At 29.7% G+C, this 257,534-nt stretch overlaps 31 protein-coding genes, 4 long non-coding RNA genes and 1 other non-coding gene across 70 annotated transcripts; 20 read left to right on the top strand and 16 right to left on the bottom strand.

The window, feature by feature from the left end:
- Positions 1–2,074: 2,074 nt before the first annotated feature.
- LOC130678659 (uncharacterized) lies at positions 2,075–6,353 on the top strand. 2 transcript variants are annotated; one of them, XM_057486011.1, is made up of 3 exons: positions 2,075–2,403; positions 3,448–4,014; positions 4,132–6,353. In XM_057486011.1, the coding sequence occupies exons 2-3, from the start codon at positions 3,504–3,506 to the stop codon at positions 4,314–4,316; spliced, it is 696 nt and encodes a 231-aa protein (XP_057341994.1). In that variant the 5' UTR covers positions 2,075–2,403; positions 3,448–3,503; the 3' UTR covers positions 4,317–6,353. The 2 variants fall into 2 exon arrangements, with proteins under 2 accessions (XP_057341994.1, XP_057341993.1); XM_057486010.1 differs by having other exon boundaries at positions 2,084–2,403; positions 4,129–6,353.
- On the bottom strand, positions 5,589–8,286 carry LOC130678658 (probable enoyl-CoA hydratase, mitochondrial). Its single transcript, XM_057486008.1, has 7 exons — positions 8,165–8,286; positions 7,966–8,084; positions 7,682–7,891; positions 6,442–6,566; positions 6,149–6,353; positions 5,856–6,043; positions 5,589–5,767 (listed from the first exon to the last, which is right to left on the bottom strand). Exons 2-7 carry the CDS (start codon positions 8,060–8,062, stop codon positions 5,702–5,704), a joined length of 891 nt encoding a protein of 296 aa, XP_057341991.1. The 5' UTR covers positions 8,063–8,084; positions 8,165–8,286; the 3' UTR covers positions 5,589–5,701.
- Positions 8,287–10,154: 1,868 nt separating this feature from the next.
- Positions 10,155–12,672, top strand: LOC130678657 (inositol 2-dehydrogenase-like). The gene is made up of 4 exons (XM_057486007.1): positions 10,155–10,317; positions 10,992–11,237; positions 11,453–11,834; positions 12,045–12,672. The coding sequence occupies exons 1-4, from the start codon at positions 10,235–10,237 to the stop codon at positions 12,495–12,497; spliced, it is 1,164 nt and encodes a 387-aa protein (XP_057341990.1). The 5' UTR covers positions 10,155–10,234; the 3' UTR covers positions 12,498–12,672.
- On the bottom strand, positions 12,534–15,761 carry LOC130678655 (protein DDI1 homolog 2). The gene is made up of 7 exons (XM_057486005.1): positions 15,399–15,761; positions 15,051–15,316; positions 14,750–14,974; positions 14,413–14,667; positions 13,537–13,842; positions 13,338–13,457; positions 12,534–13,180 (listed from the first exon to the last, which is right to left on the bottom strand). Exons 2-7 carry the CDS (start codon positions 15,313–15,315, stop codon positions 12,972–12,974), a joined length of 1,380 nt encoding a protein of 459 aa, XP_057341988.1. The 5' UTR covers position 15,316; positions 15,399–15,761; the 3' UTR covers positions 12,534–12,971.
- Positions 15,762–17,076: 1,315 nt separating this feature from the next.
- On the top strand, positions 17,077–20,435 carry LOC130678654 (N-acetylglucosamine-1-phosphotransferase subunits alpha/beta). The gene is made up of 3 exons (XM_057486004.1): positions 17,077–17,478; positions 17,553–18,186; positions 18,669–20,435. Exons 1-3 carry the CDS (start codon positions 17,326–17,328, stop codon positions 20,291–20,293), a joined length of 2,412 nt encoding a protein of 803 aa, XP_057341987.1. The 5' UTR covers positions 17,077–17,325; the 3' UTR covers positions 20,294–20,435.
- Positions 20,419–23,142, bottom strand: LOC130678656 (uncharacterized). The gene is made up of 4 exons (XM_057486006.1): positions 22,702–23,142; positions 22,039–22,297; positions 21,361–21,887; positions 20,419–20,683 (listed from the first exon to the last, which is right to left on the bottom strand). The coding sequence occupies exons 1-4, from the start codon at positions 22,958–22,960 to the stop codon at positions 20,526–20,528; spliced, it is 1,203 nt and encodes a 400-aa protein (XP_057341989.1). The 5' UTR covers positions 22,961–23,142; the 3' UTR covers positions 20,419–20,525.
- A 2,106-nt stretch (positions 23,143–25,248) lies between these two features.
- On the top strand, positions 25,249–29,232 carry LOC130678646 (chromatin-remodeling complex ATPase chain Iswi). Of its 2 annotated transcripts, none has more exons than XM_057485986.1 (2): positions 25,249–25,397; positions 25,499–29,232. In XM_057485986.1, the coding sequence occupies exon 2, from the start codon at positions 25,540–25,542 to the stop codon at positions 28,765–28,767; it is 3,228 nt and encodes a 1,075-aa protein (XP_057341969.1). In that variant the 5' UTR covers positions 25,249–25,397; positions 25,499–25,539; the 3' UTR covers positions 28,768–29,232. The 2 variants fall into 2 exon arrangements, with proteins under 2 accessions (XP_057341969.1, XP_057341970.1); XM_057485987.1 differs by having other exon boundaries at positions 25,281–25,397; positions 25,472–29,232.
- Positions 29,233–30,181: 949 nt separating this feature from the next.
- LOC130678650 (CUE domain-containing protein 2) lies at positions 30,182–36,827 on the bottom strand. Its single transcript, XM_057486000.1, has 5 exons — positions 36,688–36,827; positions 36,094–36,188; positions 35,686–36,028; positions 34,952–35,131; positions 30,182–34,308 (listed from the first exon to the last, which is right to left on the bottom strand). The coding sequence occupies exons 2-5, from the start codon at positions 36,168–36,170 to the stop codon at positions 34,045–34,047; spliced, it is 864 nt and encodes a 287-aa protein (XP_057341983.1). The 5' UTR covers positions 36,171–36,188; positions 36,688–36,827; the 3' UTR covers positions 30,182–34,044.
- On the top strand, positions 36,754–40,293 carry LOC130678649 (uncharacterized). 2 transcript variants are annotated; one of them, XM_057485999.1, is made up of 3 exons: positions 36,754–36,894; positions 38,696–39,919; positions 40,002–40,293. In XM_057485999.1, the coding sequence occupies exons 2-3, from the start codon at positions 38,739–38,741 to the stop codon at positions 40,036–40,038; spliced, it is 1,218 nt and encodes a 405-aa protein (XP_057341982.1). In that variant the 5' UTR covers positions 36,754–36,894; positions 38,696–38,738; the 3' UTR covers positions 40,039–40,293. The 2 variants fall into 2 exon arrangements, with proteins under 2 accessions (XP_057341982.1, XP_057341981.1); XM_057485998.1 differs by having other exon boundaries at positions 38,696–40,292.
- On the top strand, positions 36,942–44,626 carry LOC130678651 (protein takeout-like). Of its 2 annotated transcripts, none has more exons than XM_057486001.1 (6): positions 36,942–37,221; positions 40,921–41,138; positions 42,045–42,131; positions 42,903–43,053; positions 43,133–43,266; positions 44,245–44,626. In XM_057486001.1, exons 2-6 carry the CDS (start codon positions 41,075–41,077, stop codon positions 44,544–44,546), a joined length of 738 nt encoding a protein of 245 aa, XP_057341984.1. In that variant the 5' UTR covers positions 36,942–37,221; positions 40,921–41,074; the 3' UTR covers positions 44,547–44,626. The 2 variants fall into 2 exon arrangements, with proteins under 2 accessions (XP_057341984.1, XP_057341985.1); XM_057486002.1 differs by lacking the exon at positions 36,942–37,221 and adding an exon at positions 41,837–41,968 and having other exon boundaries at positions 40,639–41,138.
- Positions 44,627–48,962: 4,336 nt separating this feature from the next.
- LOC130678647 (protein Fe65 homolog) lies at positions 48,963–93,788 on the bottom strand. Of its 9 annotated transcripts, XM_057485989.1 has the most exons (16): positions 93,372–93,787; positions 93,258–93,312; positions 77,170–77,555; positions 63,127–63,445; positions 55,094–55,234; positions 53,403–53,632; positions 53,059–53,177; positions 52,844–52,956; positions 52,569–52,767; positions 51,414–51,541; positions 51,302–51,307; positions 50,979–51,232; positions 50,689–50,891; positions 50,321–50,497; positions 50,052–50,222; positions 48,963–49,203 (listed from the first exon to the last, which is right to left on the bottom strand). In XM_057485989.1, the coding sequence occupies exons 3-15, from the start codon at positions 77,492–77,494 to the stop codon at positions 50,073–50,075; spliced, it is 2,364 nt and encodes a 787-aa protein (XP_057341972.1). In that variant the 5' UTR covers positions 77,495–77,555; positions 93,258–93,312; positions 93,372–93,787; the 3' UTR covers positions 48,963–49,203; positions 50,052–50,072. The 9 variants fall into 9 exon arrangements, with proteins under 9 accessions (XP_057341972.1, XP_057341974.1, XP_057341971.1 ...); XM_057485991.1 differs by having other exon boundaries at positions 48,963–49,166; positions 93,258–93,788; XM_057485988.1 differs by having other exon boundaries at positions 93,258–93,787.
- On the top strand, positions 56,332–57,863 carry LOC130678653 (uncharacterized). The gene is made up of 3 exons (XR_008991855.1): positions 56,332–56,541; positions 56,799–57,493; positions 57,570–57,863. It is a non-coding gene; the product is annotated as an uncharacterized LOC130678653 (long non-coding RNA).
- LOC130664163 (uncharacterized) lies at positions 83,706–88,098 on the top strand. Its single transcript, XM_057463972.1, has 2 exons — positions 83,706–85,404; positions 86,389–88,098. The coding sequence occupies exons 1-2, from the start codon at positions 83,860–83,862 to the stop codon at positions 87,946–87,948; spliced, it is 3,105 nt and encodes a 1,034-aa protein (XP_057319955.1). The 5' UTR covers positions 83,706–83,859; the 3' UTR covers positions 87,949–88,098.
- Positions 93,789–95,688: 1,900 nt separating the features above from the next.
- On the top strand, positions 95,689–97,395 carry LOC130678652 (uncharacterized). The gene is made up of 3 exons (XR_008991854.1): positions 95,689–96,351; positions 96,423–96,499; positions 96,619–97,395. It is a non-coding gene; the product is annotated as an uncharacterized LOC130678652 (long non-coding RNA).
- A 2,233-nt stretch (positions 97,396–99,628) lies between these two features.
- LOC130678698 (OTU domain-containing protein 7B-like) lies at positions 99,629–110,293 on the bottom strand. Of its 5 annotated transcripts, XM_057486107.1 has the most exons (9): positions 110,279–110,293; positions 110,059–110,110; positions 104,602–104,645; positions 104,206–104,502; positions 103,721–104,145; positions 103,247–103,636; positions 102,838–103,166; positions 102,559–102,714; positions 99,629–101,389 (listed from the first exon to the last, which is right to left on the bottom strand). In XM_057486107.1, the coding sequence occupies exons 4-9, from the start codon at positions 104,486–104,488 to the stop codon at positions 101,224–101,226; spliced, it is 1,749 nt and encodes a 582-aa protein (XP_057342090.1). In that variant the 5' UTR covers positions 104,489–104,502; positions 104,602–104,645; positions 110,059–110,110; positions 110,279–110,293; the 3' UTR covers positions 99,629–101,223. The 5 variants fall into 5 exon arrangements, with proteins under 5 accessions (XP_057342090.1, XP_057342087.1, XP_057342091.1 ...); XM_057486104.1 differs by lacking the exons at positions 110,059–110,110; positions 110,279–110,293 and adding an exon at positions 109,545–109,852; XM_057486108.1 differs by lacking the exons at positions 110,059–110,110; positions 110,279–110,293 and adding an exon at positions 107,316–107,399.
- Positions 110,294–110,693: 400 nt separating this feature from the next.
- Positions 110,694–113,958, top strand: LOC130678699 (DNA-directed RNA polymerase III subunit RPC3). The gene is made up of 8 exons (XM_057486110.1): positions 110,694–111,327; positions 111,705–111,826; positions 111,908–112,032; positions 112,102–112,354; positions 112,516–112,724; positions 113,094–113,247; positions 113,316–113,676; positions 113,747–113,958. Exons 1-8 carry the CDS (start codon positions 111,181–111,183, stop codon positions 113,879–113,881), a joined length of 1,506 nt encoding a protein of 501 aa, XP_057342093.1. The 5' UTR covers positions 110,694–111,180; the 3' UTR covers positions 113,882–113,958.
- A 1,104-nt stretch (positions 113,959–115,062) lies between these two features.
- Positions 115,063–119,611, top strand: LOC130678624 (protein shuttle craft). The gene is made up of 4 exons (XM_057485955.1): positions 115,063–115,188; positions 115,351–118,899; positions 118,983–119,089; positions 119,435–119,611. The coding sequence occupies exons 2-4, from the start codon at positions 115,429–115,431 to the stop codon at positions 119,565–119,567; spliced, it is 3,711 nt and encodes a 1,236-aa protein (XP_057341938.1). The 5' UTR covers positions 115,063–115,188; positions 115,351–115,428; the 3' UTR covers positions 119,568–119,611.
- A 1,584-nt stretch (positions 119,612–121,195) lies between these two features.
- LOC130678625 (uncharacterized) lies at positions 121,196–127,893 on the bottom strand. Its single transcript, XM_057485956.1, has 9 exons — positions 127,307–127,893; positions 126,854–127,055; positions 126,666–126,774; positions 126,437–126,538; positions 126,099–126,363; positions 124,517–125,242; positions 124,011–124,435; positions 123,736–123,943; positions 121,196–123,653 (listed from the first exon to the last, which is right to left on the bottom strand). Exons 1-9 carry the CDS (start codon positions 127,332–127,334, stop codon positions 123,427–123,429), a joined length of 2,292 nt encoding a protein of 763 aa, XP_057341939.1. The 5' UTR covers positions 127,335–127,893; the 3' UTR covers positions 121,196–123,426.
- A 752-nt stretch (positions 127,894–128,645) lies between these two features.
- LOC130678632 (transmembrane protein 203) lies at positions 128,646–129,357 on the bottom strand. Its single transcript, XM_057485972.1, has one exon. The coding sequence runs from the start codon at positions 129,355–129,357 to the stop codon at positions 128,944–128,946; it is 414 nt and encodes a 137-aa protein (XP_057341955.1). The 3' UTR covers positions 128,646–128,943.
- An 82-nt stretch (positions 129,358–129,439) lies between these two features.
- Positions 129,440–130,865, bottom strand: LOC130678631 (ribonuclease P protein subunit p20). The gene is made up of 3 exons (XM_057485970.1): positions 130,556–130,865; positions 130,323–130,491; positions 129,440–129,579 (listed from the first exon to the last, which is right to left on the bottom strand). Exons 1-3 carry the CDS (start codon positions 130,706–130,708, stop codon positions 129,461–129,463), a joined length of 441 nt encoding a protein of 146 aa, XP_057341953.1. The 5' UTR covers positions 130,709–130,865; the 3' UTR covers positions 129,440–129,460.
- Positions 130,866–130,911: 46 nt separating this feature from the next.
- On the top strand, positions 130,912–133,560 carry LOC130678627 (cleavage stimulation factor subunit 1). The gene is made up of 4 exons (XM_057485963.1): positions 130,912–131,156; positions 131,225–132,122; positions 132,190–132,283; positions 133,085–133,560. Exons 1-4 carry the CDS (start codon positions 131,065–131,067, stop codon positions 133,327–133,329), a joined length of 1,329 nt encoding a protein of 442 aa, XP_057341946.1. The 5' UTR covers positions 130,912–131,064; the 3' UTR covers positions 133,330–133,560.
- A 1,042-nt stretch (positions 133,561–134,602) lies between these two features.
- On the top strand, positions 134,603–138,190 carry LOC130678630 (clumping factor B). The gene is made up of 4 exons (XM_057485969.1): positions 134,603–134,743; positions 135,556–135,660; positions 135,830–136,478; positions 136,568–138,190. The coding sequence occupies exons 1-3, from the start codon at positions 134,687–134,689 to the stop codon at positions 136,439–136,441; spliced, it is 774 nt and encodes a 257-aa protein (XP_057341952.1). The 5' UTR covers positions 134,603–134,686; the 3' UTR covers positions 136,442–136,478; positions 136,568–138,190.
- A 463-nt stretch (positions 138,191–138,653) lies between these two features.
- LOC130678633 (DNA-directed RNA polymerase II subunit RPB9) lies at positions 138,654–140,063 on the bottom strand. Its single transcript, XM_057485973.1, has 3 exons — positions 139,711–140,063; positions 139,027–139,100; positions 138,654–138,952 (listed from the first exon to the last, which is right to left on the bottom strand). Exons 1-3 carry the CDS (start codon positions 139,837–139,839, stop codon positions 138,763–138,765), a joined length of 393 nt encoding a protein of 130 aa, XP_057341956.1. The 5' UTR covers positions 139,840–140,063; the 3' UTR covers positions 138,654–138,762.
- A 282-nt stretch (positions 140,064–140,345) lies between these two features.
- LOC130678628 (protein bric-a-brac 1-like) lies at positions 140,346–149,863 on the top strand. Of its 5 annotated transcripts, XM_057485968.1 has the most exons (5): positions 140,897–141,058; positions 142,494–142,910; positions 143,240–143,771; positions 144,127–144,312; positions 149,524–149,863. In XM_057485968.1, the coding sequence occupies exons 2-5, from the start codon at positions 142,536–142,538 to the stop codon at positions 149,544–149,546; spliced, it is 1,116 nt and encodes a 371-aa protein (XP_057341951.1). In that variant the 5' UTR covers positions 140,897–141,058; positions 142,494–142,535; the 3' UTR covers positions 149,547–149,863. The 5 variants fall into 5 exon arrangements, with proteins under 5 accessions (XP_057341950.1, XP_057341949.1, XP_057341948.1 ...); XM_057485967.1 differs by lacking the exons at positions 140,897–141,058; positions 149,524–149,863 and adding an exon at positions 140,346–140,621 and having other exon boundaries at positions 144,127–145,553; XM_057485966.1 differs by lacking the exons at positions 140,897–141,058; positions 149,524–149,863 and adding an exon at positions 140,346–140,625 and having other exon boundaries at positions 144,127–145,553.
- On the bottom strand, positions 149,691–152,143 carry LOC130678634 (uncharacterized). The gene is made up of 3 exons (XR_008991851.1): positions 152,015–152,143; positions 151,659–151,871; positions 149,691–149,830 (listed from the first exon to the last, which is right to left on the bottom strand). It is a non-coding gene; the product is annotated as an uncharacterized LOC130678634 (long non-coding RNA).
- Positions 150,964–154,624, top strand: LOC130678626 (ankyrin repeat domain-containing protein 65-like). 5 transcript variants are annotated; one of them, XM_057485958.1, is made up of 6 exons: positions 150,999–151,108; positions 152,002–152,040; positions 152,707–153,050; positions 153,131–153,371; positions 153,447–153,690; positions 153,765–154,624. In XM_057485958.1, the coding sequence occupies exons 1-6, from the start codon at positions 151,082–151,084 to the stop codon at positions 154,316–154,318; spliced, it is 1,449 nt and encodes a 482-aa protein (XP_057341941.1). In that variant the 5' UTR covers positions 150,999–151,081; the 3' UTR covers positions 154,319–154,624. The 5 variants fall into 5 exon arrangements, with proteins under 5 accessions (XP_057341943.1, XP_057341941.1, XP_057341945.1 ...); XM_057485962.1 differs by having other exon boundaries at positions 151,042–151,108; positions 152,002–152,063; positions 153,765–154,623; XM_057485960.1 differs by lacking the exon at positions 152,002–152,040 and having other exon boundaries at positions 150,964–151,108; positions 153,765–154,623.
- A 1,847-nt stretch (positions 154,625–156,471) lies between these two features.
- On the top strand, positions 156,472–159,746 carry LOC130678623 (NADH-ubiquinone oxidoreductase 49 kDa subunit). The gene is made up of 4 exons (XM_057485954.1): positions 156,472–156,633; positions 156,776–157,200; positions 158,646–159,117; positions 159,211–159,746. Exons 1-4 carry the CDS (start codon positions 156,533–156,535, stop codon positions 159,614–159,616), a joined length of 1,404 nt encoding a protein of 467 aa, XP_057341937.1. The 5' UTR covers positions 156,472–156,532; the 3' UTR covers positions 159,617–159,746.
- A 7,777-nt stretch (positions 159,747–167,523) lies between these two features.
- Positions 167,524–186,515, top strand: LOC130678621 (scavenger receptor class B member 1). 2 transcript variants are annotated; one of them, XM_057485952.1, is made up of 6 exons: positions 167,524–168,335; positions 177,000–177,337; positions 181,707–182,204; positions 182,287–182,485; positions 183,495–183,703; positions 183,779–186,515. In XM_057485952.1, exons 1-6 carry the CDS (start codon positions 168,278–168,280, stop codon positions 184,022–184,024), a joined length of 1,548 nt encoding a protein of 515 aa, XP_057341935.1. In that variant the 5' UTR covers positions 167,524–168,277; the 3' UTR covers positions 184,025–186,515. The 2 variants fall into 2 exon arrangements, with proteins under 2 accessions (XP_057341935.1, XP_057341936.1); XM_057485953.1 differs by lacking the exon at positions 167,524–168,335 and adding an exon at positions 176,787–176,939.
- Trnak-uuu (transfer RNA lysine (anticodon UUU)) lies at positions 180,849–180,921 on the bottom strand. The gene has a single exon. It is a non-coding gene; the product is annotated as a tRNA-Lys (tRNA).
- A 448-nt stretch (positions 186,516–186,963) lies between the features above and the next one.
- LOC130678620 (scavenger receptor class B member 1-like) lies at positions 186,964–189,039 on the bottom strand. Its single transcript, XM_057485951.1, has 4 exons — positions 188,237–189,039; positions 187,878–188,152; positions 187,526–187,781; positions 186,964–187,448 (listed from the first exon to the last, which is right to left on the bottom strand). The coding sequence occupies exons 1-4, from the start codon at positions 188,906–188,908 to the stop codon at positions 187,074–187,076; spliced, it is 1,578 nt and encodes a 525-aa protein (XP_057341934.1). The 5' UTR covers positions 188,909–189,039; the 3' UTR covers positions 186,964–187,073.
- Positions 189,040–191,574: 2,535 nt separating this feature from the next.
- Positions 191,575–195,655, top strand: LOC130663526 (uncharacterized). The gene is made up of 5 exons (XM_057462790.1): positions 191,575–191,732; positions 191,812–191,914; positions 192,080–194,021; positions 194,498–194,702; positions 194,775–195,655. The coding sequence occupies exons 3-5, from the start codon at positions 192,147–192,149 to the stop codon at positions 195,050–195,052; spliced, it is 2,358 nt and encodes a 785-aa protein (XP_057318773.1). The 5' UTR covers positions 191,575–191,732; positions 191,812–191,914; positions 192,080–192,146; the 3' UTR covers positions 195,053–195,655.
- Positions 195,656–197,191: 1,536 nt separating this feature from the next.
- LOC130663143 (DNA-binding protein Ets97D) lies at positions 197,192–200,138 on the top strand. Of its 3 annotated transcripts, none has more exons than XM_057462243.1 (6): positions 197,192–197,348; positions 197,454–197,751; positions 198,612–198,762; positions 198,836–198,906; positions 198,986–199,220; positions 199,301–200,137. In XM_057462243.1, the coding sequence occupies exons 1-6, from the start codon at positions 197,311–197,313 to the stop codon at positions 199,813–199,815; spliced, it is 1,308 nt and encodes a 435-aa protein (XP_057318226.1). In that variant the 5' UTR covers positions 197,192–197,310; the 3' UTR covers positions 199,816–200,137. The 3 variants fall into 3 exon arrangements, with proteins under 3 accessions (XP_057318226.1, XP_057318228.1, XP_057318227.1); XM_057462245.1 differs by having other exon boundaries at positions 197,210–197,348; positions 197,435–197,751; positions 199,301–200,136; XM_057462244.1 differs by having other exon boundaries at positions 197,253–197,378; positions 199,301–200,138.
- A 2,558-nt stretch (positions 200,139–202,696) lies between these two features.
- LOC130663144 (uncharacterized) lies at positions 202,697–229,326 on the bottom strand. The gene is made up of 3 exons (XR_008989160.1): positions 228,621–229,326; positions 227,213–228,545; positions 202,697–203,449 (listed from the first exon to the last, which is right to left on the bottom strand). It is a non-coding gene; the product is annotated as an uncharacterized LOC130663144 (long non-coding RNA).
- A 1,261-nt stretch (positions 229,327–230,587) lies between these two features.
- Positions 230,588–245,055, bottom strand: LOC130663969 (putative uncharacterized protein DDB_G0277255). Of its 7 annotated transcripts, none has more exons than XM_057463566.1 (7): positions 244,776–245,055; positions 239,701–240,009; positions 235,670–237,611; positions 233,677–233,775; positions 233,231–233,583; positions 232,834–233,159; positions 230,588–232,257 (listed from the first exon to the last, which is right to left on the bottom strand). In XM_057463566.1, exons 2-7 carry the CDS (start codon positions 239,955–239,957, stop codon positions 231,881–231,883), a joined length of 3,354 nt encoding a protein of 1,117 aa, XP_057319549.1. In that variant the 5' UTR covers positions 239,958–240,009; positions 244,776–245,055; the 3' UTR covers positions 230,588–231,880. The 7 variants fall into 7 exon arrangements, with proteins under 7 accessions (XP_057319549.1, XP_057319551.1, XP_057319553.1 ...); XM_057463568.1 differs by having other exon boundaries at positions 244,646–244,785; XM_057463570.1 differs by lacking the exon at positions 244,776–245,055 and adding an exon at positions 244,185–244,310.
- Positions 245,056–245,174: 119 nt separating this feature from the next.
- LOC130663968 (protein RRP5 homolog) lies at positions 245,175–250,306 on the bottom strand. Of its 2 annotated transcripts, none has more exons than XM_057463564.1 (6): positions 250,149–250,306; positions 249,915–250,070; positions 249,071–249,638; positions 245,749–249,006; positions 245,500–245,665; positions 245,175–245,423 (listed from the first exon to the last, which is right to left on the bottom strand). In XM_057463564.1, exons 2-6 carry the CDS (start codon positions 249,975–249,977, stop codon positions 245,261–245,263), a joined length of 4,218 nt encoding a protein of 1,405 aa, XP_057319547.1. In that variant the 5' UTR covers positions 249,978–250,070; positions 250,149–250,306; the 3' UTR covers positions 245,175–245,260. The 2 variants fall into 2 exon arrangements, with proteins under 2 accessions (XP_057319547.1, XP_057319548.1); XM_057463565.1 differs by having other exon boundaries at positions 249,915–249,977; positions 250,149–250,304.
- A 1,658-nt stretch (positions 250,307–251,964) lies between these two features.
- Positions 251,965–255,114, top strand: LOC130663488 (putative uncharacterized protein DDB_G0286901). Its single transcript, XM_057462738.1, has 3 exons — positions 251,965–252,114; positions 252,207–254,049; positions 254,118–255,114. The coding sequence occupies exons 2-3, from the start codon at positions 252,297–252,299 to the stop codon at positions 254,912–254,914; spliced, it is 2,550 nt and encodes an 849-aa protein (XP_057318721.1). The 5' UTR covers positions 251,965–252,114; positions 252,207–252,296; the 3' UTR covers positions 254,915–255,114.
- Positions 255,115–257,534: the final 2,420 nt, after the last annotated feature.

Genomic DNA, 257,534 nt, shown 5'->3' with positions numbered 1-257,534 from the left:
TTTTATTATATATATATATATTTAAATGATTATCATTAAAGCTTATTTAATCGTTTGTATTATAATAATAATATAAAAATATTAATGTAATTTAATAAAAACTAAAAACTTTATAACAAAAAATAAAAATTTATTTATTATTTACAATTTTCATTTATTAGGGGAGAGGGGGGCAAAGTGGGTCCCTTAAGGAAAATAATTATAGTATCATTAATTTTTTTTACGCGTTTACTTCTTAGACCCTTGATACTTATTTCCACTTCATTATGCTGCGTCCATTAAAATTGAAAAAAGAAAATTAGGGGCAAAGTGGATCCTTCAAAAAATTTGGATTTGATATTAAAACGACGGAGAAGACAACAATCAAAGGAAAGGTAAATGGAGCTTGTATTTTTTGTGGCAAATTATACTCAGAATCTTTAGAGCCATGAATTCAATGTGGCCAATGTAAAAATTAGGCCCATGATTCATGTTCCGGTGTTCACAACAAACCCAGACAGCATTCAAGTCGGAATGACTGCTTTAAGACGTCTTTTTAAAGGCGTCCTCAAGAAGTCTTATAATGACTTCTTAAAGGTGTCATTTTTAAGAACTCTTAATCAAGAGTTCTTGAAGACTCCATAAATAAGACGTCAGTTTTGTGATGTCTAAATGTATTCTTTTTTTCAACTTCTTTGAAGTCAAAATTAAGAGCTCCTTAAGACGTCTTGGTAAGTTCATATTGAAGTCTTATTTGCGAAGTCAGAAAAAATAACTCTTTGAGAACTCTTTTTAAAGACGTCTTACTGAGTTCGCTAAGTGGCTCATTCGACATCTTGAGAACTTCTTAAAGACTTCTTTAAGATGTTGATAATACGTCCAAATCATAAATAGGAACTCATTCAGAACTCATCAAGACGACATTTTGCTATCTGGGAAGTTGTGCGAAGCTACACGTGTAATATTTGCAAATAACTCTAAAACATTTGTATTTTAATAATATAAAAAATCGTTTTAATATTGTGCTGCGACATAACTGTAAAACGTAATTTTATTATCTTTAACTTTCTTAATAAATTAAATTTATTATATTATAGTTTTGGTGGTCTATTTTACCCCTCATTATATAAGAAATTTCGATAAGCTTATCCGTCTGAATTTATTGACGTATAGAAAACTTTGAGGGGCCTACTTTGCCCCTGTATTTTTTGAAGTTTTGAGAATTTTAAGGAACCCACTTTGCCCCCTCCTTCCCTACTTATATACAATATGAACAGTTAAAGATGGGTTATGGGGGTGATCCGATGAATGGATCTCGATAGTAATTTTTCTCTACTCTTTTTGCACAGATTCAAAGATTTTGTGAAAATTTCAGCGGGGTCAAGGCATCAGAAGTTATATTTCAAATATTTTCTGTATGATACGAATAGACAAGGATAAGTAAAGAGTTTGTATGGAAGTTTTCCGGTAGATTATCCCTAGATTTTCAATGAATTTTCTTAGACGGCGATTTGGTCAAAACTACATCCCGATGGTTGAAAGAATTCCAGCAAATTAATGTACAGTGAAAGAAAAATTTTTTTTCCAGTGAATCCTGACTTTCTATACGTAGATTTTCTACGTATTTCCTAAGGATTTTCAAAAGGAAATCAGGATTCACTGGCTTGTGGAAAAAAATTTTTTTTTGACCAAGATCGCTGTCTAAGAAAATCAGTAGAAAATTCATGTATCAGAAATTTTAAACTACCATCAACATAAAAATATACATAATAAATTCATTTTTTTATGACGACATAAAATTATCCTCACTCCTTTTTTACGTCACTAGTATTACTGCGTCATAAACGATCCAACATTATGACGTTAAACTTATGCATGATATCATTCATCTGTATTATTATCTTACAATAAAAAAAATTTTTTTCTCTACCCTTGTTAAATCTCCATACGGTTTTATAATCGATTTAAACTATTTATATAACGTTAAAAATTCAATAGCGCGTGTAATTTAATAAACAAAGAGTAAACTTTATGATTAGCATTTAAGGAAGTTGCGTGTGCTGGAAAAATCGTTTAAAGGGGTGAATCTTATAGTTCATGCCATTTATTAACGACTGCTCTCTGACACTTTAGCCATTTATCGTTAAACGCTTCTACCGGGAGCATCACACGGCATATCATTTTTCTTCAACCATTTTTACCTGTAGTATTCTTCATTAACGGATTCAATTCGTGTGTTTTACCATACAGTTCATTCCAACTGATACAAGTGTAATTATACAATCAATCAGGAAATATTCCATTTCATTTTATTGTTTAAATTCATTAGTGAGTGTGTATTTTATCAGCAAAACTGAGTTAATTACAGCAACAAAAGTACGTTTTTATATAAAAAAACGCAACTTTATCGCTTTCGTTTTTACAGTAAGTTTTAAATTATTACAATTATTCATGACTATATTTCATTATACATCTTAAGTATTTTTTTTTTAACATTTTTTCACGTGTTGCAATTATCAATAACCATATGATCATATAAAGTCAATAAATTGAACTAACGGTGCAAGAAATTTTTTCGTAGTTCTAAGAAAATTTTTGTCATAGGGGAGGGTGGGGCAGAGCGGCCTCCCTAAGCCAGTTATTACTTTTTGTGGCTTTCAACCATAAGATCACTTCACTTTTGTCCTATTTCGAACAAATTTATGGACATTTTGCCAAAATTCTGAAAAAAAAAATTTTTTGTGGGGCACAGAGGCCCCCCTCCAAAAAATGATAAAAATTTTTTTTTTTTCGTTTTTTTTTTTTTTTTAAATTGTTTTCATCATTAAGAAAGTATTTCTTTCTCTTGACAACTATTTTTGGTTTTATATTACTCGAAAAAAATTTTTTAAGGTGTAATAAATCGTTTACTCTCGATTACCTTAATTACTAATTGTTATTTAATAAAAAAAAAAAAAAACCATTCTATAGTTTTACTTTATTTCAAAAATTTATCAACTAAAAAAAAAAATTTAATTTTTATAAATTTTTAGTGACCAAATTTGCCTCTTACATAGAGAAACGGCCGAAAAATATGAAAAAATAATTTTTTCGGAAGTTTCGGCTGGTCCATTTTGCCTCAGGTGTTATGCGTAGGGCTAGAAATGTGAAATTATAATAATTTTTTTTTAATTTGACGATAAAAATATGAAAAAATCACTTTTTCAAAATTTTGGGCTTGTCCATTTTGCCCTAAATGTCATGCGTAGGGGTAAAAATGCGCAAACATATCGGATTTATAGTAATTAGTCGAAAAAAAAAAAAAATTTTTTTTGATCAAAATTTCAGGGGGCCGCTCTGCCCCACCCTCCCCTAATTCCAAAATGCAGAATTTTTCTTGCGCCAAAAAATTCTTTTTCTTTTGTGTAAGTTTTTGACACGGCTTATTGTCATATATATTATATATATGTATATATTTTGAATTTTCAGATTAACAATAAAACTAGCAAAACTGGAAGTATCAATCAATCATCCGTCAACAAAAAATGCCGAATCAATTAATGTCGGATCAAAACATTCCACACCTGAAGGACATCTTTGGTTTCGGCAACAACAACAGCAACAAGTCCCAGGTGGCAGAACATGGGAAACAGGAAGAGAATGTAGTGGCAGTAAACTACGACAGTGCGATATTGATGATGAAATCAATTTCCAACGAGGGGGAGAGTATGAAAACAACCAGCAACCACAGCAACAAAAAAACCAATTTGCGACACCGGAACAACAGCAGAATTCTAACAGAGAAAGACGTAAAGCAGTTAGAGCAACACCTATCGATGAAGAAGACTATCCGTAAGAAAATAATGCGTGACTTGCAGCAAGCGTTAGTTGAGGATCCAAACGAATTTAGATTGGATGATGATGTACCTCTAGAACAGCTCAAAGCTCAAATAAATATTCAAAGTTTTAGCTTTGGTGTTCAATTAGAAAAACACGGACGTTCTCAAAGAGACACCGACAATACTTTTCTGGGGATGCTTCGTAATAATGCAAGAGGTATTGTCTATACTTATACATGACTTTTATAATTTTTTTCACTTCCCGTTGAAAAATTCCTTTACTTATTAAATATTAATGAATCATAAACAAATTATTTGTTTAATATTTCAGCAGTTGACAATCATTTTTCTCATGATGAGGATGATGATGATTGTGACTCTGACCATAGTAAATCCAAAAAAAGAGATCAGCTGCTGGACACGATCGTTATGCGTCATTGCAATACACCTTCTTCAAGAGAAAATAATGTTAAATTTTGGCGGCGCTTTACATCAGTCAACAATTCCGACAAACGATAAACATTACCGCTGTCATATTTTATTTTTATTGCTCAAAATTAATTAATTAATTGTCGACTTATTATGGTTCTGTAACAATTAAACCGAAGACAGTTTAACTGCGACAGTTCAACCTAGCGACATTTCAACTGAAAATAACCTGGACCCCCTTATTTAAGTGCTCTCTTATCAGGGATTTTTTGTTGGTTGAAATGTCGCTATGTTGAACTGTCGTTCGGTTGAAGTGTCCGCGGTTGAAATGTCGTACGGTTGAAGTGTCGCCGGTTGAACTGTTTTCGGTTCAATAGTCGCGGCATCACTTATTATATAGACTTGTACGATAAATTTTGTTAAGGAAAATTTATAACTGTGATATCCGTATACTTAAGATTGTACACCACCTACGCACGTACGCGCATATCGCGTTTTATTCCAAAAGGACTTGCATTTTTATATGCCCTTTTGGTTCTAGGAAGCTCTCTAAATCCAAAATCCTGATTAAAAACTCCGATTGTCCGATTCGCAAATTCATATCGGTTTTAATTACAAATTTCCGATTGACTTTCAATCAGTTTTAATCGGATATAATCGAATAGTTTCAAATAGATCTGATTGAATTGGATACTTAAAAAGCTTCCGAGAAATTTTGATCAAATGTTTGTTTCTGATTGAATCTGGTTGAGTTTCGATCAGATTTAATTAGATTTAATCAGAGTTTTTAATCATGTAAAGGCTTATAAAACGCTACACAGTAAAACATTGATCGTCAAAATGTAAAAAAAATGCGTGTGTTAAAATTCAGTGTTGAATTTTCAACACTTTTGTGTGTCAATTTAACACACAGTAATTATCTTGTTTGAACTGCCTCAATCTAATGATTTTTTAACTCATAAAAATGACATTTTATACGAAAGTAACACTTTTTATATGTTATGGTCAAATCAACACACAAAATATCTGAAAATAATCTCGACCATTACAAAAGAATTTTCGGAAAATTCGTTACTTTTAACATATACGCGTGTAACTTTTCCAACACTTGCGACATGTTAAAATAACATATGAGTAAGTGTAAAACGTTCGTTTTACACACGATATGTGTTAATTTTGACGAATCCTTTCTTACTGTGTATATATATGCATATGATATATATAAAATTTTAGTGTATTTACTAAAATTTTATTACAATATTAATTCTATTTATTGACAATTACCACGCTAATTAATTAAAATCATATTATTAAAATTACATTAAGAACTTTAATATCAATAGTCATAAAAATATACCTAAATCGATTGATTGATACGTTTATTTTAACTAAAAATATAAAAAGTTGATAAAAATTCTTAATCTATCCAACAATGTTTGTATAAAAAATTTATATTTTATAATAATTATAAAATTTTAATTGTTTGTAAATTTCGGCGGACGTTTTTCTACAAATGCTGCCATGCCTTCTTTTTGATCATTCTAAAAAAAAAAGTTATTACTTTAATATCACATTAATAACATAAATTTTATTATTACTCTGTGAAGGTTAAAATTAATAAAATATTACCAATGCAAAAGTTGACTGAAACATTCTTCTTTCAAAATGCAATCCTTCTTGCAGTGATAATTCATACGATTTATTAACACATTCTTTAGCAATAGCTACCGCTAATTGTGAATGGGCGGCTATTTTTTCACCGAGTTTAACTGCTTCCGAAATTAACTGGTCCGCTGGAAAAACTTTGCTAACTAGACCTGAAAATAAAAAAAAAACAATAATAACAACATCAGTAATAATTTAATAATTTGCTAATTAGAATGTCGATATATGTCAAAATAAATACAAATAAATATAATTACCAAACTTTTCAGCTTCATGAGCTGTTATTTGATTACCAGTAAGAACCATTTCCATAGCTCTACTTTTTCCAATAGCTTTTGTAAGTCTCTGGGTACCACCAGCTCCCGGGATCGTGCCAATCATAACTTCTGGCTGACCAAATTTAGCCTTATCACCAGCATAAATTATATCACACGTCATTGCAATTTCACAGCCACCTCCTAACTTTATTATTATTATCATAAATAATATTATTATTAATTATAATATTTATATTACATCAATTAACAAATATAATCAAGAATGGACATACAGCAAAACCATTCACAGCAGCAATAATTGGCTTTCTTATTTTAGATATATCACTCCAATTTTGTAAAAATGATCCCTTTAAATTTCCAGCAAATGTATTATTTGACATTTCCTTAATATCTGCGCCTATAAATATATAAAAGTATGTTTATTATTATTATTGCTTTTATTTAGACCCAACAGCAAAATTTACCAATAACAGGGTCACTACATAGTTGTACATGAAAAAAGATACAAAGATGACTAAACTAAGAATGGTATACAATAACCGATAGCTAAAGAATATAATCAACTAAATATGAATCGTTTATTTGAGAAACCCCATAAGTCATGTTTTTTAGGTAATTGGGTTTTTGCATTTTTGGGTTCTTTGGATGTCCCTCCATAGACATCAATAAAAATATGCATCAAATCAGCGTTTAAAAAAAAATTAACCTGGTGACAGCAATTTCATTTAATTGAGAAACTCCATAAGTCAATGACTCAAATGAACATATGCAGTTTTAGTTTTACAGAAATAATTTTTTTTTATTTTTTATTTAAAATTCGCGCTTTTTTGGGAAATTAATTTCAAATGTTGTTTTATTGTTGACTGTTATATGACTAATTAAAATATTTAGATTAATTATAATTTTTTGTAATTTCTGAGTTTCAGAGTTCAAATACATATTTAATACTTCATTTTATCAGTGTAATAAATGATTTGAGTGGAAACATTTAAAAAAACAATGATTTTATAACTTTTTTTTCCGTTTGGTTGAGAAATCCCATGAGTCAATCAACTTTAAATAATTTTTTTCCGTAGTTTCCGTTAAAAAATTAAATTTTTCTTGTTGGAATCTTTTTCAGAGACGCTAAAATTATTGTATTCAATTATTTATTTATTATTTTAATGTCAAGTTTTTCCAAAAAAATGTTTTTTGTGTTTCCTGAAAAATTTTGTTTTCTTGACTTATGGGGTTTCTCAAATAAACGATTCATATATAAAAGTAAATTTAATTTATAAATCATTAAGATTGATTAAATAACTAAGTTTGAGTGATATTGAGTGTAATTATTTATTTATTTAAAGTAATGAGATCAAGATGGATGCAATTGTGCTGGCTGATAGAGGCTGGTTATAGCCTAGTAAATCAAATAAACAATCAGAATTTCTCAAAATGAAATTGCATATGGGTGTTAGTTATACATATATATATAAATAAATATAAAAAATTAAAGAACACTAAATAGTTTTTTACCTGCAGCAAAAGCTTTTTCACTTCCTGTTAAAACAAGAGCTCCCACCGATTCATCTGAATCAAATTTTTCCATAGCATCATTTAATTCATTAATTAACTGTTGGCATAATGCATTCAGAGCTTTAGGCCTGTTAAGTGTAATCACACCAACGTTTTTTTTTTCCCCAGCTTTCTCAGTTTTAATAAATTCATATTTGCTCGATATTTCCGCTGAAAAAAACCAACGATAATTGTATTAATTTACAATTAGAAAAAAAAAAAACATAATTTTAGATATTACTTACTGGAGTAAAGTTTACTTGAGGTTGAAAATTTCCAAGTGCTGCGTGGAACTTTTGATAGACGATTTATTAAATTACGAGAAATTATTGAAGTTGCCATGATGATGTGTCTGAACCCGTTGCTGGTTAATATTTGAATTAAATCTCAATATGTGAATTAATATTCATGATAATAATAATTATTATTATTATCTGTACTCACCACACCGGTCTCTGCACACAACTTTGCTACGATAACGTCCCGACATCATATCATAATATACACATAAGAGTTTCTCATATATTATACTATCGCATATGGTATTTACGCTTCAACGAACCCGTTCGTTTATTAAAAGTAGATTAATATAGAAATATATATATATGAATACTATGTTATACTTAACACATACATATATATATAAATTATTTGCTACACATAAGATAAGACATTAATACTTAAATTACATTTAAATAAAAAATATGTTTTTTTGAATATTTTTTCAAATTTATGAAATTTTTTTTTTTTTAATATAAACAAAATAATGAATTTTATTTTATGATTCTAAAGTTAGCAGACAATTAACAATTCTCGATTTTTTTTTCAACAATTAAATATGAGTATGAATGTAGCAGACATCAGATAAATTTAAAATTATTAATGAATCGAGTAAATAATTAATAAAATATAATTTTAAAAAAATGCACATTTAAAAAATTTTCAAATTAATAAGTGCATTTTTGATAAATATTGTTTTTTAAATTATTTACTCTATTTATTTATAATTTTAAATTTGTCTGATGTCTGCTACATTCACACTCATAATTCAATTTAAAAAAAAAGACTAAAAATATGCGCGTGTAGAAAATCGAAAAAATGTGCGATTTTCTAATTTTCTTTTTTTTGAATTTATCGTTTTTAAAAAACTATTAGACCTCAGCAAATATCAGTATCATTTTATTGTAAATAAAATTTATAAAATTACATATGAAATCATAATGAGTGTGAATGTAGCAGACATCAGACAAATTTAAAATTACTAATAAATAGAGTAAATAATTAATAAAATAAAATTTAAAAATAATGCGCATTTCAAAAATTCTCAAATTAATAAGTGCATTTTTTATAAATGTTATTTTTTAAATTATTTACTCTATTTATTAGTAATTTTGAATTTGTCTGTCTGCTACATTCACACTCACTATGATCTCATATGTAATTTTATAAATGTTATTTAAAATAAAATGATACTGATAATAGCTGATCGAAATCTAATAGTTTTGTAAAAACGATGAATTTAAAAAAAAGAAAACTAGAAAATTGCACATTTTTTAAATTTTTTACACGTGCATATTTTTAGTCTTTTTTTTTTTTTAATTTAATTATGAGTGTGAATGTAGCAGACATCAGACAAATTTAAAATTATGAATAAATAGAGTAAATAATTAATAAAATAAAATTTAAAAATGATGCGCATTTAAAAAGTTTAAAAATTAATAAGTGAATTTTTTATAAATATTATTTTTTAAATTATTTACTCTATTTATTTATAGTTTTAAATTTGTCTGATGTCTGCTACATTCACACTCATAATTAAGTTTAAAAAAAAAAATTAAAAATATGCGCGTGTAGAAAATTACAAAAATGTGCGATTTTCTAAAGTTGTTTTTTTTTTTTAAATTTATCGGTTTGAAAAAACTATTAGACCAGCTAATATCAGTATCATTTTATTTTAAATAAAATTTATAAAATTACATTCAAATCACTATGAGATCATAAGATTATCAGAAGATGGAAGAAACGATTAGATATAAAACATGTATTTTTTTTTTTTGTCTCTAATTGGTATAAAATCGAATTATTTATGTTTTGAATCATCGAGTCTAATTTTTATCGAACACAGCAGCAGATATCATACAACATTTTTAAAAAATGTAATGATCTTTACCACAAGCAATGGTACGATGGAAATTTACTTAAAATTCAATGCCAAGCTAATCTCTTAATATGTAATAATGTAAATGGTGTATGCAATGCAATTATATTTCTATCATTATAGTCCGTAATCTTCAAAAGGAAAAAAAGAAAAAATGATCAATCGGACATTGAAGATAATTTATCGTAATGCAATGCATGTTGAGTTGTTTTTTTAAATTCATAAATAATACGTTCGCACTGGCTATGAGACAAGACTATAAATAAAAGCACAAATTTATTTTATTTTATTATCATAATATATCCATAAGTACTCGAGTTAACGTATTTTGAAATTAAAAAGGGAAAAATAAATAAATGGCGACCATCAAATTTAAAGAACCATCGCCTTATTTGAAAGCTCGTCCAAACCCACCTGCTGAAGATTATTTGTATAAAGTGTAAATTTATTTAAATTATATTTAATATTAATTATATGCAATTTATATGACAATAAAGTTAGCAGACATTTAACAACATTTTGATTTTTTTTAACAAAAAAATAAATATTTGAAAAAATATTATAAACAAATTGCACGTATAGTTTATTAGATTTTCTACATGTGAATTTTTTTATAAATATATTTTTTAAATTATTTATCTATTTAAAGAAATTTATTTTAATTTCAAATGTCTGCTAACTTTGCTATCATATTTATATGTAATTATATATTGGGGCATTTTTTATGATACTGAAATTAGCTGACGTCAAATAATTTTTGGATTTTTTTTAGTCAATAAATTATGAAAAAAAAATATTTAAAAAAATTGCACTCGTAGTCTTTTAAATTTTCTACATGTGCATATTTAAAATTTTTTTTTTATTCAAATTTAATTGTTCAAAAAAAAATCAAAAAATTTTTAATTGTCCGCTTACTTCAGGATCATCATTTTTTACATATAATTTTTTCTACCCGGGACTTTAAAAAATTATATTTATTGTAAATAATATTAATTTTAATTGGCACTTATATTATTTATTTTTATATAAAATTTTTCATGAAAACTATAAATATTGAATATTTTAGTTTGTCAGTAATAATTGTTATTAATTATTATTTAAATATTTTCAAAGGTTTGAAAGTGATTTGAGTTTAAAATGCGATTCAAGTGATGATCTGATAGTGAAAGCTGCAATTTTTGGAGTAGGTCGTGCTGGTACAATTCATTTATCAAACATCGTACATAATCCTCGAATGAAACTTTTATATGTTGTTGATGATATTGAAGCTAAATGGCCAAAAATAAAGAAACATTATCGTTTAAATGACGTTATTTTTCTCAACAGTAAACAAGCAGATAAAGTTTTTAATGATCCCGAGTAAGTAAAACAAAAACAAAAAAATTATAAAATTACAGCTGTGTGTGCTTGTGTTTGAAATATTTTCCTAAAGATTTCTGGTCAATGATAATAATCAACATTAAATAGTAAGAAGAAATTTAATCAAAGAAACTGTGATTCGTTTGTTGTAATAAATTATCACGGATGAGACGAAAAAATTTAAATAATAATAAATATATTTGTCTGCACTTTAGGGTTGATGTAGTAATAGTAACATCGCCAACTCATACTCATGAATTAATAGTAACAAAATCGTTGGAAAAACGTAAAGCTGTTTTTTGTGAAAAACCAGTGGCTGAAAATCGTGAGCGTACTGAAAAATGTTTCGAGGCCGCAAGAATGGTTGGGAAACCTCTTTTTACGGCATTTAATCGACGATTTGATCCAAGCTACAATGAAGTGAGAAATCGAATTAGAAATGGACAAGTTGGACATGTTCATACAATTAAAATTGTGTCACGTGATTCGCCTATGCCTTCAATTGAATATCTTAGAGAATCGGGGGGTATTTTTCATGATTGTATGGTACACGATATTGATCTAATGACATGGATACTGGGAGAATTTCCTATAAAGGTAAGAAATAGTATATTGTGTGACAAGGGATGAAACAAAACGATTTCAGACCAGGGTGATATCACCCGCAGTCTGAAATCGTATTTCATTCTGAGTTACACACTAGATTTTTCATGATTATCTGCATTGGAACTTAAAGTTTCGATGCTATTATCATGAAAATAAAATAAGATTATTACGTACTATTCACTTACTGACTGTAAATAAAAGGTTTCAGTTCAAGCAACTGCTAATGTACCGGAAATAGCGGCAATAAATGATTACGATACTGTTGTTGCAACATTAAAATTTCCATCCGGCACTCTAGGAGTAATTGATCTCTCTCGTAATGCTCCATACGGTTATGACATGAGACTTGAGGCATTTGGACCCAAAGGAATGGTCCGTGCCGAAAATGAACAACCTATTCATTCCGTTGAAACAATGTACAACTACAATGGCCCTAATAGACCTCCTATTTGGTATTCATTCCCTAGTCGTTTTCGATTGGCATATCTTCGAGAACTTGATCATTTTATAGATATCGTACTGGGTAAATGTGAAATGAGTGTAAAACCAAAAGAAAATTTAGCTGTTTGTAAAATTGCTACAGCTATCGAAGAATCCGCGCGTACTGAAAAAATGATTGAAATTAAATGGTATCACGATGAACTTCCAAACTAAATTTTATTATAGTTTGGATTTAATTATTATTTTTAAAATAAAATTAATCTATCAACAATAATCATTTTTTAAAATTTATATTTTATGATATACTTATATTGTATATACTTATACATTTAGTTATTTAAATTTTCAATTCTTTGAAAAAATAACATTAAGCAAGAAAAAAAAATGAATATTCCATCGTTACTATATATTATTATTATTATTATTATTATTATTATTATTATTATTATTATTATCACATCAAACTTGTGATATCAGTCAATTATATTTATTTGAGCGATTGCGCATTTAAATATCAAAATTCAAAATGAAATTATAATTATTGTTAAATACATACCCGACCATTTTTATGTAATTTTGAATATAAATAAAACAAAAAATATAATATGTACTTAAATGAAAAAGCTCAATAATATATATTGTGACTTTTTTTTTTTTTTTTTGTAAAGATAATTTGAATTATTTGGTTTAAAATTTCAACGATTTAGCATAAAGTGCTGCTGTGGCTTGCATTCCATCACCATTAAATCTACGAAGTTCTGCTATCACTTGAGCTCGAGGAAATCCAAGATTTTCCAGAGCTTTGACATTGGCCTCTGTAAATGGGTCACTGACTGTAACCGTTGTTTCGAAATTATTCGTTGTCGATGTACTGGTGGATGAATTACTGCTGCCTTCTGCGACCAAAGTTAAAGCAAAAAATTTATAAATTTAATAAACACTATTAATATAGAAAGAAATTGAATTATTTATACTACAGATTCAGTCATAATATTGGTAATGATACCAAAAAAAATATCAGTTAAGGGAGAGCCTGGACGAATGATCACTTACCCTGTTGTTGTCTTATTTTTTTAGCTTCTTTCGCACTATCCTCTAATACTTTTTGATATTCTTGGTCATCCATTCCCATATCATTATTACCACTAAGTCGTGCGCATTCTGGCAAGTCACCTATTTAATATTCATAAATATGTAGTTATTTACCAATTATACTTTATCTTTATTTTAATAATTTTGACAGTAATCCCACCTTCGGCTAAAAATTGAGTTTCTGTTCCGGTAGTCCCAATTCTTAAAATATTTTTTTTAAGATCTATACAACATTGATGCCGCTTGAGCATATCTAAACCAAGCAGCATATCCATTGGCTGTTCTTCGAGAACGCTGAAAGATGTAGTCAAATGATCGTTGCCTATTTGGATCTGCACCATATGAATACGTCCAATAATACGCTGAACACCTACACCTTTGGCAACACCTGCCCACCTGGTATCAACTAATCGCATTATATGACATCTTTCAGCGCATGCTGCTGACATTATTGTAGTTTGCGCACCTATTTTTAAAATGGAAAGAAAAAAAAATATTATAAGTTTTTAAAATTTTTTAATAATAATAATTCGTTAACTTTATGATGGACCCGAATGAAATATCAAATAAAATCTATCTACTATAATAATATATCCTCCTCGATCCTGACGCCCCGTATAGGGAGAAAATTTGGCAGGGTCGGCAACCAGCAGCTGTTTGCTGAACCATAAAAATAATTATTGCTACAGCTTTAAAATAGATGACTGTAAAAACTATGAATCAGAAAAATATAAAATGTTTTTTTTCTTCTTAAAAGGTCTATAAGTATAATTATGAAAAATTATTTAAATAGCAAACGAAATTATGCCTCGGGACTGAGGAGGATATAAAGATGAGAGAATAGATTGCATTGTATAAAATTAGAATGTACGCGTTATTACTATTTTTATTTCCTCATTTTTTCTTGTTTTTTTAGAATCGTATCAGTGTCGAGAAATGAGCATTGGACGAGTTTTAAATTTAAAAATAGCTCACAAAAATGTTTTTAATATAAGTTACGGACAAAAGAAAAAAAAGTTAATATTTAAATTTAAACCTGAGTCAATGAAGGCTTTCACAGGAAATCCATTAACTTTACAGTTGATATAAAGCATTACAACTGTTCCAAATGTTTCGGGATTATATTCCATGGCTGCCTCCATATTAGCTTCAATATTTTTTTGTTTTATTTCTTCAGCAATAAGTCTTTGAGATTCAGTATCAAATGGATCTGCATTCATCATTCTCAGTCGTTGTGCCTGACGTTCTTCGCGAATTTTTATTTGCTCCTTTAGTACCGTAGAAAATTTATCTGAAATCAACATTTTAATTTTATTGCAAGAAAAAAAATTATATATGTATGAATATAAATATATATACTATTATTATTTTACCAATATTTCCTGAAAGTAAAGCATTAGCTAATCTAGGATTATTCTGTTTGAGTAGAGCCAGTTGATCAGGATTAGCGAGGAACATGTCTCTAAGAATAGCTGGATCATTTTCATTCCGCGGATTTTGTAATCTTGAAGAACCAGTTGATGAATTAGGGCTGCTACCAGACGGTGCGCCAATAACTCCGGGTACTCGAATGGAACTAAAGTCTAACAGTGGTACGGCTACAAAATAACATCATGAATTAATAAATTATGTTGCCATGATTATCATTTACAATGAAAACAAAAAAAAAATTACCTCCATTGGTAGACTGGGATTGATTTAAATCAACTCCACTCTGATGCATGTGTTGTAATATAACAGCATCACCATCTGTGACTCCATGCTCTTTTAGAGACTTTTTATCATCCATAAGAGGCCGGCCATTAAATGCAATAACAATTTCGAGGGCTGGAACTCCACATTCAACCTCGCAAAAAGCTTTGAAATTTTCCAGCTCCAAATCTTCACTGACATCCAGGACAAATATATCGTCACCAAGAGTCATTACTGTTACTTTCATCCTAAATAAAATTTACATTTTTATTGTTATTTTTAAATTAGTAAATAATAATTATTTATATTTTTAATTGTTCAATGACTTACTTGTTTTTGTAAACTATATATAAATTGTAATAAATGAAATTTATATATACTGCACACTTAAATATTTGTAATAGTGATTACAAAGGCCAAAAGTCCAAATATTTCGTCGTTCGTTGTTCAAAGTATTTTTTATACTTTATTTATATTATTTTGGTTGTTTTATTTTGAATTTTATTAAAATATCAAGTTTATTATTTACTAAAAATAATATTTAAAAAAATAATTTAAAAAATATATTCAACTTGAATTGAATGATAATGAGATTTTGGTTCAATTGATCGTTACTTATAAGCATGTAAACAATAACCTCAAAAAAAACAGCTCAGCATAAATTTTGTGGACAAAAGCGCAGCGACGAACAACGACCATTTCTACAACTAAAGAACACAGAACACATTTTATTATTATTATTATTATTATTACTATTATGATTATGAAACTGAAGTTAGCCACGTTCAATGTTTTTCGGAGTTTTTTTTAAAAACGATAAATTATAAAAATAAAGTATTTTAAAAAATTGCACCTGTAGTTTTTTAAATTTTCTGCGGGTGCATATTTTTTTTTATTAATCTTAATAGCCACTTTAGCTTGAAATTGACATTAATTTGACTATCAAAATTACCGGAAACTAAAAATCTGCACGTGTACAAAATTTAAAAAAGTGTAAGTGCAATTTTTTTTTTATAATTTAACGTTTTGAAAAAATTCCAAAAATTATTAGACGTCGGCTAGCTTTAGAATGTTTTTTTTTAGTGTGAAAGTAACAGACATCAGACAAATTTAAAGTGATTAATAAATAAAGTAAATAATTAATAAAACAAAATTTTTAAAAAACGCGCATTCAAAATGTTTAAAAATTAATATGTGCATTTTTTATAAATATCATTTTTTTAATTATTAACTTTATTTATTTATAATTTTAAATTTGCCTGATGTCTGCTACACTCACACTCGTAATTTGCCGCCCGAATTTGCCAACAATTTTCCAGTAAAAGTTAAAAAGAAAAATTTGCGGTCAATTTTTCCTCAATTTAGAGGTAACTTTTGTATGATACTGAACTTAGCCAACGTCTAATAATTTTTGAATTTTTTTTAGGCGGTAAATTTACAAAAAAAAAAAAAATTTGAAAAAATTGCATCTGTAGTTTTTTAAATTTTCTACAGGTGCATATTTTTCGTATTTTTTTCTTCAAATTCAATTGTTAAAAAAAATACCCAAAAATTTTTAATTGTCTGCTAATTTCAGGATCGTACTTTTGTTACTAGAAAAAAAACCCTAATAAAAGTTTTTCCTTGAATTTTCCATCAAATGTCCGTCAACTTCGGGCTTTTCCATCTTTGACTTTTGACGACAATCTGTATACAAATTTTGAATTTGCATTCTAATTCGAGTAGTAAATTTACATCAAATTGTGTACAAATTGTCATCAAAAACGAAAAAGCCCAGAGTTGACGGACATTTGACAAAAAATTCAAGGAAAGAAAAACTTTTGCTAAGCAAACTGTGCAGTAGGGTAAGGATTATTACCACTACTACTATTATTATTATTAAATATCAATGAAAGAGGAGAGAATATATATATATATATATATATATATATATATATATATATATATATATATATATATATATATATATATATATATATATATCTTTTTTTCCCGAGTTCTCACACGATTGACGCGCCAATATATATACCTATATATGTATACAGTATCATATATGCATTTCATTAAAAAAATTAAAACACACAAGTGTACAAGTACCTAAATACTTATATGATGTATTTAAAAAATAAATGGTAGTACTTAGTATTGTTGCCGGGTACCAATGTTGTTATTGTTTTTGTTATTGTTTCACATAAAACACTTATTCGATGGAGCTTAACAACAATAATAATAAAAACAATATAAATTATTATTTGCGATGATAATCGCAACAAAATTAATAATCAGTATAATGAGTACATGGAAATTAATACAGCGACGCTGTTACGATCTCCTTTCACATAAATCATCATTACTTATTATTCTAATTGCATTTACATGCATCTTTGTTGGTACTGTTCACTTTGGAGAGGTTGGTATAAAATATTATCATATTAATATTAATTATTACTGTTTTAAATGAAATAACAACAATAATTTTGACAGGTATGGCTCGCCTGGAGTAAGGAAAAATATCAAGCGGTTTTCCACTCCTTCAATGACAATATAATCGGCACTTCATTTCAAAATAAATTGTGCCAACATGTGCCTATTGATGTAGTTTATACGTGGGTGAATGGTAGTGATCCAAAATTTATTGAAGACTTACATAAATATGTACCAGTTAGTGATATAAATGCTGCTGTATCGAGATTTAATGACAAAGATGAGTTGAGATATTCATTGAGATCTTTAGAAATGTATGCGCCATGGGTAAGACATGTTTATATTATTACCAATGGACAAATACCCAATTGGCTCGATATGGATAATGAAAGAATGACTCTTATTAGTCATGATGATATATTTCCAAATAAAAATAATTTACCGACATTTTCAAGCCCGGCTATTGAGAGTCATATTCATAGGATACCAGGAATTTCAGATAAATTTTTGTATTTCAATGATGATGTTTTTCTGGGTACAGAAGTTTGGCCTGAAGATTTTATAACACAAACTGGGGGACAAAAGGTATATTTAGCCTGGTGGATACCTGATTGTTCAGACATTTGCCCTTGGGCATGGGTCGGAGATGGTTCGTGTGACCCTGCTTGTAATACAACAGTTTGCGAGTTTGATGGTAATTTTTTTTTTTTATGATTAATAGAAAATTTTAATGATCCTGAAGTTAACAGACAATTAAGAATTTTTGGATTTTTTTTTTAACAAATCAATTACAAAAAAAATATAAAATAAAAATATGCATGTATAGAAAATTTAAAAAACTAGAGCTGCAATTTTTTCAAATATTTTTTTTTATTATTTATCGTTAAAAAAAAAATCCATAAATTATGCACTTGAAAATCGGAACGTTTTTCGTGGAACGAAAATAAAAAAACGAAATGAAAAGTGAAAATCTACGGGATCTGGATTTCTGAAATGTTTCGCACGTCAGCCGATAATTGCAGGCCGCCCCCAACTACCCCTTGAGTCACCTTTAGATTTAAATTACATAAATTATTTCCATTTTCGTTGCGTGAAAAACGTTCCGATCTTCAGGTACATCATAAATTATTAGACGTCGGCTGACTTCAGTATCATAAATTTAAATTAATTTTTTAGGTGGAGATTGTAATGCAACACCAATACCAACAAATAGTGAAATGATGGAAGAAGATGGTGATTACCCATATAAACTTCTTCAAATGAATCATGATAAAGAATCAGCAAAATTTTTTGATACATTCAAACAAAAAAATCAAAATCCTATAAATAATATACTTAATAATTCTTCATCAAATATATATTCTTCCACTATTCCTTCTTTTTCATCTTCATCTTTGTCTTCTTCTTCTCCGTCATATTTTTCAACTTCAAATACCGGGAAGAATGGTGAAAATTCAATTGATGATATTATTAAATTACTTAAAGATAAACATAATCATATAAATAATACTCAAGATAACGAATTAATTCTTTCAAAAAATAATTTTAAAATAAACAAAACCGTTCAACTAAATGGAGATAAGAAAAAGTTATCAACATCCACTGAAATAGTAGGATTTAAATATGAATTTGCCCATCCAATGAATCGCCGCAAGCAGCAAAATCGCAATGATGATATTATTAATCTTGTACATATAAGTGACACAGATAAATCAGAAAATAATAACAATAATAACAACGATAATAACAATAATAATGATAATATTTATTATAACAATAATAATAATAAAAATAATAACAATAAATATCCGAATCATTTGAAACGTAAAATACGTCGACTGGATACTTATGCAGAGTCACTGTTGTATGTCAATAGAATATATAATGCAGCTTATGGATTTGAACGTCGTCGTGTACCCGCCCATATGCCGCATCTACTTGATAAAGAAATAATAATAGACATGCACGATAAATTTAAATTTGAATTTGACAAAACGTCATCACATCGGGTTAGAAATTCTCAAGATATGCAGTTTGCATTTTCATATTTTTATTATCTTATAAGTGAAAAAAAACAGTCAACAGCTGGTGAAATATTTGATAAATTTGATACTGATAAATCAGGGACATGGTCGGATCGTGAAATAAGAACTCTGTTGTCACGAATAAATCCACTACCTTTGGATTACAGTCTTGTTGTAGATTTTGAAAATTCAATAACAAATTGTTCGCGTCGTATTAAATTAAATAATTATGAAAAAATAGAGCCGCCTTCTGGTGAACGTTATCTTGACTCAATATTACCTACGGTAACAAGAGAATTGATAATTAAATGTGACGCTATAGCTAATAAAATAAAACATCATTTTGGAATTAAAAATCGTTATCAGCATGAAATTTTAAAAGCTGGTAAAAATGAAATATTCGAAATGTTAACGAGTAATGTATCACAGACTGTTCAATTACTCGATGAAATACGACGAGAACCGAAAAAATTTATTTGTCTCAATGATGATATGGATCCATCACGAAAATCCGAAAATGAAATAATCCGAGCATTACTAAATGATTTTTATCGCTCACTATATCCACTTAGAAGTAATTTTGAATTACCAGCTCAGTATAGAAATAGATTTTCACATCGGGATGAATTATATGAGTGGCGAGCTAGTCGTGCAAAAGCTAGAAATATTTTACTTTTACTCATATCATTGCTAATGTTTATTACTATTTATCATTTATTTTACAATCAAATCAGACGATTTCTACGCAACAGATCTCTCCCGGCACTTCTTGTTTAATTTTTTTTTTTTTTTATTCATTATTCAAGTAATTTAAAATTTTTTTATACTGGGTATATTCTAGTCAATTATTTATCATAGATTTTATTTTTATTTTTATATATTTTTATCAAATTGTTAATAACAATTTACCAACTTGTAATTATTTTATTATTATTTATTAAGGATTCTACAATAAACTATATAATAAATTGTGAATAATGTGTGTAATTATCATTTTTCTTTTATATCATTAAGATAATGAAGATGATGTCTTTTGACGATCTAATGGAGGACATTGAAAATGTCGTAAATTTCTTGGGCCAACCATTCCTCCTTGGACTTTCGAGCACTCAGTCATCCAGTTGGCAACTTTAGCTACTTCATTTGATGTCAATTGTGCACCAATCCCTTAAATAGAAAATTTTATTTACGCAAGCGCACGTTTTGTAATTGAGTTTAAGGGTTCACTTGGTACTCAATTTTTTTTGTTACATTTACCATAATGTTTGTATGATTCCGCGACTTTTGATCCCCGCCCTGGTGGAAATTTTTGGGAATTTTCTCTGAAAAACTCAGTTCCATAGTTCTAAAGACTTTTTCAAAGTTCTGAAGACTTTTTCAGAGAAAATTCCCAAAAATTTCCACCAGGGCGGACAAAATATCCCTCCGACTAAATATTTCCGATTGAATCTTTTATCGCTATAAATAATCATTTTCAGAAGAATAGTATGAAATAAAGATGTGCCGTTTTTTCACACGTTTTATGTGTATGCAATGACGATAAAGTATATTAATAATTTAACAGATACAGCCGTATTAATATTTTAAACCAATTAATTTAATATTTACTAATATTAAACATAAATAAATTCGAAGGGAATAATCATATACTTTTTTATCCTTTTCTACGATTATAAGGATATTTTGTCTTGAAGATATTTTGTCAGGAATATTTTGTCCGGGGATCAAAACGCGCGTTACCGTTTGTATGAGACCAAAAAAAATATCGACTTTATTTGGCACAGTCTAATATATATATAAAAAATTCATTTACTCTTTTGGATTAAAAGAATGAAGTTACGCACCTGGAATCATTGGATAGTGTGATATCCAATTTGAATTTATTTTAAACTTTTTTTTTATCCCACTCAATTTATTTTTATTGTTATTGTCTATGTTGTCATCACTTGTAATTGTTTTACTATCTGAATCATCACCAGATATTTTAACAGATCTAGTATTTAAATTACTTCCATTACTGTGTAACATTAAACCATCCGAATTATCCATCGATTTTTTTTGTTTTGACTGTAATTTATCATCATCATTTTCAAGTACATTAACGTCTTCTATTTTTCTTATACCAGTATCACTCTCATTCTGTACAAGTTTGTTTAAATTCTTCGAAAGTGAATTCTTAATGACTGATTGATCTCGTACTTTAATTTCTGAGACATTAAATTCATAATCCTGTTTAAAATTTATAATATTTTCTTCAGAAGTTGGCTCAGAAGTACATTGAGTTTCTGATGATTCAAAAGTTATTAATTCAGATGGATCCAAGTCATTGGATTCCCTTTCTTCACCATCGCAACGCAACCCAGCTAAATATCTATTAATTATAACTTTATATTAATAAATATAATCTAAATTACAGTAGGACCTCGTTATGACTTTCGCGATACCTGGTTTATAAAAAAGACAGAATGATAGTCTTATAACAAAGTCCGACTGTAATAATAATAATAGTAATGACTTCTTACTCATATATTTCCATAAATAAACTGACTGGAATCATCGCTGATCCACCATCGGGTTCCATGGTGAATAACTCACAGATCATCAGCATTGTGTCGAAAAGACTGGAGCCTAATAGACCAGTTGCTATCGCCAAAAATTTTTTTATTTGACATTTTCGTTTAAATTTACCAACAATCATTATTAAATTAAAATCTATCAAGTCCAAGCATAAGTCGTTCCATCGTTTTAAAATTAATTCAGTTGATATCGTTTTATTATAATCTATAACGAAAAAATAAAATATTTTTTAAACAATTAACATCAACAATAATAATAATATTTATTAAACAATTTTTAATCTCAGGAATTTGGACGAGGTTGAATACAAGAATTAAATCATTAATTATTTGAACGTTTCGTCAATCATATTTTGACTTCCTCTTATTAAGAAAAATGATATACTCCATGCTAAGTAGGTATCTATATATTAGTCGATTCAAATTATTTTAAATAATTTCAAATTGTTTTGAATCTTTTCAAATCATTTTTTTTAATCAGGGTCAACAGCAAGGTTCAAATAATTAATGATTTAATTCTTTTATTCAACCTCGTCCAAATTCTTGAAATTAAAAATTATTTAGTATATATCACGGACACGATTCAACAACAATATTATTTATAATTACCACCAAATTGCCGTAAAAGTACTTTTAGTAATCCGAATGTAAGAACAGATGCATTAGGAGCAGAAGTAGAACAAGGATATTCAAGTCTTGTTTTAGCGGGTGGCTCTGAGCCTTCCGCAAGTGCATTAAAATAAGCAGTTGACCATTTCAAAAGATCATACGGCTGTGTTCTGATAGCTGCCTTACAAAATTGTTTTAAAATCACCGGTAATTTTGGTGGAATGTTGATTGAATTCAGTCCTCCTTCTTCATCTATCATTTCTTGGACTGTTTATGAACGTTTTTATTTTTTTGTAGAGAGAATTAAAATTTAATTCCCTGTCGGCGAATAAAAATTTATGATAATAATAATAATAACAATAATAATAATAATAATCAATTGTCAAGAGAATTTGTATTATATCTATTAAGAAAAAAAAAACTATTGAAGTAAAACTTGTCGATAATATTTTTTGTTATGATAGCTGGTTGTTGTCTTGACAACCATACGATAATAATAATAATAACACTTATAACAGCCGACCCGCCATTTGAAAGATTGAATATTTTCGCGCGTCTTCTGCCTGCGCGCGCAGTAAGTGGAGTTTGCATTTAATTTTATGATCCTGAAGTTAGCAGACAATTAAGCAAAAAAAAAAAAAGTAAAAATGTACACATGTAGAAAATTAAAAAAACTATAGGTGCAATTTTTTTTTTTAAATTTATTGTGTTTAAAAAAGTAAAAAAATAATTGGACGTCGGCTAATTTCAGTTTCATTAAATTTTTTATATCAACAAGTGATTATTATTCGGGTTTTAGTTTTTAGTTTTTAATTTTGAGATTCAATTTTGAAATTTTGCGCCAAGTTAGCACTGCTGCGCGTCGCTGTAATCGACGTTCAAATTTTTGCTAGAGTGGGGGGCGAGAGAATCGCAAAATCGATTGCTTTATATCAACTGATGGTTCGATAGCGGCAGTCAGTATCATCGACAATGGCAGTAGTAGTCCAGATCCTTCTTTGTTCTTTATGTTTGAATTGGAACACAGTATTGCAGTGGCGTCGTGTAAAATTGTGCAGTGATTGTAAAATTTATCTTTTATTAAAATTAATTGTGCAAAGTATCTGGGGTGTAGTTAAGTGTTGAGTGTTCAGTGCTAGTGTAAAGTGTTGAGTGTTTAGTGGTAGTGTGAAGTGTTGCTGATGTCTGATGCTGATGTCTTCCTAGTTCCTGAGCAAAATCATCTGGCATCGTCTGGTGGAGAAATAGCAGTTAAGTGACGTTTTTTAGCTGCAATACACTTGGAGCAATTTAATTCAAATCTCCAAGTGTATTAGGACACCCTTCTGCATATTATTTCTCCGCCAAGGTTTGTTCAAACACTTGCGTGTTTTTTTTTTAATATTTAAAATTTTTTTCTAACATATTCTGCTACCATTTTATTTTGACATACGATTTTTAATTTATCTCCAATTTCTAATAATTTATTTTTCGAATATTTAAATTTACCACGCAAGTAATGAGAATAATTAACAAATTATTAATGAAAAATAAAAAATTTAGAGCATATTTTTTAGTCAAATTAATATAATTATTGACACAAATAAATTTTAATAAAATTATTCAATTTCAATTTTGAAATTTCGCGCCAAGATGGCGCTACTGCGCGTCTGTATTCAACGTTCAAATTTTTGCTAAAGTGAGGGCGGTCGAATAAATCGCAAAATCGATTGCTTTGTTTCAACTGGCGGTTTGATAGCGGCAGCCAGTATCATCGACAATTGGCAGTAGTAGTCCAGATCCTTCTTTACATTTTGAACTGATACACAATATTGTAGTTAAGTTGTGTAAAATTGTGCAGTGATTGTAAAATTTCTTTTGTTTATTTAAATTGTGCAAAGTGTCTGTGGTGCAGTTAAGTGTTAAGTGTTCAGTGGTAGTGTAAAGTGTTGCTGATGGCTGATGCTGATACCTTCCTAGTTCCTGAGCAAAATCATCTGGCATCGTCTGGTGGAGAAATAGCAGTTAAGTGACGTTTTTTAGCTGCAATACACTTGGAGCAATTTGAATTAAATCTCCAAGTGTATTAGGACACCCTTCTGCATATTATTTCCCCACCAAGGTTTGTTCAAACACTCAAGTGTATTTTTCTTCCTACGACTGCGATTTTCAGCATCATATAAATTTTATTTTCATTCAAATTTGAAAATTAGTGATCTATAGTATAGTAAAGTTTATGAGTATGATGTGGCTGACAATTGTCAAAATTTTTCAAATTTTTGAATAAATACAAAAAATGTAAGGAGAATAAAAATTAAAAAATGCGTAATTAGATAATTCAAAAATCAGTACGCGCATTTTTTTAAATTTCATTATTTAAATTTATTTATTTATTTATTCAAAACTTTTAAATTGTCTCATATCTACTACACTATACTCATAAATTCGTATATTAGGCCGGGTATAATTGTGTGCTTACCAACCAATTACATTAGAATGTTGGTAGTTGTGTAGCTACATACTATAGAACATAGATGACGTCTCGGTATCAAAAAAGAGAAAATAATTTTTACATGCGCGGGTACGTTTATAAACGAGTTATTGTCGTTGTCGGACGATTCGGTGTTTGGCGAAGGTAATCGGGGTGATTTGGAGTTGGAGGGATTTCATTCAAACATGGCGTCACTTATTGTTGTAACTTGTGTCCATCAATGAATGTGAGTATACGTATCCGGCATTTTTATCGCTAAATATTTAATGTTAAATTCACAAAGTTATTTAATATAAATAGAACTTAAAAAATAATTAATAACAACAGCAAACAGTGTGGAAGAGAAAAAAACAATAAATATATAAAATATGTCGAAGTCGGAGGAAACAGCAGCAATTAATGCTAACCCTGGAACTGATACAACACCAGCAGCAGCAGGAACAACAACTGCAAATTCAAATACCACAACTCCAGCAACATCAGCAGCAGCAGCTGAAGGTGCAGGTGATAATAACGAAAATGATTCAAATGATTCGTCTGGTGAAACATCATCCTCTCGAGGTGGTGATTTTGAGACAAAATTGGAGACAGACCGCAGTAAGAGATTTGATTATTTACTTCGTCAAACAGAAATATTTTCTCACTTTATGACAAATAATCAAAAAGACAAAGGGACAAGTCCATTGAAGGTTAAACCGGGTAGACCAAGAAAACAACCGCAGCCAAATGAAAAATTACTATCATCAGGATCAGCAGCAGCAGATAATAATAGTACGTCAGCAGCAGCATCTGCAAATGCTGCTGGTGGCGGAGGAACAGACGCATCTGGTGATCACAGGCATCGTAAAACAGAGCAAGAGGAAGACGAAGAATTACTAGCTGAATCAAATAGTAATATTGCCCAAATTACACGTTTTGAATCCTCACCTCATTATATTAAAAACGGTGAATTACGTGATTATCAAATACGCGGGTTAAATTGGATGATATCATTGTACGAGAATGGTATAAATGGTATACTAGCTGATGAAATGGGTTTAGGTAAAACATTACAAACAATATCATTGCTTGGTTACATGAAACATTTCCGTAACATACCTGGTCCTCATATTGTTATCGTACCGAAATCAACATTAGCTAATTGGATGAACGAGTTTAAAAAATGGTGTCCAACATTGCGAGCTGTATGTCTAATTGGTGATGCTGAAACACGTAACACATTTATACGGGACACAATGATGCCTGGTGAATGGGACGTTTGTGTGACATCATACGAAATGGTAATCAAGGAAAAATCAGTATTCAAAAAATTTAATTGGCGCTACATGGTAATTGACGAAGCGCACAGAATTAAAAATGAAAAATCAAAATTATCTGAAATATTACGTGAATTTAAAACAGCCAACAGATTACTACTTACTGGTACACCTTTACAAAATAATTTACACGAGTTATGGTCGTTATTAAACTTTTTATTGCCAGATGTATTTAACAGCTCTGATGATTTTGATTCGTGGTTCAATACAAATAGTTTTCTAGGTGATAATTCACTTGTTGAACGTTTGCATGCAGTCTTACGTCCATTTTTATTACGTCGTTTAAAATCCGAAGTCGAAAAAGGTTTAAAACCAAAAAAAGAAATAAAAGTATATATTGGTCTGAGTAAAATGCAACGTGAATGGTACACTAAAGTATTAATGAAAGACATTGATATTGTAAATGGTGCTGGTAAAATTGAAAAAATGCGTCTGCAAAATATATTGATGCAGTTGCGTAAATGTTGTAATCATCCGTATTTATTCGATGGAGCTGAACCAGGACCGCCGTACACAACAGACGAGCATTTAGTATATAATTGTGGTAAAATGGTCATACTTGACAAATTATTACCCAAATTACAACAGCAAAGTTCACGTGTACTGATATTCAGTCAAATGACCCGAATGTTGGACATATTAGAGGACTATTGTCATTGGCGGCAATTCAAATATTGTCGTTTGGACGGTAATACTGCCCATGAAGATCGTCAACGTCAAATAAACGAGTACAATGAAAAAGACAGTGATAAATTTATATTCATGTTATCAACTCGTGCTGGTGGTCTTGGTATCAATTTAGCAACAGCTGATGTTGTTATTATATTTGACTCCGATTGGAATCCGCAAATGGACTTACAGGCGATGGATCGTGCTCATCGTATTGGACAGCAAAAGCAAGTACGTGTATTTAGATTCATAACTGAAAATACTGTTGAAGAAAAAATAGTCGAACGCGCTGAAGTTAAGTTACGTCTTGACAAATTAGTCATACAACAGGGACGTTTAGTTGACGCTAAACAAACAGCATTAAATAAAGATGAAATGCTTAATATAATTCGTCATGGTGCTAATCAAGTATTTGCATCAAAGGACAGCGCGATAACAGATGAAGATATTGATACTATTTTACTTAAAGGTGAAACTAAAACTGAAGAAATGAAACAAAAACTTTCAACGCTTGGTGAATCGTCATTGAGAAATTTCACTGTTGATGCACCAACAGATTCAGTATATCAATTTGAAGGTGAAGATTATCGTGAGAAACAAAAAATATTAGGTATTGGTAATTGGATTGAACCGCCTAAGCGTGAACGTAAAGCCAATTATGCTGTTGATGCATATTTTCGTGAAGCATTGAGAGTATCTGAACCAAAAGCACCCAAAGCACCGCGTCCACCAAAACAACCAATAGTACAAGACTTTCAATTTTTCCCACCACGTCTTTTCGAACTGCTTGACCAAGAAATATATTACTTCCGTCAAAGTGTTGGGTATAAAGTACCGAAAAATCCAGAGCTTGGTTCTGATGCAACACGCATACAAAAAGAAGAGCAAAGAAAAATCGATGATGCGCAACAATTAACAGACGACGAAATAAGCGAAAAAGAAAAATTGTTGACACAAGGATTCACAAATTGGACTAAGAGAGATTTCAATCAATTCATTAAAGCCAATGAAAAATACGGACGTGATGATATTGAAAATATTGCTAAAGAAGTTGAAGGCAAAACACCTGAAGAAGTCATGGAGTATTCAGCCGTTTTTTGGGAACGTTGTCACGAGTTACAAGACATTGATCGTGTCATGGCGCAAATAGAACGTGGGGAAGCTAAAATACAACGACGTGCTGGAATTAAAAAAGCACTGGACGCTAAAATGGCTAGATATCGCGCACCGTTTCATCAACTGAGAATAGCCTATGGAACGAATAAGGGTAAAAATTATACTGAAGAAGAAGACAGATTTTTGGTCTGTATGCTGCATAAACTTGGATTTGATAAAGAAAATGTTTATGAAGAATTACGTGCTACTGTGCGTTCAGCTCCACAGTTTAGATTTGACTGGTTCGTTAAATCGAGGACAGCATTAGAACTACAAAGAAGATGTAATACTCTTATTACTTTAATTGAACGTGAAAATCAAGAGTTGGAGGAACGTGAAAGACAGGAACGTCGTAAAAAAGGTACTGGTGGTAATGTTGGAACAAAACCTACTGGTAAAAGGAAGCAGGAAAATTTGCCAGCTCCTCAAGACAAACCAAGAAAGAAGAAGAAGTAAATTATTTATCATCATTTTCCGTATCACTGAAATTTCTTGTATCCTTTCTTTTTTTTTTTATTTTTTAATTATTAATTAGTAGATTGTAACAAGTGTTTGTCATAATTAATTATAAGTATTCATTTAAAGTTTTTTATATTCATATTATTATTATCATTATTATTGTTGGATTTATTTATCAAAACTATCGTTTTAATTTAGTATTATTTAACTGATGTAATAATGATAATAATAATCGTAGAGATGTTTTGAATGATATCACCAACTTTTGACAAACGATATTTCGATATTTTTCATCACTCAAGACGTCTTTTCTCACGAATTTATTTAAATTTTTAATGCTCAGCTGAAAAAAAAACTAATTATAATTTTTTTTAAGCCGTAAATTATATTTTGAGTGAAATTATAATAATAATGACAGATTTATTTCTTAAATTAATTTGTAATATTTTTAAACTGAAAAATAATTAAATAAACATAACAAGAAAAAAAAAATGTACGAATTATAATTTTTTTAACTACATTTATTAATTATTTCCTTGTAATTATTCACAGCTCTTATTAAAATAATTAAATAATAATATAAACCATAATTAATGATACTTAATTACTAATTTTTTTTTATATCATAGTGAATATTTTATAAAAAATCAAAAATTTAATTAACGTTTAAATTTATTATTTTTATCTGCTGTACAATGGATAATTTTTAATTGTGTGTTTACTATAATCATTGGCTAAAATAATTTAAAGGTAAGTTGAAAATATTTTTTCATTTTTTCAAGATACTTAAGTTACCCGACGTTTAATAATTTTTGGATTTTTTTCAAAACGATAAATTATAAAAAAAAAATATTTAAAAAAATTGCACTTATAGTTTTTAAAATTTTCTACTTGTGCATATTTTTTGTTTTCTTTTTTTTATGATTGATTTCTTGAAAAAAAAAATCTGAAAATTGTTAATTGTCTTTTGAACTATGATCCTGCAGTTAGCAGACTATTAGCAATTTTCAGATTTTTTTTTTCAACAAATCAACTACAAAAAAACAATAAATAAAAAAATGCACATGTAGAAAATTTTAAAAACTACAGGTGCAATTTTTCCAATTATTTTTTTTTTTATAATTTACTGTTTAAAAAAAAAACAAAAAATTATTAGACGTTGGTTAACTTATGATCCTGAAGTCAGCAGTCAATTAAATATTTTAGGATTTTATTTTGAACAATTAAATTTGAAGAAAAAAAGAAACTGAAAAAATGCACGTGTAAAAAATTAAAAAGACTATAAGTGCAATTTAAAAATTTTTTTTTTTTTTATAATTTATCGTCTTTTAAAAAATCCAAAAACTATTAGACGTCGGCTAACTTCAGTATCACGTTAATTTCAGTATCATTTTAAACTTTAGGATCATAGTTTTTCACGTTTTTTTTTTTTTAATCGCTTTAAACTATTGAACATTATCCATTGATTGCGAATTTTAATAATCTAATTAGTCATTGTCGATTTTTCGTCGTGTTTATTTTTTACTTCCTGCTTAATATTAAATAATAATTGATATTCTAAAAAATAATAATTATGACGACTTATTAAAATCTACTGATCATTAAAGTCTATACATTAATAATATATAGATAGGGCAGAGGTACCATTTGTGGCCACTGCTCCATTTTTGGACATTTAATCCTTTATTTTAATTAATGAAAAAGAGTAACAAAAATTACCGTTTTAAGAGGGGGACAAAAGTATTTCTAAATACATTAAAAAAATTAATTATCTTGTTGTGTCTTTTACGAATTAATTTATTTAAATTTTTCACGTGTCCAAAACTGGCCCTAAAGTGACCAAAAACGGTACCTCTACCCTATACCAGCAATAATAATTTAAACCCGGTTTGAAAAAATGGCGCTAAAGGTTCATGGCCTAAACTTATTTCAAATTTTAAAAATAAATAAATCTTTTTCATACTTTTTATTTTTTTATTCTTATATTAAAGAATAATAATAATAAGTGAAATTCGAACACTTGAACTGTATGTTTGCGCGTTACTTTTATCTTTTAATTGTTATAACAACAATTATTTAATTTGTCTAAATGGTGTGAGCATTTTCATCTTTTTAATAATCAATAATAATAGTATGATGAAAACTTTAAATAAAGGACTGGCCCATTATTTGATATCCATTTAGTATAATAATTATTACTATTATTATTTCACTAATAATGATTATATTAGACAATAAATACTCGGCAACTGCCACTTTATTTTTGTTCAAATTTATTATTTATTAATATAATATATTTTATTAAATTTATTTAATGTTTTAAATTAAAATTTATATATTTTTATGTAATACTGGACTCATAGACGAAAAATATCCATACGCTTAAAACGTAATTATTATAAATTAAAAAAAGTTATTAATATATTAGTTAGTTATAAAAATCAGTTAAGTTATAAATTAACAAAATTTCATAAATTTATATTATTATAATAATATTATTTATATTATAATGTTTGAAAAAATTCTGTGATATGATTTTTATAATAATTACCACAGACTTTTCAAAAAATTTTAATAGTAATGATAACAAATATTTCAAATTTTTTTTTAAATTATAAAAAATTAAAATTTTTATTACAACTAGTATCTAGTGTAATTTAATATTATATTCGTGTTTGACTTATTATTTATGTCTACTTGCTTTCAGACAAAATTTTTTCATTACTCATAATAACAATAATGATAATAATAATAATAATAATAATTATAATTATTATTGATAATAGTACAAAGTATACAGTCTACATTTTTATTAAACAATAATAGTAATAATAATAATACTGCTATAAATTATGGCGTGAGAAATTACAAGTGATTATCTCGCCAAAATAATTAAATCACATACATACTGTGTTAAAAACGGTTCTATGACAACTGATCACCGACAAGTAATCACACGATAATGGATCCCACACGATAATGGATCCCACAGACAACTGATCCCACTGACAAATTCATAAAATAATCAATTATTAATAGGGACAAGATTTTTGCCTTAATTTTGAAATGAATGGTTCAAATGTTTGATATTCCGACGAAAATATCGGTCTTATCAAAAAAGTTTTTAAACAAAAATTGTAGAAAATTTAATTTTCTAAAAAAATGTTTCTTATGACTTTCACATACGACCAATATTTTCACCGTAATTCCAAAATTAAGATTCATAATGAATGATTCAAATTTTTGTCAATTAAGAAAATCTTAATTTTTAAATTACGGCTTCCTTATTAATCTTAAGGAAAAATTATAAGAGACATTGTTTTTAGAAAATTTAATTTTAAACAACTTTTACTTAAAAAATTTTTCTATACGACCAATATTTTTCCCATAATATCAAAAATTTGACATCATTAATTATTAATTGTCATATTTTCAATTAAGGAAAAAATCCTGGCCTTAATTATTAATTAATTACTATGATATGAATAACTTAAATTCACTGTTGTAATAAAAAGTTAAATTATGTAATTAGTTGTTGATAAAAATCAAATGACGATCAATTGTTGATGGGATCAGATGTCGGTGGGATCAATTTATAGGGATCACTTGTGGTATAAAATTGTTGAGATCAGTTGTGACGGCACACCGTTAAAAACGTGTAAGGTAAGACCCAGTACCCGATCAGGAAACTAGTACCCGATCACTCATGCATTTTTATATCTATATTTACTAAATATATCTATACAAATACATGATCGAGTACTAGTTCCCTGATCGGGTACTAGGTCTTTTACTTTTCTTGTTACAAATTCAAAAATTTTTACGCAACACATTGAATTAAATTAAAAAAAAAACGCTCATTATTTAATACCTAAATAATTCATTCATTCTTACTAACTTGTGAATATATTCAATAATTTTCAACTACTTTTTTTACTCGTATCAATACATTAATACATTTTGATTGTTCAAAAGTGCGAAACGACCACACGAAGTCGTAAATAGATAATATATATCTAAAAGCGGTACATGAAAAAGAAAAAAAACATATGTATATATTTATACGTATACATAATTAATTTTACATAAAAATAATTTTAAAGATTGAGATAATTAACTTGAAATTTAAACTACATATTAGTTTAATATAATAAAAATTAATGTGAAGTAGAGTAAAAAATAATATTCGACATAAAAAAAAACTTTCATCTTAAATGCAAACTCAGTTATAAATTATTTACGTTTTTTTTTTTCCTTTAATTGTCTACTATTATCGAGTAGTTATTTATATTATACGTTAATTAACATTACTTTTTTGAATTACATACATATAATATCATTTTATTCTATAACTTTATAGAATTCTTAATTAGTAAAGCAGACTAAGTTTTAAATGATAGTAAAGAACGAAAAATAATCTATCTAGATATTTATCCATAGATTTTTCCCCCTTAAAAAAAAATACAACTAGAAAACATCGATATAAATTCAGTCAAAAATTAAAAAAAATAACTTAAAGACAAAGATAACTTAAAAAAAAGGTAAAGTCTGGTCATAAAAGGTTCCATAACTAGAGTATTTGAGAATATTTAAATATTGGGCAATTCAGTGTGTATAGAACTTTTTTTTGACTATTTTTTTTTCTTTTTTTCATTTTTTTTGTAGTCTTGATTAGAAAAAAATATGAGTGTGAATGTAGCAGATATCAGACAAATTTAAAATTATAAATAAATAGAGTAAATAATTAATAAAATTAAATTTTTAAAAAATGCGCATTTAAAAATTTTTGAAATGAATAAGTGCATTTTTTATAAAAATTTTTAAAAAAATTATTTACTCTATTTATTGTTAACTTTAAATTTGTCTGATGCCTGCTACATTCACACTCATAAAAAAATGCATTATCACTTAAAAAATAAAATGCCATCACTTGGTAGGATATTTTGACTTTTTATTTAATTATTTATTTTTCTTTTTTCACGGAAAAAAAAAAAATAAATAACAAATAATTAAATTTCCAACCTGAATAAATTTAAATATAAAAAGAAATTATAAAAAAGATTTAAATTTTTCTGACTCAGCTAATGTGACTTGAGTGACAATTGATAGTGATTGTCCGCTTATTAAATAATAATTTAAAAAACATATTATTTACATAGTAATAGTAATAATAATAATAATACGGATTTAAATAAAGTAAGATAGAATAACAGTAAATGAGAATGAGATATGCCTCCAAGGGGGTGGATCAGGGGGTGGAGGCATGGTTACTGGTTACGGACGGCAGTGGCCTCGCTTTCGTGCTCCTTCATTACCATCGTCATCTTCACCACCCCGACGTATCTCTGTATATCTCTCCCCTTTAACACTTACTATTTTATTGTCTAAATAACGTACCAGTTTTTTTGGCTCACGTTTAGGAGTTACAGGACGATGTTCACGTGAATCGTCGTCTCGATCAACGTAACTGTAGCGTGCTATTATTCGGGACTTTAACTCTTCGTCATTTACACTAGCCTTTGAGCGTCGATTAGGTTGCTAATAATACATACATTAAATAAATCAAATACTTTTTACTATAAGGTCAAAGACCCGTAAAAGTACCCGATCAATCATGTATTTTTATACCTATGTTTTACTAAATATAGATTTACAAATACATGAAGTGATTGGGTACTAGTTCCCTGATCGGGTACTAGGTCTTTTGGTAGCACGACTTGTAGTTCGCAGATAAAATATCCCCGACAAAATATCCGAATACAAATTATCCGATAGACAAAATATCCCCGGACTAAATATTCAAGAGACAAAATATTCTGTCGATAAATCTTATTCAGAAAAATATATTTTAAGTGAAAAATAATTAATGGTTTTCGATAAACGGGTATCGTACAATTCCAAGCACATGTGTTGACCTATTTCCAAAATAATACCCACAATCTGTGAAAAAAGGGCATAGTACAATTTCAAGCATATCACACACTCAAATTTTATGTGCAAATATATTAAACTTTTCTGATAAAAAGATACCGTACTATTTATATTAAAAGTATTTATATTATAAGATATTTAGTCTGGGGATATTTTGTCTATCGGATAAAATGTATTCGGATATTTTGTCTTCGGATAAGTGACGGTACCGGTCTTTTACCTTAATATTAAAAAATAAATGTTAGATTACCGTAAGATAAGTGAGATTACTCGTGATACTTTGACCAGCTTCTTGTCTATGTAGAGCTATTTGAGCAGCTTTAGCAGCATCTCCACCAGCTATTGTGAGACAGTGTCGAATCTCAGCTGGACTTGCTGCTGGAAACATTTCCTGAAGTAGTGTTACTTGATGCCAGGAAGTTTCATTTTGCTAAAATAATTTGAATAATCATGAAATTTAAATTTCAATTAACTCCAATCCCATGTCGCTGTTTTCAACACCCGTAAACCTTGAACATGGGTCATTAGCGGTCGCCGCCCATTTAATTATGATACTGAAAGTAGCCGACATTAAAAAAATCTATTTCTCTTAAATAAACAATTAAAATACTTATAGAAAAAACTTTTTAAAATTGCACATCAAAAACTAAAAAATATTCTTGTCCATGTTCTGAAAATTGTGTTTTACTTTACAAGAAATTTGTTTATAAAAATTACAAAATTTCCTGATGTCTGCTACTTTCAGTGTCATATTTAATTATGTTATTCTGTAAGGAAAAATCTTAAAAAATTCGTAGATCTTCTTTGGACTCCTAACTAAGCGATAGAGTTGTTGCCAGCCCGAAAATCCCTTTTTCAATGAACATTTTCTTTAAAATTCGGAGGCATGTGGTCTGTTTACAATAGAACATTTGAAAATTCATGGATACAAACCCATGTTCAAGAGATTAGAGTTAAAATGAAATAATTATATTATTTTATTACTTCTGTAAAATATTCGCCACTGGAATCACTCCCAGCATCACTCGTCTCTGATAAATGATGAACCCTTATCCTCTGGGAGTCTGGTGGCAACAGAGCAGTCAAACTCAGCTGGCTAAATGATTCATGAGGCTGAAAATTATCAGCTTCTTCTTCTTTATTTTCTTCTCTGAGTTTACTCTCAACATCAAGCAGCCACTTTGTCACAGCTTCTTTTTCAATCGTTGAAAATTCTGGCAGACATGCCGAGACCATTTCACACAACCCTTCGACATCCAGTTCTTCTTCTAAAGCGCTCTCCTCTACCATGCTCACCACATAGCTCAATACAATGTCATCTATCAAGCTAAATAAATAATTATTATTATTGTTAACTTTTTTGTCATAACAATGATAACAATATCAGTTTACCTGAGCTGTGCAGTAGGTACTTGTTTTCTAACAAAATTGAATAATGATTTTTTAACCAACTCTTCTTTTTCATCCATCTTTCAAACAAAACTCTTCTGTAACACCATAAAATATTATTATATTATATACTAACTAGAGGTTATATTAAGACTAAAAACACTCAATTTTATATTATCATTATCACACACAAATAATCAATAACACAATTATTTTGCAATTATCCCAACAGTTGAATACTGAACATATAAATATATATTTAAAATTAATGTCACTTTTTATTTTACTTAAATATATAATATAAAAAAATTAATAAGAAAATTTAAGTAATCAAATATATATGTATGTATATACATGTATATATATGTTATATGTATCTATATATACATATAGATATATGTATATATATAGAAATTATTGATGAAAGAATAAAAGAAAAAAAAAAGAAAAAATTAGTGATGGAGTTTTTAAAGCACCGGTGATATTATATCATGTACGCGATTAAACTGACGTTAAATCTTAATATATAACTAAAAATAAATTTTAGTATAATTATTTTCAAGTGTTTAAAATGTATGTATATATGTGTATATAAACCTTTTAGTTAAATTTAAAGTTATGATTTAAATATTAAATAAATAAAAAACTCAAATAACGATTAATGTTATATATTTTCGTTTACAAACAAGCCTACAGAGAATAATTTGACAGCTCAACCTGGAAAAGGAAAGGGTGGTGTATACCTATATTATATGTCGTCTATATATTGAATATATATATTGAAAATTACTCGAGCGACATCTGGTATGTCGATCTGACATTCGCATACTTTTTTTTTATTTGTTCCTTTGTGATTTTTTTATATTTTGGCTTTATTTATTTTTTATATTCTTATTTACACCTTACACCCCCACATCCGTCACATGCTCTGACGTCGCTAAGTTCTGACTGACGGACTGACGAATTCATTGCGAGTACGGCGACTATCATATTTTTTATATACTGAAATTGCTGATTACTGATACTTTTGCGCGTATAAATAACTACAATAACTTGTTTTTATTTATCATTTTAACAAATTTTTATAAATAATAGTTAGTGTAGTGTTAAACTCATCTTTCGTTAATTGAGGTAGTATTTATTTTCTTATAATCTGTTTTTCTGATGCCATTTACTTGTTCAGTCATACTACATAAGTTAAGGGTCAGTTTTTCAAACCGATTTTATATGTATTTAATCCGGGTTTAAATTATTATTGCTGGTATATCTATATATTATCAATGTCAAATCCATTATTGTACACGCAGATAATTTTTGAGTAAAAATCACCCATAAATTTATGATACTGAAGTTAGCCGACGTCCAATAATTTTTGGGTTCTTTTTTAAACAATAAATTATGAAAAAAAAATATATTTGAAAAAATTGCACCTGTAGTTTTTAAAATTTTCTACATGTGCATATTTATTACTTTTTTTCTTTGTTATTAATTTGTTAAAAAAAAATCTAAAAATTGCCAATTGCCTGTTAACTTCAGGATCATCATAAAGTTTGATGAGTCTGAATGCAGCAGACATCAGACAAATTTATAATTATTAATAAATCGAGTAAATAATTAATAAAATAAAATTTTTGAAAAATGCGTAGTTCAAAAATTTTGAAATTAATAAGCGCATTTTTTAAAAATATTCTTTTTTTAATTACTGACCCTATTTATTCGTCAAGTTTGATACTGTAAGGATATTGAGTCAGTAACTGAATTTTTACTGTGTTGTTAATAGAAATTGCACTTAATTTACATGCTATCGAGTAGTATATTTTACAATGTGCATGGGAAAAATTCGGATATTTACCACATGTCCTCACAGTATGAAACTCTTTGGGTAATTTTCACTAAAAATTTATCTGCGAGTATACAATAATATTTTTTGTAGTTTTAAAAATTTCTATTTATTTGCTGGTAAATCAAAAATTCTAAAGAGGTACAATTACGTCTGTGCTTACAACCAGTACATTGTATATAACAGTTATACATAAATTACTCAAATTATACTTACATATTAATAATACACAGTACCCTGATTTAAAACTCCGATTGAAATAAATGAATTTCGATTGAAAGTCTATTGGATTTCAATCCGAACCAATCGGAATTCAGCGGTTTCAATCGGAGTTTTTAATCAGGGTAACGTACATTAAGTTAAGTTGCCAAAAACAGTACTACAAACTTAGCTTATCTTTACTTATAGATTATAATTATTAGTTCTTATCCAATCAGTACACTTCTCTCTTAAAATGAATCAGTGAAAAAACCTACAAATCAGTGAATATTCACTGCGAAGCAGTCTCAAGTATATCACTGATTCAATTAGTGATATACTTGGAACTATTTGTGCAGTGAATATTCACTGATTTGCAGGTTTTTTCACTGATTCATTTTAAGAGAGTTCTCATTTAATATTTTCTTAGCACACATTAAAGTTTTCATGTTGTTAGGTAGTTGATTATAAATTTTTAATGCTTAATAATATGAATTTTGATAGAATACCTACAACATTAATAAAAAATGATGTTGATTATTAATTATTATTAATTTTTAAATTCAGGTCGTTTTAGTTCAGGTCTCACAATAAATAATAAAAAGACGAAATGACTGTTGGTGGAAAAATATTGATAACATCAAAACGTGCAGCATGTGAATTTAATATTTTGAGAAAACCAATTAAAGGATGTTATTGCGTTAATAGTAATCGCAGTCAATTAAAATTAAAATCGATTAACACAACTGTCGATAACCATCTTTGGCCATGTGATTATTGCAAGAGTAATTTTAATGTAAAATTAAGTGATTTTTCGATTATTAATGACAGAAAAATTAATCCACCATCACCAACAGAATCAACATTTACCTCTGATATATTTAAAAAAGTTTATGAAAAATCAAATTATACTCCAAGATCGGAATTTCTTCGCAATGTTAAAAATAAATTGTTGCCTAAAAATTATAAGTACACTGAGAAATCAAAGTCCCAAATGTCTTTATCAACTGATAGACAAAAATCTTCTAAAAAATCACACACTGAAGATGATTATTTGACTGATGAGTCCGGAAATTCTCAAATATTTGACTCAAAAACTACTAAATCAGCGGAAAATAATAGTTCTACTCCAAAAATAAAAACTATCTTTACATCTACAATACCATCATACAGAAAATCATCAATTGATAAACTGAAATCGAAAAAAACACTTCGTTCGTTATCAAAATTAAATTCTAGACAACAAGATGAACAATTGATCACTAAACCGACTTTATTAGATAGCAATAATAAAACACCTAGAATTATTGTACAAAATAATTGCGATTATGACAGTTGTTTCATAAATGAAAGAGGTAGAAATTTGAATAGCCGTAAACAAACATGTTCTAAATGCGGTGGAAAACAATCATCACTGCTGTTTATTAATAACAAAAATGATCTAGAGGAAAAGGAGACGTTTAAACTGGATAAGTTTCGTAAAATAAACTATTTTGATACTCATGGTTCTAGTCATACTCTGCTGTCAATCGACTCACCAGTAGAATTAGTTGATCAGTATAAACTCAATGATCGACTTTTTCTTGAACCAGTTGATAAAATAAATCCTCATGATCTAGTGGTGTCATTGCCAATTATTAAGAAAAAAAATTTCCAACAAATAGCTCACTATTTTCCTCGGAATATTATTGTAGATCAATATTGTAAAGACAATATTGATACTATCAATAAAGAAAAACAATATACCCACAAAAAGAGCCCACTCACTGACGCAAATTCTCATCTCATTGAGTTAAATAATTTAATTTCTGTTAATAAAAAGCAATCACTATCTCTTATTACTAATAATAATAGTCTTGCATTGAAATTTCAGAAAAAAAAAATTTTATAGTATAGACATATGTTTATGAGTGATTCAATAATCGTGTTCTTGACATTGAACAACATATATGTACATGTAATTAAATTTTATAATACCCGTTTGACCATGTAAAACTCGTTTTCATCTTAAATATATATATATATTTTTAAGGTATTGACCTCATTTTAAGTGTAACGTAAATTTTCAGTTATTGTTATTATTATTATTAGATATAGAATTCAACACAATTAAATCAAAGTCATACTTTTCTTCGTACTAAATAATAGCCAGTGTATTTATATAATTTTATTATGGCAAAATAATAAAAAATTAAATGGATTATTTACTCGAAATATGATAAATATAATAATGATACTAAAGTTAGCTGACGTTTAATAATTATTGAAATTTATTCAAAACAATGAATTATAAAAATAAAATATTTAAAAAAATTGCACTTGTAGTTTTTCAAATTTTCTACATGTGTATTTTTTTTTATTTTTTTTCTTTGGATTTTATTCGTTGAAAAAAAAAATCAAAAAATTTTAAATTGTCTGCTAACTTTAGGATCATAATATAATTTCAATATTAGTTATTAATAACATGCGTAAAATTTCCATTATCTTTGTAAACTTAAATAGTAAATGGTTTTTATTAAAATAATTTAAAAAAAAAAATTCAATAAGATGATGGTAATTTTTATTAAGACCTTATAAAAACATTTCACTATATGACCGTGAAATCTTTGTAAAAGGGACTAAAGTAAAATATCAACATAATAGTATTATGTATCAAGATGTTTCAAAATATATATCCATTAAAATATAATCATTATTTATTTATTTATTTTGATAATTTTAAAAATGACAGTAGATCTTATATTTTACTCTCGGAATGAATGATAATTATTAATTTTCGTCCTCCACTCTAGGATTTCTTAAAGGAAATTGTTTGGTTGCAACAACTATAGAGTGGGGTAATACTCAGTTAAATATAAATACGAATGATTGACCAAATGGACACAGTCTTAACGTGCAAGTGATCAAGAAAAGTTTAATAAATTAATTGCATTTGAATTTACAATTATGATATTAAAATCAGCATTTATATTAATTTTCGTGGCAATATTATCAGAAGCGTTAGATATACGTAAGTATATATTCAATATATTTATTAATTATATCATGCCTGAAATAATTTATTGTAAGACAATTTTTTAATATATATAAATCATATAATATGTATGGTGAATAATAAAAAAAAAATCAAACTATCATTTTGAAATGAGTGATAAGATTAAGGCCATTCTCAGACAGTGCCCGCCACTTTTTAAAAATTTTCATAGATTTTCAACTGCCATAAGCGTATCAAATTTTTATCAATTAATTAAAAAAAAATTAAAGCATTTATTGAAAAAAGGACAACGTACTCGTAATTTCGTCGATATATAGATTTGAAAAAACATTTTTACACTTGATATCAATTAGGAGTTAAACAAAATTCGTTAAATAAATTTTCGTAAAATCTTCATGTCAATTTTATAATTAGAATTTTTAAATTTTGTTGGCCAAAATTTATTCAACAAATTTCGTTTAACTCCCAATTGATATCAATTGTAAGTAATTTTTTTTAAATTCTTTATCTCAACGAAATTACGACTACGTTGTCCTTTTTTCAATTAAGGTTTTAATTTTTTTTTAATTAATTAATAAAATTTTAATACGGTTACGATAGTTGAAAGTCATTGCATATTTTGAAAAAGTGAGGGGGGGGGGTCTGAGAATGCCCTTAATTTAAATTGTAGTATGGTTATCAAAAGTAAAGAAAAATATTAATATGAGTATTAGCTTTGAAGTATTTTCAGATTATTAGTTAGACTATTTAAGTACAGCAGGATTTTAACTGTAACATTATTCTCTTATCTAATGTATCCTATTGCTGCTGCTGCTACTACTTCTGCTACTACACTGCAAGTCTCAGTAATAAATAAAACGACGTAATTGCAACACTTGCTTAACAGATTATTTAATAATAATATGTATAATTATGTTACAGCCTTCAACATTTGTAAACAAAATGACCCAAATCTTTCTCAATGTGTCAATGAAGCTGCAGCACAAGCTATAGTTTCAATGGCAAATGGTAAATTTAAATATTTAATTTACGAGCGAAACTTTTTTATTTTTTTTCTTTCGTTTTCACATCGCATACATTTATGAATATATATATATTATTAGACTACTTTCGATAATATAATTGACCGATTGATGTTATGATACCATAAACTTAATGTCGAATTCATTCATATGAAACATATTTTATGTGATTTGATGTGTGTCACAACTTAAAACTTTTTATTATTCCATTTACTTTTTTAACTTCCGTATACTTAACGTGCTCTATCTATATTTATTTGCTAAACTAGTTACTTATTTAACTGCTTTCTTTTTATGAATTAAAACATGTTTAATTAGAAAATAAAAATGTCATTCGGTATTTTAAATGCAAGTAGATTTCTTGTTATTTCTTCGTTTTAAAGTTTAGAGATAAAATTTAATTATAAATTCATTTCTTCTGACATTTTTAATAAATTTAAAGCTCGAAAACCGCCAAAAAATAATGATATTGAAGTTAGCTGACGTTCAATAATTTTTGAATTTTTTTTTAAAACATTAAATTATAAAAAAAAAATATTTGAAAAAATTGCACCTACAGTTTTTTAGATTTTCTACCTGTGTATATTTTTAGTTTTGTTTTTTATTCAAATTGAATTGTTGAAAAAAAAATCCGAAAATTTTTAATTGTCGGTTAACTTCAGGATCATAAAAAATAAAATAATAATACTAATTTATAAAATTAAATTAGAAAAAAAAAAGAGAAAATTATTATTTATATATTTTTTATATTTTAAAGGAGTTCCGAGTCTTAATGTTTTGCCTTTAGAGCCTCTGGGAATAGATAATATGTCTATAGGTGAATCTGGATCAATCGCTTCCTTTAAACAAAATTATCGTAACATAAAAGTTTACGGTTTGACCAAGGGATTAAACGTCTCCAATTATGAGTAATTATATGATAATGGTATAAAATAATATCAATAATAATTAACCGATAATTAATATATCATATAATTTATTTTCAAGGATTGACTTTGATAATTTAATCTTCAAATCAGATTCATTTAATCCACAAATTGATTTTGTAGCAAATTGTAAGGTCGATGGAAGATTGTTGTTGTTTCGCATTCACGGTCAAGGGCCCTGCAATATAACAATGTGTAATAATTTTATTACTATTTATTTGCTCTATAGTAGTTGAGACATACGTTGGTACATCGTTTGTTTTTTTACGTACAATTTAAAGAGGAAGTAGTGCAACCTTAACTACTATAGTGTACATAATTTAAATAACGTCCCCTTTCTGGGTAAACTTCATAAGTTTTTTTTTTTCATAATTAAAATTATGAGTGAAAAACATTCTTTAGTGCTGCTATTGCGTAAAAAAAGCTTCAAATTTTAATGATTATAGCAGAATGTTCGAGAAACTTTTGAATTTTGATATTTCTATTAACCCTATCCGAAAATTTCCATAGAATTCACTCAACTGCGACAAAAACCGCATAGAAACCAATACAGTCTACAGGATTCTATGGGAGTTGAGTGAATTCTATGGGAATTTTTACGATCCTGAAGTCAGCAGATAATTAAAAATTTTTGGGATTTTTTTTTGAACAATTAAATTTGAAGAAAAAAAAAACTAAAAATATGCACATGTAGAAAATTTAAAAGCCTACAAGTGCAATTTTTTTAAATATTTTTTTTTTCATAATTTATCGTTTTTTAAAAAATCCAAAAATTATTAGACGCCGGCTAATTATGATCCTGAAGTTAGCCGACATCTAATAATTTTTGAATTTTTTTTTTTAAATAGGAAATCATAAAAAAAAAATATTTGAAAAAGTTGCACCTACAGTTTTTTAAAATTTCTACATGTGCATATTTTTATTTTTTTTTATTGTTGTAATTCATTTGGTGAAAAAAAAATCCAAAAATATTTAATTGTCTGTTAACTTCTGGATCGTGGCTAATTTCAGTATCATGAATTTTTGGATAGGAATGTACGTGTAACAGAATAGATGTTTTTTTTTACCGATTTCTGAAAAAATTATAATTGTGCAGTTACGAGATTTACTCAGAAAGGGGACAATAAGTTATCTAAAATAATGAATTAATAATTATAATTATATTTATTTCAGTAAATTTAAAAACTAAAAATACGTATTATGGGGAAAAATTTGAAAAGGACAATAACATTTATATGAAACTCAAGAGATACGATGTGAAATTTAAGCCCGATAAAGTTATTCTCAACTTTGAAAGGCTTTTCAGTCAAGACAGTTTTTTAGGCAACCAAATAAACTCAATACTAAACAGTAATTCTGATGTTCTCTTCCGCGAATTACAATCCTCTTACGAAGACACATTTTCGAAAGTATTTATGAAAATTGGTAATGATATATTTTCTCGAATACCATTTAATAACTTATTTCCAGCTTAGAAATCATTATTTTCAAGTTACTATTAATTAAATATGTACATACTTTAATAAACTGTAATAATTAATTTAAAAAATAAAAATCTTATTCAGGATCAATACTAGTATATATTTTTATTTTTTAATAATAAGTATTATATTTTATAAAGGAACAAATAGGCATTTATTCACAAGAGGCGGATATAGCTATTACATTTAATTATTTCATTCAGTTGCTTTATAATTATATATATTACTTATAGCTATATTTTTTTATTAATTTTTCTTTCTCATTTTTTCTTATCATTATATATTTATAATTTGTTCATTTTTTACAGCTACACTTTAATAGCTGCGTAATCCACTTTTTATTAATTAATTGTCTTACGTACATATGACACAAATAATACAACTCGAAATGAGTGTGAATGTAACTGACTGGTTTCAATTTTTCAACTTTTTAAATAAATAAAGTGTAAGCAGAATTAGAATGCAAATTTCAAAATGCGTATTTAGATAAATGAAAAATCAGTACGCGCATTTTTTTTCCATGTCACTATTATAGTTAATTAATTTAATAGTAAATTACACACCTAGGGAGGAAAGTAGGACATTCCGATTCGTGTGTGTAATTGCCTACCCAACCCGAAAGCGATTGTGGCAAACACGCAGATTGGGACCTCCCTTTCTCAGTGGTGTGTCTACAATTTTTCACCGGATCTGTACCTGAAAGTTTAAATTTTTTTACCATACCTGCGCCGAAAGTTTGAAATCTTGCCCTGTTTGGACGGAAGAAAATCGTTCTTCTCTTTGATAAGAAAAAAAATGATAAAAATTAGCGCATGCGCCATTCTTCACATCACAGAGACAAAAATTCAAATCTTCAGGTGTAGATCCGGTAAAAAATTGTATGCAAACCACAAAGGAAGATAGAACTCGACTTCGGCTCAGGTAGACAATTTTACACCTGGGTTGGGATGTCCTACTTTCCTCTCTTGGGGTATAATATACTATTGCTCTGTTTATGGGATAGCGCATGCGCTAATTTTTATTCTCTTTCTCATAAGAAGAAATAACGACTTTCTTCCCTCTAAACAGGGCAGGAACATAAACTTAAGGCGCAGGTCTGCTGAAAAATTTGTTGTTTCACATCTGCTACATTCACACTCACAACTCGAATATCATCTTATATAGAAAAGACGACGCGATTCTGTATTATTTTTTTTTATTAATAAAATAATAATCGATCTCTCTGTCAATAGAAAAATTAAAAAGATACATATCTTATTTGTTGCTGATATATTTATTATTACTATTTAATAAATGACTAATTTAAAATGGTAGATATTAATTAATATGCAGTAAATTAAATATTAATCTCCATTATCATGATTATTACGGTCCGCAAATTTACTATTATTCCAACACGTTAATTATTATTTGCCCATGATCTTGGTCTTTTAAATAATTACATTTTTTTATTCGTACGACCCGAAAATGGAAGGAACGAAAGTAAGGCATCATATATAATAAGAATAACAGATATAAGTACATATATAAGGTATACACAGTCATATATTTTAGATCATGTAACATGTAATATACACATATATAAAATTTATATATTGACACTACTAATTGGTAATAAATTTTGTCGGTATTTCATCAAAAGTATCAAATTAAGTAATTTTTTGAAATTATTTTATTGTTGAAAAAAAAAATAAATTGAATATTTGACTAAAGAAAGGGCTCTGAGGATATTTACTACAAGACAAAACCACAAGTCTGCAAAATTGATATTTCATTTACATTATTTATGTTATTTAATTGGTTTTAAAAAAAAATAAAAAGAGTAAAAGAAACTTAATATTTATTGCAACACTTAGTTTCTACTTTTTCCAGAAATTAAAAAATACTTTATGAGAAATATATATAAGTACAAGTAGCATATCATACACACACATGTATATATAGATATATATGTATATGTGTGTGTATGGGATTACAATATAAATATAATCATGGCAATTAGCAATACATTGATAGGCAATATATGGCGTGTAACCATACCTGTTCTGCATCTTCTCGTTTTTATGACATTACATAACATTACATAATAACATAGCCCCTACACCTCAACTATAATAATACGGCTTTGAAAACATAAATAAATTTCTAACATAGATTTCAATCTTTTACAATATCTTTCTAATCTTTCATTATATTTATTGATAGTTAAAGGCGGGCTGTATTTAGCATCATATTGAATTTACAATTAATGATTAACCATCTTTCGACTTAACATCACATTTTCAAGTGTTACATATTACATATATCACGATTCTTAAATTCGCTCAGCGTTCAAAGTATTGCAGTTATTAGCGTATAATTTAAATTGTGTCACTCTTAAATCAACTATGCATGTATGTTACTTACAACGAAATTTAAATATAAGCTGTCTTTGTTTTTTCTTTATGATATATTTATTTTTACTTTTCATCAACATTTTATCTTTTATTTTTATATCCGTCAGATATTTTTCAATGTAAATTGTAAAAAAGTTTCTATAGAGCAACTCCCACAAACTTGTGTTGCTAAAATTATAGTTAATTAATAAAAGCTGCAACACTTAAAATATTTTTAACAAAATGCTTCACATAAAATTCTTCCGAGTCATTCCGCGTATTAATATGCATGTATGTATGTGTGTTGTATCCAGTTAGATATTAACCTTTCCAATGGGAAAACAGAAAAGGGGAGACAGCAAAACCGCCTGAAATTTTTTACTAAAATTATAGAGTGAAATTGGCTCTGTAGACACTATTGACTTTTTTTTCCTAAATTCGTTCTGCCCCTCCCCCGACATATTTTTTTACTATTCCGTTGATTCATATCCATTTTAATAATAATTATAAATTCAAATCACAGTTACAAGGATCTATTAGTTGTTATTAATTAATGTTTATTCTGATCATTATACAACGTTTCGTTGGTTTCCCAACATTTTCAAGTACTCAATCAATAAAATATTAACTGTCAAGTAAATAATTAACAATTGAGACAATATGGTAACAGTTTTCCTTTTTCACAATAGTCGTTTTTAAAATAAATAAATAGCTTATATGCACTATGTTTTGTTTTTTAGTTAAAAAATAAATAATTATTGTGAAAAAGGAAAACTGTTACTATATTGTCTCAATTTATAATTATTTACTTGACAGTTAATGTTTTATTGATTGAGTACTTGTAAAAGTTGGGAAACCAACGAAATTTTGTGTAATGATCAGAATAAACATTAATTAATAACAACTAATATATCCTTGTAACTGTGATTTGAATTTATAAATATTTTTTTACACTACAGATGGTAGTAATTTTATCTTTCAACGCTTAATTCAATACGCTCTTATAATAAATAATTATAAACAATGCAACAAAAACAACTTAAAATATTCAATAATTGTTAGTGTAAAAATGTAAATCTCATCTTCTATACGTGATTTCATACTATCATTTTTTTTTTACAACAGTACACAATAGCTTTTTTTTTCTTTTATATTTAAATTTTTAATATACGTTACGACTCAAGTAGCCGTGCTAATATTTGTCATATCACTTCTTATGCAAGCTCACCTATTATTTGGCATAAAAAATAAGTTTCTTATAATATAGATTTATCTATACATGGTTTACATATATGTTTTTTTTTTTTACTTTTCTTCTTATTATTATCGTCGTAACTATTATTATTTACTTGTAAGGAGTGTAATGTACGTGTGTTAAAAACCATGTAAGGTATATGTTTGTTTATATTAAGTGGCAGCGTGTTTATTTTTTATTAATTTTTTTTTTAATTAATAATTTTACAGAAGTTCATTACAAGTATCAGTGTTGTGTCAATCCGTGTACAATTTTAATTAATTAATTAATTAATTACTTATTCTATATATAATTTTTATTAGCTTATAGACAATTTTTCATGTCTGTACACATTATAGAATACGTATATTGCAAGATATATACATAACTATGTATACCTCATATGTACAGAGGTACAGACATTATTTCACATAGTTAAATATTTTTTTTTTTTATTTATTAAGCAACGACATCGTCCAATGTTTTTTTTTTCTTTTTATTTCTTTTAAATATAAGAAAACAATATGAGTTTTATATATTTTATCCCGAACAAGCAATAACACTTAATAATTGGACGTCGTTATAAATTCGAAGACATAACACAGAAATATCATATATTATATCATTAATATTAAAGTCAATTAAGCATCATATTATCTCAAGTGAATGGTATCATTATATTCATTTTTCGAACGCCATATATAAAATAATTTTAGCGTAATATATAAATTAATAATCACGAGAAGCGCGATATTTTATTTACTAGTCTTATTTCCCTCGATTTATTTATCAATTACTAGGATTATTATTATTATTGATTATATTATATTAGGGACAACTTTCCCACGGAGCGAGCTGATTAATACTTCTCATGTCCAAGGAAGGTGAAAGAAGGGACTTAAGAGAGGCACTCGGTGGTGAACTCCCAAAGTACTTAAGTGTCAATGGAGACTGGAGATGCCTGTGTCGAATCACCTCTCGCTCAGCAGGAAGTGGCCATAGTTCCTGGCGAATCGATCGGCTTGGTTGATTTGACTATCCGCTCCATATTATCAATTTTAATGAGTTATAGTGATTATTTTTTTTTATTTTATTAATTTTACGAGGTACGTATGCAAAATTTTAATATTCTTTTTCGATATCGAAGGTAAGTAATTTTTTTTTTTTAATGATTGATATCGAATTTTTTTTGGGAAGTCTACGGTTTTCGTTGCGCCACCAAATGATCGCGAATTCTTGTAGAACTCGACGAAATAAGACTTTTTTTCAAATAGCTAAAACTCCTTCGAAAATGGACTAATTCAGACGTTTTTTTTTTTAAACTTTCCTCTTTATATGCACTTTCCGGGAAAAAATACAAAAAAATTAAAGATATTAAAATCTATGAAATATTTCACTTTTTTGAAAAAATCGCATTTTTCTCAAAAACTAAGCGAGATATCGGAAAATTTTATTCTATGAGAAAGTCTTATTTTGTCGAGTTTTACAAGAATTCACGGTCATTTAGCGGCGCTACGGAAGCCGTAGAATCTCCTTTTTTTTTAAACAAAAATTTTCTAATTGTTTGAAATTTGTACCCATGTACCGAATTCCATTAACTCGGACAATTAGTCTACGGAGGAGCGGAAATTTCTTTGAATTTCTCAGTTAACGGATGCCCTTCCTCCCTTAAAGAGTAAACTATGACGCATGCGCTCTTACATCTACATGAATGATGCAGAAATAAATATACACAGGCTCGTAGTGGGGGTCAAGATTGAAGGGAAGTCCGAGATAATGATCCGAGTTAATGGAGTTCGACTGTACATTGATAAATATTTGATATTTAATTTAAATAAATTTAAAATGTAATAAACAAATGGATGATAATAAACTACTGATACTACTTACCTGGAGCGAGAGAGCCTCATCTCAGGATTCACCCTGTTTATTTTTTCTGCCTGTAAGAGATCCCACTAATGACTTAATAGTCGCCCCTATTCCGCGGCCATTCGGGGTAGTTAAATTATTAGCGTTTCTAAAACCCTGCGGATGAGCGTCAAGACATTTTTGGTACCTCAGCTTTAAAAGAAAAAGTGAATAAATAAACCATCAAGATTAATAAAACTTTTTTTTATTCTTTTAGTAATAAATTGACGGAAAAAAAGTTATACATTTACCTTGCACGCGGCTTCAATTGTTTTGCAAAGAGCGCCACTGCTAGGCTCACAGTTAAATATATGAGCTATAAAAAGATCCTGAGCAGTGTGCATAATAAATGCACATTGTTTAACATTTGTTCCAATGCCCAGAAATGATAGATAACGGACTCGACACTCTGTTATCAATTTTTCATCCTACATCAAATAATATTTATGTTTATATTTATGTAGAGAAAAAAACAATAATAAGAACATAAATAAAAGTAATGATAAATGATTAGTATCATGTTCGTTATTAAAGAGTTTTAATTTGAAATAGGTCAGATGGTCATTGTAATTAGTGTGTAAAATAAATTATTATTGTTATTATTATGTGAGTAACTCACGTTGGGTGTAAGTATAGAGATCATGCTCGGTGCAACAGCTACGTTAACATTTCGCCACTGATTTATAGGAGTGTTTGTCACCATGTGGTCTATTGCGTCATTTAAAACATCCATTCCTGTAGCCGCTGTCACTTGCATCGAGCCAAGATATTGCGCTCGCAGAACTTTCTTTGGTTCTTCCATCGGGGTAGGGAATGATTGTGCTAGAATTTTTTTAATAATCATGATAATAATATTAAATAATTTTAGTAGATTTTTAATATCAACGTAAAAAAAAATGAGCACTTTACCGACTAGTGTCTGATCATTATTTCTGTGAAAGCGCCGATGTTCAGTTGGTAAATTAGTAGGTCTTGTTGCTAAACAAGTTCTGCCATTAATATCTACTGGTTTTGCAAGATTCTGGTGTAACGATCGTTCAATCATTATTTTCTTACAAATATCACGTAATGTATTTGCAATTGTACGAGCTGGTATGTCACACCTAAACACGTGACACATGAATTTCCTAGTTGATCTATCTCTTGCTACATATGCAAAATCTCTAAAGAATAAAAAATTATTGGTAATTTGTTTAGATGGAAAAATTTAAATACTGGAATTTTTTTTCTACCTTTCACTAGAGAATCCGTTAGAAAGCAATAATTAAAAATATTGTTATTCTTAAAAAGGTTATCAGCATAAAATTAATAATAAATTAATAATAATTGATATTTAATAGGTACCGTCCGTGATCTCTGCCGACGCCCCATACTCGGAGAGTATGAATCGGTTGAGTATTGAGTACTGTTAAATTTTCAGGGTCGATTAATTTTAGTGCTCCTTCATCTAGATCCATGAAAAGATCTTTACCCTGTTAAAAATTATAAAATTTTAGTGATAAATCATTTTATATGAATTTTTATAACAGATTTTACTTACAAGTTTATTATTAAATAATAAAAAATGAAAATAAACGAAACGAAAATATTTATTTTTATATTTCGAAGAGTGAATGTTAGAAAAACTATTTATCAAGGGCTTTATTTTAGAGACTTTCCTTTGAGTGGATACGTGATAATTTTGAACAGTAAATAAAATTTAAAAAAATAATTTTACGTCACAGAAAAAAAAAATCTCGAGTGAAAGTAAATATTATTGACTCCATAAATTTTTTTGGAAAACCTCAATTTCCTCTTGGCTCAAGAAAATTTTTAGTTGCTTCTCGAAACTGTTTGTTTTGTAAAATATTTTCTTGACTCCCCGAGTCAAAATTTAAATCGTAGATTGAACGTACAAGACGTTGAAGACGTAAATTCAACCTTTCAAGACGCAACTAGTCGTAAAACGTATTTTAGACGTAGTTGACGTAAAAAAACGTAAATAAGACTTGCGTAATCGTAAATCGTAGATACAACCTTTCAAAACTTGCAATAAAACAATTAAACTATGTCGGAAACATTTCATTGCCAAAAGACATGTCTAGCAGCTAGAAGATAAGAAATAAAAATTCTTAACAGCTGTAGAAAAATATTTTGGGCCTTGCAGGAGATGACTCTACTGATGCCCAGTTTCTTGAGTCTTTTGGGTCTTACAGACTACCTAGAAGCTTGTAGACAAAAATCTTTCCGATATAGTTTAATTGTTTTATTGTCATATTTGAAAGGTTTTATTTACAATTTATGATTACGCAAGTCTTATTTACGTTTTCGTACGTCAACTACGTCTAAAACGTTTTACGACTATTTACGTCTTCAAAGGTTGAATTTACGTTTTTAACGTCTTGTAAGTTCAATGTACGATTTAAATTTCGACTCGGGTCAAGATAACTTTTTTTTCTGTGTGTACGATGATATAGTCCAATATATATTAGTAAATATTGGATATTACTTATAACTTACATCACCCCACCGACCGACAACATCTAAAAGATCGTTTCTTCCGAGTGATAAGTCAACAATACATTTGTTAACAGCTTTGCTACTTCTTTCTGGCGTCAAATCTTCCTCTGCGATTTCCGTCCAACCAAGAGACCGAACTGCAAATCTGATAGGTTTGTCCCTTCCTTCGGAGTCTGCCCGGGCTGGATAACTTCTTCTCCTAATTATTACATAACAAATTATCATTATTGTTAATATTATAATTACAAGTGAGTAAATAATAATAAAATATTTACTTCAATGCCAATTCCTCCTTTCGTTTATTTTCCAATTCTTGATCTAATGCAGAACTTGTGTTACTACGTGTCACTGTATTGATTATAGTACCCAATGAATGAAAGTTATTTATCTAATATATAATAAATAAATACACGTAAATTTCAAATATATACTTATTATTTATCTTCAATTATATGGAGTAAATATTAATATGATATACAAAAAAACTCACACTATCGTTGTCTTTGACTAGACTTTTATGATTTTCATTTTTTGAATTAAGTGTGGCTTCTGGTGTTTCTCTTTGTATAGTACCACTTTTTATGTGCCAGTAGTAGGGACCATCTTTGTCTAAAATTTGAAAAGAGAAACGAAATTAGTCTTGTAGTCCGTCATCTGCAGTTGCGCTTAAAGTCGAAAAATTATTTTTATTCCCATACGAAAAAACACATCCGGATATGTCCGAGCAAATCTGCATATATGAGACCTATATTTTTATATGTGTCGTATGTATGCAGATTTGCCTGAATATATATTTTTTACGCATGGGTTTTTATTAAAAAATATATAATTTACCCTCATGTTTTTCCCAACCAGCTGGTAAATTTTCATCTTTGTCCTCAGAGTGTGGACTCTGCGACTCATCGGCTTTTTCTTTTGAATTATTTTCTAATTGGTTTGTTATATTTTGATCTTTTGGTTGTCTGCGTTTCACTGAAATAGGGTAAAGATCTCTGTTGAGGCCGTCCTCTACGTGCGGTATACCTCCCATCTCCGTTAAGTCGTTATCAGCGTTCTCACAGTAACTGTTAGTTTGATAACAACAAAAATACATTTTTTAAATATATAATTTTGTATCGCTGAATTAAAAACAAATTTTACTCTTTAATATTTTATCAATAGGGTAGTAATAGTAATATGTAATAACATCGTGTACTACACACTATATATTATTATTTTTTGTATATTGCGGGCCTTAGGGAGCTTTGGCTACAGAGCCCGAATAAATTTATTGAAATTTCCGGTGTAACAATTTCCATCAGAAATTGTTGTTTGATGAGATATTTATTATGTTATATTATATATAATAGAACTATAGAGCATCAGTTTCGGGTCAATTCTGTAAAAGTGTCTTGCGGTAAGATGAAAACCCATAAGTGTTTCCGTATTTATATATGAATATATGCCTATAAATCTGCCAAAATTGTATGACACATGGCTCGTTGATAAAATCACTGTCTTTTTTAACTTCCCGCTAAAAAAATTTAAATTTTAAAAAAGAAGGAAAGTTATTGGTTTCGGTCCGACTTTCGAAAACCGAGTTTTCAACAGACCCCGGCGTTTTGAGTTTCTAGGAAACTATTCTAACTAATTTCGCGATCATGTCCGGTTGTATAATGTATGTAAATATTCTATAAGCTTCGTTGAATACCTCCCCAACCATAAAAATCGAATAATTTGTTCAAGAGATATCGTAAAAAAATTTTTGGTGTGAAAATGGTCCCCGAAGACCTTACACGTTCTGCTCGGTGTGAAATATTAAGCGGTGTACTTTTAACCCGGTATCAGCTTTTTCTTTCACACCATTGGTGGAGTGAACGTTCCAATTCACACGGCCAAAAATTTAACATCGAATTATTCTCACCACTCGGACTCAAAATTTTTTACAGTGCATACAAAATCAGTTTTTGAGCTAATTTGGCACAAGCCATACGTTGGTACACGGAGAGGAATGTCAAGTAAATATGCCTATGCTGCATAGTAATAATTAAATTACTCTATAGTTCATGTGACTGCTTATACAAACTATAGAGTAATGTAATTATTACTATGCTGCATAGGCATATTTACTTGAAATTTCTCTCCGTGTAGTTCTATCAACAAGCCATGCATGCATTAACTTGTGCAATTTTTAAAGATTCAACATAAAGCATTTTATCAGCGTCAAGATTTACAGTTATATCATCCAAAGAAGTAGACAACTATAATACTAGTGACCAAGCTTAAACAAGATATCAATAAGATTGTCATAGGAAACATACACGATAAAAACTTTATTAATAATGATAATAATTTGCTTGAAAAGTTGACCTGATCGACAATGAAATTTGCAAAATTTTTTAATAGCAATACCATCAACAATTAAAACAATGACTGTTACATATGTACAGCGACTAGATATAAAATACAAATAATCATAAATAAATTCGAGAAGCGTAAAAAAAAAGTGATGGTTATTAGTACGACTGTGAATTACGAGTACGTACTTTCTGACATTGTGGTCGGAACCACCGGCATCGAGGGTCGCGGATGGATTTGACAGGGCCTTGGATGATGGTCGAGGATTCCCGTTGAGATTATCATCAACCAGCGCCGACTCGATCACCTCCGCACCCTCGCTGCCATACCTGAATCACGTATATATCTTGGTATAATAATCTAATACAAACTTATTATTATTTATAAATTTTTTATTTTATAATTAATTATACTAATTGTTTTTTTTATATTATAGAGTACATCAACGTGGCACTCTCATCTTTCAACTTATAATAAATAATATGTAAACGTGTTTACTTGGGATCAACTGCTTCCAGATAAATGTAATAATTTAATTAGCGACAGTAAAATTGAGTCGACATCAACTCAAATTAGTACACACTTGCTAACAAATGCGCTCAAAAGATTAACATCAGCCAATTTTTTCCACTAATGTTGCCAACATATTATACTACACTCATTGCTAATTACTTTTTTATATTTTTTTTTCTCCAGGCAATTTTAAAACTATTTTTTCGATTTATATATCGATGTATATTAGACATTTATAAAAAAATTAAATATATACTCAAGACCTTCAACTGTCGCCTGTCAATTTGTCCTTGAACTTTATTTACTGTAACCTTTCATGCAATAATTTTAATATAATATAAAATATTATATATTTATTTTACTGATGACATATTTACATATATATCAGGTAAAACTTAATAATTTTTATCATTTTTTACATATTGACAAAACAATTAGCAATAGTTATTTATTTACAAAAAAAACGTAAAGGAATTTCTGACGTGCTGAGCACATCAGCATAGTACTTGGTAACAAAATATATATATATATATATATATTATTTTATCAGATAATGTCGGAAGCAGCCAAAAGTAATTTTATTAATTATTCAAAATGCACTATTACAAGTATGAAACATCATATATATATAAATATATTTCATATTTATTATAAGCGTGGGCGTCAGTAACGGCCTCCGATGAGCGTGCCGGTGTATTGGCGTAGCCGAGACGACTTTCGTTCGATCAATACATACAGCAGCGGCGCAACCCCTCTCTTATAATTTTAAGCCCCTCTACGAGTTTTGGAATTGCCCTGCGGCCCCTGCGACACAGTCTTACTGATCTCGCTGTTACTCATATGTATATACATATATACATATATACATATAGTAGAAGCCTTGTATTGCGTCATTACTCATACTAGAGTTTACACATTTTGTATATCGCGCTTCACCTCTAACTCACTCACTCACTCAGTCGCTCTTTTACAAACTCTTGTACTACTACTACTATTATCAGTATCTTGTGCTTGGTAAGGGATGAAACTTGGATGATATTCTGTCAGAGTGATAAACAAGGAAACATAGCCCTGACTTGACTGACTGACTACTCGTTTTTCACAGCGCGCTTACAGCCATAGGGTAATTAAGTTTATGCTGATTTGCCACCCTTCGATCCAACCAACTTCCGACACTCATCAAAGTCCCTGAGACATATATATATGTCTTTAGGGGCTTTGATATATAATCGCACCGAATTTCGAATCGAGAATAAAAAAAAATGTCTATTTTATTTAAATTACTTTTTCGGAGTATACACAATTTGAATGTTTTAATACGTGGTAGTGATAGCAGTAATAATTGGTATTCTTGAGATTAAAATACTGTGTATCTTATAGAGTATCAAGAAATAAAATTGTAAAAAACATAAAATGAGATGGAAAAGTCAGATGCATAATAGTGAAGTAAAAAAACAAAAAAAAAGGAAAAAACGTGGAGAGAAAAGGGAATTCCATTTGGAAGATTTATGGTGACGGCAGCGAATGTGCTTCCCAGTAGTATATTACGCACGTAACTTCATGATGCATACAGGATAGTGTCACGGGAAACCTGCTGTTGACCTGTTATTGCTGCCATCAATATATATATACATACATATATATATAAAAACACTTTAAGCAGTAATAACAGGAGCAACGACCAGCAATGACGTTACATATATATGTTACCAGACAGCCATTTTATTTATATTCCTGTCTATTATTTATTTATTTATCTTCATTTAATTGGAAGATTATTTCTACTTCAGTTATTGGATTTTCATCATGAAGGAAATTATTGTAATACATGAATTATATTTTACATCAGTTTTAAATAAACAACTTACAGTGAAACAAATTGATATGTAGAAGTTAGTGATGCGAAATAAATATATTAAATTATTACAATAAGCCATTGTGATATTTATTATATTTTTTAAATAACTCCAAAGCTCAATAGAATATTTAATTAAATTAAATTGGAGTTAACATTACAAACGAATTGACTGAAATAATGTTTATTAATTAAAGCTTCAGTTAAGCAAAAGGCCAAGGTAAGATTAATTTTTTTTGAAGTACAAATTAGAACGTTTTTTTTTTAGATAATATTTATAAATGAAATATAAATAGCAGTAGTATCTACGAATAAGAAGATAGTAATTTCAAGTGGAACAGACATCAGCCACCAGCGATTATCGATATATCAGAACAGTCGGCGTCGTGATGTTGAACAAAATAAGAAATTAATCAAATAAAATCGAAAAGTCGTCAGCAAAAAAATAAAATGAATTGGATAATTTACTGGAAAAATAATTTACTTATTCTAAACGTGCTCGAAGATGAAACATAATCAAATTGCAATACGTTAAATAATAAAAGAAATGAAGAAACGATTTATAATTTATAATGGAAGAATAAAATGCACCGGCCAAAATATAATTAGAAACGTTCATCTTTAAATCTTGATCGATTATATAGATTTAATTAATGAAATTTTTCAAATGTTATACATGTATATATATAATATATTGTAAATTATTATTAATGTATTTTTACAAGAATAATAAACATTAATAAAGAGTTAAATTGTTTAATTTTTAATAAAACTCACAGTCAGCTACCGGCACTTGAAATATTGGCAACCATCGGAATTCGCGGAATTAATTCAACTTGTACTAAGCTTTGATTATTATTCATTTTATATAATAGAATGTTGTTTATTTATTCTGTTAACTGACAGTTTATTCTATAATGACTTTCAAATAATCGATTATTTTTATAAAATTAAATATATAGGTATAATATGTACTACGGAATTTTAAAAAAGAAAAAATACATGGTATCTTTAGTAACGCCCGATTACTCGACAACGACAGTCGGAGAAAGACTAAAGTATTTTATGGAAAATATCGAGCTTTCGGTAAAACTCGGCTGTGTTCGGTTTAATTCGTGTTACTTCATGACGTCATAATGCCGTACCATCGCGGATTTTTACTACTGAAAATTATTAAGTATCTGTAGTTAATCTATCATTTTGAACTACATTCTTAACTTAATTTAATTTTCTTATCATTAAATGATGGTAATTTATAACAAATCTGACCGCTGGAAATTTTTTTTTATTTTATTGCCCTACCCTCATTACTATTTCACAATGTTTTTCAATATGATATATCTTTTTTAAATGTCACGATGACAAACTCTTTATTTATGTCCAATTGACTATAAATTAATCACTTTAAATAGTAGACATAAAAAAATGATTTCTCGGCGCAAAAAATTTTTACTCGCCTCAAGAAAATTTTTACTTTTCCCAAGAAATTTTTTGCATTATTAATTGAAAACAAAAGTTTTCTTGGTGCGATAAAAAAATTCTTTTCGCAAAAAATTTTTTCTAGTCCTAAAAAAAATTTCATCTTCAATTCATAATGCAAAATATTTCTTGTGCCAAAAAATACTTTTTTTCTGTGTACATTCACATTACCTATGAATTTATATGTACGTTTATTTTCTCTGCCTACTGTTATCATAAAAGATTAAAAAAAAAAAATTCACTCGCTTTAAAAAACTATGACATTTTTTTGCTACTAATGCGTATTGTAAAAAATAAGAAAAAGTATTGCTCTTGGACTCGATAATGAAAACAAAAAAACAACAATAATACTACAGTATGGAGGTAGATCGATAGTTTATTTATTCAGCCGGCAATTTCAGAGAATCACTAGTTTAGCCGAGGTGAAATGTATGAAATAGAATACTCTTATACACTGTAAGTCACAGTAGCAGCAGTAGCATAGTAATCAAAAGCTGTCAATACATGTATTTAAACAATATGTGTATTTTATATGTATACGTGTTTAATAAGTGTAGGCGAGGACAGAGAAAATGAGCGATAGAACAAGAGAAAGAGTATTTGTTGACAGTGACACATATATACCTTACACGAGTATAAGGTTTGTTCGCTACTTTTATTATATATGTACTACATGCTAGTATACTTTTATACTAGCCAGTTCAATAGCAGTAATGTCGACCTACAATGTTGAGAGATTACCAACGGGTTTTCCCGTTGATACTGTGGTGAACGTCCCAACGCCCAATCAATAATCCACAGTAATTCTCATTCTCATTTCTTGTTTTTTTTTCTTTTATCCACACACACACCCACACCCACACGATATTTCGCAATTGCCATTGTTGTTGCATTTAGTCACTGACGATATATATTATAAGATATTATGTATTAGATATGCAATTATTTAAAGTATAAAAATAAATACATGCGAATTTTTTCTTTTACGCCCTTATGGATTCTGGTTCAAGTCCAAAAACCATAAGGGGATAAAAAAAATTTTTTAAATTTATTATAAAAAATCTGAAAACCGTCTGACCCTGCGGGCCAGCTCCAAAACTTCCCTTTGTTTTCGAGCTCAGGGAGCTCGGAAACATTATTACCTCTTCGAGCTCAAAAATTTGTTGGGCCGGTAAAACATACCTTCACTGAAAAATTATAATTTTTGTCCGACGATATCTTTGGATGGAATGAACTGATTTGAACTTTTTTGATGGGAGTCGAAAGGGCTCAACAAGACTTAAAACTGATTACATTTTAAGGCGAATCGGGCAAATGGTTTATAAGTTATACGCAAAAAACAAAAAACATTTTTAATTTTTATTCTTCGTATAACTCGTAAACTACATGACCGATCTACCCCAAAATCTAATCAATTCTAAGTTTTAGTGAGCCCTTTCGATTGCCACCAAGTACGTTCAAATTGGTTGATTCGTTCCAAAGATATCGTCGGACAAAAAAAGTTTACACACACACACACACACTTACACATACACGCGGACGTTCATCCGGGAATTGTCAGAATAGCTTCCTAGGACCTCAAAACATCGATATCTGATGAAAACTCGATTTTCGAAAATCGTACCAAAACCAATAACTTCCATTTTTTTGGAAATTTGCAATTTTCTTAGCAGGAAGTTAAAAATTAAATATATTATATATTTTAAAAGTATTTTACCAAATAAAAAAAGTACTGAGCATGTAGTGACTATCATTTGCATTAATATGCAATGAGTTATTGAATGATGAAAAAAAAAATATTACTTCCAGTACACCGATATAAAATATTTCTCTTAAAAAAAAATCCATTTATCTTATACATAGCGACACAGATTTTAGTAAAAATAATTTTACCAGAGCTATATTTTGAAAATCAATAATATATTTAAGTCAAAAGAGCTAAATTATTTATCGTTTAAGCCTTTCAACGCGAAAATAATTTTTTTAGTCATATCACGTAAAAAGCAACTTTTTGGATCCTACTTTATTTCAGCCTCTGACGAAAATCTTGACAAAGATGTAATCCACAGAGCATTGAAAACAACGAGGGTCTAACATTTATATACACCGGGGGATACATGTAGCTTTTCTCGTGTGTAGTACCGTTGTCAGAGTGCTTCAATTTTCCCCAAGTCTATATGACTTCCATATATATATATACTCGAAACAGAAAGAGCTTACGGGTTAGAGGACAATGAAGCCACACGTGTTCCTACACTCCTGTGCTGCAACACACCTACGGGCCCAATTTCGTTGGAATATAAATGTAAATTTAAGTTTTTACTTATGTTTTTTTTTTTTTTGCAATTTATAATCTGAGTTAATTTATCGTTTATGCAAATATTGAAAATTTTTTTTTTATTCAAAGAGTTAACTGATTATTTCAGTATAGAAAATTTTTGAATTGTTGGATAAAAGTGCAACGATCATATATAATATATATTTATTATATTCAGTATACGGAAATGAATTTATAGTACCAATTACAATATATTATGGGATGGGTTCCCATAATGCATGGTAACCGATTTTTTTGAAATGTTGATTATAGAAACGGCACCCATACACTGTAAAAAATCACCGAGGTAAGTCCAAGCGGTGTAGGTGTTAAAATTATCGGTGTTAAATTTACCCCCGAAAGCGGTGTGAAAATAACGCCGCCACTGGTGTAAATATTCTGTACCGGTGTTAAAATAACGCCGCCACCAGTGTAAATATTCTAGACCGGTGTTAAAATATTTTATTTTGTCAATATTTTTACTTACTCGATCACTATACTAGTTGATAAATGTTATTTAAGAACTGAAATTTTTTGTGTTTTATAATCTTTAAAGTTAATGCTCCAAGCGGACGCAGTTTACCCCGCCTTTACACCGGCATTACTCCGCTTTTACTCCGGTTACCCCGCTTTAACACCGGTATTTTTAACACCGGTGTATTACTCCTCCTACACCGGTGTAATTTCATTTTTACACCGGGCGGAGTTAAAACGAGTCCATTTTTAACACCGCTCTTTTTACAGTGTATATATTATATTTATCATTACCATAATATTATGGTAATCATTACTATAATTCTTTCACATGCGATATGGGAACGGTTACCATAATGATGGGAATTTTCCTCAGAAAGTATGGGCCTATATCCCATAATTCCAAGTAATCATTACCATAACGGTATGGGATGATACTTCATAAACGTACTAAGAAAGGTTACCATAAATTTCTTTCCGTGTATAGTTAAAAAAGATTACAAAATAGTAGTATTTTTATCTATGAAACGATTAACAGACAATAGTGAATGTAAAAGCTACATAATAAATGCATATAAACCCAGGTCATTTACCCTGATAGCACCGACACGTTGGAAAATTCTAATAAACGCGCTACCACGAGGTAATCTATATAATCCCAGAGATCGGTGTCTCTGTTGTTAAAGGTGTATCAACCTCGTAGATAGTGAAAATATTTATGTCCAGCCATATAATACAATAATAAAACAGGATGCCAAAGACAGGATAGTTGACCAATTATTGGTCACTTTCTGGTCACAGTATGTGTAATAAAATTTCTAAGTACACAACCAACAGACGGCTTTTATTTTATTTTTTTTTTTTACTTGTTTTCAAATAGTTAATTTGTAATTTGGAAAAACGCAAATAATTAATTGTAAACTAAACAAAAAATCCTTGGAAAAATAGAATGGAATTTTTTAAAATTTTACCAGCCATTATACTGCATCTTTACATGAGTTCGTAAAATAAAAATTTAAATTACTTAATTAAAAAAAAAGGGTTTGAGGTGGGCAAATGTTTGACTTTTAAAACTTTTCCTTTTTCATTTAATATTTTTTAAAATTATTTTTCCTACTAGATACGACTAGCTGGAATGATAAACCGACAAGCATTTCCTTAATTGGATTTTTATGCTCGGATTCTTGCCATTCGTCACTTTACGATAATGTGATATCGTCGAGCGGAATGTGCCTTCATGATATCACAAGTAATTTATACCTCGCAGGCATGTGCTTGTAAAATTACTAGTGAGGATACAGATATAGTGACATGACATCTAAAAAGTTTATTCAAATTAATCTTATCGACTACAAATAATAATAATTACGATTAAATAAAAATTTGGTTCGTGTGCTAAATACGTTTAATTTTACAAGTTCTAAAAGACAGTTGTCAAAATTTTTTGGTTTAATACCGTACAATTAATTATAAACGGGAAAATAATAGGGGTCTATTAAATGCTTTTAAAAATGACAAAAAATTAGACTAGTGTAAAAAATAATTACTGTGTGGATTCAAACGTGAGTTGAATTAAAACTTACCCAAGATTGTGGTTGGCAGTATTGTCTGGTGTTTCTGCAGTGACTGAATTCTGAGTCAGAGGACCCTGAGTGACATCGACACCCATGCTGCCAAGATCTAGTGTGGCGTATGTTCTACGTGCATGCCTCGTACTATTACCAACTCCACCTCCGTTTACGATACCTGTAACCATCTCGTCTCTTCTGGCACCACTGACTACTAGATCTTGATATAATTCATCAAACAGAGAATTTCCCGAGCCATTACTATTGAGTGCGTCATCAAAACGCGCTGATTCTAGATGATAGTTTGGATTTTCAAATGACAAAAGTCCGTTTTCTGTAAAATATCAAAGTTAAATCATCTACATTAATTATTATTCTATATTCCATTTCCGGATTATTAAAATTTATTTAAGGTAATCCACAATAATATCATTTTTTTAATACTTTCATTTTGAAAATATGAAAAAAATCTACCCGGCGAACAAAAATCTTTTTCGATTATCACGTTTTGCCCAGCTCTGTTATACACGTAGAAGTTTTTCTAGCTTAGAATGATAATGGTGTTATAACCTTGATTAAAAACTTCGATTGAAACCAATGAATTCCGATTGAAAGTCTATCGGATTTCAATCGGAAACAATCGGATTCAATCGGAGTTCAGCGGTTTCAATCAGAATTTTTAATTGGGGAAAAAATTGGACTAAGTTCAAAATATTATATCCTGTCATATATCTTGTGTTAACGAAAAAAATAAAATAAAATGACGACAATGACGACAGATTTGTATAGTAAATTTCCAGCATCTCAAATTATACAGAATAAAATATCTTTATGAAGAATCCAGAATAAAAATTCAGCTATTTCACCTGTTCAGGGGAGACCGGGGATCATTATTTCACGAGTTGGTTGCCACATCATGGTTGGTCATATCAGACAACTTATCGAACGAAATACGAACATTGATCAGCATCGAAAGGGAGGTGATGCCTTCGCGATTTTTCGATGCCGATCGATGAACCGATCGCCATAAATGACCTCTGTGGCCACCATACCCGGCCTCCCCTACTCGCTTCTCCAAGCTATTAATTTGTTACTAAATTCAATAGAACACATTGTCAATTATATTCGTATATAGTCTGAGTAATTATACCCAGGATTACGTAATTACCAGCGGTTTATGACCTAATGAATTTCGAATATATATTTTACAAGGCCAGTGAATAAAATAATATAATTTGACAACCGTCTTCTGGCCTCCTTCGGCCATGACTCTAGACGCCATCTTGAAATAGTTTGAGAACCTCACTAACCTTAGTACAGTAGTAAAGTAATCGATATGGATAACTGAACAAAATAAAAATTATTTCACGCTTGATTGGATAAGCAATGGGTCGAAACTTTACTCGTGTAATACCAACGGCAATATTAGTTGATCAAAATACTCTTTATATTTTATGCTCAAATCTAATAAATCACACGTAGTTATTAACTACTGATTGTCCTAAACATTTAACTGATTAATTTTTTTTTAACTTCGCGTCGTTATTTTTTTTATCGATCTTATTAAAAAAATGGCTAGATTTACAAATAGAAAAAAAGGAATCCTATTAATGTTCTATATTTATTAAAAGTCGAGACGTTATATATATTTGTTTATGTATGCATAAGTGATATATTTTTTATGTAATTTATGCTCAAAAAACACGCCATTAAATGGCTTTAATCAGCCTCATTAAATTCTTTCTGATTAGTCAAAAGTGTGACTTAATATATTTTATTGTATTTTCATAAAACAATACATTGATTACGATCATATTTTTTTCTCTATTAATTACTACGAAATCAATTGATCATATTTATTATTAAACATACCATCAAGTATAATGGCAGTGAATAAAATCAAGCGTTAAAAAAATATTATTTTCTGTATATACAGTAAAGTTCGTATTCCCAAGTGGTTTTGATCGATAACAGGACAAACAAAGAGGTAGTAGCAAAGTTTGACACACTATATATATGTGCACTAGTACAAGAACTAGAAAGGGAAAGAGGTAAATCTTAAAATTTTCCCTTCTCATCTCAAAGTTTAAGTTTACGAGCACTTTATAAGCGAGAAAACTAACAACTTGTCTGGACTCTCGATTAGAACCATCATCCCCTTGAGAACTTTTAAGCTGTGGGGGTAAATTTCATCGCAATCGATTTAATCCTTTATAACATAATTGATATAGTACAATATTGATGCTAATTTTAACTTTATCGGACATTATTATTTCAAATCTCTCCGTCATCTAGAAATACTTTTAGATATTTGTTAAAAAAAAAAAAATTGAATCGGAAAATTCCAGAAATTTTACTTCAATTATAGTAAAATAATCGTGTACAACAAGATAATATTGATAGCAACTTAACCGGTGAGCTTGATTCATTTTTTTGAATATCAATTTTGGAACAATAAAAGAGAATTTTGTATAAAAGTTTGCTGTAGTTATTTGAAGTTAATTTGAATGCATGTAAATTTCGTCTCTAAGGGTGCTAATTATTGATTTTATTTATTTTGAATAAAAAAATTGTTGAAGATTGCGCCTAATGAATATATATTGCCGGAAGAATCGATGTTATAAATATACGCACTATGAGTGCCAAAGAGCAAAAACGTGTTTTCGCGTTATATGGAGCTTGATGCGGAGCTTGAGGGATGAAATGGAGGGAATGATAGAGATTAAGTTTAAAGAAAATAAACGAGATAATGTTACAGATAACAAGGTTTTTATTAAAACAAAAAACTCTATTTGTAGTTTTAATACATGGAAAAAATTTTTTGGTAAAATGTACCCTACAATTTAGACTAAACCTGGGCCAAAAACAAAATAAATACGGAAATAATAAAAACTGATTCCTTTTATTTTATTTTTTATTGAAAAATTACTCAAAATTGGGTTTTTTACCCCATAATTGAATACTATCTAAAAACGGTAGAGTAATTATTCATTCAAACCCAGTTTTACTCACAATTAACGGGTAAAATTTATTAGATAATTCTCCCCGTGTATATACTCCGCGGAAAAAAAGGATTTTTTGGCGCAAAAAATATCTTGCAGTACACTGCAAAAAGAGCGGTGTTAAAAATGGACTCGTTTTAACTCCGCCCGGTGTAAAAATGAAATTACACCGGTGTAGGAGGAGTAGTACACCAGTGTTAAAAATACCGGTGTAAAAGCGGAGTAAAACCGGTGTAAAAGCGGGGTAACAGGTGTAAAAGTCGATTAATGCCGGTGTAAAAGCGGGGTAAATTGCGTCCGCTTGGAGTATTAACTTTAAAGATTATAAAACACAAAAAATGTTAGTTCTTTATGAAAATTAATAAAAAATATCATTTATCAACTAGTATAGTGACCGAGTAAGTAAAAATATTCACAAAATAAAATATTTTAACACCGGTAAAGAATATCTTCACCAGCGGCGGCGTTATTTTAACACCGGTACAGAATATTTACACCAGTGGCGGCGTTATTTTCACACCGCTTTCGGGGGTAAATTTAACACCGATAATTTTAACACCTACACCGCTCGGACTTACCCCGGTGATTTTTTACAGTGTATAAGTTGAAGACAAAAATTTTCTTAGGACTGGGGAAAATTTCTTGGGGCAAGAAATCCTTTATTTCTGTGTAGAAATTTGATATGTAAGATCGTCCTTGTAATTCAGATCGTTCAGAACTAATTCCCTAGTGGATTTTATTGCCCTCCAGTGGTCCTTGGAGAGGTCGCGGTTAACGCTATAGCAGCTGTAAGTTGATAGGAGAGGAGTGTGTTGTGGTTCACCAGAGGGCTGTGCATCGTACCGCGCCGCGCCGCACCAGCGGGTCATAAGAGGTTCGAGTTTGACACCACATAAACGCATATAACTACTTTGTACTTAATAATTTCTCCATTATAAACTAACCGACCTATATGTCAAATTTATTCTTTGAATATTTAAAAAAACAAAGTCACATGCGAGTATAAATATTGACAGATTGCTTTTTTCTTGAACAAATTTTGATTAATTTGATCACCACTCAACTGAGCTATGAAAATATAACAAAAGTAAATGAAATTTAATAGTAAAATATAATTTTTATGTATCAGACTTGCCAATACGATTTAAAAAACATTAAGTTTAATATTATAGAGACAATGTAAGACTGATATCAGGTGTGAGTCATTTGGATACGTGACGTACATGAGTAAAATCTGTACTGGTATGACATGCTAAGGTATAGTAAAATAAAAATAGAGGCGTCATGTGTGATACTCTATAGATATATAGTTACATATATGTCAAACATAAATTTATTACTATACAATTTTTCTATTGAATCTCAAGGTATAAAGTTTTCTCACGTAAAAATCCACATCGCTCTTTATTTTCGTTAACATCAGTTTGCAAAAGTAATTTATCACACGTTAGATTCCAGTTAAATAACATTATTTCGTGTAGTACAGAGCTTTAAGACGTCCCTTTGTGAGTATTAATAAACTGAGTTGTGTTAAACAACCCTGATTAAAAGAAACGATTCAAAACGATTTGCAATGTTAAATGCCCATAAGAAGGGTGATTCAAAAGTATTCAAAAGCATTGAAAAGTATTTAAAATTTTGTTTTTCTAATCTTTTCAAATCGTTTATTTTACTCTCTAAATATGAATAAAGGAAATCAGTGAATATTCACTAATTTTGAGTGCCAACCGAACCACTTTTTGAAATTACTGATTCGGTTTGCACTTGAAATTAGTGAATATTCACTTATTTTCACTTATTTATGTTTAGAGAGTAATAAGGGAACTCAACGTGGTAGATTTTAACAAATATTCACTTATACACTGTAAAAAATCACCGGGGTAAGTCCAAGCGGTTTAGGTATCAAAATTATCGGTGTTAAATTTACCCCTGAAAGTGGTGTGAAAACAACGCTGCCACCAGTGTAAATATTTTGTACCGGTGTTAAAATAACGCCGCCACCGGTGTAAATATTCTAAACCGGTGTTGAAATAACGCCGCCGCCAGTGTAGATATTATTTACCGGTATTAAAATATTTTACTTTGTGAATATTTTTACTTACTCGATCACTATAGTAGTTAATAAATGATATTTTTTATTAATTTTCATAAAGAACTGACATTTTTTGTGTTTTATAATCTTTAAAGTTAATACTTCAAGCCGACGTAATTTACCCCGCTTTTACACCGGCATTACTCCACTTTTACACCTATTACCTGGCTTTTAAACCGGTATTACTCCGCTGTTACACCGGTTACCCCTCTTTTACACCGATTTTACTCCGCTTTTACACCGGTTATCCCGCTTTAACACCGGTATTTTTAACACTGGTGTATTACTCCCCCAACACCGGTGTAATTTCATTTTTACACCAGGCGGTGTTAAAACGAGTCTATTTTCAACACCGCTCTTTTTACAGTGTACGTGTATTTATAATTAATCAACTAAACGAGCATTGCTTTTAATCATGAAATTGAGAACACAAGATTGTTAAATAAGTATAAATATTTATAAAAAAAAAAAAAAAAAATGAAAAATAGTATAATGTAAAACAAGTACAGTATCGGAGATCGATATTATATATAGTGTTGTTAAACACGCGAGTTATTCCTAGAAAAAAAAATATATAGATAAATATATATGGCCTATGATTATATTATATACCAGTCGGATTAGCTAAATCGATACTTGTCTTATTGTTATTAGTTTATATTGTTTCTATTGTTGCAATTCTGTTACTGTCTTCTTAATCAATGATAGAAATATAAGTAGAAATCATAGTAGATAAAAAGGTGCAATGACAAGTCTTATTGTACAAACTGTCAGTGAATCTATTTTGTTTATATAAATATATATATGGAATCTAATGATTTTCAGTCTTATATAATTTACAGACTAGTCAATGCATAGATTTGCGCGGGAGGTTCATTTTTGCCACAAAATATATGAAATAAGAGGAGATAAAATAGTATAATAATTATTTGAATGGGTGGAAATAATCATAATATATATAATTTAATTTAGATAACTTTTATCAGGTAAAACAAATAAATGCAATTAAAAATATCAAGGTAATTAACATTAGTTGAATATTTCGGAAATCAAGATATTGTAAGAACCCGTTGTTACATGTTTAGAAACTTCTAGGGGGAAAAAACATGTACAATAAGGGAAAAAAAGTTGTCACGCGATATTTTTTTTTATTTTCAAGTTTGTATATTGGTGAGTCTGGTCAGGGCCGCGTGGCAGCTCCCTTACAGAAAATAAGCCGAATAAATAACTCTAAATACGTAAGAAATTTATGGAATTTCGAGTATTTTAAGTATCTTAAATTTTTCACTCTTTCTTTTATTAAAAAAAAATTTTTTTTCTATTTTCCTGACGTTTAAATGATAAAAAGTGGTCATAAAGATCAAATTATATAATAATAGATGAATAAACATATACAGTCAATAAGTAAATAAAAAGGAAAACACTTACGGCTTGCTCTGTGTAGTACCATCGTGGAATTTTTAATTTTTATTTCAATGTTTTATCAAAAAGAAAAAAAAAAAAGTTAACACACGTTTGTTCACAAACGCAGTTTTTAAAAAGTTTACAGCTTGCTTTGTTCAGTTCATTTATAATTTCATAATGTTACGTTTATTTAATCACAACAATTATCATATGTTCATTTAAAAAATATCACCTGTATACTATTGTAAATTAAAACAAATATTTCAACACAAATATATATATATATATATATAAATATTTATATAAAAATATATATGTATATATATATATATATATGTATAAATATAATAACTACATATTATCTTCACACATTAAATATTAATGACATGATTAATAATTCACAATAAAATTGTTAAGACACATGGCCAGCCGTATTGCATTAATTCGCCTAATAAAATCCAAAAATATATATAATAATAATAATAGTAATAAAAAAATGTGGTATTGAGTGTTGGTACAAGAAAATGAAGGAATAAAGCTCTAAAGAAGTCGGGGCGTCGCGTACGTTGCAGTGACTGATGAAAAGCTACATTGGCGCCCTCTCTTTTTACCCCAACTCTTAGCCCTCCGCGTCAGTTACTCGCGCGCGCATTCACTACCCTCAAGCCCCTCGACCTATACCACCTATACTATACATGCTTCATCGCTCACTATCCTCACTATTTTAACTTTTCTCTCTGTTAGTCTGGTTGCCTCGGTGGTTCCTTCCCTTACCTGTACTTTGATGTCTACTACTCCCACCACTGTGTGACTATGTCACCTCTACTACTACTAGTGCCACATACTGCTTGTACTATCACCCATCTACATCCCTCTTACTTGAAATTAAATTCATCCCCCATTCATGTCATCCTTTTCTTTCTTTTTCTTTTTCTTTTTCTTCTTCTTTATCCATTTTTTTTTTCTATTACTATAATTTATATTCATTCTTTCTCACTCAAGCTTTTCGCGCTACTTCACCTGATGGGTTAGCAAGCACACGGGTCACATGATTTTATCGTCAACCAATCAGCATCGTGATACGTCATCCAGAGGTTCTCATTTAATAATAAGCTCGAGAGAGACAGACAAGAAGGGTTGGAAGTGAGATAGAAATAGAATATAATATTAATATGGCAAAACTTATATGAGTGTGTGTGTCTTACGAGAAAGATAAGTTAAAGGGTAATATATAAATACAATAATTATAAGTAACGTGGAATGATGAGGGTAAAAACAATAATAATCAACTAACAAACCAACACTTTTTTACATATATGTACACGGAAAAAAATGAACTATATAAATTGAGAATGACAAGTAATATAATGATAAAGTGGTCAGTAAATACCATCATTCTAAATAGTAATTTTTTTGTTTATGATTCAAACGCACAGAAAAAACAGATATCTTGAGTCAAGAAAATATTTTTGAAGACAAACGTTTTTGGGAACCAAGTCAAGATTTTTTTGAGCCAAGAGAATTCGTCTTGGTTGGAGAAGATTTCTACTTTATCTGAGAAAATTTAGGTCTCCAAAAAAATTTTCTTGAATCAAAAATATTTACCTTCAATCGAGAATTTTTTTTTTGTGTGCGTGAATAATTACAGGATAAGTATGAAAATTTATTGTCTATGTAAGAAAAATTACTATTTGAACTTTAAAAATCGTAACTGATACTTAAAAAATAGACGACACGTATTATAAAATTTACTATTTGAATGTTAAAATTTCCCATATTGACAACCGGGTTCCGGATTATAATTTCAAATAGTAATTTTTAAAGTTTTTTTTTTTTCCGTGTATTATCCAATGAGTTTTTAAGATCTTTTACTGTGACACGTACATTCTATTATGACGATGAAAATAATAATGTCAGCTAGTACAGTGATATGTAAAAAAAAATAATTAATTAATTAAAGCTGATCGCGAATCACATCGTAGAACAAACAAGCTCATGAGATATATAATTCTAAAGGGATTATTGGATGATTTGATATCTGTTGGGACAGTAGCTATTACATGCACCGAGAAAACCGAAGGGAAATATACATATATGGATATGTAATAGTCATGGCATATCAACGTCACAAACTCGGGTGTTGTGTTGGATGATGCCGGGTGTAAACGAACGAATGGAATAAACTAAAGCGTAATGATCCCTATGAATCATTCATATAATGGAGCGCATGCCAATACAAGTACATCTGATACATGGCATCGCTGCATGTTTTCAGTCATCTGTCTATTGTTTACGGATATATATCTTGTACCCAATAGTTTTTGTCATTCGCTTACACTGCGATTCGGAGTAAATTCGGATTTAAATGAAATCCAGATCACTTCGCATTTACTCCCGATTTTTACAGTGTAATAGTATGGGAAATATGAGATTTATCGCCTGGTTTCACGGAAAAAACGAATTTCTTCTTGATAACAAAAGACGGGATAACGAAAGATTTTGTTATAATGACAAACATGATTAGCTTACGGTAACAAATCAATTTTTTATAGTAACAAATGAATTTGTGTCGTAATTAAGAAGTCGATTTGTTATGAGAACACATGATGTTTGTTATAATAATATCGTCGTGTTTTAAAGCCGGTATTTGCTACCGTAAATAATCTTAACTTATGATTACAAAAATTTTTGTTAATGCTACAAATCCATTCTGTTACTTTAACAAATCAGTTTTTTTATTGGAACACAACAGTTTTGTTACAGTTACAAGCCATTGCTTGGCCCAGCGAAGAATTTGCTAGCATTACAACAACATTGTAATTCCAACGAATGCCTTAAATTACCGTAACTTATCTTATCTTGTGGTCACAAAAAATTTTTTTCCGTGAATTTATTTATAAGATATAAGTTTAGGTTTTGTTTAAAGCTTAAATTTCTATGGACCGATGCGATTGTAGATTGTATTGGATTTGCTGAAAGCTATTTCGTTTAAAGTATAATACAGAAGCAAGAACAGTAGTATAGGTACAGTGCCATAGAACTATATGTAAAAACTACCGAGACTGGGTAAAGAGAAAAGAGAAAAAAGGGACAGAGTATGTCGTGCAATGACGTTTTATTTCTACTCAGTACAAAGTAAACTGAAAGAGAGAAGCAGACAAAAGCTATAGTTTTATAGAACTGAAGCAGAAGCAAAAGCAAAAACTCATGTAGAGAGCTTATGTGTTATATTAAAATTTTCATATGCCAGACCAAAAAAAGTATAATGCATGCAATAAAAACGATTATTTGATTTACGATATGCAATAACTGTGATGAACTTAGTTGATATGTTGTTGAAAATATGCATAAGTAGAAAAAAAGTATTTCTCGGTGCAAAAAAAATTATTGCGCCATGAAATTTTTTCTACTCCTAAGAAAGTTTTGTCTTCAATTCATAATGCAAAATATTTCTTGCGGCTAAGAAATCCTTATTTTCGGAGCAATTTCGTCAATAAAATCCGTACACGGAAATAATTTTTTGATAAAAATTACTCTGTAATTTCGAGTAATCCTGGGCCGTTGCAAAAAATTGGTATTTTTTGTTTTAAATTTAATATTTTTTGTTTAAATATTAACGTTGCTAGACCATGTTTTACTCTCCTACTGAGTAATTTTTTAAAAGTCTTATATTTAATCGATTATTGTGAATATCTCATCTTAATCTATTAATTTTTACACCATGCGATTAATTTTTACTCCCCAATATACCATTCTTTTAAACCCATTGACTTTTTGATGAACATAGGCTTGAAAAAAAAGACGATCTTTGTATCTCTCTATAACTTAATATTTATTTTAAAATTAAAAAAAAATTTGTATTTTTTCTTTTTCAACACAATAAGAGTAATTTTTTTTTTATTATCTTTCAAAATATTTATTTTAAGTCATTTTCTTAAGCTATTAGATGACTTTTAGATTTTTTATGAAAATATCAGCCTTTTAATTGTAATTTTTATTGTAATTCAATATAAATTTTATAAATTGAATCATCAACTTTTTATCATAACCTACGAGTAAAAATTGAATTAGAGAGAATTTATTTAGACAGCCGCTAGGTGTAATTTTTACTCGTAATTGTGAGTAAAAATTAATCTGATTGATTTTTACTCGCTAATTGAGTAAAATTTCGTAATTCGGAAGTAAAAAGTCGTAATGGCCCAAGATTACTTGATTTAGAGTAATTTTTAGAATAAATAACATAGCAATATTCATACGAAAATTCTTTCCGTGTAGTTATTGATAAATAATTTGTAATTAAATTAATATTTATATTTAATTTTCAAATACACGGAGAGAAATTTCAAGTAAATGTGCCTATGCAGCATAGTAATAATTACATTACTCTATAGTTCGTATAAGCAGTCACATAAACTAAAGAGTAATTTAATTATTACTATGCAGCATAGACATATTTACTTGAAATTTCTCTCCGTGTATACTCATTTAAGTGAAAATTTTTATTAAATAAAATAATTTAAACTGAGTATTTAATTATCTTCAATAATAATAACAACAGTTAACATAAATAAAAAATCAAATTTATTTGTAATAAATAATAAAAAATATCTATAGATAAGAGGACTACGCCCACCCGATCGACAGAGTATACATATTATGAGAACGACGAAATACCCTTTGGCAATTTCCGTCCTTGAATTGAAATGTTATTGCGTTAGCAACACACTTCTTCCTGTTTCTGTTCTTCACTTCCTTTCTCTCTTGATTATTTCGACATTTTCGACCGTGTATGACCAAGCTATGAGAGTATATACAGAATAAAAACGTAAAATAAAAATGACTATAAAACATAAAAAAATTAAGTAATACCCTAATAGGATTTCTGTGTGGAATAAAAAAAAGCGTAATAAACTACAGACAAGTTGTGATTTAAATTGTAAGAACAAAATCTGATGAAATTTTAGCTATTATTTGATTTTAAAAATGTCCTATTTATTTATTACATAAATCAATTGTTTATTTTAATAAAACGTTAACTAGATAATAAACTGTTTTTATTATTTAGCTAGAATGAGAGTAAAATAATAATTGTGTTGTAAAAATAAAAGAGAAGAAAAGAAAACAAAGAAACCACGAGACTTTTATTGGTCCCAAGCGCGCTAATCTAAAGTAGCCATAAATTCATCGCTCGGGAATTGCTTCTTAACCTCGGGCCTAAAATATATATATATATATATATATATCAAAGGATTGAACAACCTGTCAGGAGTCTTAGGGTACGGACGTGATCCCTTCGTAGTGAATGTATAGGGTATGAAATGTATATATTTTTTTTTTCAACCTATAAACGTATATAAGATCCAAGTCTTTATCAATACAGTAACAATGGTTCTCCTGAATAGGGTTAAGTGAACCGGGAACCGAGAACAACAAAGATTAATTCAGTTCCAATACTATATCAATAAATAATTTTTCACATGCATCCATAAAGCATTTCATAAAAAAATATATGTATACATATAGTAGTTACCATTTTTGTATTTAATTAAATTGATTAATCGGATTATGAAAAAATATAAATATATATCACCGATAAATAATAATTTTATCAATAGCTGGTGCCAGTAAATTTATCGATTAAGATGATCCAATTATCATAGATTAATTGAGAAAGTTCGTGAACATGATAAATATTAATTGAATTCAGTTCTTGATTCATTTCCTTTATCCTTTATTATACCCAAAAATCGTATTCTCTCTCTATATATATATATATATATATATATATACATCTCAGTGATAACGAATACTGGTAGAGAAATAGGGCGGAAATAACTATAGTAGACCTTATTGTGTGGTTTATCCTGACAAATACATATATATACTATACGCGTACGTTTATATAAAATGATTTGATATAAAATTATTTGTTTTTATTGAGATAAAATTTATTTTTATTTTAGGTACTAATTTGTTGTAAAAACAAAAAAAAAGGCGTAGCAAAATAAGTGCAACTTGGTCTAGTTTTTAAACTCGAGTAGCAGAGGTGAAGCAGAAGACGGGGGTTTGTTGGGTCGCTACCGTCAAAAGCGAGCGTTAAGCCTAAATGAATATGGTGGCAAAACCTAGCATAGAAACACAGAGGTCCATTTAATTTAACCAACTTTGTACTTAGCTCGAACAAGTGCTTGCACGTTCGACTTTCAACTACTTCACCAATTGTGCCAAGTACGGAGCTGAGAATTCGTCGCTCGCTTTATTCCACGGATAGTTTTAAATTTTCCATGGTCCATTAATTTTTTTTTGTCGAATATATTGCCAACTTCTTATATATAAATAAAATACTTTAATTAAGTTTACTTATGTATATATATATGACTATTGAAAGAATAATTCAGACCGATTTGAAAAGTAACAGAAAAACGATAAACTTTCTAACTATTTTTTGTACACCCGCAAGACGCAATGACAGTTTTTAACTGAATTTTATGACGATAACACGTGTTACTGATTGCGTGTTGGATAAACTTTTTCATATTTTTCTTCAACATCCATTCTGTTCAAATCCACAACATCTAGCACATCTGTGCAATTCCATTAAATCAAAATAAAAACATATATATAATATTAAATGTTTCTGTGAAAGATCTAGGACTCACAAAATTTTTCTTTCCTAATATCCAATAATAAGAAAGATATGGAATGTATGTGAATTCTCTTTTCTATACAATCGGCTAAAGACAGTATGAAAATATCAAAAATTTACAATACAATATACATTTAATTGAAATAAATTTATGAAAAGCAACATGTGAGCGAAACGTGTACACTAGTGTATAATTTAAAATTCATTTAACGATAATCGGTCCGCAAAAAAAAATTAGTATCAGACTCTTACATGTCCAATTTTTTGTTGTGAGATTCTGTAACTCATTTTGAGCATTGTGAAAATTTTTACAATCAGCTTATTGAATATACTTGATTTATTCTAAAATAAATAAGGAATGAAATATACACTGTAAAAAGACCGGTGTTAAAAATGGACTCATTTTAACTCCGCGTGGTGTTAAAATGGAATTACACCGGCGTAGGAGGCGTAAACTGCGTTCGCTCAGAGTATTAACTTTGGGAAGCTTATAAAACATGAAAAATATCTTGACACGCACTCACATATATGCACGCACACGTACACACTCACACACACGCACACAGATATGCATACATTCTCCAAATAAAATATTTTAACACCGGTAAAGAATATTTACACCGGTGGCGGCGTTATTTTTACACCGCTTTCGGTGTTGAAATTTAATACCGCCAATTTTAACACCTACATCGCTTGGATACCCCGGTGATTTTTGACAGTGTATGTGAAACTTGTTTTCGAATACCTGATTGGCTGAATACTTAAGACAGTATAAAAATATCATACACAATTTACACGACAATTTGTATATTATATATTTAATATATATTCGAATATAAAAAGTGACACCATTGCGCTTGCCCGCGAAACACTACTTCTAGTCATATTATAAAATGAAAACAAATAAAACTTACCGAGAAAAACACTGTCCTCGTTGTCAAGATCGAGGTCAAGATCAATATCAAGATCGTTATTAGCTGAAGATTGATCGTTTGTATTTGAATGCTGGGTCTGCCTTACAACATCCATATTTTTACAAAAATAATTATTATAATATTGCTCTTCAAGACACCTAGCAGCCAACAATTCCGTCAACAGCGGGAGATATGATGAGGTAATAAGTCGCGGATTTGTCGCTCGTACGCAGCCGGGTATCCAGAGCCCAATAAGACTGTAGGGTACCGCAGGAACTGCTCCCGCACTCACGAAGCCACCGTTAAACAATTCTCCGCACAACATAGGTAGAACAGAGACTGCCAACTATCCGTCGTTATCCTCTTAACTCCAGGGAGATGATTATCTAAATATTCAACAATTATTCATTATTTATCATCATTAAAAAACAAGCAGTAGATAATTTACTATCGGCGACAATAAACACTAACAATTTATTTATTTCATTATTATTATTTATACTAGTGGGATTTATGATGTCAAATTTTTATATTACGAACGCGTGCTAAAAAGCAGCTTAATAATTGATGATAAATAGAGTTGCATGATATGTCATCGACAGGGCACACTTAACTACTACTATTGCTGTTATTATTTCTGCTGTTGCTACTTCTGCTTTTGCTGCTGCTGCTAATCCAAGTATTATTCTATAGCGTGGGTGCACCAGGTCCGATCATGCCAAGCATTACAGGGCCGTAACTATATGGATATTTGAATCAATTGAAATTAATCAAAATCGTTATAGTGTCAACCCAATTGAAGAAAGTATGCTTGCAATTTTATGTAGTATAGACACATATGTGGTATTACCACAACATATCATACAACTACAAACTAAATTAAGTGATATGACCCACTGCTAAAAAGACAATACACCAATACGCTGCTATTATACAGGCTGCCTTAGATTTTAAATTATACTATATATTACATATATATAATAGCTTAAAAAATCAGCTATGGATAAACCTATTACCGGTTATCAGGTATATTTCACTATATATATAGATTACAATGCGATTTTAAGAGTATAGTATAAATCGAAGAAGACCAACCAGGGCCGTCATAGATCAATGAGCGCCAGAGCTAAGACCTTGCTGCCTTTCTTTTATTATTATTATTTTTACTATTATTCTTTTTCGATATTTGTGTTAGTGTATGTAGGGCATACTAAAGTGGATAAACGATGTACCTGAAGGGTCGAACAGTGCGATGAAAAAAATATTTTTCTCAAAAATAACAAAAAATTCGTACACTCCGCTGGATTTTTTCCGAGGGTCATATCAGCCTCGCAAACGACTTCAAAAAAATTTATTCAAATACAATTACCGGAATAACCTCTACGGCCAACCCTTGACTTTGAAAAATAAAAAAAAAAATAGTGTTTTTGAAAATATCCCGCTGAGTTTTTTATAGGAGCGCGTTTAACAAAACAAAGTCGATGACGACGCAATATTTCCATTATTTATTTGTTACTACGAGCCCATTGGTCCCCTTAACTGGTTTATTTATTTACTCATTTTTTTTTATTTTCATTTTTGGTGTTCTTTGGTCTATAACATAAACCTGGGAAGGTTCGACTACATATGAACTTTCTTTCTTTGAGGTGGAGCCTCTCGCTTAGTTTTTCTATTTTCTCAACTTTTTTCCGTTTTCATCCTCATTTCGGATCTCGTCTGGGCAAACATTCAAGTCAAGTCCTTACCAACCTACTTCATTTCAACCACCGATTCTATATAATATATATTTTATATATATATAGGTTATATTAGTGGTTAAAAAATTGAAAGGAGTAGTCTTATACGATATTTAGTTTATTTAAGTGAAAACGTAATTAAAAATTAAAAATAAATCATTGTCATTGTTGGCATGATTCAGGTAATAATTTTCCGTAATAAGCGATTGCGAAAGAACATTTGAGCTCTTAAAAAGAACTAATAATCAAGTATTATCTACTAGCAAGTTGAAAGAGTAAGTAGTGAACTACAGTACATAGAATGGCTGGGTCAATAGCTTGAAACGCTGCTGCCGCAGGTTGATTGATCGCGATTGAGGCTCCAGTCAACCTGGCGCCAGTCCAGCGGCTCTCAGACCTAATACACATAAAAAAATCAGTTTTATATGGATATATACGCTTTTTAACACAACCTGGTGATGCAGCCACGCAACGGCCAAAGCACACTTTTGTATTTTTTATATATAAACGTAAACTTGTGGGTTGTAAATGTACTATTATATAAGTGATATACTTATTGGCGCCGTGCTACTAAGTTAAAACAAAAAAATGAATAATAAACCTCTTCGACAGCCAAGTCAACATAGGAGTAGCAGACTGCCTATCGACCACTTTGTGTCGGCAATTACGATGCAATTATGATAAGACTTAACTAACCGACTTTGTATCATATTTTTCCTTTTTATTATTATTACTTTTTTTACATCAGTAGCGTGGGAAAAATCGATATAATTTATTGTAAGTAATGACAATGAGAAAAGAAATATAGGGGTAGGGGGGGCAAAAGGGGGTAAGGTAGGCAAAACGGGGTACCCCCAAAATTTAATAAAAAAAAATTTTATATTTTAAATGGTTTTTAAACATTCCAAAATCACTTCTGTAAATATAATTAAGCGTTACTTTGAATTTTTTTTGGTAAACTTTTTCAAAAATCAATTGTCAGTTGAAAAATATTAATGACGTTTGTTTTATGATAAAAACTATTAAAAATTTTTTTTCGTCTTTTGTCTCCAATAAACATGTAAAATATAATTTTTCTTCTTGTAAATTACTTACAAAAAACTTCAACTTAATCAAATTCATTTAAAATCCAGAAATTTTTTTTTTTCACCTTTTTTAGGGGGTACCCCGCTTTGCCCGCAGAAGCGAAAATTTTTTTTTTTCAACGGTAACTGAAAATTTCTTCTATTTACTTTGAATATCATTAAAAAATAAAAGATTTAGCGTATTTGAGTCCTCAAAAACTTGGTATTTCCTTAAGTACCCCCTTTTGCCCCTCCCTCCCCTATCGTATTTTATTTTAAGGCAGTAAATACTCCGTACACTGAAAGAACATTGCGGAGTGAACCCGAATTAAATCTGGAGCGGGTGACCGTTTATTTATTTGATACCTTCGGAGTAAAATTCACTCCGAAGGGGACTTTATTTTAATACCGAACCTCCGGTTCAAAGTGAAATTTACTCCGAAAGGGAGTTTATTTCAATATTAAAGCTCCAAATCGGATTTCACTAAAATTCAGATCACCCGCTGAAAAAAAAACTCCCTATTTACTCCATGTGCGGAGTAATTTTTTCTAAAACTCCGGAACTCCGAGTGACGGAGAGAATTCGGATTTTGATAAAATCTGTAACTACTCTGAATTTTTTAGTGTGAAAAATTTGTGGAGTGAACACGGATTAAATTTCAAGTAAATAACGAACGGATGACTATTTTTTATTAAATTCCTTTGGAGTGAAATTCACTCTGAGGGGATTTTAATTCTAATATTGAAACTGCGAATCAGACTAAATAAATAAATAAATAATTCCTCCCATCAGTTTCCCACACAAAATACATCACTTTGAATTTATAATTAATTAATGATAATTTATTTAATGTTATTTTAATATGTCAAAGAAAATTCTAACATAAATTTTAAACAACTTGAAGTGAAACACTAGACTCAATGATACTCATTACATCAATAGTGGAAGTAATTAAAGTAACTTGTGAAAGAACTCGTGTAGACTGCTTGTCTATAAAGAGCATAAAAATAAACATTTGTTTAAGTATCTTGGGCGCGAATTCATCATACCAAAAGGAAAAGACACTCAGGAGGTTCCACAAAAAAGAGATGGTTAAGTTAATGCACATTTGAGAGAGTAAAAAAAATATTACGAGTGTATGAAAAGCGAAAAAAAAAATATCCAACTGGGTTTGAGTGTTATTAGTACAAAAAAAATCAGAGACAAAAAAAAGTTGGTCACGCTTGCTAGCAGTCGGACTAGTAGATCCAGTAGGAGCAGTTGCCGAGTCATAAAATACTTGGTCTATTTTCACGAGTGGTAGAATTTTCAACATGCATCTTCCAGAACACTACTGTTATTTAACCTCTGTTACTTCACTTGTGTGTGCATTGTATCCAACAAAAGAAAGGAAAAAAAACAAATTGTGGATGATGATACTCTTTAGTATAGTACTGTAATGTATAAAAGTACAAAAAACGTTATTGAAACGGAAAACCCGTTGACTCTGCTAACTAAATCAAAAAATTTTCGTTGTTCTCTCGAGCTTTTAGAATTCAAAGCCATATTCATACGACCGATGACTTTCCGAGCTCAAAAATGCTCGTTGCGAAATTAATATTAACGATTTTTTATAACACTAAAAAAATTGCGGAGTGAACCCGGATTCGAAACTGAATTTATTTAAACATTAAAAGTCCGAATCGGAGTGAACGTGGGTTAAAAAAAAATCCATATCCTGGTGTTTAAAAAAAATAATTAAGGGCTGATATGTTACTGCAATTTCAGAGTCAAAATTAAAAAAAAAAAGCTTGTATATAAATATACTTTTTTAGAGACGATTAGTGTGACCCAAGAGTAAATGAAAAATGTATGACAATAGATATATGACAGCGGACAACAATAAAAACAACAACAACAACGACTACGGTATAATATAGTGAGGTTGCATTTATTCGCCTTTCTCATTTCTACCTCGAGCCTGCTACACTGCCAGTCTCAATCTTTTTTATTTCAAAGCTGAGGGAGCATTCAGGTCGGCTGAAAGCTAGACCAGACTATTTTTTATTATTATTATTATCGTTACGTTTATTTTTCTTTTTTTATGCTTTTCCTTGGGTGCATCTTGCAGCAGCCCGCAAATGAATTGAAGTCGGCGATTCCAACATTTTTTATTGTGCATCCAAGTGACGTCTTAATCTTCCTTTATTGCAAACCTCAATTTTATAGAGCACATAAAAGATATAGACATTATTTGAAATTTTCCAATCTTTAATATCACCGTAGAGATTTAATATTTAATAAATAAAATTTTAAAAAAATCTGAAAATTAATTTATTCCCACCTTCGACTTGTGTGACCTCGGAGTAATAACGGATACGACCGAATTCAATCTGAATTCTCGTCCTATTTCCATAGAAAAGAGTCAAGGGAAGTGGAAGTGGAAGTCAAAGCGTAAAAAAAGCTTGGCACCATTCCTAACCAACGATATGACTTAAATAACGCTTTTTTAACCAGCGTAGTCTATTTATTCACCGGCATATCGATCCTCAAATTTAAAAAAAATTTATATATATCACATGATACAAGACGAATTGATAATCGATTATTCTGGTGGGTGTTTGCAGTTGGTTGATTGAACGTGCGCGTTGGACAATAATTAATAATGGCCTACTGTATACAGTAAAAATAAATTGACAATTTAAGCAACGTATCTAATATATGCATCTAATCTCAATTTTGTATTACACTCATCATAATAAATGAATCGTTTATTTGAGAAACTACTTAAAAAAATTATTTAAAGTTGACTGACTTATGGGGTTTCTTAACCAAACGGAAAAAAAAGTTATAAAATCATTGTTTTTTTAAATGTTTCCACTCAAATCATTTATTACACTGATAAAATGAAGTATTAAATATGCATTTGAACTCTGAAACTCAGAAATTACAAAAAATTATAATTAATTTAAACATTTTAATTATTCATATAACAGTCAACAATAAAACAACATTTGAAATTAATTTCCCAAAAAAGCGCGAATTTTAAATAAAGAATAAAAAAAAATTATTTCTGTAAAACTAAAACTGCATATATTCATTTGAGTCATTAACTTATAGGGTTTCTCAATGAAATAAAATTGCTGTCACCCGGTTAATTTTTTTTTAAATGCTGATTTGATGCATATTTTTATTGATTTCTATGGAGGGGCATCCAAAGAACCCAAAAATGTAAAAAACCCAATTTCGAAAAAAACATGACTTATGGGGTTTCTCAAATAAACAATTCAAATATAATTAAAATATACAAAATAAAAAATAACATCATTAGCAAAAATTATAATGATTTTGAAATTAGTAGACGATTAAAAATTTTTAGATTTTTTTTTTCAAAAATATGCATCTGTAGAAAATTAAGAAAGCTGTAAGTGCAAAAAATTTTTTTTAATAATTCATCATTTTTAATAAAATCCAAAAATTATAAGATGTCGGCTACATTCAGCATCATAACCAATGTATAATCAATGTATAATTTGAAAATAAAAAATATTGTTTATACTTAAATAATTAATTTTTTTATCATTATCTACGAGATTATGTCTTGTCAGCAAATAAGCGTAATAACTACGCAATATATTACAGGTCACATAATCATACACAATATGATGACAAGAATACAAATAATACTCTCCTTCCTACGTGCATGATATGCATTATTACAGTATCCAACGACTCAATTGACATAATATGATATCAGACGCAGTAGTATGCTACCGTCATCAGACGAGTTTAAAAGAATAATACAGAATTTAATCTTTGTTACGAATATTATTGCATAATAAAATAACCAAGTGATAATTATTGAATAATAATAAAAATTTTGAATTTTATATTATAAACAGTGTCAAAAATGGATAATAATAATTCATATACAATTGTTTTGACAATCATCGTTATTCTAATATTCATAATTTATTATTATTTGACGGAAAAACAAAAGTATTGGGAAAAACGTGGAGTACCAGTTATCAAAAGTAGTGTACCATTTATTGGAAATATTTGGCCAGTTTTGATTATGCGTAAAAGTGTTGCTCAATTATATGAAGAATGTTATAAATCAGCATCTCAATGTAGTATGGTTGGACTTTATAATGTTGGTGAGCCAGAATTATTGATAAGAGATCCAGAATTAATAAAAATAATATTTCAAACAAGTTTTACAAGTTTTGAAAAAAATGGAATTGAAATAAATCCCGAATTGGATCCATTAGCAAGCCGTAATCCATTTTTTTTGCAAGGTGAAAGATGGAAACAAGAACGATCAGTTCTATCAAATAATATGTCAAGTGGAAAATTAAAAAATATGTCACTTTCAGTACGTGATGTTTGTATTGAATTTAAAAATTATATAAATAAAGAAATAAAATCAAGTGGTGATGGTAAGTCAATTGAAGTTGAAGCACAAGAATTATTTGCACGTTTTACATCTGCATTTATTGCAAAAGCTGGTTTTGGAATTGATGGTAATTGTTTCTCAAATCAATCAGATAATTTTTTTGAAATAGCTAAAATGATGTTCAGTCCATCGTCATTTGATGTATTCAAAACTATGATTGTATCAATTTTTCCATCATTGAATAATATTATTAAAACGCATTTTATATCACCAAAAATAGATCATTATTTTCGCGGGGTTGTTAATGATATTTTAGAATCACGAAAAAAAAATAATACTCGGGGTAATGATTTTGTACAACATTTGAGTGATACATATAAATATAATGAATCTAACAACAATGATGATGGAAAAAGAGATATGTTACTTTCAATAGCTTCACACGCATCATCATTTCTTATTGATGGTTATTTGACTTCAGGTTTAACTTTAATGTTTGTAACTTATCATATAGCTGATAATCCTGATGTCCAAAATAAACTTCGAAAAGAAATAAAAGAAACATTGAATAAATATAACAATGAAATTACTTATGACGCTATTCAAGATCTCAAATACATGGATTTAGTTATTAAAGAATCGATGAGAATGTTACCAGTAACAGCTATTTTACAAAAAGTTTGCACCCAAGAATTTAAATTTGTCGGATTTGACAATGTCGAATGTACTGTAAAACCAGGTACTAAAATTATAATACCACTACAAGAAGTACAGAAAGATGAAGAGTACTGGCAAGATTCAGATAAATTTGATCCAGAAAGATTCAATGATGAAAATAAATCTAATCAACATAAATTTGTTTATCTGCCTTTTGGAGCAGGCCCCAGAGTATGTGTTGGACAGAGAATGGCATTGCTACAAATGAAAGGTGCTCTTACTGTTTTACTTGACAACTTTTCACTTGAAATTTCACAAAAAACAAAGCAGCCTCTTGTTTGGTCTCGTAGTTCTATGTTCAATTTACCCGAAGATGGAATTTGGATAAACATCAAGCCTTTATAATATTTACATTTATACATCTGTCCAAACAACTGCGATTAAAAAAAATTACAGCTACTTCACGATTAGATTAGTCGTGTATTATCTTTCTTTTGCTTCTTAAAAATTTATGTATATGATTTCACAAAGCTGATGACTTTTTTTTTTGCACGCCTCGGACGCTATAGCAGGAGATTTCAATAGCGTTTCAAGATTACAGAATTAATTTGGTAAATTTAACTTATATTTTGAAGTAAAGGTCGCTACTCAGATAACAAAATGACGTCTTGATAAGTTCTGAATGAGTTCCTATTTATGATTTGGACGTCTTATCAACATCTTAAAGAAGTCTAAAAAGTTCTCAAGATGTCGAATGAGCCACCTAGCGAACTCAGTAAGACGTCTTTAAAAAGAGTTCTTTTTTCTGACTTCGCAAATAAGACTTCAGTATGAATTTACCATGACGTCTTAAGGAGCTCCTAATTTTGACTTCATTAAGAAGTTAAAAAAAGAATAGATTTAGCCGTCACAAAACTGACGTCTTATTTATAGAGTCTTCAAGAACTCTTAAAAATGATACCTTTAAGAAGTCATTATAAGACTTCTTGAGGACGTCTTCAAAAAGACATCGTAAAGCAGTCATTCCGACTTGAATGCTGTCTGGGTATATTTTTTTCTCCGTGCGATTTTATTTATCATTATCTATAAGATTATTTCATATCAGCACATAAGCGTAATAACAACACAATATATTTCAGTTAACTTAATCATATATAATATGACGTCAAGGACACAAATAATATTCTCCTTCCTACGTGCATTATTAGAGTATGCGACGACTCAATTTACATAAAATGATATCAGACGCAGTAGTGTGCTACCGTCATCAGACGAGTATAAAAGAATAATACAGAATTTAATCTTTGTTACGAATATTATTGCATAATAAAATAACCAAGTGATAATTATTGAATAATAATAAAAATTTTGAATTTTATATTATAAACAGTGTCAAAAATGGATAGTAATTTTTCATATACAATTGTTTTGACAATCATCGTTAGTTTAATATTCATAATTTATTATTATTTGATGGAAAAACAAAAGCATTGGGAAAAACGTGGAGTACCAGTTATCAAAAGTAGTGTACCATATATTGGAAATGTTTGGCCAGTTTTTTCTATGCGTAAAGGTATGGGCCAATTATATAAAGAATTTTACAAATCAACATCTCAATATAGTATGGTTGGTCTATATAATATTGGTGAGCCAGAATTATTGATAAGAGATCCAGAATTAATAAAAATAGTATTACAAACAAATTTTTCAAGCTTTGATAAAAATGTCGCAGAAATAGATCCTAAATTGGATCCATTACTAAGCCGTAATCCATTTTTTTTGCAAGGTGAAAAATGGAAACAAGAACGTTCAATTCTAACAAATAATATGTCAAGTGGAAAATTAAAAAATATGTCTCTGTCAGTACGTGATGTTTGTATTGAATTTAAAAATTATATAAATAAAGAAATAAAATCAAGTGGTGATGGTAAGTCAATTGAAGTTGACGCACAAGAATTATTTGCACGTTTTACATCTGCATTTATTGCAAAGGCTGGTTTTGGAATTGATGGTAATTGTTTCTCCAATCAATCAGATAGTTTTTTTGTAATAGCTAAAACAATGTTCAATCCAACATCACTTGATGCATTCAAAATTATGATTGTATCAATTTTTCCATCATTGAATAATATTATTAAAACGCATTTTTTACCACCAAAAATAGATGATTACTTTTGTGGCATTGTTAACGATATTTTAGAATCACGAAAAAAAAATTATACTTGGGGTAATGATTTTGTACAACATTTAAGTGATACATATAAATATAATGAATCTAACAACAATGATGATGAAAAAAAAGATATATTAATTTCAATAGCTGGGCACGCATTATCATTTCTTATTGATGGTTATTTCACTTCAAGTTTGACATTAACGTATATAACTTATTATATTGCTAAATATCCTGATGTTCAGAATAAAGTTCGTAAAGAAATAAAAGAAACATTGAATAAATATAATAATGAAATAACTTACGACGGTATTCAAGAACTCAAATACATGGATTTGGTTATTAAAGAATCGATGAGAATGTTACCAGTAACATCTATTTTACAAAAAAAGTGTACTAAAGATTTTAAATTTGTTGGATTTGACAATGTCGAGTGTACTGTCAAACCAGGTACTAAAATTACAATACCACTGGAAGAAATGCAGAAGGATGAAAAGTACTGGCAAGATCCAGATGAATTTGACCCAGAAAGATTCAATGATGAAAATAAATCTAATCAACATAAATTTGTTTATCTGCCTTTTGGAGGGGGCCCCAGAATATGTGTTGGACAGAGAATGGCATTGCTACAAATAAAAGGTGCTCTCACTGTTTTACTTGACAACTTTTCACTTGAAATTTCACAAAAAACAAAACAACCTCTTGTTTGGACTCATAATTCTGTACTCAATATACCTGAAGGTGGAGTTTGGATAAACATCAAGCCTTTATAATATCTAGATTTATACATCTGTCCAAACAACTGCGATTAAAAAAAATTACAGCTACTTCACGATTAGATTAGTCGTGTATTATCTTTCTTTTGCTACTAAAAGATTATGTATAATATCACAACGTTGATAACTTTTTTTTTTGTATAAATACTTTTTTTTGTCTTGTAGATTAAAAATATTTTTATACATTTTACATTAAATTTACTTATTTTTAATCTTAAATTTCAGTATTAATTAATTAATTACACATGAAACCAGTTCATATCTACTAGCACATAAGTACGCGTATACGGTTAATTAATATTCAACGATTATGATTATTGAGCCATCTGGTTCCCTACTCAGTGGTTTCCCAAAATGGTTAATTAAAAACTCATTTCATATTACGATATATAATAAGTAAAATTATTTTAATAGAATATTAACTTTTTTTTTGGTTTTACGCAGCATAAAATAAAAAATAATTTATGGAATAACAGATAACAGTACAGAAATTAGGCATGAATAGAAAAAAGAAAGAAGCAAGGAGTGCATGTATTATAAAAATTATGTTATCGATATGGTGTAGTATATAGGAAAATAGGAAAATCTATGTCGGGTGAAACATCGTATACATCTTTGTTTAATTTCCCCCGGGAAGAAGGCTATAGTCGTTTTGCACGGCATGTTTACTAAACAAAAAGGTTTTATTTTAAACCTCATACACTAATATATAACCCAGCCCTAGCAATTGATGCTAATGAGATACCACAAAATTTATTTTTTAACTTTTTACTATAAAAAGTCATATACTTTTTTTACCATGACAAATTTTTTTTTTTATTATAATTAGTATTTATATAGAGTACATATATATTAATTACAAAGTTATACATTAAGTTTATTCTCTTTGTTTCTTATGTAATGACTCCGATAAATACAATGATGGGATGGGCGAGAGTGAAATGGGAATAAGAAATTGTTTATGGACAAGAACATCAATAGCTTTATATGACAGTGAAGGCATTGAAAGTAGAAATAGGGCAAAACCATTAAAGAATGTATGTAGAAACAGTATCCCCTCTAATCACGTTTACTGACAATAATAAAATACACTTACAGATGTTACCACCCATATCCGTCAAATCATACCTCCACTTAATATATCTATTAAATATATACTCTATATCTACTCGCACCAGCATCACAATGACAATTTTGCTATTGAATAATTCCCTTCAATCTCTCCCCTCTCTTCCTCTTTTACTCTCACCATCTCTCACTCTAAATCTCATTTGAAAAAAGTTCACATTTCATATCTTTAATTACTACAATTACTTTTATGAAAAATATTATAATAAATACGGAAAATTAAGCTCCAATGACAAATGTATGAGTGTATTTTATTAAAAAAATTATTTTACAGCATAAAAACTCAGTCAACAAGCAAAAAAAAAAAATAATAATAATGAACATATGAAATACTAACAAAAGTTACAGAAACAAAGTTGGATTATATATATTTTATTTTTATTTTACCGGTTCATGTTTTGGGTGTTGAAGAATTTTGTTTCAATTTTATTAAATTAAATGTGAGTAGTGAATAGGCGACATACATGTATGTACTTATACAGTATACAAAATATGAATATAACTACAGGCGTTTGTCATCCGAGCGAATAAACGGCGACTCGACCAACCGACCTATATACCGACCACTTCTATAAACTCACTACTGCAAACTACTGTTTTTTTTTTTTTTGTTTTTATATATGTTATAATTGAAAAAAATGAATATGATTAAGGGGTAACGTCAACCGAGTTTCAAGTCAATTTAATTCACGGACAAATACTGCACTGTAAAAAGAGCGGTGTTAAAGTGGGGTAACCGGTGTAAAAGCGGAGTAAAACCGGTGTAAAAGCGGGGTAAACTGCGTCCGCTTGGAGTATTAACTTTAACGATTATAAAACACAAAAAATGTCAGTTCTTTATGAAAATTAATAAAAAATATCATTTATTAACAAGTATAGTGATCGAGTAAGTAAAAATATTCACAAAGTTAAATATTTTAACACCGGTAATGAGTATCTACACCGGTGGCGACGTTATTTTAACACCGGTCCAGAATATTTACATCGGCGGCGGCGTTATTTTCACACCGCTTTTGGGGGTAAATTTAACACCGCTAATTTTAACACCTACACCGCTTGGACTTACCCGGGTGATTTTTTACAGTGTGGAAACCTAAAAGAGAGAAACCTAAAGTCTTTAGTGTTTTTTAAAACCCTAACAGAGGGTTAAAAATTTCGTATTTTCAAAAACTCTAATTTGACTCCGAGAAAAATCTTTTTAAAATTCTCTTTACTCTACGAGTACAGCAAAGATAGTCGCGTTTATTTTTCTGATAATTGATATTACATGACATGAAACATTTGCATATTTTAAAAATTTTCTGAACTGCTCATAAAAGTCAACTGTCAGAAAAATAAAATATCTTTTGGTTGATATTTTGTTCCGTTTTATTTAGTTTCACCTTTGCGTTAGATTTTCTCTGGTTGGGATTTTGGGTGACCGACCACTATGCTACTATATCTTCCTTCCTGCTTCCTTCCTGTTTCCTTCCTGAAAGTAGTAATTCCCTGTTCCCAGTATCCAGTACCCATCAGTTCCAAGCAAGCGCAAATTATCATCCAACATTTTAAGAAAAAAATACGAGACGCGAATGTTGAAGAAAATCATATATATCTCAAGTATATAAAGAAGGTAAGCTAATAATAAAAAACTGGGTTAAAACGCGGGCTAAAACAGACAAACACTCTCAACGTTCTTGACGTTCTCGTCGAAAGAAGACACGTTCACAGTATAATAATGTCATGTGCAGGGTGTTAATATAACATTTTAGCGCTCCTCCAGCTAAAATATAATACGTTTCTGGTGAAATTCTCCTTTCTTTGTACCATTGCTCTTTAAACTCAATAATTTTTTATTCTATTTCTATCAAATCATCTTGGCTTTAGTTCCGCACCTTCACCAACCAACGCATTAGAGCTCAACCCACGTCAGCTATTCGTAGTAGGGCTCTAAATTTAAGGAAATTCCAGAACCGAGCTAGAACTTGAGCCTGATACTGCTACGAGCCATAAATCCTACTCCTTTAGACGTACATATCTCACTTTAATGCGCAACTACCAACTACCGAAGATCTTTTATTTCCGTCTCTCTCTCTCTCACTATTTATATTCGCATTCGCAATAAATTAACCAACACTAAGTTTAAATATTTATTTTAATTGACCCTAATCGGTCTTGGAGCGAGAATAATACATAGTTACACAGCTTAATTGATCCTGCACATTCTGCGTAATAATTTATCTCTATTTACAACGGCAATAAACATAATACTTGATAATAATAATGATACAACAGAGATAAAATAAATTTAAAAAAAGGTCTTTCTTTCTTCACTATTTTTTAAATTAAAATTATTAATTATCAAAACTGTAGTTAAATTTATTTTGTTAATTTACACGGTAAAAAATAGTGGAGTGAGTAAGGAGCAGATGAATGTTTATTTATTTAACTCCTTCGGAGTGGAATTCACTCCAAAAAGATGTTCATTTTAATATTCAAACTCTGAATTGGAGTGAATGTAAATTGAAATAAAATCCGAATCACTCCGCTGAAAAAAAACTCCATATTTACTCCGTATGTAGAGAATTTTTTTTAAACTCCGGGACTCCGAGTGACGGAGTGAATTCGGATTTTATTTAAATCCGAATTCACTCCCAATTTTTTACAGTGTAATCTAACAAAAATTACGATAGAGTTATAAGTGAAAAATAAATTAAAAAAAAAAGTAATTTAAATTGGAAAATCTGTGGAAAACGATCGTTTTTATTCCAATTTCATTTCACGAGTCGTCGCACACCAACTCATTTCCGGTTCCTCTTGGTTATTTTTTCATCTTCAACTTTTAAACGCTTAACGTTCATTTCCACAGTCCACAAATCACTATTGCTATGTCTAATAAAATTTATAATTGTCATTTTTAATTTCTTCAACGGTAATATAAATTTTTATACAAATATCGTATGCACATATACGTATACACACGTGTATATTTGTATTGAAAAAAAAGAATAATAAAATAAGGACAATAACAAAAAGAGTATTACGTATACGAAGTAAACTAGGCTGTGTTGAATTTTCTCAGGTTAAGGTCAAAAGTTTTTTCTTCTCCGCCTTGAAAATAGACAATTTATATTTGTTTTTAACATTTTTTTAGTCGACTTAAAACCAATGAGTCAGGAATTTAAAAAAACATAAAAAAGATGCGTACAGAAGGATGTCGTACACAGTATTGACGTCAGTTGGCTTTAAAATATTGTATCCAAGTCACGTTCCCGAACCCAGAGCCCAGAACCACCCGTGTATCCACCCTCTTCTTTCCTCATTTCGTCCTTTGCCCACTTCACCTCTCTCTTACCTACTTCTTCACCTTCACCTCCACCTTTTAGTATCCAACACCCACCACCCGATGATAGTGTATCTGAACGTCGCATAACTACCGCAAGGTTTCTAAGGAGACCAAACAAGAAAATCTAGGAAGAGACGACCTGACGTTCATCTTCACAGAAAATAAGAAAATAAGTAAAGTGACATGAAATAAATTTTTTTTTAAAAACTTTATCTTAGTCATGTTCTCTCTGTAAATAAGGTGGCCTAACACATACGAAAAAAGGTGTTTCAACTTTTTTTTTATTTTTCGAAATCAATAAGAATTACAGTCGAAAAAGTAGATATCAGTTAAAAATAAAAATTCGAATAAGTTAAGATAGAAGACGTGGAAGAGATACAATTTCGGTTATTCGGTTGATACAAAATTAGCACCAATATTTTAAAGACCAAGGTGTTACCAACAGAAGTATCAAATCCATATTACCATGGCCCAATTGTCATTTTACGTTCAACAAAATCCTGTATATATAGATATTTTTTATTTTGTTAAGCTTTATAATTCACGATTAAAAAGTAAAATTTTGAAATATCTAATAAAATAAAACATGTCAAAATTGAATCAACTGACAGCTGCTTTGAAATCTAATTGAAAATTCACATACAATAAAATAAAACGTAATTTTAATATAAATTTTATTTAAAACACCTGAAAAGTATAAAGAAACATGCACACACATATGATCTAAACATAACTATTATTACTTAAGTGAAATATAAATTCATGAAAAGTGACAATCTCTTAAAATTTGAATAAAACGTCAGAAAATGAAGGCTAGAAAAAAAGGCAATGAGGATAAAAAAATAAAATTTACCATGAATAGTCCTGTATTGTTGTCTCTAATAAATAATTTTTCTCGTACGTCGAATCTGAATAGTTAAATAAATGAATTTTGACAAAAATAACTTAAAAAATTTATAAAATTTACCGCACAATTTATACTGTTACTCGCACAACACACCAACGTCTGTACTCGACTCTGCGTGCGTTTGACGTGAAACGTAACACGAGGGTAGTTTTTTTTTTTTTTATATTTCTCGTTTTTTTCACCCTCACCTCTCTTTTTTCGGTTCTTTTCTCTCACACACTCTCTCGCATGGCCTTGACGCGTGACGCGCAAGCGAGCTAAACGTTGTATGACAGCCACGTCAAATAATCAGTAGTAAACTATTTAAAAAAAAAAAAAAACAAACAAAAAAACCAAAAGAAAATTTAATTTTTAAAGTTGTTGTAGCAATAATACGAAAATCGGATTGAAAATTATCAGTTGGCAAGCTACAATAGTGTACCAAAGTACGAAGACGCGAAAACGTGTCACTTTAAATGAAGCACGCAACCTCGGATGTAAGGGTGAAAAGAGAAAGAGAAAGAAAGTGAGAAAGAGAGAGAGAGAGAGAAAGATAAAGAGAGAGAGCAAGTTGTTCGCCTGCGCGTATGCTTTACAAGGAGGGTGTTATGGCGCCACTCTAGGGGTGAAAGAGAGACTTTTAAGGCTACCAACAGCCTTTTCCCCTTCTACAATACTAACCCCAGCGACCGCGCGACCGTGCGCAACCCCTCTTTTCCAAACCACTCATTTATCTCAGGGGTGGATTTTATTTTCTTGGCACCCTTTATATTTATTTTTACTAAAAATGACATTATTAAACTTTACATATTTTCAAATTTTCAAAATTCATCTACTTTATTATTGTTATTATTATTTTTTATTAATTGGTTCAAATAATTTTATTTCAGTAGGTGATAATTATTTGATAAGAAAAATTTAATAACAGCTGGTAAAAAAATGAAGGAAAATAATTAATCGTAGACTCAGCAATTACGAATGCAAAATGTAAGAAAATTAAATTCAGGACGTGAAATTTATCTGAATAATCGAGGAAAAAGTTAATGAAATTGTCAATTGAATTTTTGGAAAAAAAAAAAAATAATAAAAAATAAAAAATTCGCTCCGGATAACAGTGACTGATAATTTTTCTATACTACCGACTATATTAGGCAGATAGAAGATATATCTGTATTAGAAAATAGAATATAAAATAATTAATTATCTACCATGATAAGTATCAAAATATATATACTACGTGTATCTATCTGATGTATCTCACCATCTATGATAACAATAATGATAAGTTTGGCTATTTAATACAAATAAATTAGCTCGGATGAAGGCATTAGGTGATTGTAATTTCACACATGAGGTAACTTCTCACCCCATGACTTAAATTATTCGTTTTTCCCTGCCAGATCCTACAGTCTATCCAGTGCACCCACAACAAACTCACTTGTATGCAATGTGTATAGTATATAACTCACTCATATTCGAATTTGGTATTCGCCGCCTTGTTCGCTACATATATGTATATATTTGTACATATATATATTAACTCGGTGCTGTGCGTTGATCCTATTCCGACTCCTACTGCTATACCGACACTCTCTCACTAATCCAATTAATTTTCTCTCTTCGTCTGCAACGACATGTTTCACTGTTCGCTAGCTATACTACTCTATATAATGTTTTGTTGATTTAATTACAGTCAAGGTATTATAACAAGGGAATCAAGAAATAAATTATTCAACTGAATTTTCGCGTCGTTGTCAGATTAATAAAAAATAATGATTTAATATTTAATATGTTGTTGTTTTTTTTTAGCGTTCATATCAAAATAAATATTCTTATTGCGCTCGATATTCTGTACATATGTATATAAATATACATGAATAAAATACCTCGAGGAAAACGGAATACCCCAAGGGTGTATCTATTTCTCGTCGAGTTTATAACATATACATATGCCAGTAGTATAGAAATTTAATCGTACACTAAAGCAACCATATATCCGAATAATCCACATCTACACTCTTATTTTCATGCACAATAGATGTATATATATATATATATATAGAGAGAGATGATAGGTAGATATTACACCAAACCTTAGCGGATAATTCAACGTAGCCTTTTTACTTCTCTATACTGAAAAAAGTATCATATATATATAAATACTGGCGTGTTGTCTGGGATATTACATAACGGAATTTCTAGTCAGTGGAATAAAAAGTTAACAAAAATAAAAGTACTGAAGCTCTTTTCAGAACATTGATGAAAAAAAAAAACAGACACTAGTCTTATAAGAAATTAAAATTTAATTTGTTCGGTCTTAATATACTTTCATATTTTGTGATATGCACGCAGCAATACGCCGCGTTTCTCTCGATAATTAATTCTGTCACATTTTCATTCCTATTTATCATTATAAAAAAAAAAAAAATACTTTTAAAAATTAAAAAAAAAACCATTGAATAAACCCTAATATTAATATTGGGATTAAAGCCTCATTTAAATATCGAACATATTATTTAAATAAACGTATAGTTGGCTATAATGAATATTTTTTAAAAGTTAAAAAACGTTTTTGTAAAATATATATGCTGTTAAATAGAAAACGAGGATTGGCAGAAAAGTCAGGGCTTAGTCTTTAAAGTTAATTTATTGTCATACTTTTTTTTACACATGCAATTCACGTATGCTTTTATCATCACGACCTACTCGATATATGTGTGTGTATATAGGTATTATTTTTTTTTTAGTAGGTGACCTGACATGACTCTGTTGGAATAGAAATCATTATTTCCACGCCAACAATTGTCAGACGCCGGTCTATTGGCATCGATCCAATATTATCGATTCTCCAAAGTCACACAACCAATAATCGGTTTCAAAGACCATTGGGTATAGCTAATAGTCCCGGATAATACGAGATAATCTATAGCTGAATAGACTCCCAAAAATCATTTTAAAAATTCGATAATCGGCTAACTCTGACGAGCAAAATAATTTTAAAAAATATTATGGATAAAAAAATTCTATCTTGAAAATAAATAATAGTATTTACAAGTTTGAGGTAAGAGATTTTGTTTTCCGCAAGTCCATCCAAAAAACTTAATAACCTACCCCTGAGATCACGTTCCTCAGGTAAAAATTAATCTTTACGTGACAAGAGAAAGGATCAACCATCAAACTGTATGACTATTCACCTGCTGCCGTCATTGGTAAGATACTTAAGTTATCCTGCTGTATAAAAATCTTAAAAATAAATAATCTCATAGAATAATTGGAAAATTTGTAATTACGTAAAGTTGTTAAAATCTTATATATTTTACTTTAACAGAAAAAAAGAATGCCGAGGATAAGTACCAGTAATATAAGAATAAAAATATGAATGAAGGTAAAAAAGGGTTCCGCATCATCATCCCCATAGCTTTGCTGACGCTACGTTGAAACACATATATGTATACCCTCGGTTATACGATGCAGATATGTAGGATAGGATCCCACTCCAAAAGCTGTCGCAAACAGATTATAAACGACGGGCGCGGTATGAAAAAGCCGCAAATTACAGCCAGCACCCGTCAAGTGATATGTACATATATATGCACTAACGCACTAACGGCGGCAGCGTCGACATTGGCGATGGCGTTGGCGTTAGCATTGGCGTCGTCGTCATTGGTCTCTTTCTACTTTCTTTACTCGTTTAATCATCGGTCTTTCTCATGTTGCCTTGCTGGTAACTATAAGACCAGAAGTATGCTATATTGTGACCGGATGAAGTACCTATTTCCATTTTATTCGTTTAACTTATATACATATATATATACATCATTACACCTCCTGACCCTCCTGACGCTTCTACATCACGCAATCACCAGCCTACGATATCTACCGATCTGCCCATATTATCATCATCATCATCACCACCCCGTACATATTAATATATATATATTAATTTGATCGACTTAACGACTATTGATCAATACGCACGTATTAAATATAATACTGTATTATTTATCTATAAAAAAAAATGTAATACAGTAAATAAATGATGAATATACTTTTGTCATCAATAATGAAACTGGAATGATAATTTTTTAAATAAAAATATTTTTTAGAGGAGACTAACTACGAAGCGTTATTTAATGAGGCGATATAGTTGTGCCGGTACGAAAATTCATTACGAATTACGATAAAGTTATTGTGGGTACGATAGGAAAAAATATGTTTAGTTACTACGATATAATATAATACTACAGCTGCATATCTCAAGACTCGAGAATGCGTCGGCGGTTAGATGTCAGAAGTCAAGGAGTCGGCCCATGCGGTTATCTCCAGAGAAATAGGTAGAATGGAGCGAGGAATACTAACCGTCACACCATCAAACATCCCATTCCGTACCTCGAGTATTCGTGTACGTAATACGTGCTACGTACACTCGTACTCGGCTTTCCAGACAAATTTTCGAACAGTAAATGCTGGAGAAATTACAATCATTTGCTACTTTCAGAGCTAAGTCTTTATTGGAATGGGTCATGGAGTTGGTTCCGACAAATCGGCATAAGATCAATAAATGAATCAAAAATGAATAAATATTAACATTGGGGTGTTTCAGGAAAAAAATTATTTTTTTTGGTATTCAAAAATTGAAAGTATACCGGAAAATAAAAATTTTGATGCCAATCCGAGCTCTTAATAATGATATTAAGGTTCACCTCAATCCATTTTTCTATTTTCCATTTAAATAACACAGGAAAAAAAATTGTTTTTCTTTAGAATTTTCTAGCTTACAAACCAATCAACGGATTTTTATGCACAATAAACATTTTTGTAGGAAATTGAATGCTCTATAAAAAAAGTCTCTTATCATTTTTTGATAAATTCCACCGTTCAAAAATTATTTAAGTTTCAAGTCAAATTTATAGTAAATTTTGAGATCTTTTCACTTTTCCAGCGAAACTATCAGTCCTATCACAAAATGTCATTGAATTTATTTTGTAGGTAATTTCATTCCTTACAAATTCTAACGAATAAAATTTTTCAAAATTCCGCATTGTTATCAAGTTATTTTCATTTCAATGTCAAGCTCTGAAAAAAATAGATTTCTGATTGATTTTGAGCAGTTGTACTTTCAATTTTTGAATTCAACAAAAAAAACAAAACTTGTTTTTTTTTTAAACACTCTAATTAATATTAATGAAAGTATTTTCCGTCATTTTTTCAAATTTTTCAAGAAGGTTTGATTGGCCATATCCGATGAATATATAAGTCCATACAGGGGTTGTTATAGGGGCGGTTCCGACAAATTGAGCTAGGACGAATAAATTCTAAGTAAAAAAAGTCAAATTTTTAATCATTTTTTTAAATTTTTCAGACAGGGTATAATAGACTAAATACTACTATTTGTATAGGGGTTGTTTCAAGGGGTGGAGCTGTTATACTATTACTTTTATTCGCAATCGTGAAATCTCTCGAATATTCCGTGTTAATAATTTTAGTGTAATCGTTTGGCAGTAACTGTGTTATTTGTTAATAAATCAAAGTTAAATGTCTTTTAACTGGGGGTCAATGGTGTAATCATCTTTTATTTTTAAAAATCATGTTGAAATAATAAATTTATATGATTAAATCTACTAGATAGTAGAGTACCTGGAAAAACAAGACACTGTGAGCATCGTCCCGGGAATCGCGTTGTTATTTTTCTTCCAATTTATTGTGTACGACCACAAAATTGGATGGCATAGAACTCGTACTATGTACTGTTTGTGTCTCAGGAGACCAAGTCCCAAGAAGATGCGCTTTACACATACGTACTCTACCGAAAAATAAGAACAAAAAACTATCTTATATATGATAGACTATAATAATAACAAGATAGACGGTATGATAATTCAGTATTCCAACAAATCATTATGAAAAATTTAGTAGACAAGCCCAGATCGAACGCAGTCTAATTGACTTTAACTGAACCATTAATAATAAAAAAAAAAGCTATTTTAATCCTTCTTTCTTCACATCTTTATTTCTTTTTTGTTATTTTCCTTTCCAACTACAGCTTTCTTCATTGCACCAGCAAGGCTTGATATATGTAGCATTTATTTTTACGGCAGTTATACCCAAGAGGAAAGTTGTGCGATACCGATGCTTCTGCTTCTGCTATTGCTGCTACTACTACTACTACTGCCGTCAGAAATAAATTATTTTATCCACACGCATACATACACAAATAAATATTTAAGAACTTTGTTATTTTTTAATATTCACTCTACTATCCCCTATAATTTAAGCAAGGATAAAAAATTATTTATGAAAGTGTCTTATTATTCGAAGTTAATATACTATTAGTACAATTATTTACAAAAATATCTTTATTTTCATTATTTTACGCACTGGTGTGATTACATGATTATATAATTATAATGATATTAATAATTTCAGATACACTGTTAATGCCATTCAGTGTACAATCGATAGTTTATTGAACACTTTACCCTGGCAGATTCGAATTACGGCAAATTACCGTAATTTACGGCGCTTGGAAGAATCACGCTAAATTACGGTATTTTGCGGCGAACGCGCGGTTAAATTACGGGTGTTTTTACTGTAAATTTTCAATGTCTCCGGTAGTTTTCCGTAAAACCGCGGCAACTCTGCGGTAATTTACCGCAAAGTAAAGTATTGTTTTAAAAACTGTGAAAATAAAAAAACATACGGCGCTTACGGTAAAAGTGTTACAAGTTACAGTAAATCGCCGTAAGCTACCGCAAAATGCGGGAAATTTTCCGTAAAAATACCGGATTTTACGGTAATCCCGGCAATTTACCGTAACATTGCGGCAACCCTGCGGTATTTCACCGCAAAGTAAAGTATTGCTGTAAAAGCTGTAAAAACATAAAAGCATACGGTGCTTACGGTAACAACGCTGCAAGTTACGGTAAGTCACCGTAAGCTACCGCAAATTGCGGGAAATTTGCCGTAAAAATACCGCATTTTACGGTAAATTGCGATAATTTACCGTAATTCGGATCCACTAGAGTATTATTATTTTTTCGATGAGTTTACTTAGACAATTTATAAAATAATACCTTATTTTTAATAATAATAATAACAATATAAGTCATCTGTTAATACATAAAATTTGAATTTAATCCAAACAATATATAGTATAAAGTATAATGAAAAAAATTAATTGACATCAAGTGAAGGAAGAATTTATTTAAATAAATAAGTAATTGTTTATGTAAATCAACACGCACTACTAAATTATCCGAATGGACGTTTGGTCGGATGTATATATTTATATATATGTATTTGTATGATATAGGGAGTATTATTAGTATCATCATTTCAAGAATTACCGAGGCAAGGCACATATCAATGTGTATTATCTCATATTATGTATGTGGATATATATATATTTTTTTCATCGCAACTGAAATTTAAAATTTCATAATATTTAACTCACGAATGATAAAAAAAATATATTTATATATATAGTATCATCTCTGAGTTATTCAATATGTCAGTGGGTTATGTCCGTATTAATATACATGCGCTGAGCTTATTTAATTTTTAAAAATAAATTTAGCATACTATACAACATTAATAAATATATATTATTGTTCATATATGCTAACTGTTGATTAAATTTAACATATCTTCAAGCTCAAACGCAACACACAACTTTATTCGTTGCTATTATGTATCATTAATTGATATGATAATCTTATCATAATGATATGACGACTATAATTATTAAATTTACAAGCTAGTCTAATTATTTTCGTGAGAATATCATACTTCATTCTTATAGTTGTTATTCGTTATAGTAATTGATAATCATAAGCGATATGAATATAAATAAAAGATGAATAAAAAGAAAAAATAAAAATACTTTGGTTATTGTCATGAGGAGTATAGAATTATTTTAATTTTAAAAGGCCAATCATCGTTGACTGTTGTTATTTGCCCAACATTTTGAACAGTAGTACTCGTTCTCAGGTGATCCAAAAAACGAACAATCTTCTGTAAGACATTCTCTGACAGTACCACTTTTAAATTCACTGTATTCTCTACTCTCTGGTGCCGTTATATTATTGTAGAATGTTGATCTATAATTACATCAATAATAATATTAATTTTATTGTTAATAGTTTGAAAATATGTTTGTTGAAACATATGCATTAGGGTGGTCGCTAAAAGTTAAATTTTCGCAGGCGCCCGATAAAAAGCATCTTTTTAGTGAAAAAATACGTGGGGAATTTGGTTTTTTCTTTTTAAGCAAAAAGAACACGTGTCGCAGGACGATCAAAGTTCGTTTTTCGATACAATCGCGGTTTTTTTAAATATCTCATGAAATATGCAGATTAAAGGAAAAAATCATAGGAACAATTTTGTAGGAAATTAAATTCTTGACAAAAAAGGTTATATTCATTTTTTTTATAAAATGTGTATTTATAAAGATATTTTAAGAAAACTTTTTTAGATCTTATCAATTGAGCATTTTAAGGATTACAAATGTTGAAAATAATATTTTTATAAGTACATAGAAACTATAACAAGCATTAATGATTGATATGTTACGAGCTACGAAGTTGTCTATATTTAAGTAAAAACGTTATTTTTAACATTCGTTATCCTTAAAATGCTCAATTGATAAGATCTAAAAAAGTTTTCTAAAATATCTTCGTAAATACACATTTTATAAAAAAAATGAACATGACCTTTTTTGTCAAGAATTTAATTTCCTACAAAATTGTTCCTATGATTTTTTCCATTAATCTGCATATTTCATGAGATATTTGAAAAAAACCGCGATTGTATCGAGAAATGAACTTTGATCGTCCTGCGGCACGTGTTCTTTTTACTTAAAAAGAAAAAACCAAATTCCCCAGGTATTTTTTCACTAAAGAAAAGCTTTTTATGGGGCGTCTGAAAAAATTTAATTTTTAACGACCCCCCTAATATGCATCTATTTGTTTTGATCGGTACGCATGTCATAATTTGGGTATAATTGAAGACACGTCCGATCCTTATCAGTAATTAATTTATCGGTGACATTTCGCTGGTCCCATGCACTAGAATCTTCAAACAAATTCTACAATAGTTAAGATAAAACTTAAAAATGAAATGCCTTCATTTAGTCAATAAGTAAACCAGCAAAATGTCACCAATAAATCAATTGCTGATAAGGATTGAATGTGTATTTAATTATATTATACCCAAGTTATCATTAGATAGTAGTAATAAAAAATATTTAAAGAAAATACTTATAATTTACCTTGATAAATACAGAGTGCGATCTTTATTCGTATTTTTTGGTTGTAGCTTACTGACGCTTGCATGGCTGTTGCTGTCACTTGCGGCATAAAATTTTGATTTCCCAGCCCCATAATTTATTTCAGTCCCTGAGGCTTCTTTCTGGATCTCTAAGTATCTATAAAAAAAATAAAAATATTATATTCCCACTATCGTAATATTTTGGGTGTGACTTGATCGTCCTAATATTCATTCTCAAAATAAATGCCAGCTTTTAAACTTGTTTTAATAATTAATATACCTCGAATGTGCACACTGCAGATAATTTTGTAGCATTTGATCAACATACTGATGCCGTCGACTTTTGAGTTTAACACAAAGAACACCCTCGCAAGTTAATCCATTCAAAGCCGAAATCGGTGGACTTTTTGATCTCTTTGCCATTGATGACCAAAGTTTTTTGCTCATTGATTTTCCAATCGAGCCGAATTGTTTCGCAACACCGAGTAGTTGTTTAGCGGCTTTACTTTTACCAGTCAACGATCCATCTGAATCTGACAGTCTATCTAAGTCTTCAGTAGTAAGAGTTTGATATTCACAGTCCAAATAATCTCTAATAAGGATTTCCATCTGAATAAATACAAAAAAAATATAATGATCGAGTCACTTGACTGAGTCATTTATTATTAAATTAATAAAAATAAACCAACAGTATCCTGTTGACAGAGTAGCAGATCTTGAGACGCACTCCAATCCCAATCGGGTCCAGGATCAACAGCGAATAAAACAGGAAGTAATTGTCCAGTATCAGGATCAACAAGTGGTATACTAACGCCCGTGGCTGTGTCATTACTCGATCCTTCTCCTCTTACGACAAAATCATTTCCACAGTCGACAGTTACCAATGGAGAGAAATGAGCCGAGTGATAAGCCAATAGCAGGGGTGTCCGATGACACTTTGATGGCGAAACTTCTAGTGGAAGATACACTCCACCGAAAGGAATTGGGGCCAAGGCCACACCTTCACAATCACGAAGCATCGTTTCCGCAATTACTATTATTGGTCTGCGCAAAACATGCGCCAATGCAAGAACATGGACCTAATAATAATAATAATAATAAATTTTTATTATACCAAAGTAATTATTTTATATATATATATATATATATATATATATTTATACCTCTTCAAGACTCTGATAAGAGGTTGCAGTCTGTGATCGTGGATTCGCAGATGCCATTTCTACGATACTTTGCCATTCAGTCAACCATTCAGTTTCTGTGTAGGCCAACCCAGCAGCGGCATTTAAACCCATTTGCCTCCATTTCCATCGTCTATATAATGGATCTTTGTATTCACCTTTCGACAGGGTATTGTGCAAAGCATCCCGTAAAGTCAACAGACGATCATGAAATCCCCACATTCCCAATGAGGCTGCATGTAGCAAACAATTTCCATCTCCTGTTGTTGCTAATGGCCAGAGTACTCTTACACTGTTGCTGTTTCGACCACCACCACCACACCACCAATTTAATCTTCCTGCTGATTCTAGTGACGTTAAACATCCTCCCTCGATTAAGTCTTTTTCCAAAAATTGTCTAAATGAATCTGCACAATAATTATTATTAGTAATGTAATTTTTAATTTTATTTATATTTAGATAATTACCAGGATATATCGATAGATCGGGTAATGAAAATGTAAATTCTGGTGTGTCGACGATACCCAAAAATGTTAATTGTGAACGAGCATGCGATACTATTGCGGCATTTTCAGTAGCTCGTGAAATACCTCTTGCCAATTTTTTTGTTATCCCGCCTCCTCCCCCAGCTTTACCTCCACCTCCACCTCCACCTTCAACTCCGACTCCATCAGGTGGACTAAGAGTGCTAGTATTTTTGGGTGGTGCCTCTGATTCCAATCCATCGTACATAGATACAGCACCGCTCATAACAATCTTTTATTCTTGATAAAATTAAAAAAAAAACAGTTTAATTAATTGATAATTAAGCTTTAGAGCTCAAGTTACACTAGTATATATTTTGTCATAATTCATCAACTTACTAGTAATAAAAATTATAATAAAATCTGGTTATGCGTCATGAGTTCTGAAATTAAAATAATTTAAGTATATTATATGATATAAAAAACTTGACAGTTAAATTACAAGATAATTAAATGCATTCTGTTATGTAACCGTTATTAATTTTATCAATTTATTAACTATTTCAATTGTATGTATTAAGTATGTTAATTAACGGCCCTGTCCCAATTATTGGCGATTTAAATAATTAAGAAAAAAATGCCCATTTATTTATTCAAAAATTTCATTAAATCGATTATTATTTTCATCAGTTTTTTAAATTAATTTACATATTCATAAGGTAATTACTAATATGATTGTCGTTAACACTAGACACCAATCCACGCCTTGCACTTCAAGGTCAACAAATTTATGAAAATAAATGAGATATTAAAAATTTTCAATTCTCATCATGTGGATGCTTACAATAAATTTTTTAAAAATACAAACAGGTATTTAATGCTACTAAAATTAGCCGAAGTCTAATAATTTTGGGTTTTTTTAAAAACGATAAATTTAAAAAATTTGCACATATAATTTTTTTAATTTTCTTCATGTGCATATTTTCAGTTTTTTTTTTATTAAATTGAGGCCATTCTTAGACAGTACCCCCCCCCCACACTTTTTGAAAATATTCAATGACTTTCAACTGCCACAAGCGTATCAAAATTTTATAAGTTAATTAAAAAAAAAACTAAAACATTAATTGAAAAAAGGACAACGTGCTCGTAATTTCGTTAAGATGTAGATTTAAAAAAAATTACTTACAGTTGATATAAATTGGGAGTTAAACAAAATTTGTTGACAAAATTTCAGTGAAATCTTCATTTCAATTTTATATTTCGAATTTCGAAATTTCACGGGCTAAAATTTATTCAACAAATTTCGTTTAACTCCTAATTGATAACAACTGTAATTAATTTTCTTTTAAATCTCTATCATAGCGAAATTAAAGTTTTAATTTTTTATAAATTAATTAATAAAATTTTAATATGGTTATAACAGTGGAAAGTCATTGCATATTTTTAAAAAGTGGGGGCACTGTCTGAGAATGCCCTTAAATTGTTGAAAAAAAAGTTCGAAAATTTTTAACTGTCTGCTAAATTTAGTATCATATATTTTAATCTCAGCTACAAATATAATAAAGTAATTTAATCATTTTTAACTTTGATCAATTGCAATGTAATTACATTCAATATATAAATCGTTTTTTTATGAGTCATTTGAGATAAGAAAAAAAGTAGACTGTTTATATCGCAAGTCAATAATGATGACAATTATAAATTAATGAATATCGGCGATTAATTTTTAAATTAAAAACGGTAGTATTTATTAATTGTACTATTGTGTAGTACATGGGATCTATCATGCCGAGCACATGTAGATGCAGACCCATTCAAACAACAGTTAAAGTTTATAAATATACATAAAAGGAACAATGGATAAAATAAAAACTCACGTGCGAATAATTATAATAATTTAAATTGACAATACTTGACAAACTATAGTACAGACATTATTTAGTTACATACAACACACATGCACATTGACGGCCTTGTTTTTTAACCAGTTACTAAAGAATGAAAAATAAATAAAATTTTAATTTATTTTATTTTATGCATTATTCATAATAATACAACCCACGGCATATTATTATTATCATTATTAGTCTGACTTGTCCATAATATCAAAATTTTTATTTTTTAACTAAAAATATGCACATGAAGAAAATTAAAAAAATTATGCGTGTAGTTTTTTTTTTTTATTTAAATCTTTTTAAAAAAAATCAAAAATTATTAGACGCCAGTTAATTTCAGTATTAAAGAAATCATTAGTGTAAATATAGCAGACAGACAAATTTCAAATTATAAATAAAGTAAATAATTAAAAAATATTTCGAAAAAATGCACTTATTAATTTGAAAATTTTTTAAATGCGCAATTTGTTTAAATTTTATTTTTTAAATTATTTACTCTATTTATTTATAATTTTAAATTTGTTTGATGTCTGCTACATTCACACTCCAAAAAAATAATACTAAAGTTAGCCGACATTTAATAATTTTTGGAATTTTTTCAAAACGTTAAATTATAAAAAAAAAAATATTTATAAAAATTGCACTTATAGTTTTTTAAATTTTCTACATATTCATATTTTTAGTTTTTTTTTTCTGTGATTGATTTGTTAAAAAAAAAATCTAAAAATTGTTAAGTGTCTATTCACTTCAGGATCATGAGTGTAAATGTAGCAGACATCAGACAAATTTAAAATTATAAATAATTAGAGTAAATAATTTTAAAAATGCACTTATTAATTCGAAAATTTTTTAAATGCACATTTTTTAAATTATTTACTCTATTTATTTATAATTTTAAATTTGTCTGATGTCTGCTACATTCACACTCATTTTAGGATGATATAAAAAAATCATATATAAATTGTCAATTATCACCGCGTTATGTTTTACGCCCAATATTTATATTTATTACAATACAAAATGCAACAATACTTATCTCAACAACTATATATACCTATATATATATATATAGGAATTGCGTTTTATAAAAATAGTTGTATTATATAGCACTTTTGCTCAATAGCTGTTGCGTTCAAGGTGAATATAAAAAAAAATGAAAAAATAAAATTACGCTACCACATGAATACAAATAAATACTTTTATTTTTATTATCATTACTCATAGTTTCAGTCTATCATATCACTATAAAAAAAAACCATTTTCTCTGTAACACGAGAGCTCTAACTCGCATAATTTATTATAAACAAACTTTCACTGTCAATTAAAATCTCAGCAATTAAAATATAAAACCTCAATGACTATAAAGTTAGCAGACAGCTCACAAATAAAATATTTGACCAAGCATATCTTGGTTATATGTCATATTATTGAAAATTTAAAAATGGAAAATGGCGCGTAATTTGAAAACGTCAATATCCATGAAAAAAACTTTTTTTTTTTTAGTACAGTTGTCCAGCAATTTAAAAAATAAAAATTTACGAAGGTCTTACGACTTTAAATTTAGATAAAATTCGATGAAATTAACACATTATGATTAGCTAGTTACAATCTAAAGGCCCATTTTACAATTTTTTAAATTTTTGGCTTAGAATCTTTAGAACGTTATAACTTATGAAATAATCATCCAATCTGATACAAAAAAAACTCAAATTGTTTATTTTTAAATTCTCTAAAGGTCCATTTTTTTTTTTTTTGTTGTTTTCATTTTTTATTTATTGTTATTAATAAAAATAAATTTTAAAACATTCCAAAACGAACATATCAAACTCAAAATAAATAAAATTCACAAAATAAAAAATAGGGCATTTATATTTTTGAAAAATTTAAATGTCCATTTTTTTTTTTTTTCACTTTTAAGCTTTGTTCACTAATTAGCAACCAAAATAAATTTAAAAGAAAGTAAAAATAAGCATATTAATTTGAAAATTGATCCGAATTATAAAATTAAAAAAAAAACTTTTGTAACTTTAAAAAATCTAAGTATCCATTTTTTTTTTTTTATTCCTCAGTTTTATTTTCTAAATAATAAAAAAAAAAACAAATTCCAAAAAAATTTGAAAATAGAATATCTCGGTCAAAATTAATAAAATTTATAAAATAAAAAACTGAATATTTAGAATTGACAAAAAACTAAAGATCCATTTTTTTTCTTAAATTCCAAATTCATTTTTAAGTTGGTAAAAAAAAAAAATTGATTTTACTAAAGAAAAAGAATCTAGACTTTTACCTAAATTTTCATTTTTTTAAAATAAATTACTCTCTTTTCGATTCATATACCATAACTAATTCTATCTTGTCTTCTTACTTACTTTTTTTTCTACTTTCAGATATTTTTTTTTAAACGTTTGAAAAATAAATTTTAAAATAAAAAAAAATTAAAATTAGTCTTGGGACCTCTTAAAGACATAAAAGTCTAGATTCTTTTTCTTTAGTAAAATCATTTTTTTTTTTTTACCAACTTAAAAATGAATTTGGAATTTAAGAAAAAAAATGGATCTTTAGTTTTTTGTCAATTCTAAATATTCAGTTTTTTATTTTATAAATTTTATTAATTTTGACCGAGATATTCTATTTTCAAATTTTTTTGGAATTTGTTTTTTTTTTTATTATTTAGAAAATAAAACTGAGGAATAAAAAAAAAAAAATGGATACTTAGATTTTTTAAAGTTACAAAAGTTTTTTTTTTAATTTTATAATTCGGATCAATTTTCAAATTAATATGCTTATTTTTACTTTCTTTTAAATTTATTTTGGTTGCTAATTAGTGAACAAAGCTTAAAAGTGAAAAAAAAAAAAAATGGACATTTAAATTTTTCAAAAATATAAATGCCCTATTTTTTATTTTGTGAATTTTATTTATTTTGAGTTTGATATGTTCGTTTTGGAATGTTTTAAAATTTATTTTTATTAATAACAATAAATAAAAAATGAAAACAACAAAAAAAAAAAAATGGACCTTTAGAGAATTTAAAAATAAACAATTTGAGTTTTTTTTGTATCAGATTGGATGATTATTTCATAAGTTATAACGTTCTAAAGATTCTAAGCCAAAAATTTAAAAAATTGTAAAATGGGCCTTTAGATTGTAACTAGCTAATCATAATGTGTTAATTTCATCGAATTTTATCTAAATTTAAAGTCGTAAGACCTTCGTAAATTTTTATTTTTTAAATTGCTGGACAACTGTACTAAAAAAAAAAAAGTTTTTTTCATGGATATTGACGTTTTCAAATTACGCGCCATTTTCCATTTTTAAATTTTCAATAATATGACATATAACCAAGATATGCTTGGTCAAATATTTTATTTGTGAGCTGTCTGCTAACTTTATAGTCATAAAACCTCATTAAATATAATTTTAAAAAAGTAAATAAAAAAAATACTTACTAATGAGCAGTATTTGGTCTTATAAATTTAGTAAATAAATAATGCGTGTAAAAAATATCAATAATAATAAAAGTCTTACGACTTATTTATCATCAAGTGACATTTATTTTGTACGGGAATGAGAACACCAACACTTTTGGAGGTCATACTTCGATCGGTTTAATTTTTTAGTTAAACTGACAATCATACCGAATTTTACTTTTGTCTTATTATTATATTATAGATTTTTTATTTAATTCAACTGTTGATGACAAAACCATTTATTTATTTATTTGTTTACTCATATATTTATTTACAAATATTACAGATAATTATTTATTACACTCACAATATTAATTATATATTTAAACTTAAAAAAATAAATTAAATTTTAGTTAAAAGAGTTTATTGGAGTAAACAAATTCAAGCTCAAGACCAGGATCACAAAACTACTACATGTACTCTTCAATATTCTCAACTCTATTCAACTTTGCTTCTGTTGATCTTAATAATAATAATAACAGACAACATATACCTGCATGTACTTCTCTCTCTTTCTGTTGTCTCATGGATCCTACCAACTGAGCCTACAAATATGTAGATATATATCTATGTCCATGTAAATGCGTATGAATGTATCAGACATGAGAGAATTTATAAATTTTAAATAAATTAAAATAATAAAATTTAAAAAAGGGCGCGAACTGATTTATCATTTATCGAAATATGGATTTTTAAATTTTTATTCTACTTACATTTCATTTATTTATTTATTCAAAAATTTAAAAAAAAGCTACTTGTCAGTTACATTCACACTCGTCGATGTAAACATAAAACAAAGCATAGGTAGATCGTGTACAGTACAGTACCTGCAGTGTCAATACGTACGTATATTGTGTGCTATGTTATGCTACATGAAAATCAACATTAGCTTTGTGATGATTTGATGTACAAGGACAAATATGTCAACAATAACTTAATTATTAACAATTACTCTTAGCGCCATGTGGATTCCATCAGATTTTTAAATTTAATTCCACTTAAATATTTAATTAAATTATTGACAGCATGGGTATGAATCCTGATATGATACCGAAGTCAGCTGACGTAACAATTTTTGAATTTTTTTTTAAACGATAAATTGTAAAAAAAATAATATTTTTAAAAATTGCACTTGTAGTTTTTTTAATTTTCTACATGTGCATTTTTTTAAAAATTCATTTGTTGAAAAAAAAAATCCGAAAATTTGTAATTGTCTGCTAACTTCAGGATCGTGTCCTGATGACATCAGGATAATTTTTTCGTCAAAAAAATTAATGCAAACTTGTCATCAACAGCAAAATCATCAAATGGATAATTAGTTTTTCTATAATTAAATAATAAAATTATTTAATTAAGAAAATTAATTATCATTTTTAAAAACTTCCCTAGAGTTTGGGTAATTTTTTTGTCCAGATTCTCTCTCTTCTTTCTTTTCAGTCTTACAATACTAAAATATATGTATATATACATATACATATATATATGTCGGTATGTCGGCAGAGCTCCACATGGCTCTAGATAAAATAGAGATACATAAAACGTGTTGTTGAGTAGGTTATTTAATTTAATTTAAAAATTTAATATAATTACAATATATATATACATATTATTTATAATGAGTTACCTCTGTGGTAAATTGTGTTCAGCTATTTTATTACAACACTTTGGTACAATTGTTGAAACCGTAGGTTATTGTTTATTTAAAAATGGTCCACAACCATTACCGCTTATTATTAAAAAAAGTGCATTTCCAAAAGACAAGGTATTACTTTTATTATATAAATATATATGATCCTGAAGTTAGCAGACAACTAACAATTTTTCAATTTTTTTTTTCAAACATTTAATTTTTAAGAGAACTACAGTCGGACCTCGTTATAAGACTATTTGCTGTATTTTTTCATAAACCGGTATCGCGATACTTTGATAGAGAAACAAATAGTCTTATAACGAGGTCCTACTGTATATAAAAATATGCACATTTATAAAATTAAAAAAGATGTAGGTGCAATTTTTTAAATATTTTTTTTTATAATTTATCGTTTATAAATAAAATTTAAAAATTATTAGACGTCGGTTAGCTTCAGTATCATAAATAAATAATTAAAAATTATTATAATTATTAATTTAATTGAACAGGTTAAAGAATCATTATGTATTCTAATAAAATTTGGATTAGTAACACACGAGAAACCAGAAGAAGGACCTATAAAATACTCACTAGATGTGGATAAAGTTTTGAATATTTTACGGTATTCAAGGTAATTTTATTACGTTTTTATTAATTAATTATCATTGACTTGCTTCTTTATTTAATCATTTATTTATTTTTCAATTTGCAGATATATGTTATTTATTAAAAACTGCAGTGGAGATGAGAGTGAAATAATGTTTGAAGAAGTTTTAAAACAAGGATATGAAACAGCATCTCAAGTAATTGTCAAAGCGTACAAAAAAATAGCACAAGGTAATAAATGGTTTGTAATTTTAACTAGAGTAATTTAAGAAATTTAAAATTATTGAAAATTTATTTCAGTTAGCGAAGAACCATCAATCGAATTTCTATTTGAAAAATTTTCATTGCTTGTAAAAAATCAATTTTTGATACGAAATACTGTTGACAGTACATCCGCTGATAAGGCTTTGTCATCAATTAAAAATACCGACTTTGATATACCGCAACTTAATTTATCAGCCCTAAATAAAATGATTGTTGGTAATAAAGCTGACCCTGGTGATAGAAATATTTATTGGAGGATAAATTTCGATAGATTGATTCAAGATTTGAGGTACACATTTTTTTATGAGTATTAATGTAGCAGACATCAGACAAATTTAAAATTCATTAATAATTTTAAATTTGTCTGACGTTTGCTACATTCACATTCATATTTTTTTTTATACTTATACTTTTAAAAGTAACATTTAATGTTATTGATTATTTATTTAGAGATGAAATAATTGTTAACGCGGTGAGTAGAATTATTGATGATGATGCTAAAGAACTGATGCGTCGTCTTATTTATTTGATGTACATGCGTACAGCATCCTGGCAAGCAACATCTAATCCTATTCCACTTCATGAAATAAGAGATGAAGTAAGAAAATTAAATATTCCAAGATTGAGTCAATATGTCGATCAATATCTACAACTTCTTGGTAATTTATTATTTATCTATAATTATTGCAATAATAATAATAATTGTTGGTCTTAAAATAACTGGGAGACTTCCGATCTCTTTCAATTGTGTTGATGTTATTTCGTGAGTCCAATACTCATATCCTCAGACCATAATTACAAATTATCTATAAATTTTATATTTTAAACTTAACGTTAACAAATCGTTATTTTATAACTTTGTTATTTTTTTAACTTACATTTGATGAATAGAAAAAAATCTCGAAATAGAGAAAGAGGTCGGAAGGCTGCCAGTTATTTCAAAACCAACAACAATTAAAACCGATCAAAAAGATATATATCTATATATTGAAATTTTCCAAAACAATAAATAATAATAATAATTTCAGTTGAAGATTCAAGAGAATTCGTAAAACGTGTTGGTGATTCAGGTGGTGGTCAATATAGTGTTGATATGAAAGAAGCAATGGGTCAACTTGCTTGGGCTACTGTTGAAAATATTGTTATGGAAAAATTTGGGTCAAAAGCTGCTAGAATATTTAGGTCTATAATACTTTTAATTTTTTTTATATAATTTTATTTAAACTACAATAATAATGATAATAATTTAGATTGGTCCGGCACGAAAAATTTATAGAAGAAGATAAAATGAAATTACTAGCAAATATGCCTGAAAAAGAAACGAAAGAATTAACGTATATATTATTAGAGAGAAATTATTTACAAATGCAAGAAGTAAAAAAAACTAATGCTGCATCAGCACCAACAAAAGCAATATTTTTATTTCACATAAACTTCAATCATGTAGTGCGTATGGTTATTGAACATTGTCACCATGCATTGTACAATACAATACAGAGGCGGAATCATGAAATCGTTACTAATAAACGTATGATGGATAAAAATATACGCATGCAAACTCTATTAAGTAATTTAAAAGAACATGGTGCTCCACCGGAACAAATAGAACAGGTTATTATTTTATTATTTATTATTTTTTACCATCACTTAAATTATTAAATATTTTTTTTGTTTGTTAAAGATTGAAAATTTTATGACACCTGTGGAAAAATCTCAACTTGAAAAAGTTGGAATCACAATAAAAACACTAGGAAGTGCTGAATTATATATTGAAGATACATTATTTTTATTAAAAATGTATCTGCGTTATAACTGATCATCACAACAAATTTATTTATAAAAATTATCTGTTGTAAATATTATCAATTTCCAATTATTTTTAATAAATTTTTATAATTTATAATGATTATTGGGATTTATTAGTTCTTTATAATTAATGATTTATTACATATATAGATCGGATGTCTCATAGAATAGACCAGGATATGCGTAAACCTGAGACTGGCTAACAGTTGTAGTTTTAATGTCATACATAATAATACGTATACTAAAAAATTAGCGGAGTAAAGATAGAGTGAATAAAAAGCGGATGACTGTTTATTTATTTATTACCCTCGGAATGAAATTCACTTCGAAGGGGAGTTTAATTTGGTTCTGTAACAATTAAACCGAAGACCGTTCAACTGACGATACTTCAACCCAAGGTTACTAGAATAGGGAGGTTGGGACAAGTTTGTGTTGCTGGTCCCTTTTATTATTACATGTCATTTTTTTCTATGACCTAGCGACATTTCAACTGAAAATAACCTGGACCCTCTTATTTAGGTACCCTCTTATCAGGGATTTTTTGTCGGTTGAACTGTCTTCGATTTAATTGTCGCGGCACCGTTTAATTTAATATTGAAGATCCGCTTCGGCGTGGAATTCACTCCTAGAAGATGTTTATTTCAATATTAAAACTCCGAATTGGAGTGAATACGGATTTAAATAAAATCCAAATACTCCGAAATCACTCATCTGAAAAAGCCAACTCCCTATTTATTTCGTATGCAGAGTGATTTTTTTTTTAAATCTCTGTAACTCTGAGTGACGAAGTGAATTTGGATTCAAATAAAGTTAATAATCGCTCCGAATTTTTTACAGTCCATAAATTTGATCCGAACAAAGCCCACTCTGTAATTTGAATGTCCTGGAGAACTAGGCCTTTGTACTCAAATGCCCAGCTTACAACTCCCGTAGAAGAAAATTCCTCGGCCCATGGATAGAAAAAAATTGCGCTCCAGATTTCCGATGTAATGTTGATTTTAGAAAAGGAACAAAAATATAAATTATTTGTAAATATTAAATTTGCCGCTACTTGGAAAAATCCTCCAGCTCCTTTGAAGCTCTTTCAAGTATTGAAACTTGAAACTACTAGTAAAAATAATAATTATTACAATGGTACTAAAGGACGTGACAATATCGACATTATAAAAAATAATAATAATTCTAGATGCATTTTATATCAGAATCAGATGATTACTCAAAATTTATTCTTGACTTGGAACTTGGCACTTCTGGTCACTTGTATATTTTATTCGTAGTAATTTCATAAGTTTTTTTTTTTTTTTTAAATTTTAGCAGGTAAATAATTTACTTATAATTTAATAATTAATAACATTATTTATTTATTTAGAATCCTCTATAAAATCACTAGAGTAAAACTAATTTTAGGTTATAATATTTATTTAATTGTTATCACAATAATTAATTATTAATAAATAAATAACATTTTTAATTTGACAGTTAAATTATTGTGTGACAGCAAGAAATCATCGTAGTGACAGTCAGTAGCTCCAGGCTGTTCAGGGTTCAGGGGCCAGTATGGCCACCTGGGACGGCTCCTACTCAGGGGACCCTACTCACGAAGACAATAAACTATTTTATTATTATTCAAATTCAAATTCAAATTCACAAAATCCTGTTTCTGATGATCGTCAATGGAACCAATACACCAGTAATGATAATCAATTATCCGCAACGACTAGTCACATTGATAATACTTCAACATTTAAAACAAACAAAACTTACTACGATTCACCATCATCAAATTCCGTAGCTGACAACTCAAACTGTTATTTTGAAAATAATCGTAAGCAACAATCATCATTTCGCCCTAAAACTGACGGATCATTTAAAAACAACGACTACAATATTGTGCGGCAATCAAATTTACATCCAGGTGCCAATGAATTTATTCCGTCAAGTGCTAATCCATCAACAGAATCATCGAAAATTTTTTTTCCCGACAATAGAAGCAAACAACAGCAACAGCAATACGCCAACCGTAAATATGATAATAAAAAAAATAATTATCGTCAACAAGACACAGATTATTCCCAAAATTCATACAAAGGTTACGATAAATATAGAAAAAAAAATTCAAACAATAATAATAGTAGTGCATCTTATAGTAATTACAGTAATAATGGCTATGAATCACACAAAGATTATCCGGATAATGCCGACAGTTATGAAAACACTCAATTGAGTAACGAAAGTAAGACTAGAGATAAGGATACCACTGGGTTATCATCATCCAGAGCACCGTACAATGGACGAAGACCTAGAAGCCATGGCAGATATAATTTAAATTCAAATACTGATTATAAAAATAATGGTAACAACTCAACAAGACTTGGGAAAAATATAAATCATAATAGTAATAGTATAAATTGTAGTGATGAAAATAATAAACAGCAGCCCGTAAGTAGAGATCCTCGTGATGAAAGATATTATCGTGGATTTAATAATGACAATAATTTAGATGATGATAAACACCAAGTGCCGAGTACTATTAAGAAAGACAAAAAACCGGTGAAAAATAATAAAGAATTTTACGGTGATGATTCAAGAGATGATAGATATCGAAGTGCTGGTAGTGGCAATAGACGAGACGATTACTATGAAGAAAAAAGTTACAGAGATAATAAACCGAATTATTATTATCGGGGTTACCGCGATAATTATGAACGCGATGTTAAATCTGATAATAAACAGCAGCAGATGAAAGAAGAAAATATTAGTAATAGCAGTAGTAACAGTAGAGCAAAGGAAGAGTTCAGTAAAGACGACAACTTGTCGTCAGTAAACTGGCGGGAAAAAAAAAATAGTCAAGTAATTAAAAAAGGAAACAATAAAAAAGGACTAGGAATAGACGATGCCGCGACACAAAAAGAATCTTTGACTGAACAATTGAACAGAGGTAAACTTGAATGCTTAGTTTGCTGTGAAAATATCAGGCAAAATGATCCAATATGGTCGTGTAATAATTGCTATCATGTGTTGCATTTGAAATGCATTAAAAAATGGGCGGAATCATCCCAAAGTGAGAGTGGGTGGCGATGTCCAGCCTGTCAGAATATAAATCTCACTATTCCTGATGAATATTATTGTTTTTGCGGTAAAACAAAGGACCCAGAATGGAATAGACGTGATATTGCACACTCATGTGGTGAAATATGTGGTCGCACACGGGCTAAAAATAATTGTATCCATAAATGTACATTACTTTGTCATCCAGGATCATGCCCATTGTGTTTGACGATGGTAAGACGTTTTTGCGGTTGTGGTAAAACATATAAAAGTTTAAAATGCAGTACTGATACTCAGTTATCTTGTTCAAATATTTGTGATATATTATTAAACTGTAAACAGCATAAATGTGAAAAAATATGTCATCACGGTGATTGTGACCCATGTGAAAAAAAAATAAATCAAGTCTGTTATTGTGGTAAAGAAAATCGTCATGTTGATTGCCTCCAAGATATTCCATTAGTATATTCCTGTGGTAAAATTTGTAATAATTTACTCGATTGTGGTAATCATAAATGCAATGACATATGCCACGAAAATTCATGTAAATCTTGTCCACTAAAACCAGAAACTGTAACACACTGCTGTTGTGGCAAAACACCATTGACAGTTAAACGCGATAACTGTTTAGATCCGATTCCTACTTGCGACGAAATTTGTTCGAAAAAATTACTATGCGGACAACCAAGTTCACCTCATACTTGTAAAGTACCCTGTCATTCAGATGATTGTCCGCCTTGTGATTTAACAACATGGGTTAAATGTCGTTGTGGTAATATGGACCGTGAAATTTTATGCGTTGACTTAACAACAAAAGCTGACGACGCGAGATGTCAAAAAAAATGCGTCAAAAAACGATCATGCGGTAAACATAAATGTAATCAATTGTGTTGCATTGATATTGAACATATATGTCCATTACCGTGTTCTAAGACACTGAGTTGTGGTAAACATAAATGTGAATTAACCTGCCATAAAGCTAGATGTCCACCATGCTACAGAAGTAGCTTTGATGAATTATACTGCGAATGTGGAGCTGCTGTTATTTACCCGCCAGTACCTTGTGGTACACGACGACCAACTTGTTCACGTCCTTGTTCACGTCAACATTCATGTGGTCATCAAGTTATTCACAATTGTCACAGTGAAACATCATGTCCACCTTGTACGGTACTTAGTCAAAAATGGTGTTATGGCAAACATGAGTTGAGAAAAGCTGTACCCTGTTACTTTAATGAACTGTCGTGTGGTATGCCATGTGGTAAACCATTGCGTTGTGGCAGACATAAATGTATAACTCTGTGTCATCCTGGTCCATGTGAGAAACCAAAACAACTGTGCACACAACCCTGCACTACACCAAGAGAATTGTGTGGTCATAACTGTGGTGCGCCGTGTCATGATGGCAAATGCCCACCAGATAACACACCTTGTAAAGAAATGGTCAAAGTGACTTGTACTTGTGGTCATCGAACAATGACACGAGCTTGTGCTGAAAATTCACGTGAATATCAAAGAATAGCTAGTGGTATACTTGCTAGTAAAATGATTGACATGCAGCTAGGGCATTCTGTTGACTTGGAGCAAGTCTTTGGCCAAGGAGCTAGAAAACAAAATCAATTGAGAACATTGGAATGTAATGATGAGTGTAAAACAATTGAAAGAAACAGAAAACTAGCTCTTGGACTACAGATTGTCAATCCTGATCTTAGTGGTAAATTATTGCCGCGTTACAGTGATCACATGAAACAATGGGCTAAGAAAGATCCGTCATTTTGTCAAATGGTGCATGAAAAATTGACAGAATTGGTACAACTTGCCAAGACCTCGAAACAAAAGTCAAGAAGTTATTCATTTGACAGTATGAATAGAGATAAGCGACACTTTGTGCATGAAGCGTGTGAACATTTTGGGTGTGAAAGTCAAGCTTATGATCAAGAACCGAAACGTAATGTGGTAGCAACTGCTGTCAAAGACAAAGTAATCAATCATTTTTATATGTATTTTTTTTTCTTTCTTGTATATTATTTATTGTAATTTTATTTTATTTTATTTATGCTTAGTGCTGGTTGCCAAGCTATAGTCTATTGGAAATGGTTCAAAGAGAAAGTGGTCAGCGTAAAGTGCCAAGACCGATGCTAAATACAACTAAAACTACTACCACAACTGGGTAATTATTGTTATTGTTGATATAAAAAATAAGTTAAACTAATAAGGGGCCGTTCGTAAAATACATTCACACTTATGGAGGAGGAGGGGGTGTCGGGGGGTCTAAGGAAACGTGATGTTCGCAACTCATCAAACAATTCTTCATATTTTTCTCTCGGTTTTTTTTTATTTTATTTTTTTGTTACGATAAAAACTTATTCGTTTCATATTTCTCAGTATATAAATATTTCTATGTATATATTTCCGTCATTACCGGGGGGTGGGGTCTGAAAAGATAAAATTTTGCATGACGTATTTTATGAATGGCCCCTAAGTAACAGCAAATAAAAAACAAATTTTTTTACAGAACATCACAAGTCTTACCATCAACTGCCAGCAAGACACAAAAATTACAAGCGACAACTAGCACTTCAAATTCATCAAAACCATCAGAACAGGAAATTGATTATTTTGATTATCCAAATGCTAAATGGAAGTAATTTATATCCACGGATTGTTAAATTATTAAACAAAACAAACCATATACACACTTACAAATTTCAAAATTATATTCCAAAGATGTTTAAAATTTTATTATTTCATTATACTCTGGATACTTTTGAAATATTTATTTTAGTATAACGTTCAGTTATTATTATTACAACTAATATGCTCTACAGACAAATACATAACACATATATTCAATTAATAATATCATTTTTTTTCTTTTTGTTATTAATCAATAATATTTATTTATTGGGTTTAAAAGTGACAAAACATTACAATCATTTTAAATAAATTATACAGTTTAAATTTATTTTATAATCAATTTATCATGTTCTATTGATGTACACAAAAGTATAACTCTGTCAAGTAAAAATAAATACAAATATACAGAGCAAATTTAAAAAATAAAAAAGTCATAATTCTTTTTTTTTAAACTCGCTATAAATTTAAAATAAAACGCACATATTACCATTATTAATTACTTATTTAATTGTAACGTTATTGCGTAAACTAAAAACATGAGTATTTAAATGATTAATTATACTTTTTATTATTATTATCATCATACTCTATTTACATGACGTTTATTTTAAATAATTATATAATTAAGGGCATTCTCAGACAGTGCCCTCCACTTTTTAAAAATATTCAATGACTCGACTGTCATACCGTATTACAATTTTATTAATTAATTAAAAAGAAATTAAAGTATTAATTGAAAAAAGGACAAAGTCAATTTTGCCGAGATATAGATTTTAAAAAAATTACTTACAGTTGTTATCAATTAGAAGTCAAACAAAATTTGTTAAATAAATTTTAGCCTAAAAAATTGACATAAAGATTTTACGGAAATTTATTTTCCAAATTTCGTTCAACTTCTAATTGATAACAACTGCAACTTTGACTTTTTGTCAATTAATGCTCTAACTTTTTTCAAATTAATTAACAAAATTTTCATAGCTGCGATGTCGCTGTTATAAATTTTAAAAAAATTACTTACAGTTAATATCAATTGAGAGTTACACGAAATTTTTTAAATAAATTTCAGTAAAATCTTCATGTAAATTTTAAAATTCGAATTTTTGAATTTCGCAGGCTAAATTTCATTAAAAAAATTTTGCAACTCCTAATTGACAAGTAAGTAATTTTTAAAAAATTCTATATTCTTTTTTTTCAATTAACCCAAGCAGCACACCCAAGTTGCCTTTGTGATATCTATAAGATATCAGCTTGTAGGCTACTTTTTGACATATCGATAAGGCACCAATATGTTGGTTGACAAAATGATCAGAAATTTATCTCATCGAAAAAATGTCTACTTTTTAATTGAAATAAGACAGGAAAACAACAGAATTCTCTGTCTTCGGAACCAGCATTTGCATGTCGTATTTATACCAAAAAAGATGACTTTGGGACAAAAAAAATTGTCTTATCCTTTTATATAAAAGACATCTTTAAGACATCTTAAAATTGTTTCTGTGCTACTCGGGAAGGTTGTCGTTTCTTTTTTATTAATTAATAAAATTTTAATACTGTCATTACAATTAAAAGTCATTTCATATTTTTAAAAAGTCGGGGACACTATCTGAGAATGCCCTCAACAACGACTATTGATATAAATGATTAATGAATTTCAATTGCCATACATATTATTTTCATCAATATTACAATTACCTTTTTTTGTTTCAAGTTTATTGATATCTAATCGCTTTAAACTTTCACTACTAATTTCAGTGAAAAATTAAAAAAAAAATTTAATTTTCATAATTTATTTTCCAGTTTTTCTCATAACATTCAAACTAATCTATTGTTTTTAGAAAATACTCCAATAATTTTCCATAAATATATATATATATACTTGATACAATTTATCAATTTTATAAATATATGTTTACTCATTATTGTGCATCCAATCGTATACAAATAATATGATGACAAGTACTTTATATATATATTTTTTACATATAATTAGTATATGAAAATTTAATATATTATTGTATTAATATTCAAATATCTTATATATTATTATTATTATTATAGTTTTAATACATAAACATTTAAAGTCGATAACACGAATATTTTTGGCACATCAAACATCTATTATATCATGATATATTTATTTACTTTTAAAATAATAATGCTGAGTGTTTTCCAATAGCGTATTACGTGTAATTATTTGTTGAAGAGGTATTCAAGTATGATTTGTTTTGTACTTGGATGAAAGAGATTGATTTATTAAATAATAATTAACACACATTATATATTTATATACATATATGTGTGTAGGTACTTATACATTTATATTATCACTGATGAAACATAAAATTAACATTTCAGAAACTTTAAACATCAGGATGTATATCACAATTATAGAATCACAACACTGGTATATATATATGTATATGTATATTATTTATTAATATTAAAAACGTTTGATTGAACGATGATGAACAGTTAGGGCACTTGGAAGTTTGGTTTCGAAGAGTATACAAACCATATATATATATTTTTAAGAAGAAATATCAAAGGGAATTTATATATTATATGTCTTTAGAATTTTAAATTCTTTTTTTTATTTTATTATTACGATTAAAAATCTATTTACGGTAAGATATTAAAGTCCTCATTTTCTCTCTTTTTTTTTTTTGTTTTTTTTCTTCTTTGTAAAATTAATAAATTATTGTTTGAGCCATTTGAGGATTAGTACAAAAATAAATTATGATACTGAAGTTAGCCGACGTCTAATAATTTGTGGATTTTTTTTTTTAAACAATAAATTATTAAAAAAAAAATATTTGAAAAAATTGCACCTTTAGTTTTTTAAATTTTCTACGTGTGCATATTTTTATCTTCATTTTTTGTTTTAAATTAAGTCGTTGAAATAAAAATTCGAAAATTTTTAACTGTCTGCTAACTTCAGGATCATAAATAAATTAACTTAAACCATTCAATGGTTTTTTAACTTTTTTTTTTTTATAAAAATTAAAAAAAAAATATGGTCTATTGTATACAAAATAAAATTATTTTTTCTTCATGTTTTGAACCTGCGTGTGATAGATTAAATTAATTAAATTTTAAATAAAAACCTTTACATTAACTATTTTTTTTTTTTTCTTAATCAATGAACACAATTATTTATTCTTTAGAATCAATACCGATATATATTTAACAATCTGGACAATAATATCAACCGACTTTGCATTATATTTATTAATTTAATGAAACAACTTTTTCAACGAGTAAAAGTTATGTTCCCAGGCTAAAGATGATAGATATTTTCAATAGTCTCATGATTATCAACGGAAAAATTATATTTTTTTTGTCAAAAAGATTGACTTTTGTTGACACATTATATTATCCACTTGAATAAAAGTAATAGTAATAATTTTGGCATATTTTTTTTTCGAAATACGTATTGCTTATTTTCATTACAGCCATTCTCAGACACCCCCCCTCCCTCCAGTTTTTTAAAATTGTCAATGACTTTTAATTGTAATGAACGTATTCAAATTTTGATAATTAATTTAAAAAAATTTAAAGCATTAATTGAAAAAAGGGCAGCGTAATTACGATCTCACCGAGACATAGATTTTTTATCAAATAAATTACAGTTGATATCAATTAGAAATCACATAAAATTTTGAAAATATTTCAGTAAAATTTTCATGTCATCATAATTTTTCTCGGCGAAATTGTAACTGTCCTTTTTTAAATTAACACTAAAATTTTTTTAAATTAATTACAAAAATTTTAATACGGTCATTACAGTTGAAAGTAATTTAAAATTTAAAAAAAGTGTAGGGCACTGTCTGAGAATGCCCTTAATTATATTACAGATAATATAATATATATTTATATATAAGGATTATCTCGCTGTTTAAAACGATAGCTACTGTTGTAATTATTAAAATACTGATGCCTTGGGCTCATTGAAGATTGTTTAGTTATACTTGCCATACAGCAGCCCATTATCAGTTCCAACCCACGACAAATAGTCTGATAAATGAGCCAAGGTAGCGGTTTCGGATACTTAACAGCCTCCAAACGTTCTCCATAGTTTAAAGTTTCGCCTAATAAACCTGATAGTAATAATAATCAATCGATTAATTACCATTATAATTATTATTATAAATAAATCAATAGAGTGAAAATAATATTTACCATATGGTCCGAATATTCTTGCAATATCTACAATGCAGAGAACTATTCCCAAGATAGCTGTTGCATAAATAACGTGAAGAACTCGGCGTATTTGTGATTTACGACCAGCTCCGCAGGATGATTCTATTTGAAGTGGGATGTCTGTTTTAGCACGATTGACATTGGCAATGTGATTTAGAATTGCGTGAAGAGTAAAGTCGCTTCCTCCCTAAAAAAAATTTGAATAAAATATTTTAAATTTATCAATAATATCAATAATAATAATAATTTATTACTCCATTTCGATCAGATGCTGAGTTATCAGGTAATAAACTGCTCTCAGCAGTTATATCTTGATCGTCTTTAAACTTGTCGATATTTTTCCATGATAAACTTTTTTTACGTCCTTTATTATCTTCTTCCTTTAATTTTGGCTTATCATTATTCATTAGTGCAGCCTTTTCATTACAACAATCATGTTGGTCTGAATCTGATTCCGACTTATTTTCCAATATTTCCATCTTAGGTACTACTGTACTCTGAAAGTGTGTCGGGCTTTTATCCAAGGTCTTTATACTGACGTCACTGGTACGACGGTTTGTAAATAGTGGTCGCATTTGAGCGAAATCAGAAGTACGTCTATAAGAAACATCTGAGTTACGTCGAGATTCGGGTACTTTAACAGCAGCTAGACCACCTAAATCGGAATTTCTTCGCGAACCTAGTGTGTAATATAATAATATTATTAATAAATGAATAAATAAATAAAAAAAATTGTTATTTATTTAGATAAAATATTTACTACTAGGACTTATATCGAGAACTTGAGGTAATCTTGTTGTCGGATCATCAGTCGGTAGCATTCTCTTGGGTGTTCGATTACCAAAATCTGAATTTCTTCTCAACTTAGTGGCAAATTGTGAAGTCCGATTTTTTTCATGAGTAAAATCAGAACATCTTCGAAGATCTTTGGAGCTACCGGTCGGTGTTGTTATGTCTGAATTTCTCCTTAATATTCCTTCAGGTGTAATTGGTGTAGTTGGTCTGTCAGAAACAGGAGAACTTTTTTTTTCATTAATTGATGTTTCATCTTGTTCATTTATAAATTTAACGCTGGTTGTCGAATTTCTACGTGATTCGCGTGCTGATGCTGATACGTCACTACCTCTACGGCTGCTAGCTAATGAACTTCGACGACTTGGACACGATACTGTTATTATTGGAAGAACTCCTGTTGGAGTCGGAGTTGGTGGTCTTACATATACTTCTGGGACAGTTGATGTTGGTTGTTGCGATTGCTGATAATTGTTATAATCTTTATTATTTTTTGTATTTGATATTGCTGTCGAACTGTTAAATTGGTCCCTTTTTTCATTATCCATTTTATTATTGGTATCACTGCAATTTATATTTATTATTTCAGTATCTTCAGACTTTGTTCTTTGACTAAACAATGTGGGAACGAGAGCTGCAGCAACAGAGGTAGCGAGATTATTGTATGGAGCCAGTATTGCTAATTGCATTATACCTAATTAGTGATACAAAATATTGAAATTAAATAAATAAAAAAACAATAATAATAATAATATGATCCTGAAGTTAGCCAACGTCAACTTTTTGGATTTATTTAAAAACGATAAAAAAAAAATATTTCAAAAAATTTCACATAATTTTTGTAATTTTATTCATGTGCATATTTTTAGTTTTTTTTTTTAACTTCCCGCAATGAAAGTTTTCAAAAAGAGGGAAGTTATTGGATTCGGTCCGATTTTCACAAACTGAGTTTTCATCAGATCGGAAGCTATGCCGACTATTTCCGGGTGGACGTCCGGCCGTGTGTGTAAACTTTTTTCGTCCGATATCTTTGAAATGTTCGTTTGATTCGTTCCAAAGATATCGTCGGAAAAAATTATTTTTTGTCAGCGAAATGTATGTTCAGTCAAGTCTAACAGTTTTTTGAGCTCGAAGACAAGAAATTTTTTTTCATGCACTTCTACGCTTTTCCAGAAGACTTGTCTGATACCCCCGAGGCCTCCAAGCATCCAACGGACGACTTAATTTTGGTCAGGATCGCCATCTAAGAAATTCTACAGATAACCCGTACGGAAAAAGTATATATCCGTATATATTCGGGCAAATCTGAATATATGCCGCATATATGAGACATATATTTAATTTTGCCCGTATATATCCCGGATATACTTTTTTCGTACGGGTAATCTAGACTCAGCTCCCTAATCTAGTTCGAAAACAGCGGGAAGTTTTTGGGCTGGCCCACAGGGTCACTCGTTTTTCAAATTTTTTTTTGATTTGTTGAAAAAAAAAACCGAAAATTGTTAACTGTCTGCTAACTTCAAGATCATCGAATAATAATAAAGTAATACCCTTTTGATTGCCCAATGAATTGTCCCGTATAAGCGCATTACTTGGTAAAGTTCTTACTATATCCATGGCTTTGTAGCCGGCGTGAAGAAATGTCAGGTACAATATAATACTCCAAATAAGAAATAACGTTTGTACAACGTACTTAGTTATGTAGTGATTATGAAAAGCCAAGGCAACATCGCTTGCAATAACGAATGAAAAATGTGAAGTTATAACAAAACTCAACCATGATTCTTTTTGTAATTTTGAAGGGCCAAATTTAATCTGTTGAAAATTCATTTTATTTAAATTATTATTATCATATTTATTTATTTATTTATTATTATTATTATATTACTTGGGTGAGTTGAAGGAAGGCCAATTGGACGAGGCAAAAGGCCGAGGTCACGCAAGGAAATCCAATGTCCCACATTATTGAGCCAATTACTTTCGGCATTGTCTAAAATAACATTTTACTTATTTCAATATCCAATTATTTAACATTTATATATTATTTACTAATGCTAATTTAAATTAAATAATATTTATTATTATTATTATCATTATTAGTTTAAAATAATATTTACCTCTTGAAGATTGTAAGGATCGATAAATAGACAGCCACTTCGAGATGCTCCAAGAAGACACAAAAATACATTAATTGTTGTCATAAAAGGCCGACTAGAAATTAGCGACCTACAAAAAAAAATTATTATTGGCGAAATAAAAAAAATAATTCCAAGTAATCAAATCAGATTTAAAATATCAATGTCACCTTAAATTTAAAATTGAAAAGAGAGTATAGAAACTCAGTACAAAGAAAAGACACGCAAACCCGTAGGAGTGTAAAGGAAAAATCCATTTCAAATTATTATTAACTGCAGCCCAGGATGGGGCAGTTACAAGAATTTCGTCAACTGATAAACTTGTCGAATTGCCGCAATTTTGGCCCGGTTGTGACGTCGTCGCATTTGTACCTGATAAAAAAATTTCTTTTCATTATCTACAACTATTACTAAATATAAATACACACTATGTTTTTTATCGAACTTGTTATAATATCCAAAAAAAAATAATAATCAATCAATAGCAACAGATACTGCGTATTTATATCATCTTCTCTATTTAAATTTATATTGAATGGTAGAATAATACAGAGAAAGGAAGATTGAGTAATTGAACTATAAATAAAGAAAATAAAAATATGTCTATGAAATATATTATTAACCATAAGTCCAATCAGGAAGTCTATCCATAATCTCTTGAATGCAGCTCACCACACATCACTAGATTGCCCTTTTTAACTGGTCGTAGTATTTGGACCAATATATTAGATGATGTATCGTGTGAGGCAGACAGTAGTCAGTAGTCAGTCGATCTTTTGGGCAGACAAGCAGTAGGCAGGCAGGCAGACAGACAAGCAAATAAACAGGCAAGCAAGCAAGCAAGCAGATGAGGCACTCACTACTGCTCACAATTGCTCACTGTTGCTCACTACTGCTCACTACTAAAACAAGTTGCAAAGTGCAGCGGCAGCAACAGGCTTTGCTGGCTATAGTGCTTAAATTTTCACCCCTACTACAACCCCAAGAGAGACAGATTCTCTGTCTCCCTTGAGCTGGGAAATATTGATCTTGTTCTTGAGAGAGGATGGATGGAGGATGGAAGAGGGTGGACATGAGTGTAAAAAGGTGTACAAGGGTATCAGAGAGAAAGAGAAAGAAGGGGTAGCGGTGGTGGTGTTATCCACCTGACATCCCCGACATGCCCAGACTCCATAGTGCTCCATAGGTTCACTTGGGTTTGCTACTGCTGTTACTTTTTAGATTCTTTATTTTTGAGATAAAATTTATCTATTAATAACCACATTTAGTTTATCATTATAAATTTATCATTGTACTTAAAAAAACAATTAAAATATAGAATGTAATTAAAAAAGTTTTGTTAGCAACTCTTGCATAAGATAGTTGTTTGAATTCTCATAAAATTTTAAAACCGATAGGACGACCCAGTTATCTCAGCTAGATATTGCTGCTACAACTTTATCGCCGCCTCTAAACTTACTATATATTACACAGCTTCAATATAAACTTGTAAATACGATCTATAACTATATAAAATTTACTAATTTATTTACAGCCAGAGATTTATTATCATTTTAATTTTTATCAAGTAGAATTACATGATATGGTAATGAAACTCGGTCGCTTAAACAATGCACAGACAAAATTGTATATATACAGGATGACGATTATCATCTTTCGATCGATTATTGACTGTCTATATTTAGATTTTAATTACATGATTGCTATGATCGATGACACGATTTCATTAAATTTTAACAAATAATAAAAATTCATTATACCAGAATACCTACTACACGCTAAGACATTCTAAAAATACTTCAAAGATAAACTACACACATCAATATATATGTATATGTATACTAGGAAAAAAGAGAAGATAAAAAATGTTAAACTGATGGTTAAATAGCCGTACGTAAATGGATTCAAAGTATATAATATGTAAATAAACTTAAATAAGAAAAAACATTTTTTTTTTCTCATAATAAATAGAAAAATTATTCATTTATTTACTAATAATAATAGTATTATTATTAAATTTACAGTATACAAATATCTTAGCATTATATATTTACAAAAGAACGAAAAATAAAAAAAAAATGTTGATTAAACTGTCGATGTACATAATAAAAGGAAGTATTTGTACAGTTATTATTAAAAATATTTAAAATATATGATGAATTGTATGTTATCTAAACTCAACGTCAAAATAAGTAGCCGCTGGACCGCAAGAAAATACGACAATCGATGCCTGGATATTTTCTTGACTACGATACGTTGGTCAATGAAGTTGACAAGCCCTTACCGCGACCAATTGAAGCAGAATAAATACCGGACTCAATACTTCTGAATATTCAAGACTACTTTGACCAGATAATTTTTTGCACAATAAATATTTAAATACAAATATCAATAATAGTGATACTAAACTCCACAACGCACGTAATATTCCGGTTTTAATCATACCTTCCATGTGCATTCTTATAAATATTATAGCACAAAAATATGTATTTAGTCCATCAGCTATAAATAATGGGGAAAATACTATCCACCAGCCTGAGTAACCCAAAAAATAATGCTCGTCTAATTTCAGAGCTAGTAATATTGTAAATATTGTCACCGATAAAAGATTTATCCATATTTCAAATATTGTTAATCCTAACCAATGGACTAATTCATTTAATGAGAATATCATTTTTGTTATTTTTTTTTTATTAAACGAAAGACATGACAGTTAAATTAGTAATTTTTTTTACTAAAGTTTTGTTTATAAATAAAACGAGGAATTTACTTAGTACTTAACTAGAATATTTAAAAGGACCTACAAGTACTGTTCTAAATACTCTAATGTGCGTTGATGAATTAAATCGACTATTTAATTTGTAGTCTCCTTCATCTGTCAATGGTTCAAGATTATCTGAAAAATATATTTAATTACTCACACAATTAATCAATAGTTAATAGTTAAAAATAAGATTAGAGACTTAGTATCCACTCAGGGAACTAGTACCCGATCAATGAACTAGTACCCAATCAATAAACTAGTACCCGATCAATGAACCAGTACCCAATCAATAAACTAGTACCCGATCAATGAACCAGTACCAGATCAATGAACCAGTACCAGATCAATGAACCAGTACCAGATCAATGAACCAGTACCAGATCAATGAGCTAGTACTCGATCAATGAATAAGTACCAGATCAATGAACTAGTACCTGATCAAGCAACTAGTACCCGATTAAGAAACTTGTACCCGATCGAGAAACTAATACTTAATCAGAAAATTAGTAACCGATCAGGAAACTAGTACCAGATCAATGAACTAATACCCGATCAAAAAACTAGTACCCGATCAAGGAACTAGTACCCGATTAAGAAACTTGTACCCGATCGAGAAACTAATACTTAATCAGAAAATTAGTAACCGATCAGGAAACTAGTACTAGATCAATGAATTAATACCCGATCACGAATTAGTACCAGATCAATGAACTAGTACCCAATCAAGGAATTAGTACCTGATTACTCATATGTTTGTATATCTATATTTACTAAATATTGATATATAAATACATGGAGTGATCTAGCACTAGTTCCCTGATCAGATACTAAGGTTTTTACTTTATTTAAAAAAAAAAAAAAAAAAAACCAATTACCAGTTAATTGGACTGTGCCAGTACGAACATCTAGACCCAGGGTACCTTGATGAATAGATTGTAACTTTAATGCTAATTCATAAGCTCTATATTGAGCAGCACCAAGACCATGAATGACTAATTCCGTTTCTCCAGAATCAAATAATTTTTCACATTTTTTAATTTGTGCCTGTAAATAAAATATGGTATAGGTTAGCAAACTGAAAAATAAATATTTAACTTAAAAAAATTACCTCAATGCTCGATTTATTTGACACATAAATATCTTTTTTTCTTCTAGGAAAAGATGGAGGAGTTGTTTTTTTCAATATATAATCCGAATTTATTTTTAATTTATTAGTTTTTTTATTTATATTTTCTTCATTTATTTCACTCGCCTCGTCCATATTCTAGCATTTTTTTTATCAATTTCTCTATTTAATTTTTATTTATAATAGATCACGTGGTTTTTTATTAACCAATAAAGAAAATAAACAATTATTTCCGTTAGATTTGGATTACTGTCCAATAAAAATTAACCATTAGAACGTGAACGTAAATGTAAAATAACTTTTTACACCACGATTGTGTCTGCAAGTCGATGACAAAAAACACAACAACTCAACTTAACCTCAAACTTCCCAATAAATCAACAATAATTTTTCCGGTTCCATCTTCCACTTTTTTTACACGATTTATTGACAATATATTTAATTAATTTATCATTTATAGCAAAAGTTAATTGTTCAAAAAAATTTAAAAAATGACTACAGAAAACAGCGGAATAAAAGAACCGGAAATAGATAAAAAAAATGTTATAAAAAACAGAGAACTTCTCTACAGAATGATAATCAGGTAAATATTAAATTTATTATTAATTATTATTATTAACGAGAGTAAAAATAAAAATAATTAATTTGCAGTCAGTTATTTTACGATGGACATCAGACACTTGCCGTACAATTATCAAATTTAACTCAAGCAGAACCACCATGTCCACCATCAGACAGATTGTTGCATTTGATGCTAATTGGTATGGCCAATGAGCCAGACCGTTCAAAAAAAGACAATATAAATGCAGTGTCATTCAATAATTTTGAAAACACTCTTGGACCTGGATTGGATCTCGAATATGAAACGGAAACTCAAACACAGGCACCTGAACCAGCTCAATATGAAACTGCTTATGTTACATCGCATAAAGGTAACTGTCGTGCTGGAGCATTTTCACCAGATGGACAATTGATAGCAACTGGTTCAGTGGACGCGTCTATTAAAATACTTGATGTTGATAGAATGTTGGCAAAGTCTGCACCAGATGAAATGGTACCTGCTGACCAGGCTGCTGGTCATCCAGTTATTAGAACACTTTATGATCATTTAGAGGAAGTCACCTGCTTAGAATTCCACCCACGCGAGCCTATTTTGGTGTCTGGCAGTCGTGATTTTTCGATAAAATTATTTGACTACAGTAAAGCGAGTGTTAAAAAAGCATTTCGCACAATAAATGACGCTGATCAAATTCGTTGCCTGTCATTTCATCCAACTGGAGATTTTTTGGTTGTTGGAACAAATAATCCAGTTGTTCGTCTTTATGATGTAAATACGGCTCAATGTTTTGTTTGCAGTATACCCAATCAACAACACACTGGTGGTATCACCAGTATTAAATACTCGACAGATGCTAAAACTTATGCATCTGCTGGGAAAGATGGTAGCATTAAATTGTGGGATGGTGTTTCTAATAGATGTATAAATACGTTTGTTAAAGCACACGATGGTTACGAAGTTTGTTCTGTTGCATTTACAAGAAATGGAAAGGTTTGTATTTACATCATTAATACATGTACGTTTATTAATATAATAACAATTATTTTTTTTCAAATAGTATTTATTGTCATCCGGTAAGGATTCATTGATTAAATTATGGGAATTATCAACAAGCAGATGTTTGATAGCATACACAGGCGCCGGGACCACAGGTAATTGCTCATTATTGGACGTATTAATATTAATCATTATTACATTATATATTTTATCACATTCAAAAATTTTATTATCATCTATATTATTAAGAGAATAAGGAAAATTTTGTTTCAGCCATATATATGATAGAATAAGTCAATGTTACTAAATTTGGTATCGTTAGAAAGGTTTTAAATTTGTGCTTTTTCATAGTTTAAACTCTTTGTGATTGTCAAGTATTGAGATAAATTAATTTATTTATATCATTCGAATTGAATTTAAATTACGCGGGAAAAAAGAGGATCGTATTCATATTCTTTAGATAAATTAATATTTTTATTATTCTGTCACTGAATATATATAACTATTATACACATAATTAAGAGAAAATGAAAAAAATTTAGTCTATGCCATGTCTTCTATGATAATAAAAATTAAACAGATTTAATTTGGTATCAGTGAAAAAAAATATATTGGACGACTAATAAAAATATAAACCGTGTCAATTTTTTCTCAAGAATCTCATGATTATACAACCATCGAAATTAATAAATTTGCGAGTTAATGATGGTTTGTCTCATTAAATTTCAGTGATAATAAAAATAAATAAAAGATTCTAGAGTATAGATTTTAATAAACTGTTTAATTCAAATCATACTTAATAAATTTTCTAGAAATACTCGGGCAGTCATATAGTGACTGTAGGTTGCTCGTGATTATTATAATTATTATTATTATGTGATATAATATATGACTTTATGGCCAAATGAAATTTATTTATCTATCTATTATATATATAAAATAATAATTGTGTTTAGGTAAACAAGAGCACAAAGCTCAGGCAATATTCAATCACACTGAGGATTATGTAATGTTCCCTGACGAAGCAACGACGTCTCTCTGTGTTTGGAATTCCCGAAATGCATCTCGAAAACAATTATTGTCACTGGGTCACAATGGTCCAGTTCGACTAATTGTTCATTCACCGACAGCTCCCGCATTTTTAACCTGCAGCGATGATTTCAGAGCTAGATTTTGGTTCCGACGAATGCCTACCCATTAAAAACAGCGATCTACTTAAAAAATTAAAAAAAAATAAAAGATTTACAGCTGTGAATCTTTATTTTTGTATTTTTCGTGATAAATAATTACAACTGGATTTTATAAACCGATGTTTTATTTATTTTAAAATTCATAATAATTAAATTGAGTGTGGATGTAACTGACAAGTGGCAGTTTTTGAATTTTTCATTTAATAAATAAAATGTAAATAGAATAAAAATTTAAAAATGTGTATTAAGAAAATTTAAAAATCAGTACGCGCATTTTTTTTTAATTTATTAATTAATTAATCTATTTATTTCAAATTTATAAACTGTCACGTATCTGCTACATTCATACTCATAAATTCAAAATGAGTGTGAATGTAGCTGACAAGTGGCAATTTTTTAAATTTTTAAGTAAATAAATAAAATGTAAGTAGAATAAAAATTAAAAAATGCATACTAAGATGCAAAATAAGTACGCGCATTTTTTAAAATTTCAGTATTTTAATTAATTTATTAATTCAAAATTTATTAATTATCTGATGTCTGCTACATTCACACTCATAAATTCAAACGATACTGAAGTCAGCTGACATCTAATAATTTTTTGAATTTTTTAGAAAAGGTAAATTATAAAAAAAAAAAAATATTAAAAAAAATTGCACTTACAGATTTATAAATTTTCTGTATGTGCATATTTTTAGTTTTTTTATTTTTTAAATTAATCTGTTGAAAATAAAGAATTCAAAAATTATTAATTGTCTGTTAACTTCAGGATCATAAATTCAAATACAATAATCAGTTTGTTTTATTTTTTTCATCGAGTGTTTAATAATAAAATATTAAATTATTATTTAATAAATAATTTATTTTTTTAATTTTCAAGATTTACCAACGTGTATTAAAAAATATATACCCATTTAAAATAATAAATAAGTAAGAATAAAAAAAAATTAAATATACATGTCGTTATTATTGTGGAATTAAAAATTTTACTTTACTAATGACAACTACGACAATTACGATGACGATGACAATGACAGGAAGATCGGTTCAGAGAAATAGAGAAGATTGTTTTTGATGGTGGAGTTGTGTGCGTGTAATTCAAAGTATGTATGCGCGCGATGTCTCGTAGTTTAATTCCGGCCGTTTTTTTATTTCATTATCATCATTATTATTATTATTATTTTTTCCTTTAGGTGTATTGTCACGTCACACATCACGAACTCCCGCTCCGAGTTTAATGGTGTCACGTGACCCACGCTAACCGCCATCTTTGGTTATCGTATAAACAGTGCAACCGGGCGCAGTGCGAATTGCTGTTGATAAAATTATTAATTTTAGTGTGTTATTGTGTGATTGAGGTGCTAAGAAATGTCTGATATCAAGGCAGAAACCAAGAATGATAATAACATTGATGATGTGTCCAAGGTAAGTAGTTTAAATTCAAGTAAAATCCTTCGTCAAGCCGAGTTTTCATGCTGTAATACGGCGTGTGGGTATTCTCTTAAATACGGAATAACGCTCCTACATCTTTACTACTCATATAAATAATATCTTCATTTAATTACTCGTTATTATTTTTAATTTATTTCGTATATTATTTTAGGATTTTCTTATCATAGTAATTAACAATAATACATTAAGATTTATAATTGTGGAATTTTTTGAAGCTGCGCTGTACGTCCTTCATTGGCAAAGATGGTGGATGTTTTTTATTTTTGAGCCTTGTAACGAGAGTCGCTGCTCTCCACGCCGGCGACTCGGCATTCAAAAAGGCGGGAAATCATTTACCTCTATTTATCATCGGTCAATGTACTTTTACTATTATTATTATTATTTTATTTGTAACAACAAATATAAATAATAATTGCACTTATTTTAAATAATAAATTACATATATTACATTTTATGAGTATTCAAAATATATAACTACTAGTTATGGCTGTAGTTACAATCAAAGAAAATTTTACCAATTAATGGGCCATGAGTACCCCCATGGTTCAATGGTCTCGTCGATAGTCTTATCACTCTTTTGTAATTATCATTGTATGTATATACATATATATTTTTTTTCACTTAATCCTCTTAAGTAATTCAGTGATTTAATTAAGAGAGTACTCACTGATAGTTTAAATTACGCGGTTTTTATGCTTATTGGTATTATATATATTTTTTATGTATAATACTAGTTATATATTTAAATTGTTTATTTATTTTATGTTTTAAAATTTAAATTGAAGGACCAATCGGACGAAAAGCCAACTCCTACTAAAAACAAACGGAGCGGGTCAAAGAGGCTGTCAACTCTCGAACGAACTGCTCAGGAAGGCGAAGCTATTGCCAAGGTGTCTACAATTAATACTCATTATCATTATAATAATAATTAAAACATCAGGGACAATATATTAAAATATATTCATGGACAGCAGAATACATATTCCATTAAATTTTTAAATATACAGATAAGACACATTCTAGTTTTTAAAATATTAACGTTTATATTTTTATTTTAAGGGTCTGAGCACATCCAATGTTGAAGTTGAAGGCAGAAGACGCACTCGTAGTTCAGCTCGTGGTATCGCACCTTCAACACCTGCACCCTCACCGCCGAAGAAACAAAAAACAGAGCCCGTCTCAAAATCAACATCTGGAACTGGCCGTGGACGTGGCCGTCCAAAGAGACAGGAGAAAATAAGTGAAAATAATACAGATGACGAAGCGAACAATAAAAATGAAAAAATTGTTGAGGAAGAAAAAATGGAGGTAGATGAAGAAGCTAAAGATGAAAAGGACAGTAAAACGTCTGATCATGCGGTTGGTGAAAAAAATAGCGAGGAAAATACTGAAAGTAAAGATAATAATGGAGAGAAAGCAAGTCAGGCAAATTCCAAGGACGAAAAATCGACGGAAGAGTCGGAGAATTCGTCGATAACAGAATCTAAAATACCGTCAAATGCCAGTGAAGAAAAGAAAGATGATGAGGATGATGATGACGTCAAAGATAGCTCGGATTCAAGTCAAGATGCGACAGATGCTGCTGCACCTGATAACAAATCCGAACCACCAGCATCCACGGAGTCTCAAAATCCCTCCAACAAGACAACCACCGATGACAAAAAGGAATAACCTTTTTATTTAATATAAAATTCAATGTAATTTTCGCGTACGTTTATTTTTTACTAGACATTGTTTATATTTATTTCTTTATTTTTGTTATTTTAATTTTTCTTTTTTTTTTTTTTTTTTGTACAGGTATCAAGACGGGCGCACACCGGGGCTATAAAATCAAAGTCTCCACGTCTATTTTAATTAATTGACACCTTACATTGCTGTTTATCATTCATATCAACGTAATTGATAATAATTTTTATTTTTTCGAAAATTTTATTACTGTCATTTAAAAAGTAATACTTTAACTTTATATAAAAACAAAAAAACATTTATCAGATTAATGTTAATTTCCATAAATTTGATTTAGTTTTTCGTTGAAAATAATTATACTTTTTTATTTCAAAAGACTTAGAATATTATTGTCATATATAATATTTTATATTTGTATTATTATTTAAATTAGATTAATTATTTGTGTTTATTAATTTACGACAGCAATTAAAGGTGTAGAGCATACGTTGTTCATGTACATTAATAATATTGTAAAAAATATATTTAATATGGACTCGTAACAGAAAAAAAAAAAAAAAAAAAAAAATTATGGATATTTGAATACAATAATCTAATAATAATAATTATTATTACAATTAAAATCGACAAAGAAAATTTAAGTTTAATATAAAAGTAAAATACATGAAAAATTTATAATTTGACTATTAAAATTATAATAAAATCATAAAGATATAAATAAATAAATAATTTAATTAATTAATTAGTATAATAATTAAATTAAAATGGCAACTCAATCATATAATAATCATATAAATAACTTTCGGTACCATATTAAATATTTAAATATTATTGTGTATCTGAACGGTTGTGAGTGTACAGATAGATTATATGATTGATTGACTATATTTAGTAAATCCACTGTTAATGAGACATCAATCTAAAGGATTCACAATTTCAATAAGTATAAATTTAATATTATTATTAATAAAATTACATATTTATGTATTTTTATGACATTTCGCATATCGTGTCTACGTACACTTGACTAAGAAAAATAAATTTAATTATTATTTTTATTTTTGGATCGTAGTGGCTTCAATAGTTGATAATAAATATTATTTTCACGTGTTTTTCTTTAATATTTTTGAAACTGTATACATTAAAGTAAATGGCCTCAATGTAAAATAAAGAGTCAAATATTTCTAGTAAATTTATAGTTTTATTATTTTTATTATAACATTCAATAATTATTATCATGTACGAACAGTGCAATAATAAATAAAAAAAAATGGGTAACGAGTTCTTAAATGATAAATTAATTATACAATTATCTTTCTCACCGTCTGAATAAACATCACATTTTTCAAAAATTAATAGTAATTACGAGCGTACTTTTGAGTATAAATGGCATAAAATAAACAAATTTAAATTTATATTTAAAGTCAAAAAATGTCTAGGTCTCAAAAATTATTTAAGACGTTAAATAATAATAGTAATAGAACATGTAACTTATTAATTTAAACAATGTCATTATAACTGATAGTAAAATAAATTTTAAATAAAAAAAAGTGTCTCGTTCAGTGGGATTTAGATAACTAGCAACTAGTGTTAAACAATAGTTAAGTAATTATTGATATGAATAATATTAAATATATATATATACATCTATATATATAAATATAAATATATAAAACTTGTATTGAGATTTGCTCTTGAGATCAAGTGATATGTGTAATAAAAAAAATATATTAGCGTTTTATCTTATTAATATTAAATAGAAAAAAAAAAAAAAAAAAAGAAAAAAAAATTAAAAAAGTGAATAAAAAAACAAAAAAATATATGAGTGAGTCGTGAATGTAAGACAGATCAGTAATTTTTATACTCTCTTAAAACTTTAATTTTTCGGTTCAGGTTTTTTTTTCTTTGTTGTTTAGCCAATCTTACCGTAAGAGAATACGATCAAAACTTTTGATCCGATTGCTGTATCATTTTTATAAATAAAAAAACATGTAATTATCTAAGTAATTAATTACTGTTGGGAAAAATTTTCTTCTATTCTAGAGCAAACTGGTGATGATGAATATAATGATGCGAGATGATACTGTTCGACTTTTGTAACAAAATTGCTTCAATTAATAAAATAATTAAGAACATTTTTTTTTATTCATTACTCAATGTACTTTTTATAAATACATATAATATTTAATTGTAATAAAATATATTAAACAAACGCTGTTTTTTTTTTTTTATAATTTATTATTGAGAGAAAATATATAATTATTTAGTAAAAAATATCAGTAACATTACAGTAAATTAAAATTATTTTACTCGGTCCATCGATGAGTGCAATGTTGATTTGTGCAAACGTAATAAAGTCTCATTTCCTCTTCAGCTCGTCGTGTTTGAGCTTGAAAAAAAACCGCCTCTCTGTGATTACATTTCGGACATGGATGCTCCTCTGTCCTTGGTAACGTTGGATCAGATATCACATCAGCAACGATATGAGTCAGCTCACTGTTATCAAAAAACGTCATTATTAAAATTACTATCAACAATAATAAGTTTATCAATTATAAAATAATACTTACTCGATTTCGTGCATTATTTTGTTTACATAAATGCAATTACTGTCTGCCAATTGTTTAAAATCACAATTTCTACACTGCAATAATAAATTTTAAAGTTACAAATATATCAATGTCTATATTTTTATAACTAAGAATGCAGTAGATGTGAACGAGTGTGAATCTAGCAGACATCAGACAAATTTAAAATTATAAATAAATAGAGTAAATAATTAAAAAATAATATTTATAAAAAATGCACTTATTGATTTCAAAATTTTTTTAATGCGCATTTTTTAAAAACTTAATTTCATTAATTATTTACTCTATTTGTTATTCATTTCAAATTTGTCTGATGTCTGCTACATTCACACTCATTATGAAATAATGAAATTTAAAAAAATCAGCGCACATTAATTATTTAAAAAATTTTTAAAATTTCTAATTGTCAGTAAAACTCACGCTCGTATATTTTTATGTTTCTGAAGTTAGCAGACAATTAAAAATTCTCAAATTTTGTATTCGACGATTTAATTAAAAAAAAAAAATAATAAAAAATGCACATGTAGAAAATTAAAAAAACTGTAAGTGCAATTTTTTTTTAATATTTTTTTTTTAATTTATGGATTTTTAAAAAATTCAAAATTTAATAGACGTCGGCTAACTTCAGTATCATGTATTTTTGAGGTTATATATTTGTTAACTTACCGCATACATGAGTACTTTATTGTCTTTGTCCTCTTTTGGATACAACATATTATTACATTCTTGACAAAATCTTATACCAACAAAACCTGGACCATCATTATGAGAATCATAACTTGTCATTCGCGACATTTTTAATAATAATTTGAATTTAAAAAAAAACTTTAGGTTATAAAATGTCTGTAGATTCACGCAGTATAAATAATAATAGTAATAATAATAATAATAATATTAATAATAATAATAATAATAATAAGAATGGTGTCTTTCTGTAATATATGTATATATATATTGAAGAACGCAAATGCGTTTAATGTTTAATGCCGGTGCCGAGGGATCGATACTCAAAGAGAAAAAATTTAATTAACTCAGAAGCCAATCAAGAGACTGGAATATTTAATTACTTACAGCTGATTGGATGAAAGACGAAATATCCCTAGATGATGAATTAAAAAGAATTTGTCAAACGGAAGTCACGCATTGTAAGTTCGCCTAAAATTCATTTGTCGCGGAATTGTAATAATAAATAAAATAATAATATCACATTGTTATATATTTATTATTTTAAATTAAGCAATATTTAAAATAAAACTAAATATAATTTGCATTAAAAAATAATGACTATGTAACAAAATCAATAATTTTCCAAAAACCAAAAAAATTAATGAATAATTTGATTAAAATTATTGATAATATAAAATTGTGATTTTGTTTTTTTATTGTTTGCATTTGTCGGTTGAACAAACTTTATGCGCACAAGTGAGTGCGCACATCATCCACCAGAATAATCACCAGTACCAGAATTAACAACAACGACATTTAATAATTAACTAACAAAAATTATTTTTCCTGTGAATGTTGATCTGCTGATTCTAGAGTAAAAGACGCGTGTTGTCATAATCAATATCACACAAGTAAGTAAGTAAGTACTCATTTAAATATTCAAAAATTAAATTTATTGTAATAAAGCGGTAGCGTTTGAATGCTTTGCATATATTTTATAAAATAATAATAAAAAGTGTGGTAATGTTTTTTTTGAATGGTACAAGTTAGCGAGTGGCCAGGCCAGACGGCGGTAGTGAGGGTAGTGAGCGCCAGTGAGCGCTAGTGTTCCCATTGAATGATGAATCCAATCCAATCGTACCGAATCCTACCCCCCAATCCTCAGTCCCTAGCCCCCAGCTTTGCTCGCTACCCCCACCCGTGGGTGCTCCCCTAGCCAGTGCAAATCTCAGCGGATGTATGTTTTCTTAAGGGATTCTTACGGCTATTTACGCGACAATTGAACATTTATTATCTGTTACAAGTGTTTATAAGTGTCGTACGAGGTGTTCAGAGTGTTCCAACCAAGGTAGTAATTTAAAAACATGTGTTATTTGTGATTATTTAAATATAAATTAATAAGAAAGCGTGAGACCAAGTGCTCAAGGCGGTCCCTCGGGGGGTGATGGCCCTCACGCCGACAGAGCGTCATCTCCCACAATCTTACAACAATAATACTCCATTATTATTTACAACACAATATTCATTTATATTTTTAAATAATTTATAAAAACGTATATACTTGTGCGCATATATGTCGATATATATGTACTATTTATTTAGTTAACCTATTGATATGTGATACAAATGCCGACACGTGATTTTTTTAAAAATGGCATTCGAACGCGTGGGTGTTTCTGTCTCACTCTTTTTCGCGTACCAACAGAAATTATTATTCTTATTTTGATCTTTACCTAAAACTTTGATTTTTAATTAAATTAAAATTTTTTTTTCTTTTACTTTATTTCATAAAATATTTTTTTTTCCATCACGGCGCTCGTCTCGCGCCGCATCGAGCTGTTATTTGTTTTGTTGCCCATCCATTCTTTATACAGCACGCTTAACTCTCAGCCACTTTTTCTTTGTTAATATCTATATACATATATACACGTACATGTATAGATATACATATATATGTATAATAAAAAAAGGAATATTAAAATATATATAAAAAAAGTCTTAACCGGGACGCCAAAATTTTTTTACCGTTAGCGTGGGTATCCCAGTTTGTTAATTAGTTGGTTATATATATACATAAGTATACGTCTAATGAATATTCGCCCGGGCTCAATAGATTTGCCATTTAAAGTTTTATTAGTTTTATAATTTACTAGCGCAACGCTCTCTTGTGCCGCTTGTCCCCATACTTTTCGGCAGTAATTTTATTGTTAATGGAGATTCTCTTATATACTTTGTGACAGCCATGTTGTTAATTCTTTAATATCTATACTCGTTAGTTTTTGTTAACATCTTTATTTCCCGCTCTCCTTTGTCTCTCCACTCTCTCCACTCTCTCTCTTAACAATATATACATATATATGTTGGCAATTGTCATCGTCACTTACTAACAATAATTACTCCGTTTATTTATTTTCATTGTTGCTTATTTTTTAATCTTTATTTAATTTAAATATTTGCTATTATTTAAATTGCAATCAAATGCTCATGTAAAATCGATTTTTTCTTCAAGTTTTACGTACGTTCATTATTATTATTATATTATTTGTTTATTTTTTTTTACCCATATCATTGGATTTAATTTAAACTTTTCAAGTATATTTTATAAATTGTTTACATAAATGATCTAACGATTGTTTTAGTTTACGTCAATAAGACTGTTTAAGAATTCTGATATTTTATTCAAGAGCTGCACATTTGAATCTTTAATCAGTTTTATATTATTACCATTACATCAATTGTTGTTGCTATTTTATTTATAATAATGATGGTTATTTTTATTCTAGATAAAAAAAAAAATCGTCAAGTTGGATCTATCATTTAAGATCATGGAGTCTGGAAACAGTTTACCCACGCCGGGTAATTATCCTGATGGAGATCGTCAACAGTTTTGTGTATCTTGGAACTCACATCAGTCGAATATGCACAATGCGTTTCCAAAATTACTAAGTTCCGAGCAGTTTGTTGATGTTACATTGGCCTGCGATGGTGGATCTATCAAGTGTCACAAGGTAGTATTGTCTGCCTGCAGTGATTATCTAGAGAGATTATTACTGGAAATACCATGCACGCATCCCATTATTTTCTTACGGGATATGCGTATGTGGGAGCTACAGGCTCTCGTTGAATTCATGTATCGAGGAGAGGTTTATGTTGAACAACAACAGCTTGCTAAATTGATGCAAGCTGCAGATGTTCTTCAGGTAACAATCAATTTAATTATTTTTATCATAATAATAATAATCATCAATAAATAAATAAGAACTATCAGGTGATTTAGACCAAAATAAATTTTAATTATTTATTTATTCATTTACGCGACGTAGGTATCCCAACTTTCTCAGGCATCATGAACATTATCAGCACACGATGCCTGAGGAAGTTGGGATACCCAACGAAACGTCGTGTAAATGAATAAATAAATAATTAACATTTGTTTTGTTCTAAATCACCTGATAGTTTTTATTTATTGATTATAATCATGGACCTGAATTCTAACAACAACAAAAATAATAATAATAATAATTTTTAGATACGTGGGTTGTCAAATCAAGGCCGAGATCTCAATCAAGAAACTTCAACACCACCAAGTATCTCAAGTACACATTCAGAGCCAACTACTCCGATTAAAAAAGTACCCCAAGCACCCCCCAGTATGAAAGATGTCATGGAAGACGAGGAAGATGAGGAAGAGGATGATGGACAATTGCCATCTGATGACCCCATAGCTTTTCTTGAAAATTCTCCAAACGTCACATTAAATCCGATAAACAATACTTCTATAACCGTAACTCCAACCGATCCACCAGTCACAGAACCTTCTAATTTTTTGACAATCGATCACACTGAAAATATTGAACACACCGAGGCACTTCAGCATTTGGAAAAAGCACTGAGTTCCTGTGAAGCAACAATGACTGAAACACCTGGTATGGTTAAAATGGAACCCGATGAACAATTTTTTCAACAGGACAAGCCCTATTCAATCAGTATGGTACCAACGTCAAACAATTGCAACACAACCAATAATAGTAACAGTAACAGTCCCTTTCCTGCTATCGAAGGTAAAATATTTATTTGTTTTATTGTTATAATCATTTCTTTAAACTTGGAAATAGTTTTTTTTAAGTTATCCAAAGTTTTTTCATAAATTTAAAATAAACTAACAGGCTATATATATCTATCTACATATATATAGTTTGTAAAGTTTGAATCTTTAGACTTAATAATTTATTCAGTATCAAGAATCAGTCGGTTGAATTAATATCCATTGAGTTATTGCCGCTTATAAATTAAAGTTTAAAAAATCTTGATTAAATTCCCAGCAATATTCCATATTTATCAGCAATAGTTTATTTAGGGTCTTGTTGGATATATATTTAAATATACATATTAAAAATAATGATTTTGTCCATGTAGGTTATCAAAGACGACAACGACGCTCAGAAGCAGAGTTAAAGTTGGCATCAGACATGGTGGCCCGCGGCAAAACGTTTCAAGTAGCTTCTGAGAAATACAACATTCCGATCAGCACGATTCGCTTCTACATGGTCCGAAAGGGGCTTTTGCAGAGGCGAAAACGGGGACGCGGCTCGACTAACATAGGTGCGTCCAACAGTCAGCCTGGCAGCCCCGCGACTCCGCCATTTCACATGATGAATTACCGCTTGCCTGAGAGTTTAAATTCAACTCTTCAGTAGTGGCTAACTTACGTGAAAGTGAATAATAATGATAATAATAATAATAATAATAAAATGATAATAACTGCCGGTTGTTGTATATCCGGTAAATCTAATCAATTTGGTATCGTCGTGAGAATAATTATTATAATAATAATAATAAAAATAATTATCAACTTCTTCCCTCATAGTCGATCAGCACCACAAATATATCGGAGATAAATATTCATTTTTATTATTATTATTGTTATAATATATATTATTGTTTGATTAATTTGATTAAAAATCATCAGTTTTGTTCTCGTTGTTGTTGGTGACAATGATGACGATGACGGGCGAGAGAATAACGATGATTCGGGTTTGCTTGTAACAGTCGTAGAGATTTAATTAAACAGACACACAACACGATATAATAGTTGTGTTAAAATATGATAAGAGAGTTGTAGCCATCACCGTAATACGACTCAATCCCAATTTATAATAGAAAAACAATAATAAGTTAATGATAATACTTATAAATATTGTATCATATTGGAACTTATTATATAATCCGGCTGATGTGATGTAGTGAAAGACCCCTTTTTGGTTTTTATTTCTTTGTTTTTTTTTTCTTTTTTTATTTAATTAGGAATCTCTTGAAATTGTTACATACCGGGTGACAACTTTTATTATGAGATTATTCGTACTTGAGATTTATTTAAATACATTCCCATGTGTGGCCTATGTAAAAAAAAAAAGTTATTATTTGTCTTTTACTATCATCTAACGCTTATCTCAAACGAATATTTAATTACTTTGCAAAGTATATTTATCAGTAAAAAAAAAAAAAAAAAAAAAAAAAAGAAAAAAGAAAAAAAAATTAAAATAAAATAGCCGTGTGTAGACAATATTATATACCTTTTTACTGGTAATATTTATCAGGAGTGAATTGTTTGTTCGCAAAGACTCGCTTTTTTTTTTTTTCTTAAACATACCCAGACCCTCCGATGTAAATCCGCGATACTCAGATAAATAATCATGACGTAGTAATAAATGCTTTTACATATTAGTGTACAAAAATGAAAAAATAAAAAAAAAATAATAAAATACTAAAAACAAAAAGAGAAATGGACGAAAGAAAATAATAAACCAAGTAAATACATGTAGTCATCGAGATAACTAATTGAGTTTTTATAAAAAAAAAAAAAAGAATTAAAAATTTATATACTTTTATTTTTTATTATAAATATTCAATTGTTAATATCTCACGGAGCAAAATCAACAATGTTGTACGGTGTTAATGTCTTTGTTAAATATAGCATTCAAAAGAGGCCATATTTTTTCATGCAATGCAATAATCGAAATGTAGAGTTACACTTAAAAAAAAAATAGATCGAACAAAAAAAAACAAATACAAAATAATATAATAATTATAATAATAATGATAATGATAATAAAAATAATAATAAAGAAAAAAAGAAAAGAAAGAAAAAAACGCGATAGGATATTTTTTTTTTTTTATTTTAATAGAATGTACATTTTGTGAGTAGATGACTTTCTCAAACAAAGGCTCTAAATTAAATAATTTAAAAAAATAATATTAATAATAAATAATTAAGTAAATAGATCTATCGATAGCAGTATTCCAATCATCAATGCAGAATAATTAGTTTTTTAAACGGACATTAATAACAAAAACGCTTTTTTCAACAACCCCACATTTAAATCGTTTCATTCTCATTAAGTATTTTTTTTTTATTTTTTTTTTTTCTACATTATTATTATTAATATTATAGTAGTTAATATTATTAATTAATTAATATAATTAATTGATTTTTTATTTGTTTTAAGTAAGCGACTACTCGATATAGAAAAAGAGTAATGAATTGTAATATGAATTATACGCGAATAGAAATCTTATATTATTATATTAAATATGAGAGTTAAGATATTTTAAAAATTAAAAACATTCTTTGAATGAAACTCTCTCTCTCTCTTTCTCTCTCTTATTTCATTTATTCTTATTATGATTTTTTTACTAAATAAGTTGAGCCATTTTGAGGCAATGAATGTTATTATTATTATTATTATTTAGTTTCATCAATTAATTATTGATGAAGAAAATAATTAATTAATAAATTAACCAATAGACTTTCTCTGTATAACGGATTCGTAACTCGGTGGCCGTTTATATTTATAGAAAAATTTATAATGACTGGAATAAAGTAATAATTTGATTGTCTAGAGAAAAAAAAAGATAATTAATTCAAACTAAAATTTTTATTAATCATCTCTTAATAGATACAAGTTACCGAGCTAGGGCCACTCTAAAGTATTTAAAAAAAAACTCTAAGCAATTATCAGATGTTCATTTAAAAATATTTTTACTGGTATTTTTTCTTTTCTTCTTTGATATTCGGTGGGTTTATTTATCGTCTAATCACGACTAATTTTCTTTGTAATTTAGTTGTTTTTTTTTTTATAAATACGTAGATGTGTTGTTTTAATCTGTATTATTTAGTTATTTTACTCTATTCTTCGCGATATTTTTATTATAAATTTATTAGGTAAACTTTTTTTTTTTTTTAAGAAATAAATGAAAAATAACTTTTTAAAATCTACAAAGAAAAAGAAAAAAAAAAAACTTAGAAAACAAAAAGATGTTAAATCGTGATCTCGTGAAATTATTTCAGTGACTGCGAGCATATGAAAACAACAAATATGTAAAAGAGATTAGAAAAAAAAAAAAATAATGAAACTAGAGTTCGATAATTTATGATATTAAAAAAATAATAAAAACATATATTTAAAGATATAAATAAGTAAAATAAATAATATCACAAGAAAGTACGATAAAAAAAAAAGTGAAGGAAGAAATTTATTTTAAAAAATATAATTGTGTTACTTTTGTTGGTGATATTCTTTGTCATTTTCTTGATAATATTTTTTTTTTTTACTTATTGACGATAAAAAATTGGTACAAACTACAAAGTTTATATTATTATTAATTAATTTTGTTTATTTCTTTTGCTATAAATTATTTTTATTGCAACTTTTATAAGAAATTATATATAACGTGAAGAAAACTTATGATAATAATAATAATGATAATTTGCAAATATGTAATTTGCAACGTAAGATAATGAAAAATAAATTGAGTCATAGGCAGCTCAGAGAAAATGCCTTTTTTTTTTATTTTTACATTTGTATATTATTAAAAATAATTATAATTATAATTAATGATTTATACGGAACAAAAAATATAATTCTCGAAGATAATGGTGAGCAATACTCTCGTGTAATTTCAATCGTACGGAACAAAATTACCGTTTAATATTTAATTACACTGTAAACATTTATGAGAAAAAAAAAAAAGTAATAATAATAATAATAATAAATATTAGGTCATACGTACATCTTCACGTGGTATCCCAAGTATTTTCATTTAATAAAAAATATATATATATTTAAAATAAAATGAAATGAAAAACAAAATAATTAAGAAGTAAAATAAATTAATAATTAATTACTAAGGACATAAAAAATCGTGTTTTTTTAGAATTATACTTTATAATTTTAAGATAATGTAAAATGTGTTAGTGAAGCATGCTTCTAATTAGTTATTTAGGTGATTGCTATAAACAATAGATAATAATAATAATAATAACTACCATGAATAATTATTATCATAAGGCATTTAATAAGTGCAGAGTATTTCTTAATAAAATTATTTCTAAAACGAATCAATACCACGTTTACTCTTATTTTATTTTATTTTATTTTTCATACATAATACACAACATTTTGTATAAAATCAAATACATTTTCATTATTATTATTATTACTATTGTTAATATATAATAACAATAATAATAATAATACAGTCGAATTCATTTTATGAGAAATAATAATAATAATATTATGTATTTTGAGCATCAATCAATATAATATATATTTATATTTTTTAAGTTATTATTATTTTTATATATTTATAAATTTAAAAGAACAAGATTTTTCAAATTTAAATTAAGTTATTATAATTTTATTGTTTTGATATTTATTCAATTATAATTTATGTAAATGTAATAAATTTTTTTTTGTTACTTATATATTAAATATATTAAAACTTAATTACTATGTATTTATTATTGAAACTTAAAAATTCGGTCTTCGGTCTTTGGTCTTTGGTCTGAAAAATAAAATAATAATTAAAGTATACGTTTTTAAAAATGATAATTTCTTATAACGAGATTCGACTGTTGATAATAAATATTAAAAATACATCACACAATTACATTAATTTTAAATCGTGTCCAGATCAACTTAATAAAATGGTGAAATCATAGGGAGGTGGACAATAATACAAAATTAGAATTTTATTTTGACCATAAATTGGACGTTTCGACCCTTTATTGGGACTTCTTCAGCAACTAAAATAAGTCATTATAAATTATTTACAAAATTATATAAATAAACAAAACAATGTGATTGGTTATTAATTAACAAATGTGATTAGTTACACGGAAAAAAATAAATAGGTGCTGCAACTGGATTTTCATGTTATAGCAACAGGACAAAATCCTGTTGCAGCATCAGGATTTTTCCTTTGAAATCAATAGGATAAAGAACAAGTTTTATGTACCAATTTTTTTTGTCGGTATAATAAAATTCAAAATTTGAAAAAAGATTTAAATTTTGAACGAAAATTCCAATTTTGAAAAAAAATTTGAATTTTTTTTTATATTTTGAAATTTCATTATACGGATAAAAAAAAAATTAGTACATGAAACTTGTTCCTTATCTTATTGATTTCACAGGAAAAATCCTGCTGCTGCAACAGGATTTTGTCCTGTTGCAGCACCTATTTATTTTTTTCCGTGTATGTTGTACCATATGATTATATAATTAATTGTTTTGTCTATTTATATAATTTTGTAAATCATTTATAATGACTTGTTTAAGTTGCTGAAGAAGTCCCAATAAAGGGACGAAACGCCCAATTTATGGTCAAAATTAAATTCTAATTTTGTTTTATTGTCCACCTCTCTATGATTTTTCCATTTTATAACACAATTACAATTGCTTGTGCGTAATAATAATTAAAAAATAAAACACGTAAGCTGATTAATTGTTAACGTGTTTGGTAATTTATTCGCAGGGCATTCATCTGATCTGCGTTAGTGAGTAGTCATCTAATCATCATTTACTCTGCCTATACGAGAGACGGTGGCACCGACATCATCAATAATCACAATATCAATCAACCTGTATCTTGTATCCCGAATCTTCCTGTGCTCCAAGAAAGATGACTTGGATCGCAAGTGTGCCTACCTCCTGGATGTATATGAATATCTTTTCTCATCATCATCATCATAATCATCTCTATCGTTATCACAAAAAACAATCGTACGCCAAGATCTAAATCATCAAACGGCAAATTACTTGAACTTGACAATACATCCGAACTAAAAATAAAAAAAAAAAAAAAAGATATATAACTCAGCATAAGAGTTAGCGACACAATCGCTAAAGTTTATTTATCTAAACGAGAATAATTATTATTAAGCTAAAAAATAAATAAAAAATAAGTGAATTGTCACTTGATAGTTTCTTAATCATGTCCTGAAATAAATAATAATTGTGGATCATATATATATAAATAATGTATAAGATTAATTAGCTTCAGTATATAAGATATATATTAGTATAAATGTATGTGTTGAGATTTTTATTTTGTAACTTTAGGATTAAAAAATGTAACATTAATTTAATTAATCAAACTAAAAAAGCGCCTTTGTCTCTAAAAGCGATGATGGAAAAAAAAATGAATAATTTTAAAAGTATGAAACAACTGTCTTGCTGTATAATAATATATATAAGATATAAGATGGTTTACTGACTCCTGGACCTATCTCACTAGCTTAATAAGTAACCGAGATCGTTATAGATATAAATAAGAGGTCATTGACTAGACTCTACCAATAAGTATACCAAAAATTGATCCTATTGCCTCGGTATTTTCCCTTTAAATTATTCCTGTATGCTCTATTATATGTTTTTTTGTCTTCTGGATTACTCAGTCTTGAGAAATAAGATAAAAAGATGGTTCAAGAATCTCCTTTATATGCGTCAAATGCGTAGCCTGTACAAAAGAACAAGAAACTTCACCGACAAGACGATTTGATATATTTTAAAAAACTTAAGCACACGTGCACGTCGTGGGATTTCCCTCAGAAGATCTTTGCCAACTTTTTGCCAGACAATCGTACAACTCTCTTTGTGCATTTCAAGTTATATATAATTATTATTATTAATTATTAAGAATTTCCTTGTGCTGTACGTTCGTATTTTTTTTTTTCTTAAAAATTATAATAATAATTTTAAGAGTAACAAAAATATGGATAAAGTATCAAAGATTTTTTTTTTTGATGCAGGAAAAAAACGTAAAAATTTCCTAAGAGAAAATGTCATATTGGGGTGATAATTTTGTTAGTTAACTAAATAAAAAATGCGTAGTTTTGTTAAAAGTGCGTGAGATCGTGTGTGCATTGTACGGATAGTGTGCGATGTAGACGTTGTCATATATAAAATTATGTGCGCACGCTCTTTCGCAGCATCCTCTCTTTCTTTGTGTTATTTTTGGCAGAATCATCTTTGTATGCTTTAAATAGGACTGAGTTTCTGTCGAATAAAACAGTTTGTAATACGAATTCTACATGTTGGAGCATCGCACTGTCTTTGAAGTAAGTAAACAGGTGCTATTGCTTTATTATAATTTATATTTTATTACTACTATTTATTGTTTTTTATCCTATTAAATGCCACCAGTTTGTAAAATGTGTAAAAGTATAATAACAATAATAGTAATAATAATAATAATAGTAATTGTGAAACGGGAGATGTTAGATAATGAGTAACGACGAAGACAATCATGTGCGTAATAATGTCCGGGGGATTTCCAAAACATGAAATCAAACAACCGCGGGAAAATTTAAAAAGTTAATATTTTATAGTTTTTAGTATGTATCGGTGTTTATATATATTGTGGATACTTTTAATGGACTATATAATTAATTGGCGCTTGGCGGATCATTAGATTATTTATTTTTAAATTGTCAGTGCATCATCTACATCGTAGTTTCGTAACATAAGTGGGTATGTTTGTAGTGGAGCGTTATCATGTCCATGTGTCAAAACACAAAAGAAAATTCAAAAATTTATATATTAATTGCCAATAAATTTAAATCACTAACGTTTGTTAGTTTATTTACTCATTAATTACTATTTTATTACCTGGCATGTTTGAGAAACTCAAAGTTATTTTGGATTCAAATGGAAACTTTTTTTATGTCACTGTGTGTCAAGTGTTTTTTTATAGTGTAGACTTTTTTACTAAAACTGCGCCGTTGTTCCTTGACATTGGCAAAGGTTCCATGATGTTAGATTGTGATTATTTTGGAACCGCTCAATTTGTTGTTGTAACTTCAGCGATGACGTCGTCTCTGCCTAATGAGAAAAATACAAAAAAAAATAACTCTTTGTTTTTTAGTAGTTAACATTAAATAGTTTTTAAATAATTTCACAAAATATTAAATAAAAAAAAGTAAATAAATAAAATTTGAATTTGAATTTGCAGGTCTCGTACTCACGGTTAACGTTATTTCGATCAAACGAAGTGCGTATATATTATTGAATTGGGTTTGTAATATGTGTAAATATAAATATAAATAAAAATTAAATAAATTTAAATTAAAGCATGCTTTACAATGCATGTAATGTCATGCGCATAAAATTGCATCTATTAAAAAATAATATCCCACTCAAATAAATTTATTTATCTACATCATATGACAGTAAAACGTCATTATTGCTACCGCGAGGATTAGAAATAGACATTACCTTTAGTGCTCTCAATAAATAGGACGGATAGTGGTCCTCACTATTAGACGTTAAATAGACAAAGACTTTGCAGCATGACTACTACATATATCATACATTTAAATAAATAATAATACAATAAACTCGTGGGCTGGTTGTGTGTAAAATTTAAAAACAGAACGTGCACGTTTTCAGCAAAAAAAAATAAACAATAATAATCATGAGTAACAATTGGAGTTGTCGTCATTCTCGATTACTTATCTCGATTTTTCTGGCAAGTCAATTTAAAAAAAAGAAAAAAAAATTTACTATTTTTACTAAAAAATATAATAATCTATTGAATGAATTACAAGGTCATGGTCATTTTAATATTTATATCATTTGTCTCTATATATATATTCATAGTAAATATAAGTATAATTATTAATAAAAATTTTGCAATTATTTTTGTTGATTGATATAGATGCCGGCTGAGTGCATTGCCAATCCAATGCAGCGAGAGCTTGCTGATTCAATAATACGAATGCAATCATTGGACGAAATAAGGATACTGCTAGCTTGTGGTGCTAAACCAAACGAAATAGTAACTCAGGGTTTACGACCACTTCATTACGCTGTTTGGCAAAAGTACGCGGATGCGGCCCAACTTCTTATTGTCCGGGGTGCAGACATTGACGCTACTGATGAATGTGGATATTCGGCATTGCATCTAGCTGCTGAACATGGATACACTGATATTGTAAAATTACTATTGAAGCATGGCGCCAAAGTGGACCATCGTCCAGATACTGGAGAATTATTTCCTCGGTAGTTATTATTATTATTTAAGTTAAATAATTATTTGTTTATATACTTACTTATCTATTTATTTAAACGTGGATTTACAGTACCATGCTTTGCGATGAACCACTTCGACTGGCCTTGAGAAACGGGCACACTGGAGTTGCGAAAATTTTACTGGAAGCTGGTGCGAATCCAAATAAAAGATACTTTTTTGGTTCGGAAATAAATCTGGTATCACCTTTAGATCTAGAGTGCATGGAATTACTGTTGGCTTTTGGAGCTCAGCCTAATACCCGTGACCGTGCTGGTCTTACGCCATTGATGAAAGCTGCGAGGTTACCTCAGGTATAAAAAATTTTAATTATATTTATTGTAATATTTATTAAAAGTTTATTTTTTTAATTACCATATGTGTTTTAGGGCATAGCGTCAGTGCTGTTGCTTTTGAGTTATGGAGCAAATGTAAATGCAATGGCAGATGCAAGACACGATTACAGAACAGTTATGCATTATGCGATACTTGGTGGCGACAAAACTGTGATAAATCTTATGCTGAAGCAGGGAGTTAAATTGAATCTTGGCCCTGACTACCAAAAACCATCGGCCTTGGACTTGGCAATTCTCAAGGGTGACCCCTCGATTGTTGAAATGTTACTTGAAGCTGGTACATTTATTTGCATAACACTTGTTGTTATTGTTACTCTATATCATTAATTAATAATTAATAAATTTTTTTAGGCGCTGATGTGAATGAATCATCACCGATAATCGGTTCCCCTCTTCATGTCGCCTGTGCTGACAATATTCCCAATAGACTGGAAATCCTGTGTATGCTTTTAGAACGTGGAGCCGATCCAAATCTTGTTATAAGAAGCGATGAAGGTCTATCGTTACGTCCAGTGCTGGCTGAATATGTTGCCAGTAACGCAAACCCGTCTGTCGAGGTTGTTGCACTTCTTCTCAAGTACGGAGCACGTGTTGTTATTAAAACCCAATTTCGTGATCCACACGGGATATTAAATTCACTTCAAAATACTGCTGATAAACCAAAACTGTTGAGAGCTCTGTTGGAGGCTGCTGAGAGTTTTGATCCCTGTATGATCAGGAGATCCAGCAGTCTCACTGACGCCCAGAGAGCTTTAGTTATGGAGGCTGCGCGAACACCGTTACCGCTTACTCATCAAGCTCGACTAATTGTGAGAAAAATTTATGGCCCTAAATTACCTAAAATTGTTCGAAGACTACAATTACCTCAATCGTTAAATCGTTATCTTCTTTATGACTTTTCTTAATTGTTATTTAACATTTTACATAAAATTTTATTTACACACTTATTGTTGTTATTATCATCATAAAAATATAAAAATCGACGGTTTTATTTTTTGCTATTTTATTTACAAAAAGAAGAAATACCTTTAAGTTGTGATATCATCTCAATTACTATACTTTCAAATTTTTTTTAGGTATTAGTATTTTTATAAACCTGTTGATTATATTGTAGACTGAATAACATATATGAATTATTATTATATATATTTGTAAATTTTATAAAAAAAAACGAACGTATTATAATTTACAAAAAAAAAGGAATTACAATTTGATTATAAATATATGTAAAAAAAAAACAAGATCTCTTATTGATATTCGAATCGATAAATAATCAGATATATAATTTTTTACCTTTGTATTTATGGATAATTAAAATGAATATATAATAATTAATGCCCAGTACGTTTATTAGTTTTCTTATTGGTAATATATTGCAGGCTGATTGATGAAAATTCAAATCATCATCTCTTCTCTGCTATGTGTCTTGAAATAGCATCCTATATATATATATATATATTCTATCATCAGGGTTGGTTACGCCAACAAACTTTTGGCAATCGCTACCTTGACAATTAACAAATACTTTTATCAAAAAGACCAATGTAATTATTAACAATTGTTATAAATATATATATACATATAATAAGCTATTTTATTATGGGAGTGAATGTAATGATCCTGAAGTTAGCAGACAATTAAAAATTTTCAAATTTTGTTTTCAACGATTTAATTAAAAAAAAAAAAAAACTAAAAATATGCACATGTAGAAAATTAAAAAAACTATAGCTGCAATTTTTGTAAATATTTTTTTTTTAATTTATGGATTTTTAAAAAATTCAAAACTTAATAGACGTCGGCTAACTTCAATATCATGTGAGCGATCCTGAAGTTAGCGGCAAATTACAAATTTTTGGATTTTTTTTAGGACAATTAAATTTGAAAAAAAAAAACTAAAAATATGCACTTGTAGAAAATTTCAAAGACTACAAGTGCAATTTTTTTTAAATATTTTTTTTTTTATAATTTACCGTCTAAAAAAAAGTCCAAAAATTGTTAGACGTCGGCTAACTTCAGTATCATATCGCGTGCCAAATGCCAAAAGGGCGTATTACAGCAGTAGATAGGGTTCCATGCCAAAAGGGCGTATAAAAAAATTTTTTTTGTCATTCTTTTTAGAGTCGCTCGAAACGTAAAGATCTGCAGAAAAAAAAGTTTTGACGTACTATCGCCAAAAGGGCGTATATCTTTAGATCTTTGTATCTTTGTATCAAAAGATATACGCCCTTTTGGCTTTGGAAATTTTTTTTTTATTTTTAGGCTTAGAACATGTTTACAAAACGATTGGCACCAAAAACAAAAAAATTATACGCCCTTTTAGTTCTTCAAAGCCAAAAGGACGTATAACTTTTATACGCCCTTTTGGCATTTGGCACGCGATATCATGTGAATGTATTGAAATTTTTTAAATTTTGAAATCAGTGAATTAAATTACAAAAATGCCGAGTGTGAATGTAGCATCAGACATAAGACAATTTAGAAATTAGAAATAAATAAATTAATTGAAATGATGAAATTTAAAAAAATGCGCGTACGGATTTTGCGTTTATTTAAACATGCATTTTAAAATTTTTACTCTACCTATACATATTCATTTATTCTAAAATTTAAAAAATTGATAATTGGCTGCTGTATTCACACTCATAAAAATGTGCATTTATGAAATTTGAAAATCAGTATATGAGTTTTTTTTATTTTTATGTTTTTTATAGTTTTATTCGTTTATTTGTAATTTAAAATTTGTCTCATTTATTTCACACTCACAAATTTATGAGTGTGAATGTAGCTGACAGCTAGCAATTTAAAAAACTTTTTTTCTCAAATTTTTAAAATAAAAAAAATGCACATACTGATTGTCATATTCTATAAATGCGCATTTAAAATTTTAGTCGAGTTACATTTAATTTACTTATTTAAAAATTTTTTTAATTGACAATTGTCAGCTACACTCATATAAATTTTTATATCCCGCGTTTAAAAGTACACTAACGTCATCTACTGGATAAAATTGGCAGCACAAATAAGAGAGACAAAAAAATAAATAATTGGTGCTGGCTGGTGACGGTGAATGTGAACCTGGTGAGAGAGGGTCGGAGAGCGGGAGAGGACGGGGTTTAAAAATGGCGACGAATGTATTGAGAACGGTATGGAAAAAATCCGGATTATTTGTCAATGATGGAAAGATATTATTACAAAATGTCAGTCCTCTGATTGCTGTCAAGTAAGTTTTATTATCAACAAACAAATAATCAAATAATTAAATGTCTAGTTATCTAATTGAATTATTATGTAATAACAATAATAATATAACCTCAAAAATGAAATGTTAACAAATCTTATGACATTTTATTATCAATATAAAGCCAGAAGAGAAATGCTGGTGCTTGGTATCCGGATGCAGAATGGCTGCGGCAGTTTAGCGGGCCGGTTCTTTATCCAGCCGATGGTGTTAAATGGGATTACCAACCTCCGCTAGATCTTCCAGTTGTACTTGAGAAAAATGTTAGAAATACTCGAATTAATTTCGGTCCACAACATCCAGCAGCTCACGGTGTATTGCGTTTGGTTCTGGAGTTGGAGGGAGAGTATGTAAAAGCTGCTGATCCTCATATTGGATTACTTCATCGTGGAACTGAAAAACTCATCGAGTATAAAACATACATGCAGGCGTTGCCATACTTTGATCGATTGGATTACGTATCTATGATGTGCAATGAGCAATGTTTTTCACTCGCTATTGAAAAATTGCTAAACATCGAAATTCCATTGAGAGCTAAGTACATAAGAAGTATGTATCGTGTATATATATTTATTTCATTTTCATATAGACACAAAAAAAACAAACTGAAAATTTGAGCTTGAAATACAACCCGGAACCTGGGTGTCAATATAAAGAACTTTAGTGTTAAATTTTTAACATTCAAGTTACGATTTTTAAAGTTCAAATATTAATTTTTCCTGCATAGACAATTAATTTTAATATTTATCATATAATTATTTATGTAGCTGAAGATCGGGACGTTTTTCGCGCAACAAAAAAAAAATTGAAAGTAATAAATCTGCTAGATCCAGATTTCTGAAATGTTTCGCATATAGATGCTAATATGTCAGCCGAAAGGCTCGGGGTATCCCCTCCCCCACCTCCGGAACTACCCTTCAAGCAGTCAAATTACATAAATTTTTTTAATTTTCATTGCGCAAAAAACGTTCCGATTTTCAGGTACGTATTGTATGTTTTAATTGTAAATCAATGAATTACTATTTAAAATGATAGTATTTACTGATCACTTTATCATTATATTACTTGTCGTTTCTCAGGCAATGTTACAATTCTACTCACAACATCTCTACTTAAGGGAAGTAGCTACAACTCTACTCACTCACAACTTTACTCAGCCTCAACTCTACTCTACTCACAGTTTTTTTTACTAAGCTTCAACTAGACTCAGCGACAACTTTACTCGGCTACAACTCTACTCACAAAGAACTGCTATTTTATTGATAGGCTAAAATACATAAGTAAAGTTGTAGCTGAGTAGTTATCACTGAGTCCAGTTCAAACTGAGTAGGCAGTGTTACAATTCTACTCACAACATCTCTACTCAAGGGAAGTACAGTAGGACCTCGTTATAAGACTATTAGTTTCTCTCTCAAACTATAGCGATATCTCGTTTATAAAAAAGACAGAACGATAGTCTTATAACGAGGTCTGACTGTAGCTATAACTCTACTTACTCACAACTTTATTCAGCTTCAACTCTACTCACAGTTTTTTTTACTCAGGTTTAACTCTACTCAGTTATATCTTTACTCAGCTACAATTCTACTTACAAAGAATTTCTATTTTATTGATAAGCTAAAATATGTGAGTAGACTTGTAGCTGAGTAAAGATATAATTGAGTAGAGTTAAACCTGAGTAAAAAAAACTGTCAGTAGAGGTGAGGCTAAGTAAGGTTGTGAGTGAGTAGAGTTGTAGCTACTTCTCTTGAGTAGAGATCTTGTGAGTAGAATTGTAACACTGCCGCTGAGCAAAGATATAACTGAGTAGAGTTAAACCTGAGTAAAAAAAACTGTGAGTAGAGTTGAGGCTGAGTAAAGTTGTGAGTGAGTAAAGTTTTAGTTACTTTCCTTGAGTAGAGATGCTGTGAGTAGAATTGTAACACTGCCGTTTCTCAATTTATACAGTTCATTTTTTTCCATGCAATAATAATAATAATAATGATTATTTAAAGCGCTCTTTGCTGAAATTACACGTATTCTCAATCACATCATGGGAATCGGAACTCATGCATTGGATATTGGAGCCTTGACACCATTTTTCTGGCTATTTGAGGAACGTGAAAAGCTTATGGAGTTTTATGAACGTGTGAGTGGTGCTCGTATGCATGCTGCGTACGTTCGTCCTGGCGGTGTGTCACAGGATTTACCACTGGGTATTATGGATGATATTTATCAATGGGCATCTCAGTACGGTGCTCAAATAGATCAAGTTGATGATTTGTTGACGAGAAATGCCATTTGGAAAGATCGAACAATGGGCATTGGAGTTGTCACCGCTCAGCAGGCATTAGATTGGGGATTCAGTGGTGTAATGTTGCGTGGATCTGGATACAAATGGGATATTCGCAAGTCAGAGCCTTATGATGCCTATAGTCTTGTTGATTTTGATGTACCGATTGGTATTTCTGGAGATTGTTACGACAGGTAAAAATAATTATTAATTTTAATTTGAATAATAATAATAATAATAATAATAATAATAATAATAATAATTGTTGTTTTTTTTTTTTACAAAAGATACTTGTGTCGTATCGAAGAAATGCGTCAGTCATTGCGTATTATCGAACAATGCTTAAATCAAATGCCTGCTGGAGAAATAAAAGTTGATGATAATAAAATAGTACCGCCAAGTCGTAGTGAAATGAAAACAAGTATGGAATCACTGATTCATCACTTTAAATTATTCAGTCAGGGCTTCCAAGTACCACCGGGCGCAACCTACACGGCTATTGAAGCACCTAAAGGTGAATTTGGAGTTTACTTGGTAAGTGACGGCAGTAGTAAACCGTATCGGTGTAAAATAAAGGCGCCTGGTTTTGCTCATTTGGCTGCATTGCAAGAAATGGGACCGAAACATTTCCTTGCTGATATCGTCGCTATTATTGGTACTATGGATGTTGTATTCGGTGAAATTGATCGATAATAGCTCTCTTTTAATATTTATATTCTATTAGGGTCATTATTAGTGATCAATTTACGTGTAAATTATTATTACTATCGTCATAAAACATTATAGGTGTAAATTAAATAAAACTTATTAATTATAAATATAAGTCAACATTTTTTATCTTCAATGATCCAATAAAATTTATTTTATTTCTCTATTTTATTTTTATTATATTTTTTTTTAACTTTCCGCTATGAAAATTTGAAATTTTCTAAAAAAGGGAAGTTATTGGTTTCGAAAATCGAATTTTCATCAGAACTCGACGTTTAATGGACATCCGGCCGTGCGTGCTCAGCGGGAAGTTTTTGAGTTGGCCACAGACTCAACCGTTTCTCAGATTTGTTTTTTTTATTTTGACTGAGTTGTCACATCGATGTTTCCTGTTATATTTTACCAAAGATATAAAGAAACAACCACGTGCTAGTTAATTTAATTTAAACAAGAACATTATCATTTATAAATTAGCAAAAAAAAAAATATTCATATTATTTTAAAAATTTATCCTCTATCACGAAAGGTCAGTAAGATAATCTACGGAAAAAAGACTAGTAAAAAGTATATTCATACAATTATGTCGTAGTCAGAAGTTGATATTGAACTTTTTGTGCTGCAAGATGACCTCTTTTTTATAGACAATTCATTAATTAAAAATTAAAAATAAAAATTTAAAAAAAATCAACCCGTTTTATGAGGAAACACACGTGATACATTCGTTATTAAAATAAAATTTTGAATTTTATGGTACACCAGTTTTTATATAACAATAATATAACAGGAAACTACTTACTAATTATTTGTCATAATAAATAATATTTAAAAATTTTTTTTCAGGTAAACAATCGATAGTTTTTTTATTTAATTATAGTTAACAATGACCTTCGTAAAGTCCGTAATCGTTTAAATGAACTATGAACTGATAAAAGTATCGCCAGACAGTCGTTAAAACTTTTGTTTATCACAATTTTTTTTAAACGATTATTTTTTGTCTAATTAAAAAATGGTACAAACGATAGTGTAATGCAGATGACACTAAATATTTTATTTAAAATAAATTATCTGTCAGTTTAAAGTATTAAATTTTTATGAATTTATTATTGCACAAGTCTTATATATACATATATTATTTTTTTAATTACAAAAAAAAATTACCGACCTTTTTAAAGTTTAAAAAGTAATTAATAAATTTAAAAAACATTCGTGATGTCACACACTAGTTAATTTTATTTTATAGTCTGAGAAAAATTTTACCTGATATTTATTTATTATTAAAATTTTTATTTTAATTTCACAACATCCACAATAATAAATATCTTTTATATTACATATTTATTTGTTTTAAAATATATAATAATTATATTGTACAGTTAAATTTAAAAAATGTTAGATAATTATATTTGACACGCATATAGTGTATATATATTTGAGTGTTAAATGTATAAGACGATAAGTATGTAATTAACAAATTATCTTAAGCGAAATTTAAAAACAGGGACGACGATAAATTACAATTTGTTACAAAACTTAAGTTTGCACTGCTACGATATATTATGCAATTATTATGGAATGCATATTAAATATATTTATATAAATATAAATGACAAATTTTAATTTATATATTTTCTATCCGGTTATTTTTTATTTTTTTCCACGATGTAAAAATTTCTCTAGCTATAAATTGGCAATAATTTTTATTAATAATGCGAGTCGGGTTACCGACTATTTTTTTTTTAGTAATAAAATAAATTTTTTTCTTACTTTCTATTAACTGTTATAATAAAAAATTAGTTAAAGAGACAATAGGAAAATAACTTGCGTAATAAAAAGTGATTCGCATACGAACAACAGTCGGAAAAATGTGTCACGTTGCCAAAAAGCACGAGAGGTCATTAGAGTTGAATTATATGACAAGTCGAGTTATTGTACGTGACAAGATGAACTAACGATCGAAAAGATTTTTAAAACTATCAAGACTGTTTCTTTTTATCTGATATTTTAAAATAATTATTTCGCAAAATTTTATTGTGGTAAACTGATAATAAAATTTATAATTTTTTTTTTGTTATTGTAAGTAATTAAATCAATGACTGATTGGTGGGTTTTTAAAATAATTTGATACGGCATAAATGATCCAAACGACATTGACAGGTGGTTTGTACTCAGTCAGCATTTTAATTCTAGTAATATGTCTTAATACTTGCGTAATAGCACAAAACATATTATGTTATTATCATCGCATCGGGCTTAGAGACAAGACTACTTGATAAAATAACAGACTTGATGAAAGATATATTAAAGGATGTTTAGTAGGATACCAGATACTTTTAATATTCGTAATAAATTCAAATTATTTTATTGCAGTCTATAAGTGCAGTATATTTAATTATTTATTATTTCGCCAATTGGTAGTATAGATATAAATTTAAATTTCATTTAAGGCAAAAAACCTAGTACCCGATCAGGAAGCTAGTACACGCAGGGCCGGATTTAAACTTCATGCCGACTCTAGGCACCAGAGACATCCCAGAGAAATCCCATAGGAAATATAGACCCAGCATTGGGTAATGTGAAAAAACAATTGAATTATCGCCAGTCAAATTCTCTGAAAATCCCAGAGACATCCCATAGAAATCCCAGAGAAAACATAGACCCAGCTATCGGAGTTGTAAAAAAAAATAGAATTATCGCCAGTTAAATTCTCTGAAAATCCCAGAGACATCCCATAGAAATCCCAGAGAAAATATATGCAGTTAAATTCTCTGGAAATCCCAGAGACATCCCATAGAAATCCCAGAAAAAATATAGACCCAGCTATCGGAGTTGTAAAAAAAAATAGAATTATCGCCAGTTAAATTCTCTGAAAATGTCAGAGACATCCCATAGAAATCCCAGAGAAAATATATGCAGTTAAATTCTCTGGAAATCCCAGAGACATCCCATAGAAATCCCAGAGAAAACATAGACCCAGCTATCGGAGTTGTAAAAAAAAATAGAATTATCGCCAGTTAAATTCTCTGAAAATTCCAGAGACATCCCATAGAAATCCCAGAGAAAATATATGCAGTTAAATTCTCTGGAAATCCCAGAGACATCCCATAGAAATCCCAGAGGAAATATAGACCCAGCACTCGGTAATGTGAAAAAACAATTGAATTATCGCCAGTTAAATTCTCTGGAAATCCCAGAGAAATCCCATAGAAATCCCATAGAAAATATAGACAATTATATTCTCTGGAAATTCCAGAGACATCCCATAGAAATCCCAGAGGAAATATAGACCCAGCACTCGGTATAGATATACAAAAGACTTGACACAAGTGACGACAAAAAGTAAATGACAAATAGTGGTAAAATAAGTCATCTAAACGACGAATAAACAAAATACGTTTATGTTGTGTTGGGTTTTTTTCCAACAGGAGCAAAGTTATGGGCCACTCTTCATAGGAAGACATGGACAGCCTCATCTCCACCCATCTCCACCTAATCCTCATATGGATCTGAACTCAAAAAATAAATTTGTCTTAGGACTTTTTAGGGCTTCTCCTACTAGAGGTCATCATAATAAACTCAAAACGTTTATATTGTGAACGAACCAACATTTGCATGTCTTATTTATACCAATAAGGAGACTTTGAGACAAAAAAAATTTGTCTTATCCTTTTAAAAGACATCTTAAAGTTGTCTCTGTGCTACTTGGATAGTAGACGTATTTTTTATTAGAATTTCCAATTGATTGATGTCTTCTATGATCACTCCGAATTTACTCCCAATTTTTTTTAAATATTGTTACATTAATTTGAAAACTTTTTCTGTCTTATTTTTGTAAAATAATGATCCTGAGGGAGCTTAAATTTCTGTAAAAAAAAATTACGACACATAAATAAATAGATAAATTTTTAATTTATTACGTCAGAGAATTAAATTGCACTAATAGCTGAAATGCCAGCAGACATCTTATCCTGTTGCATTGTTAATAATTTAATAATTAGTATATATTATTGGTAAATGATACTTGACATTTAATAGCTTGTTTTAAATTATTAAATAAATAACTTGGTTGAAGATAACAAAAAACTAGATATCCTTCAAGAATGCAGATGTATAACAAAAAATATAATTCAATTATTAACAAAATATATGATTTATTATTTTTTTTTTTGTTAAAACATAAATGTTTTACTGAGTTTAATCGCCATTTTTTCTCTTAGTCTATTGTAAAAAAAAATTTTATTGACATTAAACTTTAACACCGATTTTACAATAAAAAAAAAAATGATTGCATAATTTTAATGATAAAACTTATCAAAACGGATTTTCCTAGTCCCCAACTTTAAAGGCCTTTAAATATCTAATAGAGTATGAGTGTGAATGCAGCAGACATCAGACAAGTTTAAAATTATAAATAAATAGAGTAAATAATTATGATACTGAAGATAGCAGACATCTGACAGTTTTTGAATTTTTTTAAAAACGATTAACTATAAAATAATTAATAAAACAAAATCTAAAAAAAAATGCGCGTTTACAAAATTTTAAAATTAATACGCGCGTTTTTTATAAATTTCATTTTTTAAATTATTTACTCTATTTATTAATAATTTTAAATTTGTCTGACGTCTGCTACATTCACTCATAATAGAGTTACAAAATTATTTAATTTGTTAATTGTAAATTTAAAAAATACCATTAATTGTAATGAAATAAATAAATAATTGATTGACGTTCATTTATAGACAATATTTAAATTACAAGCACATAAATTATTACGTAGACGGATATTACGATGAGTCTGAAAATAATTTTTATAAATCTCACATAATGAAAATAAACAAAATTAATCTTTAAATACTTCAGGATTTATTTTTTAAATAAAATTCTCGACTTATAATGAAACTTTAAATTACTTTAGTCATCGACTTTTATTATTTGTTAAGAGAAAGATGTTCTAGATCGTGCAGTTACACATGTAACTAATTTCCTTGTACAATATTATTATATCGTGTGTCAGAGAGTGGAACATCAAATATATTTATACTCCGTATATGTATGTCGTAATCGTAAATTGTAATTTACATATATTTATCTTTGAGATCCAAAAATGATTATACTACACACTATACATTCATTTACATCTCTCCCTCTCTTTCTACACATATATTTGTTATTAAACTATCAAGCCTTCCTTATTATTATTACTATTTATCGTATTATCTTGTAACCCATCATTTAAAAAGTTTATTATATAATTATACAGTACATTTGTTTTATTTTAAAATAAATAAAAAGTTTTTTTTTTTTTTTTTAATTTTACTATATTATTTTGAATGTAAACAATTGATTGTCAAGTTTTAATATCAGTAGTCCACTTAATCGTGGTCCACTTAATGCTTGAGGAAGTTATTCAGGACGTAAATTGCGAGAGCAACCCGTAGCATCACGATGAGTTTCACGCTTTGTGGTTTAGCCGTTTAAAGTGAAACTTGTATATTATTATTAAATTATTGTTACTAAAATATATCTATTCAAATATAATTATCACTTGTACTAGCTATCGGTTTTAAATAGCATAGATAATATGATACTTTGATAAATTTTTTAACTATTGATTATTAGTACCTGTATTAATAAATTCTTAAACTGTTAACAATGGGTTCTAACGTTACTCTTTAGTCTTATAGAGACCTTGAATTACTACAATTAACAATAGGAGTTGTTGTCGAACCGATAATTGACTATTGAAATTCTTTTTTAAATTACTTTGTAATGCAGTTGTAATTTTGATAAATAAATTTTCATTATTTTTTTATAATTAACTGTTTAACGAACAAAGAAAAATATATATATATATATATATATATATATATATATATATATATATTTCGCAAATCCTTGAGATTTTCTCTTGAACATATATAGAATTAAATAACGATGAAATATCTTGTTGCATTTTATTTCAAAAAATAACAAATGTAAATATATTAAAAAATAATAGAATGAGGAAAGCGAATGAGAGTTAATGTAATAATGAGATATATATATTTTTTTAATTTTTATATTCAAATTAATTCAGCTCTGATGTAAACATAAAATAAAATAAATAACACCATACTTTTTTTATGATTGGTAGTATGATTAGTTGTCCTACATATAGATCAATAGTAAATAATGTAATTTTTTAACCTGCTGTCACGGGTATTTAAAAACATATATGGGTAAATATAACATATTATGACATAAATAGCTCAGCTATATTTTGATACAACTTACACGTGGGTGAGAGTTTTTCTTAAGAATTTAATTATATTACGCACCGGAAGTTACGTGACTTTGACGAAAGCTGAGGTGTAGAGCATAACACTAATATTATTAATCACTTGAGTATTTACTAAACAATTATCTATTACAAAATTTTTAGCACTTTACCAATCAAGCGTTTACTTAAAAAGTTACCAGCCGCTAAACGTCAAACAGAAGAAAAAAAAAACATTAAAAAGTAAAATTTAAAAAATCAATTCAATACATTGTTAGAGGATAGGGGGGCAGAGTGGGCCCCTTAAGAAAAATAATTATAATATCATTCATTTTTTTTACGTGTTTACTTCTTTTTAGACCCTTGATACTTATCACACAAAGTGGGCCCTCTAAAAAATTTCGGATTTGATATTTTTTATTCTTTACACGTGTGATATTCGCAAATCACTATAAAACAATTGTAATAATATTAATTGTAATAATATAACAATTTTAATAATATAAAAGTCATTTTAATAGTCTGCTGCGATATAAGTTTAAAACGTAATTTTATTATCTTTAAATTTCTTAATAAATTATATTTAATCAACAGCTTTGGTGGTATATTTTAGCCCTCATTATATAAGAAATTTCGATAAGCTATTATCCGTCCGAATTTATTGGCGTATAGAAAATTTTGAGGGGCCCACTTTGCCTCCATATTTTTTGAAGTTTTGAAAATTTTAAGGGGCCTACTTTGCTCCCTCCTCCCTATATTTTTAAAAAATTTATTCATGTTATTGATTTATATATCCAGGATCATCGTGTGTATGTCAATGTCGCGTGTTAACATTTGTAGTTTTCTAGTTTCCGCCAGCTCATCCGGTTAAATATATATACATATAACATATGTACATGATGTATGTTGATATTAAATATTAACACGTTATTCATTTAATTGTAAAATGAAGACAATATTTTACCGGTATCTCACTATATTTATAAATGAATACCAGTGTAACTAGAGTGATAATAATAATGTTTGTACTGATCACAATCTGCTTTTCAGTAGATATTTATAAAATCTTCATTATTTATTTACCCTCAAGTCACGAAGGTGTCAGCAGTTTTGTTTTATTACTACAAAATGCACACCTCGATCTATCATTACTTCTTCCTCATTATCACTTGATAAAATTACAAAGTTTATCAGAATAGAAGTGAATAAAATTATTATTTTTTTAATTAAAAAATAATAAATAAAAGTAGTGCATTATGATGCAATTGTGTGTAAAATAACAAGAACAATATATTGTTTAATTAACAATCACAGCGAATAAATTTAAAAATAATAATAGTGTACTTTGGTGTGCTAACGTTAAGAAAACTTCAGGTACATAAAAAAATAACAGATATTGTGCGATAGATACCGAGAGTCTGCATGGTTCAAAAATCTAAGAATCTAAAATGTATTATAGAATATGAATAAGAAAAATAAAATTTAAAGAAAGAAAAGAGAATGTGGAGAGAGAGGTTGTTTGTTAATATAATATTGTAATAAGTGGGGGTAATAATAAATCGTTCACCTGAGCCACTTGAGTTTACCGCGGCGATCGCGGCATTTCTGTCAGGTCGAATGTACGTTCAGTGGTTCAGTACTCGAGCTAACATCGTACCGATCGTGTGTCTTTTGACGACTACTCCTTTTATTTTAAATAAATTTATAAAAATCTATCATTTTACCTAAAAATAAATAAAAATGATAAGGATTAGAGGTTTACGTGAAAAAGTGGTTATTTGAGTATCAGTATCAGTATATGAAGACTAATAAAAATTTTAAAATACAAATCAATTGGATATAAAGCAAATGTTTAAATAATTAATCCCAAGAATTTAAAAAAAATTATTATTACTGAAGTAATTCGAAAAATTTAAAAACAGCTCTCACAGGCTATATACTTATACATATAAACATACATATTCTTATATTATTTATAAACTCACACCGTATTCTTCCATTGGTACGTTCGTTATCGCGCCAAGTAGTCGGCACACTTGGGAGTCGACTTTCTCCTCGTGTCGTCGTCGCGACAAGCTGGATAGGATAACTTCCAACCAATTTGTTCGTTTTTTTTTTATTGACCAGTTCAATGGTCAATGTACATACCATTGTTTTTAAAATTTTAAAATTCAACCTGAGTGGATAAATTTGAACTGAATTAAATGACAAATATTTAAATATCTTGAGTTGCAACGAAGAAGAAATAAAGTAACCAACGACATCAATGAGAAAAAACGGATGAGGTAACTGTACTTGCAACGTGTGAATACCCAAACATATATACAAATATATAAACCGGAGGAAGAAATATATAATTTATAAAATATATATATTGATAACAAACAACCATGAGGATTAATCGAGGAATTTGTGGCAAACTCCAGGGCGGATTTCTCAGACGATGGTGTACGTACTGTTTATTTATTTATTTTTGTTAGATAATTACTGACAATTATCAATATTGAAATTTTACCGGTTGATCTAGTTGTGGATAACATTGAGATGATGATATATCTAGTATATCTAGGTTACTAGTTTAATCCGATATATTGCAAGTCAATGGTTTTATATAATACAAAATAGGACTTTTAAATTTATTTCTGTACTGAGGCTGTAATTATTTAATTTTCAATCGTTTTGTCATCTGTCATTGTTGGTTTAATATCCTTGCAACGCGACATTACTTCTTATGGTTATAAAATATAAAACTTCATTGTGATATATGTATATATATATTTTTATAGACATTGAAGCAAAACTATAACGGTTTTTTTTTAATCTCTTTCTCTTTATATTATTGTAATGCTGAATGTCTCTGTGACTCATGGGAAGTTTTTTTCTTATTAAGAGACAAGCATGAGTGGGTTAAGAATTAATATTTTTAAATTAATTATATTATTATTATATTTTAAAATTTAAAAAAAAAATTAATTTGTGAAAAAAATTGTAAATTGTATTAAATATTTTAAATTATACCGAATCTCCGTAACGTGCATCAACGAAAAATTCTATAAACACACGTAAATTGTGATAAATAAATAAATAAATAAATTTTTAAATTAATAAAAGAAACATTAAATTACAAAGGAGAGTTTTTTTATTAATTAAAAATGAAGTTTAGGATTTAAAACTGAGATTGCTTCTTCACGCGTTGATATCACCGGAATTTTGTTCTCCACGTGGGTGTGAGCAACCAGATAAATCTGTATATCTATATACATATATATATGTATTAGATGAATAAATATATGCGGTAATGTATATTACATTACTTGATTTCATGGCCTGTCATATCAGTATGAGATCGGTTATAATGATGCTTAGTTTTTTTTTTTTTTTTTTTTTTCAATTTTTCTTACGACGTAAATCCACTCATTATTTTTTTCATTTCCACGTGCAAATTTTTTTAAACAAAATTTATTATTCAGACATTAATTACTGATAGATTTTTTTTATCAATTTATTTAATAATTTTAAATTATTTTATGATGATAATAAAATTTACTTTTTTTTTAACTTCAAAAGTTTTGAACTTTTTTTTCTAAATACTTTTGGCAAGAGAGCAATGACTTGATAATGGCACATAAAACATGCTAATGTATAAGTAAACTGTCATTGCTTTTTATTTTTTTTTTCATCCTTAAAACATGTAAATTTGAATACTGGAATTTTAGCGCAATTTAACATAATACTTTTTTTTTTATTTATGTATCAAACGCCACTGAACTTTATAACTCAAATAAACGTATATATGGATATTTCATTCATTAAATTTTTTATCTTCATTATGGCATATTATTAACTTGCCTAATTATCTAATCTACTGTTTATATATTAAAGATAAAAATAATATTCAGTTAAAATAATTTTTTGCGATTCAGTAGTTGGCGTAATTTTATTTTTAATCATTATTTTTTTAATTTTATTTTTATTACGACTTATTGATGGAATGTAATTGACGACATATAGTTGTAGTCGTAAACTACATGTATATATGACATATACAGTCGACATGAGACTTTCGGTTTAGGTATAGACACCTTTACCCGTCAGTTTCAAAACCGTTATCGTGAAAACTTTCTAGTCAATTCATCGCTTCAATGATCTAAACTCCGTTTTATAGGTAAATTTAAACTATTTTTATGTATACACGGAAAAATTAAGTCTATTGTTACAAACAATATTTTTAAAGCAGTAAATCAATACAAATTATTACATTATCAGTTTCATACTTAAGTTAAAGAATAATTTTTACGGAAGAAAACCGAAATTTATTTACAGTACTCCAAAAAAATCATCATACCGCGAGTTGAGCTCAGATTTCTTCAGAAAATTTCTTATAAGAATAAAATATGATATTTCCAAAAGTTATTTTTTCTCTCAGTGGACGTGTTATTTTATATAAATATTTTGAAATAATATTTGTCAATGACGTCAGTAACCCATAGAAAATAATTACAATTAATAGCGGTTTTAAGCATTTCCTATTCTTCATTCCACGTGTGTTTAAACCCAATGAATTTATCTTACATTAACATGTTTCGTATTTACGTAACGGTGATGTTGACTTAACTTTTAACAAAGTAGACAAATACTTGGGACAATAGAATTGGATAATAATTTATTTTAGTGATGTGATTTTTTATTTGATAATAAAGATTGTTAGGAAAAAAAAAAAATATATATATAAAGGAAAATTTGCATGCTCGACATAAGCAGATTGGCAACAAAATGCATCCACACACGCACATACCAACTAAAATACGTATATACATATATATGTATAAAGACAGAGTGCATTCCAACGTCGGGCAAACCCGAGTGACAGGGTACACACATGCATACCCAGTTTTCCCAGTTCATTTTATATATATATATATATATATTTATATTTTATATCGTAAACACATACGCACCTGCACGACCAGGCATCCCGGCTCCAGTCGCTTCCAGAATTTATAATTCAAAATAATTTATCATTATCTTCTGATATATTGTCGGATTTTTAAAATTAATAGTAAATAAATAAAAAAAAAATAATAAGAACGATGACAAGTAAAATTACTTGGCTGTCATTAATATGAAATGGGTTCAACTGGACTTTACTTAGATTTCTATGCACGAGGACGTGCAATTAGTAGTTATGATGGTTAGTAAGGTTACACAGGCTAGATGACATTGCGTAGTAATAATTGCAAAAATATAAATGCCACACGACCACAAAATAAATTATTATTATTATTTTTTTAAATGATCATGTAGAAAAAAATATTTTTTCTTCATTAATTTAATCTGTTGCAAAAGAGCAAGATTGAAATAATAACACTGAATTTTCAGCACGTTTCATAAACACTGAAAGTTAATTACAGTATTTTTTATCATTATTGTTTTTAAATATATATATACAATTGAGTATTTAATATAAATAAAATTTCGACTGTATTCCATTGATAGTTTGCCTTCACTTTCAACCAAAGAAGTAAAATTGAGTAGACTTGATGTAAGTAATCGAGTAGTGCACCAAACACATTAACTCTTGCAAAAGTTATTTTCTGTCGTAATCTTTCATATATATCTATATAATATGTATCCAAGTAATACACGTAACTCTCAACTTGCTCCCGTAATCAGTAGATACAGAACAGTATAAATATATTACATATGTAGTCCGTGAACTAAGAAGACTTTCAGTATAAAATATATGACATAATAATTTATCATTTATTTTATGTTTAGGAAAATTATAAATAACGTTCAATAACTTTTAAAAAGTAAATTAAAGTGGTCACGGTGATTTATACACAGACGCAGTCTTCGCGTGCGCGTTAAAGATTCCTGTCTTCTTAAACTCGTTTGCCAGACGGAAGACGACACGATTAATATCTTTAAAATCTTTTAATATAAAATTTTAATCTGTCTTTATTATTATTATTTATTAAATACACTTAAATTTGGAGGGAATGCGGATTCAAATAAAATCCGCAGCTCCGAAGTCACTCCTGGAAAAACAAACTTCCCATTTACTCTGCATGCGAAGTGATTTTTTCTAAAACTCCGGGACTTTGAGTGGCAGATTTAAATAAAATCCGTAATCACTCTGACTTTACTTCCGATTTTTTGTAGCGAATCTTTTTTCAAAACTTTTCCATTATAAAATTTTTTTTTATCGCTATTAGAAATTTTTTTCTCTAAAACTTTTCGAAAAATGTATAAACGATTTAAAAATGTGGTTTCTTTAGAAAGCGTTTTACGGTGGAAGTTGTGGTAAAGAAGAGTGTTTTCTTCGTCACTTTAAGCAGATACACTTGCACCTTCCGCGAAAGTCCTCAGGCATTGTCAAAATGTATACATATTAAACATGGGAGAATAGATTATCATGTTATGTTACAGTGTACATATTATATATTTTTAAAATGTCTAGTATAGTGGGAATGAGAGCATTGAAAGTGTTTGCTTCCTCTAGGCCCACTGTTAATAAAACTTTTCACATTATTTGTCATCATTCTATTCAAAGATTTTATTTTATATCAGAAAGTAAAAACTCCAACGCATCCTCAGCATAAAAAAAAAAAAAAAATTCACGGTAATATAATTTAAAAGAATTTTGGATTTTATAATATGCAATAATCGAAAAATTATCGATTTATTTAATTAAGATTGGCCGTATGATAAAAAATCATTTGCCTTTATTAGAGTACTCATAAAATAATTTTTTTTTTTTAATAATAACTTGCAATCGTCGTCTAAAGAAAGTTTATTATTTTTTTTCGGTTAATTGTTTCAGGTAAAATCAATAAATTAATAAAAAGTAACAATAATATTTAGAATGACGATGGAAATTTACGACAAGTCGCAAGTTGTTCTCCTTGCTACTCGAATCACGTTGACCTCGTATAAAAAAAAGGATATTGCTTGTCAGATGTACTGGAGAGAATGTCTAATACACTAATGTCATAAATCAAATTATTTAGTGTTACCTATTAGTTTATTTTTTTAAATTTATATTTTCCGCAATCGCGATCCTGTTGGAGAAGATAAAAAATAAATTGTCAATTCATTAATTCATTTTAAAGTAGGTGACAAAAAATTTATTGCATATGTATTTAATGATATATATGTACACAGCATGGATTTAATTATAAAGTAATAAAAATTAGTTCAATGTCAATGAATAAAAAAACTTTAAACTTTTCACTTATTACATTTCTGCTGGTTAATTATTCATATTATTATTATAAAGAATACATTTTATTTCAAAATGTTTATTTAATATATATATATATATATATATATATATATATATATATATATATATATATATATATATATATATATATATATATATATATATATATATATATATATATGAAAAACACGTGATCGATTATGTAAAAAAATGAAGATGAAGCTTTAAATTATGACGTACATCAATTAGCTAAAAATTAAATATTGATTAAAGTTAAAATTTTTTTTTTAATAGACAACCGGATATCCGATAGAGGAAGACCGGATGTCTCAGTATATTTTTTACATAAATAAATATTGAGATAAATTTTCTCTTATAAAATGTCGTGTATAATTTGAAGTATTTTTTTTCTAATTTGAGAATTAAATGAATTTAAAAAAATCAGAGCTGGTTCAAATAAATGGAGATAAATTTCCGTGGAAATTTCCATATTCAAATTAAAAAGGTATCATGACATCATTAATGGCCTTAGAGTAAATTAAACGGAGATGAAAAAGTTTGAATATGTAAATAAATATAAAAAGGTAATTGTACGATTAAATTAACCGGTCTGCGATATCACGTATAAAAAGGGAATTTTTTCGGAGGTCATTGGTAAGATGGTACAGTAGGGCCATTGCTCGAATGACCTTTCCAATCACCTTGATCAAATAAATATCATCACCATTTCTACCCTGTCATTAAATTTTTATTTCAGGGGCATCTTCATTATAAAAAATCCACATGTCCATGACATTTTTTTTTATTTTTCGTATCATGATTTTACACTTAAAAATTATTGACCAATTATTATTATAATGACTGTGACCAAACATCAACATAATTAAGAATGTAAATGTTTTTAATTATCAGCAGAAATCATTATTATTATATATATATTTAAAAAGTTATTTCATAATTAAATAAACTATGCCGTATATGTTATTGTGGGTCATTTTAAACATTCAATATTATATTATATTACCAGTGAAAGCTACTCCAATTTCATACGGAACAAGTATTTTTTATTTCCTACCAACAATTACATTTATATTGTCTGTATTTTTTTTAATTCTTCAAACTCATAAATTAATGGATAAAAAATGTAATAAGATGGGAAATTACAAATTACCTAATGTTTAATGTTTCTACGAAACGATGACAATAACCAATATATATCTATATTTAATAAAAACCATTTTATTTTCTTAACATTAGAATATTAATATTTATGAGCTATTGGCAGTACAGCACATACATATATTTGTATACTATACTATCTTTCGATGGAATTTCTGAGTCGTCTTTATGTGCAAATGATCGCAAGCTTCTAAAGATGTTGACTCATTTCAAAACCTTTTATTTTTATTTTTTCTTTATTCGAAAGGAAATTCAAATTTGTAAATATTTTTTATACAATATTTGTCTTAAATATTTAAACTGTATCTATAATAACTAAAAAAAAATATGAGATGAAAAATTTCGAAAGGATTAATTTACGCTGTCGTAGAAACGTGTAACAATCGGCCATGAAATAATAAAATTATAACTTTCAAAGTTAAATAAATCGACTTGCTCATCACAAATAAATTTCCTAATATCGAACTTGACCTTCGATTGAATGAAACGAATGACGACACGATTAAAATAAAAAAAATAAAGGTATAAATGAAGAATCCATTAGCCTATTCGTGTGTTATATCTGATAAATTTTCTGCTAATTTAGACATTTACATTGTAATCTACGTACATAACACGTTATCTTAATGTATATAAATTAATAGTGCCCTTATAAAACATTATATATATATATATATATATATATATATATATATATATATATTATTATTAATATATATAAGTAGTATGAATAATAAATAATGGACTCACGAAGACGAGTTGGAAAAATCGGAAAAGCGAATCGAATTAACTTCCGGTAAAGCCTTGTCTTGAAGATCGCATGCCGTGGAAAGTGATAGTATATGATAATAATAAATGTAGTCAGGTCGTATAATATATGCCCTGTATCCTATAGCTATAGACTATTAGGGATAGAATTAGCTTCCGGTTTAATCGCCAATAACAATTCATTTTTTCTTCCGCATTTATTGTTATTTAATATTGCATACGATAAAAAAAAAAAAAAAATATGTAATAATAGTAATATGACTGTATAAGTAAACACGACAGGTCAAATGTCATTGAAAAGTAACATCTGCATGAGGTAACTTGCAGGAAGTTGTGAATTAACTTTTTATACTAATCGAGTTTACATTTTTTGATATTCGAATTAAACAAATAAATATTTATTATCTATAAACTTTCCTTACAATATCATATTTTTACAGATATTGTATATGTTTAAATTTTTATGATTTGCGTAAATTATTTCCCGTGTTTATGGATATTTCAACGATTGTTGTGTAATATTTTATTGTTACTAATAAATAATTTAATGTGATGTAGATTTTCTGAAATAAAATTATGAATTTATGACTTTATCTTGATTGTAAATATTTTTTTATTGGCTCTGCTAGGAAATAAGAAGAAAATTTAACTTTTACCGAAATAAATTTTACCGTGATAATAAAAAAAATGATTCAATTTAAATAATTTGAATAAATAAATTTACATGGTTATTTAAAAAATATAATAATATATGTATTTAAGTAGAATTGTGATTGCAACAACTTTAACAATAATTAATTTTGAATAAAATGACGAAAAAAATACGTGCTTTCATAAAAAAAATAAAGATTAAGTTTTGATCGTGAAGGGTAAATGATGACCATATATAAATAAAAGTAAACGTCCTTGCACTTTGTTCATTCCATCTTTACTATATACTTCATATATACACGTATTTAATAAATATATCTATCTTATATGTATATATATTAATTTATCCTCTCACATTTGGCCCTCAAAAAACAATTTTATCAAAATAGTTACCAATTTTGAATAATTAATTTTTTGTTTGTTTACTTTTTATATTCGATTCATTCTTACATTTTAAATTTTGAATACAGTAGAGACCGAAAAATATAAATAAGCAACAAAGTCAGGTACAATAATATAAGACATCAATAATCTCAGTAGTATGTAAAAAATCTAATGAAATAAACGTCTGGTATCAATTACAATACTTGAATAGTAATTTATTTAAAAGAATAACGTCAGGAAGATGACTATAAATTTATTTTAATAACAGTAAATGTCAATAATAAGCGAAATAATAACAAATCATGACAATGATTTATTCAAGTATTGTAGTACTTATTTATAGAGAATAATTTAATAATAATAATAATTGTTATTATTAAGATATTATTTTAAACGCTCATTAATAAATAACCATTTATCTGCAATATATCATTTAAATTGTCAATCACGTTAATTATTATTGACTATTTTAACAAACAAATAATTGTCGTTTGAAATAATAAATTATATAGTTGCTGGTGTACATTGCAAAGTGATTATTAAAAAAAAAAGAATCATTTCACGCATAGAAATTTGGCTATTATGGAAATCACGCGATGATACACTAGAGTAAATAAAGAGTGTCATATAATTGACAATTACATGGAGTGACAAACCGAAAAAATTGACATGCAATCCACTGGGAATTATTTGTATTCCAATGGTTTCGAGGGTAACGAATAGATTTTTAAATTCAGTGTGTTCTTAGATCGAAAAGCGAACGATCCTCTAGAGAATTCGTGAAAAAAAATTGAACTTGACACAGATTTATTTACTTTTATAAGCAATGGTCAATAAGAAATGTATGTCGGTTATTTGTACTGAGTATATAAATATAATAATAATTTATTATAAATTTACAGGGACCGCAGTTGCAGCAGGCGTATTGCTGATAATATTTGCAGCTGTTTTGGCAGCACTATTTCCGAATATTATGGAAATATTGATAAATCGAGAAGTATCTATACGAGAAGGTGGTCGTGCGTATGGATGGTGGAAAGAACCTCCAGTGGTACCTCATATGAATATTTATATTTACAACGTCACAAATGCTGATGAATTTCTTAACAATGGGGACAAACCGATTCTTCAAGAGCTTGGTCCATATGTATATGTACAAAAATGGGATAAAACTAACATTAAATTCAACGACAACGGTACTGTCAGTTACAATGTCAGAAAACGTTTTGTATTTTCAGAGGTATTTACGATTATATTTATTTTTTATCAATACCTATTCAGTCAAAATTTTTCGTATTTGTGTAAAGAAAAAATTCTATTGCACGACTCATAATGCGAAGCATCAGAGTGTGATTTACGATAGAAAAATTTTTTTCGCCTCACTTCGGCAACTATTTGATATTTCCGACATCGGATAGCAAAATTAATCATAGAAATTGGATAGAAAAAACTATGCTAAGTCCATGATTATTCTCATCCATCCTCATCCCTTCCCAGTAAATGGTTCAAATTTTGAACTTGAAAGTAAATTTCTTATTCATTGTTTAAACTATTTTTTTTTTAAATTTGTTAAAAATTTCATGTTATATATTTAACATTTTTGTGTGTTAATTTAACATATACTGAGAAAATAAAATAATAGGAATTACTATCTAGTTATGGTAAAATTTTTTACCATCAATCCGATAGTAGTAAATACTATCTAGATGATTGTATAAATCATCTAGATTGTAACAATTATTATAAATATGGTGAGTGTTACAATCTAGATAATTTATACAATCATCTAGATAGTATTCACTACTATCGGATTGATGGTAAAAAATTTTACCATAACTAGATAGTAATTCCTATTATTTTATTTTCTCAGTGTACTGCTTTTGTGTTGTTTGGCCAGTTCATTTTTAACACAAAAAAATTTTAATAGAAAAAAGTAACATTTACTCAGTGTTAATCTCCAAACAAGTGTTAACACTTTTAAAATAAAACTTTAACATAGAGCGAGTGTTAATGCATTAAATTAACACAAATAATGTGTTAAGTTTTCGTAATCACTTGTTAAGCTTATGGATAAATAAATTTTAATAAGTATCAAAATAACACAACCAAGTGTTAAACTAACATTTTACGTGTATTGCAGATAACATTTTGATGCGTAAAAGTTTTAGAACCGGTAACAGAGAATAGAAACATATCTAGTGTTAATTTTTTACCACGTAGTTTTGTATTAATTTTAACAAAATTTTTTTTACTGTGCAGTTTAAATTTATTATTCAAAATCTAATAGATCATATGTTAAATAATTTTTTAAATCATGATTCATCAGCAATAAGTTGTTTATTTTTTTTAAGTGCCACTCTATTAATTAATTACGATTTAAATAAAAGTCGAGGTTTATGCATAGATTATCGTGTATTCAATAATATTCAATGACTCAGTAGGCGTGACTCAATCTTCTATTATAATAATATCGGTTTTTTTTACGTACAGTTGAAGTAAAAAATATTTTTTACATATTTGACAATAGAGACATTGTGGAAATTTAAAATTATTATTTAAAAAACAGTTTCTTTCATTAGAATATAATTTATTATTAATAGTTTGGATACGGCGACATAGATTTATCAGTGGCGCAAAGAATTTTGAATAAATAAAAGTTACGTTAAACTCAACCAGGTGGCATGTAAATCAGCAGGATTATGTTGGGGTTAACTTTTACCGACAAGGGTCGCAAAAAGACGGGAATTTTTTTCTTTTTCTCAAGATTAAGATTAAAGAGAGAATATAATTTAAAATTAAAAGGTAAAGAGTTAAGTTATATTGGCTGGTTGATAAAGTGAAAATTAATTTTAATGAAACTATTTAAGAAGTTGTAAAAAATTGTGCAAGGACAAGAACAAAAAGTCTATCATTTGTCACAACACTTGTGAATGGATTTAATATTCTCGTTTATTTCCCAAATTGTTTAATTAAACAAGATTTTATTTCATATTGCCCATATTTTTGAATTGGTTGTTTTTTTCAAATCAACTGAAAAAAAAAAATAAAGCCGCCCGAACAGGAACTTGAACCCTGTACTCTCAGACTCCCTTATCTTTCTTGATGATTGGTAGCACCTTAGCTTTTTTCCAGTTCTTCAGGAAGTAATACAGGTTTAGCGCGTTGTTAAATATGACCGTTAGGGCATAGATTTTTTTGTCAGCAAGTGTTTTAGTACAATTGTTGGGATGCCATTAACACCACTTGACGTTTTATTGGGTAGTTTAGCTAGAATTTTGTTTAACGATAAACTATTTATAAAAAAGTACTCTTTCTCAGCTTCTTGTTTGGGATGCGACGCCGGGTTCGTATCCGAAAACTCCGAGAACAGACCTCGTACTTGCGGGCATCTTCTAGCATGGTTTTTATGTTTTCTGCTTCTTGGTCTACAATTTCTTTGAGCCTCGTTCCGTTATTCAGATACCTTGCCGAGTTTATGGATCTTTGCGGATCTTTGCCAGCGACATAAAAGATCGTGTCGTCAGAAAATGCGATGGAATAGGTGTTATTGTTTCCATTGAGCTGGTATAGGTTGATAATTTCGCATGTTAGGATGTTGAAGAGAACTGGCGAGTTAACAGTGCCCTGGTGCAAACCTTCATGGATGAGGAAGATGAGAGTTGAGATTTGGAGTCCATTCCACGTGACGAACGATTTGCCTGATAGCATGTCCAGTATGACGAGTATAAGTCAAGGTTTAAATTTTTTGTTGTGTAGTACGAATATCAGTCCGAATAAAGTCGAGTCTTGAGTCCACTATTGCTATGTCAAGGATTGACTGGCCTCTTACAAATGTTGATTCTTTCAGAGTCACTGATAGGGCCCTGAAGTTCAGACCTTCCCCGTATTCCCAGTTATAGAGTTGGCGGCCACGTTCATTTGTTAGAGAGTCACCCCAATCTTGTCTTCTAGCGTTCAGATCACCAGCTAGTATATAGTGATTGTCTGGGTTTTGTAGGTTTAAGTTGTTGCATAGGTTGGTTAGCTCGTCGGTGATTGTTGTTCTGTTATTATGGGCCGCATATGCTGCAATAATATATAGATTTCTGATCGGGTTAGCTTTAACTGTTATTATTGTAAATTCCAGGATCGAGTTAGTCTGATGCTCTACCGTCTGAGCTATCCGGGCTTAGTAGCTTTGTAGTTGAAACGGTGCTGTTTTGTTTTGTCGTTGAAGTATTCTTGTTCGTTGGGGAGTTTAGTTGTAAATTTCAGTGCCAGGTGGTCGCTATCATAGGGATATGTAATGATTTTGTTGTCTTCAAGGTCAATTAGTTGTAGATTTGTAATGCGCAGAGAATTTTGAACGAATAAGAGTTACGTTAAATTCAACCAGGGGGCATATAAATCAGCAAGACAATGTTGGGGTTAACTTTTACTGACAAGGGTTGCAAAAAGACAGGAATTTTTTTCTTTTTCTCAAGATTAGGATTAAAGAGAGAATATAATTTATAATTAAAAAGTAAAGAGTTAAGTTATATTGGCTGCTTGATAAAGTGAAAATTAATTTTAATAAAACTGTTGAAGAAGTTGTAAAAAATTGTGCAAGGACAAGAACAAAAAGTCTATCACTTGTCACAACACTTGGGAATGGATTTAATATTCTCGTTTATTTCCCAAATTGTTTAATTAAACAAAAATTTTATTTCATATTATCTATATTTATGAATTGTTTTTTTCAAATCAACTAAAAAAAAAAAAAAAAATGAAGCCGCCCGAACAGGGACTTGAACCCTGGACCCTCAGATTAAAAGTCTGATGCTCTACCGACTGAGCTATCCGGGCTTCGAGGTGTGCAAAAGGTTATGTTTATTAAAACTCCCATCATTTTTTCACAAAAAAATTTTTTAAAAAACACCCAAATTGAGTATTAATTAATTAAGAAACACATAAATTGCAATAAAAACGCATTTTCTCTCATGAATAACAATTAAAAAGACTATTAAATCGTAATTAAACAAAACTAAGATTCAAAATTTTAAATATAAATTTCATCAATAGATGTCGCCACTTCCGACCGACCAATCAAAAGTGGTCTTAAAAAACGCGGTGAAAATTTAAAAACTTTTGAACGCGTGATTTAGCTGAAAGTATGTATTGTTTGGACATATATTATTCACGTTTCACTCCGATTGCGAAGAAAACATGACCGTCCATACGTAACCACTGCACAATAAGGAATTATAATTAGCATATCATCCGCCGTAACGCTCCGTCGACTCGTCTAAGATCATGATGACGATGATGATAAAAAATGACCGAGGTCTAGAACCACCTGACTTAAAAAATTGTTATACCTCTGACTCCGTTGATTCCTTGGTCGTCTATCAGCATTATTTTATAGTATAAAAAGTTGCTTCACCGTGACCTATTGCTTTCCATTAACATTCAATTAAAACTCTATATAAATGGAATTAAATATATGTATTTTTACTTCCTATAGAATTTTTTATTATAATGCATATGCATATTTATTCTGCTATAAACTATCGGTAAATAATTTATTGTTGCGATAGAGAATAGAGAGTGAAAGTGATTTTTATTGACCAAATAATTATTTAAATTGTCAGGAATTATCAAGCGGTACGGAGGATGATTTGGTGGTCGTACCAAACGTCCCAATGCTATCAGCAACCAGTCAGTCACGTCACGCAGCTCGTTTTCTACGGCTTGCCATGGCCTCAATAATGGACATCCTCAAGATAAAACCATTTGTCGAGGTCTCGGTCGGTCAATTACTCTGGGGTTATGAGGATCCATTACTAAAACTCGCCAAGGACGTGGTACCAAAGGAACAAAAGTTACCGTACGATCAGTTTGGATTATTGTATGGAAAAAATGGCACTCATCCAGATCAGTACACAATTTTCACGGGTGCCTCGGACATCACCAAGTACGGCATGATGGACCGATGGAATGGTAAAGATGGTTTCAAACACTGGACCACCGATGAATGTGACAATGTATTGGGCGGGGATGGCAGTATTTTCCCACCACACATCAACAAGAACACAAAGCTCAAGGTCTTTGACAAAGATCTTTGTAGGACTCTTCCTCTTGTCTTCAAGGTTTTATTAATGATAAATATTTTATTAATTCATTTATTGGCTGATGAGTTTAATAAACTGTTTTTTTTTCTTGTACTCTCAGGAGGAAGTAATGGCTGAAGGTGACGTTCCCGGATTTAGATTTGTGCCGCCAAAAGATGTGTTTGCAGCAGCTGATCGCATCACATCCCAGCAGTGTTACTGTCCAGCTGGACCACCTTGCGCACCAGAGGGTACTTTTAATGTATCACGTTGTCAATATGATTCACCAGTTTTGCTCAGTTTCCCTCACTTTTATTTAGGTAAATTATTTTATTGCATACATTTTTTTTTTATTTACTTGAGTCGAAATCTAAGGCATGCTTTGAAGTTAAATAAGCATTAAAAACCTACATTAGGCCTTTCAGGACATAATCATTGTGAAAGTTCGAAATGGACCTACTTAGACTTACAAAAGCTTGAATTGAATCTACTTGGACTTATGGAGGCGTGAATTAGATCTGCGTAGACATAAATCGTGGAACGAACGTACCTACACTGTAAAAAAATTTCGTGTAAAAATGAACCCGGAGAACTTTACACGGCCGTGTAGTGTGAAATAGCGGTGCAAAATTCTCTCGGTGTTTCTACACCATTCTGTGTTACTCGTTAATTTTCATTAACGAGCAACAAATGAACATTGAACATTAACTACTTAATCAATAACTATATTAATATTATTTAGATATTAATAGTATTTTTAAGATTTTAATATTTTTCCTTTCCTGAACGCAAAAAATATCATAAATTATACATTTACTCGCTTGACGGTGTAAAAATTTTTAATTCACACCGCCTAAATTTAGCACAATGTTTGGTGTAATTTTCACACTGAAATTTTTACACCGAGTCATTTACACTACACCGGGTCCAACCAATTTTTTACAGTGTAGATTTAACAGAAGGAAGGACTTGGAAGGAATACTACAAAAAAGTAAAATTGTTAAATTCGCGGACTACTGGAGAATTGATGCCAGTCATTTCTCCGTAGGCTAATGATACCCAAGGGTGGATTGGGTCCCACAGGCAGCCTGGGACCAACAGAGGTTCGATTTCAAAAATTCAGAGATCGTTCATTTTATGATACATGTCTTTGTAGGTCTAATTAATGCCTCCATAAGTCTAAGTTGGTTCATTTCAAGCTTTTACAATGATAACGTCCTAAAAAATCTATTGTAGGTTTTCAATGGTTATTTAGGTTTAAAGCATGCCTTAGATTTCGACTCGGGTAAATTAAATAACGTCAGTTAATAAGCATATTATTTTTTACAGCCGATCCCACACTACGGGAAGCCGTAATTGGAATATCACCACCGGATGAGGAAAAACATCAATTCTTCATTGACGTTCAACCGTTGATGGGAACGACACTGAGAGCTCGTGCTAGAATTCAAATAAATCTTGCTGTTAGTCAAGTCCGTGATATAAAACAAGTTGCATCTTTTCCAGATATTATCTTCCCAATAATGTGGTTTGAAGACGTAAGTTAACATATTTTATAATTCATTCATACAATTATATTATATTAACTATTAATTGTATTATTATTTAAACAGGGTGTAGACGGGTTACCGAGTCATGTAACGTCACTGTTGAAGATGGCTGTCGAAGTGCCTCCGATAGCACGTGCAGCTCTTTCGGGTGCTATTGCTGCAGTGGGTGCCATTGTTCTTCTCGGTGCGCTATTGTGTCTTGCCAGAGCGGCAAAACATCAAGAGAAGCTTCATCTGAGCACTCCTCTACCTCCAGGTGCATCTAAACAAGGAAATATTAATCCCGGTTTTCAAGGTTCCATGAAGTAAAGTGTGAATCAGATATAACATGACTCAAGTTAACGGGGGTTATCAGATATTTTCGGCTGAGTTTTTTTCGGAAACAAAATCTCTAAATACAAAACACAGATCGCACATTGATGCACTACTGTCTAATCTAGCGAAGTGCGCTTAAATTGTTTGACAATATTCGTTTGTTTAAGAGAAAAACTCGGCCAAAGTTTCCATTTACTGCACAAGTGCAACAAAGATAGTTCCGTTCGTGGACTTGAGTGTAATAGATAGAGAAGTACGAACCCCTGTTAAGAGATAATGTCAATTTTTTAAAAAAATTTTATTATTCTAGACTATTATTTTTTCTTTTTTTTAAATTTAAATTTTTAATTTTTAATTTAATTAATTGTGTGTTGGACAATTGAACAATAACTAGATTTATCATAGTATATTTTAAAACTGTAATATGCCGTCGAAAATTGTCATGTTCTATGACTATCACGCAATTGTTGCGAAAATAACGATTGTATAATTATCGTGGGAAAGCTAAAGGTTACAGAATAGAGTCTTATGTCTATGTCTTGTATTTTATTCAGAGGGAAGGTGAAAGCAAGAGAAAGGGACTGATGCTCAATGGTTTTTTGTGATTAATTATTAATCCACAAAAAATATACAATAAACTAAATTATAAATAACTATTTTTATCTCTATTTCTTGCGATTTTCACCTTCTGAATACAAAAGCTCTCTTTCTCTCAAACCAAGGCGGGTTTTTTTAAAAATTATTACAATTATTTTAAATTGAAGATTCATGTAATCTCACTCGTTATTTGCTACGACCAATCGCTCATTTTTTTATTAGTGGGTCGAGGCCGAGAGATAACCGGATCTTTGTAGAAAATAAATTTTGACAATTTAATATTTTTATCTGTATATTATGACGTTTTGATTATTCATGTCTCGTTCGCGAGAATCCGACCAATATGCGAACATAAATTTTCTTTTTTTTTATATATATAGATGTGTATTTTTTGTGATATGAATTATAAATCGAATTTTAATTGGTCGACCACACAAAATAATTTAATTTAAAATTTTTAAGTGTTGAAAAAAACTGTAATCTGATTTTTTTTAAAAAATCTGTTTCAAAAAAAAATTATGATCGTTACTATTTTAATATCACAGTGCATGGAAAATATTATAGTTAGTATTATTTAAGTTGATAATATAAGTGAAGAGACAATAATTTAAAATTTTAAATTTATTGTCACTGCGAAAAAAAAAATTTGAAAATTTCTTTCTAATTGCATTCCGTCCAATTAATTATGTATTTATATTATAATGTTTAATTATATTTAATGTTTAATTATGTTTAATTATTAATTATTATTCGTTGTATATGTTATAAATATTAGGAAAAAAAATACTAGATTATTTGTTAGGTGAAAATAATTTTGTACAAATAAATCAAAAGATACCAAAATCAAATGTCATATATAATTAATCAAATTTCCTACATAGTACTGCTTAATATTCATGTAAAATGTAATAATTAATAGACTGATTTTCATACTACGACTACTTATTTTTATCAACTTTTCAATGGCAATAGGTCAACACGTGAGAGGAAGTTTATCTATTCATCCAAAGATTAAATTACAGAAATATTTTTAACGGAAAATACTAGAAATGCTGAGGCTGAGAACATAATTTTTAAAAAGTTATTGCCTGATAAAAAAAATTAATTGATTAAAATTTTGAGAAACTGGTTCTCGAGATAAGGAATATAAATTACAACTAATTTATGTTTTTATTATTTACATTAGCGGAAAGTCATGTCCAGTGAGGGTTATCAGACATCAATGAGAGCTCATGTATGATAAATTATTGACATAAATGCCTATGATTAAAAATAAAAAAAATCAGTGATCATAATTTTCATTAATACATAGTGTGGCATTTGAATATAATCGTTAATTACATAACAATAATCGACACATATAAAAATATATATATTAAAAACTTTATTAAATTTCACAATATTTCATAAAACTAATTTATTATAGTTCTATTTAAGCAACACATCTATTTATAACAACAACAACAAAAATACTCATTAAAGATATAAACTATATAACTAAATAATCAATGAATATATTATCGGAAACATAAATTAAATAATAGACAACGAAATGGTATACTAATATTAACAGTCTTATTACTGATTATTTATTTATATTTATATATTCCCATACTAAACTAAACAAATAAATTTATAATCTAGATAATAAATTCTAAGAGGAATTTTATATATGATAATTCTTAATAAATCTATTGATGGAAAACGAGGCTACCCCTCAGAAATGACATCTCGGACAAAAATATCTCCATGAGCAAGACATGGATGTAATTAATATTTATATGAAGATATTTTTGCTTATTTATTTTTAATAAGATCCAAAGAGGGGCCACCGGAAATAAAACGATACTTCACAAAAAAAAAAGAATTTTTTATTGTAAAATATTTTTACTCACCCCAAGAAAATTTTTTTCATTACGAATTGAAAAAAAAAATTTTCTTGGAGCGAGAAAAAATTATCTTGAGCCAAGAAATTTTTTCTAATCCCTATAGGGAAAATAAAAATAGTAGTGGCTACTCTCTGGGACAGTACTGAGTACTTTCTGTAAAAAAAAAATTTCAGACAGTACTGTATGCTATCTACCCTGATTCAGAAATTTCATTTGGAATGATTCAATCCATGCTAAAGTATATATCTATATATAGTCAATTTTGCCAAATTTGAATTGTTTCGGATCGTGTTTGAATTATTTCAAATTAGGTTTCGCAATCAGGGTAGACTACATCCACTATTCTCTGAATAGTACTGAGTACTATCTGGACAGTAGTGGATACAGTCTAGATAGCATACAGTACTCTCTAAAATTTTTTTTTACAGAAAGTACTCAGTACTATCCCAGAGAGTAGCCACTACTATTTTTTTTCGTGCAGAAAATTTTTTCATGCGCCAAGAAATCCTTTTTCTTGTGTAGTTAAAAAAAGTTATGGATAATCTGTAAAACTATCATTATACTGGTAATTCATTATTACTATCATCGGGTACTTTGTTTTCTTGTCCAACGTTATCAAAAAGATGTTTAGTAGTTGTCGACGCTAAATCTTTTTTTTGTTTTCTCCATACGTGCATCAATAGACAGGATGATAAAATAAGAATAATAACACTACCCCACTGTATTCCAGTTTCAACAGCAGCTGCTGTGTAATATCCATGCTTTAGAGAACTGAGCAACGGCTCTGGAATATCGTCTATCGTTAATTCAATCCACAGTAATGGCAATATTTGACCATCGTCAAGCCCACCGTGAAATGGCATTCCAATAGCGCGACGTGCTTCAATATTCAATTGGATTCGTGATACTCCGCCTATCAATATTCCCAGTCTCTGTTTAAATTTTTTTAAATTTATATTAACAATTGTTAACAAACGATTGTATATATTGTTAATTATCAATGACTTACTGGATGGAGCTCGAGGCGGGATTCATGTAATTCAGCCTGTGGATTTAAACCATCGATTTTTTCCATTAAAATTTTGTCACCAGTGTAAAAATGTGGAAAAGATGCTAAAAATGGCATATCAAAACTACAAGCTGAGGAATTAAATATTCCAGCCGGGGGACAGGTTCTTGTTGACTCAACACCCGGTACTGATTCCGGGCAATAGCAATAGTTATTGTCCGGTGAATAATGAAATGTATCCTTAGGTGGTTTGAATCTTTTTAAAACAAACAGATAATTAATTATTTATTTATCTCTTACGTAAAATTACCAGACTGATAAATTTATTTATTCATTTATAGTAAAAACATACGTAAGAGAGGGAATCCCAAAAGACGAACTTGTTCCCGTGTTATGAAGGTACAAAGTACGACACATTTCATTGGAATAAACTTCCAAAGTCGCATTGGGGCGGTTGAACATATCTGATGGAAATATATATCCCTGCGTACCATAAATACTATCACATTTTTTATCATTCCACACTTTTTTATGTTTTTTTCCATTTATTAATTTAATCATATTAATTTTACTTAAATCATTAGCTCCGGAATTAATTGTAATTACGTCTGATGAAATTCCATTTTTCTGAAAAAAAATATTATTTTAAAATCTTCAATTACGTTAATTTAGTAAGTAAGTAAGTAAGTAATTAAATAAATAAAGACATACAAAAGCAAGTAGACCAAATTTATCAAATGGAATTTCATTTTGTAATGCAATAAATGGCTTTGCAATTTCAAATATTCTATCGTCGTATCCCCAAAGTAATCCATTAACTGGTAGCGTCAAAAATGTTTTAGATTGCAGTGTAGATAACACACCCGTGAATGCTAATTGAGCAAAAAATGGTGCATTTCTCATAGTAGCCATCGAAGCTAACAGAGGTACATTTGGTACCACAACTATTTCATCATCGGGACTTCCACCTTCCCATTGATACGAACGTTTTTCTTGAAAACTAATGCTACCATCACTATGAAAAATATTGTTAATACGCGTGAGTGTTTCTCGATAAATATAAGGTCCTGTTTCTTTGACTTTTAATTTTTTAGCTTTTCCACTTTCGTAATCCATAACATTTGTATAATTAAAAATACGAATTTTGTAAATGGCGCGAATTGGAGGCCTTATGAACCATTCAAGCATTGGCCCATTTTTAACAACCAAACTTGACAATATGGCATTTTGAAATATATTTGTACACCAAAATATTATGAAAAGTAATAAACTTGATATTGTCACACAAAAAAACGAAACAAAAACACATTTACGCGGATGTAAACGTCGTCGGGTTGTCGAAAGTGACAGGGGTTTTTCCATTATTGACAGTCCTTGTGTCATTTTTTAAAATAATTATATTTCAAACAATTAAAGTAATAAAAATCATTTATTTTATTAAATCTAGTGATTAACGTTTAATGGTCTGCATTCGACTGACTTGTTGTCATCATCAACCAGCTTACAAAATTCATTTGAGTTGACTGTTTTTTTTTCTCTTCTGTTATATATTTTTTTTATTTTCAATCTAATGATAACCTTGTTGTGAGGAATGACCTCAGACGAGTAGCACCTCCGATGATGATATGACAGACAGTGTTTGGATACAGTTATTTACCACCCCGATTTAAATATTATCCATAAAAAAAAAAAAAAAAAAAAAAAAAATTATTTAGAGTAACACTTAGTCTTTTTATTTGATCGTTTACTCAAAAATTTTAAATTAACATCAATATTTAATTTCAGGACTGAATTTTCGATAGTAAGTAATCAGAACGAGATATGTACGATTGCATATTAACGCACGTTTTTAATTTCGGGTTTAATTTACGATACTTAAAATAAATAAACATATCTTAAATTGAATAAGTTGATGTTTATTATTTTGAAAAATAATATTTTGAATTTAAGGCATGTTATGATTGGATAATTAACCAGGCGATGAATTTTAATTGGAGTTCATAAAACATCAGACGAGAATTATTTTTTATTTAATCAGCAATAAACGGGATAAATCTGCCAAGAGTCATGACAAATCCGGATAAGTGGTGAAGAATTGTCTCGGGTGATTCCTTTTATTATGACCAGACGTTGAAAAAAAGAGATCGAGTGACTTTTGAGATAACGCTGCGACAGCTTTCCGTCATAAAATCATTGACGTTGATCGTGCTATCAAACATATACATGTTGATATATTTATAAACTCGTGAATGTTTGAATAATTTAAATTGAGATGCGTATTCTAAACTGATAAATCGAGCATACAAAACAATTTAAAAAAGTAACGTGACCAATAAATGGTTAAAAATTTAGCAGACTGTCTAGCTGATTCTTGTGTCATCAGACTACTATTGTATATTTATTTTATAACAGTCTGGGAAAAATAAGAGTCTCTCAATTATGATTAGATAAACTTATGCACATGGATTATTATTATTATGTACGTATCCAGGCAATAAGATCGTTCTTATTTGCGCTTTAAGCTTCCCGCTGTACAGATTTCAAATTTGAAAAAGACGAGGAGTTTTCTTTGGTCAATTTTCGAATTTTAAATTTTTATCAGATCTCAAAGTTTTGCGCTCTTAAGAAACATTGATATGATTCTGAAGTTAACAAACAGTTAGGAATTTTCGGATTTTTTTTTGCAGTAAGTCAATTAAAAAAAAAAAAACTAAAAATATGCACGTGTAGAAAATTTAAGAAACTGTAAGTGCATTTTTTTTAATAATTTGTCATTTTTAAAAATATCTACAAATTATTAGATGTCGGCTAACTTCACAGCTGCCCAATTTCAAAACACAGTGTAGGACAAATTTTTCAAAATCGAATTTTTAGTATTTCTAGTTCCAGTGGAGTCTAGTGGACATGATTCAATGCATATTCAAAAAATTTTATTTTTGTCAGTTACTGCGAATTTTTTTTCGAAAAATCGATTCCAAAAAAGAAAAAAATTTAAAATATGCACATGTGGAAAATAAAGAAAAATATTGGTGCAATTTTTCAAAATATTTTTTTCGTTATAATTTATCGTTTTGAAAAAAATTCAAAAATTATTAGATGTCGGCTAACTTCAGTATCATCATAACATTGATAACTATTTTATGTACAGTATCAAAGGAAAAATAAATTTATTTATTTATTTTTGTAATCTCTTATTTTTCAACGATTTAAGAATAAAATTTTTTTAGGGGTGTGCGGATCGTGTTCGAATCAAATGATTCGTAACTTTTTGAATTATTCGTCATCTTCAGACCCAAGTAGCACACTTGCCTTTATGACATCAATAAGATATCAATTTTTAGGCTACTTTTTGACTTGTCGATAAGGCATCAATATGTTAACAAAACTATAAGAAATTTTTATGTCACCGTAAAAATGTCTACTTAAAAGACTTGACACAAGTGACGACAAAAAGTAAATAACAAATAGGGGTAAAATAATTCATCTAAACGACTTTTTAATTGACGTCCTTTTTAAGACAGGAAAAACAACAAAAATTTTCTATGTCTCAGGACCAACATCCGCGTGTCTCATTTATACCGAAAAATGGTGACTTTGAGCCAAACAAAAATTTGTCATCCTTTTAAAAGACATCTTAAAGTTGCCTGTGTGTTACTTGCGAAATTATCCGAAAGTTTTCAAACAGTTTAATTCGATTCGATACAAATAACTCATAACTTTGAACACTAACTTTTGTGCTAATTATCAAGTTATCTAAATATTCACATATTATCTTTTATTTAAATCTATTAAATAAAATTCTAAAACTAATAACACCTCAAGTAATTAAATCCATCGCTTTTCTCAATTTAAATCTATTCTATATTCTTATACTTTTTATTTTAAAAAAATTTTAAATTCAAATTGCACTTGAAATAATTAAATGTCACTAGATAATATTATTTTGCATTGAAAATTCGTCATAACGTCCCATTGGTAAAGTAGTTTTTAAGTTTCGAGGTTTCGAGATTTCCCCCAGCTAAAAATATCCAATAGAAACCTCGGAGGTTAAGCATTCATAGGATTTACTGCTCATTCTCATCTCTCATAATTCAGCCCAGTGCACATGTGTACTGTCTTTAAGAATTGTAACCAGTAGTTGATGTTTGGAGTGAAAAAATTTATATACTAATGCAAACTACTGAATAATACTTTTTTAATTATACTTGTAAGTATTTATATTAAATAATTTAATGATTACTCAATGCAAAATTTATTAATAATTTACTAAAATATTATTATTTCAGTTGTTATTTTGCAATCATTGAAAATAATCCTCGTGTTTATTTGGTATTTATATATATACATATATATCTAAAAGCGCCAACGGTTACAGAGTAACCACAAAAGGTAGGGATCTCCCGTCTTGCATACACTTGTTACTTAAATAATTATTGATATCATGAACTTTATCAGTTCCCAATTAACTTATTGCTCTTAATGACCGTAACTTAATGAATTTCGTTATTTAAATAATTTTAATTACTCTATTTAACAAATAAAATTTTATTTCAGTGATTGTCATAAAATTTATGGATTTGAGTTTCTTGAGGGAAAAAAAACAGTAGGCGTTAATATTCAAATGGAGTCTGATTCAGCACCAAAAAAAAGACAAAGATTATCATCGACGTCTAGTCAAGCGACAGCAAATATTCCAGTTGTCGAATGCGTGCGTCAGTTTGCACTGCCACAGACATTTCCGAGTATGAAACCCAGTAAAGATAGCAATGGTGTCAATGGAACAGTAAAACCATCAGCAGGATCAGGAAAACTGCAAAAGTTAAAATTAAAATCACCAGATGGACGGGAACTTGGAGAATTCGATGTTCAAATTCTACCAAAAGATACTCCAGCGACCAATAAAAATGGTAAAAAAATATCATTCTCATTAGAAACACCGCTAATTACCACAAGTAGTCTTATTGACACTACTGCTAACAGAGATAGCAGCAATACTTTGGTAGCAACAGCAACGACACCAATAAATACCAATCAATCATCACTACTTAAAGTACCACCAGGTTCTACATACAAGTCATTGAACAAAAATCCATATTCAGCAATAAAATATCTAGTGCCTCCAAGTATGAAAAATGTAAACGTTAAAATGACAGAGTCATCCGTACCCTCAGGTTTAATGATACCACTGGGTTCTAATATTGTAACTAACCCAATTTACCTCGACAACAATCAAGTTTTGTCAAGTGCTGATAATGATGACGACAATGACTCGGTTGTTGTTGAAACAGGTAATGGCTGGAAAGTGCTTCAAAAAAAACAACCTAATGCACTTACAAGTATGAGAAATGTACAGACCAATGGTGTCAATGCCGGTAGAAATATTATTATCAATAGTAAAAATGGACAAAAACAAACGTTGTTACGTAAGGGCATGTCGCTGTTAAACACGGGACAGAATTCGCCTCTCAGAAATATTAAGGACAGTAACAGAATACAAGTTAATGGTAAAGTCAATGGGCATTTAATGAGAATTGCTGGTAATAAAAGAACATTCGATCATGGATACACGATAGCGACCGGAATTAAAGAACCGAAATTGATAAATTACATTGATAATAATTCAAATGGAATTATTGAAATAGACGATAGTAATTTAGACAATAATACAGTTTATGTTGTACAGAATGAAGATGATTTGTTGGATCAAGTAGAAAAGGAACTTGATAATCAAAGTACAAGACAATCTTACACACTAACGAATTCACAGGGTAGAGTTAATTTAATCAGACGGGGTAGTAATAAAAATAGTAACAACAATAACAGTAGTAGTAACAAATATGACGGGAATGTTTCGCCAACGCGGAGCAGCAGGTCATCGTATTTAAGGGAGGATTTGACAGACGATGAAATAGCCAGCAAACTGAGTGTTGTTGGAGAAGCACTCAGTACAGTTAGCGATCATGACTTGAGAGAACGAGCGCTGAAAGCTTTAGCTGAATGCGGTATTGGGGTAGAACGTTTTGTTCCGAAAAAACCACCGCTTAATTACATGTCTGTAAAAGAATCTCAGACACAGACAAATGTATTTGGATTACTTGATGAAAATAATTTTATCAGTGTAACCGGTGACACTGACGGCATAACGCGGTTACAGGAAATAGAGAGACAAATAATTGTTGATGATACCAAAATAAATGAGAAACCATCTGTTGATATTGTCAAATTCAAACAAGATCTTGACAAAGTATTGGACAGTGATTGGGTTAATAAAACAAATATGGAACAAGTCAAAGAATTGTTGAAAGTAAATCCACTTGTTGAAAAAGCTTACAGATTATTGGAACGTGAGATAAACAGTTGTAAAAAGTATGATGATGATGGGCTACTGATCATTCATAAAGCTGTTTTAAAAAACAATGAACGTGCATTGAAGAGACACATCATGGTGCTCAGAGCTTCCAAAGCAACTGTTGATTTTCCTACTAAAGATGGACAGGTAATTTTAAGTGATACTGGAATCAGTCGACATCTAATGATTTTTAGATTTTTTTTAAAAGATAAATTATAAAAAAAAAAATCTTTTGAAAAAATGCACCAGTAGTTCTTTTAATTTTCTACATGTGCATATTTTTTTTTTTTTTTTTTTTTTTTTAATGATGTGTTGAAAAAAATCCGAAAATTGTTAATTGTCTTCTAACTTCATGGTCATAATTTTAATGAGTGTGAATGTAACAGACATGAGACAAATTAAAAACTATTAATGAATAGAGTAAATAATTAAAAAAATAATAATTATAACAAATGCACTTATTAATTTTTACATTTTTTAAATGTGCATTTTTTCAAATTTTATTTTATTAATTATTTACTCTATTTGTAGTTTGAAATTTGTCTAATGTCTGCTACATTTACATTCATATATTTTTAATATCAAATTTTAATTTTTATTAATTTAATTTTTTATTTTTTTAGACGAGTCTTGAATTGGCGATTCAACATTCAGCGTCACCCGAAATTGTAAATTTGTTATTAAAGAATGGCGCTAATCCTGTGTCACCTGAAAATGCCCATGACTCGGCTTTGACTATCGCGAGTAGAACTACATCCGAATTTTTACCTAAACTTGTTAAATATTTATTACCAAACAATCCAGCAATTAATAATGTCGATTCCGAAGGTAAATTATTATTCATTTTTTCTAAACAATAACAGCAACGATTTTATATAATATTACATTAATTTTCCATAGGTTTCACAGCTTTGCATCACTGTTCAAGAAATGGAGATTTGAAGGGAGTCAAAAGTTTACTGAGTATAAATGTCGATGTTAATGCCCGCGACTGTAAATCTGGTAGGACGGCATTGTTTCATGCCTTTGAAAATAATTACCTCCCTATCTGTAAAGAATTGCTGGATGCTGGAGCGAAGCCTATTATTCCAAACTACAGTGGACATACTGTACTTACTATTTTTGATGAAGAAAAACATTTTATGTTAAAAGATTACTTTGCGAAAATTCCGAAGTAACATAATAAAAACTAAAAAACTTTTTTTTTTTTTTTACAAAGTTTTAGTTGTTTTACTGCAAATTTACTTCGAAGAAAGTAATTAATTTTGTAATTAATAATATATTAGATACCTAGGCCAGTAAAATAAGAAAAGTCTCAAATCACGTGTAATTGTTGGCCGAGGCTGACAAACATGTGGTCTGTGATTTTCTTTTTTAGTGGCCAAGGTGCGTATACTATTTTTCTGCTCGACGGAGCCGGAAAGTTGCAACTTCGTTCAGGGCAGCGGCCCGAAAGTTCCCACTTTCCGACCGGAGGGCAGAAAAATACATATAGGACATGTTTATTCTTATATTAATTTATGATATTTATATTATAAATACTGCCATCAATATTATTTGAAAAAAAAATAATAATCATTGATGAACAACAGGCTCGTGTAGTGGAAAATTATCCAATAGTATTATTTTTTAAAAATATTTTGACAGTATGATATTTATTTGATAATGTTATGAAACTTTTTTTCTATACCCGACTGTATGATATATAGATATATTATTTAAGTTATCGTTTTCATATAAAATTTAGTTGGTTACAAATATTAAAAAAAAAATAAAAAAATTTATAAGCTAACAAATGGCGTTAATTTTTTTTTGTTTTGTCATAAACTAATTTTGGGAATTAATTAAAAATGACGTAAGTTTGAATTAAGACAATTTCCCGCGACAAAAATGCGTATGAAATCTAAAAGCGCATGCGTATCAAATTAAATTTTTGAGGGTGCATTCGAAAATTGATCTAGCTCTATGCTCTAGTCAAGCGTTGTCATATAGCGATAGCTAGAGTCAGAGCATTTCCGAATGCACCCAAAGTAATTAACTTATTAATTATTTTGATTACTTGCGCGGGAACTTTAAATATTTGAAAAATGAATTATTAAAAATTGGGGAGAAATTAAAATTCGTATGCTAAAATAAAATGGCGGCAGAATATGATAGAGAAATATTTAAAATTTAAAAAAAAAACAAGCAAGTGTTTGAACAAACCTTGGCGGGGAAATAATATGCAGAAGAGTGTCCTAATACACTTGGAGATTTGAATTAAATTGCTCCAAGTGTAATGCTGCTAAAAAACGTCACTTAACTGCTATTTCCCACCAGACGATGCCAGATGATTTTTCTCAAGAACTTGGAAGTTATCAGCATCAACAATCAGCAACACTTTACACTAGCACTGAACACTTCCCTGATTAAACAACTGAATTCGACCGAATTAAAAATTTTAATTCTGCTATATTCTGTCGAATTTTGCAAAACAGAATTCAACTGAATTGAAAATTTGAAGTAAACAGAATAAAACCGATTTAAAAATTTCAAACTCGTTTTAATTCAGTTTAATTCGGATTCAGAACCAGAAATTGGAGAATTATTTTCGAATTACTCAGAATTAAACCGAATAGAATTATTTAAATTCGTTTTAATTTGGAAAAATTCCGGTTTTCCTGCCGAATTAGACAGAATCCATTTTTAAGTTAGATACCGAATTAACAGAATTTATCTGAATTAAATAGAATTAAAAATTGAATTCTGTTTAATTCGATCGAATTCAGTTGTTTAATCAGGGTTAACTACACCACAGACACTTTGCACAATTTAAATTTTACAACCACTGCACAATTTAATTAAACAATAACTATAAGCAAAAACTTTTATGGATGATTACACGACGCCACTGAAATACTGTGTTTTGATTCAAACAAAGAAGGATCTGACTACTGCCATTGTCGATGGTACTGACTGCCGCTATTGGACCGCCAGTTGATACAAACCAATCGATTTTGCGATTCTCTCGCCCCCCACTCTAGTAAAAATTTGAACGTCGATTACAGTGACGCGCAGTAGCGCCAACTTGGCGCGAAATTTCAAAAGTGAAATTTAATAATTTTATTAAAATTTAGTTGTGGGTGCATTTGAAAATGATCTAGCTCTAGCTCTAGCCAAGCGTTGCCATATAGCGATAGCTAGACCTAGAGCATTTCCGAATGCACCCAATTTTTGCAGCATCTGCCATCTTTCGTTTGAAAAAAATGGCGCCTGCGCAAAATCATTTGAAATAATGGCGCCATCTGACAGATAATTACCAACATAGTTACAAACAATTGGTAATAAAAAATACATGTAACTCGTGGTAACGCAACTTTAAATGTTTTTTTTTTTACATGATAAAAATAATAATAATAAATTGTTAAGTGAAATATTTTGATGAGTAATTAAAACAATGGATCCATTGAATGTCACAAAGAATTCAAACAAAATGTAATAATAGCTGTTAGAATTATTATGAATGTATATTTTTAACCTAAAATAGTTTGAACGTGATATACAATTTAAAATTTTAAAAGTTTAAAAATCTAATTATAGGTATGGTTCAAATGAAGACTCTGATTTTGCAATGATAAGGCGAATTAAAATGGAGCCAGAAACAATACTGACACATGAAGAAGATATTATGGCACAGTTACATCAAGAGAGTTCTGATTTAGAAGTCGAGCCAAGTTTTGTTATGGGACCAGGTAACGATGATGACTGCAGCAATGACGATATTTACATGCAGCATATGGATATCAGAGAGCCTTTATCCACATTAAGAATTTTATTGGAACAGAAATTAGGCATTGAATTAAAAGATTATCAATTTTGGCTTCAAGATGCCCAAGTGGTAAATATTAACTATCAATAATTATTATCAGCAGCTTTAATTATTGATGATACTCAAGTTAGCCGTCTAATCATTTTTGAATTTTTTTTTAAAACGATAAATTATTTTTAAAAAAAGTCACTTGTATTTTGAGCCAGTGTTTAAGTACATGACCGGCTGGCTACTGGTTAGGGGCTGGGTACTGCCGTTCTTACCCTAGTTCTTTAAATTTTCTACACGTGCGTTTTATTTTCTAAGGTACCGGCAGGTAAAAAGGCCTAGCTAAGAGAGATTTTGAATAGAATCGAAAATATTGCATTTAATTATCGAAAAGTATCATTAATCTTTATTTCAATACATTAGCCATAAAATAGAATGAAGTAATGGTAATTTATACCACAAACGAACAAAAAATCAAACTTTTACAAAAACCATACGAATAGACCTTATTTTACTATGGTAGGGTAATGAGGCCTACGGGTTAAACAAACTGGAATAGTTTAATTATACTTAATGAAATTGGTATTAGAGATGAATCATCACTTAAATTTAGCAACAATACTTTTTTAAGAGTCAGAAGACTAGATGGTTTTTTATGATTTCTTCTGCGCTACGACATCATATGACGGATGATGAAATATAGAAGACAAGAGCGTGGTATCGGGGCTCTATAAACTCGTAACATCTCTATGCAAGATCCTTCTACTAGAGTAGCCTTTAGCGGAGGCAGTTATTTTAAATATTTCTGTCACTCAGGCCTTATTACCCGCGGGTACCTTACTTGATGTTTTGAAAAAATTAAAAAATTGTTGATTGCCCATTAACTGCAGGATCATAATTATTGTCATTACTTATAGTCATTGTTTTTTTTCATATTACAGTTGGAATGCCATAAAAATTTAGTTGATCAATGTGTCCAAGGTGAAGGACTCGTCCAAGTGAATGTACAAATAAATATTCCCCAGAAAAAAATAAACATCGTTGATGTTTTAAAACCAGCTGAAGATTATGTTCAAGTAGTAGACGACCAATGTAAGCTTTAATTTATTTATTTATTTACTTATAAGTTTTAATAATCATAATAATAATAATATTTATTATTCAGCTCCAGTACCTGTACAAGAAGATAAAAAAGTTATTAAATGGATGGTAGACGTTCAATATAAACAAGAACAAGTATAGACATTTTTTTTTTTTATTAAACTTTTTATTATTTTATTGAAAAATTTATAATAATTTGAATAATAAATTATAGGAACGTTTAAAAATACCCGCGGATCCAGCAGAGTGGTCACAAACTCACGTAAAACATTGGCTCCAATGGGCTGTAAGACAATTTAATCTCGCGTCAATCCGTTTAGCCGATTGGAATATAACAGGTGCTCAGCTTTGCGGTCTTACTATTGAAGAATTCCAAGCAAAAGTACCAATTGACAAAGGCGACATATTCTGGACCCACTTAGAATTGTTACGGAAGTGTAAACTAGTCAGTAAGTGTCATTTAATATAAAGAATATTCGTTGCTGTTATTGGAATTGTTAATTAATGAATATTTGTTTAAAATAAATAGCCGTCATTCAAAAGGATCAAGTGACGAGTGAGAGCCTACAGGAAAATAATAAGGCCATGAAAATACGTAATCAAAAACCGGCGAAGGCACGAGTAGTTATAAACCAGCATTCGCGATTAATGGGTTTACCATTGACAGAACCAACGCCTCAAGTACCTTCGGCAACGTCGAGCCGTGTTGTTAATAGCAGTCAAATACAATTATGGCAGTTTTTATTAGAATTACTGACGGATCGCGAGCACAAGGAATATATTGAGTGGGTTGGAGCTGACGGTGAATTTAAATTACACAAGCCCGATAAAGTCGCTAATTTGTGGGGTAAACGTAAAAATAAACCCTCGATGAATTATGAAAAATTAAGTCGCGCTCTTCGTTATTATTACGATGGTAATATGATTTCAAAAGTTCAGGGTAAAAGATTTGTCTATAAATTTGATTGTGATTTAAAAAATCTGCTTGGCTATTCTGCTAAGGAACTGAGTAATATCGTTAACGAAACCCCGAAATATTGCTGATTACTAAATCATTATTATTTTTTTTTTTCATAAGCTAGTGGCTAGATACATTAATTCAACAAAAAAAAAAAAATACATTTTTACACAGAAAAAAAAAATTTTTTGGCGCAAAAAAATTTTTATTCGACCATAGAAACTTTTTTTTAGTTACAATAAAATTTTTGTCTTCAATTCAAAATGTAAAAAATTTATTGCGCCGAGAAATACTTTTTTTTATGTGTAATTGTAACACATACATCATATTAAATTATATCACAATGTTACTATAGTTATTATTATTATTAATATAAATATTTGTGTATTTTTGTATAATTGTAATACAGCGGAGTTTAAAATTATTTTTGAAATCAATAAGTATTTTATTTCCTTGTTTAAAGTTTTTTTTTTTCACTATCAGTAATAGATTAGATAACAATATCGAGTCTAACAAAAAGGACGTTTTGTTGCTCGTAATTACAGAGTTTTATATAAATATTTAACACTAAAATACATTAATTATAAATACATATAAATATTTACAGTACATAATATTTTTAAAATTAAATAAAACATTCATAGAACCAGTCATTTATATATTTTATCTACTCTAGGCGATATAACATATATTTTAAAAATATCAATTGAATTACTATTCCACAAATGACTCGGTAATTAAACTTGAGTTAATTGCAACTGAAATAAATAATTCTACTGATATTTATTATCGGCAATAAGACAGCGTTTTTAGTTATTTAACAGATATAATATTTAAATGATCTATTAGATATAAAGAATACAAAACATTCTCCTTGACATACCACATACTCTCCACAACATGATGTCATTTGCGTATATAAGCAAACCCCTTTCGCCGGTCCCATTTATAATAACAAAAAGCTATTGTATAAGATACCGTATTGTAAATAGAAAAATATATATATGTACATATATACTTAATTTTTTTTATTTTATATATATATACATATATATGTTATAAAATGTAACACGTTTGGACATGCACTTAGCCGATCCATCGTGGTGACGAGACTGCGTTACAAGGGCCGGCGAACGTTTGCGGTGCCGGACCGGTCGTTCGACCGGCCAAAAGGCAGAACTCATCGCCAATACCAGAGAATCTAGCCTGTGAGATATCGGTCGCGACGTCACAAGTTAGGGTCTCAGGGAACCGGCGAAGCGGCAGGCTTATATTTATATTTATATAGCCTGCTCGCCATTGCCCTTCTCTCAATCCTGCTTTCTATACTCATCCTTATCATCAACATCATCATTACATCCTAATCATCTCTTTTACTCTCATACACTCTATTATATCATTTATTCATTATTTCGCATCCATTATAATTAATAGCAGAAATTTGGACAAGACAGTGAAAAAACTAATTATTGAGTCAGCGATGCTTCGATTCTTTTAATGAATCTTCAGGCATTTCAACTTGGTACAAAGACGTAACTTATTGCACATGTTACATAATTGTTTGTAAATAATCAAAATATTTATAAATTTAAATATGATACTGAAATTAGCAGACGTCTAATAATTTTTGAACTTTTTTAAAGGCGATAAATTATAAATAAAAAATATTTGAAAAAATTGCACCTATAGTTTTTCAATTTTTTTGCAATTGATTTGCTGGAAAAAAAATCCAAAATTTTTTAATTGTCTGTTAGCTTTAGGATCATATTAAAATGACAAATAATATTTAGATTCTGGAGTTAGCCGACGTCTAATAATTTCAAGATTTTTTTAAACCCGATAAATTACAAAAAAAAAAGATTTGAAAAAATTGCACCTATAGTTTTTCAAGTTTTCTACATGTGCATATTTTTAGTTTTCATTTTTTTGCAATCGATTTGCTGGAAAAACAATCCAAAAATTTTTTGATTGTCTGTTAGCTTTAGGATCATATTAAAATATGATACTGAAGTTAACCGACGTCTAATAATTTTTTGATTTTATTTTAGACAGTAAATTATAAAAAAAAAAATTCAAAAAAATTGCACCTGCAGTTTTTAAAATTTTCTACACGTGCATATTTTTATTTTTTATTTTTTTGTAATAGATTTGTTGAAAAAAAAAATCCGAAAATTTTTAATTGTCTGCTAACTTCAGGATCATTATTAAAATGACAAATAATATTTAGATTCTGGAGTCAGCCGACGTCTAATAATTTCAACATTTTTTCAAACCCGATAAATTATAAAAAAAAAAAATATTTGTAAAAATTGCACCTATAGTTTTTTAAGTTTTCTACATGTGCATATTTTTAGTTTTTATTTTTTTGTAATTGATTTGTTGAAAAAAATTTTTAATTGTCTGGTAACTTCAGGATTACATTTTCAATGTCTCCTCCACATTCCTGCTATATATCTATTATATATTCATTTACTCATCATTCTCACAAGTCGCTACAGTCATTAAATATTTCATCCATTTATAATTTAATAACAATAATTATAATAATAATAATAATAGTTGTTATTATTATTATTATGAGGATTAGAGCGTTTTAATTAATCTCCCCCAGGCAACAATAACGTAGTCCATGTCGTCTTGAAATATTGTCTGTGACGTTGTAGCGCCGACGACTGGGAAAGTTAGCAAGCTGTACAGTGAACTTCATATCTGCAAATGCAATTACCCACTATACAACCTACTACCTCACCCAGGCATCGTCGCAGCTAAATTATCTTTATCATCATCATCATTTTCAATAATGCGTTCATTATTATTATTGTTACTTTCATCACGATAATTACAAATGACGTTTCAATGATAAAAAAGTAAATAAAAAAACTGCAAGGATTGCTCCAATTTAGTCCAATTTAACTTGAGTATATGTTAATTTTAAAAAAATAATAAAATAATAATAATAATAACGATTTAATGTAAATTGTGAGTATCTTGATTAGATTGGACATTTTTTCCTCCTCATGATTACAAACTCAGGACAAAGCAAAATAACTGCAATAATAAAAAAGAAAACAAAAGATAATAAAAAGTTTATAAATTTATCTGCTAGTAAAATAATATAAATATAATTAATAAAAGTAATTAATGAATTCAATTATTGTCCTGATAGACTCGATCGATGAACCATGAGATTTTAAGATGATCCCAATAGATGTGCGTACACATAAATTATATATGTATATATATATATAAATATAGATATAGATATATATCATGGTACTGGACGTTTAGACGTAAGAGATATATATGAATATATATATCAATCTTAAAACGCCGGCCTGACTACATGTACCGGTAGATAGGAGCTTGCGGTATGCATATAAAATAGCCCACAAGTTCGGATCTACGGGTTAGTGTCATCAAGTAGCAGCTTCTCTTGTGAGTGTGTGCATTAATGTGTCGTCCGCAGATTGACGACTGGATTATTATCATTATTATTACGATTGTCATTGTCATTATTATTATTATTATTACTATTATTAGTACAGGTATACTATATATGTGTGTAAATGAGGCAGTAGTCTCTCCTCGTCATCTCATCTTATGGGATAGTGTGTCATATATCTCCAGGGGGACTGGGGGAGTGTAACATCGTCACTCGCCAGGTGGTGTCATTTCAGGTTCAACGGGACTCCCCATGGACTGCCGTGTATACCAGGTCACCTGAAAGCAATAAAAGAAAAAATTTCATTCACTATGACATATTATTATCATTATTTCTTGTACTCTCTGCCTCGTCTCACGCAGAATTATCATCATGTTTTATACAACCCGCTCTCATTTATTTATTTATTTAATCCCCGTAAAACACTCCTCGGTTTCGTTGTATTTTGTAACGTAATCATTTTTTTATTGGCACGATTTCAGTTTGTGGTACTTTTTTAAAACAAAGCTAAGTAATATCGAGAGTATTTTTTATATAGATGTGGGTATATATTTATGTCAATGAGAATAAATAGCCGAGTCCCTGAGGACTCACGCCAATGGTTGAATAAGCCAGTAGATGGAGAAAATAAAAAAGGCCATTGGTGATGCCAATGACCAACGAGTAGGAGTATATAACAATAATATATAAAAATAATAACAATAAAAAAAACGGTGGATCATACAAGAAAGAAGAAGAAGAAGAAGAAATGGAGAAAAAAAATTAGAAAAGGTATGAGAATAATGGAAGGAGAAGTTTGCAGTGCTGTTGTAAAAATCTCATGGTTGCAGCAGAACCGGCGTTCTTCTCGTAGACAGTGTAATGGCCTCACTGGGCATTTTGCCTTGGGCTAACTCGGGGAATAAGGGCCTCTTTCCAATTGACCGATTAGGTGCTGGTCGCGATACGCATCACGATACCAGCTCCCTACTTCTCCATCTTCTCTCTCGTATTATTTTACTCCAGCTCTCTTAACACATCTATATCTATATATCCATATACTTTTTGACTTTGTTCTGATCTTATTTAATTCTTCTTTCTACTTTACCCTTATTCTTCTTCTTCATCATCATCCCAACATCAGCTAAAATGCTTTTGAACCACCTCTACTATTACACACCCCGTGAGAATATATGTATATATATATATATATATATATCTTTGAGTTGAACATATAATACAAAGACTACTCGAATCTCTTCTGTCTGCCTCATCCTACACATACCAACAAACATTCAAGCCCCTCATTATTAATATATACGTTCCAACTCATGAAAATTACGACGACAACGACAACGAGAACAAGAACAAGAAAAAAACTAAAACGTATCGTTACTAATATTTTTTTACAATCATTATAATTATCCAACGTAATTCCTTACAATTAAATATCCCTACAATTTCAGATAAACGAAAAATCTCACGATATTAAAATATCAAGAGAATAAAATTACATGTACAATAATCGGGAAATTCAAAATTGAGTTCGTACTCATCGAATTAAATGAATAATTTGTAAAATACTCAACTACAGACTACATGTATTTACAAAAAGTAAAAGGGGTGTGCAAATTTAATTTAGTTGATTTAATGCCAAAAGAATGTAAGAAAGAAGCCATCGGCTTCTCTATATATATGTATATATACTATATATGTAAACGGGAACGTTGACAAAGTTCAATTAAACGACATTAAAGTAGACTACATATATATATGTAATATAAGAGTGATGGGTGTCGGGGATGTTAATAGTATGCGTGATAATTAAGTTTTGCTGAACACGCGTATATATGTATGTATATATATAAACTAATACAAGTAAATTGATGCAGCGATGAGTATATATATATGTAGTTTAACTCTTATACTCAAAACGGTTTATGTACATGTATATTATACATATGTATATATATCTGGCGGGGGTTTTCGAGACTCTGAGAAACAGAGAAAGGGGTGGGGGTATGACGAGTAATCACAGGGGCGTTGAATTGGGGAGAAGACCGAGGGGGCGAGGGAGTTGTTTTAAGTGGGGAAAATGAGGGTTCCGAGATACAACCGCCGCCATATTATATTTAGCAAGACATGCACGCTCGTGTGAATGAACTTCAGGTGCATTATATTATACACCATCAAGAATAAAAAAAAAATAATAATAATAATAATAAACCATACGCCTCTAACTCTCAGCGTACAACAAATTCATATGATCTCTGCTGCTGTTCAGTCTTGTAAAATATATATAATAGAGAATTTTGATTCTCTAAGGAAAGGAAACCGCATTCTTTTAAAAGGCTATAGTCGACCATATAAATATATAAAGATAAAGAATATAACCAATGAATACTTTGAATTATTTTTACAAAAGATTTCTTTTTTTCATATATTTTATATTTGTCTTTTATCTTCTCGCGTTTTTACTCTCCGTCAATTTAGTCTCTCTTTCTCTCTTTTAGTTTCTTTTTTTTTCTATAGTCCATGATGCTTTTTAACTGTATGTATGTATGTATACATACTGTATATGATAGTGGCACATGGCGGTTACCGGTACTTGGAGTAAAATTTATCCGAGACTGCAATAAGCTTCAAGTGGGCACGAGCAAAGTAAAGAAATAAAATAAAAATATAAAGTGAGTAAGTGCAGATGTGTTACCATGGCAACTCAAACGTTTTCTCAATTTTATATATATATATAAATGTTATATTTTCAGAAATACTATACATCTGACCTTTATAAATATAGAGTTCGTTAAATATAATTGGAAAATATTAACGATAAATTTTTATTGAAATAAAAAAAAATTTTGAAATATGAGCCAAGTATTTAATAAAATTTTTTTTAACAATAGATGTAATTTAATGTAAAAAATTAATTAAAACTTGTGATAAAAATAATAATAATTATATGTATACTTTAAAGTTGAGAAATTTAATTTAAAACTTTTCCGTAATAAATTATAAAAAGGTGATTGTTTGAGTTCACTATTGAGAGAAGATCAGAGGTGTTAATAATCGTCTATATAACTACCGGCTTTATAACATTTTGGCGACGAAATCTGATGATGAAGTAGAGTGCGAAGGCGGATGAAATAAATAATAAAAAAAAAAACGTAACAGAGGGAGGAGAGTGCAAGAAAGAATAAGTATCTCATAGCCCCATAGTCAAAAAGACAACTTATTATACTTGTTGTATAGACCTATCCCCGCCCACTGCCTAGACGAGTTCAGCCAATGAATGCCACGCATTCTAGTCGTACTGAGCCGATAGGCCCGCGACCGTCACGGCCAAATAGTACCTCGAGATCCCCCTTTTACTCGAGGGGGAGTGGGCCAACGAGACACTAAAAATTTTAAACTCAACTTTTTTTTCCTCATATTTATACTGACGTATTATTGCCGCTTATTTGTACACCTATCAACAATTTATTCATCACTTTTCCAAAATTAAATCATAAATTTATAACACTTTTTATTCATGACATAAATAGATTTTCAATAATTAGTTTTCTTTCAAATAAAAAAGTCACCAAGAAAAGTAATTTCAGATAAATTTATGACTTGTAGGTTTTTTTTTATGAAATATATATCTTTAATATACACCGAGTTTATATAGCGATAAAAAAAAAGTATGTGAATTTTATGAGTGTCATTTTGTCACTTTTTGACATTTATATATGTCGCGGAGATATATAATAGAAATAAAAATGAATTTATATATCTGCTATATATCTACTAACTCAATTATTGTTACAGGGTACGAGTATCTTTTCTACTCCAGCCAAGTAGATAATTCACAACTCGTACTATTACTACTTACTACCAATATATATATATATATAAAATATGAAGACCGTAACTACTAGTCTGTAACTACTAATGTGATAAATCACAACTCGTACCTCTACTACTAATTTAAAAATTTTTTTTAAAGTATTGAAAATTAAAAGCTGCTGTTATTCAAACGCCAGCACTTAATATTAGTGGTTATGAATAAATAAAACGCAAGTTAAATTTAAGCTTCTTTAGTATAATTATTTTTATCTCATTAGTCTTTTACTTATAAGTCATAACGATATTCTATAAGAAGATTTTCTTTAAGATGGCGGTATCTTTAGAACCCCAATTTTATCGACTAGTTAAGTGATATTTCCAAACAAGATAAATTTTATCACACTACGTAATATCTATTTCATTATTTATTATAAGATAAAACTCAACGGCTTTTTATCTGTTAAATATTTAAATAATAATAAGTCTAAATCTACACTGTAAAAAATTGCGGATTAAATCCGGAGTGAATGTGAAGCGGGAGACTATTTATTTTATTTATTTAATCCCCTCGGAGTAAAATTTACTACCAAGGGAAGTTTATTTCAATATTAGAACTGAATCGGAGTAAATGCGGATTTAATTAAAATCCAGATCACTCCGAAAAAACTCCGGTGAAAAACCAAATTCCTTATTTTCTCCATATGCGGAGTAATTTTTATTTTAAACTCCGAAACTTTGAATTCACTCCCAATTTTTTATAGCGTAAATAATAAATTAGGGGAGGGAGGGGCAAAAGGGGGTACTTAAGGAAATACCAAGTTTTCGTGGACTCAAATACGCTAAATCTTTTTTTTTTTAATGATATTCAAAGTAAATAGAAGAAATTTTCAGTTACCGTTGAAAAAAAATTTTTACATTTCTGCGGGCAAAGTGGGGTACCCCCTGAAAAAAGGAAAAAAAAAAATTTCTGGATTTTAAACGAATTTGATTAAGTTGAATTTTTTTTAAAGTAATTTACATGAATAAAAATTATATTTTACATGTTTATTGGATACAAAAGAAGAAAAAAGAATTTTTAATAGTTTTTATCATAAAACAAACGTCATTAATATTTTTCAACTGCACGGAAAAAAATGATTGACAATAATTGTAGTTCAACTTCTAATTATTTATGTTATGTTCAATAACTAATGTCGTTTCAATCAGTAAAATTATGATTTTAATGTTTAAACTGCTATAATTAACAGTTAATCGTTGAAATATACTGCTTGACTATTTAAAATTATTACTTAAACCTTAAAAAACTACAAGACACTTGTCAAAAAAATGCATCTGTTATTAATTTCTCACGTTCTACTCAGTAATATTTACTAATATTTTTTTTCCGTGTGACAATTGATTATTGAAAAAGTTTAACAAAAAAAATTCAAAGTAACGCTTAATTATATTTACAGAAGTGATTTTTGAATGTTTAAAAACCATTTAAAATATAAAATTTTTTTTTATAAAATTTTGGGGGTACCCCCCTCAACCCTTCCCCTAATGGAACGCTCGAGTTTTTTTTTCACTTTTATCGTTGAAAGGATTTTAATTTATCAAACGCGACTATTATTATTTTTTTCTACAGTGATCCATTTTAATATTTTACAATAAAGACCTGAGAGTATGAGATATAAAATATTAATATATTTCACGTATTCCAGAATTTAAAAATAACATGGACTAAAATAAAACTTTAAAAATCCCTTTTCCGCTGGTGTATATTTAAAATATTTAATTTTACAAATATGTTACTCAGCATTTAGATAAAAGTAAACTATAAATGTGTATGAGGTAGTGATAAGTAAAGATATAACACACAGGAAATATATAAATAAATAAGAGTAGACAAGAAAGGCTGACGTAAATAAAAAAACAAGAAACGTGTGTATGGTGAATGACGAAGCATGTAATGCACGCAATAATACTGACCTAGTCAACACGTTTTATCAATGGCATATAGAATATAAGACATGTCGTTTCCATAGAGAATACAGTAATAAATTTAGCAACCTCGTATGTGTAAATTATTGTTGTACAATTAATTGATTTTATGTTCCCTTCATCCAATAACTCATCGCTTTTTACTGATAAATGTTATTTATTTTGAAATAAAATGATAAAAACAAGCAAACGAAATTATGATACGAGAACGGTAATACACTTGAGCAGATTACATGCAGAATATTCTATATTATACAGTATAGTAGAGGTATCCCATCAAATGGTTGCATGACTGGCAAGCATGCACTCTATTACAACTATAGCAACAATTTACAAGCTACTGTGTATTTGCTTTGTTCTCCACTACACCGGGTGTATTGTATCTCATCATCTCTTGTATATTAGAGAGCTAGCTAATCCCTAGCCCCGAGACACGTGTTGAATATTAGTGTCGATTAAAAAATTTAATCTCATAAAACCGTACAATAGCTATATTTATTCAGACACTCCTACACTGTAAAAAATTAGGAGTGAATTCGGAGTGATTGCGGATTTTACACTGAAAAAAAGATTTATTTGAGCCAAAGATATCGTATATTTTGCTCTCTAAACATGAATAAGTGAAATAAGTGAATATTCACCAATTCTGAGTGCCAACCGAACCACTTTTTGAAATTAGTGGTTCAGTTTGCACTTGGAATTAGTGAATATTCACTTATTTTCACTAATTCATGTTTAGAGAGTGGATATATGGCCAAATAAATATTTAATTGTGAGAAAGATATAATATATTTGAGTACACACTGTTAAAAATAATTTGAAAATTACAATATAAAAGGAGTTGAGTTTTCATAACTAGATATTTGAATTGTATTTTCAATGAAAAAAGCTTTAAATTTGATATACGTAATTTATTAATCAAGTTGGTATTCAAAATTAAGAAAAAAAATATGAATTTTAATAAACGTACGTAAAATTTATACTTGATTTTTAAATTTTCAAATCAAGTATTGAAAATTCTAAAACATATATTGAATTTTAAAAATTCTATTTGAAATTTCATAATACACTGAAAAAAAGATTTATTTGAGCCAACTAAGATTTATTTGAGCCAAAGATATCGTATATTTGGATATGTCCAAATAAATATTTAATTGTGAGAAAGATATAATATATTTGAGTAGTTTAATTGCGTGAAATAAGTGATTTATTTGTGGTAAAAAAATGATCCAATTGCTACAAATAAATAAGGGCTTCAAATATATGTATAGTATCGCCAAATTTTAGGTTATTTGTCACAAATTTAATATCTTTACCACAAATGTATCAATTACTTACCACAAATAAATTATATATTTCCGTCAAATTATGAAATTATTTGAATCAACTGTCATATTTTGTTGTACCAAATATATTTATTTGTCATTAAGAAATATTTTTAAAAAAGCCACAAATAAATTGATTTATTTGGGACAAATATTTATTTTTTTCAGTGTATTTAAATCTGAATTCACTCAGAGTTCCGGAATTAAAAAAAAAATTAAATCTGCGAGCGAAGTAAACAGGAAATTTGTTTTTTCAGCTGAGTGATTTAGGAGTGATCTGAATTTTATTTAAATCTGCATTCACTCCCCTTCGGAGTAAATTTCATTCCGGATTTACTACGTTAATTTTTTACAGAGTACACAGGAAAAATTAACTTTAAAAATATAAGGAATTAACATTGCAAACAATAAATTTTATAATTATATGTGTCATAAATTTTTAAAGTTTCAGTTTCAGTCACGATTTTTAAAGCTCAAATATTAATTTTTCTTGCATAGACAATTAATTTTAATACTTCTCCCATAATTATTCGCGTTTTAATTATAAATTAAAGAAACACTATTTAAAATGATAGTATTTACGGATCCCTGTATCATGTTCCTTATTATCGTTTCTCAATTTATATAGTTCATTTTTTTTCGTGCAATATCCTACTGAAAGTTCAAATATTAGCAGCATATTTTCATAAATTTATAAAACTTGCTAGACATGAGGGGGAGGGTCTGATATATATCAGCATGAATTTCATATCAAAGATAAATCGATCTAGATATATATCATGAAAATTTTCTCGAGAGACATCAATTGCCATACTACTTTTTTGAGTAGTCGCGTGTTTAAACAAGACGATCACGATGCATGAGCTTTGAACATATATTATATAAAACATTTATGCAAAAGACAATAACAAATATACGTACGTCCGTAGACAGAAAGACAAGTTATATATTCATATTTCTGTGTGCAGTGATATGATCTCACGAGAGATTATGCGCGTGTAAAAGTTAAAATTCTCTTTCTGCTCAACTCATATCATATCAACCCACACACATACAAAAAAAATATATGTATATTTATATATTCCAACATATTGTGTGATCCATCATAATAAACATAATAACAACATATGTATATATAGCGAGTAGGTTATTTACTTGCAGCACAAGTCGGGTATTGATCTCTTAGCCGGAACTAGTTTCCGTTTCCGTGTTTCCGTCCGTCGTTTCGTTGTATATGTATACATCATATCAGCTACTATCGTCGTCTAGCTGTATGTGAACGTTTAGTTCGCCCTTCGAATAAACGCCGGCGTGCACAGCACACGACTCAGTACACACTACATACATACAGGAGAGAGTTACACTTACTCGAGTTAGGTAAAATGTATATATATGTATAAGGTCGAGGACCTCGGCGATGGTGATAGTGGTAGTGCTTCTGCCACTCGGGGTGTTTCACCTCAGCTGTACTCTCTTATATTATTTTAAGAAGCGAGAAAGAGATGAATGAAGTAAGGGAGGAAACCCAACAACTAGGCAAAGGATCATACACCCGAAAATGCAGCCTACCCAGACGGTATTTCTGGGGGTTGGGGTCGGGGTCGGTGTCGACGGGGGTGGGGGTGCCGATGGCGGTTGCGTCGAGTTGGGAAACTACAGGGTGTTCCATCACTTGTATATTTTATAGTGTTCCGCCATTAAATTTATTGCTACAAAACTTTCACGAGAAACTCACTTTTAATTACTTGATGCAAATATGTTTCAATTATCTATATCAGATAATATACATTTTTATATTAATTGCATCTTTATGAATATGATAATATTATTAGACATTCATTTAATATATATATATATATACTTTTTATGATTATTGTTCCATGAATTTATGATAATTGATTTTAATTTTATTCTAAACTTTTCATTCTACAAGAAAGTTTAATGAATATTATTATATATAATAGTTCTGAAAGTTTAAATATATATTTAAACACGCTCAACTCGGTGAGAGAGTTTTTTGTTTTATTCATTATATACATTTCATTTTTTTTTTTACCATACATATTACCGATTTTTCTAATGAATATATATGCGCAGGGAGTGAAGGAAAATAAAACTGGTTGAAAATAATTACGTTGATAAGAATAATCGATCCGTTAATTTTGCAACAAAATAATAACGAGTGTATTTTATGTAAATTTTTGAAAAGTTTCAAAGTAAATACTTGGGTAAGTATTTTACAGTATTATATATTTATGTTTATATATATATACATACTTATTCAAAGCGTATCTATTTTTATCACCTGATAACTTATTCTCTTTGCACACATATTTTTTTGCATGAATGGAATGGAGTTATTTCAGTAGGAGAAAAATATAATAAATAACTCGAGAGAGTAATGACTTGAGTCAGACAATAATAATGTTAACATCACTTGGAGACTTTAATAAGACATTATATTAATCTATCTGGTTATTTTCAATTAATTAAACTCTATTGAAGCTGAAACAATGCAGTATATCATTCAAATAAAGACCGATATTGCATCGATTAACCTTTCATTATTAAGTAAACAATGTGTACAAACTTCTCTGGATAATATATGAAAACTAATAGGGTAGAAGTATCGTTTTTGATGTACCTGAAGATCGAAATGTTTTACGCAACGAAAATGAAAAAATTTTTGTAATTTGACTGCTTAAAGGTGACAAGGGGTGATTGGGGTCGGCTGATATACTAGCACTTATGCAAAAGATTTTCGAAATCTAGATTCAGATTTTTACTTTTCATTTTGTTTTTATATTTCCGTTCCACGAAAAACGTTCCGATTTTCAGGTACATCGTTTTTGGTCACTTTAGGGCGAGTTTTGGACACTTGAAAAATTTAAATAAAGTAATTTGTAAAAGACGGTGACAAAACTAATTTTTGAAATGTGTACCAATTAAAGACACTCTTATCAAACTATTGCAATGGTAATTTTATTTTATACTTCTTCATTAATTAAAATAAAGTATTGAATGTCCAAAAATGGAGTGGCCACAAATGGTACTTCTACACGGAAAAAAAAGAAGTTGAAAAATTAGTTTCGTATAGTAGTAAAGCGCTCCGAGTCTGAAACTGAAAAAATTACATTTTTTATCTGTAAATTTTAAAGAAATAACAAATCTTTCAGTTTCAAACTCGATATTGTCGATTTAAACTGTAAAATTTGCTGCTTAAAATTGTATTAATTTTATTAATATAACAAATTTCTAAAATTACAGTTTAAGCTTTAATGTTTAAAGATTTTTGCCCAGACCTATTTTTACTGTAGAAACTGTAATTTTTCAACTGCTCTTTTTTCTGTCTACCCTATAACAAATACCAAATTTCTATTCAACTTTATTTTATAAATAATTTATTTCCGTAAATTATCTTTAGTTTACCAATAAAAAAAAAATCCCAGTCATATAAGATGATAAATAATGATAATAATAAATGTTACTATCAGAAGTTGAGAAATTTTTATTATCAGTAAATAACCGGACGGTTGAATACTGTATAGTACGTAGTAAGTCATGTCGTTTACGTTGTATACACACATATATACATATACATATATATATACATCCATAATCTGTGATGGGATTTAAACGTCGATAGCCTACGCATGATTGCACTTTGAAATGAATCAAGTCGATTGTGCAGTAGGCGACGTAAGGGACGCCGGTACAGAGTGAGAGACATGAGAGAAAGAGAGAGAGGGTAAGTCGGGAACAGTGACACGAACAAAGGAAATGCGAACCGACGGGACGTGCCACTGGCCTGCTGCAAGTACCTACTATACTCTATACTCAAAAGACTACGTACATTCATATATACATAAATACATACATATATTAATACAATTGTTGTACATATGCTGCATACTTTAGTGTACGTGTACGACACATCACAAGACGCATACATTAATCGATGCACAAAACTATACACGACTTACGATTTATTCTATATCTCCCTGTCTGTCTGTTTGCTTACTGCCGCACTCTGTGTTGTCTTCAGTATATCTATCTACATATGCTGCAATGTCAGTGCCCCTCATTTATTATCCACGATAAATAGACAAGAGAATAAGAGAAGCCGAGAAATTAACCAATATTACATCTGACATATAGTCTAATATATAAAACATTTTATTATTCGATCATAAAACTTATTTGTCCAATCAACAGCTCATACTTTATGCACATATTCTTTATTGCATCACATCACCACCTACTCTATCATTATCTTCAGATGCTTTATATTTTTTTATATATATTCTCATTCATTGTGACTGTCGGTAATTGAAAATAATATATATGTTTCTATTTACTCAATCGTTAGAAGTATGATTATTAATTACTGATAGATGTATGGCCTTGATGTCACTCTCGGGATACTCATAAAATATGAATTATTTAATCTAGTCGAGATGATGAGATAGTTTTGAGTAATAGAATATTAATTGTTATAACTGCGCCGTAAAATATCAAGGATCGTCTGATAGAGAGATTTTTACTATTAGACCAGTGTATAAAACAAAATGTTGTACAATAATTAAGTGATGTGCGGTAATTGTACACAGAAAAAAAGTATTTCTTGACGTAGATTATTTTAATTTGCTCCAAGAAATTTTTAAAATTATCAATTGGAAAAAAAATTTTCTTGGGGCGAGAAAAAATGAATTGCTACAAGAATTTTTTTTTACACGGAAAAAATAAACTAAAAATTACTATTTGAAATTCTAACCCGGAACCCGGTTGTCAAAATGGGGAATTTTAACATTCAAATAGTACATTTTATAATACGTGTTGTCTATTTTCTAAGTATCAGTTACGATTTTTAAAGTTCAAATAGTGATTTTTCTTACATAGACAATAAATTTTCATACTTATCCTGCAATTATTCACGTTTGAATCATAAACGAAAAAATTACTATTTAGAATGATGATATTTACTGATCACTTTATCATTATATTACTTGTCATTCTCAATTTATATAGTTCATTTTCCGTGTAGTCATAAGAAAATTTTTCTTTTTATTTTATAATAAAAAATTTTTCTTGAGCCAAGAAATTATTTTTTTTCCTGTGTAATTTATAAAATGCGATGATGACTTTTTTATTGCGATCAATATAAAATGTCGGTGGTTTTATATATTGCCACGTTCCTGTTCGCACCTCGTGTGTGCTTTTGCAAACGCGAATATGTGCAGTGTGTGCTCTGCACCCAGCTTATACTATTTTCTCCATCTTCTTATTTCATCCGACTATTTCTTTTTTTTTTTTCAATTCAACCAATGAAAACTTTTTTACAACCAGAGGTAAAATAATATGAAAAAGAAGTAAAACATTTTAATTAAACGCACGGCTTTTCAATTGAATTAGTCTTCAGTTCTCAAATTATCGCGGTTATAATTTTTATAATAATAATAATAATATTAATGTGTAGTATATTTTAAATAATAATGCTATTGAAATGAATCAAACGAATGAATAATTACTCACGCGCGCATTTTATGAATTTAAAATATGCAGAATATGCATTAAGAGGGAAATTAATTTTAGATACATAGTTTATAATTATATTGCACACATTGCACATTTCCAAGTATAACGATTGCAATTTATAGACATAAACATTTTTAGTAAGTAATTTCTCTTGTACAAATAAATTTCAAAACCATAATATTTTATAAATAAATATAATATTTATATTAAGCAAGCGCGCGAAAAATTTGAAAAATAAAATAAATTACAATGTGATTTCGTCAGCATTAAATTGAAATACCACCATATCATTTGTTCACGACCTCGAAATTAGTAATAGCTGTATACAGCACACCACCTTCAACATGTCAAGATGACGCATATATATGTATTTTTTTATTATACGAATTTAAAAAACAACACAAGAGAAAAACATAAAACTCTTAACCGCTAAATAAATATAACGTATTTCAGTAATATAACTCTGTTTAATACCGCCAATTAAAAACACACAAATCACTGTCCAAATTAACCCGAAAAAAATAAGAAAAGAAACAATCTATCTCACTTTCTTCACTTGCAAATGACTACAATCACTTTACACCAAATATTTATAATAAAAAAAAGTAAAAATCATGTATTCACTGAAAAAATTTATCCTTGATAAAATAATTCCATTTGCTAAAAAATTATCCGTGCACCAGAATATAATACATGTATTATCCCATTGGACGTTTTTTTTTAATCCTTGAAAAGTTACACACTTGAAACACTTTACTCCAGAACCTTCACTTTAAGCTTTCACTTTATTTTTTTTCCAATCATTTAAAATTTATTTTTCCCGCAATAAAATTTAAAATTTAACGATATTTCAAAAATATTTTAAACCCGATAAATGTAAAAGATCATGCCGATTAAGATACTCCGAAAGAACAAAGAAGCGCTTGATTTTTTTGTCCGTCTCCAGATAGTATGAGTAAAATTTATAGGATGAATGTGTGATTAAAAAATTAATTAACGAATGAAAATTAAGAAAAAAAAATTTTTTTTTTTAAATATTGTGATGAGTAAAAAAAAGATGCACTTGGAGCACTGGGTAACGACTGGTGTTGGTGTATATTCTGTATTGTAAAAAGAGGAGAGCGACCCGCGATGTGCCGATGCAGAGTAGAGTGCACTCTGTGTGGTGCGGCGGTGCGTCGCCCGGGCACGAACGATGGAACGATGGACGACGACGACGAGGGAAGGACGCTAACTGTCGCGCTGGCGGAGCCACCTTTCGTCTTGGTGAGGGAATCACCAGACTGAGTAAAGGTGCAGCAGGAGTTGTTGTTCTGATGATCGAGGGAGTTTGCTCGCGATAATTCGCGAGTTTTAGGTATTTGAGGTACACCGCAAACTAAAAGATTTGAGTTACCCTCAATCAAGTAGAGGAGAGCCAACAGAACTCAACTTATCAAGTCAAGACTTCTACTGAGTTTTAAACGACAAACTTTTTAGGAAAAGACAAATAATGAAAATATTTTGCTGAAGAGTATATGACGGGAAAACGGCGAATGGACATGGCTGGATACCAGGATGATCATTTTTGTAAACAATACAAGTATTAATTTAAGTAGGGACAGTTGATAAAAAATGAAGTTACAATAAATGTAATTAATTATTAGTATTACTAATGAGTAGTTGTAGTTTGATGACTAAGTGCCACGAGGTAGTAGTGTTATTATGTACGAGAGGAATTGTGGAGGGGGAAAAATGCAAGAGGTGGAGCAGAAAAGGTGGGGACAAACGAGAAACTCCCTTCCCTTTCTCACACCACTTCCGGACAAAGTTGAGTCTTCTCACGCGGAAAAACCGAATGACTACGGGGTCAAATGGCGGGGTTCACTGACACCAACAGAATTTTATATATATATGTATACATATTTGTCATCAATAATTGTCATTACCACAGTGGCCATTATGTTAGTCAGAGCGTCCGATGATATTGAAATTATCCCGATAGAAAAAGTAAAATGACAGGTGAAAGATAATACCAATGAATAACATCAGCGAGTATTCATTTTTTGTCTGGAGATAAATATGTGTAATTGTAAGATAAAAAAATAAGTAGTATTTGAGAGCATACATACGGCGATGAAAATTAGAGGTGGCAGTTGGACTGAAATTATAATGCTAATGGATGTTAATTGAAGTTGATTGAATGGAGAGATGTGTGTATTGAATAGAAGACGGATGCGCCGCCATTTAATTTTGCGTGCACGCGTGTTCTCTCGTCTGTTACCATAGTTCTAACTTGGGTTTATGCGCCTGCATGTATGTATAAATATATGTATGTATGGGTGCATGTTTAACGGTTGTGAATAACGCGGGGGTGAGATGCGCCCGTGTGATCCCCGACGACGTGCACATGGCCGACTATTGCCGGTGCAAATTCAACGCCAGGGCTGTATTCGCGTCCCCTTGGGCCACCTTTTCTTTACAAATCTCTATATATTATGTTTTTACATATATACACAAACATCTTGTACCATTTTCCCTATTTGAATTAAAAATTTTTAATATATATAACGTATAGAGATCGCACTTTATTTGAATTGTCGTTTAAATATTTTCGGAGCATAATAAAAATTTTTTTTTGTCAAGGAAAAAATTCAACCGATGCCAAGAATGCATGAAATGAATTATTAGTGTCTTTGTTTTAAGATTAATAAATCATGTAATATTAAAAATAATGAAATATAACGAAAAGATATACATCACACAGCACACATGCACATCAGACAGCGGCAAGCGGTTGCACTATATATAGTAAAGAGTAGTCTTGGTCTCTCCCACGGGCCGCGGCGCAGGATTTGCGAAGCTGGAACACACACCAGCTCGCAGTCGCTGTGCTCTGGGCCAAAGATGATGATGAAAGGAGAAGAGACAAGGGAAGAGAGAGAAGAAGAATAGTGCAACTACCCAGTACGAGAGATCGAGGACACAAAACCATAAGAGAGAACAAGGACGGGAGAGTATAGTGCATTTAGCAGCAGCCTTAGAGCACCAGTACCAGCCCCAGCACCAGCACCAGCGGGAAGGCCAGAGGTTCGTTGGACGAATTATTTTCTACGTGCTGATGCTGATGATGATTGTGTGCGTGAGCAAACTTACACGGTTTCTCTTCGTCCACTACATGTACATATACATCATATATATATTTTCGTACTTGTGTTTTGGAGCATTTAATTTTTTAATTATAATATTTAAATACTCAAATTTAATCTGAATTGTTAAAAAAATTAAAAATAAATATATGTATTAAAATTGTAATTATAAATATGTGTTTAGTTAATTTAAAAGGGAGTAAATTATTTGTACGGTTAAAAATTTAAAAGTTTATTTGTGAAATAACGTAAAGTGGATAATAATCTACAGAAAGTCACGCGTGCTGTCGAGAGTAATGGCGTCCAGTTTTTGAAAACACGCATCCAACATACAACTGATGCAGCAACAGCAGCAAACCCACCACCAGAATATGTATAAGCTGCTGACTGAATAAGAGAAGAGAAAAGAAAAGACGGAGAGACACATAACCAAGCCCTTGCATCGCCGCTTACTTTACTTTTATTTTTATTTCTTTACTGCTTTCTTTTCGCTTCTTTGTTCGCGCAGCTATACTAATCTTGAATTTTTAGATTATACATTTTTTTTCTTACTTTCATTTTTTACTTTTTTCCGACGCATATATTTATCCCTTCTTCGTCATCCTTGCGATTTTTTACGTGACGGAGCAGGTGAAAAATTATATTTTTTTAAATTTTAATTGTATTCTATTTCAGCGATAAGAAAATTTTAATTTTTTTAATCCTTCTCGAAAATAATTTTCTCTCAAAAATAAATAAACAAAATCACTTTTATTTGTTTAAATTTTCACAAGAAAATATTTGCATAAAAAAAACATTATACGCCCGGTGAAGGATGGAAGCACAATTGAGAATAAAAAGTATTAAAAAGTTTCCTGCAAACTTTACGTCTCGCAAAAAATGCACACAGACTTACTATATATATATACATCACATTATAACTACACAAAGAAATGAAGAAATTTTTATCAGTATTTATGGTATTCTCGTCTAGATATTATACATTATTTAAAGTCGATCGATAAAACTACGCTCCGAAAAACTTTTCAATGGAATAAAAGTTTGTAATAATTTATTTAACCGCCGAGTTGGGAAATTTTTTAAGTGGTAATTTCAAAAAGTAAATTGTACATAAACAAATTATGACAAATATTATTTAGATTAAACAGGGAAATTATTTTTTTTTCTTTTCTCCCTAATTGGAGTCGGCAAAATAATAGTTAACATGCATAGTAAAGAGTACAGAGTACAGTGTAGTGGGAAATAGAAGATTGTTTGAGCATCCGGAGGCTTCGAAACAACAACAACAGCAACAACAAGAGGCCAGCAGACTGTCGGACTATACGTAGAGGAGGTAGAGGACCTAGAGGACCTAGAGGAGATGGAGGATCCTATGCCTTTACACGATTCCGCGGCGGCGCGCACGGTCTCTTTTATTTCGTGCATCTCCGCGGCATCTCGGTGTTCATATTGATCACGTGGCTAGCCGCGAATATATTCTACAGACTTTAGTTGCTAGCGCCGCGACGATATTAGTGGAGGAGAATTGAATATAACACCGAGCCAAAAAGAATGAGTATTATATTCCTTTACAAACCATCAGAATAATTATCAATTTTTTTTTTTTATTTTAATTTATCTCTAATACTTTTTATTATGTTCCCAACCCACTCTCCCGTCCACTCGCGCAACAACTTTATACCAAACGCTCTCAGTTCTCTCAAGCCATCATCCAGACGGGAATTAAAAGATAAAAAAATATTTGATACAATAGAACTCAATTAATAAATGAAAAAAAATATCTACTAATTAACTCTATTAACTTTTTTTCCCAATGAACATTTTTTTTTAATTCTAAAAAAATTTATAGAATTTAAAAAAATTAGACAATTGTAAGGGGAACCAAATAATATACAAGACAATAATCTGGAGTAAAATTGGTGTCCGTATAAACGAGATTTAATGCATATAAATTAGAGTATCGGGTTTAGACAAAACAAGAGAGTGGAAATCGATTAAATATTAACAGCAAGTGGGTATCGGCGTCTTGTACTGGGTGATGGTGCATTTCAGAGTTTCAAGAGAACAGAAGTGTGTTGCTCTGTATAACCCTCAGTAACCCTCTGTACCTCACTCACCTCACAACACCATAGTTACGGTCGACATTATACCTATAATATTATTATTATTATTGTATATAGAGTACTAACTCTCTGGTGATATCGATGGTATATATATATATATAGTGGTATGGTAGGTTGTTACGCGCATCCAGCCCAGCAACTGTAGTAGGCTATATTCATTTCTCTTAGTTGGTGGTGATGCATCTATCCTGCTTCTTTAGCCCGAGAACTGAGCGTGTCCGTGTTGGGACGTCGTCCGTACGAAAAGGGACCTTTGGGAGCCGACAAAACCCTTTAGAATTTATGTCGGCGCGTCGAATGGTTACTACATACAACTACTCTACTACTACAACCACAACCACCGCGACTACTATTAGTTCTCTCCTCTCTATATACCTTTATATGTATATGCTACCAAACCTTCACTACTTGTTTAAGTATTAAATACATATATATTATATATGTGTATAAATGTACAGCAAGAAGTTTTCATATAAAACCTCCTAAAGTCTTTGTGCTGAACGCGAAAACATGATTTGGTGCTTTGATCGTTAAAACCGTTTAATATTACTATGCAATATAATTATTCATATATATATTATAATTACATATTATTTAAACAAAAGATATTCATTTGAATAATGATAATAATTTTAATCTTTATGTTTTTAGAATTCAAATTCACGTTTTTATATGCAGCGTGTAGTATTATATAGAACCCGGAGTAAAAAATATAAAATGCATGGAGGAATATATGTATATACTTCTATACATTTACAGTGATAAACGTCGAGAGAAGTAAAGAAATAAAAAATAAAGAAGACAAACCAAACCGAGAGGATGAGAGAAGTTAAAAGAGAAAATAATAGAATGGAAGAGAGCAGAGAATAAGAGGAACGTCGGCAGTTCTGGATGCTCCTGCTGCTGGCTGGGTTATTCGTTGGTTCGTTGGTTGGTTCGTCGGCTGATGCTGCTGCTGCTGCACGGCATTATAGACCACCCGCTGGCTGTTGCATCGACCTCTCGAGGCCCTTCTGCGAGGTCGATAAACCTCTTTCGCTTTTTTTTATTTCCTCTTTTTTTATTTTTTAATCCAAACCTCTTTTTTTTTTGTTAAATATTTTATCTACAATAAAATATTAAAAACAAACCATTAAATCGCATTTAAATTTTTTACCTACAAATATTATGAGATTTTAATTTTTATATTTAATAATAGATAAAGAGTAATACCATAATAATTATTTATAACAGATTATAAATATACGAATGAGGGAATAATAGTTGGGAATTATTTTAGAGTTGCGTGATTTATTGTATATATATAAAATATATAGCGTAGACGATGATCTGCATCATCAGTAGCTGAGTTTGGGTTCGCGTGATGCTAAAGACAAAAAAGATTTTTTTTCGACAAAACGATTGAACTACTGCTCAGTGGCCACATATATACTTTTATATTTATATATGAATAGCAATTTAGTAACACAAGTAGTACTAGTTTACAGTAGTTGAGTAGTAAAACTATAAATCGCGTGACCGATTTTGTTGTCAAGTCCATATTAGAAAAAAATATGAAAACCTCATTCCCAAATCAAACGATATGTTTATATATTTTAACGGATACTTATGGAAAGTTATAAAAACTAAGTGGATAAAATTTTTCGAGGGAACCCGGCCGCGAAGTAGAGATGATACATGATATGTTTCAACTAATCACAAGTTATTCAACTTGGAGATCAACGCGCAAATGTTGGATCGTACGGTGACCCTAGAGTACATATTTTATTCTGTATACATCTAAAGCACTAATGTACATTTTAATTTATACCAACGTATCCGCGTGTGTACGTACACACGTGAACATTTTTACCGGAGGTATACCTTAAGGTTCATAAACGTGTAACGTGTACTGGTGAGCTTAGCAGTTGTACAGCCTGTAGCTTTCAGTGGTAAAAGGAGAGCCAGTAGCTGAGGAAGGAGTTGAACAGAGCCCATGTTGGAGAGAACGTAAAGAATAAGAATAAGAAGACGAAGAAGAAGAAGAAGGAAAATCACGGAGAACAAGTACAAGTAGAAGAAGAAAAAGAAAGAAATAAAAGGTAGAGAAGAACCCTTTACTGTGTAGTATAGGGCCAGACGAAGTTGAGACGAGAATCGGCCTCCAGCAACCTCAACCTTCTCCTCTTCAACTCATCCCATACTTTCTGTTCCTTTTGCCTTCGTAGTAGTAATAGTAGTAGTAGTAGTAGTAGTAGTAGTAATAGCTTCTATCCGTCTTTCGTTGTGATTTTCTCTACTACTACTACTACTACTCCTACTACTGTATTCTTCTACCAGTACTTGAACGTCTTCCATCGTCGTAGTCATCGTCGTCGTCGTCGTCGGGTAAAGGTTTCTATTCCTTTCCTCTCTATATAATACTATATACCATAAATATATATATAAAACTCCCTCGTCGCCGACTCCATACCACTACTCTACTGTTATATTCTCTTTCTCACTCGGTCTTCCAGACTCCTCATATCATCATCGCGTCTCTTTAACTCCTGAGTCCTGAGATATACTACTGGTGGATGTGTGAGTCTACATATAAGATGTATATATAATATAGACGCGGTGACGACAGTCTGAGCTTAATATATATATGTACATGTATATTCTGACGTCGAAGAGTAATGTCGAGAGAAACTGCGGGGAGGTTATATGGGAGGACATAACGTATACAGAGATATTGAAACGTGTGTCTGTAAATGTGTGTATGTGGGTGTGAGTATGGATCGTACGTGCGGATGCGTGATCGATGGAACTATAGAAAAGTCGTGGAAAAATGAAGAGCTTTTGCCAGACAAGAATGTATACAATAGACAATTTTATTTTATTATAGATTTTATTTTTATTTTTTATCACTTTTATTGAAATTGATGTTGAAATTCTTTTTATTTTTCTTTTGATTTATTTCATATTGGAAAATAATTATTTATTTACTTTAAATAAAAAAAATATATTTTTAAATTATTTGTTTTTGAATTCGAAATAAAAAATTTTTCGTATTTTTAATTTTATTAATTAAATTCCGATTGTATTAAAAGTTACTCCGCAAAACTGACAATGACAGTCACAGGTGAGTTGATACCGGAAATGAGGTCATTGTTCGAGTTTTCACCAGATATATGATATATCACCCTAAGTAAATTTTTAAGTCCCTCATCCATGACGAATAAAAAAAAATATATAAACAACAAACAAATTACAACATCAATTAACATCATAAAGATAATAGTGAATGAAAAATCAAATTATTTTTTCCATTTCCAATATAAAAGAAATATGTTCACCCCCGTACGCTTTATTATTATTCGAGTGCGGATCACTTGACAAAAAGAAATATTTTTTTATGTGATAAAAGCACACACATATATGTATATATAAATGTGCTTATATACATATGCAATGTCTAGCACGATGAGGACGACACACACACATGTGCGTCTGGCAAACCGGAGCGCCCTCAAGAGGGATCGGATGACTGCCGCGACTAGACTGACACGAGACGGAAAATGGCCTTCGACCTGCGAATGACTTCAAGGGTATAACGTACACACATGAACACAATACTGCTGGCATATATGGACATAATAAGATAAAAAAAAACTGCTTCGCAAAGGCAGGAAACAAGTTGTTGAAGAGAATCTAAATAAAACGTGAGCTTTATTGTATTGAGATGAGAGTTTCGAGATGAATTTATAAGAAAGAAAAGGAAATAAGGGTGGAGAAGTATGAGATAGAGGAGTGTAGACATAGATATAGATATAGATACAAATGAGGTTTGGCCTAGAGGCCTACCGCAACATTGTTACGTGCTCGCGGCACCCCACGGTCACCCGGGTGGTGGGCGGGTGCCAGGCATACACCCTCCGGCACGATCGGCGGCACTTATTTCCCCAGCAAAGAAGGGTGGAAGACGTTTTCAGACGTTCTACAGACCCTCTAGACTTTGGGGGAAAACAACCAGTCGGCAAAGTTTTGAGGTTGATGACCGAATTTATTCGATACTAAATATAACAAAGAAATTCAGATACATATTGTTGCTCTTTCAAAATTATTATTATTATGACGTGGACTTTTTTATTGTTATTATCGTTTTTTTTTTTTCTTGCGGAATCAATTGACGTAAATTGTTACAAAGAAATAATAATAAATTTATTAATAAATGATATCAATGGAATATTTATCTTCTCTTTCAGCGTAAGAGAGTTTGAAATAAATTAAAAGGATCAAAGATATAAAAACGAGATAGAGAAACAGAACTTTGTATTTTTGTTTGTCTTGTTTTCGATACGATGAAAGTTGGTTTCTATAAGAAAATATATACAAGCGAAAAAGCCGTATTTTAAATTGAATTTACACAAGAAAATAAAATATAAAAAAAAGTTAATAGTAAATTCACACAGGAATAAACTGAAAATGTTTTAAAAAAAGATATCAAAGTAAACGCTACAGTACTCCATTTTTTAATATTCAAAGTTTACTTTGTCCATTGAATACTTCGGAGGTAAAAATGATTACTGCACTGCACTATTGTTATAATCGGGAGTATTGAGTAGATAAAAAATGTTATTGCAGTGAAAATATAAAATAAAAATCCAGTGACGCGATAATATTTGAATAAAAAATCGAATGAAAATAAAAATCCGTGTAATAAAAAATAAATGAACATGTCAGAGTAAACAAAGTAGAGTAAACAATGTATCGTGATACCGTGAAAGAATGTTTTTTATTGGAAAGTCATGTCAAGGGCTCAACTAGCTCCGCCTTCTTGTTTTTCAAGGGGCAGAGGACGTGCGGGAGACACCCTTTGGTGGGGGGATATCGGGACACTGCATTCGGAAAATACTTTACCTGGCCCTTTACTAGACACATCAAGGATCGGGCCCGTGAAAACGCCCCGCCTCCTTTTTTTTCCTTTCCATTTACTATTTCTCGCCATGTCTTTTTTTTGAAACCCAACCGAACTATGGAGAAAAAACTCCTACATAAATACATTTTAAAAAAATATATATAGACATAAAAAGTATATAATATGTATATGAGTAGGTAAAAACCGGTCATAGAACTGCGCAAAAGAGAGAAAAGAAAATAAAAATCAAGTGGAAAAAAAAAGTCTGGCTGATTAAATAATTCTGTGTGACGGACAGAGTTGAAATAACTAACGGGTCAGTAAACTTGGAAGCACGAGGGAACGGAAGAGATCATAACATTCATAATGAATACACGTATACAGCCCACGCATGAGGAGAGGAATTAGTATAAATATATATAGTAAAATTGAACCCTTGATCGTTTATAATATACAGGCACACTATTATATCTTGTACGCGTTGAGCTGTAACTCGTTACATATATGACGTACGATGTTATTGTAAACTGATGTTGCCTGTCGATAATAGTTAATAACATTGCTGGTGCTTTATAATTACTATTTTCTTTTAAACTTTAGCTCCAGCTCCTCCTTTTTTTATTTTATTAAAGTCTTTTGAGTGTATGGAGGACGTTAATGTTGTGCCAGCTTGTGCGCATTATTGAGAATATTATATGTACATCAAAGTAGGTATTTTATGAATGAACGGTCGACTATATGTATAACACCGTGACCGTTAAAGACTTGAACCCAGACAACAGGCTCGAGTTACGTAGTCATCATTGTTATTATTATTATTATTATTTTATTATTCATTTTTCACACTTTTGTGTTAACTTATTTTGGAGTAAAAAAACATATTATTTTCTTCAAGTGAATTTTAAAAAAATCATAACGATAAATTTATCTAAAATGATGATGAATAAATCAATAAATTAATTTAAAGCAAACTGTTAATTTGTAATTCTATTACCAGTTAAAAATAAAAAACTTCTAGATATGCCATGCGATTTCTGATGAGCACGAGGCTCTCGCGGACAGATAAAAAAAAAGTTTAGCGACCGCGTGTCGTTGCCAGTTTCTCTCTCTCTCTCTCTCTCGGCTTTTTTTTCTTCCTCAACACACATACATGTACATTTACATAAAATATAAAACAGTGAGGAAAGGAAGAGAAAAAATAATAAAAAAATATCCGAGTATAGGTGAGAAAAAAAAAAGACCTTCATGAATATAACTTTACCTTGGTAATACGATGAAATGATGGTGTACTCATTAGGCAAGGAGATGACGAGAGTATAGCAAGACACCATGATGATCAAATAGAGGAAAAAAATAACGTCTTGGAATGGTCCGAGTATCTGAGAGTGGAGATGAGTTTAAAAGTGTAAGATCGTGGAGTCTGGGATCTTGAACAGAGTGAGATGGATGTATATATCCTATAGCTATCGGTCGTTGGTGTCAGGTCGCCGCTCCCCGAGAGATCACTGCCCTCTCGCGCGCACGACTGAGTCTCCCTCTCGATCCACTACTACTCTGGTCTCTCCTCACCTCCTCCATACATTACATACATATATATATATATTATATATACCAGCGTCCTTCTGGTCACCGACCAACTCACATATCACACGAATATACGCACAAAACTTACTCATAGAATAATCATAAAATAAAAAATAAAAAAAAACTTCTAGAATTTAAAGAGTCTACAACTACTGTTACTCGTGTACATTTATATACAAATCAAAAGCCCTCTCCAGATATATATACATATAGACGTATGTATAATATGTATGTAGTCTTAAACTTTTGATGTCTCTTATTCATTCCCAGCACAATATCTTTCATTTCATACAAAGCTCGAAAAAAATAAAGAACAGAAAGTAAAAAAAAATTAAGTAAAAAAAAAAAAAGTTAAGTAAATGACTATTATACTTGTGGCTACTGTACTCAGTTGTGTATTGGAGTACTGAGCAAACTCTAGCTCTCAAGGCTTATATATTTCCGGCCAGTGAGTCTCGCTCAGCAACAGCCAACAGCGACCATCACACGTCTTTTAGTCTACTCTGTGCTACTCTGTATACAGAATACACCGCACGCAAAAATATAGACCCAACTAACATAACACACGAGCTGTTAATTTATACCATACACACTTTGCCACCAAATACAACATACGTACAGTAATAGATATTCAATAATTAAATCTCTATATAGATATAAATATCTATTTCATAAATTTTAAACTTTATCACTTGACACTTGAAACACTCGGGAAAAAAATTTAAAAAAGTAATTCAACTCCGTTTTCGCTGTAATTTAAACAATTCGCGGCTAATAAATTCCGGGATTAAAATTTAAAAATTTTTTTCACGTGTGACCGGCACTTACTGTACGCGGATAAAAGATACTGTTGATATATACATACATATAAATCGCGAATATACTTTGTCCGATTCTCTTGTCTGTTATCATTGTCGTCATCGTCATCGTCATCGTCATCGTCGTCGTCGTGGTCGCGGTCTCCTGTCTTTCTTCTCTCTTCCCAGCTCCGCAATACTACTCTAAAACTCCTGGTATATAAAAAATACATATATATGTCTATAATATACCCTCTTAATATATATATAAATGCACGCGACACTTACACATGAAAGCACACGACGGTGATGATGATGATGATGATGACTACTCCAGTACACAGCAGCACGAATACGTAAAACTCCTCTTGCTCTTCACCTCTACTCGGAATCTTCTTTCTCTGGTTGTCTCTCTTCTCTCTGAATACCCACACACGTTTGTACCCGTAGTCACCACGGCCACCACCGCTGGTGCCGCTGCCACCGGCACTGCCTTACACTCTCGGGCTCACGAGTAAGAGTACTGTTGAGTTGTATGATAGTATGAAGTTGTGTGCTTTCCTGCTATGCTATGCTATGCTGGTTACTGGTGTACACACAGTCACAAAACCTAGACAACGTTGGACGTTGATTTGCTGTCAACTTAAGCCCGATCGATTATTCGCTTAAATATTTTTTCATTCTTATCATCACCATTTTTACTTAATCATATTTATTGTACTTATGGATGTGAGTACTATCGATGATTATTAAAAAAAAAATATTTTTTTTACTAAGAACAAAATGTTGAGTGTAAAATCGTTTGAGAAACAACCAACGAAAAAGGTATACGGAGGCACTACACGACTACACGCGACTACAAGGAATACGCACACATAATCGCGCGTCTCTTACTCATGTGCAAAAATGCGCAATCCCGCCATCTGGACAACTAACGGCGAGACTCAGTTCGCGAATTGACCCGGGACTTGACGACGACGACGACGACGACCACCACCACCACCATCGCCGGTACGATCAAGATGAGGAGGAGGATGAGAATTGTAAAGGTCTGGCAACTCGCGCACACACGCACATTTTGATCCGTCTCTCTTTTGCCGCAAGTCCTTATCGTCTGTACTATTCAAATTTACCCGTCTCGAGTATTAGCCAATTCGCATAATTTTTTTTAACTAAAAAAATATATTTTATAATTGTGGCAATAAGAATTAATTGTGATCATGAAGTCAGACGAGTAACAGATTTTGAATTTTTTTAAATTTAATTAGAAAAAAAAAATATGAAAATATGCACATGAAGAAAATTTTAACAACTATAGGTGCAATTATTTGAAATATTTTTTTTTTATTGTTTATCGTTTTCAAAAATTCAAAAAATTATTTGATGTCGGCCAAATTTATGATTCTGAAGTTAGTAGACAATTAATAATTTTTTTTCTAACAAATCAATTACAAAAAAAAAAAAAAACTAAAAAAATGCACTTATAGAAAATTAAAAAATCTATAGGTGCAGTTTTTGAAAAATTAATTTTTTTTATAATTTATCGTTTGTAAAAAAATCAAAAGATTATTAGACGTCAGGTGAATTCATAATTCTGAAGTTAGTAGACAATTAATAACTTTTGAATTTTTTTTTCAAAAAAACGAATTAAAAAAAACCATAAATAAAAATATGCACCTGTAGAGAATTGAAAAATCTATAGGTGCAATTTTCGAAAAAATTTCTTTTTTTAAATAATTTATCGATTTTAAAAAAATCAAAAGATTATCAGATAAATTCACGTTTCTGAAGTTAGTAAACAATTAATAATTTTTTGTCAAAAAAACGAATTAAAAGAAACCATAAGTAAAAACATGCACCTGTAGAGAATTGAAAAATCTATAGGTGCAATTTTCGAAAAATTCCTTTTTTAATAATTTATCGTTTTTAAAAAAATCCTAAAATTATTAGACGTCGGGTAAATTCAGTATCACGACTAATTATGAGTGTGAATGTAGCAGACATGCGACAAATTTGAAATTATAAATAAATAGAGTATATAATTAGAAAAAAAAAAAATTTGATAAAAAATGTATTTATCAATTCCAAAATTTTTTAAATGCGCATTTTTAAAAAATTTTATTTTATTATTTTATTATTAATTATTTTTATTAATAATTTTAAATTTGTCTGATGTCTGCTACATTCACACTCTTGAATAATTGTAAGTATAATTTATAAATAAAGAAAAAAAAATAATAAAAAAAAGTAACGAATTTAATATCAGTAATTGGTGTATTATTTTATTGGACAGATTGTACTCATTAATGTCTGTTACTTTTATTGGTATTTTGTCATGCATATTTAATAATAATAATAATTAATTAATTAATAATAATGTTGATAATAATAGTAATAATATATGTGTATATGTATATATATTTAATATTATATCCGATACCGAATATATTAATAGTTTATTTATATCTCTCTTTCTCTTTCATAAATTAAATAAATAATTCTTGACTGTTTGAAAATAAAACAAAAATATTTTACAAAAGTAAATATATAGCCATAGATTTATCAGGTGATTTGTTGTTGTTGTTTTTATTTTTATCATATAATTTATTTTCGGGATTTACTTACTGGATTTAAAGTGAGAAAGATAAACATTATCATTAATTTATTTATTTCTTCTATAATTTAAAAAAGTAACTAGACATCCGGAACTTTTATTTTATAACTTTTGTTCCAAAAATACGAAGCTTACGTGAAATTGATTTAGAAATATATCTTATTTTTTTTTACAATTATCTCCTACGTAAAATTCAAAGGATTTTTTTTACATACAATTTAAATACATTTATTAAAACTGTAGTCAATGATTGTGAGAAATATATAATAAAAACAATTAATTTTTATAAAATAAATAAATTCAATTCTACGAAAAAAAAAATAAAATAAAATACAATTCAAAAGTCGAGTACAAATAATTAATTTTCGTTTTTAGTAAAACAATATCAGATTTAAGATTAGAGACCCAGTACCCGATCAGGGAACTAGTACCCGATCACTCATGTACTTGTATATCTCAATTCACAATATATAAATATACAAATATATCAAGTGATCGAGTACTAGTTCCCTGATTAGGTACTAGGTCTTTTACCATAATAATATTAATTAGACAGTCAATTAATGAAGAAATTAATATAAAAAGCAAGCAACAAAATGAATATATATCAAAAAGAAATGCAGCTGTCCGCCTATTTTGGCTAATAAATATCATACCTAAAACCGTCATCATTAACGCATTATATATAATATGTAATTTAATTTTTTTTTCTTTTTTTTATTATTATTATTACACCAACACTTAGTGGTACATAATAATTATCTTCCGGATGTCGAGCTGCTTTAATTATTTATTTAGTTGTTGCTGCACTCGCCCGACTAAGAAGCCGTCGAGTCACATTTGTCACACACTGGACTTGAGGTATTACATTATTATTTATATAAAATCCTCACGAGGCATGATGATATTGTACACTAACAAGTGTGGCGTGTGGTTACAAGTGATGACTAAGGGGCTGCTGTTGTTGCTGCTGTTGTTGAGATGATTGTGATGATTGCTGCTGCTGTGACTGTGACTGTTGTTCATAGAAAAGAACGTACGCTTCACTGGAAATAACCGAACTTGCTGACACTGATGACACTCTGCTGTCGTTGTACTCGTGCCATTCACCAGAGTATGGATGCTTGCAGTAGGCGGTGTAATGACCCGAGTAGGGTGTACCCGAGTGGTTGGCCACTCCGTATAAATTGTACGTACATCCTTGAACGCCTGTTGCGGCAAAGGCACTGAGATCCAACCCCGTAAGTGGAAAATCAACTAGCACACTCAGTTTCGCCCGAAATCTCTCCGTTGGTGAGAATCTTTTTAAATCTATTAATTTTATTTTTATTAAGGAAAACCAATGATCATTTTTTCATGTTAATTTAAATTAAGAACAAAACAAATAATTATTATTATTATATAGTAAAGAAGGCGACACCCAAGTTAAGCAGCATCGAGCATGATTGCTACTTGGATGGGTGACCGCTTAGCCGCGCATTGAGCTCGATCGGTTAGGCGCGGGATGAAGATCTAGTGATTGGTAAAATGGGAATTTTGGTTGCGTAACAGTTCAACCGAATGACAAAATAACCGCCCTTTTATCATGGTTTTTGTGTGTTTTGTCGTCGGTTATTTTGTCACTCGGTTATTTTGTCGTCGGTTATTTTGTCACGGTTATTTTGTCTGCGGTTATTTAAGCGTGACACGGAATTTTATCCATCACTAGAGCCTCACCTAAACCGAACTGTACTGGCAATGGTTTTGGCGGGCCACAGCCGCACAATGAAGGCAGAAAAAAAGGAAACAGTTGCGATTTAAAGGCAAAAAGTGTAAAAGGCCGTTAATGCGACTTTACACTGAAACAATTAAAAAAAATATATATATATATTATATAGTAAAGGATACGAATAACTAAAATCTTGGGAAACTTTTGAATGCTAAATCGCTTGGTGCACTTTCTTCTCATCTGGCATTTGGAACACGTGGGTTTTTCATCACCATCCATTATCTCTGTCTTTGTAAAGTGTTCTAGACACTGATTAAGTTTAACTGTACCACTTCGTGCGGGTATTGGCAAACTTAAATCCCAAAATGGATCTAGGGTAACTGAAATGTGATCGCAGGACGTACACTGCAGCGATGAACGGAGTTGTCCGACAAACACATCAACAATAGTACTGTCTTCACTGCGTACATATCTTCTCCAACTTTCAGCAGCTTTTTGGCTGTCTCTGATCATCGAAATATAAATAATTAATTATTTTGTACTTATATAAATGTATATATCAAACAATATACTCACGTAAAGTGATCAGGTATGTCTGTTAAAATAGGCTGTGGTTTAACAGCAACTCTGTTTACGTCCTCGTGTAAACCTTCTAACAAATATCGTAGAAATTCTTGAGCATCCTGCTGGGCGTAACCCATAAATCGGGGAGCAAATCTTTGGATTTGATGTTTCAATGAGGAAGTATTGACTACATGATCACCGCTGCTTTCCCACAATTCATTAATAACCTGGGCGAAAACTTTTATCAAGGCACCTTTCATGCTGGACGTTGATTGATTTATGTCATTCAAGTACTGTTCGTTTAACAGGTACTCAAGTAATGGCTTCGTGTTGCTGAGACATTGGATCACGCTATTCATAAAACACTGGAAAATATTTTCATTTATTTAATACTGTCATCTAAATGTTATTAATTATTATCTTATAGTAATTAATTAATAAATTAATTAACAACTCACTGTATTTCCAATATTTCTCAATCCATTAAGGCCATTGTTCTCATCCCGTCGTGTTGGTATTCGACTACTTCTTGGTGGCCTTGAGCTCGAACTCTCCTCCTGTAATATATATACATATACATATTAATATATATACAGATAATATTTCAATTTGGCACAAGTTTATGGCGTAATTTCCTGTAACACGTGAATCTGTAAGTCTTTTGTGTGAGTAGCGAGTGTGAGTGTGAATATGAGTCGTTGGTCAGTTTCCGGTGAGTCGATAATATTAAAAAAAAAAAAAAATACTAGTGTTTCTTTCCGTAAATTATTTTCGGTGTTTAGCAATTGATTAGTCGGCAAATGTTAAAAATCACAACAAGCCTCAACAATTAATTAAAAAAATAATAAAATAAAATAAAAACAACAAAAACAAAATTAATCATACAACAAAAAGAGCATTAATAATAATGATAAAAATTTGTTTATTAATTTTCTTCGTTTATTTTTTTTTTTTTTTCTATATATTTTTAAGGACAAACTTGAAGCATCACGTAAAGTACTCACCTTGACCCGAGCTACGAGTGGCCTTTCACGAACGACGTGAGAGACTAATGAACAAGTGAGTCTCGAGCGATATAGAGCAGGGACGTGAGGCTTTTTAGTGTTTAGGGGTGTCGCAAGTCCGAGGAAAAAAGCAAATATAATTCCAAGAACCGCTAATGTCCAAATGGACCAAAGACACCAGTTTATTGCTTGAACGAGAGCCAGTTTACATTTAAATAATCCGCGATACTTAAACTTTTATACTCAGTTGTGCGACGAGCTCCTAAAATTTTTTTCGCTATTGTTAAACTAAAAACCTTGGAACTACTCTAAAATAATAACAATAATACTTTTACTTCAATTTAAATGATCGCAGAAAGTAATTTCGATTGTGAAAAGATTTGATTACTTAATAGATATATAATAAAATATGTAACTTTTGTAACCGGCGTAGTTGCACTTGTTTGGGAACCAGGGAGAGCGGTTGTCGGGATCTATTAATAACAAAACCCGATGGGTAAGACTCGAATGAACGAAGTTAGTCGTCGTCGTGGTTGCTGGTGACGACCAAGAGACTACTGCGATTTCGAAACGCGACAAAGTTTTCGGAATGTTGCTCATTAGAGAAAAAAATAGATACTTAATTTCTTTTTTTTTTTCATTTTTAGAATTCACTTAATGGCAAATACTCACAATTATTGACAATGAGACGTCGAAATCGGTACACGAGTTGTGACGTCTAAGATATTTAGATGATTATCAGTATTAACTAATTGTCGATGTACCGTTAACGAGTTTAACTATTATTGTTATTAAAAAAATAAAATATACTATTGCTAAGTAAATCACTTCCGTCATTATTATTATTATTATTTTTTTTTACACACAAAAAAAGATTAATAATAATAATTATTAGCAAACTCTCAATAATCCACGTGCCACTGACCAAGTACGATGTAGCAGCACCAACAGCCGCAATCATAGTAATTATTTTCCTTTCTACTTGTACTATTTTTAATTTATTTTTATTTTGTCTTTGCCTCTTCACACACTAATAATAATAATAATAAAGTAAAAAGATGTAGATGTAGGTTCTTGTTTAGTCGTAGTCGTTGAACGATTATTCAAACCGAGTACCCGATAGTACCTCACCCTGGGATTGCTCAAGCGCAACTCGAGTTGCCAAAATCAGTAATTGGCGCGCGGGAGGAAGTAGAACACGAGAGTATGTATCATACGTCTCGTTGCAGTCTTGTGTTGTCTGTAGCACGTGGTTACTGAGAGAGCAAATGAGAAAAATAAATTCAATGAGAGAGATAAAAAATAATCTAAATAAAGTAGTGTGCAAGTAATCAATAATAAATAAAATAATAAGAGAGATGAAAGTCGGCCGAGGTCAAGTCAACTCGTTGTCCCGGTTCATCGACATTCCGTTGAACGCGAACAAGACGTTACGTTAACTACTCACAATCTGCTCGTTGAGTCCACGAGAAATTCCCTGATGAACACCGACTGGTGAATTGGACGTGTTGTTTGCCGTTGTCGATGACGTGGATGACGAGGATGATGAATTGAAACGGGAAGCGGCATCGCTCGGAGGATCGTCCCAATCGAAGAGTGATCTGGAGGTTGATGCTTTTCCTGAATCATCACTGTGAGTACCCGCGGGTCTCGATGTCACCTTGGTATCGTCTACTATACTACTGGGATTCCCACCTGTGTATCCTTTCCAATTTTGAATCATTACCCTGTCCACCTCTGAATCATTGTCTTTTAAATTTTCAATTATACTATCTGTTGATGCGATGTTTGATAAATTTTTATCTAATAAATTATTTTCGGTGTCACTTGGATCCAAACTTATTTCATCAAATCCATCATCATCAGCATCAGTATCACAGTTGTTGGTGTCTCTCTTGCTTATTTGATGATGGTGACTTTGTTGTTGCGGTTGTTCCTGTTCCTGGTGCTGTTGTTGATTATTATAATGATTACTATCATTTGATAATGTCCATTGTGTTGGCGAATTATTACTACTATCACGAATAGACAAGCGCGCACTAGTTATAGAGGGAACCGAGCTCTCTAACAGAGTATCTCCTAAAGATGAGATTTCTCCGGTCAAAGCGGCTCCAAACAAAACATAATTATTACAGGAATTATCCTGATGATTATTGTTAGTCAGCAACTCCGTATTGTTATCGGGATTAGTGGGTGGTTTTATTTTAGTCCACGAGCAAGCTCTATGATCAGCGGGTGCAGCAGCACTACCATCACCATCACCAGACGTGACTGACAACGACGACAAAGTATTGTAACTATTTTCATTATTAGCGACACTAGTTATTGGCCCGATAGCCATCGGTGTCGTTGCTGTGGAATTGTATGATTCGGAAGCAGGAGAATCTACGGGACTCGTAAACTGATGGTCAGTTAATGATGATAGGGATGAAGAGGAAGGAGATGGGGACAGTAAAAGGGTTGTGGTGGTGGTTATTGTTGTTGATGATGAAGTTGTCGTTATTATGGGTAAGGATGATGGTGTTATTGCAGAGGATGATCTTTGCGTATGGTCAGCCAACGTCGGATGACCGTGATGGTTTAAATTATCGTCATTGGCGTGGTCACCGTTACTATAGTCGTGGTCATGATGATTGTTAATAATAATACGATGCTCGTCGTCTACGTATTGTTGTTGTTGTTGTGGTTGTTGTTGAGGGTCATGGTCATTGTTATTGTTGGCGTTGTTGTTGTCATTGTCAACAAGAGCAATAGCAGTGTTGTTGACATTGCCATGGTGAAGATTATTTCTCGCGATATCTGGAATAATATCGTGGTCTTGTTCCAATGATGATGATGATGATGATGACTGATGATGAGTTACCTCGGTCGCCGGGGCGCTGTCGACTTCATCATTCCCGGTCAACACCGTGTTTAGTGGATTATTCCTTCGTTTAATGTGTCGATTACTGGTGGAGGACCATCTGTCACCACCGACGAGTGAACTGGATATTTCGTTTGAGTATGAACGATCACGATGTTCACGATACCCAATTGAGTCACGTTCGTCGCCACCGTGTAGCTCAGCAAGGCCACTAGTTGAGGATGACAATGGAAATGATTTACAGTGACCATTCAGTGTACTGCTGTTACTACTGAGGCTGCTGTTGCTGCTGTTACGGTATATGCTGGGCACATAATTGTCTGGTGAATATTTTGAACGAAATTCACCGTCAGACAGACTCAAATTACTTGACGCTGGTAAACTGTAACGTTCACGATTGTTTGAAGCTGATGAGGCAGATGAGGTGGTTGAGGATGCTGACGACGTTGATGTTGATGAAAATTTTGGCGGCAGCTTACTGGCTGCCGACGAGACCGACCCGCCTTCACTGTACGATGAGACTGACCTGTAAAAAGTTTTCAATGTGAGAATACAGGACAAGTTGATATATATTGTTTCTTAAAATGGGCTTCAAGCCAAGGGCTTTTTATTTTTTTAGCTTATGCAATCCCAATGCTTCTTGCATTAACTATTTTCCTACTGGTCTTATCATCAGTATTCTAAAGTCTACTAAACCAGACAGATATATTATTATTATTATTATTGTTTTCCTACCTCAGTTATTTATCAAAAGATTATTATTGTTATCCAATAGTTTTTTTATGCTGTTTAGATTTTTTTTTATCTATTATGAATACCCATAATCCTAAACGACATTTAAAGTATTATCGTGATACTCGTTTTTATCGTTTAACCCATCAACAAGATTTACCACACAAAGGAAATTTATTCATTTTTTTTACCCTACACATCGATAGATAAATACAGATATATTGAAAATGTTAAGAAGCCACCCACTAGATTGTATAGACACAATAAATCGCATTCTACAATCTCGATTGTATATTATTAAATAAAATCCATATTGCAACGGCGTGGAAAATATTTTCGTCAGAAATTCACACATTCAGCATTTCTACTTTACTTATATACATAAAAATATATAAGTTGTGAAAGTTATTTAACGAATATGGAATTTGCAAAGTTATTTTTCTGCGACATATAAAGTAACTTTATTCCATCCCCAGGAATTATGTAGCAGAGTAAAATAAATATAAGAAAGAGGAGTAAAAATGAAAAATAAATTCGTCAATTATAATGAAAAAAAATGTATAAATTGCAGTAACTCCGGTATGAAGTTTATTTTTGTCTGGACTAATATTAGCATCGACTTGTTTTAAAGTGAAATGGAGAGGCTATCGTTGAGAGAGAGAAAGAGAGAGAAGGGAGAGAGAGGAAAAAGAAAAGTACTGTAAACAATTCGTGCCACGGTACTCGGGTGTCCTTTGACACGATCATTATTCTTCCCTCGTAGACGACCCTCAGGGGTTGAAAGTACCCCCAAGGGAAAAAATCCGCCAGATGCTAAATCGTCGTCATGCTAAATGCGAGTCACGAGTGGCGCGGTCGTGACCCCTGCTCTCTGTTATTCACTCTTTCTTTCTTTATTTATTTATTTCGCTGTTTTTTCTCTCTCGCTCTTCCTTCCGTTCTTCATTGTATCTCCATAGAAAAAGAACTTTGCGACCCCTTATCTTAAACTCCACTGTATAGGGAATATAGAACATATTCAAGAAAAGTAGAGCACCAGTATAAGCAACAGAAAAAAAACAGGAGCAAGAGCAGCACAAAAATAACGACAAGAGGATTTTTAGTAGACAGTCGGTCACTAATCGGCTAATGCTGTTGTGTTGATACTCGTTGAACAGGATCGCGGTCTTGTATCTAGACCAAGGATCACCCCGAAATCCCGTAGAGCTTGTTTCTGTAAATTCAATATAATACGATTGACCGTGTCAAGCGTGCATAGGTAAAGAAGTGTGACCTAGACCTCTTGGATTATATCTTTTAGTTAAAGCTACTATGCTACTACAACAACAACTATTATTATTATTATTACCATTACTGCTTAAATAATAATAACAACAATAACCAGTATGCTATGAGAAGAACATTAAGAAAACAAGAACGTGACCCTTAACAATTTAGGCGTGAACTCCGTAAAGGCTTTTAATTGGTTCTTTGTTATACCTGCAGAACAAAAGAAAACACGCTTGAGCTTTTGTCAATGTGTTGTGTCCAAGTTTTAAACGCATGCGTATACTTTTATCATTCTCTATTACCACCACCACCAGCACTGCTACCTGATATTTTCTCTCTTTCAGCTCCTCATCGTGGCAATTACCCCCCGGGGAAGAAATGTCCTCACCCTTGTCCATGTCCATAGAACACAACGTTGAAACAAAGCTTGAATAATCACGTAAACAACGACAACAACCCGGATATGCCAACATCAAGACAAATTAATGTGTCATAAAATTTAAGTTATAATAAAGATCCTGTCAGCTACTGGCTGTGCCATTCGTCATAATAATTTACTTTTAAAAATAACCCGCCCAGATTTATTTATTTATTTATTAATAAATACTACAAACCTTCCAGGGGAATAGTGATTTTTTCTAGACCCAGATAGATAACTGGTGGAGGTTGGTGAGCTGTAATTAGTGTGGTCAAGTCCCTTTGATGACCGACAGGTATTAAATTTAGTGGTTGTTGTTCCACTGCTGATCACACTGGAGGTGGTTGTCCCGGTGCTACTGCTGCTGAACCTTCTTGTTGGTGATAATGAAGCCATTGAATTGTATGGTACTGCGGCGACGGCACCTGGAGGTCCGCCGCGATGAATTGACATTGCACTAGGTAACACGTGCAATTTTCTTCCCGCTACCTTCCACTTTCAGTCTCTAAACATATAAAATTTTAAATTAAAAATAAAATATAAAATCATGGTGATATGACACATTACAAGGATGTATAACAAGGTTTCGAATAAAATTTATTCGTTTTATTTAATAGATGCCATAATGGTTTTATGCGTTGATTAAAAATTCCTAAACTGGTTAGTGAATTTAAAACTACAACACACATCTACATACACTCGTCGCGATCGTTATGTATGAATTCTGTTAGTGGTTGACCTAGTTAACACCTCTGACTGGAATTATTTTTAAAAATAGCTTCACTACACTAGTACTTTTTTTATTTCACGTTCTTCTGTCATCTACAGTAGCGCACACGCGATTATATTTTATTATATATTATTTTGTACAAGGCGTCGAATTTTTAAAAAAATGTCCGTGTGATGAGTTGACTTTTTTTTATTATTTAAATTTTTTTATCTCTATTGAAATATGAAACTGTATTTTGAGACGAGAATTACAAGGACTTATTTCGATGTTATGTATTATTTTAACAATCAATATTTATGCATAATAATGATATTGTAATATTATTATTATTCATTCATTCGTTCATTCATTAATGTATTATCCTGTCTTATTATTATTTAATGACGTGAATTATGTACGATAAATATTTTATTATAATTCGAAATTATATCAATTTGCAATATAATATTCTACAAAAGGCCATTGTGAAGGTCACCCAAGTAGTTACTTTAAAAATTAATTTAAATAAACAAGTTCATTAAATATCTATATTAGGGTGGTCGTTCAAAATTAAATTTTCTCAGACGCCCTATAAAAAGCTTCTTTTTAGTGAAAAAATACGTGGGGAATTTTGTTTTTTCTTTTTAAGTAAAAAAAACACGTGCGCAGGACAATCTAAGTTCATTTTTCGATGCAATCACGGTTTTTTTTAAATATCTCATGAAATATGCAGATTAAAGGAAAAAATCATAGGAACAATTTTGTAGGAAATTAAATTCTTGACAAAAAAGGTCGAGTTCATTTTTTTATAAAATGTGTATTTATGAAGATATTTTTAAAAAACTTTTATAGGTCTTATCAATTGAGCATTTTAAGCTCATAAGATATCGATCATTAATGCTTGTTGTAGTTTCTATATATTTAGAAAAATGTTATTTTCAAAATTTGTAATCCTTAAAACGCTCAATTGGTAAGATTTAAAAAAAGATTTTTCAAAATATCTTCATAAATACACATTTTATAGAAAAAATGAATATGACCTTTTTTGTCAAGAATTTAATTTCCTACAAAATTGTTCCTATGATTTTTTCCTTTAATCTGCATATTTCATGAGATATTTAAAAAAAACCGCGATTGTATCGAAAAATGAACTTTGATCGTCCTGCGGCTCGTGTTCTTTTTACTTAAAAAGAAAAAACAAAATTCCCCAGGTATTTTTTCACTAAAAAGAAGCTTTTTATGGGGCATCTGAGAAAATTTAATTTTTAACGACCATCCTAATATATATGTGTATATTTAATAATAATTTATCTAAGTAGATGTAAATTACTTAAAAATAAACTTTCTATTTGAAAATTGTGCGACGATAGATTTTCTGGTATTTTAGCGCATGAGAAATAGAATAAAATAAGTCCGCTTTTACATACTACGGAAGAGTGAATTTAGAAAGAAGATGTATTTAAATGTAGCGAATATATTTATATGCATAAAAAAGCCTTGCGCACTTGCTGTGATAGAGGGAAATTTTCTTTTTTTTTTTTCAGACCTCAGTCAGTCGGTGGCGACTTTCCAAATCCCTCAGTACTCTCTTTTCCTCGCCATCATCATCATCGTCATCAGTATATATCAACAATATACTCCCTACCCATACCTATTTTTAAGACACGATAATACGCAGTCATGAAAATAACATTAACTGTCTTTATTATATATTTTCTTTTGAATTTATAATACTCAATAAATTACCAGAAAATAATAACGTTTTATATATTATATTTTATGACTTGTCAGCTGTAAGAAAATTATGATATTTTATTTTCAAGAATTAAATACATAATTAATAAATATGTGTGTACACAGAAAAAAGTCATCTTGAGTAATGAAAATATTTTTTAAGACAAATGTTTTCGGGAATTGTCAAGATTTTCTTGAGCCGAGAAAATTCATCGGTCAGAAGAGATTTCTACTTTATCTGAGAAAATTTAAGTATCAAAAAAAATTTTTGAGGCGGGAAAAAAATTCTTGCGCTAAGAAATTTTTTCTAGTTCTAAGAATTGTTTTTTTTTTTTTTTTTTTTTTTTTTTTTTTTTTTTTTTTTTTTTTTTTTCATTTCAAAACGAAAAATGTTTCATGATACTGACGTTAGCCATGAGTGTGAATGTAACAGACATCAGACAAATTTATAATTGTAAATAAATAGAGTAAATAATTTAAAAAATGATATTTCGAAAAAATGCACTTATAAATTTAAAAATTTTTTAAATGCGCATTTTTTTAAAATTTAATTTTATTAACTATTTATTCTATTACTTAATAATTTCATATTTGTCTGATATCCGTTACATTCACACTCATAAGCTAGCCGACTTGTAATAATTTTTGGATTTTTTTTTACAGCAATAAATTATAAAAAAAAATATTTGAAAAAATTACACCTGTAGTTTTTAAAATTTTCTACATGTGCATATTTTTAGTTTATTTTTTTTAATAATTTATCGTTTTTAAAAAAATCAAAAACTTATTAGACGTCGGTTACCTTCACTATCATAATTTTTCTAGCGCCAAATCCTTTTTTTCTGTACGTGTATAAATGTAACAGGATGAAAATAACATTAGAATGATGTGTGCTGTGTATGATTGAATGCCAAAGACGTTATTCAACTCTCCAATAGAGCAAATTAAATCGACAGATACACGCGAGTTACATAATCGAGGGTAAGTCTAATTCCCGTTGGTGAATTTATGATACTATGATGAGATTAAATATTTATGCAACTTTATTTTCCGTTTACTGCGATTCCGCTAACCCATTACCATTATTCATAACTAACTAAATTTAATTAAACGTCTATTATTATAAATTAACACGGAGGTTTAATTATTTAATTTGATTAATAGATCTATTATAAGCTCAGTAGTTTAACCGATCGAATGACAGTCCTTGCGGATCTTTTATATTAATAAATATATTATATATTATATATTACATGATTATGTGCTTTTAAAACTCTCCTCTTTCGGCAGATTCCCTCAGAGGATTAAAACTAATCGATAGCGCGTGTATGCACGTGGGAGTTGCGGTCTAAGTAAACTAGGTAGCGTAAAAAAAAACTAAGAGTATAAAATTGAATAGAATGTCAGTGTCCAAGTTTTATAGAATCTCACGGAGTGAAGGAAAACTTTTAAATGCACTCGAAGCAAAAGCGTAAATTCTTATAAATATGATAATGATGACGATGACGATTGTTATATTTATAAGTGTCTTTTACTCCAATTACTTTCTCGGTTGTTCTCGTCGTTTGAATTTTTAAATTGCCGTATTCTTATCCTCATTTTCATTCAACTTTTTATATTCAATTAATCCTGACCCATAACAATCTAATCCTTTTGGAGCACGCGACATATTTATGATCATCTCGAATTAATCTGCGACAGGTGATTTTATTTACTGAGGAATTTTAATACTGATTTTCTACATACAAGAAAAAGAGAAAGAGAGAGAAAGAAAGAGTTTAAATATGATATGAAACATGAGTGAGGACCGAAATCTGGGTATTTCTATAACCTATACGCCCACATGAACGAAAGCGCGTGATGTGTTGATGTGCGATGAAAATACTCACGGAACTTATAATCCACGACTACTACGTCGGCAAATAAGACCAACGTTGAATATAGTTTTATTTTATTTATTTTTTACTCTTAAATCTACACGTACTTTCTAATTTACTCACTCACGTACCAACGCACGACATCCGATATCTTCCACGTCACATTAACTAATTAATTATAAAAATCCTCACACCAATTAGACTCAATTCACAAATCCGATTAATAAATTTGCCCAATCATCAACATTCGAAAGCCTTCTCTGGTGACGTCACATTACCGGGTTTCGTAGTACTCATTTTTTTCCTTTTTCGTTTGTTTAAATTACTTATATACATATATAGTAAACATATAAAGTAAACCTTATATATTTTCCAATGGAAATCAAGAGCAAATTCCTGAGTCTTGATGCACACATGTATCGCCTACTTCTGTCTCTGGTGTAACTAAAACTGCAATCGATAGACTATCGATTTTTTTTACACATTAATTTTAAGTTTACTTATTATAAAACTTACACTCATACTAAACTAAAACTTCATTTATTTCTCTCTCTTTCTACATATATTTATACACATACCCGCATATGTGTATATAAATATGTCTATATATGTATATGTAACAAGATGCCTTGTATTGAGAACCTTCACATTTAGCTCTTCCTGTCTTATATTCACACGCGAATCACCACTGCCATTTCATTTGTACAAGTGAATTTAAAAAAATAAAAAACAATAAAATCTTTCACAAAAAATTGATGATTTCTGGAGCTGAAAAATTATTGCGGATTAATTATTAATTCAATTTAAATGCAACTACTTACTAATTAATATGTAACACTTGGGTTATGGTGACTGCTATATATTATATATATGTATATATATATATAGTTGATATTTGAAAATAAATGTAAGAAATATCAGAATCTCTGAGTCAACTTGAGAAATATTTACCTTTCTCCACGGCGCTCCCTTGTCTTGTCGTTAGTTTTCGTTACGTTGCGACACAATAACGTTAACGTTAACTTTACTACTGACGAGGAGATCCAGCGAACAACGTGCGTACAAACAATATGGCGACTGTTACTACTAATTCACAAGGTTACTGATTTTAAAAAATGTAATCGCGCTTTACGCGATCACCCTCAATCCGCAATACGAATACTACTTACTGCTTAAAAAATATATCTATATATAGTATGTATGTATATGTATATAGAAATAATAAAATTAAATAATAATGGCAATAAAAAAAGTTTATTAACCGCGTTGACCGACCGCGGAACTGAGACGAGAATTATCTAGCGCCCATTTTGTAAAATTTAAAACGCGGCTGCGCGAGTATGACCGGGAAAATTTAAATTCTGGTAAAATTACAATTGTTTGTATATTTAAAAAAAATATTTATTGTACAATAGTTAACATATTTATATATATGTTCATCCGCTGGTTTGTTTATTGACGTAGTCCTGTGCTAATTTAGTGGCATGTTCTACACCTGCTGGTGTGCCGAATTGCTCTTCAAAGCTCACGTATTTTTTAAATAGGATCTTCATTTTCCGTGGAGGAAGTGATTGCATTACTCCTTTTTCCAAAACTTTTCTGTAATTGTAAGAAAAAAATAAATAAAATATCTAGTCTAGATAAATATAATTTAAAATATAAAAAAAAATCATACCTTGCAGCGTCAAAGTTTTCAGACTTGACCAATACGTCAACGTAACTCGACCAAACGTCAACTCTCTTGGGATACGAGATCAATATTTTTTCAAACAAAGTTTCAGCTCTTTCCTTGTCACCGAATCTATTTTCCATTTGGGCGAATTTCACCATCAAGTTGACATCTGAAATAATAAAATCCGATTTATTTTTTTTTTCATCCCAAAATGACCTTCCCTTCAGGAAACCTTCAGGAAAAAATACTTACGTTCTTTTGGAGGCAAGGATTGAAGCGCGCGTTGCATAAGGAATCGTGATTTTTCTTTCAACCCAAGTTTGAGGAACGCGCAGCCACACTCAGTCCAAACATCTGGGTCTTGTTTGAATTTACCAGTGAGAGTTTTAATCGTGTGCTCGAGTTCTGAATGTCTCGCGGCGTCGGCGTGGACAGTTATCATGTGAAGATAAATTTTCTTGGTGTCATTGGCCTTCAATGCTTGCTGGAAGACGTCGTTTATAGTCTCAGGTGTTCCGAATCTCGACTCCAAGTTCAACCAACCCTGCCAAACATTCAGTCTTTCACTTTCTTCGCGGAAGTTTATGGTTTTAAGCGCGCGTTTGGCAACAGCGCGGGCTTTTTCGACTTCTGTAGCTTGGAGATGATACGCCATATACTGGAGCCAAATCAATGAACTGTCAGGACTAGCCAATACCAACCGATCAAACTGATCAACTGAACTTGGCATTTGATTGCTGGCTAATGCTTCTTCACGTTGACGTATTTCTCGTTCTTTTTCCCGCTCAAGTTCATGTCTTTCAGCGGCGCTTAATTTTTTCTTTTTCTTTTTCGGTTCATTGTCGTCTTCGTCTTCACTGCTGCTCGATGATTCTTCAACTTTTATTTCGTCTAATTTGTTGTCCCAATTGAATCCACACTCTGGTATACTGAGACTATCAATTACTAAATTTTCTTTATCAACTTGAGCTTTACTTATTTCAACTTTTTTGCTATTTTCCTTTACTTGCATCTCTGTCTTATCTTGTTTGTTTTTTTTCTTCTTGTCTTTTTTACTTCCATTCAAATCATTATCATTACCATGTTCTTTTACCCCATCAACTTGCTCATCATCTTCTTCTTCGCTCTTTATTTCAACATCTTCCTTCACCTTAACGATATTTCTATTGACTTTTGTTGAAACTTTTAATCTCTTTATAAGCAAATCATCACCACCGTGAATGTAAGCCGGTTTTTTTCTTTTTAAATTTTTATTCTGCGACTCAATACTGAGTTTTCGGGATTCAAATGCGGATTTAACGACACCTACGGGAGTTAATTCAGCCTCATCACGATTAAGTATAACATAGCATCTGACTTTTTTACCCACTGAATACGATGATAGATCAGGTTTCATGTCATTAGCGTGTCGACGGGTTGGCAAAGAAACTAAAGTACCTTTTCCTTGACCCTTTAATACAACCAGAGCAAACCAATTAGTTATCAAAACAATTTCCCCTCTCAACTGTATCTCCAACGAATCTTCGGGTAATTTATTCTGTTTGCTGTTTATTGAACTAACAAGAGTTGGTAAAAGTGTTACTTCAACCAACTCGTGTATGTAATTTATCCACAGAACAGTTGCTTCGACTTCATTACCCACTTTGTATGGCTTTTTAAAGTGACATGAACGCACAGTCGCGGCAACATCATTATCCAGCTTCAAAACAAGCCCGTGCTCTGTAACTTTATCAACAACTCCCTTTACGCGCTGTCCCAAATGCATCGACGAGATAGCTTTGTTATTGTACGACTCATGGGTTGATAATTCTCTAAGTTTACTCAGGTATAAAGTCAAAACATCGACAGCAGCGACCATATCTGCGTCTTGTTTGACAGCATCAGTCCAAACTTCGTGTAAAGACACCGTAAGATGAATTTTATTTTCTCTTTTATTAATAAAAGTTATTTTGCCAAATAATATTTGATGGACTGACAGACTATCGATGTCTGTAACTTTGTTGAAGGGAACAAAACCATAGTCGTTAAATCCTTCAATAGGTAACACGACTTTTAAACCTTTCGAACTGATATCACTGATAGAACATGGAATACAATCGTCTACTTTTAGATTATCCATTTTTGTAAATTTATCTTGAGGAATGTACGTTCGTGTGAGCAAAAATTTAGGTGATACAGAAAATACAAGTGCTGTCAATGAGTCACCGGGTACACATTTGGCAGCCAGGTAACCCCCTAATTCTTTACACGGAGCCATATGACCAGCTGGCAAAAATCCTGTGACACTGTCACTGTCCTCGGTTTTAGTTATCCTCAAATAAACTCCTTCTGACGATGACTCAACGACGACTCCCGCAACTTCTTCCCCAATATTTAATTTTATTTCTTCCTTCTGCTTGTCTTTATTTTCGGCAAGATTTAAAATTAATTTACCACCCTCGTTTATTTTTTCTATTTTTACAAGCAAAACTTGACCGTTTCTGTAATTCAAAGTACCCCCAGTATTTTTGTTTAAAAATTTTGCGGGTACAAAACCCTTGACGTCACCGAAAAACGATACAACCAATCCCTCCTTTTTAATAGCAAAAATACTCGCTTGATATTTTGAACCAACAGTCGCATCATCGATATCAGACAAAATACGACGTTTACTTTCTACTAACGATTTTTTAAGCGTAAATATCCAGCCGTTGGCTTGTTTATTTCTTCCCAAAACTCGGGCTGTTATTTTTGCGCCTACTTTAAGTTGCTGTTGTTTTTTCTTAGCATCGAGTCCAACATCAGCAACATGATCAGGTGGTACGTCTCCGAATGTGTTGCCGGATTTAACGAAAATAAATCCGTTGGGATTGAACCGGACAATTTCAACAGTCAAAAGATCTCCTGGATTTACAGTCTCAGCAATACAACTTTTAGCTTTCAACAAATTTTTTTGCATTGTACAGACGTAAATTCTATCAAAAATATCATAAGACAGTACTCGGCATTTGTGAGTAGACCCAGGTAAAAATTTACCCTTTATATTTTCAAAATCTACTTCAGTTCGTTTGAAAGACACGAAACCTTTTATTCCGTCTTTTAAATTAAGAATAATTCCTTTGGTTTCTCGGTATAAAACAGCTGCTTTGTCAATTAGATCTCCAACTTTAATCGATTCCTTCTCCTTTTCAAATGTAAACTCCGAGAAATAAGCGAATTTAACCGTCGGAATGACGTACAAAAGAGTTGCGGTTATTTCGGAGTCTGGTTCATAAGACTCGAGTGACTCATTGAGATACAATCGATTAATGTAACCTGTATTGTTTTCATTGAATGAAACCCGCAGGCCATTGCGTAAAACTTTCTTAATAGTGACGTCTAAACGAGACCCTGGAATTATTGAGTCCAGTTGCTGGCTGCTGGAGCTAACGGTCGACATCAATCGTTTTGATTTTGTTGAGAGATTTACTGTGATAACGTTTCCGTCCGTTTTCACTTTTTTGACGGAGCAAAATATTTGCTGCCCGACGTCTGTAACCATAAAATTTAAAATTAAATATTGAGCAAATTAAAATAATTATAATAGCAAACTTACGATATTTTGCATTTTCATCGACGTCTTCATGAGCTAAAAATCCCCGGAGAGTTTTAATTCCAGTGTCGACTACATATCCGTGATCTTCAACGCTGCTTACTGAGCAAATTATTTTTGAACCTTTTGCTAAACTACCAGGGTCAAGATTTTGATTTATCAGTCCTGACTCCAGTGATAATTTAACTGAATTTTTGTCATCTGGGTTAAGACCTTTGACATAACATACGACGTAATCACCTCGTTTGAATAATTCATTGAGAGGTTTATAATCGGTGAGCTCATTATCTGTTATCTCGATTACTTTTTCTAGCAAATTTGTGTATGAATCACTTATATACGTCGCTAAAACTTGACCGCTTAATCGTCCTGGCAATGATACAGTTATATCATACTCTGTAGAAGTATAAACCCGGCCCAAAATTATCATCCCTTCGACAATAGTCGAGTAGGTCAGACATTCAGCAGTAGAGGGTCCAAAATCTTGATCATCCTTTTTCTGAACATCATTTTTATTTTTTTTACTTTGATTCTTTTTATTGCTTGACAGTTTTCGTTTGCTGCCAAGTAACTGGAATAAATTTCATGAGATATAAATCATTTTTATGAATTAAGAATTTAAATAATTAATGATTCTGAAGTTTACAGACAATTAGCAATTTTCGATTCTTTTTAACTGATCAATTACAAAAAAAAACTAAAAATATGCACATGTAGGAAATTTAAGAAACTGTGGCTGCATTTTTTTGAATTTTTCTTTTTTTTTATGATTTGGCTTTTTTAAAAAAATCTATAAATTATTCGACGTCGGCTAACTTCAGTATCACAATAATTATAAAATACTTACAAAATTTGATGGAGCTTTGGTAAAAGATTTTTTACCACCTCTTGGAAAGTCTTCTAACGTCATCTTAAAATATCAATAAAATTTCATAAATTTATAACATCAATACACGTAAATAATTTGTTTGTAGGTTATGATTTCAACCCACGTGGGAAAAACCTGTAGGGTCGAATAGAAAAATTTAAATGGAGTTCAATAAAAGAAATTTGTTAAGATTATAAAATATTAATTACGTACTTTGATTAGTAGTAAATAATTTATTTACAATAAAAAACACGACGCTTTAATTTTCGTATAAACCCAGTTTGTATTCAAATTAATGTCTCACACTTTTTTCTTGCCATCTCTTGACACGGATAATATTTTAAACTTCCCCCTCTCCAGTAAATTCAAAATGGCCGCCACTCGGCGAAAGACCGAGCATTCTGAAATACTCTAGCTCTATCTCTCGTTATATGGCAACGCTTGGCTAGAGCTAGTATATAAATATAAATAATAAAGCTAGAGCATTTTCAAATGAACCCACAAACAAATTTTAATAAAATTATTAAATTTCAATTTTGAAATTTCGCGCCAAGATGGCGCTACTGCGCGTTGCTGTTCGACGCTCAAGTTTTTGCTAGAGTGGGGGTGGTCGATGAATCGCAAAATCGATTGGTTTGTATCAACTGACGGTTCGATAGCGGCAGTCAGTATCATCGACAATGGCAATAGTAGTCCAGATCCTCTTTTGTTCTTTATACGTTTGAATTGAAACACAGTATCGCAGAGGCGTCGTGTAAAATTGTGCAGTGATTGTAAAATTTATCTTTTATTAATATTAATTGTGCAAAGTGTCTGTGGTGAAGTTGAGTGTTCAGTGTTCAGTTGTAGTGTAAAGTGTTGCTGATTGCTGATGCTGATGTCTTTTTAGTTCCTGAGCAAAATCATCTGGCATCGTCTGGTGGGAAATAGCAGTTAAGTGACGTTTTTTAGCTGCAATACACTTGGAGCAATTTAATTCAAATCTCCAAGTGTATTAGGACACCCTTCTGCATATTATTTCTCCGCCAAGGTTTGTTCAAACACTCAAGTGTTTTTTTTTTAAATATTTAAAAATTTTTTCTACCATATTCTGCCGCCATTTAATTTTATCGTACGAATTTTAATTTGTTTCCAATTTTGAATAATTTATTTTTCAAATATTTAAATTTTCATGTTCTTTGCTCCATAGCCGCGTAGATTCTGTCAAATAAATTTTTTTAAAACTTATTAGCGTTGCTCCTACTAGAGTATATCGTAATAGACAAAAAACGTTAGCATTGTGTAGAGTAATTCCCAATATAATATGACATCGTCATCCTCATTTATCTTCATTCATCCTCATTTATCCTAATATGGGTCTAGATTCAAAAAATAAATTTTTCTCGGGACTTTTTAGGGGTTCTCCTACTACAGGACATCGTAATGAACAAAAAACTTTAATGTTGTGCTGCGTTATTCCCAGCGTATGTAGAAAATTTAAAAAACTACAGGTGCATTTTTTCAAATATTTTTTTTTTAATAATTTATTGATTAAAAAAAAAAAAAAATTATTAGATGTCTGCTAACTTCAGTATCGTGATGCAACCAACATATTTATTCCCAAATATTTTCTAATTTCCTAAAATATAAAAGTGAAAAAATCCCGTTATAAAAAAAATATATATTTATATATATATTTTCAAATCTTGCACATCGGTAATGAAGAAGTTCCTCACAATGGTAAGTGACATTTAATTTTTTTTTCAATTTTTTAAATACAAATACTAACAATCAAAGTATTTAAATAAAACAAAACACAGCCTTAATTGTTAATTCATCTCTCACTCAATTTCTCCTAAACAAAAATACAAATTTCCAAATTTATCATAAAATCAAAAATATTCTAAATCAGAACCAGTAATTAATTCTTCAGTAATCACCGAACGTACTATCAATTTTATTATTCAAATATAAGCATTACAAATAATTTTGGTGCCACCAGCGCCATCTTTGTATTACCCGTCATTTTTTTTTCCCACTGACACTCACACAAATAACCAGCGACAGCGACACTAACGCATTCTAACGTTCCCCATCAGTTGTTTTGTACAATAATGTCTGCAATATTATTATCAAATGGATTCATAATGAAAATAATTATAAAATAAATTTACATCTGATCTACTCAAAGCCTATCAAGGTAAGCTTATAATTTATCACCCACTTGTTAATTGCGAAGCAAAGATGTAATCAATACGAGCTAAAATAACGACCAATTAATTATTATCACAGGTTTGTTTTTGAGGTTATTATTATCATAAACATTGATAAAGTGACTTGGTAGAGTGATAAAAACAACAATAATATTAGGAGCTTATCACAATGAGATACCGGGGGCCAGTATGGACGAAAACAGAAACCGAAGCATTGCTGAGTTCAATTATAAAAAACAATTTGCTCGAAAAGTCCGCCACAAGTGGGCAGCTGAGTCACTCGCTGGTGAAACCGTTGCAGAGCAAAGGATTCGAGCGCACCGCGATGCAAATAAGATTAAAATTGCGCGCGTTGCGTATGAGCTACCAGAAATGCAAGAAAAAAGGCTGCACGCCAAATGCCATGAAAGAATGTCCCTACTATTCGCTGCTGAACAAAATATACGCGGACCAGGAAGAGCTGATGGTCAAGCAGGAGCCAGCTAATGAATCGCCGGAGGAGCCTTTGAACATAAGTGATATTACTAATAATACAAACATTTGGATTGACCAGGAAGTGCAGACAATGCTGACAATAATTGACGACATGTGTTTAGCCAACGACTTATCCCTGAACGGCTTCACCAACTCGGCACTGAAGCTGATCAGCAACGCGCTACAAATATCGGGAATAAACAGATCTGTCAACCAGGTCAGGATAGCGCTGACGAGTCTCAAGGTCGCTTATGTCAGAAGTCGAGAGTCTCTGGAAAAAGGGATCGAGACTCTGACTTGCCCTTACTACGATTATCTGGACAAGATCTGGGGCGGTGAGAAGATTAGTCGTGACAGCGCGACGAAAAAATGCCAAGTCGAGAGGCTGCCTTCCATCGACGACGTCATCCAGAGCAAAGACATCCACGGTCGTCATCACCATGCCCACGGCAATGAGATTGATCTCAAAAACGGATTGGAGCACGAGGTCAATAGTTTCACCCTTGATGATAATAATTTTACTTTAGACGGTAACAATTATGGTCTGAATGACGATAATAATTATACGCTGGATCACAGCAATTATAATGTTGATAATAATTATTTGTTGAATGAAAATTACACTGTTGAGAGTATTGAAAGTATTGACGATGAGGACGAGGAAGAATCTGATGGTGATCCCGCTGTCGTTGTTGATTTGTCCGGTGATACTGATGATAATAATGTTAATAATAATGTTAATAATAATGACAATCCAATACAAGTAAATGGTGATGATAAATTAAGCAAATGCAACGGTCAAGTTCAAGAGACAATCGATGATACGAATGAACAAGCTGTTGAAAATATAAATAATGATATTGACACTGACGCTAATGCTAATGTTAATACTAGTAATAATAATAATAATAATAATAGTAATAGTAATAATAATAATGTACAGACACCAGGAACTTTAAAGAGAATAGTCTTGTGGACGCATGAGGAAATAATGGTGATGCTGAAAACTATTGAGGAATTGGGACTGATGACAACCAGAAAATTAACTATTACTAATGCAAACAAACTTATTGGTCCATTAGCTGAGCACGGGTACACCAGAACTAGCTCCCAGATCGTAAGCAAAATAAAAAACATGCGTTCTAGTTATCTGAGATGTATTGGCCAGGGCTGCACATCGGACGCTCTCAAGGAGTGCCCGTACTTTGAAGCTCTCGATAAGATCTATAAGCAGTTCAATAAATCTCCAGGAGTTGTGCTGGACTCGGGAGAAACGAGTCCGAAAAAAAATCTACATGATGATACCAATGGATTTATTACTGATAAAGAGTCTGAGTCATGTGACCACAGCTACAATTCTGTCACTATTGATAATGACAATGACGCTGATAGAAAATTAAAGAAACCTGACCAGGATGTCCTTTGGTCGCCGGTTGAATCCATCGTTGGTATGTTTTGTTATTTTGATTATTTATTTTATTTATTTATATAATAAAATTTTTTTTATTGTTTATAGAAAATGACGTCAATATGAGAATAGAAGATCAATTTGTACAAACAAATATTGAACAAAATGGAGTGGGGATGGAGCAAGATGAGCACGAACCTCGAGAGCAACAAAATTATTTAGATGAAGGTATAATGGAACATGAGAACATTGAAATAATTGATAACTGTGAATTAAATTCATCAATATTAAATGGGATTGATCCGGAAGTATCACTGGTGCAATTTGTTAATAAAATAGACGGTGGAGTGACAAATGACGACGAGCCGATTGTCACCGCGAATATCAAGACAGAAAAAGTACAATCTGACGATGAGGTTGATCACTCAGCGACAACAGATATCACGATGTCACTGAACTCCGATAAAATGATAAACCCGGACATCATAATGGAGCACGACTCCTCCGCCAATGAGAGCGTAATCACCAGAGACAGAAGATCAGCAGCTACTATGAACGGTAACCTGAAAAACACTCACGACAGTTTCATTGAGTTGAAACCTGTCCAGCAGTCGAGCATCAAGACCGAAGTTCTCGTCACCAACGAAACCTCTTCCTCGCGAGGACACTCGCAGACCTGCTCCGGAAACTCACTGAGCTCCGAGCTTATGGAGTCTGTCGTCCAGCAGATATTGAAACACGAGGAGCAGCTACAGGAGCAGCACCACAGGTGGATGGAGCGACAATTCGAGATCCAAAGACAGCACGACCGTAGCCAGCGCGAATTGCTGCTAAACGAGCTACGGGAATTCCGCAAAACACTAGGACACTCAAGTTCAAATAATAATTTTTTATCTGATCATTAATACATATTTAACGTATATATTATTTTTATATATATATAAATTGATTAAATTTATTTGTTAGGTTTTTAATCAGTATCTCCTGCATTATATTTACATAAAATACGTCTAGTATAATTTTAATGAATTAATTAAATAAATAAACAAACAAATAAATAATTAATTAAGTTCTAATATTACAAGTAATTAAATTACAATAAATATTATTATTATAACCATTATAATTGTATACAAAAAAAGAGTAATTTAAAAAAAATATTATTATTAAAAATAATAATGACTAAATAAAAATAATTTTAAGAAAAAAAAAGAAAACAAATAATAATAAAGATCTTATAATTTTTTGAAATAATTCGTGTATTTAAATTTATTTTTACCTGCTGGGTCAATGACTGCATGGATTTTATTAAAACTTCCGCGAACAATTGATCAGTTTCTCTGCTTAGCAACACGCGATTCCCAGACTAGATAATTACCAAAATAAATTTGTTTTTACGATTTATAAGAAATTTAAATTCAAACGTAAATAAATTCATCTTCAGTGTTTTCAGCTGACTAATTAAATTGTTTTCACTACGGCTCTGTTACGTAGTCAATATGTTTACAAAACCGTTTTAATTTTCCGACGCACGTGAAAAATTTTATTGTTATTGCATTTTGCTTTCTGTTTTCCTCGGTTTACGATCAATCGTTAATTCAAAATGACTGCACACAAAATAAATATACATAGTAAAAGATCGGAAGTGAATTCGGACTTTATTTAAATCCAAATTCACTCCGAGTTTCGGAGTTTTTTTTTAAATCACTCCGCATTCAGAGTAAATTTGAATATTGTCCTTTCAGCAGAGTGGTCTAGATTTTATTTCAATCCGCATTCACTCCAATTCGGAGTTTAAATATCAAAGTAGTAAATTTCACTCCGAAGGGATTAAATAAAGTCTACCGGTCTGCATTCACTCCGGAATCAATCCGCGTTTACTCCGCAAATTTTTTTCAGTAAATGTACATCTGCTTTTCTTTGAATATTTATTTATTTATTTATTAAAATTTTAGACCCTGAAGCCTTAGCTCCCTAAGGACCTTACAATGAATACAAAAAGATAAATTTATATATATAGGCGCAAAAAAAAAAGATAAATTTCATAATATCGCTAATAACAAATAAATTGTAATAATAATAGTAACAATGACAATAATAAGTTACGCTGTCTCAAAGCAAAGTCGATCAAAATTATAATTTGCTGAGTAATTACAATCATTGATAATCTTCATCTATAAAAAACATGTAACATTTAGATCGAAATTCGTTGTAATCAATAATTGTAACAATCTCCTCTGGTAATCTATTGATTCCACACTCTAACTGCCGTAAAAATAAAAGACTTATTTATCAATACAATATATATACAGTAGAACCTCGATAAGTTAAAATTCAAGGGAAACGTAAAAAAATTTGAGTTATCGAGTTTTTTACTTATCGAGAGTTTAAGTTAGAGAGGTTATTAAAGTAAAATTTTTAACTTAACGAGGTTTATTGATTGGAAACTTGAGTGTGAAAAAGATACATATAATTCAATAGAAATGATAGATTTTTATTTATTTATACATATATATTTACTCTTATATGAAAATTCCTACTGAGTAAAGGTCCTCCCCCTCCCCTTTATCCTTTATTTCCCTAGTTCCCGATTAAGTGAAAGACTAAAGTGAAAATCAATTAAGCTTTTGGCGAAACCTTTTGTTTGCATACATACTTAATACGATGACTCAATGATATTACTTTAAGTTATGGAGGTCACCAAAATATTATTTTAAGTTATCGAGGGCAATGCTCAAAATAATTGTTTGAGTTATCGAGGTTTTGTACTTTAAGTAATAGAGGTTTTAAGCTGTGAAGGGAAGGGAATCAAAAATATTTTTAAGTTACAGAGGTTTTGAACTTATCGAGGTTTGAGTTATCGAGGTTCTACTGTATATTTAAGCTAAATATACGACAACATACTCCGTAATTATTTTACTACAATTAATTTTTCGACTGATGTCAGTCATTGTTATTTCCGATTCTATTTCTATCTTTGGTCGAAATAGAAAACTAAGGAAATAAATTAAACTCAACAAGAATGTTTTTTTTTTTTTTTGACAAACCGCGAGTCTGAGGTATGTAAATCGTAGCATGTGCGAGAATTATTCTCGGCTAGGATTTTCCAGTGACTTAAGACTAAAGTTAACACGATTAAAAACAATAAGAGATTTTGTGTTGAGATAAAATAAAAACTTGCCGAGTTTATTTCATTTATTTACTCTGAATTAAATTATTTAATGACAATTGTATATTATATAAAATAATTCGAAAGTAATTATTTTTTTTTAACATCAAACCACTTTCTCTAAATTTCTACAATAGTCATTTATTATCATAACGAGATAATTCAATTATTTAAGTATACATTTTTCTAAAATTATTTCGTAATTTTTAAAAATCTAATCTCATGTAGATACGGAAGTAACTTATTTTTTTTTTCTTTTTTTTTTTTTGAAGAAAATATTTATAGAGGCCCGGTAAATTTAAATAGATTTTTATCGTGTCGTGTGACTTTTAAATGGTAATCAACAATTGTCGATA

The sequence above is a fragment of the Microplitis mediator genome, chromosome 2 (assembly GCF_029852145.1).
Source record: "Microplitis mediator isolate UGA2020A chromosome 2, iyMicMedi2.1, whole genome shotgun sequence".
Taxonomy (NCBI): Eukaryota; Metazoa; Arthropoda; class Insecta; order Hymenoptera; family Braconidae; genus Microplitis; species Microplitis mediator.
The sequence above is the reverse complement of the archived record's forward strand: the minus strand, read 5'-3'. Positions and strand labels throughout refer to the sequence as shown.

Coding starts and splice junctions, on each gene's coding strand:
- LOC130678699 (XM_057486110.1), top strand. CDS start 111,181: ATGAGTTACCTCTGTGGTAAATTGTGTTCAGCTATTTTATTACAACAC. Junction 111,328..111,704: donor GTGCATTTCCAAAAGACAAG/GTATTACTTTTA, acceptor TTAATTGAACAG/GTTAAAGAATCATTATGTAT. Junction 113,677..113,746: donor CACCGGAACAAATAGAACAG/GTTATTATTTTA, acceptor TGTTTGTTAAAG/ATTGAAAATTTTATGACACC.
- LOC130664163 (XM_057463972.1), top strand. CDS start 83,860: ATGGATAATAATAATTCATATACAATTGTTTTGACAATCATCGTTATT. Junction 85,405..86,388: donor GGATAAACATCAAGCCTTTA/TAATATTTACAT, acceptor TTTATATTATAA/ACAGTGTCAAAAATGGATAG.
- LOC130663488 (XM_057462738.1), top strand. CDS start 252,297: ATGAGATACCGGGGGCCAGTATGGACGAAAACAGAAACCGAAGCATTG. Junction 254,050..254,117: donor GCCGGTTGAATCCATCGTTG/GTATGTTTTGTT, acceptor TATTGTTTATAG/AAAATGACGTCAATATGAGA.
- LOC130678620 (XM_057485951.1), bottom strand. CDS start 188,908: ATGACACAAGGACTGTCAATAATGGAAAAACCCCTGTCACTTTCGACA. Junction 188,153..188,236: donor AATTTGGTCTACTTGCTTTT/GTATGTCTTTAT, acceptor ATTTTTTTTCAG/AAAAATGGAATTTCATCAGA. Junction 187,782..187,877: donor TTTGGGATTCCCTCTCTTAC/GTATGTTTTTAC, acceptor TGTTTTAAAAAG/ATTCAAACCACCTAAGGATA.
- LOC130663968 (XM_057463564.1), bottom strand. CDS start 249,977: ATGACGTTAGAAGACTTTCCAAGAGGTGGTAAAAAATCTTTTACCAAA. Junction 249,639..249,914: donor CCAAAGCTCCATCAAATTTT/GTAAGTATTTTA, acceptor AATTTATTCCAG/TTACTTGGCAGCAAACGAAA. Junction 249,007..249,070: donor CGATGAAAATGCAAAATATC/GTAAGTTTGCTA, acceptor TTATGGTTACAG/ACGTCGGGCAGCAAATATTT.
- LOC130678650 (XM_057486000.1), bottom strand. CDS start 36,170: ATGGATGAAAAAGAAGAGTTGGTTAAAAAATCATTATTCAATTTTGTT. Junction 35,132..35,685: donor GTGGCGAATATTTTACAGAA/GTAATAAAATAA, acceptor AAATTATTTTAG/CAAAATGAAACTTCCTGGCA. Junction 34,309..34,951: donor GTAATCTCACTTATCTTACG/GTAATCTAACAT, acceptor ATGTATTATTAG/CAACCTAATCGACGCTCAAA.
- LOC130678621 (XM_057485952.1), top strand. CDS start 168,278: ATGAGGATTAATCGAGGAATTTGTGGCAAACTCCAGGGCGGATTTCTC. Junction 168,336..176,999: donor CGGATTTCTCAGACGATGGT/GTACGTACTGTT, acceptor ATAAATTTACAG/GGACCGCAGTTGCAGCAGGC. Junction 182,486..183,494: donor TTTCCCTCACTTTTATTTAG/GTAAATTATTTT, acceptor TATTTTTTACAG/CCGATCCCACACTACGGGAA.
- LOC130678623 (XM_057485954.1), top strand. CDS start 156,533: ATGGCGACGAATGTATTGAGAACGGTATGGAAAAAATCCGGATTATTT. Junction 156,634..156,775: donor AGTCCTCTGATTGCTGTCAA/GTAAGTTTTATT, acceptor ATCAATATAAAG/CCAGAAGAGAAATGCTGGTG. Junction 159,118..159,210: donor TCTGGAGATTGTTACGACAG/GTAAAAATAATT, acceptor TTTTTACAAAAG/ATACTTGTGTCGTATCGAAG.
- LOC130678658 (XM_057486008.1), bottom strand. CDS start 8,062: ATGGCAACTTCAATAATTTCTCGTAATTTAATAAATCGTCTATCAAAA. Junction 7,892..7,965: donor CTCAAGTAAACTTTACTCCA/GTAAGTAATATC, acceptor GGTTTTTTTCAG/CGGAAATATCGAGCAAATAT. Junction 6,044..6,148: donor TCATGAAGCTGAAAAGTTTG/GTAATTATATTT, acceptor TTTTATTTTCAG/GTCTAGTTAGCAAAGTTTTT.
- LOC130678632 (XM_057485972.1), bottom strand. CDS start 129,357: ATGATATTCTCATTAAATGAATTAGTCCATTGGTTAGGATTAACAATA.
- LOC130678630 (XM_057485969.1), top strand. CDS start 134,687: ATGTCTGATATCAAGGCAGAAACCAAGAATGATAATAACATTGATGAT. Junction 134,744..135,555: donor ACATTGATGATGTGTCCAAG/GTAAGTAGTTTA, acceptor TTTAAATTGAAG/GACCAATCGGACGAAAAGCC. Junction 135,661..135,829: donor AAGGCGAAGCTATTGCCAAG/GTGTCTACAATT, acceptor TTTTATTTTAAG/GGTCTGAGCACATCCAATGT.
- LOC130678625 (XM_057485956.1), bottom strand. CDS start 127,334: ATGGATAGACTTCCTGATTGGACTTATG. Junction 126,539..126,665: donor ATCCTTACAATCTTCAAGAG/GTAAATATTATT, acceptor ATGTTATTTTAG/ACAATGCCGAAAGTAATTGG. Junction 126,364..126,436: donor CCTTCCTTCAACTCACCCAA/GTAATATAATAA, acceptor AATTTTCAACAG/ATTAAATTTGGCCCTTCAAA.
- LOC130678654 (XM_057486004.1), top strand. CDS start 17,326: ATGATAATCGCAACAAAATTAATAATCAGTATAATGAGTACATGGAAA. Junction 17,479..17,552: donor GTACTGTTCACTTTGGAGAG/GTTGGTATAAAA, acceptor TAATTTTGACAG/GTATGGCTCGCCTGGAGTAA. Junction 18,187..18,668: donor AACAGTTTGCGAGTTTGATG/GTAATTTTTTTT, acceptor TTAATTTTTTAG/GTGGAGATTGTAATGCAACA.
- LOC130678631 (XM_057485970.1), bottom strand. CDS start 130,708: ATGGACGAGGCGAGTGAAATAAATGAAGAAAATATAAATAAAAAAACT. Junction 130,492..130,555: donor CAAATAAATCGAGCATTGAG/GTAATTTTTTTA, acceptor TTTTATTTACAG/GCACAAATTAAAAAATGTGA. Junction 129,580..130,322: donor TGGCACAGTCCAATTAACTG/GTAATTGGTTTT, acceptor TATATTTTTCAG/ATAATCTTGAACCATTGACA.
- LOC130678647 (XM_057485991.1), bottom strand. CDS start 77,494: ATGTTGTGCGGAGAATTGTTTAACGGTGGCTTCGTGAGTGCGGGAGCA. Junction 55,235..63,126: donor ACTGCCAACCACAATCTTGG/GTAAGTTTTAAT, acceptor TACGTGATTCAG/GTATGGCAGCGAGGGTGCGG. Junction 50,223..50,320: donor CAATTGAAGCCGCGTGCAAG/GTAAATGTATAA, acceptor TTTCTTTTAAAG/CTGAGGTACCAAAAATGTCT.
- LOC130678649 (XM_057485998.1), top strand. CDS start 38,739: ATGACTGTTGGTGGAAAAATATTGATAACATCAAAACGTGCAGCATGT.
- LOC130678628 (XM_057485967.1), top strand. CDS start 142,536: ATGGAGTCTGGAAACAGTTTACCCACGCCGGGTAATTATCCTGATGGA. Junction 142,911..143,239: donor AAGCTGCAGATGTTCTTCAG/GTAACAATCAAT, acceptor AATAATTTTTAG/ATACGTGGGTTGTCAAATCA. Junction 143,772..144,126: donor TCCCTTTCCTGCTATCGAAG/GTAAAATATTTA, acceptor TTGTCCATGTAG/GTTATCAAAGACGACAACGA.
- LOC130678656 (XM_057486006.1), bottom strand. CDS start 22,960: ATGATAGATGAAGAAGGAGGACTGAATTCAATCAACATTCCACCAAAA. Junction 21,888..22,038: donor TTATTTATGGAAATATATGA/GTAAGAAGTCAT, acceptor TATAATTAATAG/ATATTTAGCTGGGTTGCGTT. Junction 20,684..21,360: donor ACACTATCCAATGATTCCAG/GTGCGTAACTTC, acceptor TTTCTATTTAAG/GGATTGGTGCACAATTGACA.
- LOC130663526 (XM_057462790.1), top strand. CDS start 192,147: ATGGAGTCTGATTCAGCACCAAAAAAAAGACAAAGATTATCATCGACG. Junction 194,022..194,497: donor TTCCTACTAAAGATGGACAG/GTAATTTTAAGT, acceptor TTATTTTTTTAG/ACGAGTCTTGAATTGGCGAT. Junction 194,703..194,774: donor TAATAATGTCGATTCCGAAG/GTAAATTATTAT, acceptor AATTTTCCATAG/GTTTCACAGCTTTGCATCAC.
- LOC130678657 (XM_057486007.1), top strand. CDS start 10,235: ATGGCGACCATCAAATTTAAAGAACCATCGCCTTATTTGAAAGCTCGT. Junction 10,318..10,991: donor GAAGATTATTTGTATAAAGT/GTAAATTTATTT, acceptor ATATTTTCAAAG/GTTTGAAAGTGATTTGAGTT. Junction 11,835..12,044: donor TGGGAGAATTTCCTATAAAG/GTAAGAAATAGT, acceptor TGTAAATAAAAG/GTTTCAGTTCAAGCAACTGC.
- LOC130663969 (XM_057463566.1), bottom strand. CDS start 239,957: ATGTCAATTCATCGCGGCGGACCTCCAGGTGCCGTCGCCGCAGTACCA. Junction 237,612..239,700: donor AATCACTATTCCCCTGGAAG/GTTTGTAGTATT, acceptor AACTTTTTACAG/GTCAGTCTCATCGTACAGTG. Junction 232,258..232,833: donor TCCCAAGATTTTAGTTATTC/GTATCCTTTACT, acceptor TAAAATTAATAG/ATTTAAAAAGATTCTCACCA.
- LOC130678698 (XM_057486107.1), bottom strand. CDS start 104,488: ATGAGCGGTGCTGTATCTATGTACGATGGATTGGAATCAGAGGCACCA. Junction 102,715..102,837: donor CTGCAGTGTGCACATTCGAG/GTATATTAATTA, acceptor TTTTTTTTATAG/ATACTTAGAGATCCAGAAAG. Junction 101,390..102,558: donor CGCACTCTGTATTTATCAAG/GTAAATTATAAG, acceptor ATGTAATTATAG/ATCAACATTCTACAATAATA.
- LOC130678659 (XM_057486010.1), top strand. CDS start 3,504: ATGCCGAATCAATTAATGTCGGATCAAAACATTCCACACCTGAAGGAC. Junction 4,015..4,128: donor GCTTCGTAATAATGCAAGAG/GTATTGTCTATA, acceptor TTAATATTTCAG/CAGTTGACAATCATTTTTCT.
- LOC130678633 (XM_057485973.1), bottom strand. CDS start 139,839: ATGTCGCGAATGACAAGTTATGATTCTCATAATGATGGTCCAGGTTTT. Junction 139,101..139,710: donor ATAAAGTACTCATGTATGCG/GTAAGTTAACAA, acceptor TTATTATTGCAG/TGTAGAAATTGTGATTTTAA. Junction 138,953..139,026: donor AAAATAATGCACGAAATCGA/GTAAGTATTATT, acceptor TTTTGATAACAG/TGAGCTGACTCATATCGTTG.
- LOC130678655 (XM_057486005.1), bottom strand. CDS start 15,315: ATGAAAGTAACAGTAATGACTCTTGGTGACGATATATTTGTCCTGGAT. Junction 13,843..14,412: donor GAAAGCCTTCATTGACTCAG/GTTTAAATTTAA, acceptor TTTTAAAAATAG/GTGCGCAAACTACAATAATG. Junction 13,458..13,536: donor AACTCAATTTTTAGCCGAAG/GTGGGATTACTG, acceptor AATATTAAATAG/GTGACTTGCCAGAATGCGCA.
- LOC130663143 (XM_057462243.1), top strand. CDS start 197,311: ATGGATCCATTGAATGTCACAAAGAATTCAAACAAAAT. Junction 197,349..197,453: donor ACAAAGAATTCAAACAAAAT/GTAATAATAGCT, acceptor ATCTAATTATAG/GTATGGTTCAAATGAAGACT. Junction 198,763..198,835: donor TCAAGTAGTAGACGACCAAT/GTAAGCTTTAAT, acceptor TTTATTATTCAG/CTCCAGTACCTGTACAAGAA.
- LOC130678624 (XM_057485955.1), top strand. CDS start 115,429: ATGGCCACCTGGGACGGCTCCTACTCAGGGGACCCTACTCACGAAGAC. Junction 118,900..118,982: donor CAACTGCTGTCAAAGACAAA/GTAATCAATCAT, acceptor ATTTATGCTTAG/TGCTGGTTGCCAAGCTATAG. Junction 119,090..119,434: donor AAAACTACTACCACAACTGG/GTAATTATTGTT, acceptor ATTTTTTTACAG/AACATCACAAGTCTTACCAT.
- LOC130678651 (XM_057486001.1), top strand. CDS start 41,075: ATGATATTAAAATCAGCATTTATATTAATTTTCGTGGCAATATTATCA. Junction 41,139..42,044: donor ATCAGAAGCGTTAGATATAC/GTAAGTATATAT, acceptor ATTATGTTACAG/CCTTCAACATTTGTAAACAA. Junction 43,054..43,132: donor TTAAACGTCTCCAATTATGA/GTAATTATATGA, acceptor TTTATTTTCAAG/GATTGACTTTGATAATTTAA.
- LOC130678646 (XM_057485986.1), top strand. CDS start 25,540: ATGTCGAAGTCGGAGGAAACAGCAGCAATTAATGCTAACCCTGGAACT.
- LOC130678626 (XM_057485958.1), top strand. CDS start 151,082: ATGTTGGAGCATCGCACTGTCTTTGAA. Junction 152,041..152,706: donor CGTTATTTCGATCAAACGAA/GTGCGTATATAT, acceptor TGATTGATATAG/ATGCCGGCTGAGTGCATTGC. Junction 153,691..153,764: donor TGAAATGTTACTTGAAGCTG/GTACATTTATTT, acceptor AAATTTTTTTAG/GCGCTGATGTGAATGAATCA.
- LOC130678627 (XM_057485963.1), top strand. CDS start 131,065: ATGACTACAGAAAACAGCGGAATAAAAGAACCGGAAATAGATAAAAAA. Junction 131,157..131,224: donor CTCTACAGAATGATAATCAG/GTAAATATTAAA, acceptor ATTAATTTGCAG/TCAGTTATTTTACGATGGAC. Junction 132,123..132,189: donor CATTTACAAGAAATGGAAAG/GTTTGTATTTAC, acceptor TTTTTCAAATAG/TATTTATTGTCATCCGGTAA.